Source organism: Mixophyes fleayi, chromosome 1 (assembly GCF_038048845.1).
Source record: "Mixophyes fleayi isolate aMixFle1 chromosome 1, aMixFle1.hap1, whole genome shotgun sequence".
Classification (NCBI taxonomy): Eukaryota; Metazoa; Chordata; class Amphibia; order Anura; family Limnodynastidae; genus Mixophyes; species Mixophyes fleayi.
In genome coordinates, this window is record NC_134402.1 from 101,670,126 (window position 1) to 101,958,483 (window position 288,358).

The following is a 288,358-nucleotide window of genomic DNA, read 5'->3' on the forward strand; positions in this document are numbered from 1 at the left end:
ACTACTTGTGCTCCTTTATGGCTGCCAGATCTTCAAGTCCTTTACCTGTTCAGGAGTGGTTTCTTCTGGCTTCCTGTATCCTGTCCTTTTCAAGTGTCTCAGCCTTACTTGATCACTCCGACTGTCCAAACCTGCATCTCTTCGGCCTGGTGCTCAGCTTCATTATTCCATCTGCTACCACCAGCATATCCTTACTAACTGTACCTGCTTCCTTCTAGATTCCTTTATTTTCTCCAACTGGTCTCGCTTGGTACCCACACAGAGAACCGTGACCTGTGGGGCTGAAGACAAAACCTCCTTGTGGGGCTGCCTGATGAACACCTTAACCTTGTTAGACTCCACGCCTCCCAGTATGGTAGCGTTAAACCAAACCGATCACAAAGGATCCGAAAGATACCTTGGATTGTGACACCCCCATTATAAAGACTCAGACAACTCAGCAATGAGGAGTAGAACAATGATAATAATCTCTAACCTCTAAATTTTGGGACCCTTTCAGTTTATTGCAGAAGGCAGTCAAGTCACAGATAGTATGGAAACGAATTCTGTGCTACCCCCTACCCCCTACCGTCCCACTCAGTGTCACAACTTACCTGTTCCACACACCTCTGTGTTGCTGATTTTCCTTTGTGCAATTCAATTCGAGTTGCTCCCAGGCAATTTCCCTTCTGAAAAATAAAGTTGCATATATTATTTCTCTCCTCTCCAGGCAGGCTCTCGCCTTGGCCTCCCCCTTTGGGAAAGGAATGTCCCCCTGCTTCATAATTGTACTAATTTCCTGGCTACTTTCAAGAAAATATTCAATGAACGTGTCCTTGTCTCCAGTGCTGCTGCAGGAATTCTACGGATGTGTCAAGGCCACTTGCCATTAGGGCAGTAGACTGTCCAATTTCGTACAATGGCCTCTGAGCTCCCCTGGAATGAAGAAGCCTTTATAGCCACTTTTTGGGAAGGGCTATCTGACAGAATCAAGGACGAGTTAGTTTCACATGAATTACCTTCCTCTCTAGACGAACTAATTTCTCTATGCAACAAGATATTCCGGGATCTCATGTGCCGCTTTGTAGTGGTTTGCCTAGTTGATATTTTCATCTTTTCATAGAATCTCCAATCTCACCGGAAACATGTAATTAAGGTCCTTACCCGCCTCAGGACTAATCATCTGTTTTGTAAACTTGAGAAATGTATGTTCGAGCAGGATCAATTACCCTTCCTAGGTTATATTGTCTCTGGCACTGGCCTACAAATGGACCCTGCTAAACTCAAGGCTATTATTGATTGGCCTCAACCTCTTGGTTTGAAAGCCACACAGCGTATCCTGGGATTTGCTAATTACTATTGCCAGTTTATCAAGGGATATTCTTCTCTGGTTTCTCCCATTACCTCTCTTACGAGGAAAGTGGCCTGTGCTAAGAATTGGACTCCTGAAGCTAAACAAGCATTTAAGCTTCTTAAGGAAGATTTTTTTCTCAGCACCGATCCTGCAGCAACCTGGTCGCCAACGCCCCTTCTTTTTAAAAGTTGATGCCTCTTCCTACTGGGTAGGTGCAGTTCTCTCCCAACGAGACTCTTTAGGGAAGCTTCACCCCTGTGGCTTCTTCTCCCTCAAACTTCTACCTGCGGGGAGGAACTATGGCATAGGTGATAAGGAGCTCTTGGCCCTTACCGAATGGAGACATCTGTTGGAGGGTGCACAGTTCCCTGTGATAATTTACACAGACCATAAAAACCTGTTCTACTTACAGACTGCTCAGTGTCAAGCTAGATGGTCACTATTTTTCTCACGTTTTGACATCATCCTTACCTATCGTCCAAGGTCCAAAAATAAGAAGGCGGATGCGCTCTACAGATCCTTCGGGTACATAATATCCTGAAGAGAGTATATTAATCTTGGATCCCAAATGCATAGTAGCCACCATTACATCTACAATTATCAAGTGTCCACCCAACACAGCCTTTATCCTTACCATATTACGTATCAAACTTTTACGTTGGGCCCACACCTCTCGGTTCTCCGGTCATGCCGGTATTAAAAAAACATGGGAACTACTTTCTCGAAACTACTGGTGGCCTTCTCTTTGTGATGATGTTAAGAAACTTGTATCCGCATGCTCTACCTGTGGTCAACATAAAGTGCCTCGACAAAAACCTTATGGTCCTCTTGTCCCTCTGCTCACTCCAGATCGCCCGTGGTCTCATCTGTCGATGGATTTTATTACTGATTTACCTCCCTCAAGGGGCTGTACAGTTATTTGGGTTGTTGACGACCATTTATTTTTTTTCTCGTACAGCTCATTTCATCCTTCTGAAAGGTCTTCCCTTGGCTCCTACTTTAGCCAAACATTTTATTCAGGAGATTTTCTGCCTACACGGATGTCCTCAAGAGATTGTGTCCTACCGAGGTTCTCAATTCGTGTCTAAATTTTGTAGATCTTTTTGTAGGATCATTGATATTCAACTAAATTTTTCATCCGCCTATGGGTTGACAGAGAGGACCAACCACGAACTTGAGAAGTTTCTTCATATGTATGTATCTGCTAACCAAAACAATTGGGTTGAATTTTTCCCCTGAGCGGAGTTCACCCACAATAATCTCTTTCACAAAGCCATTTCCAATTCCCCCTTCTTTGTTCCTTATGGATGCCATCCTGGACTTCCTACTTTGCCGCAGCTACCTACCTCTGAATTACCAACTGTGAATTCCCTCCTCAGGGACTTCTCCTCAATTTGGGCTCAGGTAAGAGAGGACCTCAACAAAACATCTGACCACTATAAGAAATTCTCAGATAATGGAAGCCTGGAGATCAAGACTGGTTATCAACCCGTGACTTTCGATTAAGAGTACTCAGCATGAAATTGGCACCTCAGTTTATTGGTCCCTACAAGATTACTGAGATCAATAATCCGGTGCATGTCAGATTAGAATTACCATCATCTTTACAAATATCAAATGTTTTTCATGTTTCTCTCTTAAAACCAGTAATTACGAATCAGTACACCACTACAGCTAAACCACCATCTCCAGTGTGAGTTCAGGATCAGCAGTACGAGGTGAGACAAATTTTGGATTCTCATATTTTGAGAGGTTCCCTACAGTTTTTAGTAGACTGGAAAGGATACGGCCCTGAGGAACGTTCCTGGATCAAAGCCACAGATGTTCACAACTCAGCAATTGCTGGTTCAGGTGGACACGTGATCATGGCTGGGAGGTGGCATAGTCTTTCTGCAGAGTATATATACCTCACTCTGAGACTATAGCAGTGTCAGAGCAAAAAGTATCTCAGCTTGTTTGACTCCTGGTCCTTGTTCGGTTGCTGTGCTTTCGCTCCCTGAGTTGCTTTCCTCTTCATTGACCATTTGTATACCAGACTCTGGCTCCATCCTGACACTCCATCTGCCTCCTGATTCTGCTACTGCATTGCCCTCCTGTATACCAGACTCTGGCTACGTTCTGACTATCCATCTGCCTCCTGACTTTGTACCTCATTGTCTGCCTGTGTACCAGACCCCAACTTATTTTGACACTCCACCAGCTATCAGAACTTATTATTAACCATTCGTGTACATATTTAGATTCCGTTTCTTAGATTGCTGCGAAGTGCTTCTTCCCTCTTCTACTGTGTTCAGTATCATGTGTTACACCTCGTGGCATGTCACGGCAATTCGACCTGCGGGTTCACGGCAGCTAAGTCCATCCCGCCTTGTGGGGGTTCTTGGTGAAAACCAGGGAATCTGTTAGACTCCGCACCCTTGGTCGGCCAGCACCAATCTAGGTTAACAAAAGGAATCCTACTTCGGAAACTGAATTACAAGCCCCAGACATATTGGGGCAACAGGCTGCATAATATCGCTCTCCTTATTATGGCTACACTAAAATATACCTGAATTCACAGTCAACACCCTCTGATAATCCTGCAGTATTGGGGGCTGATTGCAGTCAGATACTGATAACAATGAACTCACTGTGAGTCAACCAGTCTTGGTCATGTGAGTAAGGTATAAATTCTAAAGTGAGGCAAAATGTAAGTGTTACATCAAATTCCTTACACTTTATAACCACAGCTTGGTAATGGGTGTTCTGAATAGGAGGAAAGACCACAGAGCAGAGACCCCTGGAGATAAGGGGGGATTGCTGTAAGTGAAAGCGTGCATACACTAAGGGATATAAGAAAAGAGACCCTAGAGAGAGGGCTATAGTAAAGAGAGACAGTTGTGGGAAACCCAGGAGGGTCAGAGAGAACACTAGAGAAGAGTGTTATGGCCCAAGTGTCAGAGCTGCCTGTGTGTGTTGGAGATAAGCTACATAGTGAATCCTGCATATGAATACAGGAAACAGACAGAGGCTGAACTGCAGGGCCTGATCAACCACTAGGCTGACCAGGCTGCAGCCTGGAGCGCTGGGTCCCGGGGGGCGCGGCACTGTGGGTATTTTTTTTTCTTCATTCATTTTTTTTTTCGGGGTGGGGGAGGGGGGGGTCGCCGCGGGGGGGTGGAGGGCTTGACGATCAAAAGCATTGGTGGTCAGTGGTTAGCAACACACAGCCAATCGCCAGGCTGCCTGTTGCTGTGCAGCAGACAGGAAGCAGGACGTCTTCACGTCCTATCTGCTGATCTGAGGAGCGGAGCGACGCTGGCACAACTACAGGTAAGTGAAGGGGGAACTGCCCTGCATATCTATAGGGAGGGGGGGGGACTGCCCTGCATATCTATAGGGAGGGGGGGGGACTGCCCTGCATATCTATAGGGAGGGGGGGAACTGCCCTGCATATCTATAGGGAGGGGGGGGGGGGAACTGCCCTGCATATCTATAGGGAGGGGGGGGAACTGCCCTGCATATCTATAGGGAGGGGGGGGGAACTGCCCTGCATATCTATAGGGAGGGGGGGGAACTGCCCTGCATATCTATAGGGAGGGGGGGAACTGCCCTGCATATCTATAGGGAGGGGGGGAACTGCCCCGCATATCTATAGGGAGGGGGGGGAACTGCCCCGCATATCTATAGGGAGGGGGGGAACTGCCCCGCATATCTATAGGGAGGGGGGGGGAACTGCCCTGCATATCTATAGGGAGGGGGGGGAACTGCCCTGCATATCTATAGGGAGTGGGGGAACTGCCCTGCATATCTATAAGGAGGGGGGGAACTGCCCTGCATATCTATAGGGAAGGGGAGAACTGCCCTGCATATCTATAGGAAGGGGGGGAACTACACTGCATATCTATAGAGAGGGGGGGAACTACCCTGCATATATATAGGGAGGAAGGGGGGACTATCCTGCATATCTATAGGGAGGGAGAGGGGGGACTGTCATGCATATGTATAGGGAGGGAGAGGGGGACTGTCATACAAATCTATAGGGTGGGAGGGGGGGTCTGCCATGAAAATCTATAGGGAGGTAGAGAGGTTGATATGTATGAAGGAGGGCAGAGGAGGGGGGCTGATATATGTGACTGGGGGAGTTTTGATGTGACGGGGGGATAGCTAGCTAGCAGAGTGGAGGTAAGGAAAATAGCTGCAAGGGGGATGGATGCAGGGTGGGAGGTAAAGAAAATGGCTGCAGCAGGGGTTAAGGAAAATGGCTGTGGGGGGGGGTTGTGGTTAAGGAAAATGGCTGCAGGGGGTATTTAAAAAATAGAGCAGCTTTAGGGGGCAGAATCTCATGATTGTGTGGTGGTCACATGGGTGGTCTCAGCAATCACTAGAATACTAAATATTAGTGAGATGGGGCTGGTAGAGGTTTGTATTTGATTGACAACAAATATTCAGATATTGCTTATATATGCCTGTCCAATGGGGTACTTTTAGCTGGCCATAATGGAGTGTTTTGTTTTAACTAAAGGGCCTAATCATTCAGGGTTTGCATTATAATACATTTTTGCATTTTCAAAAAAGGACGCCAACTTTCCAGAAGCCAGCGAGAGGATAACAAAATTGCAAGAGAGAAGAGCAAGGACAGGTAAGAGACAATGGCACAATCTGTCTAAATTTGAATGCTGGAGAATACACCTGAACATTCATATTCAGGAGTGTTCCTATACGCCTAGGGCGGCCAGAACCCTTAATCAGGCCCTGCTGAACTGTAAGTAGCTTTGGAACTACTGTGACCAGGAGAACCTGGTATGTACTGTGACAACAACAGCAGTTTAAGATGTATGCAGGAGGAGTAAGGAAATATACTACATATTTGTATTTTAAGAACTGCGCTGGAGAGAGTAAGGAGCTGTACATATTTGCTTTCTTTTTTTTGAAACCAAGTAATGTGCTGGAGGGAAAAAGTTGTTTAAATACAAGTTCAATTTGTGATAGAGATGGTCTGGCGCACAAATTATTGTGACTTTCATTGCATTATTACATCACCTGTGTCCCTCCACCTTCAAACGAGACATTTTAAAAATAACCTGCATGTGTGGGTCATTTACACCTCATAGCCATGACCCTAGCCAGGGCTAGAGAAGGAGGTGTACTGCCTAACCTGTGCACCTCACATTACACACTGGAACATGGGGTTACATTAAAAACAATATTTTACATTGGGCAAAGTGTGAATTGAAATACTGTTTCCACCAAAGTACAACTTAAAGGAGCAAAATAAGTTCCATTACAAATATAAGACGAGACCAAAAGTGGAACTACTGACGGTACTGCCCATGCGAACAACGGACTCTGCTGCCATTGCCCAATTAAAACACACACACACACACACACACACACACACACACACACACACACACACACACACACACATATATATTGTGACAGGAAGGACCAACTATGCCACCCTGTCTGTTGTTACTGGGAATTGGCTGGGCTTACTTTGCCACTGTTCCCTTTCGTTATCCCAAATGCGCACTCTAAGTACAGTAGGAGGGGCTTACAAATGCTGCCACCACTGGACTGCTTACCGGCATCCAGTACCGGGTTTCTTCTGGGTAACAGACGCTGCTAGTGTACCCTGTTACTGGTATACCTGGGCTGGTACCCCTGACCTCTTCCTATAGATCAGGGTTGCTGTGGATGGATCCCCCCTGGCCTATCACACTGTCCAGAGTTGCTGGGTAACAGGCAGAGCGGTGGTACCGGAAAGCTGGGATCAAACCTCCGAAACGGCCGGGAACTGATTAGAGTTGGGTCTAATCTGTAGGTCACAGGGATAGAGAAGTTTCCAAGCAGGTTTTTGAAGCAAGTGATGTTTATTTGCTCACCCTGGTTGAAGGTACCTGGGAGCAGGTCAGATGAACCAAGAAGAACAATTGTCAATACAAAACAGTGTTTTCTATACAGATTTTGACCTCACAGGGTAAGCCAGCCCCCTGAGGTCTGAGCTGTTTTTAGAATCAGGATGCAATGTATTTATCCAAACATGGATTTACATGCAATGCAAAGCTAACAATTTTTGCACTTATCTGTGACATCCTAAAACTTGCTGTGATTTCCTGCATCTTGTTTTAGACAAAGGAAATCTAACAGCAAGTCTAATTAAACCTCCCTGTGCCTTCAGGTGCTGGACCCTCACAATCAAAGGGTCTAACATGAGATTAACATGGGTCCTTTCTTCAGACAGTTGCTGAAAACACATTCCCAAAGGCAAGTTACCAAACCTCAAACAAGTCATTTCCCCACCAAAATACACAAAACAACAACCTGGTCTCAGAAATAAAGATATTTTGTTTACCAAAATACACACAATATAAAAAGTAAGTACATTTGCAATTAAATAAATAAGCGCCCTACGCTATCACCTTTAAATAAATTTATACCATGTTATTTATAAGTGATCCAGTCATATGTGTATATATATATATATATATATATATATATATATATGCATATATATATATATATGTGTATGTATATATGTATATATATATATATATATATATATATGTGTGTGTGTATATATACATATGTCTGTATATATACATATGTGTGTACATAAAATTTTGTATGATACAGAAGAAGGGCACAGTGTGATACAGAAGAGGGGCACAGTGTGGTACTGAAGGGGGTTACAGCATGGTACATTAATGCAGCTCACTTTGTATTTACCACATATTGTAGGAGAAAATGTCACATTTAAACTAATTGCATAAGTTTAATATATAATATACATATCTCAAAACAAGAATATGATGAATCAGAATGATTGTATTCAGTTCAGTATGTGTTTTTTTTATAAATTAAAATATGTTGTATAGAGGGAAAGAGAATGTAATAGGTTTGCTTTTCTCGTTATGTGTTTGTGGCAGGATAGCCTGCAAAAGTAGATGACGTAAGTTAGGAAAAAATTAATTATTTTGCCAGGCTCAGAAAAACCACAAACAATATGTGTTCCAGACAAGCCCTCGCTCAGAGCAGCATTAAAGGTGGACTACATCTATAGTCACTTCTCTTGGAAAACTAATAAGCTCCTTTGGATTTCAGTATCATCTCTATGCGGATGATACACAAATCTATCTATCCTCTCCTGATCTTTCACCATCTGTGTTGTCTCGCGTTACTGACTGTCTTTCTGCCATTTCATCTTGGATGTCTTCTCGCCAACTCAAACTCAATCTTTCAAAAACTGAATTAATAATATTCCCACCCAAAAACAGATGCTTCCTGCCTGACATTTCTATTTCTGTTGATAACATGATCATAAATCCCACCCCGCAAGCTCGATGCCTAGGTGTAATCCTTGATTTACAACTATCATTTATTCCCCACATCAACTCTATATCTAAATCATGTTACATACACCTAAAGAACATTTTGAGAATACACACATATCTGACACAAGACACCGCAAAAACATTAATTCATGCACTCATCATCTCCCGCATCGACTATTGCAATTCCCTCCTTACTGGTCTTCCCAAAGTCAGACTTGAACCCCTACAATCTATTTTGCACGCAGCGGCTAGATTGATTTTTTTTACTAACCGTTATTCCTCTGCTGAGCCACTCTGTCAATCTCTACATTGGCTGACTGTATATCAACGAATCCAATATAAAATTCTTCTTCTAACATACAAGGCCATCAACAAAATTGCACCGACATACATCTCACTTATCTCAAAATATCTCCCTACTCGACACCTCCGTTCTGCACAAGATCTACGTCTCTCCTCCACTCTCATCACATTCTCCCATTCTCGGTTACAGGATTTTTTCCGGGCTGCACCTACTTTGTGGAATTCCCTCCCACACACAATAAGACTTTCCTCTAGTCTTCAAACCTTCAAGCGTTCACTGAAAACCCACCTCTTCAGACAAGGTTATGATATTCCTCAACCACCATCTTAATGTCCCTAGATTACCCTATTACCATCCTCTACACAGCTAACACAAGACAACAACCTTCTGACCAACATTGCAACACACACAGCCCACTCAATACTTTTACATTTGCGTTCTAGCTGGTCCATTGTGCAATATGATGTAGCACATGCCCTTTTATTTCTAACTCCCATTGTCCCATAGATTGTAAGCTTGCGAGCAGGGTTCTCTTACCTCTCTGTCTGTATGTATTACCCAGTATTGTCTTATCAGTGTTTGTTCCCAATTGTAAAGCGCTACGGAATTTGCTGGCGTTATATAAATAAAATGTTGATGATGATTAGCACGCACTTAACTGTGTAGTAGCAACATCCGCTCTATATATTATGACATATTGTAGTGCTTTGTATGCTTCTATTGTATAATAAGTATAGTGCAAACACTGCCAATGTGCATATAGTACATTTGAATGCATGATAAACATTTGTACATTTTATAACAAACCTAGTCCTTCTATGGCCTTTACTATCAGAATCATTTTGCAACTGACTCAGTAGCTGAGACACTAAAAGCACTGAGAACTCGTCAATTCTCCAACTGTACTTCTAGACCCCAAGGAAGGATTGAAGCCCCTTTATGGTTCTGAGTCACAGCTTCTTTCCTATCAAGGTCAGTAGCTACGCTAGTTCTACTGTTATTATTAATTATATTGTAATTGATTTGCAAGGCACCACAGTGCTTTACGACTCAACATCTTAAATTCGTCATTTTCATAGTTTTGTACCAGTAAACTAAAATATGATCAACTTTACTTCTTAAGGCTCTTCATTGTGTTGCAGAATACAATGTTATGTAACCAAAGTGTTGCAAAGGCTTGTGATATTTTTTTAAGCCTTCCAGCGATGTATTGGGGCTAAACCGCAGAACCAAAGCACTTACAAAGCCAGTGGGTAAAAGAGGACATACATAAAACTGAGACATACATGGTAGACAAAATAAATGCAGATGTGAAAACATATAAGTGTGAGTAGGGTAAGCTATACAAAAGAGGTTGGTTTTCAGGCACGGTTTAAAGATCTGAAAGCTTGGGTAGAGTCTGATTGGGCATGGCAGGGAATTGCATAAGTAGCTTTAAGAGGGTGTGAGGGAAAGTATTTTGAGATGATGTTTGAGATGTATGATGGATGTAGATTTTGAGAGTTCAGTAGGTGAGGGAGAGTAATTTAAATTGGATTCTGAAGGATATGGGAAGCCAGTGTAAGGATTTGCAGAGTAGTCCAGCAGATTTGGGGCAGCGAGAAGGGAAGACCAGTTTCTCACTATTTTTAAAGCGGCAATGCCGCTTCTCATTCCACCTATTAGACTTAAGCTTAAGTGTAATAGTTAGGTGGGATGAGAAGCGGCATTGCCACTTTAAAACTAGTGAGAGACAAGTCGCAATTGAATATGACGTACTAACAACATGCCATTGTTACTGGGGATCGTGATTTCTTACCACACTGTCGGGCACTTGTTCTGTCATTCTTAAGGTCAGTTCTCCTTTCTTCTAAGTCGGGGAATTAATTTTCGTTTTGGTCCCTTCGTGGTAGTCACTGTCGGTGACACCACCACCTAAATTTCGTACCCCACCCGTCTGACTATGGGTCAGCAGCGTAGTAGGATGTCCAGGAACTCCAGGTAGTAGAACTGGAGTGGGCAATCATAGATGAACACACAGTTTTTAACTTTTCCATTATCTGTTGTAAATTATGTCCACAATTATCTATTTCATGTAAAAACTCTCTTAAAATAAAAACTATGCCCAAATTAAAAAATATTTATATTCAATGTTTTTGCAGATTTCTTCTGTAATTAACAAAGGAGAAAGAGATATTGTAACACATTGTGTGCAGTTCAAGCTAATAAAAAGTAATTCCACTGTGCCTGACCTGGTTAATGTGTTATGTGACTCAAAAAGACAATTTGAATCCCGCTGTGCTGAAACTTAGATTGACACTGTGACTCATATCTATCTCATTACAGTATTATGGTTTGACAAATTAGGTAGAAAATGTATTTGACTCATTCCTGCCACACTGGCAGTGACAAATTGCATCCCATATGCTACAGACCTGTACACGTCATCTATTTAGGGTATGATCCATTGCTCCTTTGACACAGTACATGAATTTCTTTTTCACAAGAAGGCTGATAATGTGTTTGTTTATAGCCAGAAAAAGTACAATCTGACAAATGTATCTGTCAAACTCACACCCCTGTTCTACTGGAATCATCATGAGGCTATGACAATCTCTTGCAAAACATAGCTCAGGCGATTACTATAATATTGTAATAAATGGAATAAAAGTGTACAGAACAAAGTATGAATGGTTTAGGAACTTGGAATCAAGTCCAATCTCTCAATCTTTAAACAATGCAATGTTCTTATCAAAGTGTGCTAAATGACAGATTAGTGTAGAAGTATTGTAATAAACTATCATGATACAATATTTTAGAGTATTTGCAATTTATTGTATTGGAAAAGATGGCCAGTTTATAGTTTATTGGCTTTTTATGATGCTTTGACATTGACGGTAAAATACAACCATTGATCCCAGAAGATATCTGGGAATACAAATGTATTTAATGTGCATTTGACTAGAAGCAGAATACCTTTTTGTTGACATTATGTATCTCTTGCTCATATGCGTGTCCCTGGTTTTTGAGCAGGTCTGTAATCAATCACAACATCAGAATGCTTACAGCAGTGCAATATTTTTCAGGAGGTAATTGCGCTCTTATGGGAGGCAGTGACTGTCTGAGGTAAGGGTGTATGTGACAGAGCAGTAACTAAACATTTGAGTTATCTGGGCGAGAGCGAACACTGGTACCTTGTTCCCATCTTTGTGGGAGTAGATGCTGTCTCCCGGTGGTAGCGCATCACTGGAGGAGGTATACTTTTCCTACTGTGTGGTGCGCCTAAGCCTTTTCAATTGTTTGACCATTCTACAACCCTGTGCTGCTCTCGGTTTTATCCATGAGCAATTTTACTGTGGGTTTTTTTCATGTGAGCTTTTATCTGGTTACCGATGCTCTCTCCTATCTGTTTTTGCAGCTTTGACTATACGGTGCTGCTGCTGGTGTCTTGAGCTCAATAGATGCTTGGCTGGTGCTATTCACCTCCTGGAAAGCTGAGCAATGAGTGAAAGTAACATTCTAGGTCCAGTGTTAGTCTTAACAGCAATGCTGACAACCGCGACAGCACATAACACGACATCATGACAGTGACTGCTTCAAAATGCGACTTCAAAGGATTGCAATGAATAAAGATGTCGGGCGCCTACAGTGATGTCACTTTTATGCCCGACTGTATTGTTGTTGCTGTTAAGATGGTCATTTAAGGAGGACACTGCTGTACAATGTGCTTTACAAAGGCTGTACATTGTACAGCCGTGTCCTCCTTAAATTACCACCTTAACGGCAACAACAATACAGTTGGCCTTAAAAGTGACATCACTGTAAGTGCCCGGCATCTTTATTCATCACAATTATTTCAAGTCAGGTTTTGAAGCAGTTGGTCTGAAGAGTGTATTGGGGATGACACCATCGCTGTCATGCTGTCATGGTATGTGCTGTCAGGGTTGTCAGTGTCGCATACATGTACCCAACCCTTCAGGGCGTCCTACCCTCAACCAGGCCGCAATTAGATTAATAGTGGTTTGTTTACCAAATTGCTCAATTTGATCTTAAAATTAATTTAATATCATTCACATTTAATAAATATACCTATTTTCTCCCAATCAGCCCCAACATTAAATTAATAGCATTACCATTTAAAAAAGGCATGTCCCCCACAACCAGCACCAATATCAACTTAATAGCATACACATTTCCCCCACTATTATTAGAGACCTCACATTTCATTAATAGCACCGCTTCCCATTTTATACAGCAAATTCCAATTTGCTTTTAGCCTGTTTCATAGACCTTATTAAAATAGCCCAGGGCCATTTGCACAATCATTTTTTTGTATAAACTGCAGTGCACACGTCCAATGCAATTTATGCAACCAAATGCCATTTGCACACACTTTACTGCGTAGACGTTGTTCCACGGTTCGCAATGCACAGATGCCACTGTGTAATTTGCACAAGAACACATTTTTGCAGACTCTAATTTTCAAACCTGTTCCATTGTAGAGGCCGCTTTGCACAGATCTCATGGCCCATATCTTAGAGTGATTTGTAGCAATACATGAGTACACCCAAGCAATGCCTTCAGTTACTGGTGAAAACCATTCCTTGACCTCTAATACTTTGACATTCTCCATCCAACCCTCTAAAATTCACCACTCCCTCCGGTTTGCTCCAGCACCCCTTCCTGGTTCTCTCCAATCCCTGCAGTTATATTACTTACCTAAGGGCTCCTCTCAGCTTCTCTTCATTTTCTTTCTGCTTCTCCTCGCTGCCTCTTCTCCTTGCTGGATTCTCTCCGCTCCCCTCCAGTGACAGCTTTGTGATGTCATTAGTTGACACCAGTGACACTGCAGGGAGCTAGAGCAGAGCACCTCTCTTCATAGTTACGTATCTCTGTCCAGGAGCAGGGCAGGTGCAGTCCTGTGGTACCACATGCATACCTGGGGTTAATAGCAGCGGGCATGGTGCCCCCTTGGCCCTGCGTTCTGGGCTGCAGCACCAGCTCCACAGCTCATGAGTCACAGGATACATTTACTTTCTGTCAGCTCAAGACACACTGCACTGCTGAGTGCTGCATGCTCTATATTATAGTTCTGTTTACTCCACCATATATACAGGGGAGGTGTATTAAACCTTCAAGAGAGATCAAGTAGAAAAGTTGCCCATAGCAACCAATAATTCTCTGCCATTTTATAGACTCTGCTAGATAAATGACAGAAGCTGATTAGTCATAATTGCCAACATTATGTTGGTTACGTCTGGGAGTTTCTGAAGCGGTGTATGGGTGGAGGGGGCGGGCTTCATGAATTGCGCCATTGTGGCCCCACCCCCAGTGATGTGATGCCTGGTTTAGGTCTTTCTAAAGCGTGCATTCAGTGACATTATTGGTTGAAATAAGATTAGGTCAAAAGGTAAGTTTTTTTTATCTAATCACTGTATTTTAAAAGCAAAAATGTGACACTTTATAATACTCTGAATTTGGGTCTTTTTCATTTGCATATTATGGAAGTAAAAAATAATAATGAAAATGTAATTAACTTTGCAGAGCTCAAAATGTCACTACTAGTTTTGTAGACGTGATTGCCCTTTTTTTAAAAAAATGATCTGACATATTAAAATTATCCATTCATTTTAACAGGACTATAACTCATCTAATGAGGTAGTAGTAGATATGCCTACAATATGTGTAATAAACTAATTCTATGTCTCCAATCACTTCCCTCAGCAGTGTTCCAGAGCTAGTGATCTAACTGAACTAACTGAGCTAAATGATCTAAATGAGCCAAATGAACTAATCTTTTGTGTGAACTAGATCAGAATGAACTAATCTCCAAAATGAACTAGATTTCCCATCAATATTTTATGTACTACCAGGCCTTAGCTGGAACATGTCTGGCTCACCTGAAAAATATTCAGCAATCAAGGAGGATTGGCAAATTTCATTTCATGCAGAAGGATCAAGACATGGAGGAGCCTTTTGCAGCTTGCAAGTATCTAGTTATGTTATTCCTTTTAGGTTATTGGGGAACCTGTGTTAAAGTTAAGGCAACAAATTGTTGATTTTACTGCTTGAAAGTACAGGTGTGTACAAAGATCAAGGTCAACAAAGTTTTGATTTTCAAATGGCCTAAGGATGATTGCTTTTTCTCTTATATTTTAAACAGAGAAATAAGATGGGCATTATGGGTTCCAGGATAACTTACCTTGCAACACTTCTAACCAATGGGATGAAACCAACATGCATGTGTTTATCATTTTTAGTTTACAAGGGAGTTGTTATTTTCAGTTGGTTCTCATGTTGTTTGATTTGACAACTGTAATTGTGTCTATAATTTTTTTTTTTTTTTTTGGTGCAATACTCATTCTCCTGTAACTCTCTGCTGTTTTGGACAGTGATTAACACCCTCTTCTACACATGCTTCACTCCATTGTCCATCTAGACAGAGTTATCTCCTGGGTCACCTGCTAGCTCTCTAACCGCTCCTGAAGTGTACCCACCTCTGGCACATTCTCCCGTTCACTCTCACTTTCTATTGAGGTGTCACAAGGCTCCTTTTTCTTTTTTTTTTGCAAAATGTTGTACTTTAATTTTGTACATCTCTAGTGTTGGGTTACTAATTTGGTAGTTTGCCCTAAAATACCATCTATACATCAAGGACATCCAAATGTACATTGTTTTTTCAGACCTATTTCTTTCAGCACTGTCTTTCTGTATTTGGCTCATAGATGTAAATAACACCACTACAACCTGTGTATTGCTTAAAAATATTTTTTCCGGTAAGTTTGTGATGAGAATAGGAGGAGCAGATTCCTGAGGCAAATTAGGGCCCAAAAAATGTGTTACTTTGAACCTTATCAAAACCAGATCACCAAGTTGTGTTAAATTCCAGACAACTATTTTAAACCATAAGTAAATTACTGTATGCTTTTTCTGGTAATTACCTCTAAATGTTATAATTTATTTCTACACTTGCATTTACAACTCAGCTTTGCCAAAAATTAGTACATTTTATAAAGTGCCAATAATTGCGAATAGCTGAGTACAATTTCCATTGGGCCGCCCCCCTGTTTGTTAGGATACAAGTACTGAATGACATGACATTTTGCAAAGAGATCCGCAAGTGATGTAAGAACGCCCAGATGTGCTCTGAGAACCAATCACACAGTTGAATACTTGAGTTGCAAAATTAAGTTGGCTACATTTGCTCATCGAGAGCTGCATCTGTTGGAGGAAGGTATGGACAGCATGCCCAGTGGCAGGTATGTCACCAACTAAATGAAGCTGCGGGCCTACCAAATGGTTTGCCGATTCATATGGTTGCGATTCCACCGCCACAGGTCTGTAGACCAGCAGCAGCAGTGGTGGAGTGTTTTGCAGAGGTGCCAACCACAGCTCTTGCAGGAGCTCAGGAAAGAGATCAGGAGATGCGAGTTCTCTAGTATTTTGCGAAAAAAAATATAAATCAAATACTTGATAGATTTTTAAAATAACTTTCAAAATTAATCAAGGACATGTCCTACTCAAAATATAATAATCTGTCTCCAGATTACAAATGTAACTCCCCTTCCAATGCAACATGCTTTTCGGTTTTTTTTTTAAGAAGAATTTGATTTTTGTATCATTACTGGTGGAGGCCCAATCTCCAGACCAATAAGGCATGTTTGGGATTCAAACTCATGATCCCAGTGCTGGGAGGCAGAAGTGCTAACCACTAAGGCAACGTGGTGATGTTCACTACCAGACATTTCTAACCTAACTGTGGCAGATGAATTATATTGCAAATATTTGTCCAGGTGGTCTGGGGGTCCAACGCTCACAGTTGCCCTATGCTTATTAAAGCATATTACAAGTCCTGACCCAAATACCTCCTGTAATATGTCTCCATAATCTGTCACTATTTAGAATCTTTAATTATTTGGGCAGAAAACTATAATATTAATGTACTACATGTCATTACATTTGCAAACGTCACCTAAGCCAAATCCAAGATTTGTTACAGGACATCTGAAAGTGTTGTGTGTCTAATTTTTGAGTTTTTGGTTTAAAGACACTCAATTATCTATGTTACTAAATGTATGTTTCACAATGTCAGCTCATATTATTATATGGCTACATGTAGGTAACTGTGAAACAGGGAGAACATTTTTAAATAAATTAATGTGTTATACTTAATCCGATAGGCTGTCAGAGACTGTTCAGGAGGAGGAGCAATCAGTTGAGGAGGAGCAGAAGGAGGTTGATGAGGCACCGTAGGATGTGCAGGAGGAGGTTGATGAGGCACCAGAGGTGGCTGAGGAGGCACAAGAGGTGGTTGAGGAGGCACCGGAGGAGAAGGTGGCTGCCACACAGGCGGTGTTGGAGGTGGCAATGGGTGAATGTAAGTATTTAAATTAAACCCCTTCCCTAATTGTATTACTTTGAGGAACATTGCAGTTGCTCAAAAATCATGATTATCCACATGCCATTTTCCAAATAGCTAGTTATCCATTCGACAGCTGACAACCATGATGTCGAGATAAATGTTTTTTTGTGGATTAAAGTAAAACCTCTTCCCCCGGCCACCACACAAATTTGTATATATAAATTCATCTGTCAACCAAAAGTATAAATCCTTTGCCTAGTACTGTGTTTAGAATTCTGAGAAATGTGATTTTGCTAAGCTGACGCCATCTTGTTGCCTTATAGCCATTTTGTTCTCTTATAGCTTAAAGACAGATTAGATACAGCTAGTTTGTTTGAGTTATTCATTGTTTGCAAGAAACTATGCCCATGAGCTTGGATATAGCAGATGGAGATAAACCAACTCCCCCCTGGGAAGTATTCCCATGTGAAAATGTGAGAATGTATCAAGATCTGTGTAGAGAAAGCATGAGTGGTTAAAACCTTTTGGGGCGTAGTTTTCTGTAACATCTGATTTTGTGCTATATAGATATGTACTTGTAACTAATAAAGCAGAGCTAATTGTACACGCAATACATGCAGTGTATTTAATTCTCTTCAGCTGATGAGCTCATAAATTGATAAACTGACACTTACAGGTGAACAATCTGATTTAGATTCAACAGCATTGGAGGTCGACACCGAGACTGCTGACCTGAGCTAAAGGACAGACAGAACATGGAGGTCGCCCTGGACACAGGACTCTGACTATAACCCAGGTGAGAAGAGTTTTCTACTCGTCAGGCTCCTCTGTTTAGAGCTTCCTCATGTCCGTCTAAGGTATCAGGCACGCAGATCTGTAAGTCTTCGATTTATACAGGAATTACTAACTCAATTTGTTTACTGTAATTGTATTGGTAATTAGATTTCTGGAAGATGAGTGAACTTTGTCACGGTTGAATGCAGGAATACAGCTAAGAGCTACAAATATGGTGAAAACCACTCAATGTTTATTTGCTGAGGTGTACAAAACAGTAGGTAATCCAATGGCCTAACCTCCAAACCATTTACAATTTCTAATGGTACTCGCCAGGGTTGCCCCCTCTCCCCATTGATCTTCGCCCTTATAATCGAACCGTTAGCAGCCAGAATTCGTTGCAACCATTCTATTTCCGGTATAAAGGTCGGTTCTACGGAAAGCAAAATTGCTTTGTATGCAGATGATGTCCTCATTAGCGTGTCCAACCCCATTACCTCTCTCCCCCCCCCCCCCCTCCTTTTGGAACTAGATACTTATGGACACTTCTCGGGCTATAAAATTAACCCTGCCAAAACTGAAACTTTGGATTTCTATGTCTCTAAAACAGATAAAGCAATCCTAGATCAAACATTCCCTTTCACTTGGCATCGCCATAAAATAAAGTACTTGGGGGTCTTCCTTACCAAAAAATCTCTCCCATCTATTCCAAGCTAATTTCCCCCGTACCCTTTCCCAAATTAAGAAAGATTTCAACACCTGGTCCCTTCAATTTATCTCCTGGATAGGTCGTATAAACTCTGTTAAAATGAATATTCTCCCCAGACTGTTATACCTTTTTCAAACTTTACCTATCCGAATTCCCCCCTATGTATTTAAATTCCTCCAATTTGAGTCTTCTAAATTTATTTGGGCAGGTAAACGCCCACGAGTACGACTCAGGGTCCTACAGAGATCCTCGCGGGGTAGCGGTCTAGGTATACCTAATTTTAAAAAATACTATCTATCGGCCCAAATCGCTTAATGTCTCCTATGGAACGGTCCCGTTTTTGCTAGGGTCTGGGTGACACTAGAGGCGGAAAGTCTGGGGATGCTTACTCCTGCCTCCCTTCTGTGGACTCCAAGGGCCCGTCGCCCCAAAAAAGCTTTGTCTCATCCCATAATTTCCCACTCTCTGGCTATATGGGACTCATCCATCAGGCTCTATGGTCTCTCTCCGCAGCCATCACCAATTATCCCCCTTTTTAATAACCCTGATTTCCCTCCTGGTCTACACCATTCCGCATTCCTTCCGTGGCATTCCCGAGGGATACGTTTCCTAAATGACATAACCCGCGATATAACATTTCCCCAATTTACGGACATTCAAACTAAAATTGGCCTGCCCACACGGATATTTTATCAATTCCTGCAAATTCGCAATTTTCACTCCCTCTTCAAACCACGTCTTATTTCTCGACATCTCACAACAATTGAAACACTGTGTCTGCGCCAGGCATCGACGTCAGGTCTTATTTCTACTATCTACTCTGAACTAATTGCTCCCTCTACTCCTCCTCGAGACCCTCATGAGATGACATGGGAACATGACCTGGGCTCTCCTCTTGACGATGAGGAGTGGGCGGAAATTCGGGACAATGCTGCCTCCAGCTCAATCTGCGTCCGAATAAAGGAAAATGTTTACAAACTTCTCTACCGGTGGTACTATGTACCTACTCGGCTACAAAAGATACTGCCGGATTCTTCTGACAGGTGTTGGCGTCTATGCTCTGGTGCGGGCTCTTTCTTATATATATGGTGGGACTGCCCGAAACTGATTCCCATCTGGCGCAAAATTAAAGCATTGATAGAAATGTTAATTCAAATCCCCTTACCCTTCGACCCTAAATTTTTTATTCTTCCCCTCGGTTTCCCCTTGGCCACTAGACACCAAAATAAACTTGCTCGTCACATTATTTCAGCGGCCACATGTCAAATCGCCATAGAGTAGAGGCAGGCTGCCCCCCCTTCATTCTCCGCTGTAACTAATAGGATTTGGCATACGTATAAGATGGAATACATGACTAGCATTATGCGAAACACGGCCAAATCTTTTAACAAGGTCTGGGACCCCTGTATGTCTCACTTCCAATACCGCTCCCCCTTTACCTAATCATACCCCCTACCCTTACGTAACCCGTTCCTCTCTCATTTCATTGCCTCTGACTCAAGAGGGATCTCCCACGCACCTCCCCTTCTCCCTCTCCACCTTTCACCTTCTCTTTTTTCTTCCTCTTCCTTCTCCTTTTCTTTTCTTCTCTTTGAAAAATAAAAATGCCGGTCTTTATTTCATTGAATCTGTGCTATTTTATCTCTGAAGCACGGAGACTTCTACTTCACTATCGAATGTACTGAATATATTTTGTTTGATATAACATGTATCCTTTGCACTGTTAATTCTTTTTTCTTTTGACCATTAATAAACACTTGTTTAAAAAAAAACAAAAAAACAGTAGGTAATCATGAGCTTGCAGAAAATACCAGGCACACGGCTGATGTAGGAAAGCAGGAGGTATGGAGAGATCCCAAGCAGCAAGTAACCGGAAGCATAGCAGAAGGCAGGAACAACAAAGTAACAACAAAATGTAACAACAATAACCAGCAATGTATGCTCTGAGTGACAAGAATACATAGTGGAACACCCAGGTGTAAGGAATAATTAGTTCAACAAAGTTAACTCCTAAAGCACAAGAAACAGGCACAATAGCAGCATGTCTGGTGATCAGAGGTACTGCTGCTGACACATAAAATGAAACACAAATAAAGTCCAAAAGTCCAGGAGGCAGGAGCTGTCAATACAAAGCAGGAAGCTTGTAGGCAGGTCGTTACAAACTTTGAGTGTATGTGTGATACACCAACACTATCCCCAGAACTTTGTCAAGAAGTTAGATTAATTTGGCAGGCCTTCTTCCCAGATACTGTCAGGCTATTCTGCACAGGGGCATCCAGTGTCTGGAGTCCAAAGGACCGGACATCCAGTGTCTGGAGTCCAAAGAACCGGACATCCAGTGTCTGGAGTCCAAAGAACCGGACATCCAGTGTCTGGAGTCCAAAGAACCAGACATCCAAAGAACTCGACATCCACCCCAATGTGTCACCAGAACAGGACACCCACTGTTAGGACAACCGACAGAAACTAGATCAGAGTTTTCTATTGGGACTCAACAGTACTGTCAATATAGGGGAATATAGACAGTAAGCAGATAGATGACAGCAACCTCCCCATAGAAATGATGCGCAGATTTCTAGGATATGGGGGAAATAGAAGGTCTGCAAGTAATTTTTCACCAAAGCAGGGATAGACAAAGAAGGAATTGATATGTGTGGATGAAGAAACAAGGGTGTTGCAAGTGGTAATGTGACAAGAACAAAGGGCTATTGAGACCAAACCCCAAGAGATTGTTTGAGGCGGCACAGGAAAGTTAAGAGATCTGGAAAGTCGTAATATATGTGGATATGCTAAATGTATCACAAGCTAAATAATATAATGACTAAAATAATGAATCAAGTAGGTTGTGTACTAAATATGTATGGTTGAGGCTGCGCAGCTGAAAGAGTGAAATGTGCCCCTCCCTTATTTGTGTAAAAGATTTCAGTGTGTTGAGATAAGAAGGACTCTGCATTTTGTTATCTGGCAATGTATGTAACATTGTGTAACAAAAGGAGGCATTTAGCTGGCAATATGCAGAGAAAGCAGGGAAGTAGAGTAAAACATTTGTGCAGTAATGCACCTAGATTGAATGTGAAGACTTATGTATGAAAAGCAATAGTTTAAGTTTGGTTAAACTTACATGTTTTGAAATCCCTTCTCTCAGCAAACACACAGGGAGGGTCTGTTTGTGCAAACAGAGCCAGGGATGGGCGTTTCCTTTTTAAAGAGAAAGTGGGTGTGTCATCTGTCCATCAAGCTAAGGCTGGGGGAGGAGTATCAGGTATAAAAGCTTGTTTGTATCATTTATTCACTGAGATCAACGCTGGGGAAGTGTCACAGATTAGGGTATTTGCTTACTGGTTTTTGCACTACTCACCAAAGAGGCGTGGAGTCTAACGTGTTCCTGGTCTTCACCAGGGACCCCCGCAAGGAAGTGTGGTCTTAGCTGTGGGAACACGCAGGTCGCGGTCCTCAGAGGGAGTAACCAGTGAAGCAGTAGATGAAAGCGGTGTCGTACAGGCCGGGTCCAAACCGTGAATTCAGGATATGTCAGAGGGGAAGTCCAAAGCCGTAGTCAGGGTAGCCGGGTCGAGGTCAGAAGCACAGGAGGAAGAATCAAATATCAAGCTGAAGTCAAGTTCACAGGGAGCACAGAACAGGAGTAGTAAGTGACAAGCCGGGTAATACACAGGAAGCGCTGGAAACGGTACACAGGAACGCTGGAGCTAGGATGAGACCTAATACTCTGGCACTCTCCATGTGCCAGAGTGAGGCTTTTATACAGCTGTAGTCCAATCATTGGCGGTGGTGACGCTAAACACCACCGCCGGAGTTACTGGGAAGCGTTCCGTTACCTAGCAACGGAACGCGCGACCGCCGACCCGGAAGTACGCCCGGTTGCCAACAGAAGCAGACGTCCGTCTCTGTGCGGCAGACATAGCACAGGGACGGCGTCTGACAGGAAGCTGGCTGATCTTGAGAGAGAGCTGAGCTATGTCTAGCTAGCGTTTAGGGTCTCCAAGTATTGCTGTGAAATCTGTACGGTGTCAAAACATTTACCATCCTGACAATAAAACTACATAAAAAAGGAAAAAGTTGTTCGCGTGTGCTTCTGCAGTAGCGGGCTCTTGCCACAATTGATAAAAAGGTTCTTCAAGTATGCTTCAATATTTCAAGAGTAAAAACTATGTCTGGAGTGCCGAGTGATAATATCATATTGAAGCTGAATTGTATTTAATGTAATGCTGGGACTTGTAGTTGCACAGCTTTAGGCTGGAAGATAAGTCTTTCTTCCTCTGTATGTGAGTTTTGTTTCTGTCTTACTGCATGTGAGGGAGATCCGTGTTTGCCTGTCTTGACCGTTTTACAAGAGACATAGTAATGCCTGCATTGCTTAATTGTAAGCTTTTGAAGAGATGCAAAACAAGTGTTGAAATGTTTGGTCCGTCACTGCACAATTCAGTGGATGGACAAGACTGTAAATAATGTATATTATTAGTGTCAGAAGAAAACTGGCTGGGGTCCAACAAGCCGTTTCTGCATTTGAATAAAATTATTTTGTTTCTGAAGTTGAGAAAAATAGCTTTCTCTTTAATTAAGTTGAGAATTGTGGGAGTGAGCTTTTATATGTAGATATAACAAGTGGTTTTAATCTGTGTTAAAATGGTGCTGATTAATGTTCTCAGAAATCAGGAGGGTTTGTTATGTCCATAAAGAAATCTTACGAGATAAAATGCTGTCGGCGAGCGAGACTTGCTTAAATGAATATATTTGTACTTTCAACATGGAAATCATAGAATCTGGAAATATGTGTGAATATTTGGTGACGTGAGATTTTGTTGAGAAAATGTTGAGTGATTTACAAACACAATGTGAGGTGTGTTAAGAGCATTTTGTCGCTATCCAATAACGATTGTCGAATCTCGATTTGTGTTTCCAACGCACAAATATTTATTCTCAAAGAGTAGCAGAATAATTCAAGCGAAATAATAATAAGTACAGCCGTTACTTATCGCAGGCGCTCTGGATCCAGCGAACAGTCATTCAATCCTGAAGTCTGTGGACAAGAAGTCTGTTCACTGGATGTGAGGCTCATGCTTATATGCAAACAGAAATACAGTAATACAATGCAGATAATGTGGCTTGTTTCTATTGGTCCAGGTTTAAGGAAGGTCCAGGGAGTTGTAGATCATAGGCTGATTTAATCTAAGGAATCCAAAGGTGGGGTCATCTCTCCCGGTCGATTAACTCTGTTCTTCCCGCCATAACTCCAATTACAACCAGTCTATTAGCATTTTACAGTCAGAATCATATTAAAGGTTTATTCCCTAACATCAATAACTAGAGTATGCAATGTGCGATCTCTTCACCGAATGCACCGGACAGCTGCTGATGTAAAGGGGATTAATATGATATCAAACATGACACATTTCCCTTAACCTGAACCATAGGTTTCACTAGTATGCATATACCTTCTTTATTAAACATGAATTCTACTATATTTCGACATAAATGACTATGTGTTGCAACTACAATTAATGTGTACTATTTACAAATGTTTATGCGAATGTGTGTAAAAGTGTAAAAAACTGTTTATTGCCACGTGTTGCGGCTGGATACGCCCTTTCACGCCGTAGCGTGCTCTACGCATAATTTCAGACAAAGACAATCAAGTTTGCTCAATATTAATTGAAATGACTTTATCCAATTTGCTGACTTCGACAGGTGTCTAACGAGAGTACTCTGATTTATGAGAGAAGCAGTGTTGTTTTCAAATGGCTGAAAGCCTGAAACCAAGATTACAGATTGAATGTTTGGAAACCCAGAAAACATATTAGAGTCATTAAAGGGGGCTGTACTAGGCGATGATGAGAAAGGAGTGGCTTTGAAGCCTCGCCCAGGTCACATCACTTTGACATTCCTTGTTTGTGAGATTAGGGACTGCCGCTTTGAGGAAATCATATTTTCATGGCATGAAACGCATAGAGTCACAGTTAAACTACACAGAGAAACACGTAAACAGGTGTCTTATTAGAAGCTGTTCACTGCACAAAAATGTTTACTGGTTATCTGAAAATGGTGTACAAGCGTGTTACATGCAATAACACACACTAATTGGGAGATGTGAATGAATGACAGTTACTGTAATCCCTAATGAATAAATGTTAATCTCTATGCAAAAGTTTTTTTCTTCACAGAAGGTCCCCAGCTACAAAGACCCTTTAGGCAATCCAGATTGAATTTATCCAACTTCCAATGAATAGAAGTTTGCAATATGTTTTGGTCCACAGCCACAACAAACATAAGTAGAAACTAATGAATGATTTAAATAACGTAGACTCTGCTGAGTAATGACTTCTGTGTTTTTAAAGAGAAAAGGAGAAATGGACTAACATAGTTGAATATGAAATAGTGTTTGGGTTTGTTTTTGCTTTTTTTAACCAAATTTTATATCAGATGGTTTGAAAGAAAGTAATGCAATGTAATGTTAAATTATGGCAGATAACCAAAGGTTTTTATTTTTATCCTCATAATAGTTGTAAGTCAATCAGTTTTGTAAAGACATTCACTGCCCTTATTTACTGTGCTATAATCATCATATACTGTAAATACCTCTTTATATGATGGGCATGGTTATGTATTGATGGGAATTCAATGTTAGTACATAAATGAAAAAAAAGCCTTAAAGACTTTAAGAGCTATTATTTGTGCTCTTGCATTAGCACTTTTGGATAATAGCAAGCCGTTTATACTCTCCTCTGAGCAGAACCAAATGTTTAACCAGTTTTAAGCTGAAGTAACTTCAGCGCCAGCACTGACTTATGCCAGATTATGACAAGCCTTTCACATTATTTTGTCATGAAGTCAGTGCACATGCACAAGGAGTACTGACACAGATGCATGGTCGCAAGCTAAGGTCACTTGCATACTACTTTGCACAATTAGACCCAGGCGCGGGCTGGCATGTTTAAGCCCACGTATGCGGCCAAAGAAAATAAATAAGAAATATTGCACCAGAGAGGGGGGGGGAATCCGGCCCTAACAGCGGTTGGACTGAGCTGCCCCCCTGCCCCTGATTAGACCCAGTCATACGAGCGGCACCTACTTGTGTTAAAAGCAGTGTCTGCAGCAGCCATAGTGTTTGTAAAAAAGTACAGATATTGTGCTAGGGCACCCAGTAACCCTAATGGTGCCACATGCAATAACAGAAATTTTAAATCAAGCACAAACAAAACACTTCTCAGCAGCCAGACTTACCAAATATGAAGTAGCACTGTTAACTGCCTGTAATGTTACACTTAAGTGGTGCACAATGTTAAATCCTGCTGCCTTATTGCAGCAAGTTTCAAAAAATGGGAGAAGTACCTGTATATATCGGGGCTTCGCTAGGGATTTGGGGCAATCCCATCCCAGCCTGAACAGGAAGAAAAAAAAATGCAAACACAAAATTTTTCGGAATATGATTGTGTAGAACTAATGAGACAAGGATCTTTGGTTTTATCTGACATTAAAGATACACCGCTATCAAATGCAGACATCTTACGCTACCACATAGATGGTGTTTCTTATACAGTTTGTGCTGTAACCACACACACAGAAATAGTGATTCAACAGACTCTACCGAGTCACATGTCAGCGCAAGAAGCTGAACTGAAGGTCCTGACACTTGCATGCACATATGCAGAAGGACAGTCAGAAAGAGTAAATATTTACACTGATTCAAGTTATGCGTTTGTAATTGCGCATGATTATGGCCCTATATAGAAAAGTAGGGACTTTATGGGTTCAGCCAGCAAACCAGTCAACATGCTGAACATACCAGGGCACTGTTCACCGCATTCCAGCTGCCTCCAAGTCCAAACGTTCAGTGATGAAGGTGAAGACACACACAGAGACATCTGGGGAAAGATGCTATGGTTGTACTCACTAACAGGTTATGGATAGCACCAGGGTTTGCCCAAGCAGCACAGGAGTTAGTGGCAGGATGCCTAATCTGTGCACAGAATAACCCGGGGGAGTCTGTCCCATGGAAAAGCACACCCCAGACATAGTATCCCTATAAAGGATACAGATAGACTTTATACAACTTTCCAAATGCTCGGGCTTTGAGAATGTGTTATTCTGTGTCGACTTCTTTAGTCACTGACTGGAAGCAAGGCTGTATAGGAAAGCAAATGCTAAAGCAGTAGCCAAGAAAATTACGAGTGAGGTATCTGCTGATATGGGGTACCAGAGGTCATTGAAAGTGACAGAGGGACACACTTTACGGGGCAAGGATTCCAGGAACTATTAAAAGACATGGGAATCATATCTGTCCTTCACACCCCTCACAGATCCCAAAGTTCGGGATGTATGAAGATCCTTAATGGTACTCTGAAATTGAAAATGCAGAAAATAATGGCTGAAATTATGAGAGAGGCCATTAGCTGAAGGAGTTTAAAATCATGTGTTGTGAGCTGATAATGTTACTCACCACTGGGGGGTTTTAAGGCTGTAGTGTAATCAGTCAATTAGGAAGGAAGTGGGAGTGTCGTGGAAAGAACATATCAAGCAGTGTGAGAAGGAGAGAGCTTCCTGTTTCCTGGATCCGGAGAAGCTGCAGCATCAGGCTTAGTATCTGGCTCCTCTGTATTTGTAGTTTTATCTGTTGTGATTTGTTTTTGCTTTTTCTACCTCTCTCTCTGTTCTCTCCTTCTGCTTGTCTGCTTCTCCTGTCTATTTTTCCCCCTTTTTCTTTTCTTTGTCCTCCCTTCCCCAGCATGGCATCATCCCGCCCCAGAAGGTCCCGCTCCATTCCCGCCAGGTTTGCGGGGTCCCCTCCCCCCCCGTCGTCGCTGGCTGCGACTTCAGCCCCAGCAGTTCCCCCTGGCCCCCCCCGTACTGCCCAGTTGCCTGTATGCCCCCCGGGTCCTCCCGGCGGAGGCATTAGTATTTCCATGAGGGCAGCCGCCCGCCGCCCACGTGACTCGGCCGCCGCGAGTGTGTCTCGCGGGGCGGGGCCGGGTCGCGCACGCAGGTCTAGGGCTCCGGAGCGGGCGGTGAGGCCGCTCGTGTCCGGAGCCGTCCACCGCATTAGGCAGGCTGCCAGAACCCGAGGCAGGGGATCTCCTTCCCCCGCGCCTGGGGTTCCCTCCGTGGCCTCGCCAGCTCCAGCCCCCCCTCCCTCCTCCGTCGGGCCTACTGTCTCCCCCTCCATCCCTCCTGGTCATGTCGCCAGTAGTGTGGTCCCGGGCCTGCCTGCGGTGGAGCAGGGCCAGGGGTCCCCTTATAGAGGCCTGGGGCCCGTTATTGTTCATCCCGTTTGTTCTCCGGGGTCACTAGGTCTGGGGGCGGTTTCAGGGTCCCCCTCCTTGGTTTCTTCCGGGCAACAGTTTCCTGGGTCCCTGCCTCATTCCCTCCATTATTCGTGCCACCTGTCCACCCCCCACGCCCTTCTCCCTCTCAACCCCCTTTCCTCCCTGTCCTCCTCCCAGGCCAGGGACCCCCCCCCCTCCTCCCTCCTCATCCTCCCCCCTCCTTTTTTCCATGGACTCCTTGCATCAGGCTGGGGTGGGGATATCTTCCAACAGGGCCCCTGGTTTGCTGGGCCCAGCCCCGGTGGGTTTCCCCCTAGGTATGGGGGGTTCAGCCCATCAGCAGTCCCCTTCTGTTTGTTCGGCTCCTAATCGATCACTGGCCTCTGACACAGCCGTGATGTGGCCGTTGCAGCAACATGTCGGCCAGCACCACAGGGTGGAGGGACCCGCCCCCTCTTGGTCATTACCGTACCCCCCTAGAGGTTATGGGTCTGTAGTGGAAGCGGGGAATTTGTGGTCGGCCCCTTATCCAGCCCTTGCGGGTCAGTACGTGCATTCTTATCCTCAACCCTCCTTGTTTAATAGTTCTGGCGTTTCTGGTACGGATTCGTTTTCTCTGGTTAGACAACAAGGAAGTAGGGGTCAAGGGGTTCCCCCTCAAGCGGGTTTCCTAGGTCACCTCATGGTTCCCCCCCCGGTGCCTACCCCGGATGGGGTTCCTACTCAACAGTTGCATAACCTGTCTTCCCCACGTGCTAACATGTCTTCTTATCCAGTTTCACAGATGCAGCCATCTTCAGTCGCAGGGCAGACGGGCGTGGACGGAGCAGGGTCGCAGCTCCAACGGGAAGAGGCAGCGGGGACTTCGACAGGGCAGCAGGGGTCGCACCAAGTTGTTTCGGAAGGCGAGGGCGGAGCGAGATTGGACCTGCAGGAGGCGCAGGCAGCGGTCGGTGAGTATGATGGTTCTACTGTAAGCAACACCTACATGTCCAGTTCTAGCATAGCCACCACCAGTGATGAGTCTGCCCCATCTTCTCCCAGGCAGGGTCAGCGCAAGCTCATTAAAATTCTTAACACCCACTTCGGGGGAACTAAGAGGAAGAACGTAGATCGGCGGGAGGCAGCGTCTCCTACTCCGGCTGGAGGTCCCCTAGTTAGATGTGAAAACACGGCATTGTTGATAGGAGTTAGGCGCAGCATGAGGCACAAGATCAAGAGAGGTCATTATGTTGATATATTTGAACTGACGAAGGTCGCTCAAAAGGAGTTGGCGGCTGCGTGCATGCGAGGGGGAGTCGGGGAGGATGCTTACAGAAACTTTTCGAACTGGCTGACAGGGTACTCCGTTTTCTCAGCTTGTTATTTGGAAACTAGACCTGATGCACTTATAGACGTATGGAAATACCTTCACCTTATTAATGAGATGCATAGTTGTGAACGCCCAGGTACCTGGAGATTGTACGATAAGCTGTTCCGTGAGAAGGTACACGGTCAGCTTTATATGCCCCTGGCTTTTAAGGATGTTGAGATCTGGTTAAGATTGAATAGAGCCCAGGTGTGGGAGGTGAGCATGGGGTACGGTCCCCCTCAGTTAACCAGGTTTCCGTATGGGGGGAGACGAGGTGCTCCCCAGTCTTCCAAAAACCGTTGTTTCGCCTTTAACAATTCCTCATGCGGGAGGGGGGATTCGTGCCGGTATAGACACGTCTGCACCAATTGTAGAGGTAGTCATCCCCTTAAAGAATGCCCTAGGGGCTCCGTCGGAGTCGGTAGGGGACGGGGAGGGGCGGGGGGTTCTGTCTAAAGCGGACTCCCCCATTATATTCCCTATCCTCTGCAAATGGCTGTCCCTTTACCCAGATGCGGCGCAGGCCTCTTTTCTCAGGGAGGGTTTTCGCCTTGGTTTTCGTCTTCCCATAAATAGTGGGGTGGCGGGTACTGCCGCCAGAAACCTTCGCTCAGCGTATGCACACCCCGACATCTTAGCGGAAAAAGTGGGTAAAGAGATAGGCCTTGGGCGCATGGTGGGTCCTTTTTCATCCCCTCCCATTCAAGACTTAGTCATTTCCCCGGTGGGAATAGTACCTAAGAAGGCCCCAGGAAAATTTAGGTTAATCCAGCATTTATCTTACCCGGCGGGTAAGTCAGTTAATGATGCTATTGACCCCCAAATTAGCTCAGTGGTGTACCAGTCCTTTGATGATGCGTTAGCACTAGTGAGAGAATTTGGCAATGGTGCGCTTATGGCCAAGTGGGACATAGAATCGGCCTTTCGCCTCCTTCCGTTGCATCCAGAGTCCTTTAAATTTATGGGTTTTAGAATTCAGAACCGTTACTATGTGGATCGGTGCCTGCCAATGGGCTGTTCAGTATCGTGCGCATATTTTGAGGCGTTTAGTTCATTCCTCCATTGGTGTATCGGGGCGGGGACGGGACATCGCGGCATTGCGCATTATCTGGATGACTTCCTGTTTATAGGTCCGGCTGATTCCCCTAGTTGTAAGGAAACACTGTATGCTGCGCAGGCGTTGTTTCGTGTGATGGGGGTGCCAGTAGCTGCAGACAAAACGGAGGGCCCGGCCACATGCCTGAGGTTTTTAGGTATCGAAATTGACACAGTGGAAGGTTGTTGTCGTTTACCATCTGATAAAGTGGCTAAGTTACAATCCCTGATACAAGAGGTCTTGGCTGTTCCATCTTGTACGTTGCGTAAAGTTCAATCATTGCTAGGTTCTTTCAACTTTGCCTGCCGAGTAATACCCATGGGCCGAGTATTTTGTAGGAAGCTTCAGCTAGCAACGTCAGGCTTGCGTAGTCCCCATTCCCAGGTGCGTTTGTCAACAGAGATTAGGGAGGATCTAGGCATATGGAGTCGTTTTCTAGTGGCTTTCAACGGTGTAAGAGTATGGCCAGCACACGCAGTAGCTAGTACTTCGTTGGATTTGCATACAGACGCATCAGGCTCGAAAGGTTTTGGTGCCTTTTTTCAAGGGGAATGGTGCGCGGCACCCTGGCCGGAGTCATGGAGATCCGAAGGCCTGGTGCGAAATCTGTTAACGTTAGAGTTGTTTCCCATCGTTGTGGCTTTGGAGCTGTGGGCTGTCCGGTTGCGCGGCAGGAGCGTGGTTTTTTGGTGCGACAACTTAGGTGTGGTGCAGGCTATTAACAAGCAAAGCGCCTCCTCACGCACGGCGATTAATTTGCTCCGTGTCCTGGTGTTGAGGTGTTTAGAGTCTGATATTACCTTTCGGGCACGTCATGTTCCTGGCGTGGACAACCAAATAGCTGATGCTCTTTCCCGCTTTGAATGGCAGCGTTTTAGATCTCTGGCTCCACATGCAAGTTTAACTGGCTTACAGTGTCCTCCTTATGTTTGGCAGATGGTTCGTTAGGGATAAGGTGGCTAGCAGAAGCGTCCCTGGCTCCGGCAACTAGGAAATGTTATCAAGGGGCATGGGAACGTTGGTTGAGTTACTGCGCATCTTGCAACAGCGACACTTCAGGTCAGATTCCCTCCATTACGGGTTTTATGTGGAAGTGTTACAACGAAGGGGTTTCTAGAGCAAAGATGGGGTCCCTTTTGGCTGGTATTTCATTCACGGCTAAGTTGAACAGCGCGCAGGATCCCACAAAGTCATTTATCATAACTAAAGCGCTGAAGGGTTGGGCCAGGATTCAGCCTATAACTAGCGACACACGCCGGCCGATTGACGGGCAAATTTTAGCCAGATTGATTGCGGCATTGCGTTATTTAGCTACAGATGACTATGAGGCTTTGCTATTCGGGCTGGCTTTTTCAATGGCGTATCACGGAGCCTTTAGGGTTAGTGAGTTGGTAGCCAGATCTAAGAACGACATAGGGGGAGCTTTGTTGTTTAGAAATGTTATTTTACAAACTAATGTGATACGTTGTAAGATAGTCAAATCCAAAACGGATCAGCTAGGCAGAGGTCATTGGTTAGCGATTACGGAGCAGCAGGAAACATCCATATGCCCGGTCAAGCTGGCCAATCAATTCGCTAAAATTCGCCCCCCAGGGGAAGGTTTGTGGTTAAGTCATTCTGACAATACGCCAGTAACTAAATTTCAATTTAGTGCTTTGTTAAAACGGGGCCTTGGGGAGGTTGGCCTTAACCCTGTTGAATATGGCACGCATTCCTTCAGAATAGGGGCGGCCACCGCCGCTGCAGCCAGAGGGGCATCTGTCAATGAGATTCAAGCGCTAGGGAGATGGAAGTCACAGGCCTATAAGAAATATATCCGGCCGGATAAATGAGCCTTGTAAGGGCTCTTATATATATGGTCATGTTCTCTCCTTATGTCTCTCATGGTTCTTTATCGCTTTCATCTCTTCTTTTCTCATCTATCACTTGGTGACCCAGGGTTATGCTGCTCGCTGTGTTAAACGGGGGCATGGAGGGATTTTTCCTCTTGTTTTCCTTGGCAAGGCCTGATTAGTGTGTGTGCCTCCCGGGGTTTACAAGGGGTTTTTACCTACATATGGGTTACCAATTTTCCATTTTCTTTTTGTTAAGAATTAAAGAATAAAGATAATTCCAGTTTAGCGAGACAAAATAGATAAAAATAAATAAATAAATCAGTCAATAAACGAGACAAAATAGATATAATCAATTGCCTTTAGAACTAAAGATAGGATCTTTTTTCCCTTTCCAATATTCGAATTTAGTTGGGGTGGCCCCTCTGGTAGGGAGGGGATACCTCAGCGAAGTGTTATAATTTAAATAAAAATAAAGATAAAATAATAATATAGTTCCGTTTGTTAACACGGTTGTTTGGTGGATCATGTCTCAGACACGGTTATGATTGATGAGACTATTCAATTTGTTTTAGGTTTTTCGGTGAAGAAGACGAGGATATGGGTCGTGGGTCATTCATTTATCTTTTGGGCTGCGAAGCACAGGATAGCGGAGAGTTGGTCCGGTTTCACACACCCAGTTGACATCCGCTGGTTGGGTAAAAGGGGCATGGTATGGGCGGCTTTGATTCCCACGTTAAGGGAAGAAATAGAAGTGCACGGTACCCCGGATATAGTGGTCATTCATTTGGGAGGTAATGATGTAGGAAAGGGCAAATCCCTTGATTTAATCATTAATATTCGTGAAGATCTCGCACAGATACATGCCCGATGGCCTTCAATGAAGGTTTGTTGGTCCAACATTATACCTCGATTGTCCTGGAGATCATCTATTCCCCCGGCCACATTGATAAAGGTGGTTAAAAAGATAAATGGATACGCAAGACAGAACATTAGGGGCACGCAGGGGGTTGTCATTAGTCATCCTGGGTTAACGGTAGACAAGAGGCATCTTTTTAGAGCAGATGGGGTTCATTTGTCGCCAGTAGGAACGGTTTTGTTCATAGAGAGGATTTTTTCAGAGCTCAAGGGTTTAGTTTTTTCTTTAGGTGGCGGGCCGCGTGGTCCGTAGGGCACTCGGCTGTGGCAGGAGAGCATGGCAGTCATAAGGTTGTTAAACATACGGTACTTAATGTGTTGGCAATATAGCCTTGGTTCCCTCAATGTTATTAGACTCGTTGGTACTCTAGTAAGGAGTATCAGGTTTTTGCCTAGAAAGGGCTTGACCAGTTTGAGTCAGAGGGTATTGAGTTAATTTATAGTGTATAGTACCGGCCAATAGTTAAGGCTTAACCTGGGTTGGTGGAAAGGAGGCGATCTTCCACCGTATTGGTTCATGTTGGTTTTAGCTGGCTGCCTTTGCTCTTCGCCACCTCTATAAAGAAAAAGGTCCAAATTGCTTATAGCTTTGATAGTATTGATAGATAAAATAAAATAAAGATAATTAAAATAAAATAAAATAAACATATAATTTAAATAATAATAATGTAATAAAAGGACCTTTTTTATTCCAATCTTAAGTCGGTGTCCGTGTCTTTATTTTATGGTTGTATTTGTGGGGATGTTTTAAACAAAGAGGGGAATGCATTTGAAGGGTAATCAACACTATGCATTTTATTATGAGAGAGGCCATTAGCTGAAGGAGTTTAAAATCATGTGTTGTGAGCTGATAATGTTACTCACCACTGGGGGGTTTTAAGGCTGTAGTGTAATCAGTCAATTAGGAAGGAAGTGGGAGTGTCGTGGAAAGAACATATCAAGCAGTGTGAGAAGGAGAGAGCTTCCTGTTTCCTGGATCCGGAGACCCACCCACCCGCCCTGGTTCCAGGTTATTGATTATGTTCCCTCGTCACGAGGAGCGAGGTTTTTGAATGGCAGGAGAGCATGGCAGTCATAAGGTTGTTAAACATACGGTACTTAATGTGTTGGCAATATAGCCTTGGTTCCCTCAATGTTATTAGACTCGTTGGTACTCTAGTAAGGAGTATCAGGTTTTTGCCTAGAAAGGGCTTGACCAGTTTGAGTCAGAGGGTATTGAGTTAATTTATAGTGTATAGTACCGGCCAATAGTTAAGGCTTAACCTGGGTTGGTGGAAAGGAGGCGATCTTCCACCGTATTGGTTCATGTTGGTTTTAGCTGGCTGCCTTTGCTCTTCGCCACCTCTATAAAGAAAAAGGTCCAAATTGCTTATAGCTTTGATAGTATTGATAGATAAAATAAAATAAAGATAATTAAAATAAAATAAAATAAACATATAATTTAAATAATAATAATGTAATAAAAGGACCTTTTTTATTCCAATCTTAAGTCGGTGTCCGTGTCTTTATTTTATGGTTGTATTTGTGGGGATGTTTTAAACAAAGAGGGGAATGCATTTGAAGGGTAATCAACACTATGCATTTTATAGGTCTGCCATGGATCTCATGTTTACCTGTGGTCCTGCACTCAGTAAGAAACACTCCTATTAAAGACACAGGTTTAGCACCAAATGAGATAGTTTGGCACAGCACACAAAACAGGCTGTTATTTTCCATAGCAACTACAGCATGTACATAGTGATTTGTTGAACTATGTTGCGTTATTATAGAAACAACTAACTGAAATACATGGTCAAGTGTTCTCTTCCATTCCAGGCCCAAATTTTGATGCAAGTACTCAGAAACTGCAACCAGGGGACTGGGTGGTCGTGAAAAAGCACGTCAGGAAGAGTCTTGAACCCAGATACGAGAGTCCTTTCCAGGTCTTATTGACGACTCCCATGGCAGTGGAAGTACAGGGAAATGACACCTGAATACACGCATCACACTGCAAGATCTTCAGACAAGGGGAGTCTGAGTAAAATGTATTCTACAAGTTATTTAAAGGTCCAAAGGACACCAGAGAGTGGTGTTCATTGATATTAGCAGGAGGAATATTGATTGCACGTTATGTTCCTTTGCTGTAGGCTGTAGATGTGTACTTGTCTAGAAAGGAAAGCTAGGTCTGGAAGAACTAGACTCACGCCAATAGTAATGTAGAGATCATTATACATAATGAGAAAAATGCGAATATGAAAGCTTAACCCAACCACATAAAGAAAAGAGCAACCCATGACTGTAGGGGTTTACACCCAATACAGAAATGTATTTGTGAGTATTGTGGCCCAACACATTACATTTACATAAGACAATAGGTTAATATTGGACTACCTGACAGGAGGGTACTGCCTGACCCTAAATTGAAGCCCAGGGTTGCACCTTTTTAACTAGTAACACAGATGATTCAGAGAAAATGTTTGATGAACACTTACAAAAAAGTAAGACATGAAATATAAATTTTTAAAGGAGCACACTGGAGATGCTCATCTAGAAGGATAGTTTTAGCTGTACCTGGCTGATTGGTTCAAGGGTATAGGAGGATGGTTATCAGGTTTTATACATGTTGTACTTCAAGGACTGTTACTAATCATTATATATATATATATATATTGATAAAACTGATGATGTGGCTTATTAACAAGTGAATTAAAGCTAAGTGTTTCTCTTCCAGAAAAATTTAAGTTACCACATCTGTCTTAACCGCTGTACTGTGCACCCCATCTAATCAGTGTAAACATTGTTTAATTGCCAGTTGGGATCAGTGCAGAAACAAAGAACCTTTTCCTTGGAATCCACATGCTCGTTACTGAAGCCTATCCTTATGAAAATATACATATACATTTACAACATAACTTAATATTTAATTTACATTGGTCCCTTTGCGTTACATCATAATTTTTATTTATTTATGATGGTTCCAGCAACTCTGAGGTGCTGTACAGAGAACACAGTCCCTGGCCCAATAGAACTTACAGTCTAACAACACACACATATTGCAGGGGCACACCCAGGGGGGGTTTTCCTAGTCCCCAGAAACCTTTCCTACCTGGGGTGCCATATGCTTACAGTGGCTGGCCCCTCTCCCGGGACCAGCCACTACTGCTTGTAATCCTCTCCCAGTCAGTTCCCTGCTGTGTGAGCACAGCTCTCTGCTGGCAGATTGACCCTGCCCCTTCCTCCCACACAGCCAGCATGGGTGTTATGCAGGAGGCAGCAGAAGAAGGTAAGAATGTGTGTGTGAGTCTGTGTTTGTGTGTGTCTGCTTATCTGTGTATATGACAGTGTACATGTCTATGTGTTTGATCCAGTGTGTTTATGTATGTGTGTGTATATGACAGTGTACATGTCTGTGTGTTTGATCCAGTGTGTTTATGTATATGTGTGTATATGACAGTGTCATGGGCACTAGGAGTCTTTGCCCAGGAAATCACCAGATGTTGGCTTACCAGAGTAATATAGATGGTAATAGGTACTCTGGTAGCAGGGTGACCACGGAACTGGAGGAACAGCAGATGGTGAGAGAATGCTCGAGGAAAGTCTATGACTAGCAGCACTGGTAGTGAGTATATAATTGAACACGAGGAACTGGATGGACAAGGAAACGTGAGGGTAGTCAGTGGTCTGCATATAGCAAGTTGTACCACTGCTATGTGAGAGGATACTTGAAACTGGTGTCACAGGGAACTGGAAGCAGTGGTCTGCATATAGCAAGTTGTACCACTGCAATATATATGTGAGGAGGGCACGAGGAGATGAATGCTATGCCGAGTATACACGGGTACATAGAACTTGATCCCACGATGATATCACAATACAGTGATAACATAGCAGCACTGCTAAAGTATACAAAGTCACAATAACAATCCAGGCAAATAGGAGACAAAGTCAATGGTAGCAATAGTCTCAGTGGATAGAGGACTCCGGAGGAGAACACAACACAGTCCAGCTAGATATGCAATACACAAGCAAAGTCAATGAGAAGTATGCATACCGCGGTTCAGGAGAGCAGGCTGTCAGAGAGGCGTGCAGGGATACCTGAACGGCTGAAGGCCGGCAGGAGGAGAGATCACTGGAAGGTGGAAGCGGTAATCAAGTTGGTGCAGCGCACGGCAGGTAAACCATCATGAACGAGGCAATACTCTGGAAGCAGTAGTAAATGGAACTGGAACTTGAAGAACACGGGACAGTTGAGGCGGTCTGAACTCCAGTAGCAGAGATGGAAGCAGCGGAGCGCTGACCCGATGAACACAGGAGAGTTGGGATGAGCTGGAACTCTGTAGAAGCAACGGAGGCAGCGGATAGGAATCAGCTGGCTGCAGACACGATGAACACCGGGGAGTTGAGGTGAGCAGGAACTCTGTAGAAGCAGCGGAGGCAGCCGATAGGAATCAGCTGGCTGCAGACACGATGAACACAGGAGAGTTGAAGTGAGTAGGAACTCTGTAGAAGCAACGGAGGCAGTGGATAGGAATCAGCTGGTGCAGACACGATGAACACAGGAGAGTTGAAGTGAGTAGGAACTCTGTAGAAACAACGGCGGCAGCGGATAGGAATCAGCTGGTGCAGACACGATGAACACAGGAAGGTTGAAGTGAGTAGTAACTCTGTAGAAACAACGGAGGCAGCGGATAGGAATCAGCTGGAGTAGACACGATGAACACAGGAGTGTTGAAGTGGTCTGGAAACCACAAACGAACAACAGGAATCAGCAGGAGCTGAATACACGAGGAAACACAGGAACACCTTCAGAGGCTCATGGGAATGAGACTCCAAGATCAGGCCACGAGGTATTGACCACAGGTGCTTTAAATAGGGAGTGTTGCCTGATCAGCCAATTAATGAAAAGTAACAGATACTGAAGGCTTGAAAGGGCTGCACATGCGCAGACCCTCAGGATGGCGGACGGCCACGGTTCCTAAACACACAAGAAGTAGCACTCACAGTCCAGTGAGTGACAGACAGCTTACATATCTGTGTGTTTGATCCTGTGTGTTTATGTATGTGTGTGTATATGACAGTGTACATGTCTGTGTGTTTGATCCAGTGTGTTTATGTATATGTGTGTATGTGACAGCTTACATATCTGTGTGTTTGATCCTGTGTGTTTATGTATGTGTGTGTATATGACAGTGTACATGTCTGTGTTTGATCCAGTGTGTTTATGTATATGTGTGTATGTGACAGCTTGCACATCTGTGTGTTTGATCCTGTGTGTTTATGTTTATGTATGTGTGTGTGACAGCTTACATATCTGTGTGTTAGATCCTGTGTGTTTATGTATGTGTTTATGTATGTGTGTGTATGTGACAGCTTACATGTTTGATCGTGTGTGTCTGTGCTTGTCTGTGTATGGGACAGTTTACGTATCTGTGTGTTTGTAGCCACGCCCCTACACATACTGGACACGCCCACTTGCATCGTGGCGTGGAAACCCCCCTCCTCGAATCCTGCGTTTGCCCCTGTATTGATTGATTAAGTCAAATGGAGTTGATTAGAGGAAATTAAAAAAACGAAAATAGGTAGAACATTAACTCCACCCAGATAAGCCATACAAGCAGGAGATGAAGAAAACAAGGTAAGGTTGGCAGATGCTAATTGCATTTCACAACAACACCACCAGCCCTCCAAAAGGGAATCCATTCGTAGTAATATCAGAAACATAAGGTGCCTTTGGGGCCTAAATCATTAAGCAAGGTAAATGCCAAACGAAATTAACACCTTCATAAAACCATCTGGCATTGAAGCGGTAGGTAAATGCCAAATATAATATGAGTTAAGCTTAAAATTGGAAAGAAACATACTGTACATCAACTTCCAATGTCAAAGTATACCCACAGAAATATGGACGAGTACATACAAAGTGAACACATATAAAGGAATGGTTGGGAATTGAACTCATGACCACAGTGCAGTAATGCAGTAGTGTGAGCAACTAAACCACTGTGCTGGTCGACTGTGACCTGCATTGAAGTTTTGTTAAGGTGAGTACATAACATAACACATACAAGCCGTAGATGGTGAAAAAACAAAGATTCCATAAAATGTTCCATTTTAGTCTAAGAAAGAGCCCTAAAAATGAAGCCACTCCCTTCTGATTCTTAGGCCATTCATATGGATGCACACAATGATGTGAATGTGACCTGTGGGCCATCATTCTTTTTGAAAGTAAAACATTATAATAAACCAAAAATGCACCTTGCCCTAAGAAAGTGGCATTGGAGGGGGAGAGATACATCTAAAATAGGAGGACAGATTTATCATTGTGGTAGAGCACGTAGTAGATCACATTTGAACGACAGAGTGAAAATGAAGCTAACAAGTGTTTGTGCGTTACCTAAAAACAAACCATTACATTACTTTACCTAAATTGTATCCTAATTGTACAACTTGCAATTGGGTTAAAAAAAAAAAAAAAAAAAAAGCCTGGTTTGGCCAAAGCCCCTGTTGTGCTGGTTTCCTTAATGATTCACGGCTGCAAGCTGCATACAGATGGTAAGGCCATGTTTGGTATTTGAACTCATGACGCCAGTGTTGTGAGACCAAAGTCCTATTTTTGTATACATTATGTTTTATTTTCATATGCATGTTTTTTTATACTTGCGAATTATTATGAGATTAACCTGCATCCACCTTCTTAGTTGTAATCAAACTTTTTACACAATCTTTCATGTAGGGGATTAAGAAAGTGTGTTAATTTATCTCATTTAAAACAATTCAAAATGATTTCTCCCAGATTCCATAAACATGTAAGTGTGACAACTAATAATTAGATTACAACTGTGCTGCATAATACACTCCCAAGTGTGTTTTTACATTTGTAATCACACACTTAGCACCTCCCACATTTGCTGTTACGGAACACTTTCTTATCTTAAATTAAGAAGCGGAAGTTAAGAAGATGCTTAAGATCTGTTTCTTCTTATGTTCCATTGCTTAAAGGACTGAAGGTGGGTGTGTTTTTCAACTTTCCGTTCCTTATTGAATTGCAAATTTCTTATCTTCCCTGTTTCTTCTTAAAGTACTCATCCCAACTTAAGATGAGGAAAAAATAAGATCGGAGCGCTAATGAATCAGGCCCATGGACTTTCCAGCAGAGCAAGTGTTCTTTTCATTCAAAGTCCTGCAGATACAGCTACAAACAGAGAAGGCTCGCAGTATGGTGGGGATGTCCGGTATCCCTTTCCCACCACCTATGAGGGGCTCATTGTAGACTTCACTTCACTCTGTCCATTTTGTAGCCCCAGATGAAGTGGAAGACGGTCCTCATGATGGACTTGCAGTCCAAAAGTGAGTGTGCAACATTATAGACTTCGGGATTGTCATACTCCCTACTCCTGTTTACCCCCCTGCCTATTCAAGCGTGTATCTGTATGTGAACGCATATGGGTGTGAAAGGGAAGAAGCAGGTACGTACCAGGCAGAAAGTGACTCTTTTGTAGAGCAAGTGCTCTCTGACTGGATAATCTAAGAGGTACTTCACCTCCTGTATATGTCTGTCTCCTATTTGATTTTAGCTACATTTTGTTTGTATTCAGCAGTGTCTATCATGAATTAAGTGGCTTTATTGACAGTATATCAACATTTCAAACTCTCTCTCTCGAACTTTTTCAACTATTTTTAAACGTGTCCATGTGAGGCTGATATAACAAATCCACTTTATTAATTTTATTTAAATCCATATCTAAAGTGAGGATTTTCCCTTTGTACTGATTATATTCACACCTATACCCAGCTACATGGGCTTCAGGAGGCCCTGAAAACGGTCCCCTCCCACATCAGTGACTGGTATAGCCCATAAGAAAATAATAATAATGAGGCAACACAGGACTGATGAATGATTGATTAGAGGTACAAGATACATAATATAGTGTTTATATTTTGAAATAAAAATTGTTTTACTAACAAATCTGTTGTTATATTATTTACGCTGTTGTAACCTGTTACTACTCTGTATTGATAGAGCTGTTTTACAGAAAAAAAGCTTTCCATAGATTATGTATAAAGTGCTAACATTTTCTGCAGTGCTGTACAGAATAAGTAATACATACAAGGCATTATAACAAGTATATGACTTTAACATAAGCACAAATATGCCAAATAAGGATTCCAATTTGGTGGGAGGAGCTGCAGTGCATTTCCGCAACAGTCCAAAGAGACACATCACAGCTGAGTCTTTTCATAAATCTTAACTCATTTTTCCTTGTTTCCTATAAGGACATGAGGAGGAGGTGGCTGGCAATGTGCGCGGCCAACAACGTGTGCAGCTGGACATCATGATGATGTCTGGTGGAACATCGATAGCAGTTCAATTTTTCCTTAAGCATGGGAACCCTGCACAGAAAACATACCATCTAAAGGAGAATGGATAGAAACAATATGTGACTGAGTTCATTGTAAATCAGATTGCAGAATGAGACGGTTCTATCAGGTGAGTAGAGCCAGTTATTATGAAACCCAGTTATATGTCTGACTGAAAAGATGCATTTTGAGGGATTGTTTTAAAGCTTGGAGGACAGGGGCAGGCTGTACTGGGGGACATCTGCGCCCCTGGGCCGGTCCCATAGTGGGCTACCTTGGCCTGGATCACCTGCATTTTTTCCCATTAAAATCTTCCTAATAGGCTGCTGAGTCGAGTCTTTCCCCCAGACTAAAATTTGCCAGCCCTCCGCTGTTGGAGGCTGATACAAAGTCAATCTTACAGGCGGTTTGCTAGTATAAAATACCCATTTCCGTATTGCACATGTGCACAAAAAAAATGCATATTCCTAAGTACATGCATATTCGACTCCTGCTTGGAGAGTACAGTAAAAGCATGGTCACGCAAACGGGACGAGTCACGTGTGGACAAAGCTGCATATATACCTGTCAAGAGCCGCAACTATTGTGGCTGCTGAAGGACCAGTGCAATGAATTGTGCTGCTGATGAGGATTATCAGCAGAAACATTGCTAGTGTGAAAAAATAAAGGTTGTTACTTGGCTGGTGACACTATAACAGGGAAACCTGCAAAGTGGGGTTCACTTGTTATAATGACACATAGCCTGTCCAGCACAAGGCTGAATTCTCTAGGAGAATCGGGTCTGCAAAACAATTGGGGGTTCCCTACTTCCCAGAAAAAAAATTCCGTGTGGTATTAAGACTCCTCCCAACACCCCTTGCTGGTGGGTGTTGGAGAAAAAAAAATGTTTAAAGACAGGTCAACAAAGTAGCACATGCGGCTACTATCCCTTCATACTTCACCACTTTATATATACCTAACTCCTTGTCCCTCGTGACACACCTGCACTCACCTCCTGAACTTCCCATCCAGTCTGTGGCTCTGGGCGCCAAGGGAGTCTTGAAGTCATCCCTCACTTGATGCCATTCATGTGATTTGTCCCAGTTACTGTACCACTAGGCTGTTAGTTGGATACCCCCAGACTGGATCGCAAGACTTGGCACACACTCCCACTGTGGCTTACTCAAGGCTCCCCATATATCACAGAGTATGCATTTCACTACAGGTTGACTTTTATTTTTGCTTCCCAATCCCTTTCACCCCTAACTCCTGCTTCATCCTTCTGCCTTGAGGCTTTTTCTGCAGTACACCTCACCCTTCTTTCCCTCTCGCAGTTCAATTGATAGAGCATCTTCATCCTCTCCATCCTATCTTAAGCCTGAACCTCTTTTCTTTCTTCCTCTCCCTGCATCCTCCACATTCTGCCACACTTCAGCAATCTCTCCAGTTACTTCCCCTCCTCATTTTATCATGTGTCCCTTGACTCGCATCATGTCTTGTCCTAATAATGGGCATCTATGTCTCTGAAAGAATAAATGAAGGTGTATCAGGCATACTACAGCTCTACACCTTCTTCTCTCTCTCTCTAAGCAATTCTTTACTTTAAGTAAATCACACCTGCACATTTTTACCGATTACAAGGTAAAAGTAACACTCAAAATTTGCTTGCATTTCTATGAGACGTGAGCAAAAGTGAGCGGATATTTCAGAAAAAAAAAAATTGCTGCGTAGTGTCTCGCGGCTGCTGTTCCGGGACAAATGCAGCGATTGTTTTTACAATTAAATCTGCCTCCAAGTCTCTTATTTCTTCTGTCTTACAATCCCTGTTGCTTTGTTGTCACCCTCAACTCCCTCCTCTGCCCCCCCCCTCCTTCCAAGACTTAGCCACCCACTTAATTTCCAAAATTGACACCATCTGTCAAGAAATCTCCTGTCAGGCCCCCCCTGTCTTACTCTCACCCTCCGTCAAACAAGCCCACTATATTCTCTCCCCCCCTATCTCTGGGGTTGAGGACAACACTTTTTGTATCTTCTCCCTTTACCTGTCCCATCATATCCCATCTCACTTTCTCCACTTCCTCTCTCCCACTGCCTGCTTCACCTTGTCCACCTCTTCAATTTGTCCCTCTCCACTTGCACCTTTCCCTCTTCCTTTAAATATGTTCTTGTCTCATCCATCCTTAAAAACCCCCTTGGTCAAGTCTCTCTTTCTACCTCCCTATCCTTCTCCTCCCCTCCACCTCCAAATTACTCAAGCAGCTTGTCTACAACTCCCTTTAGCTTTTTCTCCTCTTACTACCTCCTTCACTCCAATTTGGCTTTCGTTTCTTCCTCCTGTACACCCTTCACTCCCTTGGCTTCATGACACTGTTCTTTCCTTGTCAACGTCCAACATCATCAGGTTTAGACCCTTCCTCATCCTTGAATTCACAAAACTCTAATCCACTGTCTCATTTCTCTTGCCTTGACTACTGCAACCCCTTCCTGTCTGGTCTCCCTCTCACCCGCCTCTTCCCACTTCAATCTATCCTCAATGCTGCTGATTTTCCTTTCTTGCTGCTCTGCCTCCAATCTCTGATAATCACTATTTTGGTTCCATATTCCCTAGTTTCCATTTCAAACTCCTCACCCTCCCCTACAAAGCCCCCCTCCCCATCTGTACATGTCCTACCTTTTCACCTCTCCCTCTACATGGGCAACAACCACCACCTTACAACCCCACTGTTAACCACTTCACACTGCCCCAAGACTTCCGCCTCACACTTATGGAACTCATTCCCATGTCCAATTAAGGTAAACGATTTGGGTATGCTGATTGTAGATCTACAAGCACTGTGAATTAATTGCACATTACTACTGAAGCAGGTTATAGTATTGGTACTGCCGAGTATAGGAATTAGCATGTTCCTACAGTTAGGTATGTTATTATGTGCTATATGTATGCCATCAGAATGTGTTTTGAAATATATAATGGGTGCTAATCTTAGCATGTATCCAATAACATTACATACAGTTGTATAAAGATGTTATATGGAAAATAAAATTTCCAGCTTCTTTGTGGTGTGAAAATGTTGAGAGGCATGGCTTAACTAAGGGGGCATGACCTATTGTCTACAGCATTATGCTCTCCATGGCCCAATGTGTCCTTTTCTTCTTTTCCCAAATGCAATAACCCTACCCCAATAGCTATAGTTGCTAGGAACAAAAATTCGGAAGGAAAAGAGAAATGAGTTGGGTCTTTTCTTGACCCTGTAGGCTTCCCATCAGCTGGAGACTTTGGGTTTTCTATTCATCTACATTTCTTATTTCTCTCACTCTTTATTCTATTATTATAATACCCCAACTTTTTTTTCTACTTGAACGCTCACTCAAATTTTTGCTCTACTCACACTTCACTTCTGTTCACAGACCAGCTCCCTGTTCCAGATGAGATCGCACCAGCCTGATTGTCTTGCCGTGGACATCTCCCCAGCAGTTACCACTTATTTAATAGTCAAACTCTATGTACATCATAAATTAACATACAAGTAATTCACTTAATGTAGCAATATGTGTCAGCATAATAGAATGCTGGGTGGCAATTTTTAATGTCATAAATTTTAGGCACTGGGGTTGAAGTGGATACTATCAAACTAATTAACATTTTTTTTCCTATGTTAACTTTTAATAGTCTGGTGCATTCAAGAGCAAAATGCAGAAAGACAATTCAAATGTTTAAATGAGACAGAGGAGTGAAACGGCACATCAAGCATGTGATGCAATTGTTGTTCAAATGCCCATGAAAATGAATTTAAGTATTTAAAGGAAATTAAAAATGCAGTAGATATAATGAGTAACACATCCAGTGTCTGCATTTTTACAATTATGACCTCTATTCACACTCCAGAGCAACAATTGCTGAACGCCAGTATCTCTATTACGTCACTACTAAAGGTAGAGAGACCTGCAATCAGAGAGGAAGTCATAGCAACAAAAGGGATAATGACAGTGGACCTCTTATGTTGCACTCAGGAAATGTGAAAGGTCACTGTAGATACTTCAGGCTCTTGAAATCAGACAAGGAAAATCAGCTGTGTAGCGACAACTAAACTGCAGGAGGTACCAGACACCAAGAAATAAAATATGCTCAAATCACACTTTTTGTTTGCAAGCAGAATGGTAAGATCACACACATATAATATATATATATTTTTTTTTAATAAGACACACTTGGTTTATCACCTTGAAGACCACAAAGCACGTTATTTCAGGCTAGTTCCACGAACAGCTATGGAGAGACATACAGACAAACAGGACACAAAGGATGGTCAATTGGCAAGCTGAGGTCACAAGACTGGACAGGTACACAAGGTCAATAAACAGGCATAGAGTTTAATGGCAGACAGAGGCCACGTAAAGAAAGCCAAGGTCAAACACACTGACTCAAGCAGCAGAAGAAACACTATATGGACAAAAGTATTTGACCACACCTGTTAATTATTGAATTGAGGTGTTTCATTGAGACCCGTTGCTAGAGGCGTATAAAATCAAGCACCTAGCCATGGAGTCTCCATTTGCAAACATTTCAAATATGAAATGGGTAAGAGAGTTTGTTAAATTTCATCCCTGTTGGATATTCCACGGTCTCTGTTTGGCAGTCAGATAGGAGAGTCTGGTTTTGGCGGATGCTGGGAAAACGTTATGTCTGACTGCATTATGCCAACTGTGAAGTTTGGTGGAGAAGGTATAACGGTATGATGCTGTTTTTCAGAGTTTGGGTTAGGCCCCTTATCTCAAGTGAAAGCCAATCTTAATGCTTCAGCATACCAAGTCATTTTGGACAATGCTATGCTTCAAACTTTGTGGCAACAGTTTAGGGAGGGCCCTTTTCTATTCAAACATGACTGTAGTCCCTGCATTGTGCACTGGGGCACTAAGACATGGTTTGAAGAGTTCAGTGTGGAAGAATTTGACTGGCCCTGACCTCAAACCCATCGAACACCTTTGGGATGAACTGGAACGGAGATTGCTAGCCAGGCCTTCTTGTCCAACATCAGTGCCTGAACTCATAAATGCTCTACAGAATGAAGAGGCACAAATTCCCAGGGAAACACTCCAGGGTCTTTCCACATCAGTTCAACCAGGGTTGTCCACCACCCATCTCAGATTTCTACGAAATTTTTTTAGTTGAGAGGATGTCAAAACAACTATTTCTGCCAAATATCTCAACTGTCTGACAATTAGTTGATTATATATTGATTTTTCAATTTATTAAATAATTTACTAATCGCGGCTTCTTTATCCAGTTTATTTGAAGTATTACGGGTGTTTATTAAGGAATCGACACAAATTTTGGACCCCTAAGGTAACTCTTCCTCCTGAATCCAAAAATCCAAACCAAGTTACTTTATCTGCCTCATGTTTTGTGTTATGGAAAAAAACGCATGTTTTTTTGAATATCATTAAAAACGCTAGATTCAATTGACATTAGGGATCCCATTTTTTGGGGGGTGTTTAAAAAAGGTATAAATTACTACCACAAAAAAAATAATCAGCCGGGTACTCTCTTTCATAGTGGAGAAAAAAAATAATGAAGTTGATGCTCGATTACTGCTGTACAGCATACATAATTTACACATTGTTAAAAACCATACCAAAAAAGTGAACTAAACTGAGGCATTTGGATAAACCTCCCATACAGGAAATGAAACAAACAAACTGATGGGAAGGGGATTTCCTCTTTAGAGAGACCAAAACTGAAACACCTAATGCTGTGAAGCGTTTGAGGAATCATGCTAGCCAACACCTAATAAACAGCAGGTGAACAAAGGAGGGCTGTCATCTTGTAGACATGAACAAACTGAACTGGTTATTGACTGCTAGAGCGATTAGTTATTTACATATTTGTATAAATTATTGCAGGACTTTCATATAAAGCAAATTTAATTTTAGAATTTATTTAAAATGTTCTAAACAGATTAGAGATTTAACTACCAGTGTCAGCAGAGGTTTTAAGCAAATAGAAAAAGCTAAATAGGTAAAAAACTAACTTTGTAATTTTTGAATGTAAAGTAGCATGCTCATTTGTTAGCAGTGCATTCAAGATCATGAGTCTAGTATCCAAGTTTTTATTCTCAATGTGTTTAAAATTTGAAGATTTAGGTCTTGTTCGGATAAGCATTGACAAATGCTCATGCTGCATTCCGGATGGAACACAAGAAACAAAAATTGCTGTAAAATCGCTCAAGCATTGGGATCATTCTTTCCAGTGAATGTACAATTCTTAAAAGTGGCTTGTTCCTGTTATGAGCTTCTGGAACACAGCATGAACAAATTTGTACAAAATGTTAGTTTGTGTTTACAAAACAAGAAAAGAGTCTTTCATTAGGAAGGTTAAAATGTACCCTTTATTATATTCTCTTTTAAAACAATTTTAAATTAATTATTGTGTTAATTTAAAATCTCCAGCGAGACATGCCCCACGATTTCATCCATTTCGGAAAGCGTTGCTACTTTTACCTTTGATGCAAAAAACTACTCAATTTCAGTCAAAATCCACAAATATAGGCGTTCTCCTACTTTGCTGATCCATTTAATGCAAACTATCAAACTCACAATTCAGAAGGACACAAAGGGAGCACGTATTTAGGCTTTGCGTACTCCCGAATTTATCAAGCTACAGCTCTCAAGAAACATGTGTTTTTGAAATCGGGGCAAGTCTGCTGCACTCTACTACTCAAAACACTGCGGGACACGTCCTATGCTTATGTGGATTATAAATTCGTCACAGAACGCAAAAAGTAAAAAAAAATAAAAAATACTGAACTAAAGTCACATGTTATTAACAAAGGCATTCATGATAAAACAGGTAAAAAAAAAAATTCAACATTTATATATCCCGGTTCTGGGCATGTGCAGTGATTTTGCAGACGATACACTCAAATTTGGCAGATACATGCCTTGAGGAATCAAGCCCAAGTTCCTTGGGTAGTTTATCAATCATCTAGAATACACAAGTATTTGCTAAATCCTTATTAAGGAAGTGTATCTTTTTTAAGGCAATTAAAGTTTTCATATCTGTAGCATGTAGATAAAAATAAAAGTGTTTTGGGCTGTCTAACACAAACCGCTAAAGCCACAACCCAAATCTCAATTACTATTGTCATTTATTTGTAAGGCGCCACAATGTAGTGCAGAGCCGAACAGTAGGTAAACAGAGGATACATAGAACAGAGGACATACAAGGTAGATCAAATAAATACAGACATGAAACCAAACGGTACTGAGGGCTCCTTATGAAAGAGCTTACAATGTAGTGGGAAACGTGCAGAGCAGAAACAAAAGGAGCAAGTGTGGCACAGCGAAGATTTTGGGACACTAGTGAGGGTGTATTAATTTGAGTAGCATAGATGGGAGCATGGCTGTCTAGTAAAGGGTTGGGTTTTCAGAGAATGTTTAAAGATTGAAGACTAGGGGAGAACATAATCAGACAAAGTAATGAAATCCATATGTGGGTATCAGCATGGAAGAAGTATTGGGTTCAAGAGGTGATTATCAGAGAGAAAGTAAGGAGAAGTGTGACTGGATCACTGATAAATAACTTCTGGTATGAATTTATTTAAAGGAAATAGTCGCAAGGCACTTATTTATATAAAAGCACTTATGTTTGATATAGTGTATATGTTGAGATAGGAAATCGTTATTTTTGAGACCTGATCACCTGGTACCTCCAACCAGTGTGAGAGCAAATAAACATCACTTGCTTCAAAGACCTGCTTGAAAACATCTTCAGTATTGCTGTATTCCTGTGACCTGCAGATTAGTCCCTAAATCTAATCCATTCTCCGGCTGTCTCTGACGTTTGGACCCAAGCTTTTTCAGTACCACTACTCTGCCTGCTACCCATGCAGCCCTGGTCAGTGTAATAGGCCAGGGGGGATCCATTCACAGCTTCCCTGATCCATAGTAAGAGGTCAGGAGTACCAGCCCAGGTACACCAGGAACGAGATACGCTAGCAGCGTCAGTTACCCAGAAGAAACCCGGTTCTGGATGCTGGTATAGGAGTCCAGTGGTGACAACCTTTGTAAGCCCCTCCTACTGCGGCAAGAGGGTGCATTTGGGATAACGAAAGGGAACATTGGCAAAGTAAACCCAGACGGTTCCCAGCAACAACAGACAGGGTGGCATAGGTGGTCCATCCTGTCACAAGATATATAGAGGCAGAAATAAAAGGGTGGGAGGGAGAGTATTTTCGAGATAGGGTTTGAAATGTATGAAAGGATGGTGTTATTAAGGGCTTTGTAGGTGAGTGCAAGTATTTTGAATTGGATTTTAGGGAGCCAGTGTAGAAATTTGCAGAGTGGTAAAGCAAATGTGAGAAGTAAAAAAGGAAGTTCTGTCTTCCTGCAACATTTAGAATGGACTGAAATATGGAGAGATGGATGATGAGAATAGAAGATCGAGATCACTAGCCACATGCCCATTTGTGAGAATCCATGAATTGTAGTCTGTGATTCCTATGAGACTGCAAGCCAATCAATCCTTCTGCACTTCCTAAAAGTGATAAGATAAAGAAGCTTTACTATCCTAAATATATCAATTATTCATAGAGGATATCACAGTTAAGACATAAACATCATCAATTTTAGTAACACTGACCAACATGCTTTGATGTAGTCATACAAAATAGTGGCTTTATTCACACAAGTATTTTAAGGGTACATTTACATATTAAGCATGCATTGCATTACTATTGATGGGCTCAAACAAATCCCTGATTCTCATTTCCAATACACAACCAAGCTGTAAATACAATAGTAAAGGTCACACACCTGACATCTACAAAAATTTGTCCAGATGGTCTTACCATGTAGAATTGGCACTTCCAAGAAACCTAAATGTGGATCAAGGTGGTCATGCCAGGATGATCTCTGGCTAATTATGGGAAAAGTTTTCTTACAACATGTTAGGGTAATACCTCTTCTTGCTGCAAACATAAGTGTACATGAAGTGGAAAATAATGTGCCAAGAGAATTCAAGCTTGTACACTGAACTGTTTATTACTTGGGGTGAAGTTTGAATGGTTATGGATTATTTTGGGCAGCTGCAGCCTTTACTTGGCTCAATTGGTAAAGTAGACTAGTAAAGTTAGTGCTTTTCCAGCAAAAATCTGCATTTAATGCGTTAAAACACAAAAGTAATTTATTAAATGTTGGATTTTTTATTTTAATTCAAATATTTTCTTCATCCTTCCTCATCACTACTACTCCAGGCATCTTCAAATGCAGGATGAAGATGGGCCCATGACCTTGATTTTCCATGGCCTTCATCAGGATCAGCCTCTCGCATTGCAGGAACCCAAGCTAATACATTACAGTCTTTGCTGCCACTGTAGAGTTCTTGAAAGTGAGGCTGAAATACACAGCAGTCCACATCACTGTAATGTCCTCTCAGCACACTTATCTTTTCACCAGAATAGATGGTGTACACAACAATGGTACTATCATATGGTACAAACACAAAATCCGGACTACATCCCACTGAAACAGTGAACTTGATACTTTTTCTGCTGCTGTTTGAAACTTTGCCATAATTGACAAGTGTGTTTTCCCCTGAAGCACTGTTCCACAGCCTCATTCTATCATCTGTACCAACTGTCAAAAGATGAAGCCCATCACTGGTAAAACATAGCCCATTAACTCTTCCATTGTGGGCAGTGTTAGCAGATTCTGAGGAAGCTTTTGACTTTTCTCCATTGTGCTGATCCAGAGTTATCAAGCAACCAGTAGCTTTGCGGACATCCCAGAGTTTCACTCTGCTGTCAGCGCTTGCCGAAGCTAAAATGTAATCATATCTTGGAGACCAACAGACAGACAGAACTTCAGCTCTATGGCCCTGCAATATGTGTGAACACGAGCCAGATTTCAAGTCACATAACTGTACTTTGGGGCTTTTTGTTCCAACTGCTATTAAGCTATGCTTTGCTGCCAATGGAGACATGTGGTGGCTATAAACATTACCATCAAACTGAAACATTTCCGCTAGTTGCAACGAGTTTGTGTCCCATATTTTCAGTGTCTTATCAAATGAACTTGATGTAAACAATCCAGTGTCATGAGGGTACCACTGAACTGTCTCAACACTAAATTTGTGTACATCGGGATGACTTTTGCCCACCGTAGAAAGCGCCTTACATGTAAAGGATGAGGTTTTACTCAAATTTTCAAGGTCATAAATGACAATAATACCATCTGCACCACCAGATAGCATATATCTTCCCTCCACAGGTTCAATGTCAAGAGTGTTGATCCCATTTTCATGCATCCGTTCAACATCTCTATCCTTGTTTAGTTCCAAACTCAGCACCCTCCGTGTAGATTCAGCACGACTAAGACGAATGGGATTATCTAAGCCACAACGTCGTGACCACAGAGAGCCAAGCATTCTCCAGCAGTATTACATAGTATGAATAGATTCATAGGTGACAAACGGTTTAAATGTAAAAAGACCAGCATTAATGTGAGAGAGATCTATTTATCTTCAAGGATTTCAGTAGCAATTCAGTGATAACTACTCTGATCAATTCCTAAAAAGAAAATAAGAATAGAAAATGATATACACTAAAGACAAATTATATTATATATTAGATTGGTTTTAAGAAATATCTTTACTGGTTCAGTGGACATCACAATGAAAATACATTGTTACATAGTTAGAAAGGTGGAAAAAAAAGACAAGTCTATAAAATCTTTTCTAAATGCCACCTGTGTTAATTCAGAAATATTTTAGACTCTGGGAGATTTGGCCTCTTAACATTGTACTGGTTTCATCTAACCAAATGAAATGTACATTTTTAATTAAAAGAGAATAGCATTATGTTATTTTTAGCAATGGACTGCAGTGCACCCAAACACAATGGTCTTGGTTAAACTCAACCAGCCAGTGTATATTATTATATATGTACTCAGCTATAACTCTCTAAGGCTTGAGTTTGAATGCAAACTGCTGTAGAAGCAGGTTGTAGTAGGGACTTGTTCACCATTTACAGCAGTTTACATTCAGACTCCAGGGAGGTATATTTACTAAACTGCGAGTTTGAAAAATTGGAGCTGTTGCCTATAGCAATCAGATACTAGTTATCATTTATTTTGTACATTCAACAACACGATAGCTAGAATCTGATTATAGATAATATCTCCACTTTTTCAAACCCGCAGTTTAGTGCATATACCCCTTCAAGTCTTTGAAACATTACAGGTTGCAGACATGTTTCTGCTTATTCAGAGTCCTGACCTTGGACTGAGACTGTACAATGCAGGTAGTTCGGAGAAGGAAGCCAACTCCACAAAAATAGTAGTAAACATAAAATGAACATAATCCCCAGCCCCAACACATTGCTTAGTCAGATAACTATGAAATGTAACTTCTAACGGTCTACAATGACAGGAATTAAAACATAACTGACAAACATAGGAGCAGACACCTATTACACTGTTAAATGGTTCTGGCTGACAGGACGGCCAAGCAAATTAGAATACAAATACGTCTTGGCTGAAGACTATGAAACGACACACTGCAGATGCGTATTTTTCAAACGACATATACTGAAATGTTACGGCTACAGCCAGAAAACATAATACTAGTCTCTGACCGCCAAGATATTATACCTCCGGAGCCGCGCTCTCCCAGGCTCATGGTAACAACAACCCAAACATCTTCTTTTCCTTTCCTGTCTCCTTTTCCGTCTCCCATGGATGACCTCATCTCCACCGCGACGACGGCAGCTCTGGTTGTTGCCGAGCGACTGACGTCATCCCGGCGCGCCCTCTCCTCCGTGCTTGTGTCTCTCCGCGAGCACCTTCCGCGAAGTGCGCGTGTGCCAGTGTGTGCACGAGGACCGACCAAACCACCGTGCGGACACGTGACCGCGACCAGGCAGCTCCCACCCCAGCCCACCGGTACAGGCCACTCTTACCGGCTGCAGGTATGTATTTCACCGACTATATGTTTATGTCTGTATACTGTATCTATATACTGTGTATATCTATATATACATACTGCATGTGTCTATATACTGTGTATATGTGATTCTACATATACTGTATTGTGTGTATATGCTGTCTATATACAGTAAGTGACTATATATTCTGTGTGTGTGTGTCTATATAATGTATGTGAGTCTACATGTACTGTATGTATATATATATTGTATGTATGTATGTATGTATGTATGTCTACATATACTGTGTGTGTGTGTGATTCTACATATACTGTATTGTGTATATGCTGTGTCTATATACAGTAAGTGACTATATATACACTGTGTGTCCACATATACTGTGTGTGTGTATACATATTAGTGTGTATAACCTGATAAGCCCCAACATTAAAACCACTGACAAGTGAAGTGAGTAACATTTATTATCTTGTTACAATGGTACCAGTGGGGTGGTGGGATATATTAGGCAGCAAGTGAACAGTCAGTTCTTGCAGGTGATGTGTTGTAAGCAGGAAAAATGGGCAAGCATAAAGATCTGTGCAACTTTGACAAGGGCCAAGTTCGGCTAGACGCCTGACAGGGGCAGAGCATCTCCAAAATGGCAGATCTTGTGTGGTGTTCCCAGTATACAGTGGATAGTATCTACCAAAGGCGGTCCAAGGAAGGATAATTGGTGAATCGGAGACATGGTCATGGTCTCTCATTGATGCATTTGAGGAATCATGCTAGCCGGACTGCTCCAATCCTACAGAATAGCTACTGTAGCACAAACTGCTGAAAAAGTTAATGCTGGCTATGATAGATCATAGAACACAGGAAATACCCGATGGCCACTGCCAGAGCCAAACAAATCGGAGTCATGGAGGCCTCGCTTCGCAACTTAAAGATTCTGCTGCTAACGTTTTGGTTACAGATACAACAGGATACCTTAAGAGGTCTTTATTAAGTCAATCCTTGATGGGTCAGAGCTGTTTTGTTGGCATGAGGGGCACCTGCACAGTATTTTAATGTTGTGGCTAATAGGTGTGTGTATATGTATCTGTATGTGTATGTATGTATATTCATACTGTGTGTGTATGTATGTATATATATATGCGCGCTGCATGTGCCAATGTTTCAGTCAGCTAACGACCATCATCAGATCCATCCATCTTGTGGAGGTATTTTTAAAAGCCCAATTTGTCATAACAAAAACATGTTACAGGAACAAGTTCAGCTGCAGAAAAAGTAGAATTTGTGCTTACCGGTTATTGATTAATTTAATCATATAAAAAAAGGAAAGATAAAAGAGGGGGATGGAGAAAGGTTCAGTACGGAAACAATTGAATTGTTGACTGCACACTGTGGTCCATAATTAGAAACTTTGGTACAGCCAAATGTGGCTTAATCACCTCAGGATAAGGTAGGTGTTTAATGCAAACAGGTTACCCTTCGGGGCTGACAAAACATGTACTAGTTGGAGATGCAGGCATAGCAGTGCCGTACAAATGCATGGAGGTCAGACTTTTTTTTTTTTTATAAAAATGAGGAATTACTTTTATTACATCTTTACCCTTTGGATTGCCACTCTATCTCTCTTGCCTCTGCACTACCTGCTTTGTTCTTACAAAGCCCCATGGTATTACTCTCTGTCCATCCCAGTTTCCTGTCACACTTTTGGGTTGACCGACTGTTTGCAAACAAAGTTTTGGGATGTCTCTCTGGGCAAACATCACAGTCATTATACTCAAACTTTTGACAAGTCAGGCTGATGGCACCTGGCTTGGCTGCAGTTCTCTTGAGCTCTAACTCTATTTGCAGCAGTATCTCTGACTTCTCTTTCCATAACTGGGTTTTGTAGCCTCCCTCTTGGAACCCCGGCTAACTCTGACACATGACTGATGGCTACAGGCACATCTGCTGCCCTGACTTTAGTCAGAATGAAACTGAAGGGGTTCCCTGAATCCCCCTCTTCTTCGGTTGATCCTCTACTGGTGGGTTTTCTCCCGGACTGGGGCTGGTATTTAATTAGTTTGGTCCTACCATTACCTTTAGTCACACCACAAAAAGTGGTTCATACATCACTCTGTGTTGTCACTCATACAAGATACCAAGGGGGGATTTTATTTATATATTTTTCTATGTTTGTGTTTATACTGTATGTTTGTATATATCTGTTAATGTATGTGTGTATTTCCACCACTTATGTATGTGTGTCTTTATATAGGTTTCTAATTTTTCTGTTTATATATGTTTTTGTATTAGTATGTGCAGCATGCATATTGCCTGGGAGATGTGTGGAGCTGTAATTCTTTATACACTGTATGTGCAGTTCATGTCTACAGATGGAGTATTTGCAGAAATGTTCCCTTCTATGTGTATCATACTCCTACTGTCATGAGCAGGATAATCTGTAGGTAGTGTATTATTTTCTTCACTGCAGTTTGTTGTATAGACAAGTGCAGCAGATGATCTATGTTGATATTGGTGCTGGTTTAAGTATATTGTTTTTTTCTCTCTCAGAATCTGACTGTTACACAAATGGCTGCTCAAATTGATAAAAACCCATTTATGGGCTATACGTGCTGCATAGACTGTGAATGTGCTTTTATTTTTTATTGTTTTTACTCCTTGATGGTACAGTGCTGACCTGTGACAGCTAGATATCCTTCCTGTAAAGTGTAAACTTCATATCTGTAGCTTCTTTTGCATACTAGCCTGGTTATTATGCTTTTCAATGTATGCTGATGTGTTTATGATTGTACAATACGTGAAAATATTGTTGTGGATTTTCTACTGGACCTGCTGATTTATTTTTTATCCAGCCTGAAAACTGCTCACCCTTAATAGTATGGGTTTTTGTTTGTTGAAAAAACATAGGTAACTGTCAGTTTACCGCTAGGTGGTTAATAATCATCATGTTTGAGTTGTAATGAGCTGATTCAGCTTTTGTATTGCATCATAATGGATAACAAATGGTGTCTAACTTCTGAGAATGGTGCAGAGCTGTGTATTGTGTTTGTGGGTTGTGGCAGGAAGTGAATTGCTGTCTGTAATAGGCAGTAATGTTCACAAAGCCTGTGGTGTTGGTGAATGTAATGTTTTTAAGTTGTAACTCTTATTAGATTTTGAAATTATCTGGTGTTGTGATGAGCAAACTGTTGTTTTTTTATTTTTAAAATAATTAGTACTGCTAAGGAAACTGAAAGGGTTACTCCTGTTATGTAATAATATTTGATAGCAGTTGGGTCACTGGGTGGGTGCTTATTTGCTGTGACAGTGCTCAATTCAAGGTTGGTATCAATGCACACCCTCACAGCACAGAATTACACACCCTCTGACCACACCAAATGAAATCATGCACCTCATGTTAAAAAGTGATTCTTGTTGAAAAGTACAAGTAGTTGAAATAAAAATGCTTAATGCACACAATATATAGCCTGTGTATATTTTATGTATGTGCACAGACACCATGCTGTAGCACAGCAGGATGAAAAGGTTGTTTCTTGGCGTTCTGTCCAGATGTAGGCCATTAATAGATATCAAAGCCTTTGTATTACTGAGCTTAATAATAAACCTGAATCCACTGAAGTGTGTGGTATTTTATTTATACATCCCTCTAGTAAAAGCAGACACATAAAATATTATCTTAGGTGGCTGTTGCTGCCTACTTTCTATCACTTCAGAGTTGTGGTGAAGCCAAAGTCTCAGTGACTGGTTTGCGGTCTCCTAGTTTTTGTTATCTTTCTGTACACCTTCTAGACTGTGCTCAGTTCATCATTCCTGCTAGAAATTCCCCTCCGTTATCTGATACATGTTTTAGAAGTGACGCCATATTGACTAAAGTTTTTACTATCCTAATATTCACCAAATGTGCAAGTCACTCTCTGGTATAAGGGTACTCAATATTCAGCAAAGATCAGACATAACTCGTTAGGACTCTTTTGTGGCCTTTATTATTATTAACCACTTATAAAGCGCCAACATATTATGTATCATTGTACATTAGGGGGGATCATAATACAAATAAATAACTTATAGTGACATGTAACAGAAGGTAAAAATGGCCCTGTCCAAATGAGCTTACAATCTAAGAGGTGTGGGGAAAAATTGACACATAAGTTATCTTGCCCTGAATGTGTATGGGACAATAGCAATTGAAGGGATTGTAAATCTAGTGATAATTAAATGCACTCCAATGAACAGGGTAACAGTTTATGTTCATACCCATTTCCATATACCCCTTCCATGCTTGTTTTGTATGGCTAATATCATCGTTTCATGACTACTCAGAGAATAAATAAATAATGCCACTATTTGACAGTAATATATATCAAAGCCCATGTATTGCTCATCTGAAAAATGTGTGAATTGGAGTGGTTTTTACTTACCTTAGTGCGGTATGCTCTCTCTTACTCATGTGCAGCAGGATATGTCAGGAGAGAAGACAGAGCAGTCAGAAGGACTGACAGCTTGGCAGATGTGCTTTACAAAAATGCACAATGTAGATTGGTTGAATCACACATAGTGGCAGGCCCAGTGATGTCACAACTCGGTCTCAGATTTTTAACCGGTATCATATGCCTTCAGTACGTTCCCTACAGATGTGAGAAGAGTTGCAGCCATCTGTGTTAATACAGTGGGGAGATAAAAGTTTGCTTTTTAACAGCGCTGCAGTGGAATGTCAGGCTAATGCTGAACAATGCTTTTTATCTTCTTGGTTCATATGTAAAAATGTTTTTTGTGATTTTCATATTAAACATTGTTTTTTTCCCCCCCCCTTTTCACAGATACCAGCTAACCAGGTCATCGTATTGGTTCAGACCTCACGTGTACTTTTAAAAAGCCGGTCTTTTAGCTTTGCCTCTTAACGTGTAAAAGTCCCAGCGAATATGTACCTGCGTAGAGGAACATTGTGTGGGAGAGGCTTTCCTATCTAATATTCTGACCTTTATAAAGCAGACTTGGAGCCAGAGAACCGGTATTCTTCTTGGTGTATAGAAGTTTTCATCAAACCAAACCATAAAGTGGATGCTGAAATTTAAAGGAAGACATATCACATTTTTCAGAATATTGGCCTTAAGTACTTTTGCTATGGATTTGTTACTGCGATCCTGATGGCAGCACACCTGGACATTGCTTAGCTGCAGAAGGGAATTTTGAGAGTCACTGTCAACTTCTCTCTACTGGGCTATCTGCTAAAACAGGTGAGTTTATATTTAGGTGGATTAATTTATCAAAAACTGTTTTAGAGGTTATGTAGTGGTCAATGAGTTAAAAAAAAATAAACACCAAAAACTGATTAATCACAAATCTTACTGGTTTTTTTAAGTATGCAATGGGTTACATTTACACATAATAGAATAACATGATTTCTATAACCTTACACTTTTCATAGGTCTGTTGTATGTGTTTAGAAGAGCTTGTTCAACATTGATCTTTGAAAGTGGAGTTTGCATGAGTTTTTAGAGACAGATTCCTTATATACAAATATGTGCTGTTTTATGTTCTTTTAGTTAAGACTGATGTACAGTATGATTCATAATATCAGCTGACCAATTACTTGGACATTATATTAGAGCTTATTAATGTGTCTACATATTGTGGTCCTGAACTTCCAATGTACTATGGCAACTTTTTTTAGCCTTTGTATTGGAGGATGCAAGTTCCATATATCGTCAGCCACAAATAGCTGGAACTGCTATTATAGCATGTGGTTGGATTTGAAAAAGTCAGTCTTTGATCATTGTGAGTACATAATTGTACATCCTGGTGCTCTATGCCTTAGCATTGGGCTCCCATATGCTTTTGCCATAGCCTTACACTCTCACCTAAAACCATCCAGCCCCCTACAGGTTTCTCTCCAAAATCTTCCTTCTTCATATACCTCTAATTCAGTTCCTCCATGTTCCCTGTGCTCTACTGCCCGGAGACTCCCCTTGGTTGCCATTACACTTCCCATGTGGCAGCATAGGTCATGCCTGCAGCGATTCCAGACTCAACCAAGGATCCAGGAAAGCAAACCCTTGAAATCCAAGAAGCTGATGTCAAGACCCCCTCACTCAAATAGGGATGTCTCCTTGAGAAGTCACATCAGTGACTTCTTTCTTGAAACCCCAGCTCTATTGTTGTTTGGGGACTAATTATGCTTCTCCTCCTAAATCTGCAATCATGTCAGCTCTCAAATCACTGCTCCAAAAATGTTGAGCCATACCCTTCCACACAAGGATGTGTAGTTACTCCCTGTTCATATCTGGCCAGCGTGTTGGTCTGTTCACCACTCGTACAGCTTTCTCTATATTGGCTGGTAAACATTACATGCAATTTATTCTACACGGTATTCTATATGCAAGAATACTTTTGAAAACTTAAGGATGCCATAATTGGGTTTCCTTTACAAACCAAACCCTTAAACTTTTTTTTTTTTTTTTTTATTTAGGACACAATACATTATTCTATTTAGCCTTATTTGATAATAAACAAAAAAAAATTTTTTTTTTGCTAAGCCTTATTTGGTAGCAAAGATATAGTTCGTCTGTAAAGAGTGACATATAAGAAAAAGCCTAAAGTTATTCCTGGTGAAACAAATGCTTTCACAACTGTGATAATGAGTCTGGTAATATGGTTTGAAACCCTTCTGGCCTTTCAGGTTTTAGTGGCCACATCAAATTGGTTTACAAGCAGCTTTAATTTTATGGCGTGAGTAAAGGTTTACATGGGTGCTGAAACTGACTTATTGTTATGATGATGTCTGAGCAGTTATTAAACAGCAAGTAAAACTACTATTTAAATTTAATATACCAAAGGCTGTGTATTACTGAACTGACTAATATACATGAAATAACTAAATGTGTCCACCGTACTCTTTCACTCTTCTGCAGCAGGGTGCCATATTGGGAGGGAGGAGCTCCAGTAACTAAACAAGCAGACAGAATGACTGACAGCTAGGAAGACTTGCTTTGCAGAAATTCACTGTGTGGATCGATGGATTCATGCACAGGGCAGGGCAAGTGAACTAGTTGAGCAGCATCAGATCCCATGAGGACATTGTCCTAAAGATATGGGAGGAATGCAGATGTAATGTAGTGGGAAGGTTAGCATGTTGACAATATATTTTTCCCTCATGAATCATACCTGAGAATGTCAATGTTGTGGTATAGTGGCCCTTTAAATGAAGTTGAAGAGCCAGATATGAGTATAAATATTACATCCCTATATTATTCCCACCTTTAAGGGCTCAACTCTAGCAGTCTTTTTTGACATGTGCAGGACTGCCTATCGCATTGGCGGAGGATGAGAGCTGGGCTTATTAAGCAGAAACATTTATTTTGTTCCAACCAATATAACTACAGAGATCCATACTCCCCACCCTGCATAAAATAAGCCCATTTTCAGTGTAGTACTGGGATTTCAATATATGTCTGGTGTGCCAAAATAGTACAGTAATGAGTGATATGGTGTGATGCATACAGTCTAATGCAAAAACTAGAATGCGTCCTATTGTTGAGTTTACAATTTAGAGGCACATATAACTATATACATTACTTGTGTCTCTATCTTGACCAATTATGTGGCCCATTGGAAACATCTTTTCTGATCATCTATATTGGTTACATAGAACATACATTAATTTTTCATCTACACCAGGGATCAACAACATTTTCCGATCAGTGTGGCGGCTAAATTCTAGTTAAGCCCAGGTGTCACTTGTACAATATATTTCTAATTATGTCTTATATAATTATGCTAATAGCATGCTAATATTAATAGTAATAGGACCAGCAAATAAATAAGCATTCATATTATGTCACACAGTAGCGCCCCCAGTTCATATTATGCCACATTGTTGTGCCCTCAGTTAAATTTCATATATATGTAGGAAGCTATTTTCATATGTGTGACTTGCCTGTTGTCAGTATTCATGTCTCCAGTTCTGCTATGGAACGTGGGAGAAGCTGCAGCTCTGTTTCTTCCCATTGACTGCTTTAATGAAGCTGCTTCGGCGTGCCATATTACACTGATCTGCGTGCCGTGTCTGGCATGTATGCTAGGTGTTGCCGACCTCTGATCTACCTAGACCAGTGGGCACTCAGAAGTCATGGTCACTCTGCCTGTGTATCTATGGGGAACATTATTGATTTGTACTAATTTATATTTAGACCCGAGTAATTCTTGTATTCATCAACCATCTCAAGTAGCAGATACTATGAAGTCTAAGGTTCAGCCAGTTACAGCATGTTGGCCGCATAGTTATGTTTTCCTCCACTTGGACCACCTTAAGCCTCTAAATCACAGCATTAGACCCACAATATTTCTGCCAATGGCTCATGTGCTAGTGTAAAATGAGTGGAGATGGTAGACAGCCCAGTCGCGAACCTCCCCCCAAGGAAAATATCAATGTTTATGATATGCCCCATATTCCGCAGCACTCTACAGTCAGCAATACAGTTAAGTACAAGGTGGTACACCTATTAAACTGTAATGCAGGTGTTCTAAGGCAAGCTCAGGGAGGACAGAAACCTTCTGTGGAGCAGAATGGCAGTGGTACAAGTTACCTTATTTGAATACATATAAGAGTAAGAGAACAAATAATTACATCAGTATAAGTCAAAATAGCAATTATATCAGAAGAGACAGAACAGAATATAAATAAATTCTCCATGAGGACATGGAGGAGGAAGAGAGGTTCTTTTGTCAGAGATTATATAAATTGTTTTAATAAGTTATCAATTGCATGACTGAGGGACCACATATTTTGTCAGGTGCAATGGATTACAGAACCACCCATAGCTCTTTACTTGGACCCTTTCTAATCCATCCATGTATGTATGTCCGTAGCGTATATGGGGGCAGGAGAAAACTTTTCCTGGTCCACCACATTAAGCTTCAAGATGCATTGTTGCAACTTTTAGGTTAATGTCCCAAAGCTTATCTACCAACTCATAGTAAGTATTCTGTGAACCATTGGCAAGAAAACACATTACAGACAGACTTCCTTTTTTTTGCTCTTTTTTTTAAAATAAAATAAATAAAAAAAAAAATCATGTTGCCTGAAGTTGAATAATCTGGCAATGCAAGTTGGCACACATTAATAGACCGGATTCAAACAATTGCGTTATTAGGAGATCTAGGAAAGTTCTCTGCACCTTCAAGAAGTCCAACAAAGCATATATTGTTCTGCATGAGTCTTTTCTCAATGTCATCCACCTTCTGCCAATTTAGCGTATTTTTTATTTTTTTTAGAAGGCACATCTTCGTATTGGATATATCTTCCATGATACTTACTCTTCTCTGACGCCTTCATGTGTTCTTGCTTTTTTGGTATGTCACCCCTGATGAGGGTCATATTGCGCTCAATTTTGCCCATAAGGCCACTCTCTGACTTTGATTAATAGTTTGCAGTACATACTGTAATTCCAGATTAGTAGAGGGATTATCCACTGCTTGTAGTGTGCCCGACTCAGTGTTTCCAAAATGGCTGCGATGTCTATTATTTCAGGCCACGGAATAGACTTTTCAAGGTTGTTATTCACCTCTAGGGGGTATATTTACTAAACTGCGGATTTGAAAAAGTGGAGATGTTGCCTATAGCAACCAATCGTTCTGGCTGTCATTTTGTAGAATGCACTAAATAAATAAAAGCTAGGATCTGATTGGTTGCTGTAGGCAACATCTCCACTTTTCCAAACCCGCAGTTTAGTAAATTTAGCCCTAGGTGTTCTCATAAGCATGAGTTAGATTAAGCTCACCTGTAATCGTCTGAGGATCTCTATTAATTGAGGATGTGAGGTGCAAACTTCGAGAAGGATAAGTAGTCTGGAAGAGCTACAGTTATGTGTGTCTGCTCATTTCTGCTGCATGCATATATGATCCTAGACATATTACTTTACCTTACTGCAGTGGATTGCCAGACTACCACTAAACATTGTATTTTACTGTCATAGTTCATATCTGACAATTTTTAGAGGTAGTTTTGGAGTTTGGTTGTTTTTTAAATATATGTTGCCTTTTATAGATAAACTATTATGAACTTTTCCAAATATAAGTGAAAGTTTCAAATGTTTATCAGAACTAAAGAAATTTCAGAGGAGTATACATTTTCCTGCACAGAGCAGACTGACAGTAATCCCATTGGAGGACACTGCAGACAGACATTGTATCCAGCTTCTGCAGAAAGTACCTTGCAGTACAATGTAAGGACAATGTAAATTAAATTTCACTGTAACAAGTTTTGTCAAGGTAAGAGAACTTTACATTGAGGCTAGTTTTTCCACTCCTGATTCATACACACATTTCCCTGACTGTTATTAGCAGCCCTTTTACATGACTGTTTTAATTTGGGTGATTATTTAAACTTGACTTTGTATCTGTGGTACCTGCAGCATATAATTTAATGGTTTCTCTTAATGTGCAATCTTGTATCAAATGTGTAATTATTATTCATGTGTTATACGGTATATTTTGATAAAGTGAATTTGCAGAAGCTGGGTTCAGACAGTTTTTGGAGAAACGTCAGTGCTGATGGTTTTCTCTTTTTGTAATATTATCCTTGCAAAATATGGAGTAAGAATGGATCTAAAATAAAGTAAATCCACTTGTTGATATAGGTTGCATGCCATGGGTTACTGAGCAGAATAATATGTATCATATGTGTGTTTGCTTGTGGCTAAGGGCATTATGCTCTCTCACTCAGGTTATCATGCTAGGATGGAGGTGCTTCTAATAGAGCAAAGGGACAGACAGCTCGGCGGGATGTGCTTTGTAGAAATGCGCAGTGTTTGACTCCTACACAACAACTCAGTTGCAGCATTTTGACGTGTCATCTCCCGTCAGGATACTGTCCTAAAGCTAGGCAGAGGTCTTCCATGTTAAACTGACATTCCTTTAAAGCTCTGTCAAAAAAAGAAAAAGAAAACAGGAACAATGTATTTTACCTTCATGGTTCACATCTGAAAATGTATTTTTTTGGATTTAGTGATCCTTTTTGTATGTTAAATGTTTTCTCCTTCTCTACAGATACTTGCTGCCAGGAGTATATTTACATTTTGGGAAATATGTATGTAGTGCTGTATTTTCTTGTTCTGCAGCAGGTTGCCATATTACGAGTGAAGCGCTTCTCTGAGTAAACGTAAGACAGTGACTGACAGCCTTGCTGTGTGGATTTGTGGGTTCATATACTGGGGCAGGGCCAGTGATGTCGTCAAGCTCAAATGACTGCAGACTCAGCTTTTTGTTCTGGAGCCCGTTTTATAGTCGGCATTGCCTCAGTATTATGTTAAAGCCACTTAAATAAACCTCACTAGAAGGAGAATGGACATAATAAAACCATACATTTTGACATTGCAATGTATTGCCTAGAGCAAACTACTAGCAAATTCTTATATAAATTTAATTTAATTTTAAAAGTTAATTCTGCTTGATTTTAACTAGTCATTATTCATAGAAATGTTTGGTAGTGATGTAAATAATATTTATATTTAATAAATGTCTTATCTGTTGATATGTTGAATTCTTTAAAGCTTGTGGTCCTTCAGGTTGCTTTGCAGCGTGTTTATCCATTACGGGTTGGAATAGTCTTTTAAAGACACAATAAATACTTGAGATAATACTTGAATATGAACTGTTGTAAATTTGTCCAACACCGAATCCCATTTACCACACATTTTCATTACTCAGATTCACATTACAGTGATACAGGTATATCCACTATAATTGTATTGGGCAGTCACTTTTATTACCAAACCTGTCCCCCAAACTATTCCGTTTCTGCTGTATCCAGGCATGCCTCTGCAAATACACTGTCTGCTCCTGTTACAGTGCAGTTTTTTCTTAGACCTGCTGGAAACAGGCTGTGGCAGAATTAATCGACTATAATACACACAAACAAAGTGTTACTACAGTAATGTATTATCAATAGTGTAATGATCAAAAAAACTGTTTATACAGTTAGTGTCCATGTAATCTTGTGATCTGACACTTTGCTTTGCTACAGAAAGCATGCTTGTCGTTCCAGCGCTTTTGCGTTGTGTGACGGCATTTCTCTTAATTTACCCTGGCCCGGGAGTGTTTGACAGGTTCCAGCTCCTTGCCTCCTCTCTTTCAAACTTCATATTTTTGGCGGTATTACGGAAATGTGGCTATAAACAGCACCTAGTAAATGAAGGACACTATACATTTTGAAAGCAAAGGCTTCACACAGAAGTGCCTCTTGTGTTTATCCCAGCATGTTCAGGGTTATGTTAAAAAATGGCAGATGAATTTGGTTGGCTTTAATTATAACTAGCATGGCTGAATGACTTTGAAAGAGGGGTGATTGTTACAACACGTCTGGCAGAACCCTCAGTGACCAAGACATCTCGATTTGCTAATGTTTCACAAGCAACTGTGTGTAAGTGAGCACATGTGCATACTCTAGAATCGTGAGATCCTTGCATCGATTGTCTCCAATACTAGATTTTTCTGGTGGTTCTGTAATGTTAATGCTAATCTCTAGTTAATGATATTGAGTGATCATCTTTACCACACTTGTAACATTTCATGAAAGCAGGGGTGTACTCTACTCTAGGATATTAGTGCCCCCGTCTACAAAGCATGTTTGGTTTGCCAATCATTTGACACGGATGTTTTCCATGCAGTGGCCTATTTGTTCACCAGTTCTTATCCCAAGTCAACATTTATGAGATATTGTGGAACAACATCTGAGATCGTATTTTTGACCATATTGATCTTGGTGTCAGTTCAGTGAGTGTCTTGCAGGAGAATGGTGCTGTATAACTCTGCACACTTTCAAAACTGGTAAACTGAATGCCACAGCACATACAGGCCATATAGGCTGCACGTGGCTGCCCAGCGCCCTATTTAGTGATTTTATTTGTGTGTTTAATTTTTTCTGTGTACTATCAGTATAATTTTTTTTATAATTTAATCACGAACATGTACTTTGTAATTCAAAATCTACAACACAGAAATTATTCTTAATTGGTTATGGACTTCTATCCAGCTTCTAAGTAATGAATCTCTATCCATGACAGGCAGCCTACTAGATTTTGGATAGCTTCCTTCTTCTTTCCTTCCCACAACACGTCCACCTGTGTGCTGAAGCTTCTGCTGCTCTCATGTCCTGGACTGCAGGAGAATCACAGGAGGGCATTAACCTGTTTGGCACTGGGCTGAGCTGCGGGAACAGCCTGTATGGTCTGCTTTAGTTATTGCTGTTTTATTTTTATTTTTTTTACAATGGCAGGAGCATCTTTCTGTTTAATCTCCTGTCATATGCTTCACTCCTCTCACATAAATACAATGCCACTGGCACAAATGGGGGCTACTAACAAAAGAGGGAAACAAAACCGGAAAGGTATGCAATAACCACATGTATTTCTGCAGCTAATGTCTAGCTGGTATAATTATACATTTAAGATATTTGTTGTAATTAATGCAAAAACTGTTATTTTATGAACATTAAACTGTTGAGGCAAAGTCTGACCAATGCAACATTTTGGAGTAAATAAAAAATACTATTTAATAAAGCATTCTTACAAAGGATTACATGTTTTCCATACTTAATGTTTTAATTACAGTATCCAGTTCTGTTTTCTTGGTACAATTCCTTCTTTCTATCTAAGACGATGTTGCGAATTTAAACAGTGGACAGAAGCATACCAAGTGAGATTCCTCATAAGGGGTTTCTAGAGTTTCATAATGTAATAAAAGGTTACATTATTAGAAGCTGTGCTGTACAAATCACTTTATTAAAGAACGCATACTGGTAGCTTTGTAGGTCTAAACAGCAAGGAGTTCTTATTTCTATTCAGTATTGTGTTACGAAGGGAAGTGATGCCCACTGACCTTCCTTTAATGCACAATGTATAGTCTTATTTTCTAAGCACTGAATGAAATAACAAAGGCCTTGTTGCCATTCATGCTTCTTCTAAAATGTTATTGATACTTATGATCTAGGAAAATGCTTCCTTAAGTGTCACATATTGCCCCAGTGTGAGCCACGTTAGGCTGGGCTCCGTGTTACCTCCATGTGGGTAGTCTGGAGTGCTGGCTTTTCTCTTCACTTGTCACATTTGCTGTATGTCCTCTGTCCTGATGGCTTCTCAGATTTAAATTAGTGCAAGTGCATAATTCGTATCCCTAAATTGCTCAATCAGTGGGTTATTAATAGTGACATTGGCTTTCCTGTAATTGGTCTCATCACAGCAAGGTTCTGTGCTGAATATCTTTCCACATTTTATAGGTTCATTTTAAAGGGAGATTAGGAGTTCTATTACTGAACAGGGATGCGTAGGAAACAACTTATGACATACTGGCATCGTAGGGCGGCTTTTATATTTGGCTTGTTCATGTGTCCCAAGTCCTGCCAAATGAGTGCTGCAGTGCAGTCTTGTAATCTGTATAAATCATGTGTAAATACTGTACCCACCCTCAACTGTATGTTCTTGTGATAGAAATTTTTACCCATTGGAATTTCCCTTTTTTCTAGCAATGATATTTAAATAAATTTTATCCTCGTCTCTAGTTTCCCCTTATTTGTGAACTTTAACAAATAAATACTTTTTCTTTAAGAAATATGCTTGAATGTAGAAAAATGAATGAATTGTATGAATTTATCTTTTTTATGTCCTTTTTTGTCTTTCTTCCTTTTCAGTTTTTGTCCTTTAACGTCTAGTGTAGTAATTAGTACAATTACAATCTGATCTCTTATTTCAGTGTATAGAATGGAAGACATGGTTATGGACAATATTTTTTCCCCACCCACAATTTAAGAGTGTATATAAGGAGCATAGAGAGAAGACTGGTAGTTAAATTGAAGCGGCCTTCAATCATGAAGCTGAAGTGACTGATAGCTAATCTCTGTTACAAGTCTGAGATGTGGTTGATCAGTCACTTTATAAAAATTCAGATATATACGTGCCAGACGTGTGCAGTTTATTATAGACTGGCTCAATACCAAGATGTCCGTGTTGTTGTTGTCTTCGTACTGTGGATTACGGTTGCCAAAGTTATAGTGAAACAGAGCTCTTTTGAGGGAATCCTCAAATGGCTGCTACAGTATTTTTATAATCTCTCCCATCCTGGGAATGTGAAAAAGAGAACCAAATTTGGTACATAGCCCATTGCTTTTGGTCTTCACTTGATAAGACTGCCAATGTATATGCTATGTGTAGAAGAAGCATAGCTCCAAATGTTGTTTTGTGTGTTAGACCATGCTGTTATGCTTTTTCGTTTATTTGCAATTTGGGCTTAGGTAGTGGGCCTGCATACTACCATGTATTATATATGTATATATATTTGTCACCATGGAACTTGTTGAAAGAAAGAAAAAATGTTCTGGGCTGCACCCTTTAGATTATCCTTACAGTATACTTTTGAAATAGCCGTGTGTGTATACATACATTTGCAATATCATCTTGTAAATCAATAACCAGAATTTGAAGACCCCTCTGGAATTATGCTGTTGAACATCACTTCCTAAAACTGAATTCACCTTCCACTGTTTTTATTTCTTTTTTCTCTTTTTTCCTGCATGTGCACAAATGGAACGCGGTGGATATGCAATCGCTTATTTCCCTTATACAATTTCTGGCCCCTGGAGATTTCTTCAGAATGTCTGTAATGTAAATAGATTTCAATCTTTTACTGTTGTGTAATATTAGTTACAGATATGCTTCAAACCTTTAACAAATGCCTATCATGTAGGCTTGTCTTTTCATCATCATCATGGCTTGTTTAGAAGGTGCCACAAAACTCTGCAGAGCCGGACAATCGGTACAAAAACTCATACAGAAATATAATTCATACAGACAAAACAAGAACATAAATGACTGACGAAGGGAGGTGCCGACATGAAACAGAGCCTTCCTCATGAGAGCTTACAATCTAGATTGAGAGGGAAGTCATAAGACAGTGATATTAGGAAGTGTACAGAGGTGAATGAGAGGTGGTAATCAGAAAGGAGGCGAGGCACAGAACCTGGAAATGTCTCAGGAGATTTGGGTCAGTTGGCAAGTATGATATGGATCCGATTTCTGAATATCTTTTTAAAAAATGCTGATCCTTTTTGGTGGGTATATATTGGGTTAAGTATGGCACCAACCACATAGCATTTGATACAGTTTTGTTGAAAATAATGAAACTGCCCCATCTGAATAATGTTGGTGCACAACGATCAGTCTAGTTCAGTCTATAGCAGGTGTCTGCAACCGTTTTCTATCAGATTGCCAGAAAATAATCTGTTCTATCCCCAGTGTACTTGGGGGGGCTGTGGGCTGGTGTGTGTATGTGTGTGTGTGTATATATGTGTGTATATATATATATATATGTGTGTGTGTATATATATATATATATATATATATATATATGTGTGTGTATATATATATATATATATATATATATATATATATATATATATATATATATATATATATATATATAATTTAAATATTTTTTATTTTATCATGCTAATATTATGGTAATATTAATAGTAATGGGACCAACAAATAAACATTCATGTTATGCCACATAACTGTGCCCTCAGCTTATATTCTGCTACATGGTTGTGCCCCCAGCTTATATTGTGCCACAAAATTGGGCCCCTACTTCTTATTAAGCCTCTTTCCCACCCTCTGGAGACTCTGCACACACATCAAACTTTCCACAAGGGAAGCTTGGAGCTGTTTCACTAAAGCAGCTGAAGATGACCAAAATGGAGCTACTGCTCATGCGGCTATCTGCAACTGCGGAGCTCCAGAGTGCCAGAAAGTAGTAGTCTGCGTACCACATTTGGTACGCGTGCCGGGGGTTGCCGGCCCCTGGTCTATGTGGTTTGCATTTTACCATTTATTTGCTTTTTATGTATTCCACTACAGATAACCATGTTCTGATAGGCAGACAAAGTTTCTATGAAAAACATGATCAAGAAATCTGTGCTTTTTGTGTAATCGTTGCCAATTCCTGCTCTGTAATGCCTTGTAATCATTTTCTTTTTGTTTTCTCTGAATTTATTCCACAGAGTATATTAAGGCAGACGTCTTTGAGATTCTGGCCTAGCTGGCTCCAAATAGTGCATGTGCACAAAGAATGTACGCTAACTGGGATCTGTTGTTTCTGGACAAAATCCCATTTTTATGGAATTTTTCTTTTTTAATAAATAGCAGTTCATTGAACAGTTTCTAATCTCATTCCAAAGCATTTACTTCCTTGTAAGGAATTCTCCTTATGGCTGCTAATATCTACACTCAAGCAGATTTTTCATAGGTTTATTAGCCAGAGTGCTAAAATGTCAACTCCCTGAATAATTTGGGAAATTAGATCTTTTAATGAAAAAATTAACATTTATAATTTATATATTTTCAAATTTTTGTGGAGAAAATAAAGTTAATATAAACAAGGGAAGTTGTGATCAGTGTCTATGGACGTTATTAATGTAAAATACAATATTTTCCGTATAGTGTCCATTTAGCTAGTACCAGGCATTAGGTGTTTGGGTTTAAAGCAGGCATGTGTGATACAATATTATTAAATAAAACCATTACAATCTGAAAAATGAACAGGATAACGAAATGCTGAAATGTCATTAATCAAAGTTAGTGACCTGGGAAGTGGAAGGGACTTTCACAAGAATATGGCTGCATTCATTGAGCAACATTTCTCTACAACGTATCAGACTTTTTGAGAGGTTTTGTTGTACTTTAAAGAGAATACTATGAATGGGTTATTTTCTCATTGTTAGCATTCAATAAAACATTTAAGGCTTAGTTACTATGGATTAAAAACCTTATTTTCTAGGTATCTTCCACTATTAAGCCTTATACCCAATAATGTCTGTTTTGCTTTAAAAGCATGTGCAAGCACCACTGGAATTGCATGTCATATTCAATTGCTTTGTAATTCGGGGGCTCATTGGATGTCATCTAGGCTTCCATAGTGCGTTAATTTGCTATTATAGCAGAGGATTGGGCAGCTCTCTGAAAATCTCGCTGCTACTGAAAGTAATAATACAAGTGGGTATGGGATAAGAATTAAATAGTGTGAACAGGCCTATTGTTGGCTTTTGGGAATCTCACGAGATTTCCTAGATTACTAGAAATCTGTGCATGGAATAAAGTGAGGGCAAAGAAAATGTGCGCATATGGGACTCATTTATCAGAATACTAACAACTGTGCCTCAAAATAATGTATATTTTCTATATGAACCAGTGGTGTAAGTGGGGGTGTATATGATGATATGCTATGCTGCAAATCTTCCTACTGCCTTCATTGTAAAACTCATTCTATTCACTTATATTTTTCATACTGACACTTCTAAATTTCCACTTCAGCCACTGATGTGAACCATATTTTGATTGAAATATTACTAAGGATCATCTTGGTTTTTAAATTCAGTAATTTTCTGGTTATAGCTAAATTTTTCAGCACCAAACATTTATTGCATAGCAACTCTAGACTGTCAGTATCAAAATATTAAGCAGCCTGATGTTTTAATCCATGCCAGTTTTGCTTTAGCTGTGTGTTTTTAATTTTTTCAACTCTGCCTGTCAGATAATGTATTCATGTGCTCTGCTTGTCATATGATCTGCCCATCACCTTATGTCACAATATTCTCATCTGTTAGACCTGCTTTTGCGCTGCCCCTTCCCTTATGTGAGTGATGGCCTAACTCACAAGCAGTAATATATGTAAATGGGGCTGTTTAAACCATAGTAAGAAAGTACTAACTGACCAGAGGTTGATAATCTTCTGAAAGGGAAGTAAGTAATGGGGATTAATGATGATGACAGAGAGCGTAAATAAGTGATATGACACAGCAATATGACATTAGGGAGCGAAGTATCTAAGGTATAGTGAAAACCAAATACAAATATTGTACGTCCCACATTGACACTGACAAATATTATATATCAAACTAAACTCTGCAGTGTCATGGTATGAGCCTTGTTGCTAGGTAATATGTACTACTGTGTTTTTTAGCCCCTCTCCCCTGTGCTATGTATGTACATCTGGTGAGAATACAGGTATACAATGCAGTAGCAGCGGGACCAGTGTTTGGTATAATACAGCCCAAGCTGGTGGCTGGAGGCTCTTTCTACCACCCATATATTGTGGGAGACAGTCACTAGCATCAAAAAGTGAAGTTTATTCACTCTTGACGGTAATTTCTTTTAAATTGTGTTTTGACTTTCTTTTGCTGAACTAATGTATGATTTTTTTTTTAGGATAAGATTTTAAAATAAATATATAGCTAATGGAAATCCACAGCTACTGCTTCTTTTGCTGTTGTGGTAACTAGGATATGGTATGTCTACCGTGTGGAATATGTGACTATTGTAAACAATGCCGCAAAATCATTCTGCAAGACCCTGGGCAAATTCACAATAATGCCCACCTGCCTTTGACCACTTTAATTAATTTTATCTTCACTTATCACCCCCTGGGCTTCAAACCACACTTTCACCCCCACTGCTCCACTCCCTTATTTTTCTCCCACAAAAACTATAAATGCCCTGGTTGGCAAATCTGTAATTGATCTTAATTTTTTTATTTTTCGCATTCTTCTAAAGAACAAGGGGGTGCATCATTGCTATTAGTACGGTAAATTTAACACTGATTTCTGGTCGCGGCTCAGGGAGCGAGCAAAAATCAGCGTTGAAATTACTGTAGTAACGGTAACGCTGCCCACCCCGCATTGTTTAGAACATTGCAGGGAATTTAATCTCCCCTTTGTGTTTTTTAATGCTGTATTATTCACTTATACTATTTGCATTAGTTTGTTAGATTTTTTATTTATTTTTTTCTTCCTGTATTGGGAAATGTTTACCGGTTTTAAATGAAACAAAACTTAAATAAGTAAATTATATAGCCAGATGGTGAAAGGACAAGACACTTGACCTGCAGGGAGTCCTGTTATTAGGTAAATATGCTAGCTGTGTCATTTTCCTGATAGCACTGTAAATTTTAATCTAATGTGGACCACCAGTGGAAACCTTGTTCTCCCGTAGTTCAAATTAGTTTCTATAAAGATCAGTTGTAAAGGAGAGAGGAGTAACCACTAGATGTAAGTTAGGATTGTTGGACTAGCTCCTTTTTGTGGCCACACTACAATATAGGGCTGTATCTTGTTAAATTAAAGTAATTCTTTGATACAAGTGTTTTGAAATATATAACAGGGTCTAAGCCTTTTTAAATATATTTTTTTTTAGGTGGTTAGTGTTTAATACTCTCTTAAAATAATTGTCCATAAATATGTGGTTTGAAGTTATTATTCCTTTTAAATAAAGCAGTGAGTTTGATTTTATTTTAAAAAAAACCTTTAGGGTTATTCTGGAATGCTGATTGGATTGCATGTTTTGTGTAACCATGTTCTGTTCTGCTGCTTTGCATACTACTGCACAGAGGGTTACAGATAATTAAAGGATTCACAACTTAAGCAAGATTTGTCATTAGGTGGAGCATTCTAAACTGTATCTTTAAGGTGTGGCTCAAATCCTCAAGGATTGAATGGACAACTTATGATCTTTGCTCTTCTGTTAGCTGGCCTTGTGTTATCATTAGAAATACACAATATACATTACATAACATAGTCTTCAATAAAAAGTTTGTACACAACATTTTCTCTCTGAACTCTGTCCACATTCTGCATAGTTGGGAGTTACATTATTGTGATTTCAAGGGTTTTATGTTCTCTTGCTTAAGTTTTGACACCACACCTACCAACATACATGCCCCTCTCACCAGTGTTGTAGGTGGTATCGTAAGAAATGCAGATAAAACGAAGGTGCAGAATGTTTCCATCCCTATTCTACAGTACTGTATGTATTATGGTATATTTTGTCTCCCTAACAACTTTTCTTATGTAATCAGTTAGCTCAGTTGTTCCCAGTAAACCAAGTCTGTTTTCTAACACTGGTTTATCCTGATAAGTGAGCATTTACATGAAATTATCATTTACATATTGAAATCCAGGACAGACAGTGTTGCCTTATTACATAGGCAATGTAAACTCGAATGTGACATCTATAAATAATATTCAAATACTTATATATATGTAGTTGTCGGAAACAGTATTGATCTTTGTGATAAAGTAGCTTTTACACATAATTGTATTATTATTAATTTTAGGGGGGTATTCAATTGTTAGCGAGATCCCCGGAAAACGAGCGCTCGAAAAATATTAGCGTTAATACGGTAATTACTCGCTGAATGCTAGATGAAATTCAGCGAGTAAACTACCGTATTAACGGTATTTACGCGCTTATTACCGTATTACTGGTAATATTTTTCGAGCGCTCGTTTTTCCAGGGATCTCGCTAACAATTGAATACCCCCCAGTATGTGGTAACATTTCCACACTGTTAAAATGTGTGTATAACCATCACTGTTCCACATAGTATAGTGTTTTCTCTTTAATGTAATGGGACATGGGTGCCTTGTTCGGTGGGGTGCTAGCCAGACCTACACTCAGGCATTATTTTATACACGGACACTGGTCACTTCTGAAAATAATGTACGTCAAATGGACCTGTACATACATACTGTGACTAATGTTCACTTTTTGATATTTCATTCAGAAGTGTTAAATGTGTGGTAAATAGAATGGCTTTCTAAAGGGACGGTCAGCGGGCACTTGTCTAGACATGTCTGACCACACTGAGCGCTGCATGGGGAGCCTTTACCTCAAAGATCAACATTTCATTTGTCCATCACATGTATCTAGCTTTGTTATAAAACACCTGTGTACACACCCTAACGTTACAGATGTCTTAACATTGCTATTTCTTTGTTGCTATTAAATTAACTGAAGTTTTAGAAGCCCAAATCTAGAAAGTTCAGGTACTTTGCAGCATTCTGAATTTTGAAAAATAAAGCCTACATGAAATGAATACAGTGAGACCATTCTTTGACTTGTCTTGAACGCTCATCTAATAAGTAATGAATGTACAGTTTTTAGAATGACACAAATATTATTTTTCACATTGTCTGCTGCCTCAGTTTTTATGATGGCAATTTGCATATACATCAGAATGTCATGAAGAGTAATCAGATGAATTGCAATTAATTTCAAAGTCCCTCTTTGCCATGACAATGAACTTTATCCCAAAAACAATATTTCCACTGCATTTCAGTCCTGCCACAAAAGAACCATTTGACATCAGGTCAGTGATTCTCTTGTTAGCAAAGGTGAGAGTGTTGACAAGGACAACGCTAGAGATCACTCTGTCATGCTGATTGAGTTAGAATAACAGACTGGAAGCGTTAAAAGGAGTGTGGTGCCTAAAAATCATTGTTCTTCCTCTGTTAATCATGGTTACCTGCAAGGAAACACGTGCAGTCATCATTGCTTTGCACGAATAGGTCTTCACAGGCAAATATATTGTTGCTAGTAAGATTGCACCTAAATCAACCATTTATTGGATCATCAAGAACTTCAAGGAAAGAGGTCCAATGGTTGTGAAGAAAACTTCAGGGCACCCAAGAACGTCCGGCAAGCGCCAGGACCGTCTCCTAAAGTTGATTCAGCTGCGGGATCAGGGCAACACCAGTGCAGAGCTTGCTCAGGAATGGCAGCAGGCCGATGTGAGTGCATCTGCATGCACAGTGAGGCGAAGACTTTTGGAGGATGGCCTGGTGTCAAGAAGGACAGCAAAGAAGCCTTGTGTCTCCAGGAAAATCATCAAGGACAGACTGATATTCTGCAAAAGGTACAGGGATTGGACTGCTGAGGACTGGGGTAAAGTCATTTTCTCTGATGAATCCCCTTTCAGATTGTTTGGGGGCATCTGGAAAAAGGCTTGTCCGGAGAATGAAAGGTGAGTGCTACCATCAGTGCTGTGTCATGCCAACAGTAAAGCATCCTGAGACCATTCATGTGTGGGGTTGCTTCTCAGTCAAGGGAGTGGGCTTACTCACAATTTTGCCCAAGAACACAGCCATAAAATAAAGAATGGTACCAAAACATCATCTAAGAGCAACTTATCTCAACCATCCAAGAACAGTTTGGTGACGAACAATGCCTCTTCCGGCATGAAGCAAAAGTGATAACGAAGTGGCTTGGGGATCAAAACAGCAAAATTTAGGGTCCATGGCCAGGAAACTCCCCAGACCTTAATCTCATTGAGAACTTGTGGTCAATCCTCAAAACCCACAAATTCTGACAAATTCCAAGCATTAATTAGGCAAGAATGTGCGGCCATCAGTCAGTATGGGTTCCAGAAGTGGATTGACAGCATGGCAGGGCGAATTGCAGAGGTCGTCAAAAAGAAGGGTCAACACTGCAAATATTGACTCTTTGTATAAACTTATTGTAATTGTCAATAAAAGCCTTTGACACTTGAAATTAAATGTTTGTAATTTTTCTCCAGTATACCATATCAACATCTGACAAAAAGGTCTAAATACACTGAAGCAGAAAACTTTGTGAAAGCCAATACTTGTTATTCTCAAAACTTTTGGCCATGACTGTAATCACATTGTCGACTGCTAGGAAAACTAATGAGCAAATAATATATACACATCCTGGATACTCAGAAGGAAATTATTAATTGGACATGTTTAAAATGTGCATCTCGGCACCTAAAATCTTTTTGCTACAATGAAGCATTTGAACATAGAATTAACCTCTGTTCATAAGTGTAGTTTTGTCAGCATAAAAAACACTTTGGGTTAAATTAATCAAGCTGCTGGTTTGAAATAGTGGAGATGTTGCCTATAGCAACCAATCAGATTCTGGTTATTTATTTAGTACATTCTACAAAATGACTCGCAACTTTATAAATTTACTTATTGGTATTCAGTCAGCTGCAAATATTAACTAATGCTCACAAATGACCCAACCTCTTTTTCCCTCTACTGTCTTTCCTGGTGTCTCTCAGAAGAGATTCTTGTGTATCTGCCTGAATCCCTTATGTCAACACACAGAAGGAAGTAAAGGGAATAGTGGAAAAGGAAATGGGAGGCAGTATGGATTCCGCACAAGATGCTGAAGACCAACATGGGAAGAAAAATAGAAGAAAACTAAAAGCTATGTTACATATTAGTATAATAATATATGTCCAGCTAAGTAATACAATGGCAACATTTTCATGATGCTGCCTTGACCGTGTCTGTAAATCTGTTAAATGATTTAGTCTATTCATAGGTTGCAATAACCATATGATTGTGCTGAAAGACAGCCATTGGATCACACCCATGGCCATTTATCCATTGAGCTTCGCCAGAAACGGTTCATGTGTGTTTATCGAGCATCTGTGCCTGCAAGGAGTGTGCATGGATATGGAAAGAATCAGTCCTGTGGAATACTGCAGTCTGTGTGTTCTCAGCAGATAACACTTCACTGGCACTCACTTGGTGCTCCGATTTGCATTAACAGGCATAATACTGCAGTATGCATAGATTTAATTTGCTTTGGTCTCATCGGATATTCCAGTTATGTATGCAGAACATGATTTAAAAAACAAACAACCCTCCTTTATAGCTTTTACTAATTGCCAATTTTTGTGAAGTAAATGCATTGATGACACTGGTAAATTATGGTTTTCTTTAGGACAAGAACTGCCTTTAGTCATAAAGAGGTCATAGCTAATAAATCCCATTATATGGTGCCTTATGCCTTAATGATGTCACTGCTTCCTAGTGAATTGATAGGCTCCATTCTCATAAATTTTAGTTTGGATCAAACAATGACTGTTATCAATATTTTTAGATTAAATGTATGCCTCAAGGTCTCCTTGTAAATGTTCATCTAGCTTCTGAGGTTCATATAAGACCCTTAAGTGTCTGCATGCACATGTTTGTTTGCTTGATATAGAGGGGCAGATTCAATTCAGTGCAAGGTGCCGCTGAACATCACCTGTTATGGTAAGAAGTCCCGCTAATTGTTCTGCGTGCACCTGCGGGAAGCAAAAGCTCTGACAAAATGGGCCTGATTCATTAAAGAAAGTAAGGCAAAAAAGTAAGTAAGTTTTTTTCCTGGACAAACCATGTTAGAATGCATGGGGTACAAATTGGTTTTATTTTGCACATAAGTTAAATACTGGATTTTTTTTTATGTAGCACTCAAATAATTGATAACTTTATTTGTACCCTGAAATTTAAAGTTGATCTTGGACATGCCTTACCCAATTATAAATCTGAAGTAAACAAAAAGGAGAGAAAAAAAGAACTGGATCTTAAAGGTGCACTGTGTAATATTAGGTCTCTTATTTGAAATGTACATGTACCAAGTAATTGGAATAAAACACAACGTTTATTAGTAAAAGAAAAAGTTTGATTCTAAAAAGCAGCGAAATATAAATGTGAAAAAGTGAAAATAAAGTGTCTTAAAAATTGCTGTGCATGACTCTTATTCCTTATTTGTATGTAATAATAGAACACCTTATCTTAAATAATCAGCTTAGTGGGAGTCAACCTCCTAATAAGCATTAATCCATATAAATATGTTGATATTCCAGTAATATTGTCCCATATCAGTAATTGCTGGAAAAAATATATTGGTTCAAATTAATTATTATTTTCTGTGCCTGTTTAGTATTTCAATTTTCCTTGATAATTTAGACCTATAGCAGGTCCCACTCAAGTTAACTTTGTACAGATCAGTAATGTGATCATATTAACAGAATTTTAGTTAACTACATGGCTTAGCATGTTGTGTATGAATTATTTATATAAACCCCTGTCCTGATAAGGATGGGTGCACTAGCTGACTGATAATGCAGTTAGTGCACCATCCAGATATTATGGGCCTAAGTCATTAAGGAAAGTAAGGCAAAAAATAGAGTGTGTTTTCCAGGACAAACCATGTTACAATGCAAGGGGTACAAAATAGTTTATTATTTTGCACATAAGTTAAATACTGGCTGATTTTTTTTATGTAGCACGCAAATACTTGATAGCTTTATTTTTACACTGAAATGTAAAGTTGATCTAGGACATGCCCTTATCCAAACTATAAATCTGTCCCTACATTTTAATTTTACTTCCCCCTCCAATGCAACATGGTTTTGCCCAGGTGCAAAGTTTACTCATTTTTTTTATGCTTTGCTCTCCCTAATGACTCAGGCCCTATAAGTTCATATTGCTTGTTCCATCTTGGAAGACCAGATTAGAACATGTTGAAAAACACAAATATTCATATGTATAAAAGGGGTGCAGTGCAGTTAATAACTTCTACGGAAGATGGGCATTTACCAACTACTGCAGTACTTCTTTATTAGTGTGCAAAATATATGCTACACAATGATTCTTTTTGTAAAACAGTGGTATGTGTAACTGGATGTAGAACTGCCAAGTTAGCATTTTATAACGAGGAAATGAATAGTGAAGCTGTGAGGAAATGGAGGAACACGTAGCAGAGACACCAGTTAATCTTTTTGTGTCAAACAAAGAAAAGTAAAGTGCATAGTAACAGTGTACTGCTTCATCCACCGTCATAGTCCAGCATGTGTGTCAGCAAATGTCCAAAATGTTTGATTGGTTGTGATCCCTACCAAAAAATGGGTTATTATGACTATCACCTTTCTTTTGTTCTTCCCTTTTAGTTGTTGTCATATGAGTGCATCACAACATAAATGAAATACTTTGTCTACCCCACTGTTACAGTGAGTTGAAAGCTGGCACACACAGGAAATGGCAGAAGAAAGAGAACTCCCTTTAATTATTGTACATGTGCTAAAATGTGTGCAATATTTTTGTATTCTATTACCTGTATACAGTGTGTGTATGTATATGTATGTGTGTGTGTGTATATATATATATATATATATATATATATGTATATATGTATGTATGTATTAAATATAGCATTTTAACAATGTTAAATTAAATGTAGACCCAACTCCCCCCCCCCCCCCCCCCTTGCTTGGGGCTGCTTTGAACGTTTTTCTCCCAGGAATTCCAGAAGTAGTCCAGCAGGTGTCCTTGCTCATGCAGTGACAACACTTGCATCAGATGTAGTTGGTGACATGGTACACAGACACAATTAATGAACAGAGCGGGCGCCAGGTAATCATCTTTGGATAAGTAATGATATAGGTTTATTTATTTACAGTCTTTACTTCATGTCACACAAAGCAGTGAAACATATCAGTTTTGCATATTGCAGCATAAATTCCTTTAACATCTGACATAGCATCGGGCTGTTTGGGGTGATGACTGGTTCCCTTTGTTTCAGGACTTACACACTTATTTTACGTCACTTCTCATGCACTGCAGCTTTAGAGTAACAGATTTCTCCTAACTTTACTTATAGAATAGATATTGATCCTACTGATTGAAGCAGCAAAGATTTCATTCACCTGACTAATGTTCATTTTAACTTAATTGTAACTATGAAACAGGTAATCACTCTATCGCTCTGGTATCTGCTCTACCTTCATACTCTGTCTAATCTCTCTTATAATTATTATTGTTTATGTAGCGACATACATAGATCCTACTTTATAGTACTTGCTCAGATGGGGAGCTCTGACTTCTCCCACATCAAGGGTTAAACACGCTCATGCCACCTGGATGTCGCTATACTAGTTTAGTTTTAGAATCACATCTCCCTATGAGATGGCAAACTGCTGCAAAGCAGTGACAGAGGGCCTAATGGGCTTACTTTGTGTAACCCTCTATGTTGTTTAATGTGTATGTATGTATATGTGTGTATATATAGTCAAATCCTGGCCTGACTTGCCCTTTACAGTGACAAAATGCTGTATGCCTCAGTGATGTTACTAGTCCCCAGTGATTTATCTGGCTGAATATTGGTTCAGCCCAAGAAAGACTGCATCTACTGCGTGTAGGGGCAGGTACACTTTTTAATGTTGTTGTAAAGAAACGGGCCTGGTGCATGGAACCAGTGTTACAACCTCTTATTCTAATCCATACCCGAATTGCACTTTTTAGCCATGTTGTTATCAGAAAGTATCAATGTAACTGTAATATCTCCTTGGAAAAGTACTTCAGGGGTTAAATTCCCCTTCCACAGGGGAACACTCAGGAGTTGAGTGAATTAATCTACCATTGTTATTTCTGTTTGCTCCCTATTATCCACTAGTGAGTTCTAGACAACCTGGAGCCGGACCCAGCACTGGTCGCCTGAGGGAGGACACCTAGGGAGGTAGGGGATGGAGCTGGGTAGTGTGAGAAGCCCACCAGTCGAGACCTTTTGCAACTCCCCTGGGCAGGCAGTTCCCAAGGTGGGATTATGAGGTGATAAAAGAGGCTACTCTGGTAGCTGGACATGTATGTGACTGACTTTGGCCAAGAGGTGATGCTCTGCTAGAGATGTGCTGTGGAACCTATCTCACTGGATTTATTTGAACTAATTTCCTCACTTGTTGGACCTGCTATCATTAAGGGGGTCGTTCTGTATTTAATCCTGTTATGGAAAATAAATAATCCTTTTATTTTTCCTCTAATACCGTGTCTGAGTGATTTGGGAACCACGTATCTTCCCAGTTTTGAAGGATGTCTGTTTAATTCTGTGTTCAATCATTTTGAAAACTGAACTAATAAAGTAGTTTTGAAAGAAGTGTTTGAGTAATTAGAAATTTGGACAAGCCAGAGTGAGGTCTGAAGTGTGTGTGTGCCCACATAATAGGAGTGGTGATCTGTTTGTAGTTGATTTATTGGATATTTTTTGTTTTTTTTAAGAAAACCACTAAACCACCCGCGCTACCAATAACATTAAACATTTCTGCACTTCTTAATGCATAAATTCATAAAACCATGAACTTGACATTGATATGTTTTGGAATACCCTTCAACTTGAGTCATTATTACTTTTTATTTTTTAAGGCTTCCACTTGGCTGACTCTTTTTAGTCCTTATTTTAAGCCAATTTAGCGCAACTTCAGAGTTGAATGAATACTATGACCCTTGTAACCTTTCACGGATATTTGCCTAATCACAGCAGCTATGTGGTCCTATAAGTAGTTGCCTGAGAGAACTTAAATAATAGTAGACAAGTACAGAGCAGGGAAAGGGTCCAAATATATAATATAAAGATTTACAGCTTAGATATTCACTTTGAGGAACCTAATTAAGATATAGAAGTTAATGGCAACTCTAGAAGTCAAGGAAAGATTTGGAAGACCCAAGTAAAACCGTAATCTGGTTACACAGGCACAGCAGGACCCACATATCGCTGCAGGGAGATTTATTATTTTACCATTTGGAGAAACCAGGTGAAACATATGAAGAAAAGCCTGGCCTACAAGTAAGCATGGAGTACATCTATTATGCTTTGGGGGGTTTGGTAACCAGTTGCACAGAAAATATTCCCAGATAGAGTAAAGAATGGATTCTGATCCACAGCAACAAATAAATCCTAGAAGTAAATGCCAATGTCCAAGTAGAAGCTGAAAGAAGTTGGATATTTCAGCATGACAACCGTCCACAACATATTACCAGAATTTTATTGAAATCCTGTGGGGAGATCTGAAACGTGCAGTGCCTGTAAGAAGACCTAAGAATATTTCTGAGCTGGTAGTGTTCTGTAAGAAAAAGGGGGGGGGGGGCATTCCTGAGTAAGAATAGAAAAACTCATAGCTGGCTATAAGGAACAATTTGGAAGTTGTGCCTTCTGCCAAAGGAAGTGTTACTAATTACTGTTTGACAGGGTGCCCAAATGTTTGCACATTCCAAATTCAACGGTTATGTTTTTTACTCCTCCACCCCTCCCCTTTATGATATCTCTTAAATTTAGCTAATAGGCATTGTGTATTAAAAAGTGCAGAAATGTCATTGTGTCATTTTGCAAATTTATTTTGATTCATTTAAATTTCTTAAAGCTGCACTAACTCATAATACCCCATTCACACTTCCTAAAAAAACCTGGGTTTTTACTGGGACGAGCTCCGACGACCCGGGTCGAGGCTCAGTGTGAAAGGGGTTTAGTGCAATATCCTCGGTCTAGTGACACAGGAATTAGACCCGGGACTTTTGGAGGGTTATTCTCGTGTCAGTCGCTGGTTTCCTGCAGTGCGAACGGTGCAACTTGTTTTTTTTTTAGCTCAAGTCTCGCATAAAGAAGCTGATTGGTGGTTTAAAGAGAGAAAGATAACAGAAAGCATGGCACACTGGCTACAGGAAGAAGTGTGAGAGCTGCTGGACATTACACGAGAGGAGGATCAAAAAACAGATTATACCGCTTTCATACTGCCGCCCCGGGAATATCCCGGGTTTTTGCCGGGGCTCGGAGCGTCCCAGCTCAGAAACACCATTCATACTGCACTTTGGAGGCGGGAATTTCCCGGGTCGACCCCATTCATACTGCACAAGTCTGTGCCCTGGCAATTTGTGGGAGTTATCACCAGAGCAGTTTTCATTGGCTGAAAAATGGTGATGTCATTGAAAGGTGACTGGTTTTTTTTTTCTTCCACGGGCTCCCACCGATGACATCATCCTCCAGAGACAGGCACAGCCAATCAGCTTGTTTTCTGTGCAACCCGAGCTGAAAAACCCGGGTTGCACCATTCATAGTGCAGGCGACCCGGGAATTACCCCTCAATAAATCCCGGGTTGAAGACCCGGGTTTTTAGACCCGGGATTTTTGACTTGTACCATTCATACTGCAGCAAGACCCGGGTCGTTTGAGCTCGCCCCGGCAAAAACCCGGGATTTTGGTGCAGTATGAATGGGGTATTACAGACACTGCAATGGATGCAACAGTGTAATATAACATAGCAAAAATACTAACAGAGTGTGAGATAAAGCGCAGCCAGCAGCAGGTGATAAGTAAATAAATGTAAAGTCGCTTTGAAAAGTGCTGCCTCTTTAAATGACCTTGCCAGTTTCCAATCAAAGCTCCTCTTGTAATGACTGAAACTTATTGCCAGGGCAGACCCGGGTTCAGTATGAACGGGGTTGACCCGGGAAATTCCTGTTTTCAATGTGCAGTGTGAACGGGGTCTCTGAGCTGGGATGCTTTGTGACTCAGCAAAAACCCGGCTTGAAAAACCCGGAATATTGCAGGGGCGGCAATGTGAAAGTGGTATAACTTGATGATTTCCCTAGAAAGGAGCTCTAGAAGCTGCTCTGTGGTTCGTCTTATTATCCTGCCTGGAAATTATATCATTTAAAAAAATGTTTATTGAGCATATAATGTCATTAAGGGGGGAGGGTACAGAAAGAAGAGTGATTGATTTTTTTTCTTTTGCAGTTTCATTCTAAGAAAAAATTGATGTAAGGGGACTGGGTCCGTATTTTATTTTTTTCAGAAAGTTGGGAGCCTGCGCATCCTTCAGAGGCTCAAATTTAAAGAGATTGGGGAAAAAATTAAAAAAGTAAGGCAGCAAAGCAGTCTTGTCTGTGCAGAGATCTGCAGGTGAATTGGTAAATTATCTAGGAGTAGTCCTATTTCACACAATACGATGCCTGAAAGCAAGTTTTGATTTGTATTTTAATAGCTTTAAGAAAGGTTTCAATAAGGTTTTCCTATATTAAGAGACTGTATTTTTGATACATTTTTGTAACTTTAGAGGAATTGTATTATTAGTCTTTTAATTGTAGTGGGTTGTCTACAGTCAGTCATTTATTTATATAGGGGCAGCAAAATCCGTAGCACTTTACCATTGGGAACAAACACAGTAATCTATAATACTGGGTAATACAGACAAACAGGTAAGAGGGCCCTGCTTGCAAGATTACAGTGATTAATGCTTTTTCTCAAATACACAGCAGTCGTTAGTTTTATCTGTCTATCATTTACTTACACGTAACATTTTTCAATGAAATGAGGTTACTAATGTTAGGGTTTTAATATACTTGTTTTGCAGATTCGTATTGCTATGAATATCATTTTTTTACTTACTCTTATTCTGTATTATTCGTAGTGTTCTTAAAATTATCAGGTAATAATATAAACCACAGGAAATCAAACAAACCCTTTGGATGTCAGTGTTTGTTTTGAACTTGCTATTCTTGTGTTAACCTCAACACTGGTCCTTTCCTCCCATTTCCTAAGGATTCTGAAATAAACAGTCATGCCTATGTGTGACGTGCATCCAGGAGGAAGTTCACATTTCGCTGGTCCGTTTCAATTGATAATTGGATTTTAACACATCACTTGCATTAGAATACCAGCTGGTGAATCTGCAGGATTGGTAAACATAAAATCATTCGGCCATTCTGTGATCTGATACATTTAACACTTGGTATTCTGGACGAGAATAACTTTTTGGTTTTGATGTCAAAGTATATATATATATATATATATATATATATATATAGTGTTTTTGTGTCAGACAGGGATTTCTTCTTGTAACAATTCTATATAAATGGTAAAATTGAAGTCCGTTCCCTTCCCCCCCCACACACACACACAAAAAAAGGTGGGTGGGTATTTCTGTGAAAAATGCCATCTGGAGTAGAGTAGCAACACTTGACAGTGGCTTGACACATGTCCCAATATGCAACTATACTTGCTCTAAAATGCCCCTGCAAACCATTCAGACCTCCGATTACTTCCGACCTTCCTGTGTTGTGGAGGAGGTCACATGACGCGGAAGCTGGCTGCTCCAAACTTATTAAATCTTATTCTCTGTTTTATAACATAAAATGGAGGTTAAGGGGGGAAGAGGCTGCAGGTAAAGGTTCGCCAGATGGCCTGTTGGCCATCACTGACTATAGCAGTGTGCTCTAGAGCACATTACTAATGATTTGTGTTCTCTTGTACAGAGACTCATGATACTCATGGCCTTATCTGTGTGGAGTTTGTATGTTCTTCCCGTGTTTGCGTGGGTTTCCTCCGGGTGCTCCGGTTTCCTCCCACACTCCATACACCTCCACATACTAGTAGGTTAATTGGCTTCTACCAAAATTGACCCTAGTCTCTCTCTCTGTCTCTTTGTGTGTGTATATTATGGAATTTAGACTGTAAGCTCCAATGGAGCAGGGACTGATGTGAATGAATTCTCTGTACAGAGCTTCAAAATCAGTTGCACTATATAAATAAATGGTAATGATTTGTGTTCTCTTGTACAGAGACTCATGATACTGATCTTGAGGAGTACCAGGGTATTGCAAGGTGCTAACGTGATCTTTGGGTTATACATTTTTAAACTTTGTTTTACTAAATGACATATCAATTTTAGTAACATGTTCTTGGATGTACATAATAATGACAAATCATGAGGAAAATAACATGAGGGCACATTTATAAAATATTAGTGATATCCTTCAAAACAAATGCATTTGAAATGTCAGTGGTTCCTAGTGAATTGTTAGATGGTGTTCTCTTGAAACAGGCATCTGTACCTAAGTGATGTCACAGGTTATTCATGTGTTAGCAAGCTGCATTTTGATGAATGTTGGGTCAGCCTCCACTATCTGTATGCAATAGGTACACTTGATGTTGGCTGCTTCTGTCAGTCTTTTGATTCTGAATTTCTACACATGACTTTGTTACATATCATTTTAGCCTATTGAATACACTGTTTTGTATGAAGCTATCACTAAAATGTGAAAAATTTAATATCAACAAGGGAAGTTTGTGTGTTGTGAAAACCCCAGTGTGTCCGTGCAAGGAGCAGCTTATCTGACGGCTTGATGCTTTTAGACATATTGCTGGGGCATACACACTACAGAGAAATCATTGATTCCTGCTGCAATAATTATGCAATTAAATTTGTAACTAATATTTTCCTTAAAAGTGATTGTGGACATAAACAGCCTGCCTCCAGCGTTAGTCCTCTAGTAAGGCCAGGGCAGAGAATAGATATAAGGATCCTGTCCTGGTAAATTTCATTAATGCAGGAGTGATCAGAGCATCATTTTACTCCTCTAACATCCTCTTCCGCAGAGAGTTATGTAATAAGATACAATAGACTGAATAATTTTGACGCGTGCTCAAAGTCCAGCTACAGTTATGCTGTCCATCAAGATGGTGACATTTGTCACCTTTATTTATGGTATGGTTAATATTAGAACAAATTATTACTTCTAAAAATGTTTGCGTTCTGTGACTAATTTTTAAACATTGAAAAATCCTCTTTAAATGATTGTACATATTGGTGCTTTTCATTTGTGCTCCATTACTGTTGGGCTCAATCCATCATCCAGTACAGCTTGACATCACCTCACAATGGGGGTAATTGATCCCTGTGGTAAACGCACAAGCGTTAAACCTTGGAAGTTCCATGGATGTAGCATACACTGTTCATGGTCTGTCAAGCATTTGCTCTCAGTGGCTTTGTGTGTACGGTAGGATTGTTCTAAATAGGTAAAACCCTATTTTGAAGTGTGCTCCAGCTGCACTGTGTATTGAAGCACTGCAGTTAGTAAACAATCTCCTATAAACTCTTAGTAGCCTAGTAGTGTTTACAACAGCATGTACTGGAGCTGAAGGCCACAGGTAAAGGCTCTCTGGACCACCTGTTGCTTATTACTGTCTATAGTAACATGCTCCAGAGCGCATTGCTAATGGTGTAGCTTGAATGAACTGTTTTTCCAATCTTTTTGATAGTAGCATGTGTTTGCTATGCATATGCTGTCAGTACTTTAATGTGTAGTGATGTTTTCTGGACATTGATAGTGTAATAGTACTCTTTATTATTTATTCAGTTTGCAAATGTTTTAGTGTGAAAATATAGCACACATTTATAACTCTCCTATTATGGCGTTTGAGGGATGACACTGTGCAGGACCCATGCTGTTAAGCCCCTTTTTTCCTTTTGCAGAGGTGAACATGCATGCCACAATGTGTAAAAGTCAGTGCAGTGTGATCGTATGGGCGGAGAGCTTGCTGCTTTCTATTAGTCTACGCGGTCAAGCGTCTGTCCGACAGACACGTTCAGGTAGTTAACACTTTTAGCCAACTAAATAACCCAAAGCCCATTTCACAGAAGAGGGTGATGGAGCTGCTTGTGTTCTAGCCACATCATGTGGGATAAGAAGGCTCAAGGGATTTTGTATTGGGCCCTGCATTTGCATTTTTTTGGTGGTATTAATTCAAAATGCTAAGCGAGTCAATAAATGTATCAGTCCAGCCTTTTCAGTCTGAATTAGATGTTAAGAAGCAGTTCAAGCAGAATGGGGGCTTCCTTTATTTCATTCACTTACACAAAAGAATAAAGTATTCCCCAAATGTAGTATTATTAATGAAATCTGAGTTCACCAGACGTGGGTCGTTTTGCTCACTCTAGCTGCTGCATGCTGCTTACATGGGCTTTCCTTGTTGTCAGGGAAAACTGTCTCTCTCAGCCAGAAAGGCGGTTCATAATCCCATTCAAAAAGAGGGACATTAGGGAGGTTGTATATCTGTATTATAGAGCATGTTGCATATTACTAGGAAGATCGGTATGTAAGTGTAAAGGAGGTGAAAATAACATTGTATACATTTCTTGAAAAAACAATGTTGCTCCGTAAAAATACGTACATATGACTTTATCTGCTCTATTTATTGGAAAATAAATCCAGTCAGAGGCTGACTTTAATTTTTCCCCCAGAGAGCATTACCTGAGAATCTCTATCGCTATTCTTTGTTCCAGTGAGGCTGACTCTATGGCTCTTCATGCTGCAGACCAGGGCAAGCTGTCCGGCACTGATGAGACCTAAGTGGACTGAAACAAGTAGTTGGGCACTTGCTCACAGGGCAGCCATGTAAATGGTATGTTACAGAAGTTTCTCCGTTCGCAAGGCTTATTTGAATTTGCTTTTATAATAATGAAATTCTGAAAAACCGTGTAGCGGTATGGGGATGGGCGTGTTTGGTGGAAAGAACATTGTTGTCACAAAATGTTAAATGCAAAGCTCTTCAGCAGGCTGGTGGCCAGCGGAAAAGGCTTTTGTGTACAGCCAGGTGGATAACACTGCTGCTCTTTGTTGTTTAGTTAATAACCACAGTCTAAAAATAAGTGGCGTTTACAGTCGTTATGCAAATGCAGTTTTCGTATCATAGCAAAAGCTCACTACTTAAATGTGTGTTGTTCAACCAGTTTGTGTACAAAATAAATTCGCAAAAATATATTTTTAGTAATGCTTTGCTGTTTATTAAAATGCTTTGATGGAATTATATGAGTACATAATTGGCCATAAGTGATATAACGTCAGTACTGATTGCTAATACTGGATTTTAGGTTCTGGATTTAGTAGTACAGTGAAAGATATCTAGATGCATGGAGTAAGCAGAAAGCATTTATTTATGGGCAAAATGTATATGATAGAAATGGAGACTGCTTGATTATTTACTTTGATTGTTCATGTGAACACTGCAGAGTTAAGGTTTGCCACATCATACTTTGAACGTTAGTGTGTTACTAGTAAGAAAAACGATAGTGCTCAATCACTCCCATGGTGACTCATTGAAAAAAATCGGATCCTCAATTGTCACAACTCAGAAAATGTTGTTTTCCTCTTCAAAATTATCACCAGGGGAGTGATTTTAGACTTATGAACTTGATTGATGGCGTCAACAGGCCATGATCCCCTCATCATGATAAATTAGGTATTAGAATTATCACAAAGCGTGTGTTATACAAAAGATCTCCATCAAAAATCATGAGCAGAATATCCTTCAGAAATGTGATCTTACAGCAATTGAAAGCTTTTCCATCACAGATGGACTTTTCATGCTGGGTTTCCACTAGGTGAACCTGGGGTGCCAGGGTGCCCAAAACACTGAATTATTATTATCATTTATTTGTTAGGCGCCACAAGGTATCCGCAGCGCCGTACATAGTACAAACAGTAAACTATACAAGGTTAAACAGTACAAAGCAATAAACACAAAGTACCAATGCTTCAGAAACTCCGGGACAGACAAATGGAGTAAAGACGGAGCAGAAGAACAGGTGTGGAGACACGAGGGAAGAAGTGCCCTGCTCAAACAAGCTTACATCCTAAGGGAGGGTGGACAAAACAGACACGAGAGGGAGCGGTGATACCAGGGGAGAGAGGGAAGAGCGAGCAGAGTAGATGAGGGGTTATGTGGATGGTTGGTAGGCTTTAAGGAACAGGTGAGTTTTAAGTGCTCGTTTTGAAGGAGCACAGATTGGGAGCGAGACAGATGAAGCGAGGGAGGTAATTCCAGTCTAGGGGGGCAGCTCGGGAGAAGTCTTGGATTCTCTAGTGGGAAGTGGTAATGAGAGTGGAAGAGAGGCGATGGTTAGTAGCAGAGCGCAGGGATCGGGCAGGAGTGTGAATGGTGAGGAGGTCGGAGATGTAGGGGGCAGTAGACTGGGAGAGAGCTTTGTACGTGGTGGTATGGAGTTTGAAGAGGATTCTGTAGGGGATGGGGAGCCAGTGTAGGGAAGAGGGAAGGTAGGGTGGGGATGACCCGAAAAGTACAGCAGGGGACAAGAGGAGGCCCACTCCACCTCCTGGACGTTCATCTGGTCTGGTGGAGTGGTTAAAGGAGAGGTCACCGTAGGAGAGAGCGGCGGTATCAGAAGGAGTGAGCCAGGTTTCAGTGATGGCAAGAAGGTTAAGAGAGTTGGAGATGAAGAGGTCGTGGATGGAGGTAAGTTTGTTACGGATGGATCTTGAATTCCAGAGGACGCAGGAGAAATGGAGGGAAGGATGAGGAGATGTGGATAAGATTGTTAGGGTTAATGGCGCGAGTGGTGGAGCCAGAGTTGGACCAGTGAAGGGGGCTGGGGGAGAGGTTGATGGGGCGAGGGGGAGAGATGGGACTGGTGAGGGGGGCGCGGGGAGAGGATGGGTATAGGAAAGGAGCGGGGCGGCATAGTGAGAGACGGGGACAGGAGTGAGAGAGACACAGCGGCAGAGGCAGGAGGAGAAAAATGGAGTTTAGTTAGATAAGGATTGACAGAGCAGAGAAGGACAGTAAATGGGCCTAAGTAGGATTGAGGAATGGAGTGAAAACAGAAGGGCAGAGGCAAAACAATAGGAACGATGCAAAGTGGGGAGGAGCAGGGGCAAAGCACTGTAGACAATGAAGAGTAGAGGAGAATAAAATAACAATCCGAACAATAAAATAAAACAATTAGTAGCATAATATAGTGTCTTGACCCCCCGACAGTGAGCACCAGCCGCTGAAATGGAGGAGCAACTTCCTAAATACGAAGCTGACGGCTGCTGCGCCTCCATGTTTGTAATGGGCTGGGGCTGCGGTGCTTGAATATGATGTCACATCCCAATGCTAGATTCCCAAGATGCCTCCCCACCACCACTCCACTTCAGGTAAGAAGCGAGTGCTGGGTGCTGGTCAGGTCAGCATCTGAGGGAGTGCATCTAGTTCACCCCCAACCCATGCAACAGTTCTTCGACAGATTTAACTATAATTTAGTGTTCTTTAACGTGCATGCTCAGTGTGTTCAAAGGTATCAGATTACACTTAGTCCTAGCATTGTGTGTGCATTTATTCTGCCTCTACATAAAAATGATTGCCCACGTCTTCTTAAAAGCTTCTTTTGTAACACCTACTAGTAATAATTATGTTTAAATATTTCCTGCTTTGAAACTTGGCCACACATACCTCAGTTGTGCGTAAATGTACAGGTGGTGTATGTTGTGCATTGATGGGCAGTAGAGCAGAACTCCTGATGATTGATGGCAAGCATTCTCTTTCACTCCAAACACTGTGATCTGGCCTGTGCTGTTAAATGGAAGTCAGTCTTCTAAATAGAGTTGCAGCCTATTTTAAAATCATTCCTATGCATTGTAGCCTCTTTCCTGTAAATGGACATTGATTCTTTTGTTATTTCTACCATTTTTTCTTTTACAGACTCAGCATTTTTTCTGTGTGGGTTGTTTGAGCAGGTTTTAAACATGCATGTTTGTAGAAGTTAAATTGTGAGGGCAATGAGAGCTAGAGTAAGTTCCACCTACCAGTGCACTGCCGTATTAACCAGAGAATGTGCACATTTGCAAGACTGTGTAGAGGTCACATGGTAATTAATGTCTTGATGATTTGTCCTTTAGTTGCCTACTAGATAAAGATATCCTCTGCTTGATAAGTGTTCATCTAAATGCTAACATCTATGATGTCATGTAGTCTTTGCACAGATTACTTTTTAGATATCTTATTGTTAATCCGTTTCAAAGGGGTTGATTTCTGTATTGTATTTGTCTGTGTCTGCCCTATAGCTGTATTGCTAGATTAGAGTCCTCCATGTGTGTTTGTGGTTCTGAAGTTCTTATGTACAAATGCATCACTGAGCAACTTTTTTTTTTTCTTAGTTTCATGAAATACATCACAACCTGCAAATATTTGTAATTCATTCCAGTGGCTGGAGAAAAAAATCCTTATTGTGATAATAGAAAAGCATATCAGCACCGCTGTGCTTATTTCCCTGGAGAAGAGCACTGCTCAATCTCACAGCTCTAAAGCAGAGATCTCATTTTATCTGGCACTTTTACCCACCACACATACAGGATTAAGGATAGCATCAATAAAAATATGTCCCGTTTTTTTTCTTTTCTTTTTTTTTTTACGAGTACATATCTGTGCAATAGAATCTATGGATAGTGTACCGTATTTTCCATCTTTTATTATTTTTCAAACAAGGAAATGGAATTAAGTTCTTTGATAAATGATTTTAATAACATAGCAGTAAAAAATCTGTGTAATACACCTGGTCTCTTCCCAAATCTGGGACTTGCTGAAGTTCCTGTACTTTTCATATACTCTTTGAAAATCAAGGAGCTGAGAAATAAGAGCAGCAAATCCAAAAACTAGACCTGCAAATACTAACTGTGTAATGACTTTGTTCCATCATGTCTCCCACCCCCCCCTCCCCCACCCCCCCCCTCTCCCCCGGCTGTCGGTTGCACATATCTCCGGTGTGTATCATTAGCCCTATGTATATACATCCTCTTAATCAATATTACAATAAAGTAGCTGACACACAGAAACCAGGTTATACATAATTGATTAGACGTTTGCTCTTAATATTTCCTTCCTGCTAGAGTACTTTCTCCGAGACCAATTCATTCTGTCACTTTTTATGCACCTTATTTTCTTTTGTCCTTATTTAGATGTTATTCTTTTTCTGACACTCTTATTTTATGGGTATTTGAGGTTTTTTTTTATTATTCATAGAATATCAATCAACGTAATGTAGTTTTTGATTTTTTTTCTTTTCTTTTAAAATTATCTTTTTTTATTCTGTTTTTTGTTTGCTGTGTTTAGTATTATGATCCATATATCTCTGGCCTCTGGATGTTATTTGTCTCATGTTCTCCCACTACTCTGATGACAAGTTCTCTTTTTCCTTAATCCCAAGGTAATTTATTTCCAGGGCACTGTGGCCTACAATTTTCTTATCTGTTTAATTTGAGTGTTTGTTGGCCATTGAGAGAATAATTGCCTAATATCTATTGCAGCATGTGGCCACCATAGATGTAGATGTCTTGTTGCTGTGATTTACAGTACAACTTGTTTTAGCTTTGTCAAGCTAAGTTCTGATTAGTTGCTGTTGGTTACTGCACACTTATACTTTTAGGAGCAGATTCAATTGTAAAAAATCTCCATAATTTTTGCTTGCGTCCCACAGAGGTGCGAGCAAAAATGAGCGTTAATTTTTTCCATAGTAACAGTAAAAAAATGCACGACTACGATGAAAGCATTTTATTTAAACAAACCTAAAATATGCAAAATATAATGCCTCTGTACGGTGCTGTGGACCTCATGTGGCACCGTGTAAATAAATGTTACTAATATAAAGTACATATTTTGCTATTGTTGAACTTACAACTAGCAGATAGAGTTGCTGGGTAAACTAATATAGGCAATTTAAATTGGAATAACTTTATTTCTTAAACTGACACCCCCCATAAAGTGTAATGAAATCCTTTTTTTATTTTTTTGGAGTAAGAACAGTTTTGGCTCACAATATGCTGAGATGCTGCCTGTGACAAAGGTTTGTTTTCTGTTTAGTGATAATGTACTTTGTGTCACATAACAATGACCTTCCTGCTCTGACAGTTACTGAATAGGTCTTTGTAAGAACAGCATGTATTCACTTGTGCTTTCTGTCTCAAGGAACGTATGGTGTTATTTGTGATAATACGCACCTTATGTATACTCAGTACTTATTGACTTTTTTTTTTTTTTCTGTAAAGCCATTTTGTAGTTGACAAACAGTTTGTACATCATTTTTCGTACCCCCTGGACACATCAAAGGTTTTAAACAATACACAAACACGCTTAAACTTATTAATCTTGAGTTGTTTGTAACAGTGCAGGGTTGTGAAAAGAATGTTATTCCTATGTTGATAAAGAATGTAAAGTGTTACTCCTCATGCATTGCTGTGAGATTTACGTGCGTGGAAGCAGTTATAGTTGATATATGACCCTTGCACTTTAATATACTATGTTTACATTGATTCTCATGGCTGCCTCTGCCAGCTCAGTGCAAAACAGCATCATCCACATCTCCGCTTCATAATTACATCGTGTCGGACATGAGCATTTCCAATCAGAATGAATCCAGCTGCTGCTCCTAAGAAGTTGGTTAACCACCTCCTAAAATCAAAGTTATTTCACCTGGTATTACTTTAAATTTTCCACACAATCGGCACTTTTCTTGAACAGCCCCTGTAGAAGCAGCTCAGGGAAGCAAGAGACAGAGAAAAAGCCAAGTCCTTTGCAAAAGCAGCTGAATTGCATCTGCAGATGAATGAGGATTTAAAATTCTATGCAGCAGACAGTACCTCCAGCAGGCGAGTAAAAGGGTTACTGCATTATTTTGCTTGTTTTCAACCAGAGTACCAATTGCCAGAGTGCTTCAGTTCTTCATTACCTCAGCACATCCCGGCTATGGTTAACCTGCAGCCAGATGTGATATCACCATTTAATATGAAAAGGGCACAGCAAGGTGATGGAAGAGAGGATATTATCTTACAACATGCTTACATGTCGTCATGATGCTTAATTTTGTCCTTTTCCTTCCGCTTGTGTATTGTTCAGCCTCAGCATTGGCATGTCGCTGTGGTTCTTATCACGAGATGTGAAAACTAAATCTTTAGTGTAAATATGTAAACTGATGGTTGCTGGTGAGACAGAATTCTCCTGTCTGATCGCAGCTTCTGATCAAGCGTAAGATAATTTAGAAGTGCTTTAATATACTTGTGAGCTGTACACCTTGAAATAGCAGGTTTTTATATAATAGGGGATTTATTTTCATTATAGTTTTTTTTTTTTTTTATGTGGACATGATTTGTTTTCTAAGCTTTGAAGATGCTTGTGAGCTTGCATCTTGATAGTATTATGGATGCAGAATTGTACTTGCCATATTATTACAGCAAATAGATGTGCAGCTCAATGGAGAGATCAGGTTTGTGCTTGCCGTTTGTAATTGGCAAGTCCTTTCTGAACACTGGAGTCAGGAAAGGTCAACTGCTGTGATTGGCAAGCAGAGAAGCACATCTAGTAAGCCATTCCCTGCTTCTGACTAAGGAGGCATATTTCAGGTGCTGAACGTTTCTCCAACAGGGTACTTGGGGACAGCTGTGAGAGGTGTGGCTGATTCCTGTTGGCTGTGGCTTAGAGAGCACCATCACCCAAAGGGATAACAGGTTGGATAGGTTGCAGAGCCATAACATCTGAACAGGACAGCTCTTGTGTCACAGTACAGTGTATGTTGCCTGCTATTGTACAGTACTACTTGTGGTTCTATGAACATTCACCTTGAATAACTACAAAAAGACTTACCTCACTGAAGAAAAAATGCTTTTGTGAACTCTGATACTTGCACTTAGGATTCAGCAGCTTGCACGTTTAGGAAAGCACTATAGTGACCGGCATATTCTCCCACAAGCTGTAGTCGGTAGTTGCTTTTTTTTTCCTGTACATTTTTTCCTCTTCTATTGATCAGTGTTCATTGCATCCAGGGAGCTACGTAATGAGGCAGCCAGTTAGCCGTGAGTGCATGTGGGACAATAGCAGTGGTTATTTCCTAAGGAAAGAACTCGTCTCCTGAGCAAGTCAATGTGTGGCTGTGGCTGCAGCATCATTTCTTCTTTAATGAAGAGGCTGGGCCGCTCGACCTGCTGCTCCGATTTGCTTTCTTGCAGCTATCCATCAGACCCATTGCAGAGGCTCTCCTTCGAATGCCTTAGCCAGCCAAAGGTAACCAACTAGATTTCATTACTGATAAAGGTCCAAGTGGGTCATTTGAACTTAACTGTGTGTAAAGAATGTTGGAGAAAAGGCGCAGTTGTCTTGGTCTTGTAAAAAGTATCCCATATCATTTGGCCATCACCAGGTTTTGCAGCAGAGGAAATGCGCTGCAGTAATTGATTTTGTAATAGGATCCTTGATTTACTGGCAGCCCATAGATGCAGTAGGTGCTTGGAATTAGTGCGCACTCTAATGGATGTTTACATTGCTGTAGACTCTCTATTTGCTGTCTTCTGAAGCACGACTTCTGGAATAAGCTTTCTAGACACAGGTGCTGCAAGTCACAGTGCTAATAATATTAAAACAACGTTTTGTCATAATTTGAGTATTGAATCGATTGTATAATTTTTTATATATTTTTTTTTTTTTCTCCTTTATTTTTTTGGTGCCTTTTTTTGGAGGAGTTGCAGTTTGAATAGCACTTGTTCACTGTTAACCAAATATATTTTTATTTGTATACAGAGCTTGAGAAACAATTTGCCAAGTGTTCTGAAGTAACAATAGAGTTACAGGCATTTGATCTAGTATCTGGAAACCCATTGTTCAAAAAGATAAAGTAAATAATTGGTGCTGCAAATGAGTGTATCCTATAATCACTGAGAGGAGCACTACTAAACAATTTAATGGGGAGGAGAATGTTGGTGGCAGTATGAGAGGAAAAACAGGAGTTATTTTAAATTTTAAAATATTTTTTTTCTAACCATGGTACTTCAAATTATGGTAACCCACTCGTCTATTAATAAGTTACAAGCATCACTATATCTGTGTGTGTGTGTGTGTGTGTGTGTGTGTGTATATATATATATATATATATATATATATATATATATATATATATTCTATAATATATATATATATATATATATATATATATATATATATATATATATTCTATAATATAAATGTCTAGTGGCGTGTGTTAGTCTGTCTGTGTGTGGAAAAAATAAAACCAAGCTGCAGCGCCACCTGCTGGGCGGAGCTATACACTGACCTACTAAATTCTTAGTGTGTGTGGGGAAAAAATTCAGAAAGGGCTGAAATTTGATATGCTAAGATGTTTATAATTTGTTAATTTAATTTGTTAAAAGTGTTTATAAAGATTTAAAAAATATATATATATATATTTCTTGAAGGAGAAGTGACAGTTGGGAGTGGTTGGTGGTTGAGGCCTGGGCTATGGCCCAAATGCATGACAAGAACCTTTTTAACACCTTAAGTAGCTTGATTTGACTAGAATGCATGAGTATCATGCACGGGTTAACGCGTGTGTGTATATATATATATATATATATATATATATATATATATATATATATATATATATATATATATAATTATTGTGTGTGTTATATTTGTATAGGAGATTTATTTTCTTTAACACTTTGTTTTGCAGCTTTGTTGTAATTAGCTCCTCTCTTTGCCCCCGCACAGAAGCCATTTTACATTTTGTTACTTGTTTACGGATTTGTGTTCTCTCACGCGCCTATTATACCAACCTCGGGAATCCTAGCACTCATTGCAATCACCGCTCTTGTTCAGCATACCATTTGCACCAGAGTGTCCAATTGTATAGCTATCTGTAGAAAAGTGCATTTATAACATGCTATAATTAGGGGATTGTAGAGCTCACAGCAGTGCTCCTTGAATGTTTCTTTTCTGAGCTTCCTTAGTTAATTCTCAAGAAATGTAAAAAAAAAACATAACAAGCAGCATTTAAAATATCAGTGATGGTAAATATGCAAAACCGTTATTAACCTATATCTCTAAGTTGTTCATTGTTATATGATATTGGCTAGTATTATTTCTTAGAGGTAATTAGATGGCAGATGTGCCTGGATCTCCAGTGTTCAGGGGCAGTCCTCTGTATTAGTCATGTGACACAGTGGGCTACATCGGTAGACAGAAGACTGCATACAGCCCCCAATCCACAAAAGTGATAAACACGGGTAAATTTATTGTTTGTTAATCGTCCACAAAGGTGTACTTACCTTTTTTTTAATAAAATAAACCCATATAGCATGCCTGCGTTAGGCTATTACTGGCAACCTGTGTGTCTTAGAGCCACTGGAGCCAGTGAGTCCACATAGCAGTGTGGTAGAGATAAGTGAATGGTCCTCTCCTGGCTTTACTACAAGTACAAGCTTTGGTACAAGGTTTTTTTTGTTTGTTTTTTTAAATGACTTAATAAAAGTAGCTTCCTAAGGGTCATTCCACTTCTGATCACCCAAAAAAAAAAAATTAAATGTCCACCACACATGTCAGAATTGTTCACATTTTTTTAGTTAAGAGAAGATGTCAAAAGAACTATTTCTGCCAAATATCTCGACTGTCTGACAAGTAGTTGATTAAATATTGATTTTTCAATTTATTAAATAATTTACTAATCGCGGCTTCTTTATCCAGTTTATTTGAAGTATCCACGGGTGTTTATTAAGAAATCACCACAAACATTAGACCCCTAAGTTAACTCCTCCTCCTGAATCCAAGAATCCAAACCGAATTACATTATCTGCCTCATGTTTTGCGTTAGGGCAAAAACGCACTTTTTTCGAATAGAATTAAAAACGCTAGATTCAATCAACATTAGGGATCCCATTTTTTTGGGGGGGTGGGGGGGGGGTGTTTAATAAAAGTATACATAATTACCACAAAAAAAGTTAAATTAAAATAGTTCTACTGGGTTTATTTTTTTTAAGCACTTCTGACGTGTACATGGTAAGAAGCATTTGTAACCATAAGGATAAACATAGGTTTAAGGTTCGTAATCAAAAACACAATAGGCAGTATAAATCAATTCCACGTCACAGAAATTGGTAGAGGTGGTGTCTCTTATTGGAGACAGCCCCAAGGCATACAATATATAAGGGTCTGTGTGGTCTAAGGCAAGGAGAGACTGTGGTCTCGGCAGCGATTAATCATTGAGAGATATAGGTAAGAATATTCTAGTCTCACATCAGAGTGTCTGTCTGACGAAAACAAGCAACTTTTCTCTCATAAGGACAGGCAAATTGTGAATGAAGCTTGTCCATGTCTCAATAAATCTGCCTGTTTTGTTGTTTGAAGGGAGACCTTCAACCAGTCGGTCCTCATGACAAAGAAAAGTTTTTCCTTGAAGAGATCAAGCGTAGGAGGGGAGCCCTGGATCCGCACGTGGAGAATGCATTTTCTTGCTGTGGTAGGATGGACCGCCTATGCCACCCTGTCTGTTGTTGCGGAACCGGCTGGGCTTACATTGCCACCGTTTCTTTTAGTTATTCCAAATGCGCCCTCTTGCTGCAGTAGGAGGGGTTTACCAATGCTGCCACCACTGGACTCCTTTCTGGCATCCAGTACCCAGTTTCTTCTGAGTAACTGACTCTGCGAGTGTACCTCGTTACTGGCGTACCTGGGCTGGTACTCCTGACCTCTTACTAAGGATCACGGGTGCTGTGGATGGTTCTCCCCTGGCCTATCACACTGACCATAGCTGCTGGGTTGCAGGCAGAGCGGTGGTACCAGAAAAGCTGGGTCCAACCTCAGAAACAGCTGGAGAACGGATTAGATTTAGGGTCTAATCTGCAGGTCACTGGATTACAGCAATATTGAAGAAGTTGTCAAGCAGGGTCTTGAAGCCGAGTGATGTTTATTTGCTCTCACACTGGTTGAAGGTACCAGGTGATCAGGTCAGATGGAACATCAGAATGATACATTTCAGTGTACAAGACAGTGCTTTTTATACTGATTTGGACACAGGCTATTTTTAGAATCGGGATGCAATGTGTTCACACAAACTTGGATTTACATGCATTGTCAAGTCAACAATATTTACACATCTATGAAATTCTAGAGATGCTGTGATGTCCTGCATCTGGTTTTCAGATGCAGACAATCTAGGAGCCAGTCTTAATTAAAAGTTCCTGCCTTCAATGTTGGACCTTCACACATCAAAAGATCTAATTAGCATGCCGCATCTGCGATCACTGAACGTATGCCTTTGACTGAGTGTCTACCGTAGCCTTCCGTTAATAAAGAAGGTAAAATACCTTGAAGTCTGTTCGCCATTATCTTTGATAATATCTTGAAATCTAGATTCAACAAAATAATAGAACGATATGATGACAATAAAATTGGATCGGCCAGCGGGTTCGGGATGAGGGTGGTATGTCTGATTTAAAAGTAGGATATAGAGGATGTGATCGGTGAGTAGTGCGGTATAGGTCCAGCAAAATATGGGTCTGGCATCTACTTTCAATAATTTATAATACTCCCCAGAGAACCCATCTGGGCCTGGCGTTTTATGGAGTATGAGATTTGATATCACTGCAGATACTTTTTGTGGACTTATATCCACATCCAAGCAGTTTCTCTGAGAATCAGAGAGAGCAGGCAATTATGCATCTTCTAGTAACTTATCCAGAATGATGCCATCTGGTGGAGTAGCGTAGGCCCATTATCTTAATAGAGGACACTGTTATGTTTGCATCAGATTTTTCACTCTTAAGTACAAATTTCAGCATAGGGAACTTGAAGTGCCAACTTCAATTATCATTATTATCATCATTATAGCCTATTAGTGACTGGGGAAAATGTATGTGAGAGTACTCCTATTCCCACCTCCCAAAGGCCAACTATGTGCCTCCAAGCATTACCTCTACACCTCCCAGAACCTCCCCGTGATGATTCGATATCACCTCCCTGCTTTCTCTGATGCCCAGCTACATCCCTATGAATAGCAGATGAAACTGCACCTAGAGCTAGATTTACTAAACTGTGGGTTTGAAAAAGTGGAGATGTTGCCTATAGCAACCAATCAGATTCTATCTATCATTTATTTAGTACATTCTATAAAATGACAGCTAGAATATGATTAGTTGCTATAGGCAACATCTCCACTTTCTTAAACCAGCAGTTTAGTAAATATACTCCCCTAGTCTGCTTCTGTTTTCAAGACCCTCTGACAGCATTGATTTTTGCTTTGTATTTGCCCACAACTCCTGAAATAACCATGAAGTCTTTACCATATGGCAATCCCAAGGCCCTCCTGCAGTTTAGACAATATTTATCATTGCTTCCTCAATGTAGTATTCATATTCAGTTATAATTAGTCTGTTTTAATGAAAATGTAACATACAGTGTGTTGCTGTGTAAATCTACATGGATCATGAGTAAATGATTTAATAAGTGAATAGAAAAAACACCTGGCAGTGTATCAACAAAATGGTAATATCGTTGCTTGCAGAAGTATATAGTGCTGCCCTGTACCTGTTGTTTTGATGCATTTCATTGGAATCCTGGACAGATAGGAGTAGAAATGTGGCTACTGTATAACGTTTAATAGGTGCTATTTGACTAGTCCATTAATTTCTTCTGAAAACTGGATAATGAAAAATAACCACCAAATGCAGTTTAGTATTGCTCTTGCATGAGGTCTTCAAGTTTTAATAACTTAGGTTTGTTTCTGGGGAGCAAGTTAGAAATAATGGATGTCTTCAAAAAGTTTTTTGTCAACTTTAATTTATTAAAACTTTCAGTCTAGCAACAAGGAAGACATATAATGTAAACCATTTATATCATCCCTATCAACTGGGAACAAAATGGGAAGTAATAGATGGATTATAGATTTTTTAAATATGTAGCAATTGCTTTTAAATTTCCTTGTAAAGTTTAGAAGAAGCTTGACTTAGCCTGTTTGATTAATAGCTTAGCTCATGTTTTTTTTGTGGAGAGAGAAATATGGCTTATTTATAAGTATTGTTATGTTCACTAGCAGTAGAACATATGGGAATAATTAGGAATATAACTTCCCTACATATTTCCATTTCTACATATGTAATGGAAAGCAGTGGCTCTTAAAGTCACAGCAACACTATTTTTTTTTTTCCTTTTATTTTGTCTAGTGTTTAACGAAAAAGCTGAGATTATTTTGCACCTGTAAAAGGTCTGTGTTTAAGCCTTAGTGTTATTTTTCTTATACCTTTGTTATTCATGTAAGTTAATAATTTTGTTTCATAACATGAACAGGATCTTATCCCAGTGGCAGGACTTGATCTTAAATCTGCCAGGAAAAGAGTACAAAACATTTTGGTTAGCTTGAGGTTCAATTCTAGCAAAGAAATCTACATTTGAATTGCACTATTAGGAATTAACGTATACACACTGTGTATTCATAAATACATGTAAGTAGGGATGGCATTATTTATCTAGCATGTGCGTTAGATGTTCAGTAGTATCATTGCAAAAGATGTTCATTTATTCTGACTATCGACAAATCCTGTCTCATTTGTGACCAAAAAATGCCTACTGTTGCCTAGGACGCTGAACAACTATCTGTCTATTCTTACTTGTTGATAGCGTTTTTCTGAACTGTGCCAGAAAGTTGAGTATATGCCTAACTTAGAAACACATGCTAGGCATATAGAATGACTCAACTGTTTGCACCTAGTATGACTTAACTTTGTATAGTTTGCACTAGGTATGGCTTGGTATGTTATACTTGGCTACAGAAATGTCTTGACGTTATATACTTTGCACCAAATATGCTGCTTCTTTATAAACTTGGTACCAAAAATGCCTTGAGTTTGTATTCTGGAAAACAGTTACAGCTCTTTGGTATGTTATGAAGAGTTTAAATCCATATGTATTTAGTATGTATTAGTAGTGCTATATAAATAGCTGATAATGATAGATTTAAGTCACATTGCTTGACTTTTGTGGCTAGCTTCTACATTTTGAACAATTTTGTCTAAACCAGCTTGTATTTAAGGTTTAGGAGTAAATGGTATAAATAATTTTAGATTGCATTTGGGTTTGAATAGAGCCTTGATTTTGCAATATATAATGCAGTGGTCCCAAACTGTGTACCTAGGCTCCCGGGGGTGCCTCGCGATCTCACAGGGGTGCCTCGGCCAGGGCCAGTGGTAAGCATGGCGGGGGACTAATTGGTAATTATTTTGGCTTAGGGGTGCCTTCAAAAAAATTATGGTGACCCTAAGGGTGCCTTGAACTGAAAAAGTTTGGGATCCACTGATATAATGTAAAGTGCACTAAGCTGATTTTTCATTTTCTTTTTTTATTTCTTACATGTCCTGCTGGATTGTTTACTAACTTATGCTATTTCTTTTTAACTTCCATTTGTTTTAGTTTTGTGTGTCTGTCTGTTGTCTTATTTTAATTAATGCTTAAGCTGGGTACACACTAAACTGTTTTCATCCAATAATCGTCTCAAACAGCCGACATACGACTGCTCGTTCAAAAGTCGGGTCAGTGTGTGCAGTGACACGATGGTCGAAAGTCTGCCCAAATGGACGATTATCGCCTCATTTGGTTGGTCGTACCGTTTAATATTTTCGGTCCAATCTCGTTTCCGCTGTGTAGTGTGTATAAACTTCTGACCGATCCACAACAGTGAGTACGAAATTACAGTCATTGCTCACGACAACATGGCTGTAAAAAGTCGCTAAAGGGACGTCACTCTTCCCCTTATCGTACTAAACAAGGCTAGTGTGTATGCAGTCCATGGACCGAGCGATCAGATCATTGATCGTATGTAAAATCACTCTGCATAAAAAGTTGGTCGAAATTTCTGTAGTGTGTACCCAGCTTTAGTGTCATCAAGGCAGAGAGTTCATTTTTATTGTCCTTGAATATGACAGAAGTATGCTCTGTGGTTAGTGTTGTATCCAGTGCACAGAACAGAGGCCCGTTTCAAAGGCAACACAAATAGACACTTTTAATTATGTGCTAATTGTCTCAGGGCAGAAGAAATGTATCCCTTATTTATGGAAGTCGGTAATATTCAGATGTTTATAACCTTTTCATATACTTGTAATATTGCATAAAAATTGTGAAGCTTGAGATGTCCAAGCCACAGAAGTTCGTCTTTTGATTGAGCTGAGTTGCCACTATGCAATAAAGACATTTTTATATTGCCTCAAGCTGCCAAGTGTAGGATTTCCTACTCTGAAATGATATATATATATTTTTTTTTTAAAGAGATCTAGATGTTGTTATAATCTTTACTGTTTCCTGCACAAAAGAATTCATGCCTTTTAATTCAATACGGATGACATCACACAAAGAAGTAATTGGATGATAAAAAGTGGATGTGTTTTGTTTATTACAAACAGAACTAACAACTGCTGTTAATTAGATGGCTCTTGCTTACGGCAAATGGTATATTAGTCATGTATGCTTTGTTTCCTTTCCTGCTTTTTTATGTTTATCTCAAAGTTTTACATCTGTAGCTCATAAAGCCATGTTAACTATGTGTGTTTATAGAGTTATTAAAATAATTAACTAGTATAGTAACCATCACATGAACAGTAGTTTTTTTTTTTGTGTTGTTGTGAAAGAATTTAGTCCAGAATTCCTATAGTAGCCATACCTTGTTCTTTAATACCAGGATATTATAGGGCTAGATATTCCATGAACCAGATAGCCAGCACACCAAAAATAAGGACTCCTCGTGTCTAATTTTTGGGATCCATTACTATCAGTGTCGGTTGATGCACAGGTTTCCTGGCTCCTTAAAAAGTCACTGCTTGTGCTGAGATTTGGCTAACTGAATTCTATGTTGTCGCAATTCCTTTATTTAAAGTGTGCCTTACAGGATTGCAGCTATGAGGTCCTCCCTTAAATTACAGTCCGAAAATAGTACTACAGTGTAAAATAAGTTTAACCTGTGTGTGGTGCGAGAATTGTGTCTAAGAGGCTAGGGAAGGTGTGCAGACTATTTACAGAAAGAGTTTACAGCAGTACATGCAGGATAGTGGGGTCCATAAAGCAATATGTTCATTTATTTCATTGCAGAGTATACATTAAAATGTACAATGAGGTAAAAAAAAAATACTTTGTGTGAAACAAATTCTTGACACTTTGGCTGCATGGCAAATCAATGCGTAGTCAGGGGTATAAAGAGAACCCCTGTAATGATATGATAATGATACGAGGAATGATCTCAGTAAGAGTGCCGTGACTCGTATGTTACAGAAACTATCAGGTTTAGGTTGGGGTTGCAGAGAGTGTTGAGCTCTGATTTTCCCCCTTACTGTATTCCACCCCCAATAAATAAACATGATAAAATAAAAACTTGCATACCCTGTGTAAAGTACACATTTATCCTTGTATCTTACAGCACTGCCGTTTTACTTGTCTAAAAAATTTAGTCCACTTCTTTAATAATCATGCAGTCTTGTATCCTCTGCCTCTTTTATCTTGCATCTCCCCTCAAGAACAAAATTAACACAATTTAACAAGACATTTCCTTATACCAGACCCCGCACACACCAACCACCTTCTCCTATACTCCCCATTCTACACTTAGTTCATGCCTCCTCCCTATAAACTAGGACAAATTCTCTGCACTCATCTCATAGTTTTGCCATACAACCTGCTCGATCGACGCTGTTCCACCCCTTCTCTATTTCTTCACCACCACTGTATACCTGCGTCTGTCTCACCTCTTCCACCTACCTCTTTGTACTGAAACATTTCCATCCTTCTTTAAACAAATGCTCATCTCACCATTCCGTTTGCCTCCAAACTAGTTGAGTGACTGCTGTATGTTTATTTTGCTTTTGCTCCACTTAATCTCTCGATTCTATTGTGCCTTTACCCCCAGAAAATTAGCTTTTAACGTTTTTTAAATTGCATTTGTAGCTCACCTGATTGAAAGTTGGGCAAGGCCTCATTTTAAACCTCTATATATGGACTTTCCATCACATGATCCTCTGACCCGTGGAAATCAGCAGCAGCCTCATGGGCTGTGCCTTCTCTTTTCTGCATGGCTGGGTGACTGAGGCTTCTTCTTGTGAGTACAGTGCTGCTCCAAGTCATCTGAGTCTCTCCCTCCCGGCACCCCTTCTCCAAGCTGCTGTTCCTCCCTGCTCCCAGTACACTTTCTCCCAGTCTGATACTCCAATGTAATTAAACACTCCGCTTTTTCAAATGTGACACAAATGGTCCAGGGTCAGGTAAAGTTTGGGTGGGCTTAAATGAGTGACTAAAGGGCTTACTTCACCAATTAAAGCCCGGCTAAGCCTAACCTGTTCCTGTAAAAGGCGGGCCTATTACACACAATTAAAGTTACTTTCTACATAGAGTATCTTTCCACGTAAGTTTACACCCCTGCGCAGAAGTGGGAGCAGGCGTTGTCTGTAAAATCTTGTCCCCAAACACACCTGAATAGGAACGGGCATTCCTCTAATGAAGTGAACGGAAAACTATTGTTTTGTTGCTTTTCTCAGATGAGTAGTGCCTCAATAACATGTTCACGTTTCATACACATTTTCACTCAAAACTAAAATCTCTTGTAGCAGATGATCCCAAAATAAAACTTTGTGGATTTATTAACAACAGTGTGAACAATTTTTGAGATTTTTTTTTTTATTTTTTTTTAAATAAAAATTAAAATATGGCTTTTGGAGAACATTTTGATTTTGAAAATGTTACATTTTTATTGAAAAATAATTGTGTGTGTGTTCGTACATATATGTATGTGTATATAATGCAGCTTTAGTGGTATATAACTCCAAAACCAGTTTACAAAACAGCCTGTGGCAGCATTTATTATCCCAAATTAAACTGAAATTAGAGAATGTAAGGTTCAATTTTTTTCTAAAATTGTGTTGATTTGATGTGGAATGACCCCGCTGTTGATCACCTTCTTCTCCTATACACCCTTCATTCCATTGGCCTGCATGACCCAGTTATTTTCTGGTGCACTTCCTACATTCACACTTGCCCTTTCATATTCCCCTACAAACCTATAGAATTCCCTACCATGCTGATCAGACTCTTCTACAGCCTTCACATTTTGAGCCACTCTCTGAAAACACACCTCCTTATTAGAGCCTACACTACTCACACTGGTACACCCTCACAACTGTCCCAATTTTAACTCATGGGGATAGTCCTCTCAGTCATTTGTTGTCACATCAGCATTTAGCTTGTCTACCTTTTGTGTCCCTGTATTTTGTATCCTCTGTTTTCCCTGCTGTCCAGCATTGAGGAGCACTGTGGTGCCTTACAAATCAATGTCAATAATTACAATATGACAACATTAATATTGCTGTACTCAAGAGAACGAACAGTTCAAATATTGGTGTTTAATGTTGTGCAAATATCTCTCTAATGTTAACAGATTAGACTATAACCAAAAAACAAAGCATAGATCAAATTTTTAAAATGCTTCTTTCCCGCTCCCCTCCATATATTTAGAGGTCATCCACTTTACTGGTAACCAGTGATACAAATGAATACATGTCTGGGAAACTGAGGACATGAAATTGGCCAGGATTGCCATATTTGCTGTTATGAAACAAGAAGTTTGCTCAGTTCTGTTCTCACCCAAATGAAGTGAGAACACAGCCCCGTACTGCTTCCCCATCTGAGTCGCATTGGTTCGTTCAGCTTTATATAGCTCCTAATACAGAACTGTAGGAGTAGATGTCCTCTTGAACATGCATTATGGAAAATAATTATGTTATTAATCTTCATTATGCAGCTGATGGTGCATTTCAGCATGTGAATCCGTGAACTGATGAGGTATTACCGGTTGGTGTTGCAGACTGTCTGCCTTCATAAATAATGTAATCTGGTATGTGTGAGTTTTAATAGCAGTCAGTCTCCAGGTTACCTACAGATATTTTTATTTTTTTGCTTAAAGGACATCTACACCCAGTGGCTGAAGTGGAAATTTAAAAGTGGCAGTATGGAAAATGTAAGTGAATGAAATGTGATTTACAATCAAAGCAGGAGAAGTGACCATATGACATGCCACCATATACCGGCACACTTTGATCCGCTATCTACACACACAGCTCATATCATATTTCAGAAAACGTCACTTTTGATAAGTTGTTTACAAAAAAAATGTGTAAAATGCAATTCTTACCTAGTTAACAGATCCAGCATTACCAATGTGTAACTGTCTTCTAAAGTGAGGTGAAGCTATTCTTTTGCTACATTACATTTCAGTCACAATACAGAAGACACTCTGGCTGGCCTTTATGGCAGCAGTATACTTCCTGAAAGAATTGAAAGTTGTGTATACATGACTTTATTTTAAATGCTTGAAACCGGCTATGCCTTAACTGACAGCTTCAGTGTTCAATTTTGCCACATAAACAATACCGCTTTCACACACTTCAGGTATGGACTCTGAAATAACCCAGGTAGTGTGTCAATGAGAATGGATCAACCCGGGTCCGCGACCAGGGTGGTTCCCACGTTGTAGCCGGATATGCCACAGTATGACTCGGGTAATTCTAGCCGGGTTCTGTTAAAAGCAGCTCATTGGCCTCTTCTACGTCCTTTATATGAGCCTCTGCTGTCCCCTTTTAATGACTCCTCTGGATAATGTCAGGCAGACACGGATCCTGTGTGAAAAGTGGTGACCAGGGATATACCTGGGACCAAAGTGCGGTATAAAGGGTTGAAACAGTGTTCATTATCCTGTGTCTAACCAAGGATTTTGGGCAGAATGGGGATATAAATGGAAAAACTGGACACTATTAGGCTTTTTGGTGCTTGGCCCGAGCAGACCGATTTCTTGCAGTTTCTCTGGGGCCTTTTTATTTGTCAGAAGATGACTGCTCACACAAGCCGATAAATAGATGGTAATCTCTCAACTGCATTAACCAACATCCCGGATCGCATTTAGATTAGCCATAGATTTCAATCAGATTATTTTCATTAGGCAAACTTGATGGCAAAACGCTGCAATATTGGGCCAGTTGCCCAATATCACAGCAAATAGCAACAGCTTAATGTGTAACTAATTCCGAAGAAGTTGTAGTTTTCAGAACACAAATGCCTCATAAACTCCTTACCACCATTAACCAAATCTCACTCATGGTTAACATCACAAGGAGATTTTTTTTCCAGCATTCGCTTTTCATAAATGCTCTAGTCTATAAGTAGGTCCTGTCACCTTTAGCATTCAATAAGCTCAGAATACTTGTGTTTAGCTATGTAAAGGTTTCTTTTTAGTTTTTTGTTTTCTAGTTCACGCTCCCTTTTAACGTCCCTTTTTTTATGTGCTCCTTTTTTTTTTTTAAACAAATTACATTTTTATTAAAATTTTAGGTATGAAAGCAACATACATGGTGTGACAGGATAGACAGTCTATGCCACCCTGTCTGTTGTTGCTGGGAACCAGATGGGCTTGCTTTGCTACCATCCCCTTTGGTTATTCCAGCTTGGGTCCAAACCTCAGTAATAGCCAGAGAACGGATTAGATTTAGGGTCTAATCTGCAGGTCACAGGATTACAGCAATATTGAAGAACATGTCAAGCAGGGTCTTGAAGCAGAGTGATATTTATTTGCTCTCACACTGGTTGAAGGTCCCAAGTGATCGGGTCAGATGGAACATCAGAATGATACATTTCAGTGTAAAAGATAGTGCTTTTTATACTGATTTGGACAAGGGCTATTTTTAGAATCAGGATGCAATGTTTTTACACAAACGTGGATTTACATGCATTGCAAAGCTAGCAATACTTACGCTTATCTGTGCTATCTTAAAACCTTGCTGTGATATCCTGCAGCTTACAGTGGACAGCAAGTCTAATTACATCTTCCTATGACCCTCACACATCAAAAGGTCTAATTAGCACGATATTAGCATGAGTCCTTCTTCCAACAGTTGCAGAATACACATTTCCTCCAAATAAAATAATTCCCCAGGAAAAGCTGTAAACCCCAAAACAAGACATTTCCTTACACCAAGATATACAAAAGGCTTTCAAAACAAAGGCTTATTGTATCAGACATATACATCAGAAATAAGACCTTTCCTCTAGAAAGGTTAAAACAGAAAAATCTAATTTTCTACCCTGGTCTCAGAAATAACGGTTTCCTATATCTAAATATACACTATATCAATAATAAGTGCATTGGCAATTATATACATAAGCGCCCTGCGCTATTTTCTTTTAATACGTTTATACCATAAGTTATTAAGTTATACAGTCACACATAGTAAAAAGGGAAGGAAAGACATGGGGGGAGGGGTACATTGAGTCCTATTAGTCAAGTACTTCAGACTTACGTGCTCTTTTTTTTATTATTATTATTATTATATTTTACTTTTCAGGCTTTTAGCCTGTGTTATCCCTAATTGACAGTAATTTTCATTGTGTATGGGCAGATCCTGCTTACTGTGATAGTGTATTATGAGGTGTCATTAGGGGCAAATGGACAAATGATAACTGTGTTTGGACAGTTCCTGCATCTTTCAGTGCATGCGGTCATCATCCGGTCCAAGCCATCTAATGATCCCCTGTTGTATATGCATATTTGGCCTAAATATTTGATTTAGCCACACACGTATGTACTGGGAAAGCAGCCTGTTAATTGTGGATAGCTCTCGGCACACAATGGGTTGCTGCACACTGCATGTTATATTTCTTACTTTTTGTGATTATAAAACATTATAAACACAGGCATCTTTCTCAGCCCACATTAAGAAGTTCTCTACAGAGTGCAAACTTAAATTATCTTTTTTTTTGTGAAAGTCATTCCTATAGCAGTAGTCATTCACTTTTATCAGTATTTCATCTGGTGGGAAAAAATGATTTCCGTTTTAGTAAAAACACTGTACTGCCCATTGTAAAAGACAACATCATGACAGTAGATCTGGTTTAAGTCCTTATATATTAATAATTTATCATTTTTTATGTATGAATAACTCTACTCTTTTAAACTTAAATTGTACTTTTGGCTTATTTTTATTTGTAGCTATTAACACATTTAAACCACATAACCACATTGAATATGGCATATGCTAAGGTTTGTGTACCGTTATATCCAGTACTTGCAAACATAAATGTCTAAACATTTCATGTTTCTAGCGAAGAATGTATATTTTTGTCTTTTAGGATTTTTTCCCACTATTCCTTAGATGATTCTTCCTTGAAAATATTATTGGGCCTTCTTGCATGTGCTGTAGATTTGAATAATATTTTGGCCTTGGGGACTGCAAAGTCCATTCCATTGCTGAAATAGCCAACCTGTCCAAAGATCAGTTTTTCTGTATTGAGTTGAATCAGTTTTCTACTTCCACCCACAGAATAATACGGTCATAACCACAAACCATAATAAATCCACCACCCTCATTAATAAAAAATAAGATGTTTTCGTTAGTCCAAAGTACTATTTATTCCCCTGCAATGTTTTAGGTTTATAAAGTATTTAATTTAGACAATGCTTATTTTTTTTATAAGGTCCCTCAAAAGACACACCAAAAACTGTAGATAATAGTAGTATAAGCAACTCTATGGACTTTTCCTCATGAGCAGAATACTTGTGCAGCATTCCTATGTAGCACAATGTGTATATATCTAAATTGCTCAAGACGAGGACCTGTTTGTAGGTTGTGTGGCCTTCTGCATATGCTGATGTAAGAAAATGGTGCAGATGGCAATCTCTTATATGCTGTATTTACCCATAGATATACCTACTTTGCATTCTGTTTGGTATTCTATTGGTGTGGACGAGCTCTGTGAGCTCGAGGACAAATATTACAATGAGAGTTAGCCGGTCATTTGCTGTGATCTGTGTATGGTAGCTGTTGACTTTTTTTTTTTTTCCCGCGCTTGATTTAATTTAAATGCTTTTATGTAACTTGTTAACAAGTTGAGGTTTCTAGCAGTGTTTCCTGTTTTTTTTTTTTTTTCTTTTCCTTTTCCTTTCTAGCGCTCATGCTTTGTAAGGTTAACCACATGCACAACAATTGGCCTGATATCGCTGTTGGTGATTCCGAAATTAGCACAATATCTGATATTTATTTTTTTTAATAGAAATTGATTGGATCACTGTCAAGCTGTCAGAAGTGACCACGAACTGCCTTTTTGTGTAGTCATTAACATTTATTTCTTCAGTTTACTCTTTAGCTTTTACAGTAAAATGCAATAATACAATCCCAGGTGCTTACTAGACTGTTTAAATAAGATCTCTTACAGACTTAATTCAGCAGAAGAGTTACTTCTCCCATGTTCCCAAAAGGCCCTGCATAACCACACGTTTACAGGCTGACCGCCTCAGGCTTGTTTATAGTTTTTGCTTGTTTTAGCTTTTCAGTTCAGATGGCAAACAATCTAACGTCTTCTCATATCTTGACAACTGCATGGAGAAATAGTGGTCAGGACTGATTTGTTTGTTGCTTATGTTACTAGAACTTTTTTATTATTAAATGGCAAGTAAAGCTACTATTTACTATTACTTTATATCAAAGGCTGTATGTTTCTGAGCTGAATTATATACATGACAGCTTGAGTTCATATTGTATCTGTGTTTATCATGTTCTGTTCCCCCAGGTGTAGAAGGAGGGATGTCTGTCTTTAGCTGAGTTAGTACAATGGGAGTGATGGGCAAGCTCTGCAGACATATTGGGGCAGTTTGATATATCCTTACCCCAGGGCAAGGCTAGTATCCAAGACTGAAATTTCAGCTTTTTGCTCTGTATTGCATTCTACAACATAGCTGTGTGTTAATGAGTGGCTAGGCAACACTGTTACAGTATTTAACAGATCTGCAGTGGACTGTACCAGGTGTTGTAGACTTTGTACAGACTGGTGTTACCTTCGTGCGTTTAATGCACTTTCTTATACTCTGTTAAACATGCTTTAATGATAGTCCAAAAATAATTTAAACAATTGGCCCTTAATACAAACACATTCTTACCTTCTTACATTGCCTATACCATTTCCTAATGCTAGCGCTCCATAAAATATAATGGAGTTCTATGGAAGTGTTCTTTAGGTACATTCACTCTGTTAAAAGCAACGACAACGTAAAAGGTTGTGCCTATGCTTTAATCAGGTATGGTTTATCAGTGCCTGTGTACGCAGCCTCAAGTTAATGTTTCATATGTGAAATTGTTAGTTTTTGCGTTTAAGCTCACTTTTACAAGTTGAGATATATGTATACTGTGCTGCTTATTGTATACTATACACTGTTGATATTGTTGATATTAACATTGAAATATGTATGAATGCTCTCTATTGCACAGAGCTCTGGTGTTTGAAGCCTACTGTATGATGTAAATCATTTCCTTTCTTGTTGCCAATTAAGAGAAGATTATTCCCATTACTAAAAAAGGTTATTGGCAAGAAAAATGTGTTTTTCCATAGTTTTGACCACTAGGTAGCAATGTTCTGTTATGGTCTGTTGGTTTCAGGGGATGTGTGAGATGTGCACTGTGTACTTACCACACTAGATATGGGCTTTTCCAGTGTAATGCTGCCTGTATCTTGCCATCACAGGCTTATCAGTCCTATATATCCATTTTTTATACTCTGTTCACAAAGATTGAGACTTATTAGGGCACTTATAGATTTCCTCAATTTACGTATAATGTTTTGTTTTGCGTCTTATTCATGCAAGGATATGGTCCTCCCACTGCCATAGCAGGTTTGGCATGGCATTGTTTTCTTTATCAGAAGCTTTAGCATAATAGCTGCAGTAAGTTGTTCCTCTTTTTATAAGATGAGTGTATGCAATGGTGCAGTCTGTGTAGTCTTTCAGGTTATGAGCTGCTCCTCAGTGTACTTGTCCTTAATGTGTAGCATAGAATTCCAGGAATGTGTTCAGCTTTGCTGCGTTTTCCCAGATTTTTCAACTAGCACAACTAAGGGAGTCAGAGACGTTACTATTTTAGGTAGTAAGCCGATTCAGATATTTTACTTAACTGAACCTCTGGCAGGATGTAGTGATCTCCATAAAAAATATTCAGTTAAGCAGTGCCATATGTGGCCTCTTTAAAGTGTACTGTCGATTTGCATAATTGTAGGTATGAAGGCAGCCAAGTTACTTGTGCAGCAGTAATGTTGTTAGATGAGGACAGAGCCCTTAAACTGCAAACCCGATCCATCACATGCATTAGCCAATATGTCTGCATTATCTAGTGCAATATATTTTCTGCATTAGCAATATAGGAGTCTTTTTTTTTTTGCTGAATTTGGGTGGAGTTTCTGGATGTCAGTGTCGCATCCTGACAGCCATTTCTTCAGCAAGCATTGCCTTGTGTGTCAGCTGGAATAGTCTGTGTGCGGGGTTACAGAAGCAGTACTAGTCAGTTAGGCACTCTAACCTGTGTATCCCATCTGTGCCAAGCTAATTGCTCCTAATTGTGTTCTTTAAGTTGTACTTGTCAACATCCCACAGTTTATACCATAAATCAATCGGTTATTTTAAGTTTTGTAAAGGGCTAGGTGGACAAATAAACCACTTTCTCTTTGGAGTTGTTTCTTTGTAGTTCGTAGGGCTGGAAACGCATGCTGAATGTGATCATTTACATCTATGAATTAAAAATGTGTTTTATACAGTTATCTTCCTGGAACTTGGGGGCATGAGAAAGATCTGTGATCACCAGCTTAGTCAGTATAAGTAGTAAAATGTGTTTGTATCCTTTTATCACATTTATTGCATGCTTATATGTTTTAGAGTTGATTTTTTGAGGCAGGTATGTGTGTTTTTCATGTTGTATTGACCATCATGCGCCCATAAATGAAATTGATTAACACAATTTAAAAAAAAAAAAGAAAAACCAACTGCCTTGCATTAAATTGTGAGTTTTTAATGAATTGCTGATTGATGTATCAAATACGGGGGAATGTACAGTAATTCCTTTTTTCTTTTTGTGCAGAATGTGAGAACATTTGCCTCTCCACACAGTCTAGCGAACGTCCATGAAGTAGCAAGCTGGCTTTTGGAAATGAATCAGGAACTGCTGTCTGGGGGCAGCAAGAGGCGACGTACTGGTGGTTCTGTGCGAGGTAATGCTTCCTCCAGTCAAGCAGATGAGGAGCAAATGAACAGAGTTGAGGAGGAGGAGGAACAGCAGCATTCGAGACAGCAAGAAGAGGAAGAGCACATAGTGGTGAATGGCGAGGTGGATGGCCCTGGAAGCGTGGAGCGGAGTGACCCCCAGCCGGAGCTGTTGGAAGAGAACAATAACAGCTGTGTTGTAGCAGATCAGGAGTCTGAGGACCAACCTGAGGACAATGAGCAGCAAGAAGATGAGGAGGACGAGGAGCATGGTTGTGATGATGAAGATGAAGAGGAGATGGACCAGGATAGTGATAACTTTGATCAGTCTGATGACAGCAGTAGAGAGGGTGAACATAGAAATGGCAGTGATATTCCTAATTCCAATAGTATAATGGACGTATCCCTACACCATAAGCCCTCTCCTTTCCACACAAAAACAAAGGTGAGTGTCTTCAATGTTCCAGTATCAATATGACTACTAACCGCACCTACAGTATAGTTTTTTTGTGCACTCACATTTTCAATTTTCTTAACTAATGTGGTTTTCCTATAGCTTGTCATTGACAAAGGTAGGAATGCATATATTTTTTATTTGCAGTAAACTGTTGATATTTGATGTTACTGTGAGGTTAATAGTAATTAATACATCACTTTAATACATGGTGATAGAGCAAAATTCAAGTTTGGAAATGTCAGGATAACTTAAAGCCACACCATTCTTTACTTTATATTTTCATTAAGATGAATTTTTTTTTAATTGTTAGTCCTAGGGAGTTTCCTAGTTTCCATAACAGAAACTTTAATTTACTAAATTGATATTATTTGTGTGTCTCCTATGAATCCCAATATTTACTACACAACCTTACTGCCGTTCTTTGTCATATATGATCATACAACTGATTGCGGCTGGGACATGGCCTACCAGTGTCATTGGGTGTGTCATTGTTTGCCTGCTCCATAATTGTGTTCAGCCCTACAAAGGCATATGCATTTCCCTGTACTAAGCACACTTAGGCAAATTAAATGTTTGAGGTTAGAGTGCATTGTTTCTGTTTTCTATGTTGGTGTTTTCTTGTTTGTTTGTTTTTTAAAAACTTTTTACTTTCAACGGGTGCATGTAAAAGTTACAATTAGAGTAATGATACAATAATAAGAACATGCGGCACAAGGCTGATTCTCTGTTTTTTTTAATGGTAAGATTTGAAAGTAACAATAAACTCTAGATTAATGACATCTTAACCTTAAATACTAATCTGACTTTCCTGTCTAGTTTTGTCTTCTTGCTCTAACACTGCAGTGATCTTGGCTGCATTCTTATATAGAGTCTACAATTCCTTGTGTTTTTGCACATCCTGTTTAATATTACAAGCTTGAAAATCTTCTATTTACCATTCCCCTAGCAATTTACACATCTTGGTAATAAAATAATTGAATTTTTGATGCCTACTTTTAGTTGACCCTCTAAACAACCCCACAACTGGGCAGGTGAGAATATTTCAGCTATGTCTGTGCCAAATTGTCCTGTCTGACTGTCATCTATTCAGTGTACCCGTTCAGATGGAGCAATAGTTACTCTTTCTGCTGCCTATGTCTGTAACTGTGTTGTACTTGACTAGCATATAAGTGTACCCAGGGCTGCCACCAGAAATTGTGGGCCCAGTTCAAATGTAACAGACATGGCTCCCCTCCTTCCTTCTCTAACCACACCTACATTTTTAAAATGATCCTCTACCCAACATTTTCCTTTTTAACCCCCCCTCCTCCCCAATACTATCCAGTTTACTTACCTCTCTGCTTCAGCTTGCTATCTCTGTTTGGCTGTTCTCCATTGACAGCGTTGTGATTCTATTAGTTAAATGACGTTAGCTGTGCTGCAGGGAACCTTTCTACCTTTTTGCAGCTCTGTGTCCGGCAGCTAAGCACATCTCTTTTTGGAAGATCTGTACCTTGGGGGGTTGGGACTTGAACAAATGGTGGCAGGTGTGTGGCCTCAACATCTTTGGAGTGGAGGCGAGTGTGCTACCTCCATGGGGGGGGGGGGTGTCAGGTGGCCTCATCCCTTAATTCAGAGCGGTGACCTCTTCCCACTCCTCACATCTCAGGAGCTGCTGCCTAGAAATGACCCTCATCCCTAATAAATCAGTTTGGGACCAGGGCTGGTGAGGTCTCATACTGCTGTACCCCCTGATAGTGACCCTTAGTGTAAATATCATAAATGGCTTTGCTGCCAACCCACAGGCAGAGCAGGTGGGGTTGCCCCAATATTCCTATAGTCAGGATGGGTTACATGTTAAATGGACTAATAATGTAATCACTGAAAAACAGGATGATTGTATATGTGGAGCTCTCTATGTTTTATACTACAACCAGCAGGCAGAAGAATGTATGCACACACACAATACCAGTTCTCTTAAGTTTAGTACATGAGTTCAGACTTACAATAATATGTCTCTGTACTTATTGTTTGTAACCTAAATAAACACTGTTAAAACTATTAAATCTCACAGAGCTTAAATGAAATTGTCCCATTCATCAGGATGAGAAAGCATGAACAAGCTGTCGTCAGAGTATGGGAAGGTCATGGCAGGCTAGATGTTTCACATTCATACATGTGTTTTTAAAGCTGCTATTGTAAAGCCCATAAATCCGCTGTATGGGCACGCGTGTGTTCTGTATATGGATGCTTGTAATAATGCTTCTCTATCTGCTTCCTGGCTGTTACATGCACATATTTTTCTATTCCTAACGATATCAGTGGAGCCCAGCAGGCTGTCAACTATACTGTCAATGGCAACTCTGCTCTCCAGTCATCTGGTTGGTGTACATTACCCCCGGTCTGTTTCTAGCGCAGTGTAACTGATGTCTGTGACTTGCTGAACGGTTTTCAATAAAACCTGCTTTGAGCACAGCTAAATGTGTTTGGGTTAGAGTCCTTCAGACACCAGGGTCGTGAGGGGGGGTTAGGGGTTATTGCTGAACTCCTAGAGCTGCTTTGCTAAGTACTATTTGCTCTGATTCTGAACTTGAGCTACATATTTTTATTTTTTTAATGTATGTGTCTCACATAGAATACAGTGTATTTCTTTATTTCAGACAAATTGTTGTATTCCCTTCCCAGTTAAAATGTGCCATAACCTTGGAAGTGCCTATCCCAGTTCTATCCTGCAGTGTCAGGGCTCATGCTGCTTATAAAGCGTCCAGCAGCACTAGTGATATAACACCTATTCTTTTGTGTGCTTTGTCAAAGGCAAGAGCTTTCTTTTGTCCTTGTCTGAACAGTTTGACAAAAGCTGCACATCTCTCTTGTGTATCATAGGGCTCATTCTGTAAATAACTGTAGAAGACAGTAATATTTATAGATTTGAATATCGCCTCATGCACACAACTTATTTAATATTCCTGCTCAGACACACTGTCGTGCTTTAATTATACAGTGGTCCTATAATCCCCTACAGGACAATGTCCATACGTTACTGTCCTGGCAGTATTCACAAAAACCCTGACCGTATAATCGTTAATGCCCTATTAACGAGCGCATCGTTAAACCTATTACCGTTATTACGGTAAATTTTACCCGGCTTAGGGAGCTGCGAGCAAAAAGCCGGCATTGAATCTGCCGTAATAACAGTATTTCAGCGCACTATTACCGTAATAATGGTAATAGAGCACACGCCGCATTACATTTTACAGTAACGCGGCCAGTTGAATTCTCCCCCCCATAGGGATGACATATCAAGGGTTAGTTTAGTTATTCCCAGCTCCTGACATACATAGGAGACGTGTGTTAAAGGTGTAAATTTCGAGCCTGCTGTAGTCAGGCAGATGATGCCATGTGTGCAGAGTGCATAGCGGCTGGTCCCAGGAAGGCTGCGACTTCCATCTGCAAGTGGCGTTGGATACACTTTTAGTGTAACAGGCAAGCTAGACTGGGTGTTCTGTTTAGAAAAATCACTGTTTAGGTCTGTTAATAGAACCCAGAAGAATATAAAAGCCAACAGCTTATTGTACTCTTCTACATATGGTTATTTTTGAACAGAACAAACATGAATATGTATGCAGTAACGTTTTTTTTTTTAGCTATTTCATTAATGCTTTTGGTATGTGGCATTCTGCTGAGACTGTGAGGACAGTGAGGACAGAGATAAATGTTCCGTGTACATTTGTGCCCTCCACTTTTTCTAATCGTCTGTCTTCTCTGCTGGATGTATATCCCAGAGAAAGCAAGTTATGGAAACATTTCAGAGCAGAAGGTCAAGTTCCGTTTTTTTTTTTGTTGTTGTTGTCCACATGCTCTTGTTCAGTGTTTTTACTTTTGGAAACTTATGACAAGAGGAGATCTTTTCCCATAAGGTCACATCTAAAATATCACTCTGTTTACTTTGGAATCATTTCAAAACTTTTGATGCGACAGAAATATTTTGTCCTACATATAGTGATCTTCATTACTATTCAGAGGAAGCTCCAGGTCCTAGGAACAGTTATACCATATTGGGCTTTATCATAGACATAATCACTATGAATAAAACCATGCCATGTATATGATGCATAGATAACCTGACAACTGATCAGGCACGTCTTACTAGTGACTGTAAATCTGAGATTAAAGTGATTCTTAATATATTTTATGTGATGAAACCTAAAGTAAAAGTAAGGTTAAAATGATTTATTTGTAGACAGTGTTTGTTTGCTTTTTAAAAAAAGGAAAATATTTATGAGTAGGGCTTAGTTGATGCATTTGTTTATCACTATATATCTCTCTGCCTTTATATTATATCCAGCAGAACTTGCAATGAATTTTAAGTTCTTCATTTTAGAGTGCACCTGACTACCCACAATGCTGGCAAGAGTTTTGTGAGCTGCTCTATATTCAGGGACACAACAGGGGTCATTTATTATAAATACAGTGCTGTTATAAGTTGTTTGCTTTATTTTTGTTTGCTACAATAGTATAATGGATAACCATAACCTGATTGGTTGATATGGGCAACTCAACTTCTTATAACACTATGAAATAGTGTTGTAGAGAACAGTAAAAGCTTCATTTATTACAAAAAGTTGTTTGTAAGTAAACTGTTTACAGCCATACACCATGTAAAAATGGTGGCATGGTGGCAAATTCAGTTTGGCATGAGGGGACATGATCAGTACGCAAAGACACATTGGGGCATATTCAATTACGATTCGCAGGCGCACAGGTTCCGGTACTGCAATATCATGGACTTCTGTGCGCATCTCATAGGGAGACACACAGAAATCTGCCATATTGCGGTACCGGGACCTGTGTGCCCGCAAATCTTAATTGAATATGCTCAAATGTGTCAATTACACTAATTTTTCCTCGCTTCTCATAGACATTCAAGGGAAAATGAGCGGAAATTTCTGTACCATATTAGTCATCAATGTGCACAGCCAGACATAGAAGTGGTGTATTGCGGCACCTCGTGGCTGATTACATCTGCCCCTAAGTGTATTATTGTATTGTATTAGGACCATTTTTTTTTTCTGACCGACAAACTTGATTTATTACTGTCAGTAGGTTTGATGGCAAACTTGCATTGCCTGCTCTACCATAGTGAAATGAAATATCCATATACTGCAGTGTAAATGTGCCACCAGTGATTTCTAAAGCAATAGCTTGTGAACAAAATGTGTTAGGCCATAGTTTTATGAGCTGGACAAACTACAAAACAGTTCTTGTAAATATAATATTTCAGTATAATGTTTGAAACTATCTACTTTAAAAACAAAAATGCAAACACAAACAGTATTTTGGGTACTTAGAACATGCCATGAAATGTATACAGAACACCATTTAAATTGTGTGTTGTCACTAGAGATGGGCGGGTCCGGTTCTCCGAGAACCGAACCCACCCGAACTTTGGGTATCCGAGTACCGAGCTGAGCAGCTCGGTACTCTCCCGCCCATTCCGAATCCAAATCGAGGCCGAACGTCATTGTGACGTCGTCGGATCTCGGGACTCGGTTCTCGCGATACTTCAACTTTATAAATACACGCCTCCACAGCAATCCATCGCCATTTGACAGAGGGAGAGAGCAGGGTGTAGTCATAGGCTAATTAGAGCAGGGACAGAGAATACCATATTGTTCTTGCAATTGCTCTAACCAAAATCGCTAGTGCAGAGAGGAGGATAGAGGTTTATTATTTTTTCTTCATATTTGGCACTCCCCAGCGCTTTTGGGGTGTCCCCCATAATTGTGCATTAATATTTCTGGCTGTCAAAAGTCATATCTGTCAGCAGTATCTACTAAATAATTTGTAGCACACCTCAGTGTTTTTGGGGTGTCCTCCCTAATTGTGCATTAATATTTCTGGCTGTCAAAAGTCATATCTGTCAGCAGTATCTACTCAATAATTTTTAGCACTCCTCAGTGTTTTTGGGGTGTCCTCCCTAATTGTGCATTAATATTTCTGGCTGTCAAAAGTCATATCTGTCAGCAGTATCTACTCAATAATTTTTAGCACTCCTCAGTGTTTTTGGGGTGTCCTCCCTAATTGTGCATTAATATTTCTGGCTGTCAAAAGTCATATCTGTCAGCAGTATCTACTCAATAATTTTTAGCACTCCTCAGTGTTTTTGGGGTGTCCTCCCTAATTGTGCATTAATATTTCTGGCTGTCAAAAGTCATATCTGTCAGCAGTATCTACTCAATAATTTTTAGCACTCCTCAGTGTTTTTGGGGTGTCCTCCCTAATTGTGCATTAATATTTCTGGCTGTCAAAAGTCATATCTGTCAGCAGTATCTACTCAATAATTTTTAGCACTCCTCAGTGTTTTTGGGGTGTCCTCCCTAATTGTGCATTAATATTTCTGGCTGTCAAAAGTCATATCTGTCAGCAGTATCTACTCAATAATTTTTAGCACTCCTCAGTGTTTTTGGGGTGTCCTCCCTAATTGTGCATTAATATTTCTGGCTGTCAAAAGTCATATCTGTCAGCAGTATCTACTCAATAATTTTTAGCACTCCTCAGTGTTTTTGGGGTGTCCTCCCTAATTGTGCATTAATATTTCTGGCTGTCAAAAGTCATATCTGTCAGCAGTATCTACTCAATAATTTTTAGCACTCCTCAGTGTTTTTGGGGTGTCCTCCCTAATTGTGCATTAATATTTCTGGCTGTCAAAAGTCATATCTGTCAGCAGTATCTACTCAATAATTTTTAGCACTCCTCAGTGTTTTTGGGGTGTCCTCCCTAATTGTGCATTAATATTTCTGGCTGTCAAAAGTCATATCTGTCAGCAGTATCTACTCAATAATTTTTAGCACTCCCCAGTGGTTTGCGCTCAGAATGGATTCAAAGCAGTCCACATATGATCTAAATGAGCAACCAGGTTCTGTCACCAGTCCTGATGTTAGTGTTCCCAGTACGTCATCTGGCCAAGGCGATGTCAAACAACAGAGTGTTTTCAAATTAGTGCAAAAAACAAAAACCAAAAAAAAATTTACTGTATTGAAGCGAAAAAGAAGTGTAACTGAGCAAAAGTTAAGTGACGATAAAAAAAAAATTGCAAGCATGCCATTCTACACACGCAGTGGCAAAGAGAGAATGAGGCCTTCACCTTTGGCTATTAGTGGCAGATCCCAAAAAGTTACCCAGGCTACAATTGGTGCACAACTACTGTTACGCGTCAAAGCTGAGCTGCAAGATACCAGTGAGGCATTACAGGAGAATATTTGCTCTGATTCACAAATGACAACAATCCCTGTGGAGAGTCCATCCAACAGTGGGATGTCTAATCGTGAGCATTCTGCTGATGTGTGCCTTAATAGCCCGAGTGTAGCCGGTGATACCCAAATTGAGGATGCCACTTTGGAATTAGAAGAGGATGAGGGGGAGATTTGTGTAGGCGACGAGGGCGCTAATGAGGATGTTGATGAGGATGAGGTTGTTTGTGTAAGTCCTGCACCAGTGGCAGCAGTTCTGGCACGTGACAAGAAAAAGGCCATTGTCATGCCTGGGCATAAAACAAAAAAATCCACTTCTTATGTGTGGAATTATTTCTACCCAAATCCAGACAACAATTGTATAGCCATTTGTAGTGTATGTGAAGCCACAGTCAGTCGAGGGAGGGACCTTAACCATCTTGGAACCTCGTCTATGTTACGCCATTTAACGAGAGTTCATGGCAAAGTGTTGGGAAAAGCTGAAAGTTCTTCCCAAAAGAATACAAGCACTCCCTCATCAGCTAAGACCCTCCGCTCACCGACATACCGACGGCTACAAAATACACCCACCACACCATCCTCATCAATATCCTCAGTAGCGCTCGGAGTTAGCCCGGCATCCCACTTAAGGCTGGATGACTCCGGCACTATTATTGATTCCTCTGAAGAAAGCGTTAGTCCTGCTGCTGCTGTTGCTGCTGCTGGGGGTGAATCGTCATCCCAGAGGCAGGTGAATAAAATGAGCAGTCCTACATTTCAGCAATTAACTGTGAAACAATCATTTGCGAGGGGAAGCAAATATGACAGCAGTCACCCAGTCGCCAAGCGAATCACAGACGCCATGGCTGCAATGTTAGTGTTAGATCTGCGTCCAATCTCCACAATAAACGCAGCTGGTTTTTCACAGTTAATTGAGGTTTTGTGTCCGCGTTACAGAATTCCATCGCGACACCATTTCTCCCGTAAAGCTATTCCACAACTATACCAAAAAGTGTGTAAAAATGTAGAGATTGCGCTGAAAAATGCCATTCTGCCCACTGTTCACTTAACCACAGATATGTGGACAAGTGGAAGTGGCCAAACCAAAGACTATATGACTGTGACAGCCCACTGGGTTGGTCATTCACCTTCACCAGCAGGAACAGCAGCAGCATGTACACCACTACGTAACATTTGTCACAGGCAGGCCACTCTTTGTATCACCGGCTTCACTAACAGGCATACGGCTGACAATTTGTTACGCAAACTGAGAGATGTGATTGATGCATGGCTTATACCACTCGGACTCTCCCCAGGGTATGTCATTTCAGATAACGCCAACAATATAGTGCGAGCATTACAGCTGGGTGATTTCCAACATATTCCCTGTTTTGCTCACACCATCAACTTGGTGGTGCAGAGCTTCCTACGAAATAACCGTGAGGTGCAGGAGATGCTTTCGGTGGCCCGTAAAATTTCAGGCCATTTCAGGCATTCAGCCACAGCATGTAGGAGATTACAGCAGCTCCAAGAGCAGTTTAACTTGCCCTGCCACCAACTTAAGCAAGAGGTGGTAACTCGGTGGAATTCCACCCTGTACATGCTTCAGAGGATGGAGGAACAGCGCAAAGCCATCCAAGCATATTGCACAAGTCATGACATTGGGAAAGGAGGGGGGATGTATTTCACTCTTGCACAGTGGGGAATCCTTTCAGTGCTGTGCAAGGTGCTGAAACCATTTGAAGTTGTGACATGTGAGGTCAGTGCAGACTCTGCTAGTTTGAGCCAAGTCATTCCTTTAATTAGACTATTGGAAAAGCAGCTTGAGAAAATGAAGGAGGAGCTGAAAGCAAGCAATTCAGCAAAGTATGTTGGCCTTGTCGATCAAGTACTTAATTCGCTTCACAATGATCCTCGAGTTATTAAGATCTTGAACTCGGATCAGTACGTTTTGGCCACTGTGCTTGATCCAAGGTTTAAAACCTACATTGAGTCTTTACTTGTAAATGAGCGAGATGTGAACTTTTGCAAGGAGCTATTGCTCAGCAAGTTGGCCGCTGAACTGGGCCTCGGCTTGACGACGTGTCCTCCTTCACTTTCTCAAGCTGTTGCTCGTAAAAAATTAAATTTCCAAAAAAGAAGCAGGGAAGACACAGGGGGCAGACGAGAACAATTTAACATCTGGGCTGGTTTGAAGGATTTTTCAAAAAAATGTGTCACTTTGCCCATATCTCCATCCAATATGAGTATAAACATGCAAAGGATGGTGGAGGATTACTTTCAAGAGGTAGTTGATATGGAAATGTCAGACAGTCCCTTTCCTTACTGGGAAGAAAAGCAGGCCATTTGGAAACCCATGTACAAACTTGCTTTGCAATACCTAAGCTGCCCACCCTCCAGTGTGTACTCTGAACGAGTGTTCAGCACAGCAGGGAACTTAGTCAGTGATCGCCGTAGAAGGTTACTTCCCAAAAATGTGGAGAAAATGATGTTTATAAAAATGAACTACATCTTCCACGAGGAAGGCCTTCACCATCCAAGACATCCAAGCACTGACTGTTCTCTAATGGCGGATTCAAGCGGCGATGAATTGATAGTCTGTGATGATGACGTACACACTGATGAGGGTGAGGATGAAGCTGAAGATGATGCCGATAACATCTTTTTAAAACTTTCTATGTAAGTGTAGGGTGCAATCTACCCCCAAAGAGGAAAGGGACTTGTGGCATTTCCATATCACATACCATCTTGAAAGGCTGCTGTTAGGGCAATTTATCCTTAAGGGTAGGGTGTCATAGACAGAGTGACCCTAAACTGGCTTTGTCCATTTTTCATAATATTGTACAGTCTATAATGGCTGAATTTTTTAGTATTTTATACAAGTGGAGGGGGGCCTAGAGAGACAGAAACCAAACTGGCTTTCTCCATGTCAATTAATATTGTACAGTCTATAATGGCTGAATTTTTTGGTATTTTATACAAGTGGAGGGGGGCCTAGAGAGACAGAGTGACCCCAAACTGTCTTTCTCCATGTCAATTAATATTGTACAGTCTATAATGGCTGAATTTTTTAGTATTTTATACAAGTGGAGGGGGGCCTAGAGAGACAGAAACCAAACTGGCTTTCTCCATGTCAATTAATATTGTACAGTCTATAATGGCTGAATTTTTTGGTATTTTATACAAGTGGAGGGGGGCCTAGAGAGACAGAGTGACCCCAAACTGTCTTTCTCCATGTCAATTAATATTGTACAGTCTATAATGGCTGAATTTTTTAGTATTTTATACAAGTGGAGGGGGGCCTAGAGAGACAGAAACCAAACTGGCTTTCTCCATGTCAATTAATATTGTACAGTCTATAATGGCTGAATATTTTGGTATTTTATACAAGTGGAGGGGGGCCTTGAGAGACAGAAACCAAACTGGCTTTTTCCATTTCTTTACATATTTAACTATAAGTGTAGGGTGTAATATACATTCAAAGACGATGGCTGCATTGCCAATATGCATAGATGGAGAGGAAGACAATCTGTTTTGTGTGTAGAATAGGCCTACCAACGAAGAATTAAACTGTTTTTTTGGATGATTTATTACCTCAACAATTAGATTACTTGTCTCTAAAACAGTTGGAGCACTAAATTGGGTTAATTTAGGCCCAAAAACATGGATTTTCCCAAAAAATAGCAAAACAAAACCAAACAAAACCAAAACCAAAACCAAAACACGCAATGGCGGTTTTGCAAAACCAAAACCAAAACCAAAACACGACGGTAATCCAGATCCAAAACCGAATCCAAAACCAAAACACGGGGGTCAGTGACCATCTCTAGTTGTCACCCAGAACATGCAGTGTAATCCTTGTTTCAGCCACAAGAGGGCATGTATTTCCATCTTTTTACTAGGAACTGTGTTTTATCCTTGTGTGTTTTATGTGGGGGCTTTTTCTTGTCTTTCTAGGTCACTCTGCTTTTTTGTCAAATAGAACAAATGACATCATCTAACTCACTCCAGGAATGCTGTGTATTTTATGATGATTTTTTTTTTGTTTACTTTCCTAAATATATCTATTGCAGAGACTTTTTTTTCCCTGGAATATATAAAAGGACCTTATTGACAATTGTGTTTGTTACTGGTAGCGTTAGAATGTGACTGTATTGATGCTTAATGTGTCGCTATTAGGATTTGTTATTGCATTCACAAGCCTGTCATTTTTCTTTTTTTCTTTCTCTATCTGCTCATAATGATTTATTCTAGTAAAGGTGGTTTTGTTTCTTTCTTCATGTCCTCTTCTATCCCAGCCTTAACTTTCATAATGTGTGCAGGTCTCTGGGGGTGAAACCTGCATAGACAATGGTGTGATCAGTCACTTAGCAACCAGTCAGATCGTACCCATGTCGTCTAACAGCTTTGTTTTACTCTCACCACATCAATAGGCATTAACCATTGTCTCCCTGTATGTGTTACTATTATACACGCCAAACAAAAAATTATTTTATCCAATGAATATTATAAGTTAGTCATTCCAACGTTGATTCTTGCCTTCTTGATTGACAGACAGATAAAAAAAATATTGCTCCTCAACTCTTTTTGCTGTAATAGATCTGTGTTTGGTGGAGCTCTGTCTTTTCAGGTAACTACAGTGACTGCTCTATGTAATCGTACTTTTCTAAACTAAGGAGCCTTCAGTGCTGTATGGGACCATTTCAAAGGTCTGAATGAGTAACTCAGAGCTTTCATAACATGCCAGCAGTAACATTTCTTGGCTAAGCATTAAACCATTTCAAGTACAAATCAATCCAAATGTTACACGTCATGCCTGGCATGGCAGGCTCTATTTGTACTGGCAATCAGAGGGAGTTCCTTTTCTCTGTACTTAGAAATGTCCATGTTTTACCCTCTCTGACAGGGATCTAACCTTGTTTTTATAAAGCCTGGGTATTTATTGCTGTGTCATCTGTCTAATTTGTCCAGTATTGTAAACTGTGCTCTTGACCTGTTCATCTTAATGCTCTTGAAATGTTTGAAGGGAAATGGCAAAACTTATTTAAATTCCCAAAACTTATGTGAACTCTAGTTATCTGATATGATGCCTCCTCTGTGAGGTAGTGATACTTTACTCTTATTGTAATGCTGTGGATACGATGCCTCCTATGTGATATATTACTCTTATTGTGTACAGTGTGTTTGACATCTGAATTAGCTGTGGCTTCTGCTCAATCATGTTCTGCATATGTCACATGCCTATGGTACTGGGAACTTAGATGACCCACTCAGACATCCTGACAGGTCTGTGTTCTTTATTGTGCCAAATGGATGGGCTGCTAGGTACAGGTGAGCGCTCATAGAGAAGGAGGCAGTTATTTAAGTAGGAGGGATTGTCTAAATTGGACAAATCCTTATACTTATAATTTACCATGTAATCTGCAAATAATTGTTTTATATTTATTTTTTTGTCATTTACATGTAAGTTTGAAATATATGTTCAAACTATAAATGTTTTTAATATTTTGGTAGATATCAATGTGATTAAAGTTTGGGATGTTTATCAGAGTTAAAAATACAGCTTTTATTGAATTTCTTTTCATGTGCCTTCTAGTATTTTGGTTTGGCAGATGTCACTGTTGCTTTTGTTATCTATGAAGAGGTGACCACAGTAAATATAATAAGTGCAAAGTATTCGTTTCATACCTTTGTGATAACCTTACAGATCTGCTGACACATGGGCAGCACTAATAATTATTTCTTTTCTGCTCCTTTATTTGTCACAATAGAGTAAAATTTACACTCCCACATTTCCTGGGTATTCTGCGTCCGCACCACACTTCTGGAGAACTGTGGTTTACAGTGTGTCTGCTGCAGAGCCGGATTAAGGGGATGGAGGCCCCTGGGCTAAGGGGGCCTCCATTCCACCGTGAGGCCCCCCCCCCGTGATCCAAGCCGCTCCCGCGGTGATCAGAGCCGCCCCCAAGAGACATATCTCCTTCCCCAGCGTGCTGTACGCTCTTTACTGATGAGATCTCGTGAGACTGAGATTCATGAGATCTCCTCAGTAAGGAGAATACAGCCCGTCAGGGAAGGACCGCAGTGAAAGTGCTCAGCAGCATTGATCAAGCCGGGGGCGCCCCCTCCCGATCAATAATGCTGCTGAGCACTTTCAAGGGCCCCCTGGATGCCTGAGGCCCCTGGGCTGTAGCCCAGTTAGCCCTAGGGTTAATCCGGCCCTGGTCTGCTGTCAGTGTTAGGATAGCTATATTGGCTTATTATGCAAGCAGATAGATTGCCTTTATGTGTGTGTGCTATTTTGTGTATGTGAAATCATATTGAGGGTTAAATACTTGTTTTTATCTCAGGCATTTGCATAGTTGCAGTTTTCAGTTTGCCATGTTTTATCTGGTGCTTTAGAAGTGTTTGAAGACATTTCATAGAGCCCTCCCCCCCACCCAGTGTACATTCTCTGATGTCCTCCTTCAGCAGCTGCACAGTACTCTGTGAAGCACATGCCACAATTGTCCATCTCGCATATTACCCACCTCCCATGTGAAGCATGTAACACACTGCATGCAGAAGCCTTGATGATTTGTATAGATATGTGAAAGATGTGCACAGCTATCTCCCACATGCACTGTTCGCTCTAGAAGCTTAAACCCTTTCACTACCCAAGTACTCAATCACTCACTCACCTCTGTGTGGCTGCTATATAGAAAGGCTTTCATACTTCTACATATTCATCCTAATACTGTATAGTGTTCTGTCACACATCACTGTGTGGCTGCTATATAGAAAGGCTTTCATACTTCTGCATATTCATCCTAATACTGTATAGTGTTCTGTCACACTCACCTCTGTGTGGCTGCTATATAGAAAGGCTTTCATACTTCTACATATTCATCCTAATACTGTATAGTGTTCTGTCACACATCACTGTGTGGCTGCTATATAGAAAGGCTTTCATACTTCTACATATTCATCCTAATACTGTATAGTGTTCTGTCACACTCACCACTGTGTGGCTGCTATATAGAAAGGCTTTCATACTTCTACATATTCATCCTAATAGTGTAGAGTGTTCTGTCACACTCACCACTGTGTGGCTGCTATATAGAAAGGCTTTCATACTTCTACATATTCATCCTAATAGTGTAGAGTGTTCTGTCACACTCACCTCTGTGTGGCTGCTATATAGAAAGGCTTTCATACTTCTACATATTCATCCTAATAGTGTATAGTGTTCTGTCACGCTCACCACTGTGTGGCTGCTATATAGAAAGGCTTTCATACTTCTACATATTCATCCTAATACTGTATAGTGTTCTGTCACACTCACCTCTGTGTGGCTGCTCTATAGAAAGGCTTTCATACTTCTACATATTCATCCTAATACTGTATAGTGTTCTGTCACACTCACCTCTGTGTGGCTGCTCTATAGAAAAGCTTTCATACTTCTACATATTCATCCTAATAGTGTATAGTGTTCTGTCACACATCACTGTGTGGCTGCTATATAGAAAGGCTTTCATACTTCTACATATTCATCCTAATAGTGTATAATGTTCTGTCACGCTCACCACTGTGTGGCTGCTATATAGAAAGGCTTTCATACTTCTACATATTCATCCTAATACTGTATAGTGTTCTTTCACACTCACCTCTGTGTGGCTGCTATATAGAAAGGCTTTCATACTTCTACATATTCATCCTAATACTGTATAGTGTTCTTTCACACTCACCACTGTGTGGCTGCTATATAGAAAGGCTTTCATACTTCTACATATTCATCCTAATACTGTATAATGTTCTGTCACACATCACTGTGTGGCTGCTATATAGAAAGGCTTTCATACTTCTACATATTCATCCTAATACTGTATAATGTTCTGACTTTAACTTCACCTCTGCAGGGGAGAAATCTGTGTACAAGACAGATTCCAGGAAACACATTATGACCCTTTCAGTGACCTTTATGAATACTGATGCGAAAGATAAATGTGGTGCTGTCTATAGTAATGAATCAGATTGCCATTTTTAGTGGAGTGGAGTTTAGAAAATAAAGCAAACCTCTGATTAGTTGCTATAAGGAAAAATTTTGTACCAGCTTCGTTAATTGTCTACCAGTTTATCTTACTGGAATTGAATGTGTACACAATTACACACACTTACATTTATTTCTGGAGGAATCTGATGTCCATGGGGCTCAGTGTGACCATGTCATTTACAGTTTCATACCAAATCCATTATCATAAAGATGTTGTTCAGCAAATCAGTTGGTGGTGCTGAGGTGACTTATTGCTCTCAGCACTAGTGAGTCACATGATCACATAAAATTATACTGGAAAGTACTGTGGTCCATTCAGGGAGGTAGGGAAGTGTCACTTTGATGGTTGTTTGGCTTTGCAGTTTCATAGCACTAGTAGGTGGCATGCCCCTCATCTGGTTCTCGGCTCCAAATGTGTCATATAGAATCCTGTATTCTAGGTTAATGTGTTTAATGAATCCCAGTCAGAACATTGCTACACCCCTCTTGTTTCAGCAGTTGCTGGTGACTACATACCCTCATTTTTTGGAATTGCTGCTTATAGCTGATCCCTATAAGTTTATTTTATTATAAGAGAACATGTTCTGCATGGTTGACTCTCCAACTGGCCCTAATTTAATGGAAACTGAATATGGAGACTTTCACTAGACAATAATTGCTTTCTCAAGGAACACTTGTTTGTAAACCACAGAGATGGAAATGTGTGGAATGACTAACCTACCTGTTGTGCTATGTCATTCTTTACATAGTTGTGCAGAAAGGTGCTGCCACAGCACAAACGGCTAATGAGCAGCTACATTCTTCAGGGGACAACTGTCCTGTTTCTGTCTTTCCCCTTGTGTCTTCAACAGCTGCTCCGCTCTGCACAGCCACCAAACTGATCCATGGGACAGGCGCTCAATACAGACTGGGTGAGCATCTCAGAAATGTCCCAAAATGCCAAAGTCTAACCAGAAACGGCATAGCTGAAATAATTCCAGGCCTCTTTATTCAGCGGCGCAGAGATAGGTATAACATCTGAGGTATTTTACACTATATCTATCTATACATGAACGGATGCTGTGTGAAAACGCAGAGAAGCAGCATGTAAATATAGCTCATCTAATAAATAACATACTATAAAAGGCATGGAAGCACATCGCACTTTGTCAGCTCTTTATTTAACCACATGGCATTAAAAAAACAAAAACAATTGAGACATTACCAGCAGCAAACACTTAGTTATCAATGTTCATATATATATATATATATATATATATATAATATGTGTGTGTGTGTGTATATATGAATATCTTCTACAGCTCTCAAGGTAAAGATCTTACATAGGTAACTTTACTAAATACAACGATACTAAATAACTATTAGACCACATAACGACAGAGCGCCAAAGCTTGAAAACATCGTTTTTGGGTTGTAAACAGTTGTTTGATTGCTGGAAGGAAACCTCACGACAACCCGACATAATGACAACATGGCAGAGCAGCAAATCTTATTTTCTAATTAGCATTTTTGGTCTATTTACCAAATCATTTGCTAATATATAAAAACTGCTACACATTACAAATCAGACCCACGCAACCCCCGGTGACCCTGCTAGTTGTGTAATAATTATGGCACTGGAAAAAAACTGGGCTTTTCTTAGTATACAGGATAATGTTGTAACCTGTACTACTGTGGGCAGCACAGTGGCCTAGTGGTTAGCACTTCTGCCTCACAGCACTGGGGTCATGAGTTCGATTCCCGGTCAAGGCCTTATCTGTGTGGAGTTTGTATGTTCTCCCTGTGTTTGCGTGGGTTTCCTCCGGGTGCTCCGGTTTCCTCCCACACTCCAAAAACATACTGGTAGGCTAATTGGCTGCTAACAAAATTGACCCTAGTCTCTCTCTCTGTGTGTGTGTGAGTCTATATTAGGAAATTTAGACTGTAAGCTCCCATGGGGCAGGGACTGATGTGAATGAGTTCTCTGTACAGCGCTGCAGAATTAGTGGCGCTATATAAATGATGATGATGATACTGTACATATTTATATTATACCGTCACGATAACTATTCTGAAAATGTATCCCATTTATCTTGTATGTCTCAAACTTTAAGCGTAAGCACTAACAAAATGTTTTTATTTTTTACTGTGTCATCACCATCGTGATGTACTATAAATCAATTTTAGCAAATACAATATTTTAAAGAAACTGTGTTTTCTGAATTCAGCCACTGGAGGGCAGCAGATGCTGAGGTAATGTAGCTGTATACATTTTTCTATATTTAATCAAGGCTGCATTTGGATGATTTCAACTAATTTCTTCTACCTTTTCAATTATGAAAGAAGGCCATGAAATCAATTCACTAAGCAAATAGACCTATTCATGTGGCAAGGTTCCTGTTTTAAGTGGAAAAGTTTAAAACTGTTGTATTGCATTTTAGATGTTTTTTAAGTAAGGAAATCAATAAAACAAAAACAGCTAAACAACCATTTTTCTTTACATGTCAGTTTTGGATGGTTTGCATCTTTGCTAATATCCATTACAACCCCCTATATCTTCTGAAAGTTCATCTACGTTCCTACTTTTAGTGGTAAATCTACATTGTTTTTTGCTTCCACAGTTACATTCCATTTTAGTGCTAAAGTTCTTAATTAAAAATATTAATTAAAAAAAACGCCCTACTATGTTCTTGCATAAATGTTGGCATATTTGCAAGTTGTGCATTTGTGATATTTCCACCCTATTTATTATTTTACTGTGTGTTTACCTATGTACATAAGAGATCCTGTAGAAAGCAAACATTACGGTATGAATGGGGAAGGTGCAGACAGTATTATATGGTACAGTAATTGCTCTTCTCCTGGCATGGGAGGTACTAACAGCTGTTTGAGTGACAGGAGCAGTCTGCTCCTCATTTGGCGTTTATAATTCCTTGCTATACTAGGATAGCATGCACTTCAGCAAGCCTCACATAGGTCAGTACTTCACAGTGACAACTTGAGAGAAGGCCTTGGGATTTAGAGACCCTCTCCGGGCTCTTCTGAACAGGAAGCCATCAGATGATGAATATGAACAGTTCTGCATGTTAGCATCAGAAAATCATTGTGAGACAAGGATGTCCAAGTCTGAAAAAGCTTCCCTAAACTATGATTTGGTCCCCATCGATCTTACAAGTGTTAAAGAAAGATTGCCACCCCAAACTGTGATGAAGACCTTCTGCATTAGCATCATCGCCCATGGCTTGCCTTTTTGCCGTAGACGTGTAAGTACCAGCTTGAGTTGGCAAAATGCTTCATCACAAAGTTGTAAGTTTGAGGTTAAGTACTTAGGATTGTTTCAGTGTCGCCCGCACGGGTCTTTTCATGTGTGTCGGACGCTGAACAAGCTGTTATGTCTTGTAACCATTTAATAATTGGTGTATTTAGACAAAAATACTGCTCTTAATGTGTCCAGCTGGTGAAAGTGTTTTGAAATGGTTTAGTAGATTGTAAGCAGTTTTTTTTGTTCGATTTGTTTCCCAATACTACTTTGTGCATAAAATGTAAATCTTCCACAGGCTGGACGAGCACTCTAGTTAACCTCTTTACAGCGTCTGTAAATAAAAATAGCAAGTCGCTATGCAACGCTTGCGATATAGTTTAAATATAGATAATCCTGAGCACTTCATCTGTGACTTTGTACTGCCATTTCTAATATTCTAAAAGGGTGCCACTTGCTCTAATGTTGAAGCACTATCCAGTAAGATTTCTAAGTGTGAACAATGTTTTGTGTCTGCCTTTCTTGTATTTCTCACGTTGTTTGATATACATGCTGGATATGTGGTGTTTTATGATTAAACTTTCCTGATTATAATGCCAGCAACAACAAGGGCATATTCTCTCCAGTATCTGGTTTCAACAAATAGAATACATTTCCTTTGGTGTAAATGATATCACTAAAGTTCTGTCCATATCTGGGCTCAATACAGAGTATTCACTTGGAAGATGTTTCAGGGAGAAATGGCTTAAACAAATTATATATATATATATATATATATATATATATATATATATATATATATATATATATATATATATAATCTATATATCACTCTTCATTAGACTGCACTGGTACACATTGCTAGTAAAGTAGATGTTTGTCAAGCCCTGTTGTAACTAGTATGTTCTGCCCAGAGATTAATAGGGCACTTTCACTTTGAAGGTCAGCGTAAATTTTGAAGAAAAGTCTTTATGGCAGGCTGAGAACACACCACCATTACACCTCTTTATTACACAGCTAAAACAAGTTTTGGGGGGGGGGGGGTTTCCAACTTTTGTGTTATATTGACTCGATTTGCGTTCCTAAAGTTGACATTCTCTGTACTACATTCACTTTGGGCTCTTAATACCTGTGTATAAGGACCTCCATATCTGAAATGGGCTAGCAGCAATGTAGGATGACCTCATGTACCCTCTGCTTTTAATATTTAATTTTATCTCCAGTGTTGTGATCTCTGGGGAAGAAATATAGTCTTTCTGGTCCTTCTGATAATGGAGTGCTTCTAGTTTCTGCACTGGCACAGGTTTAGTTATTACTGTTCAGCTAACATTCAGCAAGCCCTCTGCCACGTGGTATAAACGGCCCGAGCAGCCATTATAACTTAAATTAGAAATCTTTCCATCTGGGTCAAGTAAATTATCTTTACTTTACCTGTGTGTATGACGTAAAAATATTGTTTTTTCTTTGTCATTTGCTGTAAATAATTTGTAATCACTATCAAGATCTAATATACTATATACTGGTTCAATTGCTTTAAACTTGAAGATATACAATGGATATGAAATATTTATTTAGTATATATTTTAAATAAAATAAAGCAAATTCCAGTCAGAATTAAGTCTGTAGAAGGAAATGTTTTGTATGCTTACATTTGGAGGACCACTAGCTGACTATTTTATGTTCGTAGGATTTTGTGGTTTGTAGTCATGCCATACTGATTACCTAAAAGTGCTTTTTGAATAATAATTTGGCACCTTTGAGGCACAGATGAAGGGTACTTTTTTTTGTCACATTTAAGTAAGATTTTCTTTACTCTGGTTGGTATACCAGTATGAAAATTCCAAGTTTTATAGAATATTTTTAAAAGTCTTGTGTTGGTATATAGACACCAATGACTCTTTTGTTTGGCTTTGGTGTTTATCATTGCATTTTTATTTCTTTTATGTTGATTGTATAACATAGCAATCATATTCCTTAATATTTTCTTTACTTGAACAGTTTTCTATGCCTATCATTTAAATTTATATTTTAAAGTACATTCTGTTCTGTTTTTACAGTGTTTGAATTCAATTACAAAATGACTTGGGCGTTCTGTTGAACAGTTTTGTTTTTTTCTTCTTTTTTTTTCTTACTTTTTCCCCCGCCTGGCTTTATGACTGGTATAAAAATGCTGCATTAAATACAATGCCTTGCACAAATTACACTTCATAACTTTTCAAAATTTACAATTGGAGACATAAATTAGAGGTTGCAGTAAACATTTAGAAAATGTCTGGAGTGTGATCATCAGAAGTAAAAATACTTCAGTTATGGTATCTGTCTGTTCAGCTCTTGTTCATCTTGTGTATTAGTTATATTGAGCGTCCATCAAGCTGATGACTATACATGGGCATAGGGCACCAGGCCTGCAATCTGAATTTTCTAGGTCATTATAGTGGAGCAACAAGGCAGTATGAAAACGACTCCGTTATAATAGGATCTGCAGCCATTTGCTATTGTGTATAGATATATATGCGTGAGATCTACCATTCTTAGTTCTTTATACATTATTATGCTGTATAAACTGGACTTAATTAATTTTAAGATTTTGAACTTTGCAATGATATGTGCTGTGTGCATTCCTTAGTAGTTTTATGGGGGGTTGCTTGCAGATGAACTTTTCTTTGTTGTGCATAAAGTAAACAATTACCTTTTGACTTGTATTAATGAGGGAGGGAGGGAAATGTTTTGAAGGCAGAGGACTGAAACATTTTAATTTTTGTTACAATATTTTCTGTTGCACTGATATTAAACCAGCTCCTATAGCTATTGGCTTCCCCTTCCTACAAACCGCCCCTATTATTCCAGCATCATTCACATTGTGACTCTCACCAGTGTCTACTACATACCAAACTGTGACCCTAAGTTGTGTAACACTAGTATTGTGTGCCCTATTTATCAGCCAGTATCCTCACTGTTGGCACCAATGCGCCTCACATTCCAGCTATGCAAGACAATTGCCCCCACATTATACCAGCAAATGTGTTCTCCCTATAGAAGCCAGTGCTCCTACAGATCTGTACAGCCATTTAGGGGTCACTTGAGGTCAGCAAATGAGGAATCGCAGATGTCACAGTCCTACGGAGACTGACTTTTTCCTGAGTTAGGTGCAAGCAGCAGCTAGCTGCTGTCCCTTAAGTTAGCCACAGGTATATTGATCTGATCATTTGCTTCTGTCAAAAACAACTGATTTTCTGTGACATCGGACAGCAAAATGGACTTGCGCAATAGCAGAATTTGGCACAATTTCTTTACGGGAGCCTGGATCAATTTTTTCCCTATGTTTATTCCAAGCATGTATAATAGTAGCAGTTTTTTCTACAATTAACGATTTTAACTATGCACATCGGTCAACCCTTTTTAGCGATTACAAGTGATAGAAATCTGGAAGGGTGTATGAGCAATTTCATGTAGATCATGTTACATTGTTATTGATGTTTTGTTGCTAACACACTAACAATATCCAGGCAATTAGACAAGGCATTGACCAGCAGATGGATCTATGAGTGTGATTCTCAGCAGCAGGGCCAGCATTGCTGACATCAATGGTCTCTCCTGCTATCTTTAGTATAGAATGGGAGGTTTGTGAATGTAAGCATCATTAGAGTTTCCAGTCCAATCATCTGGACCTGTTATTTGAGTGAATATAAAATTATGCTGATATTTTACAGACATCATATGATACCAAGTATGGTATAATGGATGCAAACAATCATAGCAATATATAATAAAGCATGAAATCTCTGTAAGGGAGAGCGAAAACTAGCAGGTCATCTGGCTTCAAGCTTTAGAAGGACCCTACTGTGGTCGCACCTGCAAAGCCATGTTGGAGCAGCCGGTATACAGGAAGTAACTGAGTATTAGATGGTGTAAAAGTATTTTGTAATGATGGATCTTAATATTAAAAACTAGAGAATTAAATATTTAGTAGTAATGAACAAAAAATAGAAATGCGGAAATGAGACTAGATGAGGTAGTTTCAGAAGACGTACAACTAGCTAAGGTCAGAAGAACAGGGAAATGTAAACAGGTACTGTGGTTATAAGGGTAGGAGAAATGAGAAAATTAATCTAATGGGAAAAATATATAGTGACAAATAGAGACTTGGAAAGCTAGAAGAAGATGTGCATAAAGTTTAAACTGTAATCTAAAGTGGAAGGTAACGGAATGTTATGGCAAATTGAAACTAAGGCTGATCAGCTTGAATTGAATCTATGGTGCCCAGCTTCCAGAATGTGGACTGTACATAAACGTGAACCTGTAATACAAAAAAGGGTGGACAGTAAGTGATGTAGCATTTGTAAATGACAGAATGAGAACAAGGAATGCAGTTTATTGGAGAGTTGAGAAGGATGTCTTGGGGAATTTGGATGATCCAGTGTAAGATTAGGAAGTGGTATGGTTGAAACAATTATGAACTAAAAAAATGGAAGAAGTAAAAAGATGACTGATAATGAATGACCTTAAATGAATTACTTTCATTTTGGGACTGTGGAATATAGTAGCTAGATTGAATAAGAACTATGAAGCAGTGCTGACAGTGTATGATAGGCCAGTCAGGTGCTCAGATCAAAGAAAGGAATTAGATTCAAATAAAGGGTAAGGCATTGTAATAGGGAATGAAAGATAGACTGCAAGGTGCTTGACTCAAGGAAAAGAGGGTTCAGTGGATTCGGATCAGTTGAAGCTGGAGTAGGCTATATGAGATGTTAGACTTGGATCTAAGTCAGTGGGGTGTTATAGAATGGAGGGATAGGCATGGGAACAGTTGCATTAATGTGAATGTGCTATGGATTGGTCTCAAGCCCTTCTGTAGGTGTTTGGGATTTTTATGTTGGGTGGTTTGGAAAAGTCAGTCAAGAAATAATTGTTGAGAAAGTTATTGATATGCTGAAATAGTTGTCGTCATTTGAACCTATATGATAACCAACTGTGTATGAAGTCAGAGAGATTGCAGACCTGCATGTATCATGGATACCTACAAGTCTATCCAGTGAAGAGAACAATGACATAACAATGATTTAAGAAAAGTAAAATGGAGCAGATGAGATAGGAGATGATGATGGGAAGTTGGAAATGGCCACTGACAAAGTTGAATATACGTTACTGTGTAATAAAACACTAATCGTATTGGAATCGGGATTTCAAGGTTATTCCTTGTGATAAGTGTGTCTGTAGCATTTGTATCTCAGTGCTTCCCTGCATTGCTACAGGATCTTGAGTACTGAACTAGAAATTAATCAAGTTAAAACTAATATGCTGTGACGGCAAACTGAAAGAGTGAAGTGGAGAAGAGAACCACCGCCATGTAGGGTAAAGGGAGAGAGATGTTGCTACATTGCGGATGTGTGATGTGAGGAACTGGGTAAGACACACAAGAAACCGTTAACTAAGTAAATCAGGATAAATTGATTTTGTCAATTGAAAGTCAGGATTAGCCCATTACTACTAGGGAAGTAAACTGTTCAGACATGCTCATGTCAAAAGATGAATAGGTAGGATGGGTGTATTTTACAGTTCCAGCCCTCCCAGAATTCCATGCTGTCGGCAGCGGCTGTTGTTATTTAGCTAAGACTTGCATTATGATGTCACACATTCTGAAGCTGGACAGTACATTAGCTGAGGTGTGTTTGTCCAGATATCCTTAGCATGAGAGCAGAAGAGATCTTACTTTTCAGTGTTACCTTGGTTTAATGCCACTTGATGGCTGGGTACGTATTGTACATATTCTATTGGTACAGATTTATTGGTTTCTTATGTGATCAAGTAGTAGCTCTTATTTATGGGATTGTTTTTTGTAAATAGATGTTCTCACCTTGTACGTTTGTTTGAATTATTGTTTTATTTTTGTCCATAGAGGCTCATACTAACAGGTGTTTTTAACATCCACTCATGCTGCTGTAAGTAGCTAGAGTTCCTGCTAGCGCTATTTGGATCAACAATCCATCAAGATGTTCTTGGTGCGTCCAGTATTTGGAGGAAGTACTGTGAGTACCAGAACAGTGTCCATCGTAATGATATATTTAGTCACTATTTTTTCATGTCATGGTTGCACCGTGTGAAAATGTAAGATTACCCCATGAGCTGGTCAGTGTCTACTTAGTGTGTTTGTTGTGAGCATAAGAGATGAGACTTGCTAAGAGTGGAATTATGAACCAATCTGCTAAATTAAGTACCTCTCCCATCTAATTCCATGGATCTCTTTCTCAGGGTGTATATAATTAATAAAAATATTATATAATGAGGAAATTAGTCCTCGATCAGAGATATTATCATGACAATATGATTCAAGAGGGGACTATTACTTTGAGATATTTATGGGGGGCAGCACAGGGGCTAAGTGGTTAGCACTTCTGCCTCACAGCGCTGGGGTCATGAGATTCCCGAACAAGGCCTTGTCTGTGTGGAGTTTGTATGTGCTCCCCGTGTTTGCGTGGGGCAGGCACTGATGTGAAAAACAAATATTGTCTCTACAGCGCTGCAGAATTAGTGGTGATATATAAATAAATGTGGATGATGATACATTATAAAAAAAAAATCTTATTTGTAAATATTGAAAACAAATCTTATTTATCAAGTTAAGTTTCTATTTTAGTGAGGGAAAAACAGAAATTATTTAGTGGGGCGATATCACTTAAAAATGTTAATTATTGTCCATGATTTAAAAGATTTATGGGAGAGGCCAGGAACAAAGGCTGGATTGTTCCATATGGGGGGGGGATCAGGATAGTTTGCTCAGAGCATAAATTAAATATTTGAGTGGAATAGTCCGAAATGGAAAATTCTGTACTTGGGCTTGTTTCCAGGCCTGCATATACTGCAAAATTTTATTGCAAAAATAAATGGAGTTTCTACATCTGTTTGGTATATTTCCCAGAGTCCAATTCAAATTTCTCGCACTCATCTACCCACCTATAAATTTCCCTACTACACCTCAGGGTTTGAGTAGTTTTAAAGATTTGAAAGCTGAGCGACAAATTGTAATATTTGCAAGGACTGTATTGTAATCTGTATTTATTGTTCCTACCTTGTATGCCACTAGTTTATATCGGCTATGTTTCCCCCACTGTCCATCCCTTAGAAGCCTGGAGCAAAATTCCAGCAAATGTTGATGAAAATAAAACTACAATATCCATTAATTTAAACGTACTTGGGGTGAATGCAGAGCCTCCCTTACAATAATCCAATAACAAGTTAAATGAGTTAACTGCTAGTTTGTCTTCATTTCTCTCTATAAATGATTTATTTTAATGTTTGAAGCAAGGACAAGAACATAGTACATTAAAAAAAAGTTTTAGGCATCTTTTAGATTGTTACAGCTCAAACATTAATTAAAAACTTCCCTATCTGTAAACCGTTGTAATGAAAACGCATATAAATTATGAAATAGATTGAGCTGGCAGCGTAGTTGATCTGTATAATCATTGAATGTAACTCAAGGGTTCTATTTTTGGATTTATCTGTGAATAGTGAAGTTATAACATCTTTGATCTCTGAGCTTGTTTTATCTGCCCCATTACTAATGGATTTTTTTCTCTAAGTTGGTGTTTCTCATTTTGTCTAATTCTTATTTACTGTATCATCAGCGACGTGCTATAGAGCTGTGTGTTTGTGTGCATCTGCTGATCAATGCTTGATAGATTATGTATGTATGTAATACATATTTTCTCTCTGACTTCCTTAAGGTGGTAGTAGATATAGCTGTCGGGATCAGGGCCCGATACGGTAGTGGGCAACCCCTGTGTCGTTTTAAGCAGCTTTAATTTTTTAATAATAATAATGATAATACTAATAAGGTCCCAACAAAACTTTTACTGCCGTGCTATAACGCTCACCTTGCCCTTAGTGAGTGATTGATCTAAGCAATAGTGGTGACTTAACTCAAGCTTACACCACTTGTAGAACTGCACAATTGCAGTTCTGTCTTTAAATTCCTATTAGTAAAGAAAGATCTCTGTATATATATTCAGCTAAAGCAGGGGAAATATTCAAGTTGTGATGTCAGACATGTCTCCACAAGCTGGCACAAACTTTGGGATGTTATGGATGCGGGATTGAGTAACTGATTAATTTTTCCACCTCCAATGGTTGCCAAATTAGACCAGATCCAGTCATTTGGCATGTATCAACATGCTTTGTAATGATACATATATAATTATATCATTATACGCTATCTGTTTCTTTATATATAAATAAGCTGCCTAAAGATTATGCAGCACATTAATGGAAGTATTTTAGGTGCTAGAGCAAGGTATGGATATGTCTGGCTTTAAGTATAAATGAGATTGAGCTTCTGACAAATATGGACCCCGTGTGTGTGTATGTGAGGGGTAAGGAATTTAGACTGTAAGCTCCAGTGTGGTGGGGACTGATGTGAATGATTACATATTGTCTGTACAGCACTGCATGACATGATTGGTGCTGTATAAATAACCATAAATGGCAAAACCAATCGTGGCAAATAATAACAGTAGTAATCTGAAACAGCTGAAAGCTATAGATGTATACTTATAAAATATATAGTGCACTAGGATTTTCTTTACAGGATCCTTTTACAACCTTAACTCTTCTGTCTCCTATTTTGCAGTGTATTAATCCATATTTAATTCATATTTTAAAGGAGGCACCTAAAATTTGATCCAGTCATCAATTAGTGCTGCCTATTTTGCCTGTATTCATACATTAGCGTTGTGATTAGACAAGTCTTGTTCATGGCTGGAAGAATTGCAATATATGTAGTGTTGATGGCTTATTGACATACTGTGGCTGATTTGCATTTATCTAGTATTTGAGCTGTCAGCCTGACTTTTGTCTATTTATGGAATACTGTACAGATGGCAGTTTAATGACTTCTTGTTTCTATGTACAAACAATACCTTAGGAATAGATTCCCTGCTATGCTGGCATGATATAGGCATTTATAAAGCAATATACATCCCTTTAAGTGTAGTCAAAGCAAAAAATGTGACTGATATTAGAACTGAAGTTTGCAAGTTTGTAAATATCCTTAATATAAAGATCTGTTGTTTCCACCTGATAGCTCTTAGAGACCTTATAGTTGTGAATGTGGGCTAGAAATGATGAAATGTTGAGAGTAGTTTGTAAGCTTGGGAGCAGGGCCTTCTTACCTCTCTGTCTGTATTATTGCATTACTGTGTTTGTTCCCAAATGTAAAGCGCTCCGGAATTTGCTGGCGCTATATAAATAAATAATGAGGAGATCTAGCATTTATGTACTTTGTAGAACCGTACCCTCACAATTGCTAGAATACACCCTTTTCTTATCCAAGATGCAACCAAAACTCTTATGCAGTTTCTGTTCTGTTTTGAATGCAGCAATATCCTTCTGTCTGGTATGGCCCTGCGTCTATCCAGCCTAAATCCTGCAGCAAGACTATTTCCTTTCCTGTGGCCTTACTTCCAATACAGCAGTCTCACAATCCTTACATTTGTTTCCCATATACAGGACGTTTCCCCGTGCCGCTACCCACCTATGACTTTCTCTAGTCGGCCTCTGAGACTCTCACCCAGCTGCTCACGCTGCTATACCCTTACTGCTCTCCAAATATCCACTCTGAGCCACACTCCCTCTTATCTCAGCTCTGCCCTTTATCAAACTACGTTGTAAGCTCTCTGATGAGCAGGGCCTACGCTGTCTTCAGATCTGCATGTACTTTGTCTACCTTGTACAGTATGTTGCTGTTTTAGACTATGTACTCTGTTTTACCATCTTTCCTTAGAAACCTGGAGCGAAGCTCCAACAAATGTAGATGAAAATAAAGCTACAATGTGAATTTAAAAAAACTTAGGATAAATACAGGACTTCCCTTACAAAAACCCAATAACAAGTTAAATTGTCTAACTCAGTGGTTCCCAAACTGTGTGCCACGGCTCCCTGGAGTGCCACGGCGATCTCACAGGGGTGCCGCGGCCAGGTCTGGTAGTACGCAAGGCGGGGGACTACTTTGTAATTATTTTGGTTTAGGGGTGCCTTGAAAAAATTATTGAGACCCTAGAGGTGCCTCGAACTGAGAAAGTTTGGGATCCACTGGTCTAACTGCTAGTTAGTCTTCATCTCAAGTCAGCATTTTATATTTCTCTCCGTTCACTGATGGATTACTGGAATAAGCCAAGCTTGACTAGAGCAACTCTAGGATCAAGAAGTCATTTGAACTAAGTAACCTGAAATCTTTCATGTACCTGGAGGCAAATCCCAAACCATGGCGACCAGCAGCGCCTATAAATGATCATTTGCATAGAACTGCAAGTTTGTGATGCCTAATCATATCAATGTTTAACAGCAACCACACAAAGCCATGTGAGATCAGAATATTATGCTGTACAGTAAGCTTTAGGTATTGTAGCTGTCATTGCCTCCATCCTTCCATCTGTACTGCTGGTTCTATTCCATGTCAAAGGATTTAATGAGGATATTTTGTATCTAGTATCGACTATGTGAAGAAATTATGAATTATCTTTGTAGTTAGACCTTTCAGAACTGAGTGAATACCCACAATCTTGAAATTTTTTTAAAAGTATCTATTTTGTTAGTCATCTTTATGTAAATAAGCATATGTAAATATTTCCATCGATATGGAAAATACAGCATGGAAGAATGTCCAACACTGCAATTCTTAATGAATTATTGCTCATCCATCAGCTATCTGAATAAATACAAGATATTGCCACTAAGATGTGTTTGTAATATACTGAAATGTATTTCTTGTAAATATTATAAAGTTTACTGACTAATATTGAATTCTTATAGGGGTGTTGTCACATGATGACTTTACTCTCCACATTTAAAGCACAGTATGCATGATGCAATAGCTTTAAATTGAAATCACTAATTTACATTATATGTCACAAGAGTGCTTTAATTATGCAAGTGTTTTTTTCAAAATGTTTACAATGTGTTGGTCAGATATCCATGTGATTACATTATTTCAGCAGACCCCGTCACATAAGGCATTTTTAATATCTTGTTAAAAGTTGTAAGTTGTAATAGCGCTGTGCTTTAACCTTTACATGAAAAACTGCTCGGAAAATTACACAAGTGCTTTGCAACTCTGAAAGAGTTACAGTGAAGAGTGCCTTTGTGCCTCTACCCTAAATGTGTGTGCTGGTGGGTCAGCTTTAATGCCTGTACTCCCATTGAATGTCTGCATTACTTGTGTAGGCTGACTAGTTGCAGATTGATGACCAGGCATTCTCAACGTTTGGTTCATTACGGAACCACAAAGTTAAATACCCACCTCAGGCCTGCTTTATCAGTTGCCAATGTTAACTACTTGGCATAGTGACGATGCTGTTACCAGAAATGTATAATCACTTTCTCTTGACTTTAAGACAGTGTCGTAATTATTCCCATAATTCACATTAGCCCTTTAGCCTCTTGGATGTTTTTCATTATCAACATGACCTTTTCTTAAGCAAATGAAGCCTATAAATGGTTGTGCAGCTTACGTACTGTATAAATCAGATGCTATTTACAATACCCTCGCTCAGTGCGATTGCTTTTCAATCTACTGTCTCATTGAGTAGACCCCCCCCTACACACACACACACACACACACACACACACACACACACACACACACACACACACACGGCACTACATATGGAACATAAAAGAACTAGTCAGAATTATTGCAATAAATATTTTAATGATTTATTTTGGGGGAAGGGTTACATTGTCAGTATGAAGCTGAAGTGAATTAGGTGGTACATTTCAGGAACTTTCTGTGCATGCTTAGTATTTGGAGCAGCCTAGCCTGTTGAGTCTCAATAGTTGCTGCTTGACTTACCTCTTGTCTTGCACCCAGAAAATGGTTTACAGTCAGTGCGCTGTTTTAGCATTGGTATCTTTAATAGAGCTTTCACTTAATGGAATAGTTGCGTGCAGAAGCAGTCCAGTGATATAGGACATTACGCCATAGTGTGCAGTCTACTTGGGTATTCACAAATGTATTGTTTGTCCACTTATGTCCAGCCAGAGACCCCAGAAAAGGGTTGTTTAAAGCAACCTTTGTTTGTTTCTGGTGAAATAATATGAAACTCCTGATCTGTGAGCGAACGCCAACTAGCAGACAGCTGTTCTGACCTCCTGTCAGGTGTTCTTTTTACTGTATTGTACAGAGAGTAACGTTTGCAGTCACATCACATGCTTCTATAACCCTTGTATAAATATATATTAATGCAGACATAATGTCTAAAAATAAGGGTGTGCGTGCAGAATTGTACATAGACCGTTTCCTGATCAGATAACATCATGAAAATATTTTGGGGAAAGCAAACAGAAATAGTACTACTATACACATAGATCAGTTGTGTCCAAGTTAGCCACATATATGTCACTTCTGGCCACCATGTAGTCCAGTGCCACACATGTATGGGTCCTGGTGCATGGACTAAAATTATTAATCACCATGCCTTATATCATTTGTACTTTTTCTTTTATTACAATAGCCGGGCCCTCTAGTATAGATTGCAGGAAACATGGGATTCATGAACTGATGATACTAAAAATATTGCAGCTATAATATACTATCATTTAATGTTTATTGGCTTTTTTATATTTTTTCCCTAAATATAAGATTTGTATAATTGAATGTTGCCCTTCTTACACCATGCGACTTCTCAATTTCCAGGCAAACACAAGATGGCGCTGTTGCAGTTAAATTGACCTCAATTTTTGTATTTTCCACGTTCTCCATGAAATGCAATAAGGCATAGCAGCAGCACCCTTTTCTTCCATTTCTGTCTTGTGGAATGTGTAAAATGTAATGTGTTTAGCTCTGTCAATGATTAGATATATTTGTACATTTTACAAACTGCCCTTAAATATTTGCCTGCTTTTTGTGTATTCTACTTGGATGTTGCAGGTTTGATATAGTCTCTAAAGGTTTGTAGAGTTGAATGCTGGATAGGAAAAAACAATGCTTTTGTCATGGTTATGGCATGTTACCAGGGACTGGAGAGAGAGAGCTCGACTGAGTTTTGTACATGGTATTACTGGTAGTGATTATTTGCGGGAGAAGCTTTGTGGTTGGAAAATATTTTTTTCTTGGGGGGGTGGGGGGATTGATCATTTATCCTTCTTTCCTAGGTATGCTCTGGGTGCACTCATTTGGGGCTTTTCTTCTTGGAGTTTGTCAGAGTTGGGGTGTAGGGGATATTTTTTTAAATAAAGGTTTGTCAATTATCACTCTTATGTAAATCAATAAAAATATTTGTGACTGATCTTCATTAAAGAAGCAACTTTAAGGTATATTTGTCATTTTTGTTTATAAAATACATATTGTGCTGTAATATACTTTGTGCATAACTTCATAATTGTTGCGTTGTAACATCAAGGCCTTTTCTGAACTACAGACAGACTGTATCGGATGAGCACTTCTGGGATTTGTTGCCGTTTGGTAAATCACACTTAAGAATTAATACATGAATTGGATATCCTATATAATTTCATCTTCCTTAAACGTCCTACTTCCCAGTCCCATTTCATTTAAAAAACTTGTACAAAACTGTATCCAGTATACTTCATGTCTTATTTCAAGTATTGTAAACACAATGTTTTATTATTATAAGGATAATAATGTACAGTTGAGTGAGATTATAGGAATATTTGGGGAAACCTCAGAATTCTCTGAACTTGTATAAGGGCACTTGGAGTGAGGCCATTAATTTTTAGACTGAAGTATCTTGGTAGTAATATAATCTGCTGTACATGGCACATCTTATACTTATATTTGTAAGATTTGTTTTGTTTAGTTCCATGGGCTCATCTTGCGACACTGTAATTTACATCTGGAGTTACTTCTAATAATCCAGCATATTTGTGAATGTAACAGAATCCATAGAGGATAAAGGTCTATCAAAGCTATCATTTTACTTTAAAATCTGCAATTATGCTACAGCAGCATTTACAAATTTTCCCTGCAGACAAAATAAGGTTGATGTCCATAAATCTCCTTGAATTGGATATCTCTGGATTATTGCACCACTACTTGAGCAATCAACAGCTTGGTCGATTCAATTAAGTGTAAATGCCCTGACTCAGCCAGGCTTCCAAAGTTGCATTTAGTTTTCATACTCCTAAAATGTGCCATTAATGAAGCTGCTCATGATACCTACAACATGGCCTATTTTAATTGGAACACCAAATGTTTTTGTTTTTTTTACAAAGTAAATCTTTCTTTATGTGGAATGGTCTCAAACCTTTTTGCTGTGTTGCAAAAGTTGTTTATTTTTGTTTGGTACTTTCCACAGTAAAAGCTCAGTGGAAGCTGTCGTTTCTGTAGCCAATCCTATAACTGAGATGATCAGATCACTAGGAACAAACATACTTGAAATTAGTGCTATTTGTGGTCCCCTGCCCTCCCTGTAGGTGCCAATTGACCTACCCTCTGGGTTTTAAAGATGGCAAGTATGGAATTTAGTTATTTAGATCTGAGTTCTTGTATTCAAAGTCAATCCCCTGCTTATCTGTGATGTTCTCCATTTTGAGGTGGGAGATAATACAATTTGTAGACAATCAGGTCACAACAATATAGAACATTTTGTGAGGTCAGTGTGATCTTGTGGGAGGCAGCCCACTGGTATAATTATGATAGTGAGAGCAAATCTGCAAGGGGCAGTGATGTAATGGTAGAGGCATGTGGGAGGTCAAATTGTGAGACATAGTGGAAGGAACTGGATCCAACAGTTCAGAGAAGTCTTGTCAACACACAGCTGTATATGAAACAAAGTTCTTATGTTCAGCTTACTTAATTTACAGTAAGTTTACTATATGTATCCTGTAACTAACACCTAGCTGATTTTTTACTTTATTTTTTTAAGCAGTGTTTTTTATATATATATATATATATATATATATATATATATATATATATATATATATATATATATATATATATATATATATATATATATATATATATATATGTATAAATATTTTTTTTTCTAGGTATACATTGTCTGTGATTGTCTACGGTTGGTAATGCCAAGCAGACATTCTGCATTTTTAGAGGTAACTTGGGTATTGGATCTCTGTTTCATTTCTTGCAGCCATCCAGTTATAACTTCTGTCATGACCCTGAACATTTCACTCTCACATTATGGCTTGTTCATCGATGCATTTATATATAGGTGCATGGGAATTGGCACAGATCCCTATTACTGCAAGCTGAATGACACAGCTTAATGTGCCTGAAGCACGTCGCCATTCACATGAGCAGACGTACAGAATTGGCCCATTTGCACCAAAAATACCATGGACCATTATTTGTAGGGAATAGTGTAGTAATGGGGTATCTTTGTCGTCTTTAATGTTGCTTCTATCAAATAAACATTTTTTTTAATGCTTGCTAAAGACAGTTATTTTTGTCATGAGAAGAGAAACAATGTCTAAAATTCAGCATCAAATCTTCAGGAGAATATAATGTAACAAGTGTTTCGTGTAATGTGCAAGTATAACCTAATCCATCCCCTGTGTGGTCTTTTGGCAGTGACTAGGTGCTGTACAAAGATTACTGGGAGGAGATGGCATTTCCTGCTGTTCTGGCAGATGCTTCAGATAGAATGAATACTCGATGGCGCTGTACATGTTACAAGATGTAAACAGCCGTTGCCTGCTCTTGAAGTCCATGTGCTTAGAACGTTGCCTCAATGGCAGTGAATGTCAGTGGGCCAGGCCTGCGAAGGTGAATAGGTGGGTGCAAATTAGCAGCTGGCCGTTGTCCATAAGATTTGTCCCAAGGATTGGAACGGCATCTGATACTCAGACAGCCTGTCTGCATGAGAGCTACAAAGCCATTATTGGCTCTCATCAGGTGCTGCGTTTGACAATCTTTAATGCTAGTATGTTGATTCTGTATACAGCACAGTAAGTGGATTCCTTTTCATGTGCCAGGTATTGAGGGTAAAAAGCATACAAAAAGCTAGTATTGTGGCTGCTAGTTGTTTCAGATTTGGTAGTTCCTTGTGATAATTGAAGAGGAAAGCATTAATAAAAGTTAATAGGTTTAACCCCCCTTTTCTAGTGCAGGTAAGAATTTCTTAGACAAGGTACAAACAAGCAGTATACTTCCATCCATCTGAGCTTGAGAATTATTGTCACTAGCATCAGGGATCATTGATTGTACATGGCACTACTATGACGTTCAAACTGACTGCAATAAACTACCACCAGTGCTCGGTAAGAGTGCCGTGTGTATATTTAATTGTGCTTATTTTTATGTTTTTCTAACTTCCATCTGTGCTCTGTTCATAGGGTGTGAATCCCACGGATACATAACTACTGGCATGTCGACTATGCATTTTATATGTGTTTTTCAATGCTTGTAACACTAAAATCATTCTTTCTATTGTCACCATACCCATTTGCGTTTTTGCTTGCGTTGCATTGCTTTTTCAGAATGCTACTTGTTCCATTTTCCATGCCTCTTTTCAAATTGTTTTGGAACTTAAAACTAAAATGCTAGTAAAAATACATAACAAATACAGATCAGACACGTTTGCATTTTGGCTTAGTAGTGACTAATTTTAAGTACATCTGTAAGAGAGATCCCAGTGATCGCAATGCATGTCCAGCACAGGGTATTTCTTTGTGCAGTCTGTATGACATCAGCTACTGAAAGTCATTTGGTTCATTTCTTTCTGCTTCCAATGCAACAGCTAGTAAGCACATTTTCTTGCACAGACTTGCTTTTCACAATATGACCACCAGAGGTCACCAGTATAGTTATAAAGCGTTCCTTTACTGCATCTCCACAAAAGGACCGGCTAGCGATATTTAGTGATATGATATATGTATGATTATCTTCAAACATTCTAGAATTCCATACTGTACTGTTATCCTATACTTTTATCTTGCCTACATGGCAAAGACAGAGCAGTTTTATTGTTGAAATAGCAAACTCCCAATTCCCTCTTTTCACCATAAACTATTGAGCTTACACAAATTCTCTTTAGATTGGTGCTGTGATCCATGCTCTTTTTAAGTGTCATTTTCTTCATCTGTAAAAGTCAAAATAATTACAGTGTGAAAGCTGTGATTTCTTACCACTGAGAGTTGAATGAGCTCTGCTCTCTCTGGTAATACATCTACATCATAAGGACATTGTCAGGAATGGCACCTCCTCTCGAGTGTTTACCAAGTGCTGAGACGCTGTGCCCACGCAGGAGATGTGCACAGAATGTTCATACTTGTGGTCAGGTCTGTTTGTCTGGCATTGCTAGCACAGCTTCTAGCGTTTCCCAGCACTTAAGGCTGTTTTTCTGGATGATTGCAACCTGTTTGAATATTAATTTGTCCTGGTGACATTAACATGTTTCTTGTCTAAGCTATTCTTTATGTAATGTAGGGTTGGAGCATATTATTCCGTCATATAAAAATTAGCGTTTACAGGCAACTTGATTGAAGCAAATACTGGTATTCTTAATTCTGAAACATATGTTGGGGGGGAAAAAAGGACTCTGCACATCTCATTTATGTTGATATAATGATTGGAAGTAAGGTCCTGGCCTTTAGTGTGGAAGGAGAAATACTTTTCATTTAAGATTAGTTTTTAGTGTAGGAGACTTTGCATCACAATGGAAGGAGGGCGTATGTTGCTTCAAGATACAGGCTGCCACTTCTGCCATCAGTGAGAGGATAGTTATTATGACTAGTAGTCAGAAAACACTTTACTTAAACTTAACTAGTACACTGGTGGCTTGTTTGCATCATTTTGCTATAAATTCTTTACAAATACTTAGATTTGAGTGGAAGTAAAAGAATGCTGACATGTACACACGTACATGGGCAAGTGCTACGCCAGCATAATACAAAAACTTAACCATGGAAGCACAAAGCTTGTTTATCTTACTTAAAATAACTCGTATTATGCTGTATATCATTAGGGCATAAGCAGTTGGGAATCCTATGATTTTTAGTATAATTTGTATTGATTGACTTTTATTCCTATATTGAAAGATCAATGAAGGATAGGCTGTAAACAAAATACAGCAACATGCACTGTGAAACATCTGTGTAGTTTTTTGAGTAAAGAAAACTTCTGACATTCAAGAGAATGAAGATGGGATGATTCATCCTACTCTGTAACATGTTTATATTCACTATAAAGCCGCAACCCCACATAGGTTTTTGTTTTCTTTAAATATGCAAGTTAAGTACATTTTAAACAAGCATTCGATTTTTCTTGTCTGACCTCCAGACAATTAGTAATTTGTCGTTGGAAAGTCGCCTATGCCTGACAGTCTCTCACACAGTCTCAGCATGTCGTGTGAAGGTAGAGCAGAAGGATTTTATAGGGCAGATAAAGCTCAACGGGGTGTTGAAAGCCCCTCTGCTCACTACATCATGTACCATGCGACTGTGGTTGTCATGGTGTTTAAACTGTACAAATTATACTTCATTTATAGCAGCCTGCAGAAACTAAGAACATGGTAACTACCAAGCTTCTTCTTATAGCCTGCCACAGTGATTTATATTTAAAACACATTTTTTTAATGGGATTGTTTCCTAAAATGTCAATTAAAAATAGATTTATTTTCACATATGAACATAACTTAATAATCCGATTAAAATACACACAGTGGGATTTACACTGACTTTGAATGAAATTTTGTTCTATTGGGCTAAATTTTGACACTGTGTGAATCTTATAAACTAATATACAAAAGCAAACTCTAAGATGACCAATACCAAGAAACTGCAACAAGGAAATCATGAATTTAAGTGAAGACATTTTTATCTGGAACAATGTGATATCTTCATTTTACAGAAACTCCCACATAAGATGATTTGTCAGTTCTTCCCTTGTTTATAGTCCTTGTGTGTGTATACTACAGCAAAAACATCACAATTTATAGGTGAAAAATTTAGCAGAATGGTGGTTGTAACCGGAGTGCCCTCTAAATTGTTCACATGAATAATGTAGTATTAACTCTACCGTGATCGGCTGCATTGAGAATCAGCTGTTCAGTGCAGCCCTGCACAATGGATTTCCCCCCTCCTAAAAAGTAAAATTTTTTTACCGCTTTTCTTTCTCCATTGCAATCCTTAGGGGGGTATTCAATTGTTAGCGTTAACGGAAAAAAACGAGCGCTCAAAAAATATTACCGTTTATACGGTAATATTGCGCGAGAAAAGCGTTAATACGGTAGTTTACTTACGGAATTTCAGCTCGCCGCTCAGGGAGCAGCGAGCTGAAATTCCGCGAGTAATTACCGTATTAACGCTAAGATTTTTTGAGCACTCATTTTTTTCTGTTAACTAACAATTGAATACCCCCCTTAGAGCAGTGTTTCCCACACCCAGTGTTTAGGACCCCTAACAGGGCAGGTTTTCCAGGTCACAAGTGAAATAATTATACCACCTGTGGACCTGGTAAGATGTGTCAGCCAGTAATGAATACACCTGTGCTCCAGCAAGGAGAAATGGAAAACATGCAAAGTTAGGAGTCCATGACCACTGGGTTTGGGAAACATTGCCTTAGAGCAGTGATGGGCAAACTATGGCCCGCGGGCCAGATCCGGCCCACTTAGAGGTTCTTTCCGGCCCGCCAATATTTAAAAAAATTTCATGAAATAATGCATAAAATTATTAGGGCCGACCCTGTGTGTCAGAACCTTCATTTTTATGCCTTCCAAGCTATTTCCTCCATTACACTTCATCCTCCTTCCTAAAAGGACACTTCGTATGTCAATCACTCAAACAACTGCCCGCCCCCTAATGGCTGAAAGTCATGTGAGAAGAGATGGGCTGGGCCATATACTAAGGCGGATTTCGATTGGCTGCTGTGTTGTCAGTTAGTGGCTCACCAGACAGACTGATCTGCAACAACCTGCTGAAATATATGCTGTGTCTGTACGATCGCTGCACTTATAGAGGTAACGCTGATATATAACACCCTCCCGTCCCATTCAAAAGATTTGTATTATATATTTAGATATTTGAGTTTTTTAATTATATTGGCCCGCCTAAAGTTTTTCTTTTTTATTTGGCCCGCTCCTGAAAAAGTTTGCCCATCACTGCCTTAGAAGGTGTCTTGGTGATGATCCATTTTAGATAGAATTGTGTGTGGACCATTCAACAGTCTTTGACACCTGAAGGACATTAGAACGGTTATTGTATGTGCACTGACTGCTGCTATCCATTCTAAGTGTGGTGTAAGATCAGCTGACCATGTGTCATGGATTCCTTGTTCTATACAGTAGCCTGTCTTCCTACATCTGAGAAGTGAAGTAATCTAACCAGAATGACTTTACGACTACATGCCAGAAGCGTGGAAACTGTGACCATCTGCTCCCATAGTGTTATGTTGATGCTCCTGCACATAAAAATGACAGTGTTTGATCTGCTAATGGCCCTTTATTTAATACCATTACATATGGTGTTTAATACAGTTTTTAAGACACAAGTACATTATTATTAAACTTGTTCTCGAACTGAGTCCTAAAGAACTATTAGGAGATCAGATTATTAGAATAAAATCCTCATGTTGTTGCTTCTCAGATCCTTAGACTAATGGTGAATAAAGTGGATTTTATCTAATGCTGTAATGGTACTGTATGAATGTGAAGTACAACATTTTCATTATTGCTATCTGGTTTGCCGTGGAGAAATTATTTTGTTAGCTTTTTTGTGTGCAACGTAAATGTTTTTAATTTACTGTATGAAGTTGCTGCAATGTTTAAATGTGTTTTAAGACTTTTATATGCTGTGGCAGGTTTATATTCTCAGAAATCCCAGTGTTAGTTGTTGAATGTCCTCATTCGTTGTAATGTCATTTCATTTTTCCTTTGGGTTTCTTTTGTTCTTAATTCCTCTGAGCTCTGATCTGTAACTAAACAGCGTCTGAAGCACTCAGGGTAATGCTGCTCATTATGCTTCCTGTGCCGTATTTGAGAATAGAAACAAGAACATTTGATAGGTCATTCTGCTGGTGTAAAATCATAGGTAATAGCAGGATATCATTTAGCTATAAAGTCTAGTATGTGCTGAATAGAAAAGTGGCATTGAAAGGATAGAATGGACATCCCATACAAACACTGTTTTCAACATCGCATTACTTCAGATTACTTAGTTTGTTCTCTTGATCTGTTTCACGTTGATTCTTTCAACTATAAATATTTCACATCCTAGCATATGTTATACATTTCTAGATTGACTTTTTCTTTCTTTTTTTTTTTTTAAACATAGAACCATCACATCCTCATCTTCAGGTTTGTATAACTCATCCTTACTCCAGACCCCTCCCCTGGTGCCACCACTGTTTTGTTCTCTGCGCCCTCTGCTGGGGACCAGATGTAACTTTGTAGCAAAGCTGATGGGGAGGAGATATGCGTCACTCAGGACTAAAATGAAAGCTGATTCTTCATACGCTACAAAACAATTACTGGCAGCGATGAGGGTGAAGTTTTTATTTGTTTGTTTCTTTTTTTAAACATGTTTACTTTGTTGAAACGTTACTACATTTTGGAACACTGATAACCTTAGTGCTGCAGATATGCTGACAACAAAATTAGTTGTCTGTAAATCAGCTTGTGAGATATGGTTTTAAGTCTAATAGAAGGAAAATACCTGTTACATCTTGAACATTTTTTCTGATCATTTTCCTCTGTATGTTTTGCCAGATACTTTGTGACCATTTTCTTGACTACTGTGGGACTGCTGTAATATCAGATTACTGCAAGAGTTCTCCAAATATCTCATCTGCTCAGACGTGATTATGAATAGTAAAATAATTTTTGTTTTTGTTTTGTTTTTTTTTAATATACATTGCTATCGGCCCACAATGCTGCAGAGATTGTGTGTATATATTTAACCATGTAATCAGTGGTCAAAGTGGGCTGGTATACAGTGGTATGCCATTCCACGGCTGCTACTGATTTCATTTACATTTCCCATACCACCACCTCGACCACTGCTTTAGTAATTCATGCATCACTGCGTAACTTCCGATTGAAAAAGTTACATGTATGTGTATGTACGCCGTGTTCAGAGTTTAATGTGCAGTCAGGTCTGAATGAGTAGCAGATGTATCACACACACCCATCAGACATGCATACATATATAAACAACTTTGATTTTATAGTAACAAACACAATTGCTATGAAGCATCATTTAAACTTTAATAAACTAGCTCATACAGCAGGAACAACTTCCAGAACAACTTATGTTTCTGCTGCAACATGCTCAGCGAATCTTAATTTATGCCAGAGCGACCACTAAAGTCTTAATAATTGTCCGAGTCATTCTGCAGATATTGTCTGACTGTACTGCATGGTCCCCAAGTATTTTAGCATAATTGCTAAATAACCTGTGTAGTCTGGCTTTGTCTCATGTGGTCACATATAGGACTCAGATCCAGTTATTCAGTGATCAGGTACAAATCCAGACGTGCATAGTTTGATATGTAAACTGTACACAAACCTAATTCTGGGGCAGCCGGTTTTTGCAGCATTCACTTATCTGATACTGTATTTCAGTTACGTTGCAGTGGAGTACTAATAAAATCATAATAAGCTCTCTTGGTCATTTCTTATACAAGCATCTAGGATATCAGAGTCCATAATCGCAGAGAGAATTTGGCATTTTTTCTGCAATGCGTTTCAGTATTCCCCTTAGGACATGATCTTTATGTGTTAGATCCCCTAACTACTTGTGTAGTTGCTTGGATTTCCTTGGTTTAAAGAAAACCTGGCACCAGGTTTGTAACCTGTACAGTCCATGCAGAGACCACCAAAGCCCATTCTAGAGTGTTTGGAATATTAGTATAGAGGAAAACTAGACAGGTCCTCTTTAATATGAGGTCCATGCTGGCTGACTGATTTAATTACCTACAATTATACAGTCATTAAAGGGAGAGGGTGTCTGAAATGTTTTCTTTTTATTATTGCATGCATTAACTGACATGACTAAGCGTCCTTCATTTAAAATGTCCATTGTGAGAAGTTTTGTGATTGCAGTGTCTGACCTTGCATCTTAGGCGAGTCCCAGGTATGTATAATTAGTCAGGAAGGCTGATGATCCTTTTTCAGCCACAGGGTCAGTCATTAGATATTTTCTGCTCTAGACCGAAACTGCCCATGGGCTATGTATTGGCTTACCAGTGCAGAGGTTTGTACATGGATACAGTTACATCAGATGGTTTTCCTGCAGAATGTCATTATATGATTTGATGTTTAGTTATTTTCTATTTATTTGAAGTAAAATGTTATGACAGACCAACAGTGGGATTGAAATATTTTTTTCTTATTTGCTGCGTCTACCATAGTTGCCATCTGGCCCTATTTTCCAGAGGTTGTCCTTGTTTTTAATTTGTACAATTTACAAATTGTACAGCACAGTTAATTTTTTTTTTTTTTACATTAAACATTCACTATACATTCTTTTTATTTACAAGTTAATATTTGTTGATGGACATTATTTCAAATGCTAAGAAATTCAGTAATGCGGAATATTGTTCTAAACTTAGCATTCTATTGGTATGCCACCATACCTCCTGCACGGCTTCATCATTTTCATCCTACAACATATATGTTACAGGCCACATACTCATAGCCACTAGGGCGGCAGAAGCGCAGTCTATGCGTTTTAGGTCATATCCTCATAGCCACTAGGGCGACAGGAGCGCATTCTATACGTTACAGGCCACATCCACATAGCCACTAGGGCGACAGGAGCGCAGCATAGATGTTACAGGCCACATCTTCATAGCCACTAGGGCAGCAGGAGCGCAGCATAGATGTTACAGGACACATCTTCATAGCCACTAGGGCGGCAGGAGCACAACATATATGGTACAGGCCACATCCACATAGCCACTAGGGCAGCAGGAGCACATCATATATGTTACAGGCCACATCCACATAGCCACTAGGGCGGCAGGAGCGCAGCATATATTTTACAGGCCACATCCTCAGAGCCACTAGGGCGACAGGAGCACAGCATATATGTTACAGGCCACATAGCCACTAGGGCGGCAGGAGCGCAGCATATATGTTACAGGCCACATCCTCATAGCCACTAGGGCGGCAGGAGCGCAGCATATATGTTACAGGCCACATCCACATAGCCACTAGGGCGGCAGGAGCGCAGCATAGATGTTACAGGCCACATCCACATAGCCACTAGGGCGGCAGGAGCGCAGCATATATGGTACAGGCCACATCTTCATAGCCACTAGGGCGGCAGGAGCACAACATATATGGTACAGGCCACATCCACATAGCCACTAGGGCGGCAGGAGCACATCATATATGTTACAGGCCACATCCTCATAGCCACTAGGGCAGCAGGAGCACATCATATATGTTACAGGCCACATCCTCATAGCCACTAGGGCAACAGGAGCGCAGCATAGATGTTACAGGCCACATCTTCATAGCCACTAGGGCGGCAGGAGCACAACATATATGGTACAGGCCACATCCTCATAGCCACTAGGGCGGCAGGAGCGCAGCATATATGTTACAGGCCACATCCTCATAGCCACTAGGGCGGCAGGAGCGCAGCATATATGTTACAGGCCACATCCACATAGCCACTAGGGCGGCAGGAGCGCAGCATATATGTTACAGGCCACATCCTCATAGCCACTAGGGCAGCAGGAGCGCAGCATATGTTACAGGCCACATCCTCATAGCCACTAGGGCGGCAGGAGCGCAGCATATATGTTACAGGCCACATCCACATAGCCACTAGGGCGGCAGGAGCGCAGCATATATGTTACAGGCCACATCCACATAGCCACTAGGGCGGCAGGAGTGCAGCATATATGTTACAAGCCACATCCTCATAGCCACTAGGGCAGCAGGAGCGCAGCATAGATGTTACAGGCCACATCTTAATAGCCACTAGGGCGGCAGGAGCACAACATATATGGTACAGGCCACATCCACATAGCCACTAGGGCGGCAGGAGCACATCATATATGTTACAGGCCACATCCTCATAGCCACTAGGGCAGCAGGAGCACATCATATATGTTACAGGCCACATCCTCATAGCCACTAGGGCAGCAGGAGCGCAGCATAGATGTTACAGGCCACATCCACATAGCCACTAGGGCGGCAGGAGCGCAGCATATATGTTACAGGCCACATCCACATAGCCACTAGGGCGGCAGGAGCGCAGCATATATGTTACAGGCCACATCCTCATAGCCACTAGGGCGGCAGGAGCGCAGCATATATGTTACAGGCCACATCCACATAGTCACTAGGGCGGCTCTAGCACAGCATTGGAAACACTCTAGTCCTTCACCTATGAATATAGTTGCCAAAATCACACAAATATCTGCAAGATGGGAACATTGTCTTAAATACACCTCAGCAGCATCTAATGTCATAAATGGTATGTTTATCGTACTGCACAAACTGATTCTGCCCATTGCTGTACCACCAGGCACTGTGTGATCACACTTGTGTTTTTATATTGCTAATTGATTGAAGCATCTGTTACCAATATGATGATGCCTCCCCCCTCCCCTGACCATTGCCCCTTTTATTGTTCCCCTTTTATTTTTAGTTCTGTACCCCTTGAATCTGTAAACATCCGCACAAATTGGGTTAAAGAGTTTAATAAATTGTGAAATGGGGATTGTAGTGAGTGAACCAAGATCCATCTGGACACTACTGAGCGTAATGTCCTGTGATGCGATAGCTCTGCAGCAAAGTGCCCCAGGATACTGTTTTAAAATATTTGCAGCTTTGCTTTATACACTTTATGCTCTAACTGCAATCATTTTATTTGTATGATTGTCTGTAGTTAGAGGATATTACTCCACACAGGAGTACAGCTGTGAGTGTAGAGAAGTCGGGTATGGGAGTGAAACCATCTACACAGTCACTACTGGGTGCTTTCCTCTATATCTCACAGCTATCCTGTGCTGCAGTCTGCAGGAAACTAGTCTAGGAGAGACCACGGAACTCACTATAGGATTCATGCTCTTTCCCATTAAATGGGCCATAGGACAATACTGCTTTTTTTTTTGTTTGTTTGTTTTGTGGATTGTTTTTGTTAACTGTAAAGTGCCCTCTTTAATAGTGGAGTCAGCTGATAGGTCCAAAACAGCAACTGATCCTGGACAGTGAGGTTGTGCATAAACCAGTTTAATTTTAACTCAAGTATTTTGTAGTTGAAGGGAGTTCACCTTTTGAAGACTATTAAAATAAATCATTGATGATCTAGAAAACAAAGTATTGGTTAGCTTCACACTACAATAAAAACAGGATGAACAATTCAATAACGTATGGGCTGCCTGCAAGAGTTTGGCGACTGCAGTGAAACGTTGGCAGTCTTCTCCCTTTTGTACCCACTGAGGGCTCGTTTTTATCATTGGTGAAACAGACCTCACAGCTGTACTCACTTCCCATGCATTGGCTCCTACAATAGTACTCTTACTTTAAAATATGGGCTGCTCTCGTGCTTTCCCAAGCTCAATCTTGTTACACGCACCGCTTGGTGCCCAGCACTGAATTTCTTATACGGTCTTCACATGTGCAAAACTGCAGCTTGCAAGGTAGCCTTCAGACAGGCAAGACACAAAACAAACAATCAAGGCCTCTAATTCTTTACTAGAAGGCATTTTGTTTTATGATGCAGAATAGTCACTGTTGCCAAAGTAACTATTAAATCTGGCAAAACTCCTAGGTTTCTCATTTCTATTTATAATTCTGCATTCTGTGCACAGGGTTATATGGTTCATTGCCATACTGGATGCTAAATTATAATTCCTACTTACTACTTCAATAAATTAGCCTTTTCTTTTAGGGTCTGCTACTAAATGCTTTGAGATTTCTAAAAGTTTGAATTGTATTGTTAACTTACCTCTCTTGTGGAAGCCTTCACATAGATCTGCACATACCACCTGTAATACACAGTACTAGTGTTGTAATGTATTCTTTTGTTACATGCGAGTCAGATCACGTTAGAAAAGAATACTCCTGGCACAATTTTTACATCTCAGCAGACCATGTTATGCCCGTATTGAGGAAACCCACGCCATACACAGGGAGAATATAGAAACTCCACACATATAAGACCATTGTTGGGAATTTAACTCCTGTCCCCAGTGCTGTGGGGCAGAAGTGCTCAACACTAAGCCACCATGCATTTCATACAACCATAAAAAAGTTTGCAGGTGATGAGTTTGGTTGCATATAGTGGACTGTGTAGAACAAGCTTCTCTGTCTGAGTGAGAATTGCTTGGTATAGTGCACAAATAGTTCAATATTAGCAGGCAATAGTTAAACATTATCATGTAGATTTGTCCTACCTAAAAGCTCATGTGTCTTTTTATCACCCATGAAGGAGCTCAGGATTTATCATATGCAATGTAGTAACAAGCACAAAATTGTCATAGGGTGGATTCCATCCTTAGGCTGATTGCACACAAATGCTGAGTTTAACCATTCATTTAACCACGGCATGATATAAGAACACAAAAACATTGGCAAAAGCATTTATCTTGTTTTAATTAGTTTATTTGCTGTGTGCTTCTTGCTGCTGTTATAGTTTGGCTCTCATTACCTTGGCCATAGAATTCTGTGGTAATGACCAATAGCAAATATTACGAACATGTTTATGACTAGGTGTATTTAGTTTAATGTTCACAGTACACCTCTAACCCAAGGTGTGAATGCTGGCTCTGATATAAGATAGATAATATATATAATAGATGAAAAATCCATCCTCAATCCTGTATTCTATACACACTAATCGTTCCCTAATGTATAGTACAATGCAGTTTGTTTTGCCTTCACACGTGTAAAAACATGTATTTTAACTGATTCAGGTATATTTTGCATTATTTAAAGGACACAGGAAAGGAAAATGATTGTTTAGCTGATACAGCAGACATGAAGGAATATCTACAAAGCTTAGATGAGTGGGTGCAGCATGTCACTTCATAGCTATGGGACATTATGCTTTTCCAAATTTAGGAGCAATGTTTCTCTTAGCCCGGTGCTGTTGAAAGGACTAGAACTCTTATGTGTTCACGGCCAGGTGTACGTTACATTTACACTCATCTACCCATTGTCATCTAGAAAAGTACATATACTGAAATGTGTATTTATGAAAATAGATAACTCCCACTCTTCTACTTCCTTCTGATACTTCGGATAGTCATAGCAACTGAAGGAATAAAAGCAAAAGGAACCATCTTTCTATTTGCTATGTGTCAGAAACAAGCGATACAGGACATTTAGATATTTACATTGAAAGGGAACATCTACTGTTGAAATGTCAGATACAAAATACTATGCTTCAGTTTATCTCTTAGTGTGTATACATTACTGTGTATCTGTTTAGCTGATTGACTGTTATTCGTTATAGACTAATATGTACTGAGAGCTCTTGCAGTTGGGTAGTACTCCTATTTCTGTTCATCTATGACAAACTTGGTCAGAAAATTAGTTCAAACAATTAGCTGTTGAGGAAGATTCATTTGTTAACAGGTATTGTTCTTGGACTGATTTGATGCAGCCCACTGGATATAAAAAAGCACAATGTATATATTAATTTTTAATAGTAAAATAAACGAACATCATTTTTATATTGCTTCATAGTTGTGGAATAGCATGCAGGTTAGTAAAATAAATTCATGATATTTTTTAATATGACTTGCACAGGTTCAACTAGCTAAGCAAATGGTGAACCTCAGAACATTGACTGTATGTATTGCTGTTTCTACCAGTTGTAAGCATTAACACATTCCCTAGCACTGCAAGGAAACATGCCTCAGATATGGTCTTATTTCTGCATATATGATTTCTTGCTTCTGCACCTATATGATCTGGTAGCTGGTCAGCTTCACTTTGCTTTGAGTTTTCCATGTGTTGTCTACACATCTTAACGTGTACTGCAGCATAGAGGAAAAACATTGTATTTCTTGTGTACAAGGTTTCAGCATGGTAAACAATCAGTTATTAAACTTGATGGAAACATAACTGGTGAATTCATGTGTGGGCATCTATTTCTTCACTGGGCAGAAAGGTTATTTAAAAAGTGAAACTTTCTTCCCTCCTCGAACGGCTAATTTACATGCACACTAATGAGCAGAATGGTTCTATATCTAGCTTATCTTACGTTATGGAATTGACATTTGCTAGTGGCCTTTTAAGATGCTAGTATAAAGTGCTAGTCACTATGACTCACACATTACATTCAGCCCCCATATCTTCCCACAGTTTTATATTGAGAGACGTTAAGGAATTGAGACAAGCTTTGTAACAGTGGAACAAGTAATTGTCAGAAGCGTAAGTCACCGTGACCGCATAGGTTTGGTCATTGAGGTCTGGTTTGAGGCATAAATTATCTTCCTCTTCCTGATAATATCAGTTGTAAAGAATAGGTAGTAATTTATTGGAGAATTGATGCTTTCAAATAAAGGAAAAGCCATTTTAATGGGTATACCTTACTGTACAATACAACATGTTTATTTTCCTTTGTATGCATTTTAAGGAATACAGGATTCAGACAATGCATTTGTTTTTCCTTCAATCCCAAAACCGCTATATACAAGAAGCTTATATAAAAATATTTTGATCTAGCAAGGTTTACAACAGCAATAAAAAATGTAATTCTAGAGTTTATTGTTTTGCACAGTATAATGTTTGTTTTAGGCTGTGTCAATCAGTGCTTAGTAAGAGGGCTTGTTGTGGCAGGGCCAGTGCTTTTGTTTTAAATCCTTAACGTCAAATCATGAGGGTATAGGATGTATAAGAGTAACATAAAGCAAGTCCAGAGGGTTGACACTTTGAGGGCTGTCATGGCTCTGCTAATAATAGGTTTCCTTTTAAGAAAAGGAAGTTAAGCAGTTCACGACCCGCTGGCTCCAAGTTGAAAGGATGAAACGTGCCTGATAATATCGGTACAACTTCCACTGTTCCGGATACCACGTTGTGGAAAACCATCCTTTGCTGTCGAGACTGATTCCTAAAATGCCAATTATGGAGTGTATGGAAAAGAAAAATGGTGTTCGCACTTCCTGCAATATGTATCAGCTCTTTTATGCATCTGGACATAAAAATTAGGTTAAAGAGGCCATCTTATGCAAAACAAAATAAAAAAAAATGAACTTGTTCATTTTGATTTTTGCAATGCTTAAGATTTTGAATGCGTTGAACACTTTCATGTGCAGCTCCCTATTTTGTGGCAGCCTTCTGTTTCGTAACACAATTAATTAATCAGTCAATCATGTATTTTAAATAGCTGTATTCTCACAATGATAGCTCAAGTTACTGTGTTGCCCAGTGCTTCATTTGTAGATCAATGTTCTTTTTTTCCTAATCTGATTTCCAAAAAGATTTTAAAGATTATCACCACCATTTATTTATATAGCGTCACTGATTCCGCAGCGCTGTACAGAGAACTCACTCACATCAGTCCCTGCCCCTTTGGGAGCTGTGAGGCAGAAGTGCTAACCACTAGGCCACCGTGCTGGGGTTAATTTTGTCAGATGCCATTTAAAATACAGCTATGTATATTGGATTCGATCTAGTAGGATTTTGTCTTAAGATATTTACTTTTTAAATTCTCTTTGGCCCTACCCATGCAGCTATGACATAGAATTCATATTCAATACAGTTTCAGTATAAATACATGTCTGTATATAAGCACTAATCTTAATACAATTGTAAATGTTATATTAGTTAAGAATGATAACAGCTGTTATTGTAGCCATTCTATAACATCTGTGTTATGATTTACATACTTTTTTAAAAGAACATAAATGATAAATGAAAACAAAAAAGCAAAAAAAAACAAAATCTTTATTTTGATACTTTTTTTTTTGTCTTGTCAAAAGACTGGATGAAAGCATTGTTTTGCACTCCTTGGTTTTTCTGTCATAAGTGCTTAGTCCCAAAAATAATTACACTGTAACGTTGTCGAGGCATCCATTTTCCTGTCACTTTATACCTGTTGTGTTACTTCTTCATCCTGCTCGGCTAGAATTACTGTTGTGAGGACAGATTTGTTTATTGACATTGGTCACTTAAAATAGACTTTTCTGCAACTTGTTGCTGTTGTTGGCTGCTTCTGATACTGCTGCATCACTGTGCAGAATCCAACAAGCGGTCTTCCATTTTGTATAGAGATTCCAAATATGTATGTATGCTTTCAGTCCGAGGGTCTAGGGATTTCTAGAGGCACCTTCTGTTCCTTCACTAAAAATGCTTGTATACCTAGAAAGCCAAACCTTTATTTATTGGTTTGTAGATATCCAACCAAAAATGTTCCGTTTTATAACTGGCACAATACTTACCATTGTTGCCTCAAAGATCCCATTATGACCAGAACAGTGTCTCTGTGGGGTTTTGGTTTTCTCCGGTTTTCCGGTAGTCCAGAACCAAATCCTACTGGTAGGTTACTGTTGTTTGTGTGCATGCTAGTGAATGTAGACTGTAAAGTCCTGAGTAATATGTTAGTAAATATTAAAAAGATCTTGATCTGTGAGATTTAGTGCTCAGTCTGTTTTTTCTCTGGGATGCAAATAGAATACAATAGTTTTTTTGTTTTTTTTTATTTCCACAGAAGGCTGCAGATGCTCTAGTTAATATATGCACACCCACTTAACACCACATATGGTAGTAGTGTCACTGTGTTGACCTCCGTAACATCTGGTGTATGTGCCACATTAAATGGGGAGCATTTCAAGGAGGAGGAGAGCTAAAAGAAACAATAATTGATGCAACTGATGTTGACTCTCTGCTTCATTTCTCTAATCTGGTACAAGGACAAGCAATTATTGTGGTTTGACAAAAAAGCACTTACTACACCACTTTCTGCAAAGCACAGTGTATTGGAAGCAATGTTAAATCTTTCACCCACGTAAATCCTCCTCTACTGCTTATAGCTCTAGTTTTGCAAGTAAACATTTCTTGGAAACTTCTCAAGGTATATTTAAATCCCTCTGAACATTACAAAGACAAGCACCATAGAGTGCTGGGTGCTGTGGCCATGCATCATTAGAGAGTCCTTGAATTGCAGCAAATAGCCTGGCAAATTCATCTTCTCAGGGCACTCAGCAATCTTGATGCGTTTGGAAATGGTACCCATTTGGCATTTCTTTTGCATTTTTTATTTTACTGTTTTATTTCCACAGAAAAAAGCAAGTGAAAATGTATGTATTTTATGTGGTCAGCATTTTTACCAATGTTTTGAGGCCATTGGAGGTCACTGTAGTCTTCCCCAATAAGGTGAGATTAATTTGGAAAGTACAATATTCAGAATACTAGTAAATCTAGGAATGGGTGACGTTAGAAACAGTGGGTTCTATTGTCAGACCCGTTTACATGTGTTGTACTAGTGTCTACTAGCAAAAGCATTACATTAATGCAGTGTGTATGAGACCAAAAGTTTAAAGCTACAGACCCTTGGATTAAAGGAAAACATACACTGACACTTTTTATATTACAAAGCACATTGTGTATGTGGTATGTAGCAAAATCAATTCTTTAAAAAAAAGATAAAAAAAAAAAAAGGTTCTTGCCTGGGAGAATGCACACAATATTGTACTCTCTGCTCAGTTTGATTTGGCTGCCATGCAGTATACACCATGCTCTCTCGCAGGTTCTCTTTACTCCACAGCTCGTCTGCTGTGAAGTATCATGCAAGTCAACCCTGGGGGTTAACATAGCTTGTTAGGAGCGCACCTTATTAAGGGCTCACCCCCGAGCAAACAGTCTTTCAAGTGTAAACACAATGTTGAATACTGCGTAAAAAATAAATAAAGTAGTTAGCGTGTCAGAATTTATTCATGCATAGTTTTTATTGGTCTAGTGTATACTGTTGTGGACAGCCACCTGTGTACATAACACATACACTGCTTTGTATGAAAAGTGTGTATCTGCGAGGTTTGTAAGTAATGGGAGCAAGAGGCATTTGGTAGGTTGGATAGTTCAATTTTGTGTCCTTGTTGTGATGGAGATTTCTGGTTTGTCTAAACTCTTCAAGACCACAGGTAGCTCACACTTCTGTGGCCATTGGTTTCGCTGGGAGTTACTTTTTCATTTGTTAATATACAAAAGAAATGTTATGTGTTTTTTTTACCTGCCAGCTGTCTTAACCAGCAGTGGTTGGTAGGTGGGGTGACACCATGGCAGGTGTGTCATTTAAAAGTCATATTGAGTCAAGGGTGAAAGACTAACCAAATTTAAACAAAATATATATAGATTTCTTACAGCAGAAACCTCTTTTAATATGGTCATTATTTCATATCACAAATGTGAAAACATATAAGTATGATTTTGTGATGAACTCCTAAACATACAGCATTTCTGGCTTTAAAATATCTCCTACCAGCAACTGCCTAGTTGGCATTCTAAATCCAGATATACTGTGAGATTATTGCAGAAGTTGATGCATATGTTTTCCATTTGTGACATTAAATATTTTTTTTCTTTAGCTGTAAATAAAAGGACCTAAATGGTTTAAAATGGCTGCAGCTGGGCATGACATTGATTTAAAAAAAAAAAGAAAACACGTTTCATACTAATCCATGGATTGTTGGTGTGAAGAAACAAGTGTGGTATTTGACTTTTATAAAATGATGATTAGAAAACAATGACATGGTTTTAGTGCACCTCTGTTATCTGAAGTGTACTGTATACACAGCGGAGGCAGCCATTTTGTGGACTGAACTCAAGAAGTGGAGTACTCAGAAGTTGAGTGTCAGTTCACAGGGAACTAGTGACATTACTGAGGCACAGCATGACGCTCATTCCTAGTGTCTACCTTCACTGCTACAGGTGTCCTTCATACAATCCTTTTGCTGAGCAGATATAAAACAGGCTCACAAGCATAAATTAAATATTTGAAAAAAGCTATCCTTGTTTTATTTTGAATCTGTTTAGCTTTATGCATGTTTACAGTCCTGTGTTACATAGAACAGAGAAGGAATACTTTCCCTGAGATGTGCTTCACTAGGGTACGTGTACTGTATTTGTGTTTGAGATTCTGCTTTTGTAATGTAGAGTGTAGGAGCAATGCTATGCTCGCATAGAACTTACTTTTACCTAACATCACACTACCAGCTGTAACAAAACAGGGGCCCTTCTACTGGCTTCAGTCTCAGGTGGAGCTGTTGTTTACCAATCACAAGCTCTTCCAACACATTCCAGTGTATCTGAATTCTCTGGTGTAAGCTGATTATCCCTATATTTTGGGCACATGTTGTGTGCAACATGGAGAACATAATAATGCTCCATTTTTACTATAAAGGTAACAAGTTGTTTATTGTTAACCCATTTCATATGTTTACATTTCCACAGATTGATATTTTGATATCTTTAGATATCTTGACAATGTTTTTTTAACCTGTGGGTCCCCATTTGATTTCTGCTGATCCCCATTTTCTAAACAACATTATTATGAAATTTTCTTAATATTATGTTTAAGTATCCAGTATCTTTGCAGTTATAATTAAATAAAAAATAATTTGTTTCACTTTTATTCAGCAGTGAAGTCATTAACTTCATTATTCAGAACTGAAATGAGCCATTATTCCCAAGACTGTTTCTCAGACATAATATTTGTACATTTGTATTTAATATTCTCACTTCATTTCAGTGTTTTCATCCGCCAAGGCCTTTTGCACTAGCTTATGTCATTTTCCTAACTTGTATAGTGCTATGGTAAATGTCTGACACTTTATTAATATTCATGAATAATAATAAAATGCAGTCATACAAATTCTAAGATCTTCTTGAGGAAGAAATTGTCTTAAAGATATGCTTGGCAGGTCTCTAATGACGACTGGGAAGGGCATAAACTGTGTGAAGGTGAAGGCAGGAGTGTTACATGATTTGCTTGCAGTGTCTCAGTGACTTGCGGTTCTGTAGGAGGTGTACAGTATTGTGCCTGTCCTGTATTTGCATATGGGTTTTAACATGATGGCTGATATTTTGTGGGTATAATTGACATGACTGCAATCTATCAATAATTTCTAGTTGCCAAGTGGTTTCAGTACTTTTGAGCAGTTGTGATGTTTTTGATTTGAATAAAATGATTTGAAAGCGCTGCATAGATTACTGTAATTCTAAGACCAACACAATAATGATACGTTCCCCACCTTTGTAATACTTTGTGTTCAGTAAACAGTGTGTTTGCCATGTCACACTATGTAACACACCCATATGAGCAGGCCTTAAGAAACTGTGCTTGTACAGTATCTAGAGTCACATACATACATACATACATACATACATACATACATTGCACACGGATCTTGCAAAGCCTTTTGACTCATGCACAATTGCCATATTTTGTATATAGTATACGGTTTCGAAGAGTCAAAGTGGGCTGGTATATGGTGGCATGCCATACCGCCACTGCTCCTACTGCTTTAATTGTAAAACTATCAAATTCCATTCACATTTTCCATACAGCCACGTCTATATTTCCACTTTGACCACTTGTATACAAGTAAGCCTTTCAATAGCTTGTTTTGGCCTAGTTGGATATTTGATATTCTGTATGGTTCTGTACCACAAAAGATTTGATGCAGTTTAAAGTAGCTTAGAATCACTGTATCCTACTGCATTATTATTATTATTTTATTTATAAGCTGCCACAAAAGGTCCTCAGCGCTGGACATAAAATTTACAGTAGTTCCCAAAGCAACAATCCATAATACATTTCTTAATACATAAAAAAAATAAAAATTATACAAAGATCAGACTAATTAACAGATTTCCCACACATAACTTGGGACACAAATAGGGAACCACCGAGTGGGGGAGCGGAGGTGAAAGCCGAATCAAAGGAGTTAGGTGGTGAGCTGATAGGCATAGATTGAATTAAATTGTTCTTTGTGTATGGATAAACTTTGAGCTGCATATAAAGTTCACGGTCTAACTTTTTACCATTGTCTATTCATGGAGTTCTGAAACCCTTCTGTTCAGTAGCTGATCTGGAAAGTTTGTGCTACTTTGATTAAAGGCGACATGTCCATTTCACCCCGGCTTTCTTACTGTGCACTATATTCAGCTGCTTGTGCTCATTACCATACAGCTGCCCACAGAATAGAGAGACGAAGCAGGCAAGAGCTGCACTGTCTTGCAAATGGGACGCTGGCAGATGGGGCATGTCCTGAAGCTGCTTTTGCCCTCTTTCCTAATAAGACTGCATTAAAAATCATTCTGAAAAAGTCGTTGGCCAAACCCAGAGCTGAAAAGGTTTTCAGCTTATTGAAACCCTTGACAGAATATTAATTAACCCAGTAAGAGAAGAAAAAAATCTGTGTTGCCCTCTGAAGGGTTCATCGTACTCAGCACTACGTTGTGTTTTCCTGCCATCTTTTCGCATGGGCAGCACTGAATATACGTATATATTTTAATTAAACATAATTTATATAAGAATAATTGAGGACAAGAACATTTGGCCAAGAGAATCACAAAGCACATATGTGAAATATTCTGTTACTAGTTTCATGTGGTGGCTGAGAAATATAGATAGCATTTAATATAACTTTCTTCAAATGATTACTTGTGTTGGGATACTCTCAGAAATGGTTTCCTCTTATTTCCACATTCTGCTGGCTGGGATGGGGGGCAGCGGTCCATTAATGGCTAAAATATACCAACCTTCCCTGCTGCTGGAGTGTTACACCTGTGCCCATTGTGTATGCAGTGTATGTTGTATAATGTAACATACCAAATTCAAATAAAGGATAGCCACTTAATACCGCTGCACACTATGATCTTTCATCTGGCAGAGGATTTGGGGAGTTGTAGTGAAATTTCTATTATTATTTAATTTATTTAATTATTTTCTTTGCTAGGTTTTATATTTTGCCATACGTGAGAGCCTGTTTCTAACTGTGTTGACATCCTGGCTCCATTAGCACTGCTACATTTTGCGGTTTCACCTGAACTGAATAATACTGTTGCATATTTGTGTTGGACAGTAGTGTTGTCAAAATATCTATGAAACAACCTATTTTTAGGAACTTGTTGTATTAGTGTAGTAACTCTATGGGGAGGCATTTGTAGTACTTTATAGGCTGCAGCAGGACAGGATAAAACAACACAAGCTGCTTAGTACTAATATTTACAAGCTTTGCATAAAGTTCTATCATTTTATTTAAGGGGGGGAAAACTCCATTCACAAACTTTGAATTTGGCTGGCTTCCCCATATAGTGTTCTCATAAAATATTGAGGCATTTCCTCTCTTTGAAGATTCCTGGTTCATTGATGTTTTATGGCGCAGCAGAAATAGTATGCAGAATACTCCAGTGAAAAGCTCTTTTGCTTGCTGACATTTCCATAGCGATCATGTTTGTAAATGATGTTGACAGCACTGTAGATTAGAGTTTGGTATGCCTTCTTAACCACACACGTACTTTCTGTGTACTGTCAAACCGTCATCAGAGTCTGCAGAAGCCTGTTGGACTAGCTCCTGTCTGCCCTGTTTGAAAGTTGACTAAATGTTGTGATGAGTTAATTGAGTTTAACATCTCTTAGACTGCTTAAAAGGAGTCTTCTGTGTTTTCTGCCCTAAACTCCCATGTTGCCAGAAGAAGACAGTGACTCGTGCCAAACTTTGATTAGGTCATTGAACAAACACGTCAGGTTTTTCCAGCCTGTGTATACGCACAGATCTCCTTTTATGTCAAAATCTTTTGATGTACAATGGATGCCACCTGGAGAGAAATGCAACAAAAACATTGCTTATATTAATTGCATTATTCTCATATATAGTTTATTGTTAACATGAATTCAAAACGGCCAGTGCTCTAGGGAAGCACAAACATCTGAAAATGTTTGCTGTATTTCTGGAAATGAATTGTCTGCTTTGCTTCTAAGACCGTTTTATTTATTTCATGCTACATTTATTTTATTGAATTTATTAACTATGTGTGTTTAAGCTCAAATTGAGGAAGGCTTCTATGGGATTTTGGAAATGGTGCTGTAATCTTGTTGAATGAGTGTTTTTTTTCTAAATAGTGTTGTAGTTTCTGTAGTATATTCATAAACAACACTGATTTTTAAATAAATAGCCAATTAAGTGTGAAACATTAATTACCATTTTTGTATGTGAAGAGTATATTGGTATATATGTTTAAATATCTGCAGAGAAGCCAGGCTAAAAGCAAATAGCTCTTAATAATAAAAAGTGAAACGGTCTTCATAGACCTCTGTGTGAAGGATGGGACTATCACTGACAGTTGTCAATGATAAGTTATAGTAAAAACAAAGTGGCAACAGATAAGATTTAGCAGGTCTTAGTGTGCATGATTCTGCCCTTGTTTTAGATCAGTACTGAGTTGGGATGCCTCATTGACTGCTAGCTGGGAAAACTTCATACATTAAAAGTATGTTTTCAGGAAACCAGGGCTGCAGAAAAACAAATATAATTTAACAAGTGTATATATTTTGATTAATTCTTAAACACACTCTGTGGCAGTAGTATTGAGCATTACAATACAGTGGGTTATTAATATCATATGAGCTATGTATAACAATGCAGAATGACTGGAATATCTTCCAGAAGAGTTTCCTGAAGGAAGACTAAATATCCTTTGTCATTGTGTTATGAGTAGCAGGGAGTTTGCTAGTCTACATAAAATAGATGAGGTAATGACTTTGCTCACAGGTTTCCTTTGAATAGATTTACATACAAAGTGCTACATATTTTGGTCATAAAACAAGCGTTGTATTGTTTGTTTTTAATGTATTTTTGTTTCAAGAAAAGTAGTAGGTCAGGCTAAACCTCTTAATATGTTTAGAAAATGGTAAGAACAACTCTGGTGTTTAATTCCTAGAAAGATTTCAATATCCATTTAAATACATCCCAACTTTTTCTGGATGCTTTAAAGATGAATGTCTTCAATTTCCTATGCTATTTTTCCAGCTATCCCAATGTACAGCTTTAACAGTTTAGTTGTAAAAGACGGCCCAGTTTAGGAGAATAGTAAAAAGCTGTCTTATTGATTAGCACAATAAGTGTCTAACACAGCGCACTTCTCTTCCTCATCACGTACAGAGTGTAATGGCATCCTCTGCTCCAGCTGGGATGCACATTACTACATGACGGGGCAGAGGGGGATTCCTGCACTTAACTCTGTGCCCCAGTACCATCTGCTGTGACAGCAGTTAACCTGAAGACGCACATTATTCTAGTTACATGAAGGGAGGGTCTACATATTTGAAAACCATCTGTACCCTTGAGAGTTCACACTTAATAGATATGCTATCTAGACCATCATCGTATATGCCTGACTATGGCTACTTTTGTTCCCCTTCTGAAAATAAAACTATTTCTCTGATTTCTTTTACAGTGTAATTAAGGGCAGTAAATGAGGGTGTTAACTTGAAGTATTTAAAAACAATTAAACACTCTCTGATGTTTATAGTCCACCATTTAGTGTAGGTGAATGGACCTGTACACACACATGCACTTTCTGTGTTTGCTTCAACTCATTTTTTGACATTTCCTGCAGAATTCAGGAACATTAACCCTTAGTACATGCAGTAGGAATGCACATTAAGTACATAGTACATTATGCTGCAAGGAGCCTTCGAGAACATGCTTCTAAGGCTTTGTCACAAGTGAGAACAAGGTGCAATGTTTTGTTTAAAGTTTTAATTAGTGTTGTTTTTCAACATTTGTGTATGTGGCCTTTCATGGATTTTTAAGTATATAGATAAAGACCTGGGGGTTAAAGTACATGTGATAATTACTTGCCAATGCAATGTTTGTCTGACTACAACTCCAAATCAGAGTGACAGTATTTGTATTAGAACTTGAATTTATTGATCTAATTATTTTACACTTTTGTTTTCAGGACACAAAAATATAACTAACATAGTACATTGCAGGAACAATGTCACTGAGAGACATGTAGGTGACACTTTTAGTGCCTATAGAAAGCAAATCTGGATCATGTTATCTTTTCCAAGTATGAATACATAATGCACAGAAGACACAAATTGTAAACATGAATTGAATGCTTTTATTTTGCAGTCTAAGTGAAATAAACATTTATAAATCTGTTCTTGTTAGAAACCAACAGATCCTGGATCCCAGGATCCAGACATTTATAGCTTTTGGCATTTTTCCTGGGGATCTCAGCAGGCGCATTCATTGACTCGTTAAAATGCTAGGTAGGCTCCTAGATTACATGACAGGCAACTACATAAACTTACCCAGCAACCGTTTGGACATAAGTCCATTATGTAGAACAAACTCTTCGCTGTGCTTCTTACAGTGCATGGGGAATATTAAACACATCTCTGTTCCACAGTATTCCATACAGGGCCGGATTAAGGGAATGGAGGCCCCTGGGCTAAGGGGCCCTCCATTCCCCGCGAGGCCCCCAATGTGAGCCGTCCGCCGCCCCCCACCCCCCGCGAGGACCCCCCCAAGCACTTACCTGTCAGTGCAGTCCTCCGTCCCGGCGCGCTGTAAGCTCCTTACTGAGGAGATCTCGCGAGAGTTCATGAACTCTCGCGAGATATCCTCAGTAAGCAGACTACAGCGCGCCGGGACGGAGGACTGCACTGACAGTACTCAGCAGCATCGATGGGGGCGCCCCCGACCGATCAATAATGCTGCTGAGGAGTTTGAAGGGCCCCCTGGATGCCCGAGGCCCCTGGGCTATAGCCCAGTTAGACCTCGGGTTAATCCGGCCCTGATTCCATATGTATGTTTTCTGAGCATATTGCCCTACTCCTGTTGCTAGGTTTCATTTATTAGTGATGCTGATTTAGAAGTTGAACATAGGTGCAAAGAAGAATGGTTTTTTGTTTATATTTGCAAAGTTTGTTGTTCAAGGCAAGAAGTGGTGATTCATTACATTTTTAGGTTCCCATTTTCCATATCTACTACTAAGGTAGTTATACAGCGTAGTGTCCTTGTTACCCAAGTGCAGTGTTTTCAAGGTAATCTCTTTCTCCTGAACTTTAAGCTCGCCACATACATGGCACCGTCATTGACCATTGTAATCATTTTGTATTCTGTAAGTCCATAATGGTTTGATTTACCCAGTCATTTTGTAGGCCTGAAAATCATAGGCAAAAGACCAGATCCTATCTTTGAGCTGTGGAATTTGGGGGTTGATATGTTTGACCAAAGTGCCACAGATCATCATCATCATTTATTTATATTGCACCACTGATTCCGCAGCGCTGTACAGAGAACTCATTCACATCAGTCCCTGCCCCATTGGAGCTTACAGTCTAAATTTCCTAATATAGACAAAGAGAGACTAGGGTCAATTTTGCTAGCAGCCAATTAAACTACTAGAATTTTTTTGGGAGTGTGGGAGGAAACCGGAGCACCCGGAGGAAACCCACGAATTGAACTCATGACTCCAATGCTGTAAGGCAGATGTGCTAACCACTTAGCCACTGTGCTGCCCAGATGAGTTTGTCCATTTGCTAACTTGAGTCTGTAGCCAGTCACCATTTGTTAATCTCTCCCTTTTGATGATCTTTGTTAACATAAATTGGCTATTTGGCTACTTGGCCTTGTTATTAAAGCGGAAACTCTCAAACAGGTTGTGTTATGTCAGCCCCCCGGGCTAATCGTTTAACTTCGCCTGAGTGGTTTGATCAATGGTAGAATTATACGCAGAATGGCATACAGAACAAGCAGCTGGTTCTCTTCCGGCACCCCTGCCACCTGATCGTGCTGTGAGAAGATGACACACACGCCTATAAATGTTATCTTCCTGCCACATTTGCCAACAAGCCTACAATGAAAGGGTTGATTTTGATCATGGTTGTTTTGTGAATGTGTCACATTGCAATATGGGGATAATTTACTGATATTGGCTCTAATATTGCAGTATCTGTGACTAGCATTATTCTTGTTTCTGGAATAGTAAAAGAAACAGTATTTTGACAAATCATGAAATGCATCCTTCAACTCCCCTCAAGGTACCACAATGCTGTAGAGTGGTCTAATTATCTGCTGCTGCAATCTGCATCTGAACTAGATTAAAAGAATGAGCAACCTGCTTTTTTCCTTTCGCTCTGTACTTTCAGTATATTTGAACGAACTCTCACAGGAAGTCTCCCCCATTTTCATATTGCTGACCTTGTACATGAGAAGACGTGTGTGTGTCTGAGAAATGTCCTCCAAGTAACTTTCTGCTTCTTCCCAAAGCATTAAATGTGCTTTCAACCTGCATGTGTTAGTTGCTCTTTATTTCAGTACAACTTAAAGGAAAAAAACTAGACTTGAGAGTTTTCCTATAAGTAATGTACCTCAGTCCTTTTTATTAAGTAACCTAACCCCTTAGCTCAAATTAAACTGTTTAAATAGTGTACGGGTTTTGTATTAATAAAATCAGATTTGATCTATATTTAGCAGAAAAAAAGGGATGTGAAGCCTCTATACATTTTTATTTAAATCACATTTTTATAGGGTTTTCTACAAGCCTTTTCTTTTACTATTTAGTCCAGGACCACTGTTTTCCCTGAAAATTTCCATAGCCGTTAGTTGAGACTTGGGCAACCTGCCACTGGAACTAAAAGTTCAGCTCTATGACTGAAGATCCACAGGTTTCATACCTTTGCTTTAGTGCAGTGATGGGCACTCTGACACACTTCAAAGTGCTGCACCTTATAACTCAACTTGATAATAAGTTAAAATAAAACCTTTAATCAAAGACAGACACCACATCCCTTAGAATTGACCCCTTTAGCACTCCCAAACACTGTTCAGATTTTCCTGTATGCTACGTAAACCCCCACTAACACTAAAACACCCCTCACACCCTCACAAAAGACCTTCATGGCCCATTTACCCAAAATGCTCCTCAACCCCCCCCCCACTCACCTGTCCCAGAGTGTACCAGTGACCACCTGCTATTAATCTAATGAATAATAGCACCCTGCCGAAAAATGTCTTGCCTTACGTTAATGAAGTGAGCAGGAATCATGCAGCTCTTTCCCGCGGAGGTATATCACAAATCCCCTCCCTCATCCTCTCAACTTAGATGTGATGGTGTATGACCGCCCTACATTGTACAGACAAATTCGGCTACTCACGGCAAAGAATGAAATCAGGCTATTCTTAATATATGCTGTGTGCCCCTCAAAGCTTCGGCCACATCTCTGCTCTTATTTAAATGTTGTTATTCAATAATGTTATTTAATAAGAGTGGGGCCGTGGGTGAAGCTCGGTGAGGTATAAAGCACTGAAGAGCTGGCTGACAGGGCACAACGCAAAAAAAAGGACTGTTGGATCATAAAGCATGATTGAGCTGGGGGCCACAGGTGAAGGCTCAGAGGGCCACATGCAACTTTAGGGCCGCTTGTTGCTCCACACTGATTTGAATAGGTTTTAAACTGATCATTTATTTATAATGTATATGCTGCACCAAAATTATACAATTATCCAGCACTGATGTCAATTTAGCTTGCAGTTCTTCTCTAAAATGGTTCACAATTAATTTCATTGGTTTTCACTTACTAGTTTACTAAAAGTTATAGGTTGCTTGGACTGCTTCAAATGTTGCAATAGCTAATTAGGCCTCATCGGCTCAAGGACATTTTTCTCTTTCTTTTAAAATGATCTCCATGCAATTTCCAGCTTGTACCATATAAGCAGTTTCTATCTTTATGGCATCCTTACGTTTCAGTATAGTTTCCTTCCGGTACTGCAGTTCACTGTGGCTTCTTCTATTTATTAGTGATTATTGAGTATTAGAGGCTGTAACAACTGTAACATTTCAATAGATTATGTTTCAAGGAGATGTTAATCAGAATATTAGATTTGAATATAGGAACTGCCATTATGTTCTAGAGATTGTTGTGAAGAAGCTTAAACATGCTGCCCATATGGGAATTGTGATTTGTTTTTTTTCATGTTAAGAAGTAATGACTCATATTGGGAGAGTGGAGAGCTGTCTGATTATACATCTAGGTAAAGATTCATGTCACACATCTCCATGAATATATAATCTTTAAAATAACATTGTTCGCTACTTAAGGGAAAGTCTAAAATAAATGTTTAATGCTTCTTCTGGATGCCATGGCAAGATTTTGCCATGTGAAATATCTTCCCCTTGAATCAGTAAAAGCACACTAACTCCATTTTTATTTAACTTCTATTTGTAGTTTTTTTTGTCACATAATAAACAGATATCTGACATTGTCCCAAGAGGGCATAGATAAGTTACAGCATAAATTATAAACCGAAGAATAAAAGACCAATCCAGGTGGGGAATTCATACAGTATAAATAGGTAGAAGGATTACGGAACAGTGTGCCAGTGAAATAGCTTAAACAGATGTGAAAGTGTGTGACATTGTATATGGTAGTGAGAAAGAAAGGTAAGAGGGGAAAGAGGAAAAAGGGGGAAAAAAAGGTGGTTGTTTGAGATTGAACCCAGGACTCTCGGCAGCCAGAGGACAGAGTGGAGCATTATGCAGCATCCAACTAAAGCTGGGTACACACTACAGAAATTTCCACCAACTTTTTATGCTGATCAATTTTACATCCGGTCGCTCGGTCCATGGACTGCATACACACTAGCCTTGTTTAGGATGATAAAGGGAAGAGCGGACGTCCCTTTAGCGACTTTTTACAGCCATGTTGTCGTGAACAATGATTTCATACTCACTGTTGTGGATCGGTCGGAAGTTTATACACACTACACAGCGGAAACTAAATTGGAACGAAAATATTAAACGGTACGACCAACCACATGAGGCGACAATCGTCCATTTGGGCAGACTTTCAACCATCCATCGTGTCACTGCACACACTGACCCGACTTTTGAACGAGCGGTCGTATGTTGGCTGATTGAGCCGATTATTGGACGAAAATCCTGTAGCGTGTACCCAGCTTTAGACAGCGCTGTTGACAGGAAGAGAGACGATATATTCTGATTTAGGTCATGTTGTGGGTTGGATCCAGAGGGACCATTAACCCCTTTTTTTTAAATATTACTTGTATGATCTATCAATATAAATAAAGACTTATTATTTTTTAATACATACTCCAAACGCCTTTATTTTGCTAAATAAGATGGTACAAGTTTTCCAGTGTAGAATGCAGATACTAAAGGAAATATATTTTAATGTTTGCTATTTTTTTATTTTTTTTGTTTGGACACTCTTGTACTGTCACCAGTGTTGTCCTATGTCATTGTATATGGGGCAGTAATGCAATAAAGAAATGAAGGCATTTCCATTCAAAAATGTTACACTTGATAGTGCACTTGATAGTTAGTGTATTCTTCTATACAAAACATTTATCTATTTAACAAGAATTTGCAACCAAGAGAAGTAATCAATATCCGGCATTATCAACAAGTATACACTTGCCTTGGTATGGTTTTAGACCCCATTCCATAGGGTAGCACAATAATGATTATTGGCACTGAGAATAGTGGAATACAGTTGGTTGATGGGTACTAGTGAAGTTGGCTTCCTGACAGACTCAAGGGATGGTACGTTGCTGATGGATGCAATTGGGTGATGATTACTAGAAGAGTTAGTTAACTGACCGTTACAAGGGATAGTAAGTACAATTGAGTGATGATGACTAAGAAAGTTAGCTGACTGACATTTTTAAGAGATGGCGAGTTACTAGTAGGCAGAGTTGATTTATTGTTATTGGTGAAGTAAGGTGCCTGAGAGGTACAGGGGCTGTTAAGTGAATTACTAATGTTGGGTGATGGTTACTAGTCAAGTTAGCTGACTGAGTTACAAAGGATGGTAAGTGAGTTACTAGCATCTATGCACAACGCGATCCAGCACAAATGATTGGAAAGTGAGCAAAATTATGCTCATGTAAATGGAGGGCTTTGTGCTTTACTAACTCACGTGAGGGTGGCATACTGGTGAAAGTAGTTACCAAAATAGGTAGTTGAAACTACAAAATTGGTCATTTAACTAGTACGACACATCCAAGGCTATATATATATATATATATATATATATATATATATATATATATATATATATATATATATATATATATATATATATATATATATATATGTGTGTGTGTGTATATATACTTGCCACTTGATTGATGGCCTAATACCACCTGTTCCGGTTTATTTTGTTACAGTTGAAGGAGAAATTCACTGCTGGGAAACTGTACATTACCAAGTTAATGATAATAATGATGATAGGTTACATAGGCTTCAAAGAGCATGATGTGACCTCTGCATGCTTGACATTCCTTTCAGCTGTGTGAGTGGGACCTCTCCCTTGAGCTAGAGAGCATCCTTAGGGCAAGAATGAGCACTACGTGCTAGGTGGCCTATTCTTGCTAGTAGAGAGAATGGGCAGAGGATCATTGCAGTAGGAGAGAGATGATATTGTGAAAAATGTAACATCCCTCAGATGTCTAGTACAGTGTATAAAGGTTCAGGAGAGCACAGCAGTAAATTGTGTATTTGTATCCTAATCCTTTTGTCCGCATTCACAATGTCATTTTTTTTCAATGGCTTGATTAGATGGTAGATACATGATACAAATAAGCTGTGTTTACTAGCCTAAAGCAATTGCTACCTCACGTTTCACCAGCAGACACTGTATTTATCTTTTGTACAAACGCTATATTTGTGATTTAAAACCTTTTTTGTTTTTTTTCTGCGTATTGAAGTGCTAAGGTTTTTTTCACTCATGATTTTTCCACATTATTTTATGAAATCTTTATGCCTCAATGGAGAATCATTTCTGTTGATTGTGTGTGTAATTTGATACAGTGTTTCATTTGGTGGTAATAGACTATCTTAATTATAGTATACCACCAGAAACTGTTAAAGGTGCTAGAATAAGCTTGCCAGAGGAAAACAAATAGAACATTTTCATCTATACTAAGATGCAATAGTTTAGTGTATAGGAAATAGAGAAAGGCACTTTACAAACACTAAGATGAATTTGGCATTTCCCCAATAATCAGTCTCTTCTAGTGCCATTTGCTTGAATAATGAAAAGCAATATAACTTGAGATATTGAGTATTTAATTTTGCTAACACTTGTGGATTAAGTACTTGAATACCAGGATGGAACAGTCCACTATTACCGTGCCTTCTAGATTTATTTTATTTCTTACAGTTTATATAGCGCCAGTCATATTACACAGTTGCTGTACACAAAATATTGAATCACTCACACCAGTGTCTACCCCGTTGGAGCTTACAATCTAAATTCCCCTCACCGCCAACTCCCCCCCTGCCCCACACACATACGTCCATTTGCCAGATCCAATTACCCTACCAGTATGTTTTTTTGGGACTGTGGGACAAAACTGGAGCACAGAGAGGAACCTCGCGCAAACATAAGCAGAACAAGAAATTCCACACGGATAAATCTATAGAGTCCATATCATGTGGTGATCTGCCACTTTACATTCTGTGTCATTACAAGTGTATGATATGTTATCTCTATTGAATTGTGATATTATATATGTGTGGACATGTTTATATAGAAATAATGAAAGTTTGGTTACATTAGAAAACTTAAATTGCCCAATATCACCTTTACCAGGGCACACACAGATGTAATACAATGGTTTAAGAAACTGTTATGCTAATAATATAACTAACTCCATAATTGTATTCAGTTGATGTTTATTACATCAACTTCTCTGATGTCAAACTACCTGCTGTGTTAGGATCCTGTCTGGCACTGATATTACCCCACCCTTCTAGTTAAAGCCCATTTATTTCATGATCATGACAACTTGACGGAGCTGCAAATTTTTCTTTTTCACTCTGCATTTGCCTCTTTCACAACAATTTAAATGCATATTTTGTTTGTGGTAAATGTGGTCTATAAGATAAGATGCTTGCTTAAATATATCACGTCTCGGTTATCAGCCTCCAGCGACATGTGGTAAAAATTACCACTATAGCTGGGTAAATTCTAAACAAGCTGCACAGCGTGTAGTCTCCATCCTTGATCTTTTAAATGGAACCAAACCTCCTAAAATATTTGAGATATATATGAACTGTACTGTGAAACCTTTACATGATTGTCAGAATTACTTTTACTCATAAATTCATTCAGAAGTTGATTAGTGGATGCTGCTGTAAGAGTGATATAACGTCACTGGAAAATACCCATTTATTTTTGTGAATGAAGGGAGAGTTTTGCTATATCTACACTTTAAGAGAAGGCTGTGTAGTTTTTTTTGTGTGTTTAAAGCTGTGGTCATTAAGTCAGAATTTTACAACTTTCAAAGCTATTTTATTATATGCTTGCATTCATGTAAAATTTCACACTCTTTTATTTTGCGTATATCTCCAACCTTAAAAACATATAGTACTGGTCCCACGTGTTTCCTTTCAAATTTGCCGATACCTAACCCAGCTCTCCAGTCTGCTCATCGCCAACTAAACCAGCACAAGGGGATATTGTTTAGTAATGTTTTATAGTAATAAATTATAAATATCCATTCACAATGCTGCTTATGTGTTTTGCAGAACACAAAGCTCTTACTTTTTTATGGTAGAAATTAGGTATGTTTTTCTTAAGATAAATGAATTGTAAAACCACAATATCAAATCATCCATCTCCAATTCTTTGATGCTAACAATTGGCTCTTTCCTATGAACTACTGCTTACAGATGTACCTGCTTAATAAAGTTAGGTGAGATTACACCAGTCATCTATATGTGAAAAGTTTCATAAGGGATATGCTTGATATTATTAATTATTAGTACTTGTTACCACACTATTATGCTATGTCTTTAATGGCTTTTAATTTGATTAGTGTTAGAAATATTTAGCTTCTTTTTTTTTTTTTCTTTAATTCTGCTGCTGCTTTATAAACTTTGGACTTCTCAGAGGCAGATGTCAGCTACCATGAGAGTCACAGTGATTTATTGATGAAGTAATTAGTTAGTAAATGTAATTATTTTGCTTAATGAGTCTTTAGCCTCATTCTCCATAAGCAAGATCATATTCATTAACACCAAAGGGAACCTATTATACCATGCCCATCATTTCTCAGTTCTATTTATAAACGTGAAGTAAAATACATCACCTGAGGGACAGATAATGTTTTGACAATCTCATTTTCCAAGTTTGGCATATGAAGATATTTATTAGTTACATAACCCAATGGTGGGGACCCACAGACTGTTTTGGGGATCACTGCAGGGGCTGGCTGCCAAATTTTATCCCTGATTGTGAAGCTCAGTTGAGCAGCCTATTAGGAACATTTTAAAGGAAAAGGAAAGAAAATGTAGGTAGCCCAGTGACCTAGCCCTCTATGGAACAGTCCCAGAGTAGTAGATGCCCCCTAGCCCCTGGATGCTAGATATGTACTGCATCCTATTGTGGACTGCCTCCTTTGGGGTCCCAGCACAATGCTATGTTGACACTGGTGTTCCAGAGAAATGGGACACAGATACTTTGGCTCTTTTTAGATGCGTGTTCTGCTTACATATACCACTAACTCACATGTATGTCATTGACACAGTAAGTGAAAGCACATGTGAACAGTGACTAAAGGGATGCTGGACTAGTGATTGAAAGAGCAGTAGCCCCTGCTGACCACAATCAAACACACAACTCTCAAGTGCTGTGTGCACTATCTGTATTACGCCCAGACCCTTCAGTGCACCATCTTTGTTACTCCCAGGCCCTTCAGTGCACCCTCTTTATTACGCCCAGGTGCTGTGTGCACCATCTTTGTTACTCCCAGGTGCTGTGTGCACCATCTTTGTTACTCCCAGGTGCTGTGTGCACCATCTTTGTTACTCCCAGGTGCTGTGTGCACCATCTTTGTTACTCCCAGGTGCTGTGTGCACCATCTTTGTTACTCCCAGACCCTTCAGTGCACCATCTTTGTTACTCCCAGGCCCTTCAGTGCACCCTCTTTATTACGCCCTGGTGCTGTGTGCACCATCTGTGTTACTCTCAGGTGCTGTGTGCACCATCTGTGTTACTCTCAGATGCTGTGTGTCACTATCTGTATTACGCCCAGGCGTTGTGTGTAGTGTGCACCATCTGTGTTGCTCTCAGGCGCTGTGTGCACCATCTGTGTTGCTCTCAGGCGCTGTGTGCACCATCTGTGTTGCTCTCAGGCGCTGTGCGCACCATCTGTGTTGCTCTCAGGCGCTGTGTGCACCATCTGTGTTACTCTCAGGCGCTGTGTGCACCATCTGTGTTACTCTCAGGCGCTGTGTGCACCATCTGTGTTACTCTCAGGCGCTGTGTGCACCATCTGTGTTACTCTCAGATGCTGTGTGTCACTATCTGTATTACGCCCAGGCGTTGTGTGTAGTGTGCACCATCTGTGTTACTCTGAGGCGCTGTGTGCACCATCTGTGTTACTCTGAGGCGCTGTGTGCACCATCTGTGTTGCTCTCAGGCGCTGTGTGCACCATCTGTGTTGCTCTCAGGCGCTGTGTGCACCATCTGTGTTACTCTCAGGCGCTGTGTGTAACTATCTGTGTTACTCTCAGGCGCTGTGTGTAACTATCTGTATTACGCCATACATTACTAGTAAGCAGTGCTGGGGATACATACCCCGAGGGAGTCGCGCACTGAGTGCTGCAAGCAGAGGGACGCGTCGGCTATTAATCTCTGTGAAAAGCTGCGTTAGGAACAGTGTACACGTTGTTGATACCGGGGAGGGTAAAGTGGAATTGCCCCAGGCAGATGGAGGTATCTCTGCGGCGCTCAGCCCTCCCCTGTCCCTCCCTCTGCTCTGTGCTAACAGGCTCCCTGAATCTCCATATAATTGATGTGTGGGCTGTGTAGCTACAGCTTGAGCCCAGACTGCACCATTGCTGCTCCTTACAGGAGGGGGAGATGTAATCCGATCCCTGATGTGTGGTGCTTGAAGAAATCAGTGCAGCGGCGTGTTTGACAGGGTCTGCTCCGTGCTGCCCCCCCTCTGGTTCCCAGCTGGTATCCCCTCCCCGTGCTCAGTCCCTGGAGTTGCTCTCAGTGGGGGCTCCTGGCTGTGTGTTGGGAAGCTCTGCGCTGCTGTCTGGAGTTTGAGCTGTGAGCCGCCTGCTCTCTTCCTCTCTTGACGTGTCCGAGCATGTCCACATCAGACTCTGTGACATACCTACCTGGAAAGGGGATCTTTTCTTCACAAAGCAACATACGCAGTGTCTAGGCATCCAGCATCCACTGATCAAAGAGATACTGATACACAGGCACCGGGAAACATGGGGTTCTACGGCACTTTAAAAATGATATTTTACAAAGTAAGTACTGATTTGTTGCGTCCTCTGTGGATGTGAAACACATGCTGGCTGCTTCGCTGATGGCTGCAGACACCCCTTGTTTTTTTTGGTTTTGCAAACGATTAGTAAGGGAAAAGTCTGCATTGGAGCTGATGAAGGGGAGAGGTAATGGGGATGCAGAATAAGGTGATGAGATGGTGTTTGATTAGACAGACCCAGCATCCTCCCCTCCTGGATCTGCAGATGGCATTCCCAGTGCAGATCAGCACACATATATTGGCATGAGATTCCTAGACCGCTCGAGCTGGCTTTCCTCTTCTGTTCTATCGTCTGGTCACCTTCATCTGCATCCCACTTATCAAATTTTTCACCGTGGTGTGGAAGTATCCTACTTCTCCGTATCAAGGACTCTTCACATTAGTCAAGATCTGAATAGATGAGCAGAATTTTGGAAACTGCGTCTTATTAAAAATGCCATCTGCGGCTTTGCAGTATTGTAGACTTCCAGGATGGGAGCGTTTCGCGAGCTATTTGCCCACAAGTCTGGTAAGATTTCTGGCAAGGTTAAACTAACGCATTGTCTGCATTTATGAATCTGCTATTGAAGCCACCCATGCTAGCAACTCTTTATTGTAGAGAATAGCCTCATATGTTGTGTTGTGAGGAATTTCAAGATTGGACTAGAGTGAATGTTCAGTTTATGTTATCCCCGTGATTGTAGAAAAGGGTGATAACTTGTATGTGTATTGACCCCTCCTGGGTTACTGGAGGGGTCTGCCTTTCTCTGCATGGGCAGTGCCTCTCCTTGGCACCAGTCTCACATATGATGTGGCTATTGGATCATTGAAATGTGTTTTTTTGAGAAGTTTCATTCTACAGGTTTTGTAGCCCTCGCAGGAGGTTAACCGGCAGGAGAGCATGGTGTTGAATGTTAATCTTGCACAGTTTTCCAGTGTCTGCCAGTGGAATGATACCTATGTAGTAACTTTTACAGGACCATTCCATTTTAATAAAATAAATGAAAATATCCAAAACCAAATACATTGTACATTTTATATTTACTTTTATAAATTATGTGTCTGCATTACCCGTACAATGCAATTGTTGAGCTAGAATACAAGTTTGGCTGTCAATATTTCTGACCAGTCTGGTCGAAATTTTGATTCAGAGAACGTTGGCTCTTGACTTCTAGTGTTTGTATAGCTCAGTAGACACAATTGTTCTTTAATTCTAAAAGCACCTCTGATTCCATAAAGTACTCAACATAAAACATGTATTTGCAATTACATCTCCCCACATCATTGTGAACGATTTGCTACACATAAAGCAATTTATATTGTATGAGTCTCTGTAGTTGTTCAGAACAAATCTATGTTTTAATGACTTGCAACATTAATGACTTTGGAGACCCTCCTGTCAGGAGCAAGATATATCCTAATGTGTTACATGTGCAAGAAATAACTAGCTTATTTGTGAGTTATTATTTCATGCTAAAATGAATGATGTGGCTACCTGGTTGTAAAAGACTGTTTTTTTGGAAGAAGTCCCATATGTTGGAAATGCATGGTTATACATGAGTCCTCACTGTGGCAGCTTTGATATAAAAGGAGGGCATGCCATATTTTTACTTCTAAAGTCGTTTGATATGCAAATTTCAAATGTCTTTAAAATATTTCATACTAGCATTTGTAAACCTGTTGCCTTTACACATGGCTGAATCTTTATGTATGTTTCTAGAATTAAATAAGTTAATATGAATTGCCAAAATTAAAAAGCAACAGGTACACTGTAGTTGTTACAACAATAGTACAGTAGAGGGGACTGTCTTACTGCTTCCAATAAAATAAGACCACAGTCTGCTTCTGGGAGAAAAATGTTATGCTTTCAGTAAAGATTAATATATTTTGCATCTATAGCATTCTGTGGGTTGTTCTTTTTTGTTTTGTGTTTTTTAATTTTCTCTTAAAATAAAAACATGGATTAACATGTTTGTTACTAAACTATTTGGGAGGATATCCTCACCACCCCACCCCAAATTAATTTCTCTTGTCATTAGGTGAAGTCTAAGTTTCTCCTGTTACTGTGTGTTAAATGGTTCTTTGTATTGTGAAATGGAGCAATCTGCTGTGGTGACTTGTAAACCATCCACCTGTCACAGTGTTGTGAATTAATGTGATTTATTTTGTAGTGTCTTTCATACTACTTTTTTTTTTTTTTTTTTTACAAGCTTTTCATAGTGGTTTTTTTTTCCCTTTTTAAAAGCAGTTTTATGAAATGTTATTTTTCCTTTTATTTTCAGATGAAGAGAAAGTTGGACCATGGATCCGAGGTCCGCTCTTTCTCTTTGGGAAAGAAACCCTGCAAAGGCTCCGAGTACACAAGGTAATTACTTTCAATAATAGCTGCTTTGGTCATGACTGGAGTGTACATCCTGTCTCACCAGCTGCTGAGCTTCTTCTCTAATTTGAACACAGCTTTGCTTTCATTACTATTCCAGAGGGTAGTTTTTAGTCGTGAATAACAGCAGATTAATTGGTGGCTCTGTTGAAAATCCAACTTTGTAAGATTTAAGCAAAGCTGTTGCCGTGGAGTGGAAAAAAAAGCACAGCCCACAATTTTCTCTTATATAATTATCGTGGTCTGTGTTCAGTTGCACTTTGTTTGAAAATTTCAAGCAGCAGGAAAAGGTGATTCACACCCCCCCCCCCCCACACACACACACAGTGTAGCCTGTAGCCAAATGTGTTCATTGTTTCATTTAATGGGATGCACCTACTCTTTTATTACACAGGGTGCCTCAGTTCTGCATTGGAGCAAGTGGTGCAGATATAATGGAACATCACAGGAAGAGTCCAAACAGTGCAGTTAATGTGTCTGCTAGTAAACATTTTTACTTAACTTAGCCCTTCACCGGCAGTTAACAAATGATTACATTAATTAGGAATTGCCTGTAATGGGTGCATTTCTTTCAGAACACCATGTTCCTTGCAGAGATGTGACTTGTAGCATTCAAGTCAGTTCAGTTGTAGATGGCAAAGGCTTGTGAAGATATAGCCCTGCAGATTTCTTAATTTTAGAAGCTCTTCACATGTGGCAGCTCCTATATGGCGCCTGTAATAAAGATTTGTAAGCCAAGTTGTTTATGATGCCTTTAGCAATAAACCTCCTGATCCCGATGAGGACTCCCCGATTGAAGGTGCTTTCTCTTTCACAGCCCAAAGCTGTACCTAGCACTATAAAGGAGGCTGTGAGCTGCTCTTTGATGCGTGGCCTGCTTCCTAGTGTCGCTGCACAAAGTTGTCCTCTACAGTCACACTTAATCACTTCTCTCTGAAATCTGTATGACCCCACAGTTCCCTGCTGTGGTAAGTGCTAACACAGATAGTGCACTTAGCCAGCACAAATCTGTGTGTGAACTATGCAAGTGCCCCCTTGTACATGGTCAGCAGTCACACTAATTACTTCATTAACAACCTTGCTGTGCAATTCTTCAGATAACTTGATTTATTTTCTTAAAAACCAAATTCCCTGTTTGCGCAGCATATTTTATTGTTTGTTGTCCAAATAAAATGTTACGTTATTTTCTCTATGTAGCCTTATTTATAGGCTTATAAAAATGTGACCAGCTGATAAACCTAGATGAGCAATCAGTTTAACATACTTCATTAAAGCTTTCACACTGAGATTGAAGCCTGGTATATGAATCTTAGCAGGCCCAAGAGTATTCTTCTGTTCTGAAAGGTGGTGAAACACTAAGCTATCATTTAAATGAAACCTTTGCAAATAAATTTGTTAGAATGGATTCCCTGTTCTTAAGTACTTCCAGGAGTGGTAATCACTGGGAAATTAAAAGGCCACCAGGGGCTGACATTGCTGTAAGATCTGTGAGGAGATTCATGATGAAACAGTGTGATGCAATCAGCCAAGCCACCGTCTCCTCCGCCCTTGAACTGAGATATAAAAACACATTGATGTTTGCGCACATCTAAATGTAATGTCACACATTCTCATTATGTGAAATCAGTGACCAAATAGATTGCAAAAATAAACGTAAGAACCCAACAAATCAGGGGTCATCAATTAAATTAGCTTTACCATTAACCCTTTTAGGTTCTGTAGCAGATTAGGCAGGACAATGCGACACTGAAGGGCAGAGCGCTAAATTAGTGAGGGGTAGAGTACATGCCCACTGGGAATGTTCGCTATAAATGTACATGCCTGAGAAATTGATTACACGCTCAAGAAGCGTGACATCCTCGTCCAGCGCCCTGAGTTTGAGTGACAATCTGAATGGCCTCTATCAAGTCAGCTTGCCACAGTTTGGCCAGTAAATATACAGTAGTATGTGTACAGACTAAACACATTTAAGTGCACACATTCAAAATAAGTTCTGTTAGAATTGAAGGGGAATATTATACCTTAAATATATGCCTGAAGGTTCAGAGAGCGGAGAATGTCGTGTTATATCATCTTACTAATAAAAATCTGTTACTATTTTTTTTTTTTTTAAACTCTTTATTTGAAGAGAAAACAACAGGAACAGTACAGATAACATTTTGGACAAGAAAAATCTTAATAATCAAAGTGTTTCCTCTGAGTTTTATATCGGTGGGGGAAAGAGAAGGGAAGGGAGGGTGGGGGGTAGAAAGGCACAAATATTGTCAACAATATAACTAATAAACCAATAGGCACGCAAACTTGGAACATTGCTAGGAATCTGTTACTATTTTTAACACCAAAGACCAGGAGCATACTGCTCTTATACTGTCTGCTGTGTATTTTACCTGTGTAATATCATTACACCTGATGTAAAAGTGCAGCACAGCAGTATATACCAACAGTGCATGTTTGTATTCTTCTAATAATCTCATTGACCTCTGTTAGTTTATCGCCACATAGTTTTTGTTGATTTGAAATATTTGGTTTCTGGTTTTGGTGAAGGCATAAACCATATCACCCAACTTTGGATCTCTTCAAATTGGGAGATATGGTGAAAGTGGATGTGGCACTGTCACAATGTGGATGTGGTCACCTCACTACGGTTTATGACCACCACAAAACATTCATTCATTGATACATCCGCTAGTGGCGGGATGACTCTGTTCAATGAATGGGACATACCTCCCAGCATGTCCCATTCATCCGTGGGACAAAAGTGTCCGTGGATGGGAACTGATCTCTGAAATTGGGACTGCCCCACCTAAAGCAGGACAGTTGGGAGATATGCAGGCATAAGATGTCTGTTTCTAATTATTAATAATAATAAATAAGGCTTTCAGGTTTTAACATGCATCTCAATTTTTCTGTTATTTATAGTACTACAGGTCTTGTGCCATGTTCAGCAACGCCTACAACATTTGGGGACCTAAGGGCAGCAAATGGGCAAGGTCAGCAAAGACGTCGAATTACATCAGTACAACCTCCCACAGGCCTTCAAGATTGGCTGAAAATGTTCCAGGTACCTTTATGTTTCATGAATCATGCAGTGAGAATATTATAACTGCTTGAAATGTCCTGATGTTTCCTTTTATTTTTTGAGCAAATTCAGATCCGCTGATCATTAGGCTGACTTTTATGCATGGTGCAACAGAGTCTTGAAATATTACGTTATAGTATAAAGAACAATGGATCCATATTGATTACTGAATCAATATATACAAATCAGAGCTTTGTTGTACCTATATTAGCATCTGCATGTCCTAACAAGATGGAGATGATAAATCAGCATAGATGCTTTATCAGCATATACAATATGTTCAATAGCTTGTGTGAAATGGCCTCTGTAAGTAGACCGTGTACGTAAGAGCCTGTCTTTGATCTGCTACACTGATTCTAATATGGATACCTTTATAGAATATATTGTTCAGATACTGGAAAGTAATATTTGCAACAGCTGGAAACCCCAAACCTAAGTCATGTGAAGAGTGATGTGTTTGGATGGTATTTAAGGGTCTGCAGAGACCCATTTTTTTTTTCATTCTGACTGAGCCTATTGATGCTTAATCTGGACCGATGTTGTTAATCTCTGTTTATGCCTTGACATTTGCAGCTGGGATTTTGTCACATGACCGACAAGAACCAAACTGGGAAATGTTGTATGAATGCCCCTTCTCATTTCACATGCACAACTTATACTGCAGTATTCTGTCACTGTCCCCACAGTAGTAATTTGTCACTCTGGCTTTCCAATGCCTATGTATTTCCATGTTTTCCCAATTATTGTAGCCAACATTAATTGGTTATTATGCAAGTAGTAACCAGAAATTAATAGTTTTGTGTCTAATTTGGCTCTAGTTGAGCTGTGCTTTATTTAACTTTTTTCATGTTAGAAAATGCTTAAACCTAGTATTACGGTTTCTGTGATCTATAGAATCCATTGATTACCTGCTCATACAGGAATTAAAGGTACATTTTAGCACCGTTTCTAGATGTTGACGTGTGTGGCAACTGCTTTGTAACCATTTCTAGTTACGAATATATACCACACTGCTTTACTGCACACTTTGCATTTTACTCTTATCACCCTCCTTCCAAACCCAAGCTTTTATTTATTTTGAGGTCTTGTATAACATTATAATACTATAACAAGAATATATCCAGTGTAAAAGAAAATAAAATTATATTGCTTTGTAACCAATCCTGTTGCTCTATGTGTGCCATTTGTTATGCAGACTAAAAAAGTTCCTGCATTTGTTAGAGGTACAGATAAGGAAAGGAGGAAGTTATCTTATCGCCTTCCCCTATGATGAAACATATGCAAGTTCCCCTGGGATCATTGACTCACACAAGTGAAGCCTTTATGTGGAAGAATGACATTGAAACTAGTTTATTTAATTTAAAAAAAAAAATAAATTAGTAGACAGTATTTCAATATTCACGAAATGTCTATTTCTCTTTAATATAAATGCCCAATTGTATGTTTTATATTTTATTGAAAAGCAGGAGGTACTTGTATGAACTATTGTGTCTCTGCAAAGGAAAAATTCAAATGTTATGTTTTTGAAGCACAGGCTTCTGGAAATCCAATCTAAATGACATTCTTTGTCTTAAAGCGTTAAACGCTGGTGTGTATATTGTATTATTCAGACATCTGTGCTCCATAAATGTAGTGGTTTATTTGCATATTTGTCCCTAGGGAGTGAGTTCAAATGCTCCCTGAATTAATTTTTTATTGTTTCAGAGAGTCTGAAGGAAAGATTAAATGTGTTACAGTTTGACACTATTAAGCAGTGTACTAAGCATAATCTTTAGGGCTGTTAAGTTGCTCTCAGAATATGCATTAGTAGCTCTTCATGGAGGGGTTAAAATAGACGCATTGTCCTTGTTGCAGGTTCCCTGAGTTCCTGCCTCACTAGTTTCCATGTCCAGTATTTCAGCCAGCAAAGCAGTACTCCTTTTGTAAACTGAATGAAAGCAAACATTTCTGTACTTTTGACTGAGTGTACATACTGAAGGTCACAATACAATTGCTAACTACAGGGATACCGTTTATCATGGCAGAGAAGCTTTTCAGCTCAGACAGCTACAATAGTCCTGTGCCAAAATCACACACAGTTGTGTTACCTGTGCTGTGTGCTCGGTATAAAATCTCTGTAGGGTAGGGAAACAAAGGGTGCTTCCATTAAAAATCACATCTAGGACCATCAATGCAGTTGATCAATAGGCCACACCAGTGGGATTTCTTGTTGATAAGAAATAGCAAATGGCATTTTCTCCTCTAAGAAGAGAAATGGTAATCTGGGTGCAGGGATGATTAAACTTTTCTATTGCAGAATCATCAATGGCGAGTTGTAGTGTTCTAGGACATCCGTACTGAACATCTACAGCTTCAAGGCAAAAACAGAGATAACTCGGTGATCCACGTCAAGCGGGTGTTTTCCAGTCATGTTAGCATCAAGGATGTATTCTTTTATCTATGATAATTGTTTCCCTCCAGGGAAAATGAGAAGCTTTCAGGACTGGAAAAGCAAATGGGAATGCTATGATGGAGATGAATGGTTTAGTAGTTTATCAAGCCCCAACATGTTATTTGAAAGGAGGGGTGTTCAGGTAATTATCCAGAGGATCTGGGCTACGTGCCAGGTGTTCCTCTGTTCTATTCTAGTCTGTATTGCCTACCACCCTTTACCAAACACTACTGGTTTTATTTGCGCGATTTGCCCGTAACAGTTACTCTGCATAAAAAGCTATTGCTTATCTTTCTCTTCCACTCCTTTACCCTCTAGCTGTAATTGCTAGTTCCCATTCATTTAGGTCATTTGGTGAATCTCTGGTATGCAAATTTACATTACAGCAGATAATCAGCCACTGCGTTTGGGAATTAAAGGGCATTCATGTTCCAAATAGGGACACTGTTCCCAGGGAATATACAGTAACCAAAAAAAAGTCTATTCAAGTTATTATTGAGCACAACATATCCCCCATGCTGTTACAGCCTAACTACAACTTAGCAGTTTAACATCTTCTGACAAGGCAAATCCTCTAAATTGATGTTAATAGGGTACAGAACATTCTTTGCTGTGTTGAAAAACCATGTAAAATGTGTTGAGTGTAGTGGCTAAGTCTTCAGAGTGTTTGGGTATTGGAAATTTAGCAAAACTTTCCAGGAGTACAGGCATAGAATTAAGTTTAATTTTTTTTGTGTGCATATTTTCTTTGTTACAGTTCCCTGTTCAGAACCATATTGAGTAATAACCTCTTTATTAAATAATGATACATTGTAATTGCTAGTGGTTGCTGAAAACCTGTTGATATTGAATTTTTATTTTCTGTTGGTAACATGCCTAGCACCGCAAACCACAGGCTCTCCTAAATAACGCTCTACACATTAAACACCATCTATATTTTTGAAGTTCTGTACCTGTTCAAATCTGGATAAGCTCTAAAAGAACCTGTCTGCTCAGAGATCTTATTCCAGTGGTTTTCCCATCTGTCAGTAGTGTTTAGTTTTCATCTCCTACCTTTATATTTCACAAGCCACAAAGCTGCACCTAGACCAGCTCACCCTTTATTAGTGTTTATGTTCCCTTCCCTTTGTATCTGTGTTTGCATAACATATTAAACCACTTCAGAGCTCATATGCAGCAGACGTGGAACATTCTCTGTTATTAATCTTTCTGTGCAGGGAAGTCTGTTCATTTACCTAATGTTGTGCTCTTTAAACAAGTTTGTTCCTTCTGATACCGGGCAAAAAGATTGCCTATTTATTTCTATTTTTGTTCAACTGTCACTACTCTTCCATATATTTTCATCAATATTAGAAATTCATGGGCTTCTACTATCCTGTAGGGTTGGTGGTCATCTTTGAAAGGAGAGAGGATAGTAAAGCAATGGAAATAGAAAACCTTTTGCATGTAAAAACTAAAATTTTTATGTATGTTGGACTCTTCCTATGTTACTGGGGTTGCTCCATGTTGGCTGTTTTAGCAATAACTACTTTAAAAAAAAAAAAAAAGCCCTTTGAACACGTTGGCTGTCTTGACTGCGTTTGTAAATTTGCATACTTTTTTTCCTAGCCTATATTCAATTCATGACATACTAGTCCCCCAAGACAGAAAACTGTAGGAAAGATGAAGGAATTTAAACACAATGAACTTGCATTATTTTGAGTTTTTATTGAATCTGTATGGTGGCCAGGCAAGTGTTTATATTGTGGTTATAGTATTATACTTGCCGCCCTTTTCTGTGGGAGTGTTGTGTTTTTACTTATTACTCTAGTATTTTTTTCCCTATTGTGTATTTACTATTTGTGTTTGTATTACTACTTCCAAAGTGAGTGTACTTTTATGCTTATCCAGTGTGATATGGTCTTCTATATAGATGTGATTTACAGTGGCAATATGTCTGGGAGGTATCATGTGGTGGTTTCATTTCTTTGTCCTATTTATGATATTTAGTGGTTACAGATCCCATATGTGACATTTTATTAATGAATTTCATACAAATGACTATAATGTTCATGAGACCTGCTCATTCGGGGTTTACTGTTTGTGTCATATACAGACAGTTGTTTTAGATGTTACAACTGGGTGCAGACTTTATCCCTTTACACCAGGCAGCTTGTATATTGTGTTTATGGTTTGTATTCAGAAGTTTGTTATAATGTGACTTAGCCCTCTAAATGGATGATACATTGTAGTCTTGCCCAGAGGTGTGTTATACTCCCATGTTTATGCTGTATTACTGCTCTGTTTCTATATTTATCTTACTAATGGATGGGTAGTGATGTATTACATTACGCTCCTAATCATTCCATTTATTTTGCTCAATGTGTTACTGTTTATGGTTTAGCCCAGTGTTGGCTAACCTGTGACACTCCAGGTGTGGTTGAAACTACAAGTCCCAGCATACCTTTCCAGCAACAACCTGCTATATATTGGCAAAGCATGCTGGGACTTGTAGTTTCACAACATCTGGAGTGTCACAGGTTAACCAACACTGGTTTAGCCTATAGAATGCATGAGGTTGATTGTGTTAATCCATAGCCCCTGGTGTTCCAATGGAAAGGGTGAAATGTGCAGGTCAGGTAGACAGTTGTTATTTTTGAGTGACTTCTCTGGCAGGAGGAGGCATTTTATACATCCTGTTGATTGTGCACCAGCCTCTTAGTTCTTTCATAATAAAGCTTCAAATGGTTTTCATTACATAAGCTGATCTTCTTATAAAACCAATAAAAGGCTTCCAAGAAGCTCCTGTTTATCTTTCTCTTTATTGTTTTTGCTCTATGAAGAAATGCTTCTGGGACCCCGTGACAATAAAATGGCCTCTGGGACAATCTGTCATCTTCCAATGTTTATTAGTAGGTGTATTTCTAAATGCCACAGTTTGACTAATAAAAAAGGCAGAAAATATTAAGCTATAATTTGCACGCTTAATTCTGCTTGGATAAAAATAGTTTGGTTTGTCTTTTGCAATTTCTGATTGTAACAAGGACACTAGTCCTATTTGATTTCTGAGAGCTATACTATTACTATACATCATATTGAATATTGGACGTAAAGTGTAATTTCTTCCCCACCCTCATCCCATCATACAAATCAAGCCCACATTAAGGATAAAAGCGTACTGTACATTTACTCCACAAACTATTGGATGTAATCTGTTGTGTATAGCAAGGGTTTGTGTTTTACTTGTGCCTTGTATAGTATGACTATATAATAGTGTGGCTTTGGTGCATGATGTCAGTAGTATTTTTCAGTGGTTTGTTTACTCCTATACTTTGCACCAGCCATCATACAAAATCTTCTTTTAATGTAAAGTCTTTTTACTATTACTCAGTAGCTGAAGTGTGATTTCATAAGGAATTTGTAATTAAACCGTAATACACTTCAGGATCTTTAAATTTAAATCAATTTGTATGGTGCACAAAATGTTACTTTTTCTGAAGTGACAAATTACTTTTACTGTGTTGGGAGGTCCTTGGTATTTTCAAATGGTATTAACCTACTGCTCTTCTTTAAAAATAAATCACATTACTTTGATCAATGACCAAATTACCATGAATCTACAAGGTAATTTGTTTTTTTTATAATGGTAATTCTATGCTATCCATGAGGGTGACTAAAGTTTGATCAGAGATAAAGTGTATAAATCAACAGGTTATGTTCCATCACACTGCAGACACTATTTATTACCACATAGTTTCCAAACCATTTCTTCATCAGATAGGGATCCAATATTTAAAAACCCCAATATTTGAAAAACAAAAACCTCTTCCTGATAGTTATATTGTATAGTCATGACTCTTATAACGAAGCAAATTATTAGAAGCCTTGTTGTAGGATTTACATTGATTAGAAGTATCATATAGTTGGCTGAAATAAGGATAGGCAGTATAGGCTAAGCTGACTGTGAATACTGGCATTTATGGATCAGCAATGTTTGACCAGTCAGTTTACCTAGTTTTAGCTGGAGATTGGTTTTCCCTTTTTTAGGTTTGTTTTGTATTTTTTTCAGTACTAACAATGCCTGATAATCAAAGTAAAACCAAAAGGAAATCAGCATTAAGGAGTAATTCCATTCCTGGTGATATGCCGCTTAGTGCCTCTGGAACGGCTGTGATACCACTCCGTGGCATGTACTTTGACTGATTTCCTCACCCCCCTCCACCCCATGAATGTGAGCAGGAAAATTAGTCGTGTTCATGTACCGTAGTACCCGGAAATGAGCACATGGTATCTTTGTATAAACATATCTGTATCTCTTCAAGGTCACACAACATTTATTTTCTTGTTTTATTATATCAATATGTTTTATTAACCTTAATCCTGGACAGTCTGGAGCCTATGAGCTTTTATGTAACTTTTGAGCACCATGTATGTTGGCAGTATAGCTGTACAATGATTGGAGATGACAGTGTATTCCTGTTCTAATGTATTCCTTTTTTCCCTTCACAGAGCTGGAGTGGACCAGAAAAGCTGCTGGCTCTAGATGAACTTATTGACAGTTGTGAGCCCACTCAAGTAAAGCATATGATGCAAGTTATTGAGCCCCAGTTTCAACGTGACTTTATTTCATTACTGCCTAAAGAGGTGAGATTTCTCATCCGTTAGAGGGCATCGCTGCATGTTTAAACCCCCTTATCTTCCACCTATTACTTTCAATACACTAGTTGTGACGATTGACAAAGTCACTTGTGCTGTTGTTTAGCCGTTCAAGAGCGATGGGAGCCAAACCTTTTTCATGACTTTGTACTGTTATTAATAAATTAATATTCCCTTATAGGCGACAGTGATTTCACAATTGCGGCATGTCCTGAGTGACCTTTTTGGTACATGTGTAGTTGAGTGTGCATGTCCATTGATGCAATTAATGTTACTGTTGTTTAGGCTTCTGTGTTTTGTTTACTAGATATTCAGCTGCATATTATCCAGCATTGCTGCAATGTGGAGCTGTGATTCATTCTACAGCCTCTCCCCACACACAGCACATTGATCCACACTGCATTGCAGGCTTCTTATACAGCAGCAGCAGACTTATGGACTTCTTTTCGCACAAGGCATATTAGTCTCCCAATATTGTATTCATTAGAGTTTGCAGGACACTACAGTTGTATTAAAATATCTTTTCTTCATTTCATCCCACATCTTAGTATGATGATGGATAACATAAAATATAAAAGCCAGCACTCTTCTATTTTTTTTAATTTTTTTTTAAGCATTACATATCCTCAAAGAGAATTATTAATGGACTGAGCAGGTTTTTGATCTTGCTTCCTAATGCTGTGCTGTTTACGGAAGTAGTCATGATTAAAGTACAGTTAGCACCCAGATGACAGTCATATTATCCCTTGTTATTGTGTTATAAGGCTGATACTGAAATCCTATTAGAAGCCATGCAGGAACACTGAACCTCAAAATTGGCATGTTAGCCTGTCATGCCACTGCAGCATTACCTTCCAGACCGCTGCAGCTCCTTCACTCGTGGTTAGGACAGTGTCCTGGTGGCATATTATAGGTCAAAAAGCTGAGACTGATTTCACAGGCCCTGTCCCTGTGTCTGATCCAACAATACACATTGTCAGTCACTTTTTGCTTGTTTGTTTGGAGAAGCACTTCCCGTCTAACATGGCAACTTGCTGAAAGAATCGTGGACACAACTCCAGGGGGGGTATTCAGTTGTTGCTTTTAACGCGCTAAAACAAAAAAAACGAGCGCTCTAAAAATATTAGCGTTAATACGGTAATATGCGCGTAAATACCGTTAATACGGTAGTTTACTGAATTTCATGCTGCGAGATGAAATTTAGCGAGTAATTACCGTATTAACGCTAATATTTTTAGAGCGCTCGTTTTTTTGTTTTTTTTTAGCGCGTTAACGTCAACAATTGAATACCCCCCCAGATATTTCATGTATATTGCTCAGCTCAGTAATACACATGCATTCATATATACTTTTCCCTTCCCTTTTAAGTGACTTTTTAGGTCATTTTACACTCTTTACAACTATGTAAATATTTTTTAAGATATGATCATCTAAACAACAAAGAAGAAAATGATCTCCATGTTGCCTTTTTGCCTGCTCTGAGCAACAGGATTGCAATGCTCAGCAAGTGACTGCCCAATGTGAAAGCAAATGAGCCAGAGTTGCATTCTCAGTTTGCAAAACATCATATCCCAATTTTGTTTCACTATACCAAATATACTTCTGCACCCCAGGAACACATGTGACCTATTCCTTCCCTTCATGACATTGGATATATGAGGCAGGGATGCTGCACACCATCTGATTTCTTATCATGTATATATAACTACTTTGTATAGTGATGACTAATACATCTTTGAACTCCTCTTTTGTAACTTTAGCTACATAGAACTGCACCTGCATGACATGTACACTTACTGGTTCACAGGATCATTTGCCTAACTATATATATATATATATATATATATATATATATATATATATATATATATATATATATATATATATATATATATATTCTTCTCCAAGTACTTAAAATATTTCAGTAGCTGCTACACATTACCGGTTTCCTACATAAATACTAAAACCTTCAGATAGAACCACGATTCATGGCAAAATCATGGTTCTTTTCCATGTGTGCGCTCACTGTGAACATAGTAATGAGAGGGGAGGTTTAATTTAATCCTTTGGAAGATCTTGTCTTTAGAGAAATACACTTAAAATAAGTCATTTCCTCCCTGATTTGATGTGTCTCATTTACCAGAGCCAGCTGTTGTTCCCAATCTGGCACCGCACCATACAGCAATATAGATAGTGGTGTGTGTACAACTTGGAGATGTTTAAACAATCAAGTCAAAAACAGAGAGGAACAATGCGAAGGACAGACCTGTAATGGGCAAGATCACATTTGGCTTTTGATTTGTGCAGGCTTTTATCAGATATAGGTGGGATGGGGAATGATGGATGATTTTAATATATGTGGACATCTATTTCAAGTAAATCTGCAATGTAGAAGGATTCTAGAAGTGTATTTCAGATTAATTTCAAAGTATGTTTCTCCTATTAATGAGACTTCATTTTAATGTGAGATTATAAAGCAACATAAATGAGTGAATAGATGATGAAAGAGGATGAACACTGAGCGCCTGAATTGCAGGTGCATCAGTCACAGAAACCACAACATTATTTAAACGGTCATCAAAACTGCATCTGCTGAACAAATTAAAAACATTCCAAAATGATATCTCCCGATAGAATTGTCACCATCTCACACAATAGTATTCCATACTTGTAGGGCTGTACACCAAAAAAGATTGAGGCTGCCTAAAGGGCAGGCAACTCATTATTGTTTAGTGTATTCAAATTACATAGATTAGTTTAAGGGGGTAACCCAGTGGTTCCCAAACTGTGTGCCTAGGCTCCCTGGGGTGCCTTGGAGATCTCACAGGGGTGCCAGGGCCAGTGGTAAGCAAGGCGGGGGACTACTAGGTAATTTTGGCTTAGGGGTGCCTTGAAATAATTTTGGAGACCCTAAGGGTGCCTTGAACTGAAAAAGTTTGTAATCCACTGGGGTAACCTATTCCTCCTAGTTATTGTTTACCTCTCGTCATGTCACCTTCAGCAGCTTTAGCAATTCGCCACCGGTTCCTTCTCTCTGCTATTCAAACAGATTTATAAAGGTCATCCATAGGACTGGACTGCTGTAAAAATAGGTTTATGAAGTGCAGATGCTACTAGATTCTGCAAACTTCACCATTTGAGATTTATATGGTTAGTTTTGTATTTGCTCATTTTTTCTTTGTAGTAAATGGAAGACCCTTGCCGTGGAGTTAAGGAACAAAATAAGCATGTTATCAAAACTTGGGTAACCAAACTGGTGAACTGCATTAAGTTGTTTTCTTAGATGTCTCTTCAGTTGTTTTGATTTTAATGCAATTACCAAAATATCCTCATCTGTTTTCCAGTTGGCGTTGTACGTTCTCTCGTTTCTTGAACCCAAGGACCTCCTCCAAGCAGCACAGACTTGTCGGTACTGGCGCATCCTGGCTGAAGACAACCTTTTGTGGCGAGAAAAATGCAAAGAAGATGGTGAGAATGTTATTCCTGTCCGATAATTGTCTTTTATAATTGGATTTTCAAACAATTTCTTGATTTGTGAATCATAATTCTGGCTTCTTTATGGAATGTTCCTATGTATCTGCATTTAGGTATTGATGAACCTTTGCATATAAAGAGAAGGAAAGTGTTAAAACCAGGCTTCATGCACAGTCCATGGAAAAGTGCATATATTAGACAGCACAGAATTGATACAAACTGGCGACGAGGTGAACTAAAATCCCCAAAGGTAATGTGACCCGTTGTTTTCTGTGTTTTTCTTAAAATTAAATATGGTGCTCAGATAGTAAGGTATGAATACTAGGATGTAATACAACATCGCTATTTCATTTTTTTAGACCTCTGCTTGTGTTTTAGTTTTTCACTCCTATTTTATTCACGTTTTAAAAACTTCCAATCAGTAGTATATGTACACATAAGCTTCTTCTAATACAACCCATACTTCTCTCTATTACATATTATATTATAATATATATACAGAGACAGCAGGTATGGAGAAGGTAATTAGTTGAAGGAATGGTTGGCCAGGCATCTGGCCATTGTTCATTGTCCCAGTGTTGTGCTGGCATGTATTACGTTTCAGACATAGCTGATATATAGAACACTTGTGGCCACCGTAGAGTGACTATAAATATACAAGCTAACAAATGGCTACAGTCACTGTCTAATTCTAGGCCAAAACTGCCTCACAAGCAAATTGGTAGAATTAAGGTGAACCTGAGCAAGTCTATAGGATGTGATAGAATTAAACAAACTGTACGTTATCCCATACCTTAGGCTTTATAGCTGCTGGTCTACAGTATAAGCAGTTTGGTGCTCATTGTATGGCACCATCTGCAGCAGTCTTGCTAGTCCGATAAAACATCTCCCACAGCTCTCTTTGGAGTCCTGTGCCTTTTATTGTACATTAGAGATACATGGCTCAGTTCTCCGATATCAAGTATCCCTCGATTTTTCCAGTGTCCTTTTTAAAGAATCTTAAACAATTATAAAAATCCAATCTCAAATCTTCTATACATCCTTTATTTTGGTCCTGATTGTTATAAAAAATAAATAAATTTTGCAACATGTCAGTGGCAGGACAGTGGAAAGACGGCGACAACTTGGGTGCTCTATAGAAATTAAGGGCAACACCATGTGCAATGAAAATATTAATATGTGGATAATAAGTGTATGTTCTGGTAGTTAATGTTGAATTTAGATACTAAAGTAGCGTTTGTTTTTCAGTCCCTATTTTAGAAAGAATTGTTGAAAGACTCCTACAACAACCACATTCTTAAATAGCTTTATTTTCTTAAAATAGGTGCTAAAAGGTCACGATGATCATGTGATAACATGCCTCCAGTTTTGTGGTAACCGAATAGTTAGTGGTTCTGATGACAACACTTTAAAAGTATGGTCAGCAGTTACTGGCAAGGTACGTTTCTTCATCTTTATTATACTGTCTTTATACTAAACTGCTGCTGTGTTTTTGTTAACTCGCTGATATGTTTTATAGGTTCAGAAAAAAAATTGTGGGTGAAGTGGGGGAACTTGTTATGTGTAATGCACTGACATATAGGCCTTTCTATGTTTATGACTGATTTGGAAATCCGTCTTTTAATGATGTGTGTTTATGGCCTTCTTGAAAGCAGTGATGCAAAATTGATTTCACTAGATGCCCTAGCTTAATTAAGTCTTGTCATGTGATGCCTCAAACCTGACATCCAATATTAAGAGCCTCCAGCAATCAAACTGTATTCCATATAATTTTCCTACTGTTTTGAAGCCGTAGCTAAGACGACCCTTCTGGTTTATTGGGGGAGGAAATCGTCTGCCATTTGCGCCCATTAGTGTTGTAGTTGTGGCTGACAGGGGTAACAGGTCTATTTTGCTTTTAACTTGTATGCTCTTAAACAGGGTTTATGCCTGAACACTGTGAAGGATTTGGTTATTGAGTGTGTTTGAATATTGGAGGGGGGCACTTAGCGATTTGGAATTCTAGACATTTCCAGGCAGTACTCCAATAAATTGTGTGTATAATATGGTAACTTGGGGCACTAAGTAGAATATGAGTGGGCAGTTTTAAACGTACTATGTATCATTAAAGGATGTAATTAGAATCTCTTGCAAAAAGGTAATAATTGCCAGCCCTTTATGTGGATAAGGGCATTGTTCTGTGTTCTAATTTAATATTATATGCAGATTGTGTACTTTATTTGTTTTTTACTTTACAAATAACCGAATACGCTGCTAGAAAAGCATGCTCCAGAAAGCTTCTCTTCTAACTTTTGAAAGCCTGAAGCTCTGAAAGCATAGTGAAGAGGTTTGGGTGGCCTGTAGTAAGTGCCTTGAGGAGATAAATCTGCGCGGCCACTCCCTGCCTGTCCACATTCTTCAGCACAGACTTTTCCCATAAGAGAGAACACATATTGTGAATGTTTTCATTGGAGGAAAGTTCAAGCTGTTCATGCTATTTGAGATTGGAGTCATTATTGATCCTCTAAAGACAATATAAAAAAAGCTTAATTTCTTAAATCGAATTAAACAATACTTGTGTGTGTTAATAACACCCTGAGTCTTTAATCTAAGTAAACTGACCTTCCCTTTGGCAAGTGCCACATTTAATAGATACAATTTAAGGTAAACCCAAGAGTGTTTTAGGATTTGAAGGCTGGTCAGGCATGGTAGGGAATGGGGATTCCATGGGGACGTTGTGGCCTGTGGTTATCAGGTGTGCAGCAGTGAGAGGTAATTATCAAAGATGAGAGGAGGCCAGAAGTTGGTCCAGCTGGCATAAAGCTCAGTTGAATAGAATAAACAACTGTATTCACTTCATCTGCAAACTATAAGACTATAGAGCCATGTTCAATACAATATAACTATTAATAAAGAATACTGAATGCAGTTCCAGTGCTTTATGTGCTTGTATAGAAGATGTGTTAAGCCAGTATAAATTGAATGACTGTACCACACAGTAAATGATAAATCGAGGTGGATAATGCAGAATTCAGGAGCCAGGGAACACGTGCGTCCATCGTCACCCATAGATGCAAAACTGGCACCTCCTAAACTAATAGGCTATTTATACACCTATACATTGTAGCATGAACTGGCCCCAATGGCTTTTTTACCATTGGTACTAGCTTAGAGTTTGTGTGGGTTATACTGCATCTCCTATCTGTTGAACACACTGATATGTTCTGTTTACATCATTTCTGTGCTTTTTCTGGTTCATTAGTGTTGGGTCAATATTTTGTCCATCTTATCAAATATGTTATGCTTAGTGCGATTCCCTGCAAAGTCTGTTATGCACATGAAAACTGCTTTCCCTGCATGGATCACATGTCTGATACTGTTCAGTTTCTGACACTATCTCTGTTACCCAGATTTTGTGGTCCTTTACGGGGGACCCTACAACAAATATATCAGTCACTATTATAATTAAGCCTTTACTTTACTGAGTAAATATAGATATCCAGGAACGGGGTTGCCACAGTTTAAGTCATTTCAATGTGGAATCTCTGTATGGTTCAGTCTGAAAAATAAATATCTAAGGAATAAAAATGCATGCCTTGTGGAACGCACTTAGCTATGAATTACATGACCATAATAGAACTATGAATCATTCTACAAATATCTGTCCACACCCAGTCAGATATATCTATTGATGCTCTAGATCACTGTGAAGTAATTAAACTGCACTGATTCTCATAGCACAATATATCTTTGTCAGCCATCCATTATACCTTCAGTTATAAATAAGTCTGTTTTATAGTATGTTGGTGGGCAACAGGTTGGAAGACACAGCTGTAATGTGTGAGTGGGCAGGTTTGACTGGAGATCAGTGCCCACTCATGCGCCGAGTTGGTATTTAATACAGAATGCTTTTAATAATAACATGCAAGCAATACTTTGACATGATAAGCCAGCCCTCTCAATTTGAATACCAAAATAAACATTTGAAAGCCCTTTTTTATTCAAGTGGTGTAAAATACGCAGACTTGGTGTTGTAGGGTGTTGTTTGTTTTTTTTTGTTTGTTTGTTTTTTTAAAATAGATTTGCTGTGGTTTTTCCATGCAGCTGTTTTTGTTACTCTGCAGTTTCTGTAGTTCATGTAGCATATGGAGATAGTCACATTCCTCTTTTTTCATGTTACCTTTTATTCTGGACGAACTAAAGTCTAGTGCTCCACCAATTACACCTTTGGTCTCAATATCACCACCCTCGTTTTACCCTCAGGTGGTGTATTGTGTGCTCTTTAGCAGATTTTCAGTAAAGAGTATGTCAACTTTTAAATGTCGCACTCTATAGCCTCTGAATCAAGTGTATACAAATATCAAAGCCAGTACAGTATTTCCTAGTACCAAAGTGCTCTATATAACTATGGCATTCTAGTGTGGAATTATTTATGAATATAAACTATTTAAAACAAAATAACCCTAAAAATAAAGAATTTATTTACATTAGTGTAGTATCACAGTGTTAAGATTTGTTTGTAACATTCAGCCCCAGAGGCAGGATTGCAATCTGTTTAGATGCCTTTAAAACATGTTTTGTTGGTGGTCAATAGTCTGTCAGTCATTTTTACCTAGTTTGTGTAAGTTATAACTCAAACTTTTGTAGTCCTATTGTATTGCTTTAGCAAAAATGGTTATGTTTATGCTGTATGGTTACAACTTGTGTCCAGGTTTTAGCTACTTGCCATTATTCAGATTTTTTTTTTTCCTGTCATTTGTGATTGATTTTTTTTTTTACATTTTACCAATTTATTTTAAGATTAACAGTGGCCTTATATGTTCTGCTTCTTGTCTTCAGTTTAACTTTCAAGAAACTAAACTGTGTTGTCTTTGCAGTGTCTGCGAACGCTGGTTGGACATACGGGTGGAGTCTGGTCATCTCAGATGAGAGATAACATCATTATCAGTGGTTCTACGGATAGGACATTAAAAGTATGGAATGCAGAGACTGGGGAATGCATACACACTCTTTATGGACATACCTCCACAGTGCGCTGCATGCATCTACATGAAAAAAGGTCAGTCTTTTGGAGAAATGTATAATAATAATAAAAAAAAATAAAATCAATAAATACTTCTGTTTTATTTTCTGGCCAAATCTAGTCCCTGTTGACCCTTACTTACTTTTGTGGTGTAGTCATGCTATATATACAGAAGTCTGAACTAGTGTTCTGTGTGCAATAGATTTAAGCACTTGTTTAAGTCTAATATTTACAATTTTGGAGGAAATTGTTTACTTTTGAATTAACAGTTTTATACTTTCTTAATCAAGTTAAATTTAGTTTGCTTTGATGAAATCAGTTCTCATGCAGGGGGCAGAGTGACATATGGTCTCTACAGGGGCGGATCTAGACAACTGCTTTACCCGGGGCGATTTTAGGGGGGAGGGAGGCGATTTAGGCCCCGCCCCTTTCTGATTTCTAAGGCTGCCGGCGGCTGCACACTATATGCAGGTCTGCTCGGCAGTGACAGTGTGCTGCCCCGCTGCTCTGATTGTGTTTAAAACACAATCAGAGCAGCCGGGCAGCACACTGTCACTGCTGAACGGACCTGCACAGTGTGCAGCTGTCGGCAGCAAGCCCCTGCTAGGGGGGGTGATCGCCCCCCTCCCACCCCCCGGGATCCGCCACTGGGTCTCTGTATACTGCTGGCTCAGGGTACAAATTACCTTTGTAGCTATATATATTCTGATTTAATCCGTGTAACATCAACATTTTCCCCATTCTTTTCCACATATTGCTACCTGTTTTTATTATCCTGATCAATTTTGTTAATATAGAATGCATATGTTAGCAGTAAGACATGATTCTATGTTGCTGATATTTCTTTTACATTTCATTTCTTTATATTAAATTTTCTTGATCCTCTTCTATAGGGTGGTTAGCGGATCTCGAGATGCTACCCTTCGAGTTTGGGACATTGAAACAGGCCAGTGCTTACACGTTCTTATGGGACACGTAGCGGCTGTCCGCTGTGTTCAGTACGATGGACGGAGAGTGGTTAGCGGGGCATACGATTTCATGGTGAAAGTCTGGAACCCAGAGACTGAAACCTGTTTACACACACTGCAAGGCCACACAAACAGAGTCTATTCCTTACAGGTAAGATCAGCCCTATGTAAAATCTTTTTCTTTCCTTGCTCTCAATTTCATAAAAATAAGAAGACACAGCCGATCTAAATTATCTGTCTTCTAGTCCTACAAATCATAGTTTCGGTGAAAACTTGTTTGGGGAAGATATCTCTTTTTAACTATAAATGTTTGAAGATAAAATGCCATTATTTGTATTTACTTTGTTCATAGCTCATTACTATGTGCATTTACTGTCTGGTTCCTTGCTCTCCATCCTGTCTGCAGACATGCCCTCTGGTTATAAGGAACGTCTGTGTTCATGGCCTGATTGGCTGTGCCTTTGTAGGTCACTAATTATCTGCATATTTCATTACTGTAAAATGGGTGCTTCTAACCTAATTAACATTGTGTTCTGCAAAAAAAACCAGGTCAGCATCAACCTTCTCCGTCACAGTTCATGTAATTTTGAATTATGGGTTTGTAAACAAGGATGCGAGGGGTGGTGTCTTCAGACGCTTTTCACTCCACATTTACAGAGCAGAGTATTCTCGCCCCAAACTAAATCCTTCATTGCTATGACTATGGAGAGGTTGTCACACAAACGGTTTTTGAAACACTGGCAGCACAGTTTGGGACAGGTGTCCAACGTGCATAATATAATTGGTGTTCACCAATTGAAAAACATTATATTTGAGCAGACCCTGCCGTAAAGATCTTTTTAAGTGCTCAGCATAGACTGTGAGAATTAAAAGCGCTACACTTTTCGTATGTCATTACAACAAATTGGTCAGTTTCTAATCCCGGAGAGTGCAAGCGTTCAGATCATCTGTATGACGCCACCCTATTTGGTAAGATTACATCAAGGACGCCAGCCCAGGCATCCCTCTGATATGCTGGGTGAATAAACATGTCCTGTTAAGTTAAAAGAACAAGTGTGTGTGTAGAAGATACAATGTCTAGGTGTGGGCTGCACACAGCACGCTCATGATTACAAGCTGGTTATGTGGGTTGGATAGAGAGGAGCCTGCATGCCTTTAATGGGAGTTTATTATCACATGGTACGGCTCCAGCAGAATGAAAGGATGTCTCTGTCATATCAAATTTGCAGTATGTCATTGTATTTCTCTCTAAAATATTGATGGTTTCCCTCATAGGAAAAGGCATTTTACAATTTGAAGAAAAGCTTAGCTTGAAATATGTTCTTTGTGTAGCCACTATAGTGTACTAAAGCATTACCTGCTTAAATCCATACTCCAGTGTATAGCTGGAAGTGTACTGCACGTCATTCCACAAGTCTCCCATCAGCTCACTGATTGTTTCTAGAGACAACCAGGAGATTGATTGTCCCCAATTAGCTCCCTATGAACATATTTCAATATATTTCCTTAAGCTGTTATGATTGCGGTGTCTGAGTAACCAAGGTTTCACACTTTTGTTATTGGATGTTGTTTAACTGGCTTGTCGCTTCATAGGGACAGATTCAGTTTGGTGTGAAGGGATGCAATATGTCTACAGAAATTTCCGCTTATTTTCTCTCGCGTCCCAAAGAGACGCGAGGGAGAATGAGCGGAAATTTCCATATTATAATAGCTGGCAAGGTGCGTAGCCGGACATGAATCTGCCTCATTGAATTCTTCGTTAAGAATTAGTAACTTAAACAGATGACTTTTTTTCATGGCAGTTTGATGGCATCCATGTTGTCAGTGGATCTTTGGATACCTCAATCAGAGTCTGGGATGTGGAGACTGGGAATTGTATTCACACTCTTACTGGGCACCAGTCGTTAACCAGTGGGATGGAACTAAAGGACAACATTCTGGTATCTGGAAATGCAGATTCTACTGTTAAAATATGGGACATAAAGACAGGACAGTGTTTACAAACATTGCAAGGTAGGTTCAGTCTTTATTAATATTTAAACTATATTCATTCAATAATCCTGGCTAGACATGACATTATCTATAATCTTAATTCGCGTAGGTTAATCGGCAGCTATATTTCATTTTCTACAAAACTTATACAGATCACAATGCAGCATTTTATATATATCAGTAAAAACGCATATTAAGTGGCACTTCTCTTGTATCTAAAGAGCACAATGCAATAAAGGTTAATATATTAAATTTATGAAATAGCAATTTTTTTTTGAAGATGTCAAATCTGTTCATGCTCTAGAAAACGCAGTGATAAGTCTCTGCTATGAAACTAGTGTTTTCAATGTTTCAAATTTAGATTTATATACCAGATGCCTTGAATAAAATCATTGAAAGTACTGTAAAAATAGTTCATTTCAGTTAGAATGCAAAATGTTTGCTGGAAAATAAAAGCCACCATTGTCTTTTTTCCTTTCAGAGTCTATTCTTAGTAAAGGAAGTACTCACCATTCCGCTTACTTGATTTATTTGACTAGACAGCTTATGCTGCCTCCCAGTCCAATTAAGTCAGTCGGACTGCTAAGGTGCAAAGAACCCCTGGATAAATACAGGGATTAACTGCTGATATTCAGGTTCCTGAATGCATTTTTTTGTGGTCTGCTATTCACATTTATCTTTAAAATAATTTTATGGCAGGGGAAGATGCATGAGATTCATCAAACATTTATAGCCGTTCAATTGTGGAATGTAAAACCTGTTGCTTACATATTTAATAGAACCTTATCTGTATAAATTATATGCAGTGATGACTCAGGATTATAATTATGATAATTATCTACATTTTTGCTATTTCCCTGCCCAGACCTATGAACATTTCTAAGTACCTGAGATAGACTACAAATGTTATTCAGATGTAGATGTGTTAACTTATTTTAGGTTTCATGAAAAGTAACACTTATTCTCATGTTTTCTCCTTAGGTCCCAACAAACATCAAAGTGCTGTGACTTGTTTACAGTTCAACAAGAATTTTGTAATTACCAGCTCAGATGATGGGACTGTAAAACTGTGGGACTTGAAAACGGGTGAATTTATTAGAAACCTGGTCACATTGGAAAGTGGTGGAAGTGGAGGTGTGGTGTGGCGAATTCGAGCTTCCAACACAAAGCTTGTGTGTGCCGTTGGTAGCAGAAATGGGACTGAGGAGACAAAGCTGCTGGTGCTGGACTTTGATGTGGACATGAAGTGAAGGCTGGGGAAATTAATTTGTCCAAATTTCTAGACTGACTAACTCCCCCTTTATCTGCCTCCTTCTTACCCAGTCGTTCCATCCAAAAATATCCATTGGCCTCGGTGAAACAGGATCTAAGCTTGGGGCAACATAATGCATAGACCTACATATGGTGAATGAGAAGACATCTTGTCACAAAAGGACTTCCCGTTTTGACGTGTGCTACCTTTTTCTTTTGCAAAAAAAAAAAAGGACTCTCAAAAAAAAAACAAACAAAAAAAAAAAAAAACCAGGTGCAATTATTTCTAAATGTCTCCAATTTGTCACTGGACAGTACCAGGATTCTTCATGAGATTTGGTGGACTGTCCTCAAAGCTAGACCCTGATAAAAACTTCATAAATTGCTGGTTGACTTTAAAAGAGAGCAGTTGCAACAAAGTCATTTTCTGGTTTTGAAAATGCTAAAAAATTAACTGTGAATTGTTTTTTGTACAGTTTTATCATTTTATTTTTTTGCTGACTATTGCCAATGTCAATCAATCACAGTATTAGTCTCTGTTTCTCTATTTACTGTTGCTTCCATCTACACTTTTCATTGCATATGTTGCTCTGGGGTGGCAAGCTTGTCTTTACGTTCTCAGATGGATATAAATCTTGATGCTGGTGCTAGCAGTAGGTCTTTATAATTGGGATTGTTGTCCCACAGCTGTACTGTATTGCCAGTGGCCAAACATATTTATGCTGCTAAATGAAAGGAGAGAAAAAAAAAAAGCAAATTTTTTTTTTTATTATTATTTTACTGCTGTGACGTTTTAGTCCCAGACTGAATTCCAAATTTCTTCTAGTTTGGATACAGAAAAATACTTTTTGCCACTGAAATTTGAATCCACTGTGCCTCTAAGAGGCCGTAAGTGGGACAGTTTCAGACGTTAAGAGTGAAGTTTGCTTGCAAAGAAAAAAAATTAAATAAGATTTGAGAGTGTGCAAAGCTTATTTTCTTGTTTTTGAGCAAAATGTAAACACATTCCATAGAACAAAGCTGTCATAGCCTGTTCTGTTGGGAACTTTCTTTTTGTTGTGAGGCTGTGGTGAATGTAATGAATTTGCATAACACAACTGACAAAAATGTTTAAAAAAAAAAAAAAAAAATGAAAGTAAAGTTACTGGTCAGGCTCAATAAATGACAGTATTTGGGTGGAAAACAACTGTTACAGTTAAAAGGGGCAAATTGACAAATGAAGCAGAATGCAAAAGAGGTTGTTTTTATTTTTTTTGCGGTGCAAGCTTCACGTGCAAATAAACAAAACCATACAATTGTCAAATAATTTGCCTCATTTTCCAAGAGTCACAACTCAAGCTGAACTGTGAAAAGTGGTTTAACACTGTATCCTATGCGATCTTTTGGATTCTTTTTTTTTTTTTTTTTCTTTTTTTTTTTTTTCTTAGACTTACTTTTTTTTATTTTTCCTCCTCATCCTATATTTTTGTTTTATTATTTATAGTCTGGTTTTAAAACAATCAGATTTCATTTTGTTCATTTTACAGTTATGTAACAACCTGATGTGATGGAGGAAAACAATGTTTAAAGGGATTGTGTCTATGGTTTGATTCACTTAGAAATTTTATTTTCTTATAACTTAAGTGCAATAAAATGTGTTTTTTTTCATGTTACGGATTTTTATTTGTGCTTTTTTAAAATTTTCAGTGGTGCCTAGACACTGTTTGGTTAGGATCATGTCCTAGATTGAGTTTAAAGGACATTTGGTGTTTACACATTATAAGGAGCGTGCCCTGTAAGGTAATAGAACTTTTTGCATGTTTTTCTTGTACTCAAGAAACAAATCCTGCCCACATGATGAAATGCATTGAAGGCAAAACATCTCAGTGTATAAAGATTTTCCATAGAAAGCAACTTGATACTGCACATTTATTTTATATAAAAGGATTTCCAATAGGTGGCCTTGTAACGGGTTCTAAACAGTGTGATTTTTCTAGAGTATCTGAGAATATATACCTTCATATGTCACATATAACATATATCAAAACATGGTGGCCTGTGAGTTCTTAGTTACAAATTGTAACATATTTTGATAATTAAACATTAGTGTTCTAGTGTGAACCATTGTTTAATACAGGTAGATACAAGATTCTCATACTTACGGGGACTTACATTGTCCTAATTCAGGACTAACCAACGCTAATGTCCGTGATTTTTACGACATTACCCAAACCTTTATAAAATGTGTTATACAGCCAGTCCCATCAAATACATGGATACATCAATGGTATACAATGGTATGGCTCTGCTCAGTCTAACACACCACTTGGTCACAAACAAATTTGCCCCCAATGCAGCGGTTGGGGTACGTTAAAACATCACTGTGAACCCCGACAACGTTTTAAACGACAGGGGAATCACGATGGCTCTAATTCCTACAGTACTGAAATGACTACTTACCAGATGTGAGACCTGCAGTTTTTCCGGACTTTGAAATCGCCGTCCAGTGTGGAATCCGAATGAACTAAACACCTACACTATGAAATGACGTCTATTACTATGGACTGACTGAAAATGCTGGCTTTAAAGTGGCAATACCCGGACCCCACGCCTGGATAATGTAATACAGGTGTGGGGTCCGGGTATTGGCGCTTTAATGAGAAGAGACAGGTACCAGAGGAGAGGGATAGGTTAAAGAGGTGGCTAATGTGGGAGCAGGCAACAGGTGAGCAGGTATAGAGGACAGGTGGAGGGGGAAAAGGAGGACACTGACTTTATCCACAGAGACGGGAAAGGACAAGGTGGTTAGGCTAAAGGTAGAGGAAGGGGTGAGAGTGTGGAGAGGAGTCTGAAAGGAGAAGAGGTCACAGTGAAATGACTCTATTTTGGAGGTAAAGTGGGTGGCAAAGTGAGGGGAGATGTGAAGGCGGTGAAAAGGTGACTGGTTGGAGGATTGGGAGGAAATTAGAGATTTTGAAGGTGGACTGTTTAGAAAGAGAGTGCAGAACTGAGAATAAATTTGTTGGCATGGGAGTGTGATTTATTTCAGAGGTGCTCAGTAATGCGCAAACATTTTTGTTTTGGAATTATGGATCAGAATAGAATGCCAAGGTTACATGAGGTGGGGTTAGAGGTAGGGAAGGGGGTTGTTGAAGGCAGACCCACAGAGGTGGAACAAGACCAGAAGAAACATAGCAGCTAAGCAGAGAATTTTTGAAGGAATTGGGAGACCTGACCTGTGATAGGCTGCCAATGTGGATGGAGTGAACTTCAAAGGAGAGAGGGAGGATTCAGCCACAGTTTCCTGTAAAGTGCATCATGGGGCTAGTGGGAAACCTACACCACCACCTCGCTGGACCCCAGGTATGGGAGAAGGAAAGGCCTCCAAATGAGAGAGCAGCAGGAGAGGTGGTGGTGTTTGAGAATAGCCAAGTTTCGGTGATAGCATGGAGTTTGAGATGTTTCGTTCATTGATGGTGGCCAGTTTATTACAGACTGATCTGGCATTCCAGAGAACGCAGGAGAGGAGGGGGGGGGATATGAGAGATGTTTGAGGTTGAAGGGGTTGCTGTTTCACAAGGGTGTGCTGAGTTTTGAGCGAGGGGATTGATAAGGGGAAGGAATGGGAATAGGGAGGGAGGTTGGTACCAGTATGTTGTACAGTGATGGAGGTACCTTGGTAAGGGAAAAGAGTAGGCCTGATAAGGGGTAGTATGGTAAACCATGTTGTAATGAAATGATTAATCATCAAAGGACAGAGGGACCTTAAAATAAGAGGTGAGTTTGGGTGAAGGTCATGGGTTAAGGGCAGGTTAGAGGAGGGGGTGTGAAGTAGGATCTATTGTTGCAAAATGCATGAGAAAGGGAGGTGGGAGAGAGCAGGGATGAGATTGGAGGGGTTGGAAGAATGGGTTGCTTAGTAGTGGGGGTGGGGGGAGTGGAGGTTATAGTGTAGAACAGAACCAGGAGTTGTGGATAATGTCACCAGCAGCCATGATAGATTGAGGTGGAGACAAGGATACTCTGGCATGGGGGCAGAGGCATGAGATTGGTGGGAGTAGCTTAGGTAGAGATGAGGTCGAGGATGTAGAAGCGCTTATTATCAAGGAGGTGCTATCAAAATCCCCAAGATCTGGGGGCTACTTGGCCCCTGGCTTTTTAATAACACTTACCAAGCCTCCACTTCAAAATTTCCACCTCGACCATTGTGTGCATGTGTGTGTGTATGTATATATAGTGGTTGAAGTGGAAATTTTAGAAGTAGTGGAATGGAATATGTAAGTGGCTAGAGTTTGATAGTTTTACATTGAAGACAGTAGGAAAATGCATCCAGAACAGCCTGAATGCTTCGTGGCAGGCTGCACATTCATGCTGGAAAATCTCCAGTTCCACCACATCCCAATGGTGCCCTACTGGATTGAAATCTATCGAATCTATCGATTGTAGAGGCCATTCTAGTACACTGAACTCATTGTCATATTTGTGAAACTTGAGATTGAGATAACGTGTGCTTTGTGAAATGGCACATTATACTGCTGAATGTAGCCATTATAGGATGGGTAAACTGGACCATAAAGGAATGGACATGGTCAGCAACAATTCTCAGGTAGGCTGTGGCATTTCAACAATGCTCAGTTGGTATTAAGGGGCCTAATCTGAGCCAAGAAACCATTTCCCACACTATTACTCAACCACCAGCCTGTACCGTTGACACAGCAGGAAGGATCCATGGATTCATGTTGTTTACCCCAATTCTGACCCTAATATATGCATGTTGCAGCAGAAATTGAGATTAGTCACACCAGGCAATGTTTTTGTTTTTTTCAATCTTCATCTGTCCAGTTTTGATGAGCCTGTGCCCACTGTAGCTTTAGTTTCCTGTTCTTAGCTGACAGTAATGGAACCTGGTGTGGTCTTCTGCTGCTGTAGCTCATCCACTTCAAGGTTCTGCACTGCATTCAGTGATGCTCTTCAGCATACCATTGTTGTAACACATGGCTATTTGAATTTACTGTGGCCTTCCTGTCAGTTTGAACCTGTCTGGCCATTCTCCTCTGACCCCTCACATTAACAAGGTGTTTTCACCCCACAAAACAGCCACTCCCTGGATGTTTTTTTGTTTTGCTCACAATCATCTATAAACAGAGACTGTTGTGCGTGAAAATCTCAGGAAATTAGTTTCTAAAATATTCAAACCTTTCTTCCCCATTCTGTTGTTTGGTCTGAACGACAACTCTACCTCTTGACCATGTTTGCATGCTTTTATGCATCGAGTTGTTGCCACATGATTGGCTGATTAGATATTTGAATTAATGAGCAGGTGTACCTTATAAAGTGGCCACTGAATGTATTTGTGTGTAGATTAATAATGAAACATTTTATATCCATTTAATATGGTATTCACAATGAATCTATGACATGGTATTCTACAGATATGCTATTTTCTTTACAATTATATATTATGATGCATGTTATATTACATATTGGATCTTAGTTGAATAGGATTTTATCTGTACAAATCATTGCCATGACCTTCATCATCATCACCATTTATTTATATAGCGCCACTGATTCCGCAGCCCTGTACAGAGAACTCATTCACATCGGTGAATGAGTGACCTTACACACTAAATTCCACATTGCTGTTGGTGATATGGTTTAACACTAGCTCAGAAATATCCTTTTAATATTGTATAATTGTGATTCTGTATTTAAATTGAACAATTTAGATTATTTTGTTTGTAGCAAAGGCTAGTCCCTTCCACTGCACCATTTAGTACAAGGCTTCTGAGTGTAAAGAATCATCTGCTGGCTACGACAACCAGTGCGGCATAAATTCATAGAACTGGTAGAAGAGGTCTTCACCTTTAGCAGACGCCTTTCCCGTAGAGGCTGGTTATGCTCACAGGTACTCAGATGCCCCCAGGTCTTAAACTCAGAGTAGTATAAGTTTATACTCACACGGCTGCGCACAAGTACAGGAGGTAACACACGGAACAGAGGCAAGCCAGCGATCTGCAGACTGGACAGAGCACCGGAGGAGATGTCAGGTACCAGCAGGGTCAGGGTCACAGACAACTGTTCAGAATCTGGGGACAGGCAATAGGTCATACACAGGTAATCAATCCAAAGGTTCAACACCAAACAATAGCTCAGAAGCAGGCAGCAGTACTGGAAACAGGACGCTATAACCGGCAGGGAGGCTAAGCCCTCCCTGTTTTAAGTACAGGTATCTACCAATCAAGGCATGCCCTAGAAAGCACCCCCAGGTAGCCACTAGTTAATCCCCAGGCTACTGATAGGTCAGAGGGCTCTGATGCGTGCACCCGGCTGTTTCATATTGCTGGGGCGTGATGGCAATTAGTTTCGGCGTTCGGCTTTTGTCATGGCAACGGTCGGCCGAATAGCGGAAGTGACGTCCCGGTCGTCATGGAGACGGCCGGGACGCCAGAGGGAGCTGGAAGTGAGTCGCAGCTGTGCTCGCGGCCGCCGCGGCTCCTAACAGCTAGCATGGGGATAAGGCTACACTGCTCTTTGCTAACAGAGGACCAAGTAGACATGCTTTCACAACCTCAGTATGCCCCATTGAACATTAACATTATTTCTGATTTTTCTACAATTTCTGCAGCTATCTCTTTTAAGAATATAAAGTTAATTTAGTTTTAGCATTGTAGAATATTTGTAATATTTCAAATTCAAACTTTCCATCTACTTCTCATCAATTCATAACAATGGGGCTCATGCTGAGTTGGGCGTAAGTGTGACATGTAAAATCCGTAAATTTGTATTGCACATGTCCATAAGAGGATGTACACAAACGTCCTGTGGTTGAAATGGGGGTGTATATATTCTCCCACTGCCTTCCTTGTAAAACTATCGCATTCCATTCATTTCCATTCGCATTACATTTTAATACCTCCATTTCTAAATTTTCACTTCAACCACTGCAAACGTCTGTATTTGGTCGCATTGGACACTTACACTTCCTTAAAACTGGTGAGATAGAATGGGGGTAGTACAGGCTTATGTGCATAATTGTGTTTGAGGTATACGCCTATCGGTAGACAATTCAATTGCTGGTGCATGTTGGCTGGTGCAAACGCACAATGATGACTGTTGCCAGAGCCACTTCTGATTGGATGATTGCAGATTCACATGAAATTTTTGCATTTGTATACGAGAAGGAAGATTGTAATTGCTGTACTGCAGAGGTGTTTTTATTTAAATCAAACCTATTAGCCCATGTGCTTTTCACTATCAAAACAAATGCTAACCAAAATAAAAAAACAATGTTTCCTGTGGTTATGACCTAGTTTGCTCTCATCTTTCTTCTGCTTAAAGCGTTTTGTTGCCAGCAATTGTGATTTTAATGTTAATTCTTAGCCTCACTCTGCAGCAGCTTCATCATTCAATGCTGATGTACACCTGATATAAAGCTGGCGCATACGCTACTGGTGAAGAGCTGGATGTATCCTGAGGTATGTACACGTAAATACACTATTGTTACATGTTTTTGGGTTTTTTCTTACGCATATGCGCCCAGCATCAGGCCCAGTGTGTCTATTAAAAAGCTATCACTGTTTGCAGTTGTCCTTGTTTTTACGGTGTTAGTGAAAAGCTCCTCTATATTTCAACTAATTCTATACATCTTCATACATATTCAAGGACAACTATTCATGCATATAAGCAAAATACAATTTACAGTCCTTCCTGGCATTCCTTTGTTTAGTTTTATAAATAAGCATACATTGTGGTCTGGTACAAACCACTAAGTTAAGCTAGTAATTAAGCATTTCATCCCTCATTCATCTAAGACCGCAAAGACACCCTAAACCTCTTAAAAAATAAGCTTGAACTCAGTGACTACATAGCTGCAAAGATGGATCAAAAATCTTTGATAGTTAAAAGCAAGGACAAAGTACAAGGTTTTGTCTATGCTTTAAGTAGCATTGAGTGTACATGCCCTTAAGCATATGTTTTCAGTCCACCAAACTGCACAGATCATTCACATTAACCAGGAATTGCAAGCCAATCACTGTCTACTTTTCTATTCCTTTCAGCAGTGATGGAAAATAGAGAAGCGCATAAGCAGTTTTTTTTAAACAAGCAAAGAATTGTTAGTCTGCTAGACAGGTTTATTTAACTAGAAGGCTTTTAATTACTCCAGGTGCAGTCATTTAAGCACTGGTCTCTATTTAGGTGTCTTTGAATAGATGGCTGCTGCACCTCTAAACGAAGAGGCTTCAAGCACTGCAGGCATGTCAAAAATACAGTTCTGTTGCCTCAGGATCGCTGATTGGAAAGGACTGTACCACAAGGAAAGATCTGTGCAGTAGAGACTTGTTAAAACACATTTACAGATTTTATTGCTAGTGTTGTAAAGCCGCTTCCATCCGGATAGAAACATCTGTCCTCTGACAGGACACCTGGATACACTTCCTCTCATTATGGTGGTCTGTCAGCATGTTCTAACAATGACAGCCTCCCTTTCCAGAGCTGGGCTGAGGACCTATTTCATTTGGTCTGGTGGCAGCTTGTCAGCTAGCATTAGATCACTATTACGGTAGCCTATTAGGAGCATTTTAAAGGAAAACATATTCAGGTAGCCCAATGACCCAGCCCGAGGTAGCGCACTGTGAGATCGGCCCACGGGGCAGCTGCCACCACCCCAGCCAGCCCCTGCACTTACACATATTTGGTATCCCAATTCCTGGAATAACTAGCTGGTAAAATATTGGCGTACATTTCTTGTGTTGCACTAATACTAATTACCTAAAAGTAATTTTGGAAATAATATAAAGGAGATTTTTTTTTACCATTTTTCCTATTTAAAGCATGAAAAATACAAATATTTTTGTATAATATAATTCCAATATGCTACAAAATGGAGGTCCTATAAGTCTAGAAAAAATAAATAACGTGGTTGGATAGATTAAAAAAATGACTACCAGTGAGACCAACACATCTCCAAAACATAACAATTAGTCTGGTTATAAAGAGAAGAAAACACTGCAGTCATTAGGTGGTTAGTGTGAGGGCCATGAGGTTGATTACAACTAGGGCCTTAGCTGTGTGGAGTTTGTATGTTCTTCACATGTTTGCGTGGGTTTCCACCACATGCTCTGGTTTCCTCCCACAGTCCAAGAACATAATAACAGGTTAACTGACCGCTATCTAAATTGGACCCTAGTTTGTGTTATCTGTACAGCGATGAGTAATATGGTGGCGCTATATAAATATAAGATAATAAATAATAAATTTCCACTGACACGTTTTGGCACTGATGACAATCTTTCAGAAAGCTAAAGCTGATAATGTCACAAAACAAACTCAAATACCAAAAGAGAATGTGGACACAGTAACCTCATACATTTAATATTCGCTGCCACATTTACTGCAGTCTTCCCCAGAGCGCATTGCAAGTTTTGTCTGCAATCAAGACAATACTTCTAGAGACAAGATCATTAAGCAACACAGCTTTAAAAGCTTTATAGCCTTTGGTGATCTGTTGTGGTCTGCACAGGATCCTCTATATCCACAGGTTAGTTCAGTAGTTATTAGTTTAATTGACAGTAGACAAAACAGACATGCTTTGAGCTTCACTTGTTGAGCTCAGACAAGACAAACATATACTTGAAAACAATAATAGCAATTACATTTCCAATATTTGCAAAGGTAAAGGTCAAACTTGAAGCCTATACACCAATAATTCTATTTTTACATGAAAGTAAAATATATTGTTATATAAACAACAAGAACAAAAAATCTGATAAAAAGTTATCGTCTTTTCTTCTTTTTTTTCTTCTTTTTTTTTCGTATGCAATTCTTGCATGATATTGCTTCTTTTTGCTTTTTGAGACCAGAATGGTAGTGTCTGGGATGGTATCCAATACAATTGAAGGAATCTGAAAATGTTCTTTAAATTATCTTTGGTAGAACAATTATACAGATTTACACCATATTCTATAAAAAGTATTTCAATGTAAAAAATGTCTGTCCTTAATATAGCAGATATTTTCCCATGTTGTAAGAAAATAGATATCTTTTATTTTTGTTCGCTAGGAAAACTTTATACTTTTTAGTTCACTTACAATCCTCTTGTGAGAATACCAGGTTAAGGCCAGACTCCCCTGCAATTGTGAATTGTATTCATGGGATGTTTTAGAAGATATTAGTTATTTATACCAAAAATATTCCTCCCTCATAGTTCTTTGATATGTGCTTAGCCAAGCATTTTGGTGATGGAGAACTTCTGCAACCAATGCCTGACTTGTTGTTTATAGAAATCCTGGCCTGGGATCTGAAATCTAAATACTTGAAATCAATGAAAAGGAAAGCAAGTTTGGGTATTCAAATAAAGTATGATACCCTTGCTATGCCAGTTAGTTAAGATCAGATTACGGGTCAAGTTGGTTATCCCCATGTTGGACAGATGGTAATGACATCTCTTCTGGAAATGTAGCAACCTTGTTCAATGCTTGCAAAGTGGCCACAATAGCAGGTGGTGTAGCTAAATTGGTTGGTATGAGCTCTTTGGGAATGCACAGGAATTCAAATAGAGGAAATGCTGGACTGAAGAATTTTTCTAGGTCAACCTTTTGCTTAGTAGGAATAAACCCATACTTTACCTGATCTGCATACTAATTTATATTTTTCTAAGTTAGGGAGGGTTAGTTCTCCTTAACATTTCCACTCCCAAATAAGTGAGGAACTCCTGATTTTTCAGCCTAAAGCTGCCACCATGGAGAACAGTTTTAAGAAATATTTGGGAGGGAGGTTGCATTGTATTATTCTAAACAGATTGAAAATCTTTAGTAATAACAAAATGTTAATTGCTGCAATGCAGCCCATCCATTAGACCACATAGTGTTAGGAAATCACAGGAAATACCAGGTGATGTTCCATTATAAATAGCGCATGGCATAGAATGATGGACAGAGCTCAAGATTTGGCAGTAATCAAGAAGTATACAGGTTATTATGCAGGCTCTGAGGTAATGCAGGAAATATTCACAGTCAAAAGACAATACATGAATATAACAGTCTCTGAGGTAATACTGGTGCAGTCTCTGAGGAAATGTAGGCATATAATACATAGTCTCTGAGGCAATGCTATTGCAGATTCGCACAGTCTGTAATGCATCGCATGAATATAATACAGAGTATCTGAGGCAATGCTAGTGCAGATTCACACAGTCTGTAATGTATCGCTTGAATATAATGCAGAGTCTCAGAAGCAATGCTAATGGTAATGAGTGCAGGACAGGTGAGAGCTTATAAAGTGCAGCACTCAGAGGGAGACACACCTGAACTGCATGGGAGGTCTGAGTAAGAAGCATAATGCACAGCAGATGTAAACCTAATACATAGCTAACACATATCTTGGTGAATTGCAAAAGCACAATAGTTGCAGTCTACTACATTCCCTGCATCCACTGTAATTTGTATTCCCAGGTAACTCAGTGCTTCAGATTGTCACATACATTTGTACTTGTTCCTTGTTATATTAAAGTTCCTGTTGGTAATATGTGGATAGCTTCTGCTTTATTAGTACTAAGTAGATAAAGAGAGGCCTTCCCATACTCCTCCTAATAGACTGCAAAGCAGTCAAAAAGGTTTTTGGGCTGTTTACAAATACTAGTATATTATCTATGCCATGCATTTTAGTGCAAATAACGTCGGTACAGATTATTCCAAGATAACTAAAACTTGGGGATGACAGAAGACATCCCTGGCGGGTCCCATTAGTTATCTTGAAACTGAAGGACAAAAACCATTAATAAAAACTCTGGCTGTGTATAGTGTGAGAATAGAGTGTAGGGATTGACCTTCAAAGCCATATCGGGCTACTGTATATTCCATGTATCTCCAATGTAGTTTATCAAAGACTTTCTTTGTGTTTAGAGAAAGTAACACCAGTGGGTCAGCCCTGTGGGAATGGTGTAACAGGATATCCCTGTAGGCTGGAAGGTATGGGGAGCATCTTTCAAATTATACATGTTCATCAACATCATATATATATAGTGCCACTAATTCTGCAGCGCTGTAGAGAGAACTCACATCAGTCCCTGCCCCAATGTATCTCACAGTCTAAATTCCCTAACATACACACACAGACTAGGGTCAATTTGATAGCAGCCAATTAACATACCAGTATGTTTTTAGAGTGTGGAAAGAATCTGGAGTGCCCAGATTAAACCCACGCAAACATCGGGAGAACATACAAACTCATGACCCCCAGTGTTGTGAGGCAGAAGTACTAACCACTAAGCCACCGTGCTGCCCAGTTGGGATAGGATGATGCAAAATATATATATATATATATATATGTTATATCTAAAAGATTGGAGATTTTTAGTTCCCTCTTTTTTCTTTTTTTTTATAGTCATGCTCCTAATTCTATTTCTTGCTTGTTGTCCCATAGAGTTTCCAAACCACTAGCTAAGGCATAGAATTTCTGAAGATGGAGAAAATTTGCTGACCGTATTTGATTCATTCATAAAATTTGTAGTTGCTCCATTGTGGCCCTGAGTTCCTGCTTAATATTATTCCTTAATAAGGTGCTATTTATTTTGGTCTTATAAAGCAAGTTTAGTCTCTAGATAATTTTGCCATTGGACATTTGCTTTTTAATTCTAGCCCATGTCTGCATAGCAATTACTCTCAGAATAGCCTTGAGAGAGCACCAGTATGTAGAAATTGAGGTACCTTCGGGTGAAGTGGTTTGCAAAAAAACATCTAGTACCAATTATACTTCGTTCAACCCGGCAATATCCTGGTATATGAACCTGGGATATTGCTGGGCGACAGAGCCTCCCACCCTGGTAAATTCCCGGGTCGACCGTGTTCACACTGAGCCTGGGTCTCCCTGGAACTGTGGCGGAGGAGCTGTGACGATTATGTACTATTATTATTTTCCCTTAATATTCAAGTATGACATTGTATATTGTATGTAACCTTGTAATGTAATCTCAACGTGTGCTTTGCTAAATGACATGAGTCTGAACCTATGCAAGTGTCAATAATCTTTTGAAATTGGCAAAATCCAGGGATAGATAAGCATCTCTGAGGAGTTTTTTGTATCCAGAGGATGTGGGCCTGACCAGCCAAACAGAACAAGCAGAGTTGAGAACTCAGGCCCAGTGAACATTCCAGAGCTCAGGACATCCATAACTCACTCCGGAAAGCTTGGTGTCATTTTGGGAATCAATCTGACTTAATTGAAAATGTAATTCTCAAGGTGGGGTGAAGAGCCTGTAAGAAGGGTTTAAAATCTTCTGCTTTAGACATTACAGGGTGCATTTTCATGAGGGTTTTTATCAACACTGAAATGTCCCATATTTCTCAACTGTGCTCCCTCGTACATGCCAAGTCTTAACTAGTAAGTAGTGACTCTGGTCTTTATTTTCTATTTTATGTTCTGAAACTTATTTGTGCAACTTATTGTGTCTTATTAACTTTTTGTAACTAAGCCTTGGAAACATTTTTCAGATTAAATGAATTTAATCTAGTGTATTTTCCATGATTCTTTGTGAACTTACGAAGCTCAGAGAGGCTCATATTACATGTGTATGTAATTTAAGTGTGAAACATTAATAAGTGTTTTTGGTGAATGTAAGGACACCATAGTAAATCCTTCCTGGTAGCAGAAAAGGTATATTCATTGTGAAGTGACTAAGGTGATGCCAGTCAAGGCCAGCTATTCAGATTGCTGTATCTGGGACAGGCTGGTTCGTGACAGGATCTTTGATTGGCTCCTCTTGTGATGTTGATTTTTTATACCTTTCAATAGTTTTCAGGGAGACCTGAGTTGAAAAACCCAGGTCTCACCATTCAGACTGGCACCTACCTGGGTCGGACCCGGAAATAACCCTTCAAAAGACCTGGGTTCAATTACCAGATCATCCAACCCGGGTAGATGCAGGGGAATTAAAGGGTTTGTCTGGCTTCTAGCCTTCATCTCAGGCTAAAGGATCACCAAAAAAAGCAACTGTTATGTAAGAGGCGCTCAAATAATGCTTGTTCGGATATAGTCAAATATACAATATATATTTCTTTAAAAGCAACCAAATTATTATTATTTTTTATATCAAACACAAACTATATAACATATAAAATGAAATACATATACACAACAATTTTAAAATAAATTCATTCTGGCATACATCCTAATAGCACTTACTGCAGAAATGAAAAAAAGTTAGATATTCTGATTTCATGCAACCACCATATGGAAATTATCACTTTAACCTTATGTGAAAAATATTGGTTTGTTAACAAAACAACAGAAGACAATGATAGGCTATATCCATTGTTCTAACCAATATAAGATATTATCTACTCGATTTTATATCACTTGGAAAGGTCCTGCAAGAGGTTCTGATTCAGTATTAAGCTTTTTGCTCAATAAAAAAAATCACAGTAGTTTAGTTGCTGACATCTCGGATTTCTCAATATGCCACAAAGCCTTATTCCAAAATCAGATAGAAGAAATCAAATGCTTATAAACTGTGTTAGATGTTATAATGTCCCGCATTTAGGAAATGTCCAAAGCATCATAATGTCATGTAACATTTCCTAAATGCACTGCACCTCTTGGGTATATTATTGTTATAAACTCAGAACTGCAGGAAGGCAGTAGGGAGAGGCTGAACTGTGAGTAACTGCGGAACTACTTTGACCAGGAGAACCTCGTATGCCCTGCACCACCAGGTTACATCACCTGTGTCCCAAAATCTTTGACGAGACTTTGTAAAAAAATAAAAAAATGTTGTTATGTCTGAGGGGCACCCAGCATCAATGATGATGCCAGCACCAGGATTATAAGAAAGACTTTCTAGCGTCTAAGCACTGTTTGCACATAGCAGTCAGATGAGACTATGCCCCCGAGCGACAGAGCCCGGAAACCCCCATCCTCGGTCCCGCAAGTCAATCACCAAAATATGAGTGAACTATACTTCATGGCAAGATATTTGAAATTATAGACTTTGCGAGTGAACCATGGTTACGTGTGATAGATATATATGGAATTTAATATATTTTGCTAACATGATAAACCTCATTTTTATGTTATAGCGCAATTTGATATACTTATACAATTGCAAACATCACTGTCTAACCAGTGAGCTGTAACAGATTTAAACTGAGACAATACAAAGCATACTTATCTCTGTTCATCTGTTAGTTCTGAAAACATTCACAACTATTTAGGTAAAATTTCCCAACCTATGATATCCCCAAACTTAAAACATTTAAATGTGTTATCTAGTTTAGCACAATATATTAATGGTTATTCACTAACAGCAAGGCCTTATTTATAGTTGAATGCATTTTTGCGGCCCAAACTTACACATAAAAATACACCCATACAATTTTGGCTGTACATGTGTAAATTGAGTTACAAATATCTTAAGATACGGCCAACTTGTACTCTTAGGTATATGTTCTTACATTGTAAAGATGCAGCAATTATTATCAGCTCAGAAAATGACCCCTGACACACCTCTCCAAGAGCAGGGTGCCACAACCCTAAGATACGCTCAACTGTAAATACCACCACATTTTGGTACACGATCAGATATATTATGCGCCACTTTAGCACAAAATACATACTTTTGCAGGGTAGTTGGTTTACAGGAATATAAACATGGTGGGAAGTCCTGAATTCTTCTACTTAAGGCTGGTTTCCCACCCATTGCATTTTACTTCTCAATGCAAGTGCAAAACATAAAAACATGTGAAAATAAAACCCTTTCCAATCTGTGTGTCCACACCTTTTGTGATCATATTTGTACCTGCCTGTGTGTGTGTTACATTCTTTTTTTTCTGGATACTGCTTTCTCCATTTCAGTGCATTAAGAGCATGTGCATTAGCTCAGCTCTATGCCCTTTCTCCCACATAACCTTATTCTCACAAATATAAAGCATCTACAATTTGTGGAAACCGATGGTAAATAACACAGAACACCTGATGAGTGTCATCACACCAGATCTAAGGTTGTTTCAAGGATATACTAAACCACTGCTGGACCCACTGAGCTCAACTGTTATTGATGTTGCTGTCTCTGTTCAGCTGCTGGACACACTAAGATTAACTGTGATTGCTGTTGCTATGTCTGTTTAGCTGCAGGACCTACTGACCCCAATGGTCAGTGCCGCGGACCTTGTGTCATATTCCACTACTGCAGCCTCCATCTCCTCCATTTCACTGCACCACTTGGATCAAATATTTCCTCCATCTCTCCCAATAGTTAACCCATCCACATTCATCCACATCTCTCCCTTCACACCACAATACACCTACCCAAATTAATGTTAAATTGTCTCCAACTCACTTTCACAACACTCTAAGGGATGAATGTATAAAGATCTGATTTCTGTAAGTCAACGGAAATCAGCGACTTTGCAGGGAAAATTTAGAGCGGCGATGGCTTGTAAAGTCAACTTTGCCTTTTCAGGGGGCAGAAACCATTATTCCTAATTTATAAACTGAAAGATAATTCTTTCCAAGCAACAATTCTGCCATAACTGTCTCTAATAGAGACTCTCGTTTGAATGTTGATTATTTGAGAATGAAAGCACAATTTAAATCACCTCTAAGATGGTGAAGCCTTTTTGAAAATCTCTAAGTTTCTTAATGACAGATTCTAAAAAGAATGTTTGATTATGACAAGTGTGGCCATAAGCCAGAGGCATGTAAATGCATATGGTTGTGCATGAGACATTTACTTACCTATTAGTGGTTGAGTCTGCTGACATTGTCCAGCCAATAGGAGACACAAGGGAGGGGCCTTAGCTGGCCCCCATATATTCATCCCCCAGTGGTTGCTGGGTCTCTTTTACTGCACAAATCCCCTCCCTCCTTCCCTGCATTTGTGTGAGACATATTAACCATATGCTTTTGTCCCAATACCAGAGGAGGCACAGTTGGCAGGAAAACATTTGCAGTCAGCGACTAATTCACACAGTTCTATCGCTGACTGGCCACATGACACTACCCCCTTCAAAGCACCCTGGCTCTTGGTCCCATTGTATGGGGAACCCCATGATCTACTTTATATGGGCACATCATTGTGAGCCCAGAAGGAGAGTTGTCACTATGATGCCAGAATTAGCATCGGCCAATCGCAAAGGACTATGCCCTGGGAACAGTGGTTAGTGCCTATGGCCATAGCACTGTTTGGTTTTGCTATTAGTTGTTAGCTGACTTGCAATTTGCTTTCGCCGCCAACATCTTTCTATTTAATTCAACTGTGACGTATTTTGCCAAATTCAAAGATTACATTTTCCTTAATAGCCATTGATAATACAGTTAGTTCCCCTTCCCCTTTATATAGTAAGATACAGACATTTGTCTAAAGAGAGCTGAAAGGCAAAATACATTTACATTCAAATCAAATGGCTTCCAATCAGGTACATCAGCCCCTCCCAAAGATGTTTTGTAATCAGCTCTCTGAGACCAATGGGCTGTTTTTGAGAAAGGACTACACTCCAACACATCCAGGAGCTTGTTCTCCCCATTTGGATGCAGGAAAAGCGTAATGCATATGGGCCCCTTTCATGGGGCTCTGGTAACATTTTGAACATGAGAAAATAAACTTAAATATGACTAATATGTTCTGTATTTATTGTCAATGTTTTAATGGTAAAGATATAAATGATAGGAACTACATTGGGACAGCATGGAAGGCTGGTATCTTGGAGAGATCACATTTGGTCAGTAATAATGTGATGTTTGCAATTATATTCTTTGGTTTATAGAGATTTTTGTGGTTGTGATATTGTAAATACATTGAATCAGTGATATTAGACGGAAGTTAGTAAAAATGTTATGGGGGGGGGTATCTGTGTTGTAAGAAGACTGCAAAAAGTTATTTGTTAAAAATGGCTGATGTGGCCATGTGGTATAGCTTTTTTAGTTTGCAAGTGATTGAATAGTAACAGATATTGTTATTTCTGAAGATATATGTTAAATAAGATAAGTTAGATTAAGTTTTTTGAAATTCTTACTTGGGAAATATAGTTGCATTGTATTTGACTGTGACTATAATATAGCTTGTTAGTGGCTGCTAGTTAAAGATACAGTCGGCATTGTGTAACACTGTATAATATAGCTTGTGAAATGGCTGCTAGTTAAACAGATGTATGATAAGATAGAAAAGACACTTGTATGGACATAAGTTAAGTGATATTGTTTGGAAGTAAGCACAAAGATACAGATGGCTAGAAAAAGATGTCTTTGGTTGCACATAATCTGTATTGAAATTGCAGTGAATGTTACTGGGATATTTCTAGACATCCCCTCCCCCTGTGAGACCAAAAGAAAATTAGTGGACAATGTATAATGATTGCTAAAGGAAAGAAATATTTGTGGTGGACTTGCAATTATGGTATATTGTATTACTGGAGATATAAAAGAATATTGCTAATACTGGTTGTGTAGTCTAATAAGTTAAGAACTGGGCCTGTAACTATAAAGATTACATTCTTTGGAAAATGGATGCTAACATGTGCTTGTAACAAAGCATGGTATGAGGTCAGCCATTTTAAGTAGTATTATTATTATTAATCTTTGTTTATAGGGCACCACAAGCTTTCTGCAGCGCCGTACAAAATACACACAGTGGACCATACAGGGTAGAAACATACAGAAAAATAAACAAAAAATGCCAGAACTTCAAAGCACCAATTATATCTTATACATTGAAGATGGAGCAGAAGAATAGGTACAGAGACAGGAGGAACGAGGGCCCTGATGGAGAGAGCTTACATCCTAATGGAAGGGCAAACAGACAGGAGGCACAATGGGGTGACAGAGGGGATCAATCGCAAGAGAAGAGAGAGGTGGGCTGGGAAAGAGGGGTGAGGAAATCAGGCATGGATAGCAGGTTAGGTGGATGGCTGGTAGGCTTTGAGGAAGAAGTGAGTTTTAAGTGTCCTTTAAAGGTGCACAAATTAGGGGACAGTCGGATGGCGCATGGGAGGTCATTCCAGTGGAGCGAGCAGCCCCAGAGAAATCTTGGACTCTGGAGTGGGATGAGGTGATCAGAGTGGAGGGGAGGAGAGGCGACGCTCATTGGCCGATCTCAGGAAATAGGATGGTGTGTGAGTAGAGAGGAGGTTGAAGGTGTAAGGGGCAGTGGAGTGGGAGAGGGCCTTGTAGGTAAGGGTGAGGAGTTTGAATAAGATTCTGTAGTGGAAAGGAAGTCACTGTAGGGCAAGGCAGAGAGGAGCGGCGGGAGAGGAAGAAGAATCTCGCAGCAACATTAAGTATAGACCTGAGGGGTGCAAGTTGGGAGAGGGAGGAGTCAAGGGTAACGCTCAGGCAACGGAATTGGGGAGCATATGAGAAGTAAGTAGTGACTGAGAAATCTTAGCAGGCAGCGAAGTTGTACTAGCAAGATTTATTGTGAGTACTACAGTATATGTAGTGGTAGCTACACATAGATTGTCATCTATTATATGTACCTGGTGTAAGAAAATGCTATTAAAAAATATTATTACATTATTGTACAAGTAAAGATTCTATTTCATACATATATATCTACGTTGTGAATTTATAATGTCTTCATACAGGAAAAATTAATAATAAACTAATAATAATAATATAAATCTGCGCAATACAGTAAATTAGGTTTAAAGGACTGACGTATGCGTGTCATAAAAAGGAAAGTGTAAAAGTATGGTGATGTAACGAGCATATCCAGGAGCAGAATTAAGGCAAATTACGAGTTCTTTTACAGTAAGAATAATGCAGAACCCCCAATAAAGTACAGCAAACAAATAAAGTCAGTACTTAAGTCACAACATTAACAAAGCCTTGTCCAACAACCAGTTCAGAGATTTACACAAGGTTGGGCTACTCAACAGTTTTTAGACACTAAATGTAACAATTATTTCATCTTTTGAGTGGTACAAATTTTTCTTCAGATAGTTACAGGGCTGTGAATATAACCTCCAGCAGAAAATTATGGCCAACAAAATTTATGGAATTTAAACAAATTTATAAGTTTAAATTTGTGGTATATACCTAGATCTAATAAGGCTTAAGAATTAATTGTTTGTATTTTTATATAATATTTCTTTATTGAATTTGAAACGAAGAACAAACAATACCTGCAAACAGACAGGACAACACAAAAACAAATAGGAATGAAAACAAAACAAAGATTAGAAGCATCAAAAAAAGTAAAAATCTTTGAAATAGTAATAAAAAATGATGCATCAAATATTACAACTAGTATTATGGAAAATTAAACAAAATTAAACAGTAATCGGCACTTGAAAAGGCTATGGTCTGGGTCTCATCCTGAGGCAAGATGGTTCACTGGAGTCATGAGTTTGATTCCCGACCATGGCCTTATCTGTGAGAAATTTGTATGTTCTCCCACTGTTTGCGTGGGTTTCCCCCGGGTGCTCCGGGTTTCCTCCCACACTCCAAAAACATAGTATGTTTTTAGTATGTTAATTGGCTGCTATCAAATTGACCCTAGTCAGTCTCTGCCTGTGTGTGTGCATGTTAATGAATTTAGACTGTAAGCCCCAATGGGTCAGGGACTAATGTGAATGAGTTCTCTATGCAGTGCTGCAAAATTAGGGCGCTATATAAATAACCAATGATGATAGCACTCAGTGTCCTTTGTTTGTGAGAAAACCCCTATGTTATAAACAGACCTTGCATCTTTATTATATTATACTGCGCTGTTGTTCCTCCATAGAGAAACAAAGTTTGCGTTGTCTTAATGGTTTATTTTCTGCCAAGCCAGTTCCTCAGGATTATTTAGGTTTAGGCAAGCATCAAGAAAAGAAGATTTTTTGCCTTCAACCTGGGGAATATTTTTTGGGTCTGTTATTTATTACAGGACCTTGGATGCATTTTTTTCGGACAGCTACAGGACCTGGAATGTTTTGGGCTTTATTATGAACACAAGCCTATTGGATTAAAAGCTTACAAGATTGGATTCCTTGCACGTCCAGCTAGGATGTGTAGGGAAGTAAAACGCTTGATGGCCTACACAGACATAATTACGTTTTTGAATGGAAGGAATGAAAGGTGAGTGAATCTGGAAATATATAGTTTGAAATGTGTGTTTGAATGGAAGGTGGTCGAATCTGGACGTATATGTGGTAGAGTATATGAGACTGAATGATCATTTGTCATTGGTTATATGGAAGTTTGTATACAGATAGTAAATGTAAGTGTCTGAGTATAGTGCAAGAGTTATTTGGAGTTTGTGTTGGTTTTAAAAGTGAAGACTTTGGTTTGGTATGGATATTGTTACATAAATGCATGCCTTGTAATAGTGTTGCAATGCTGTGTAGATATGCATAGGTAATGGTATGCTGTTAGTCTGATTTGTATGTGATTATGTAGTCTAATACGAACTGGGCCCTGGTGCTATGAGAGTTAAGTCTATTGGTAGTAAATTATGCCATTAAAAGCACATGTGCTTAAGATGGCTGACATATAGAATTCCTGGAGTTCCTGTTATATTTAGGATGGATTGTTGGTTCACATGGAAGCATTTGTGGTTTTGGCAAAGGTTATTCTTGGAAGTCTAATGGAAATTGTAAATGTTGTGTAATAGAAGTGTATACAAATAGTTTGTTTTATGCAGTTTAGTGTAAATGTATGGAAATGGTTGTGCATAGTTTGTTTTTTCGATAGAATGGTGGTGTTGGTAAAGTATTTTATGGGAAAGTGAATAAACAATGTAGATGGTATTGGAAAGTCTGCTATGTTGCTGTGGAATAGATGCATAGCAAGTAATTGGATTGTTCAGGAAGTGGTCAGATTGTTTAATATAACGCTTTGTTATTCTGCTGGTTTAAAGGCTAGTTTGTAACTCTGAATCTCTGAAATAATGTGGTTTATTGCTGAAAATGTTGATGTACTTAATAGTGCAGCAAGGATAAATACCATGGGTTTTAGAGCATGCTGAGTTCAGACAATAGTGAAAATGGATTTAGTATCTGGCATGCTTATAAAATGGCTGCCATCTAGAAACGCTCATGTGAAGGGAATGTGGATAGTGAATAATGGCTGTTGGACTTTGACTGAGATAAGTGAAATTAAATAATAGGAGAATAAATGGTAATATTATATATGTGAGAAGTATGGAGTTTTGCCTGTGTGTTCTCTCCCCATCCACCACACAGGTCTCCCTCCCCATACACACACACACACACACACACACACACACTTACACACCTTTAGACAATAGGTAGTCAAAACACACACACAATGACTTGTATATTTATATAACAGGAAATAAATGTAATATATGGCACCAAGATCTATACTTTGTGTAAAATATTGTTACACTGTTTACTGTTTTATAATATATACATAAGTTTTACATAAGAATGTTAATAATACAACACGTTTTAAATGAAACTATTTTGTGCATAGTTTTTCTTGAAGATATGAGCATAAGCTATTATATGAATATTGGTCCTGTGAATTTAAGGGAAAATAAGAATGATATTTCTTAGGTTAAATCAAAATTACCTTTCCGAGTAGTGGATTGACGGTAATAGTCCTATATTACGGTATTAAATGGTCATCCATACATTTGCCAGATTATTAAGGAGATTAAAACCCCATAATCATCATAGAAATCCTTTTTCAGGGCCCCACATTTTTTTTGTGGACCCCAACTGAACAGCCTGAGGCTGGTTTGTTATTATAACAGGTTGACCCCACTCTACGGGTTCCCCAGCTACAGTGCCACCAGCCTCGGCTGGCTTGCCTAGTACTGGTCATTGTAAAATCGGGAGGACCCAAGCTTTTTTCACCTGATTTTGTGACTACCAGCACTAGGCTGGTAGCACAATGCTTAATATGATTAGGAGGGGGGACACAACGCTTTTTTAAAAATGCAATTATTTTTTTTCAAACTGTATTGAGACGCCGGGTCAAGAGACTAATGCAACTGGACCTGACGTCAGCACTTAGACTAGACCATTTGCTGGTGCCGCAGATACAGCTGAAATCCGTGCAGGAAGCTTACTTGGACAATACCTGCACTGAACCCTTACTGTACAATACCTACATTAATCCGCCCATTCCCCATCATGATCACTCCCCTAAAATGTAGGCTGTGGGAAGCCTTTTTTTTTTAACAAAAAAATCAGCTGGTTCTGTGAATGAGCAGAAGAATTTTACAGAGGATATGCTCAAAACAGGCAGATATGTGCCTTAATGATTCAGGCCCATTGTGTTTAATTGCAAACTATCGCCTGTTATGAAGTGCTTAAACTAAAGATATATAATTCTCCACAGGCCAGCATTAACATCTGCCAAAAGCAAAATGATTCAGGTAACTTATGATTATTAACATTCTCACTTTTTAGTTTAGTTCCACTTTCAACAGTGTCTAAAGTTTACACCATATTTAAATCCATGGGAGTGATAAAATAACAGGGAAATCTACTATTGACTATGCATGACCTTTAAACTGCTGTCTACCCAGGGATTTCCAGATTCCATTTTTTATCCCTTTCCTTCCCAGAACAACACTGTTCTCTTCCAGGGCCAGGCAAGGGCTGGGGGTCAGGGGTGCATCTGCCCGCTTGTACGGTTCCATAGTGGACTGTATTGGTTTGGGTCACAGGGCTACCTGCATTTTCTTCTTTTAAAAATGTTCCTAATAGGATGCTGATCAAAGTCTCTTTCCCCTGGGCTAAAATTTGCCAGCCAGCCTCTGCTTCCAGGGCATGAAGCCAATAAGTCCAGAATAGCTATGACACTATTACAGGACAGGGCTAGCTAATTGTAAGCCACATGTAATAAAAAAAAAACGTTTTCCATCAAACATTAGCCACTCAGTTACCAACATATTGGCATCTTTTATTTCAAATGTAATGAACCCAAGAAGCTACAAATAGATGCTATCCTCCTCACTGTATAATATCTGCCTCTCTTGGAAAAAAATGTTTACAGAAACTGCTGAATACTACTTTTTTCTTTACCTTGATTTTTGGTAATTGAAATAAGGATGATGGCTTCAATAATTCAGCTTCATATGTCCTTATTGTCTACTAGCTTTATACATACATCCGGAATGTTACTGTAATGAGGTCGATAAAACTGCATTCCTATACAGTCCCAAATTATAACAACAGCAGGTTGATGGCATAGAGCTTTATATGCTCAATGGTAACAGCATGCAAGAGACAGATTGCTATGAAGCCTGATCCTTCCCATTCTACAACACAAAGCATCATTTAGATGAAAACACCCAAGAATCACATTGTTGCCATGGAAATCTTATTTCTTTGATTTCCTATTTTGAACAGATTCCACCATAAAGTTAATTGCTTCACTTTCCCTGCTTTTGTGAATTAAGTCCCAAGCTTTGACATGAGTTAATATGCTACTTAACGAGTTTCTCAGTTATCAAGTTCTATTTAGGCAGGGTCTGTATCTCAGTGATAGATAAGTTAATATTGGAACGGGTGCACAGTGTAAGTGATTATGTAGTTCATTCTGCTGTTACACATCATACACACATCATGTGTTTCATGTTCTCTAGTGGCTCTATATGCAAGCAGTGTTTTGTTTTCTTAAAATGGGTTGAATTATGTTTAATATTTGTTTTTTTAGTTCAATTTCATTTCACCAGCCAACACATTGGAACTTATTTAATAAAAAGTGTCAAGTGAACAAATGCAATGTAACGCAAAACGTTCAATCATATATTAGCTTTCATTTTCTAACTTGTACTTGTATTATGACAGCTATAATCAGATTGCTTGCTATAAGTTACAACACAATTACGTACATTGCACCCTGTTATTAAATAAGATCCTGACTAACTGCAAAATATCCAAGCATGCAACATATTTAGTGTTGTGCAAATCCCTTGGGAGGCAGCTGACAATTTGTTCTCATGGTGAGAAAAATAAAATTATTTTCTAACCCCATAACTGGAAATCAGAATGAGTTCTGGATACACCACACCAATAATGCAATCTAATAACTATAGCTAGAAACACAGGGCCTGATTCATTAAGGCACACAAGAAGAACTTATTATACATTTTTTTAAAAAGGCACTCAATTCGGATATACGCACGTTCATATTCAACCACAAGCAAATCTGATGAACTGTCTCTTGTTGAATATGGGTCTAGGTACGCTCTGCATATACGACACTATTCACTTAGTGTTACCTGTTAATATTATAGCTATTAATGAAAAACATTTTTGTTTAAAAAAAGGTTTTTTTTTCCATTTTTTTCCCCATGAAATACATTTATCAGAATGTTATTAATGTCTACTGTACATAAAATAAATAGTTGTTTTTGATTGCAAATACATGTTCTAGTATGCATGCACATTCATCATCGCTATCACTTGACACTTACACCTGACCGGTAGCTAGTGCAAGTGATACAACTGAAAAATCACATACCTTAGAGATGCCCAAAGCTTGAATCAGACAAATGTGTATGCGCTCGAGCTTGGCACACCCTCAGTGTCCATTGACTACGTGCATGCACACTTGCGTTCACTGGCATATATTACATTTCTGAGCATGGGCAGTGAAATTTAATGCAAAATACGGCACATATAGATATATACATTCCTTAATGAATCAGGCCCACAGTTTCTGGTAAAACCGGCATTTAATTCCCCTTTTGAATCCAGTTTAGGAATTGTCCATCACTGTTTCAGTGAAAAACCTTTTTCTATGCAAATGGAAAAACCATCTTCCTTCCAGACGCAGGGGATGTCACTGGGTCACTTGCACAGTAATGGGTATGAAAAGCTAATTGTTCAGATCTTTTGTTAGGAACACAGCTATTGATAAGCCTATAGAGCCGCACTAGTAGAGGTCTTCACCTATAGCAGCCACCTTTACCATATTTATTCCCCGGTACTCAGATGCCCCCGGGACTTAATAGAAGCAGGCGTGGGCTGGCAGATTTCAGCACGGGGGGTGCACAGGTGGCCGCATCACATGACACGCGATGCGGCCGCTTCATTTGGTGAAGCGGCCGCATCGTGGGGGGTGGGGGGGGGTCTAAAAATCTGTTAGGCCCCCCTGCCCCCCCGGCCCAGTCTGCCCCTGAACCCTGAATAGAAGGGTCAGGGTATAGGGCGGAGGTCATGGCTGGCAGGTCCAAAATTCAAGCGAAGGTCAAGGTCACAAGCAGAGAAGGGAAATTCAATATCCAGGCAAAAGGTCAGGGCAACAGGCAATCAGGCAAGGTCCTACAGTTAAGGCAAGGTCACAACAGAAAATCAAACAGGAATGTCAGAAGACAAAGCAGGTAACACAGGCAGTGAATGCAATAACCGGCAGGGAGGCTAAGCCCTTACTGCCTTAAATACCTAGAACGCCCAATCAAAAATGGAGAGGCACAGGGGGTGGCAATCGGTCCCATGGTATTTTTAATTAAGAAATATAAGTGTGCGCACACGCCCGGCTGTGCCTAATGCCAGAGTGCGGTGCTTTCAGGCAAAGCGTGCCACCATTGCCATGGTGATGGCCGGGGTCCAAAAAGTGGAAGTGATGTCCCAATTGTCACCATGGCAGTCGGGACGCAAGAAGAGGAGACGAGCCGTGGTTGACGCGGCTTGTAACAATACCCCCCCTCCCTTGAGGAGGGGTTAAGAAATCCCGACAGCCAGGCTTCTCAGGAACCTTTCTGAAGAAGTGGAGGCGTCTCTGTGGCACCCAAGATAGTTCCTCCAGGCCGTAGCCTTTCCAATGTAATTAAAAATGGATTTGTCTTTGTTCTTTCTTGGAGTCAAGGATCTTTTCCACAATAAGTTTGTGACATCCATCCACATTGACTGGCCGTGGTCTTCATTGTCCATGAGGCTTGAACTTGCTGGAAGAAAAAAACAGGTTTCAATAGTGAAGAATGGAAAGTGTTTGGAATTTTCAAGGACGGATGAAGTTTCAGCCTGAAAGCAACAGGATTGACCTTTTTGATAATACGAAAGGGTCTGCTGAACCTTGGCCCCCACTTTGAGAAAGAAATTCTTGTGATGATGGTCCGAAATGAATTTGGACCAAAAGGAGTCCTGGAGCAATGCGGAGTGGACCTTTTGCCAAATTGTTCTAAGGTGGGAGGCCGTAGGGCATATACCAGAAAGGACAAAAGAAGAAATGGAAGATAGAGAGTTAACCCTGGGGTGGAAGCCATAATTACAAAAGAATGGAGACATGGAGTTGGAGGAATGGCAAGAATTATTATAAGCAAATTCGGCCCAAGGGAGCAAAGAAGTCCAATTGTCAGAAAAATTGGAGATGTATAACCGAAGAAATTGTTTCAAGGATTGGTTGACTCTCTTTGTCTACCCACTTGACTGCAGATGGTATGCAGAAGTTAAGCTGCCGATGATGCCAAGGAGAGTACAGAAAGATCTCCAAAATTGGGCGACAACAAATTGCAAGCCACAGTTGTAAACAATGGAGGCGAAAGATATGCCGGACAAATAATAGAGCCAAGGTTTGAGCGTTGGGCAGTTTAGCCAAGGGAACAAAATGTGTCATTTTGCTGAACATATCCACCACCGCCCAGTTGGTGGTATGTCCAGACAACCAAGGTAAGTCTACAATAAAGTCCATCGAGAGATGTGACTAAGGTTTAGTGGGCCTAGGCAGAGGCATAAGTTCACCTGCAGACAAACTTCTGAAACTTTTATTTCTGGCACAACCTTCACAGGAGAGAACAAAATCTTTGAGATCAGAGGACAAGGAAGGCCACGAGACAGTATGAGAAAGAATTTCAATAGTTTAGAAAATTCCTGGATGTCCAGCAGATTTACTTTCATGGGCTTCAGACAAAAACTACTTTCCTGGTATGGATTGGCACGAATAATCGATCTTTAGGGGTCTCTGGAGGTGCCAGTTTTTGAAAACATTGAAGATTTTCCCCAAGGTTTTGGGTTAATCTGGCATGAAAAGAAGTAGGAGGAATGATGGGAAGCGGTTCTGGTGGTGGGGAATGACAGGAGACGAAACCCGGGAAAGCGCATCAGTCTTAACGTTTTTAGAACCCGGTCTATAGGAAATTACAAACCTGAAGCGAGTAAAAGACCAACGAGCCTGTCTGGAATTCAGGCATTTAGCAGACTCAATGAACAACAAATTCTTATGATCTCTAATGACAGAAGCAATGTGCACTGCCCCTTCTAGCCAGTGTCTCCATTCTTCAAATGCCCATTTTATGGCTAAGAGTTCAAGGTTGCCCACGTCATAGTTAGCCTTGGCAGAAGAGAATTTCCGCGAAAAATAGGCACATGGATGCAGTTTATGATCATGAGGGTCTTTCTGAGACAATATGGCTCTGCCCCTACATCGAAAGCATCTACCTCCATCACAAAGGGTAGATCTGGATTAGGGTGTCTCCGGATAGCAGCAGTAATGAAGGCAGCTTTCAGAATCTCGAAGGAGTTGATTGCATCAGAAGTCCGATTAATGGTATCTGCTCCCTTGTGGGTTAAGGCGGTTAATGGCGCTACCAAGTCTAAGAGGTTATGAATAAATCTCTGATAATAATTTGGATAGCCCAGGAATCTTTGTATGGCCTTAAGATTGGTTGGCTACACCTAATTGAATATTGCTTGAACCTTACTAGGCTCCATGGAGAACCCAGAGGAGGAAATCACATATCTGAGAAATGAGACCTTTGGGACTTCAAATTCACATTTTTCCATCTTAGCGAAAAGTTGGTGTTCTATGAGTTTTAAGAGAACTTGCTTGACATGGAGATGCTGCTGCTCAAGGGACTGGGAATAAATCAGGATATCATCCAGGTATACCACAACAAAATGACCCAGAAATTGATGAGGACATCATTAATAAGGTCCTGAAAAATCGTGGCAGCATTACTGTCACGCTGTAGGCCTATGAAGGCTGAAGATAAATTGACACTAACCGGTATTAGCGCAACTGGTCAAACAGGCGCGGAGTCTAACGTGCCCCTGGTGTTCACCAGGGACCCCCGCAAGGAGGTTTGGACTTCGCAGCAGAGAGCACGCAGGTCTCGGTCCTATTAGCCAGTTACCAGTGTACCGTAGAGAGGTCAGACGGTTCCGGGTCACAGTAATCAGGTATATCAGGTACAAAAGGGAAATCCAGAAGAGTAGTCGCCAAGCTGAAATCACGGTACAGAATAGGTCACACAGAGAAAGAGGATGGTCGCCAAGCCGGGTCACAACAGTAAACAGGAAGCAGGATACTCAGGGAAAACAAGGGAGTGTGGAAGCCAGGAACACTGGTGGTGAACCTGTTACTCTGGCACCCTAATGGCGCCAGAGACAGGTTTAAATAGAGGGCTGACTGCAGTGATTGGCGGAGAGGAGGAGGCGTCACAGGAAGGAGAAGTGGCGTCCTGTTGCCTAGCAGGGACTGAGGACAGGGCGCATGCGTCCGAGTACCCGGAAGTGAGTCCCGCGGCAGCCGACAGAGAAGTCAGACGTCCGTTCCCCGTCTGACAGGGAATCAGCGGGGACGGCGTCTGACAATTACATAGATATTGCTAAATACTCATAATGGGTGTTAAAGACGTGCTTCCATTCTTTTTTGGATGCGTACAAGGTTATATGCCCCTTGTAGGTCAATTTTAGTAAATAAGCCGCAAAAGTCTATGCAGGGCCATAATGTTCCAGCTTTCTTGGAGACAAAGACGAATCTGGCTCCTAGAGGGAACTTAGAGGGTCTGATAAAACCCTTCTGGAGATTCTCTTTTACATAATCTTCCATGGCTTGGGTTTCAGGTATAGAGAGCAAGTACAAACTTCCCTTGGGTAGTTTGGAGCCAGGGACTAAATCTATGGTACAATCATAGTCGCAATGAGAAGGCAACATATCAGCAGCTTTTTTGGAAAAAACATCCTGAAAGTCATGATATGGCAGAGGTAACTGGCTTGGCAGAGGTTGGATCAACTGAACGGGCAGATACAAACAGGATGATGAAGAAGCAGAAGCCCACTGAGTAATCTCTCCTTTGCTCCAAGTAATGATTGGATTATGAAGTTGGAGCCAAGGGTGAACCAGGATTGAAGGACACTTGATTAGGTAGAAAGACAAATACTCAGAATGCAGGGCCCTCACAGCGAGTTGCAAAGGAGGCGCTTGAGAGCAAATTTTGCCACCAGGTAATTGACTACCAGCAAGCCCGCATACAGTAATGACAGGATCAATCTTAATGGGAGTAATTCCCACAGAGCTGGCAAATTTGATGTCCAAAAAGATCCCAGCAGCACCACTGTCTAAAAAGGCAGAGATGGAGATAGTGTGCACCCAAGGAAATTGAAGCTGGATCCAAAAGAGCATTTTTTGGAAGATATGATCTTCTTTGTCCTTTAGGTCTGCCCTTTTCCCAGCTTGTTAGGACAGGAGCAGAGAAGGTGGCCTTTGTTGCTACAATATAAACAAAGGCCCAAGTTACGTCTCCTTGCTCTCTCCTCCGGAGGGAGATCATGAACCCCTAGCTGCATAGGCTCCGTAGATTACATTGTAGGATAAGGTGAGAAAAGAGGCACATCGGATGAAGGGGCTTCCTTCTCCTTCTCAGCTCTCCTCTCCTTAATACATCTATCAATTTTAAAAACCAATTGCATAAGTCCTTTCAGGGAAGTGGGTGAAGGATATTGAACCAGAGTGTCCTTAATTTGATCGGACAAGCCTAGGCAGAACTGACTACGTAATGCTGGGTCATTCCACTCGCTATCAGTGGACCACTGCCGGAACTCGGCTGAGTATTCTTTGGCGGAGCGCCGGCCTTGCTTCAAGGATCTCAGTTGAGACTCAACAGAAGCGACACGATCAGGGTCATCATACAAGAGGCCTAATGCATTAAAAAAATGCATTCTCCGACTGTAAGGTTTGGCTTTCAGAAGGCAAGCCAAAGCCCAGATTTGAGAGTCTTCTTGAAGGAGTGAAATTATTATTCCCACTCTCTGTTGCTCAGAACCGAAGGAATGTGACTACAAGCAAAAATATAGTTTGCAAATCTTCTTGAAATTGCGGAACAAGGTTCTATCCTTTTAAAAACAATCTGGCAAATTTAGCTTGGGCTCAACCACCGATGCCCTGGAAGCCTGTGAAGTTCCCGAGGCTTTCTCTTGCGCAGATAAATGAAGTGACAATCTCTGGACCATCTGGGACACAGTCTGGATTTGACCAGCCAACACCTGTGCTGGAGTAGGATTAGTCCCACTCTCGTCCATCAAGCCAGTTCTTCCAAAGTTTTTTTTTAACCGCTTATAATGTTAGGATCGCAGCTATTGTAAAGCCTTTAGAACTGGACTAGTAGAGGTTGTCTCCTAAAGCAGCCACTGTTCCCATAGAACTTTATTCATTCGCCGGTACTCGGATGCCCCCAGGACTTATCTCTATGGTAGTAGAGGCTTATCAGGATAACCACGGTACACGGTAGGGTGACTGGAGGGCGAGGCCAGGCCTGGGTCGTTGGTCCGTAGCTAGTAGAAGGGTCAGGGTACAGGACGGAGATCAGTGCTGGCAGCAAACAAGCAGGTCCAAAATTCAGGCGAAGGTAAAGGTCACAAGCAAAGAATGGAAATCCAATATCCAGGCAAAAGGTCAGGGCAACAGGCAATCAGGCAAGGTCACAACAGAAAATCAAACAGGAATGTCAGAAGATAAAGCAGGTCAGCAACACACAGGCAGTAAACGCTATAACCGGCAGGCTAAGCCCTCCCTGCTTTAAATACCTAGAGCGCCCAATCAGAAATAGAGAGGCAGAGGGGGTGGTAATCAGGTCCATGGTATTTTTGAATAAGAAATTTAAGTGTGCGCATGCGCCCGGCTGTGTCTAATGCCAGAGTGCGGCGCTGTCAAGCAGAGCGTCCTGTCGTTGCCATGGCGCTGGCCAGGACCCGGAACCTGGGAGTGACGTCTCGGCTGTCGTCATGGCAGTCGGGACGTGAGAAGATGAGACGATTTTCCACGTTTCGTAACATTTTTGTGCTGATCTTGCATATACTAAAGGCCAACTTGCCTAATGTTTTTTTTCATAATGTAACATCTTAATTTCCTTAACTAAGGTTGCCCACCTCTGGAACCTTTCAACTTCTCTTATGTTCTATATTTGGAGTGTGATCCATACAATGGGAAAATGATGATTGCATCATGCTCAGCTATGCTATGATATTATTGGTCTTCACAGAGCTGCCTGACACAGAATGATGCAATTCATCTTACTGTATTCTAGTGTTCCTAATCATTTCTCATAATGTGTGAATAATAATAATTATTAATAATAAAAATATGTTATTATTATTATCTGTTACTGCATAACCTTACATTTATCGATCTCCTACTTATGTATATTCTGACACATAGGGCCTGATTCATTAAAGAAAGTAAATCAAAAAAATTAGTAACTTTTCACCTTGGCAAAACCATGTTGCAATTCAAGGGGTGCAAATTAGTCTATTAGTTTGCAAATAAGGAAAAGACTCCCTGCTTTTTCATGTAGGACACGAATACTTGATAGATTTAATTTTACACTGACATAAAGTTGATCTAGGACATGCCTTACCCCAACTATAAATCTGTCCCCACATTTTTAAATTTACCTCCCCCTCTAATGCATCATGGTTTTGCCAAGGTGCAAAGTTACTAATTTTTTCTGCTTTACTCTCTAATGAATCAGTGATTTATATATTGATATTTTCATAGCGCCTGAATATATTTTGTTTTCACATACATATTGCTCTTTATTGTCTCTGCAGTACTTTCTGAAATGATTTTATTCACTTGTACACGTATTTCATTAATTTAAAGGAGCACACCTTGGTTTCACTGTTTTGTAATTTGCTTTGGGAGTCAGAGCCCCCCCCCCCCTCTTCATTGGTGTTGCACACTTTGTAAATGGAGCCTGAAGAAGGATTTAATGTCCTATGCAAAGCTGGACCCTCTATAGAGCATATTCAAGTCACTAATAAAAATATTAAATAGGACAGGACCCAATACTGATGATCCCTATGAAACCCCAGTAACAACTGTAACCCAGTCAGAATACGTTCAATTTCTAACAGCTCTCTGCTTTCAATCCCTAAGACAGTTATCTATTTATGCATACCCCCCCCCCCTCACTTAGTAACCTCATTTTATATAGCATTTTTTAAGTGGATTAGTATGAAATGCTTTTGAAAAAACTTGCAAATGCACCACATCCCGTGCACTAACAAGATCCAGTTTGCAACTTGCCTCCTCATAAAAACAAATCAGATCAGTTTGGTACTAGTGGTCCTTCATGTACCATCTGACTTAGCATAGCATATCTTGAAATTTCTTCAAATATTTTGCCCAGAACTTTTATTAGGCCTACCCGTCAAAAATGTCCTGGTTCTGATTTTTGTACCTGTGACTGGATCACTGTTAAATAACTTTTAGTAAAAATTTATTTCAAGCGAATAGCGCAGCGCACTTATTTATGTAATTGCATTTGCACTTATTTTTTGATATTGTTTATATTGTGGGATAGGTAATCGTATTTCTGAGACCAGGGAAGAAATTTGTCTCTTGTCTAACCTTGCTAAAGGATATGCCTATTTCTGATGCATATATCTGACACAATGAGCCTGTGTTTACCAAGTCTTTGGTGTATTGTGGCTTGGGAAACTGTCTTGTTGTGAGTCGCTTTTATTGTTCTGTGTGAATATGAATTCCGAACGGTCTGATGAAAGCCATGTGTTAATTAAATCTTTTGATGTGTGAGGTTTAACTTGGAGACAGGAAGGTTTAATTTAAAATGTGCTGCCACATTTCCTGCATCTCAAAGGTGCAGAAAATCACAGCAAGGTTTTTAAGAATTTTAAAGCTAAGTATAAATACAGGTGGCTTTGCAATGTATGTAAATTTAGGTTTGTATAAATAGAGTATATCCTTATGCTAAAAATAGCATGTGTCTGAGAGGTATAAATGCTCTGACTTGTACACTGAAATGTATCATTCTTCTGACTTCATCTGACCTGACCACTGATACCTTAAATCAGTGGGACTGTCCTTGTTTGGACACTTGAGCAATAAAACATCACTCTGCTTCAAAGACCTGCTTGAAAACATCTTCAATATTGCTGTTTCCTGTGATCTACAGATTAGACACTAAAATCTAATCCGTTCTCCGGCTGTGTTTGCGGTTTGGACCCAAGCGTTCCCAGTACCATCGCCTGCCTGCTACCTGCAGCCCTGCTTAGTGTTATAGGCCATGGGGGATCCATCCACAGCAACCCGGATCCATAGTAAGAGGTCAGGAGGACCAGTCCAGGTACACCAGCAACGAGACACGCTAGCAGAGTCAGTTACGCAGAAGAAACCCGGTTCTGGGTGCCGGCAGGGCCGCCGAGAGGTGGGGGGAGCGGGTACTAATTACCCGGGCCCCGGCATGTCAGGGGGCCCGGCCCGGGCCCTAGCGCCGACGATTTTTTTATTTTATTTTTAAAACTACATTTTTTCTTTATTTTTTTTTTGCGGGTGGGGGGGCAGAGTAGTTAAAAAAAACAACAAAACATACTCACGTGATCGCGTCGGGTGTGACGTCATCATGTTTAATCGTGGGTGCTATTGATTTAACGCCGGGGCTGGCTGTAATTTTCTAAATGTAGCCATTTTTTTCCCAAATAGGTCCTCCAACATTTCAGGATCCGGACAAGCCGCAACTAAAGAAAGCAGCAGTCACATGTGGTGAAAGTGAGAAGAACAGGTAGGAGAGAGCAACAGAGTGTGTGAAATGTTGTGATTCTAGTAGGGACAATGGGAATTTTTGGTGAGTGTCGTGCCCAATGTAAGGTGCAGGCCAAGACTGAACTCTTTGTGTACACACTACATTCTTTCTATACTACACTGTGGTGGTAGATGTCCTAAAAGTCAGGAGTGCTGGGACATATGTGACGCTCTGGTGAATTCAGGACCTAGTGATTTTGATGTGCTAGCCACGCCCCAAATATATGACCACACCCCCCAAAAATTTTGCACCGCTGTTAGGCTAGCCATGCCCCAACGGCACATTGCCACGCCCCTGAATGTATGAACACATCCCTGAATTTTTTAGGGCTTACTCGACTATGCGGGGGGCCCCATGAATTTGTTTTACCCGGGCCCTGAATTCCTCTTGGCAGCCCTGAATATTTGTGCTGCCATGACATTTTATAGTCATATGGTGATAGTGGTGGGTGGTAACGTGAGCAACCCCCAGTCGTCTTAAAAAGTTGTCTTCTGCCCCATAGCCCTTAACTTGAAAAGGATACGCTCATTAACAAAGCTGGCAGTTCTCCAGTACTTGTCTTGTCTGGGACACACTATAATGATAACCCATCTCCTTCCTCAGCTTCTATCCCAATACAATCCTCTTATTTTCTCCATCTCCCTTATTTTAACCCATACTAACAATCAATTTGTATACTATAAAGTTTTTTCTTGATATCTCTTCTCAAGCCACATGTATTTTTTGCTCAAGTGAAACTGTATCCCCCTCTTTTTCTCTCTTCTGTACCCCCAATACCCCTTCACTTGTCTAACACCTCATGACTGTTATTGAAAAAACAAATAAAATATATCTTCAAAAAAAAGTTGGTCCCTGTGCATATATCCATTTTCTTCTACACTGTCCCAACCATTACTTACTTGCATAATCTGTAGATACATTGCAGAACTACAGGTTATAAAGCTTTAATAAGACCTGTCAGCACGTTGTTGGTGTTCCTCAGTACTGTCAGTTCCTCATTTAGAATCAGAACCTGGGCTTCCAGATAAGCAACTCGCTCACATATTACACAGCAGTATTCACTGTCTAAAGCTTATTCCAGAAGCTCATACAAAGTACAATATGTACACCGGGTGGTATTATCAGTCATGAAACACATTATGACTAGAGCTGACTATAAGGAGTTACATTATTCTGAAAGTATCAAGTTAATTAACTAAAACTATATAAATGAATTACTTGTGTGAGTGAAATTAAAGTAATGCTACAATATTAATAAGGCCTATTATTGTACTTACTTTAAACAATACCTTGTCCCTTTTCTAAACTCCCTTGATCTAAACTTACTTAACCCTTTCCAGACTGATGGTGGCTCACACCTCTCGGTCCAGGTCCATTTTTTATGTTTTTTCCAATATGCTTGTTTCCATGGAATTAACTGTATAATTTCTCATCAAGCCAAGCAAATTATTTTTCATTGGTTTTAGTTTGATTAAAGCTTTATCATAAATGAGAGAATAAAGGCAAGGGAGGAGTAATGTGGAAAGGCGCAGTGCATAGTTTAAACCAGGGTTTCCCAAACCCAGTCCTCAGGGCTCCCTAACAGTGCAGGTTTTGCATATCTCCTTGCTGGAGCACAGGTGTATTCATTACTGACTGACACATTGTAACAGATCCACAGGTGGTCCTAATTATGTCACATGTGATCCGGAAAACCTGCACTGTTAGGGAGCCCTGAGGACTGGGTTTGGGAAACCCTGGTTTAAACATTTAATAATGTAAGTTTATTCTTATGGTAAAACAGAGAGTTGACAAGATGTTATATCAGAGCAAGACTGGCAAGTACACATAGGACTCATAGAGTCTGATGTAGAGTTGGCCACAATATGGGAGTAATTTGTGCTAAAAAAAAAAGCCAGACACAAAAATAGAGTATTTACGTCCATATACTGAGCCATACACATCTTAAGATCTGTGCAGGTTGGCACCAGTAACATATTTCTCCACCAGGCACAGGTTGTAATAAGTATTGTAGTAAATCTGCATGGCACATATGCGAGCACCCACTTATGGGCATGCGCAGAGTGATGTCATAATATTCATTCTGTATCAGCCCCATAGTGGTTATATCAAGCTAAGTGGACAACTTTTCTGCTGGTTTGCCTTCATTCAGGGGCAATATGCGAAATAAATAAATACATGTTTTCAGAATTTGTACTATGTTTATACCACTAAGTAGCCCCTATTTTTGTTACTAATAGATCAAATGCAAACTTAATTTATTAGTAACTATAACTACATTTACTATTAGATCAATTTCATCATGGATCTAATTGAGCTATTTGAAGCAAGAACTCAGTCCTGTATACCTGGAGGAAATCTCTAGTGATGTCACATGGGATTTCCTGTTTCAATGAGGATGTGCTCTAATGTTATTACACTGTACAATACATTCAGTTTGGAATGCGGTTTGTAAAGATTGTGGATCCAGGAAACAAAGTAAACAGTTTCATGCTCCATCCCTGCACTCAACAACTCTTATTTACAACCACAGTCGGCAGACAAGTGCTCGATCCCCTCATTCCCAATATGATGTTTAAAATGTCAATCTGCAATATGTTTTTTTTTTACGTTAAGGGGTTAATTTTAACTGACACACTAAAACACTGCACCCTTGAAAAAATCAAAAGCTCACAAAATACCTTTGAAAAACTGCTGTATGCCTGGCACAAACGCTTGTCTACAGACTTGGGGGTATATTTACTAAACTGCGGATTTGAAAAAGTAGAGATGTTGCCTATAGCAACCAATCAGATTGTAGTTATCATTTATTTAGTACATTCTACAAAATGATAGCTAGAATCTGATTGGTTGCTATAGGCAACATCTCCACTTTTTCAAATATGCAGTTTAGTAAATATACTCCTTGGACTCTTTTTGCCAAGTACAATATTACAGACTGTTCAAAAATAGAAAAACTGTATTAGAATCCTTACCTTATCTTGGCTTTTGCTTAGCACTTACTGTAACTATTCTTCTGGCTTGTGACGTTGTACATTTTGGCCTGAGAGATTCTGAACTTTGCCTGTTTAACTACAAGCTGTCTGTTCCTGTTTGTGTGTTTCCCTGTCTGCCCTTTTATTGAACTTCTGGGGAGGTGCTTTTGGACAACACTCTCTTGATTTAACCTCCCATATAGTAAATAAGGTAGTCTCCTCGTGGGTCCCTTCCCATTATATGAAGCTGGGACCTGGAGTGTGTTTTGGATTAATTAATTTGCAGTTGACAGAGTATAACAACCTATCCATACATCTTCAATAGAGCTGTATAGAAGAAGTATAGACAGGACTCCCAAAACATACTGGTAGGTTAATTGGCTACTAACAAATTGACCGTAGTCTGCCTGTCTCTGTCTCCCTGTCTGTGTCTGTCTGTCTGTGTGCATGTTAGGGAATTTAGACTGTAAGCCCCAATGGGGCAGGGACTGATATGAGTGAGTTCTCTGTACAGCGCTGTGTAATTAGTGGTGCTATAAAAATAAATGGTGATGATGATGATAAGTCTTCTTCTTAAGGCAATACAGAAATCAGGCTTCAGATAACGAGGGTTCAAGAGGCAGGATATGTTAAGGACATTCGCTCAAAAGTGGACAACCTCTTTTAGGGAAAGGAAGCTGCTGCAGACAAACAGCACTTTAATCGGGTCCCAGGAGGGACAATTTACAAGATTAGGGAGAAACTGCTTAAGTCTGTATGCTTTCAAATAACAGAGAAAAAAGAACCAGATTCAAGGAAAAAGGATATAAGGAGGAAATCATCAATGAGACAATAGAAAAAACGGGGACAATGTAGCGAGAGGACCTTTTAGAATATAAAGACAAAAAAGGAGAGAATTCAAACATTCAAATATGCATCCCCTTTGTGTCACAGTATTCCGAATCGGCAACACTATCAAGAATTAGTTCAAAGAACACTAAGATGATATTCAGATGGGCCCCAAACTTGAAACAGAAGTTGATGTCCAGCTACTTACCATATGATGGGAACGAGACAACAAATTGGATGACGCAAGGAACATTTATTGTAATGGCTGTTCAGCAAGTAAAACCATCCGAGGAACCACCACCAAACCCATTAGGGAATTCACATCAAGAATGACCCAACAAACCTATATGGTTAAAGATTAGAGATGGGCGGGTCCGGTTCTCCGAGTACCGAACCCACCCGAACTTTGGGTATCCGAGTACCGAGCTGAGCAGCTCGGTACTCTCCCGCCCGTTCCGAATCCAAATCGAGGCCGAACGTCATCGTGACGTCGTCGGATCTCGGGGCTCGGTTCTCGCGATACTTCAACTTTATAAATACACGCCTCCACAGCAATCCATCGCCATTTGACAGAGGGAGAGAGCAGGGTGTAGTCATAGGCTAATTAGAGCAGGGACAGAGAATACAATATTGTTCTTGCAATTGCTCTAACCAAAATCGCTAGTGCAGAGAGGAGGATAGAGGTTTATTATTTTTTCTTAATATTTGGCACTCCCCAGCGCTAATTGTGCATAAATATTTCTGGCTGTCAAAAGTCATATCTGTCAGCAGTATCTACCAAATCATTTTTAGCACTCCTCAGTGCTTTTGTGGTGTCCTCCCTAATTGTGCATTAATATTTCTGGCTGTCAAAAGTCATATCTGTCAGCAGTATCTACCAAATAATTTTTAGCACTCCTCAGTGCTTTTGGGATGTCCTCCCTAATTGTGCATTAATATTTCTGGCTGTCAAAAGTCATATCTGTCAGCAGTATCTACCAAATAATTTTTAGCACTCCCCAGTGGTTTGCGCTCAGAATGGATTCAAAGCAATCCACATATGATCTGAATGAGCAACCAGGTTCTGTCACCTGTCCTGATGTTAGTGTTCCCAGTATGTCATCTGGCCAAGGCGATGTCAAACAACAGAGTGTTTCCAAATTAGTGCAAAAAACAAAAACCCAAAAAATTTTTACTGTATTGAAGCGAAAAAGAAGTGTAACTGAGCAAAAGTTAAGTGACGATAAAAAAAAAATTGCAAGCATGCCATTCTACACACGCAGTGGCAAAGAGAGAATGAGGCCTTCACCTTTGGCTATTAGTGGCAGATCCCAAAAAGTTACCCAGCCTACAATTGGTGCACAACTACTGTTACGCGTCAAAGCCGAGCTGCAAGATAACAGTGAGGCATTACAGGAGAATATTTGCTCTGATTCACAAATGACAACAATCCCTGTGGAGAGTCCATCCAACAGTGGGATGTCTAATCGTGAGCATTCTGCTGATGTGTGCCTTAATAGCCCGAGTGTAGCCGGTGATACACAAATTGAGGATGCCACTTTGGAAATAGAAGAGGATGAGGGGGAGATTTGTGTAGGCGACGAGGGCGCTAATGATGATGTTGATGATTATGATGCAGACAGATACCAAATTGCCTTTCTCAATTTCTATTTATATTCTAGATTATATAACGGCTGAATAGTTTTCTATTTTACTCCTAGTGGAGAGAGGATCTGATGCAGACAGATACCAAACTGCCTTTGTCCATTTCAATTTATATTGTACAGTATATAACGGCTGAATTTATTAGTATTTTATACAAGTGGAGGGGGGCCTAGAGAGACAGAAACCAAACTGGCTTTCTCCATGTCAATTAATATTGTACAGTCTATAACGGCTGGATTTTTTGGTATTTTATACAAGTGGAGGGTGGCCTAGAGAGACAGAAACCAAACTGGCTTTCTCCATGTCAATTAATATTGTACAGTCTATAACGGCTGGATTTTTAGTTTTTTTAAAAAAGTGGAGGGGGGCCTATAGAGACAGAAAGCAAACTGTCTTTTTCCATTTCTTTACATATTTAACTATAAGTGTAGGGTGTAATATACATCCAAAGACGATGGCTGCATTGCCAATATGCATAGATGGAGAGGAAGACAATCTGTTTTGTGTGTAGAATAAATGAAGGCCTACCAACGAAGAATTAATCTGTTTTTTTTGGATGATTTATTACCTCAACAATTAGATTACTTGTCTCTAAAACAGTTAGAGCACTAAATTGGGTTAATTTAGGCCCAAAAACATGGATTTTCCCAAAAAATAGCAAACCAAAACCAAAACACGCAATGGCGGTTTTGCAAAACCAAAACCATAACCAAAACACAACGGTAATCCAGATCCAAAACCGAATCCAAAACCAAAACACGGGGGTCAGTGACCATCTCTATTAAAGATCGACTCAACAGGAGTGGTCTACTTAATCACATGTCCATGCAGATTACAGTATATTGCCCACACCTGCAGAAAATTGAAAACTAACATATTGGAGCATAAAAGGAACATAAAAACAAGCCTGGAAATTCACATCCTCTCGAACCATTTTAAAACAAAACATAAACAAGTTCCGTCAAATCTGAAATTCACGGCGGTCCAACTGATGAAAAGGCACTGGAGAGGAGGTGATTACAATAAAAAAAACTTATTCGAGAAGAGTCAAGGATCTCACAATAAGATCTCTGTCCCCTATGGGCTTGAATATAGATTTTGTGCTGGCTTTATTATTGTGGAGTATAAATTTGATTTAATTCTATAACATTGAACCAAGCTCCAGACATCTTTATACTATCAATGAAAGGCCTTATGAAGGCATTAGAACAAACATATGGCATCTGAATATTACCTTAGATCACCAGGTCTCATATTCCTTCTTTTGGTATAGATTAATAAAATGGTTATAGCTATATTTTCATCTGCTAATTAACCTGGTGAAACCTGATTTTGGGAAAACCAGTAAGGAGAGAATTGCAATAGTCAGTGCTGGAGATGATGAGTGCATGAATTAAGGTTTTTTCAGAGATTTGTATACGATATGTACCTATTCTGCAAATGTTTTTTTAGATGTATGTAACATGATTTAGATATAGAGTTGATGTAGGGAACAGAATAGTTGTGAGTCACACCTAGGCAGCGAGCTTGCAGGGTGGGATTTATGGTCATTTTGTCAACGGAACTGTCAGGCAGGAAGCTTCTGTTGGTGAGTGGAAATATTATTAATTCTGTTTTTTGAAAGATTGAGTTTGAGAGATGAAGACGAAATAGCAGAAAGACAGTCAGTAACGTGAGACTATGCAGATGATGAGACATCAGGAGAGGGTAGATAAGTTTCTGTATCACCCGCATGGAGATAATACTGAAATCCAATGGAGCTTATTAGTTTTCAAAATGAAGTGTTATATGTTATATGTTAATATGTTAAAATATAGACGTATAAGAGATACACAGGCAAATCTAATGCAATGAAGTATGTGAAATACTATTCAACAGGCACATAACATTTTAAAATAGAGAAGCATTGTTAAAGTGGAACATAAATAGCAAAGAGAAAAACATACCTTCAAGAGAAATAAAGCAGGTAAAGTAAATAAATTAAAAAATAAATATATAAATAATCGTCCACAACTCTCCAATCACTTTAAACGCCCAACAACTGTAAATGTGCATTAGTAAGTCTTTTATAATGGTTTGTAATGAGAGAAGTGTATGCAGATGTATGGCCGGCTGTGGCATCAGATGAAAAGAGAGGCAGCTGTGTTTATACAGAGCTGTCAATATTGGCTTGGACTTAGACTAGATGTTACGTGTGGTGTTAGGTGAATTGCTGTGTGCGGCAGAGTGTGTCTCGGACGTATACACCTACTTTGAGTATTTTATAGTGGTGTCCGCCCATCACACGCCCCTTTTTCCCCCCTAAAGACGTAGGCTATCTTAAGTGGTCTTTTGGTACATTGTTTGGTTGCACGCCCATATGTCCCTATTTCTCCCACGTAACTCCTGGTTCAGAGCATGCGAAGAGCGATTCAGCGCACAATCCACACAACACCATCTGATACGTGCACTAATGAATCGGGCTGTAAGGCTTGGGTACACACTGCTGTAGTTTTCGACCAATGTGTCATGCCACATGGTCGGGTGTTTGGCCCGATTAGTGGCTGAAAAACCTGTAGTGTGTACCCAGCCTTAGATCTGGCTTTGTGACCTTCGTGTACATGCAGCTGACCAATCACTTCAAAGAACCTCTCTGAGACTAATTCTATTTAATGGCAATTGCAAGATAAACAAATGACACTACAATAATCAATGTGTAAAACCTTTAATGTAAATGTGTATTTGCATTAGAGGACACTTCCTATGAATGGTTATTGAATTTGAAGTCTGTATGTACAAACAACCAGCTGTCTCACTATTTCTGTAATATGTGTTTATACCTTTATTTTTTATACTCATTTTCTATCTTTTGAAAATATACCTTACAAAGTATGCCAATACTGTAAGTACCATAACTGACTTTCTATTCCTATGCTTAATTAATTAAAGAGTTTCATGAGGATGTCTGTGCTAATATGCCAAACATCTGCTTTGCTCATAAATAAAAGAAAATATCCTTACTTTATATTTTCTTCACAACTGCAAAGACAAAAGCACGGCAGTGGGAGAGAGGTAGTTACCCTGCTGCTTTACTTATCTATTACTGGGACATGGTTGATATAAAAGAAAACAGTTCCACCTTTACTCTTAGCAGATTGCTTCTATAGTTTGCACCTTAAAAATGTGTCTATCCAAAGCAACTCATTGAAAGGTCAGAAGACTGCCAGTGATTTCAGGAAAAGACACAAAGGTTCTTAAATTAAAATGTGCAAATGTCTATCAAACTTAACAAATGGGATGATTTCATTCACAGAGCCATTAAACAGTGGCACTATATAAGAGATTTAATCAAGAAAATATACAGTGGTCCCTCTTTCTACCAAACCACTTTTAGGCATTCTTGCCAATAAGATTAATTAATTCCATTATATTTGTCAACTTGGCTACAACACCAGTTATCACTGTGTTTTAAGCTGGTATTATACAAAGGAATCATTCTGTTTTTACTATTGATAATTTCTATAGTGCCACCATATTATGTAGTGCTGTACACATCAGTCCCTGCCCCATTGGAGCTTACAGCCTAAATTCTCTTTGGTACACACACTAGGGTAATTTTTATCAGCAGCCAAGAGAACCCAACAAACACGTGGAGACCATTCAACTCGACACCATTAGTGTCTTAGTCAAAATCAAACCCATAGCCTCAGAGCTTTGATGTAGCAATGCTAACCACTGAGCCACTATGCTTTTCTCTGTAACTAATCATAGAAAGAAAATGTTGACTAATTTAAGATTATGTCTTCTTGCCATTATATTTGTTGTAAATCAGGTAAATTAAATTATTAATATCTACATGAAATAGGCTTATTGAGCATGCCTAATTTATGTGTATAATTTTGAATCAATATTTAAGCAAATGGAATGGAAGTGAACACTCTTTAAATATATTTAGTTATCATTAGCTGTTATTTATATAGTGCCTACAATTACACAGCACTTTACAGAGAGTATTTAATCATTCGGTATATTCTCTACCACACAGACCCTCCCCCCTCCACACATACTTGTGTTTCCTACATTGTGAGGACCTATGTTTGGAACTTGACAGATATGGGACACACCTTTCCTAATTCCCTGGGTATGTGTAGAAGCTATTTGTCACCAAAGCTAACACTTGATATTTTCAGTTTGACTGAAAATGGTGGGGAATGTATTTCATGTATTTCATCTGTCTGAGGATATCCACACAACCACATGCGCAGACACCTAGCCATGCAGGTTACATACATGGTCAACTACTGCATATTGTTGAAACTAATGTTCTATCTCTTTACAGTTGTAATACGGTTCTTTATGTAGAATTTCACAGCTAACCGGTTTCAATCTTTCAGTTCTCATGGTTCAGCCATGATATCATGTATTATGGGCACTCGGCACGTTTAGATAAAGTTGATCATATGCTTCTCCACAGCTTGGATCTCTGGTGTCGGCAGGATTGGAGCTTTATTCCCTAATTTTCTCCGGATTTCAATCCATGTGAAGTATCGGCAGACCTTCTTCTCAAGCTGGGAAAGCGCAAGGGCAACATCTTGGAGATCCAAAGTATCTCTTGAAGAGAAGGTAATCAACAGTATCTTGGAAACTTCCACTTCCCTTCTTCGATTAAACAAGTTCACCTGTGCCAGGATGATTTTTGCAATCAATGCCCAGTTGTTAAGCATAGGCTCGGTGGATAAATTACTTTGGTATGCTTGCTGTTTCTCATTGAGATACAAGTGAATCTTTTCAAACAGAGATTTCAAGGAAGCTGATGAGATCAATTTGTTCCATCTTCCCTCAAAGATCTTCCCGAAGTTGCGTGTATTTTTCAACCGCAGCAGCGCAGCCCGCCATCATTGCTCAGCACTCCACAATGCTCAATATCTTTTGCAAGCCATGCTCAACCATCAGTGCCAGCGAGGGTGCCTTAAATGTACCTGTCTTCTCATCATAGCCAGCTACCAGCTTCACCACGTCAACTACATGCAGAAAGTTTTTTTGGGATGGTAAAGTCGTCTTCCATCCTCTTCAAAGCGATAGCACTTCTGGCATTTAACAGTAGCCTGCCCATTTCTCTAAGCTTGTGATGTTTGTCAACATCTGACCCAACCCAGTTGAAGCAATGTCCCCCCATCTGCATGAGGCATCAATTTTGACTGTAAGCAAAATTTCATCTGAGGACATCTCTTCATGTGTTGCCACAGGTATTTCTTGCAAACAAGCCTTGGCTGATTGCACAGTGCATAAATTTTTCGGCATCCATCTTTTTATCTGAAAGTTTGTATGGAATCAGAATGCTGCGTCCTGTCCCTATCACCATATCATTGTTGCAAAATTACCTCTATTCCAAAGATGTGCAATTTGCATACACCTTTCTTTCAAGTGCTTGGGAGAATTCATGGCCCAGGCTACTTCAGTCTCATTATGGTGAACATGGTGGAAATGCCAGACTATTTTTGAGAGGGGCTTCTCACAGTCTAGGCATTACTGCTTTTTGTTTTACGCCCCGATGTTATCACTTTTTTGGAAAAGTGTTTGGAAGGCACCACATCATCTTTTTGACTTTCTGTGTTCAAAGCACTGCTTCAATCTAGTCGAGAAGAAGTGTGCATATAACATGTCTCTGTGTTCCTTCTGTTTGTTCCACTGCCCTGCATTAGCGCATCACAGCTGTTATTGCTGGTGTCTGAACACCTTTCCTCTGAAAGGTCAGGGACATACTCATCTCCCCTGCTCTCCAGGCTATAGTTGAAGCCACCACTGGGCTGCGTCATGACCCACTGTTCCCACTTTCCTTTCGGCGGGAGAAGGATGTGATTGTCTCTCATTCCCGTTATGTGACAGGGGTGGGAAACATACAATCTCCTTCGCTTCCGGCACACCAGTGGATGAATGTACGTATTAGCCTGCTGTTCCACTGACATCCAATGGTGGCATGCACACACTTTCCCCTCCTCCTCAGAAAAACACACACTTTCGGTTCAGCAAAAGTGACTTATGGGGACATGTCAGATTTTGATGCCGAGTATATTAGCAAGGTCCTCTGCATTGGCTAACATTGTTAATTTTGTCAGAAGCCAATTAACTTACCAGTAAAACATACAAACCCCACAGAGATAGGGCACTGGTCTGATTTGAACCCATACAACATTTTCCGCATGATCTGCAGTGTAATTTAAATGATTGTCCTTTGGCCAGAATTCCAGGTTTTCTCACACTGACAAATGAACCTCATTCAAAGTTCACATCTTTTTCTCAGCAATAATTGTCAGTATATACCTTGTATTTATGTTGTTTTACTCTGATCACGTGCGTTATCTGCTGTGGAGAAGTGGGATGAAACTTGCATTACACTTCCATGAAGTAATTCAGCAGGTGAGCTCTGGGCAGGGGCATGGCGAGTGGCTCTGTATGTTTGCAGAAAGTTTGTAGTGAATATTTTCCATGCTTGTACTTCCAAGTTAGCTGTAACTTCAGACTTCTATTGAAATGTTCAATTTTCTCCATTAGCCTGAGTATAGCAAACAGAAAACTTCATATGCGTGATATTTTTCTTCCTCTAGAAGGATTGGAATTCCAGCAAAGTAAATTGAGATCCATTATCCAAGATTAACTCCTTCAAGTTATCTTCCCTGCTGAAAACTGTGGAGAGGAACGTAATTACTGAAGTAGATGTCATTTGTGCAGTGAATGCAACCTCTTACCATTTATTGTAGTAATCAATAGCAAACCGGAAATCAAGAGGTGTAGTGTCGAATGATCCAACAATGTCAGTAGCAAGTTTTTCCTATTCAGTGTTAGGGAAAGGTACAGGCTGCAGTGTACGTGTTACAGTGGTCTTGTTGTGCATTGGGCAGAAAAAACAGGACTTGATTGTTGCTTCAACTTGGGCATTTATTCCCGCCCAGCAGCACAGGTCACACAGGAGTTGCTTTGCTTTCACTATTCCTTGATGTGTGTCATATGCAAGCTATATCAAGTGCCTGCAGCTATCTGGGACAAGAATGATGGTGAGTACCTCTAACATGTCAACATTTTTCGGGGTTTTAGCAGAGTGAGGACATCCCATTGTCATGAATTCATATCATTGCGCTTGAAGAGGACAGACAAAACAAGCATCTCTGAATTGCTCTGCTGTAATGGCAGGAAGGTAAAGTGTTGTAAGCTCAGCCACTTCCACTTTGTCATCAAGTCTGGGGTCAGAAAGAGCAGGCGAGACCATCAGACCACTGCAACATTTTCAGATTCTTGTTCGTACTGAATGTCATATGTAAATCATCATCTATTTATTTATATAGCGCCACTAATTCCGCAGCGCTGTACAGAGAACTCACTCACAAATACACACACAGACCAATAGAGACTAAGGGCAATTTAATAGCAGCCAATTAACCTAGTGTGGGAGTAAGCCGAAGCACCCGGAGGAAACCCACTCAAACACGGGGAGAACATACAAACTCCACACAGATAAGGCCATGGTCGGGAATTGAACTCATGACTCCAGTGCTGTGAGGCAGAATAACCACTAAGCCGCCCTAAATGACAATAATCTTGCTGACCATCTGGCTATGTGCATCCCCACTCTTCCTAGTCATTGCACCTGTGTGCAAGGTGAAATTTCATCCTCAGAGGTAAGTTCTCCATTTTCAGTAGCCCACACAAAGCAGTGCTTCTTTTTCCACTGTTGACTACTTTCTTTCAGTGGGTATTAGCAACAGTCCTTTCATAGTTGTCAGTGTGTACAGCCTCAAGATCATAGTCTGCAACATCTGTTATAACAATTGTAGGTAAAGCAGAATCAAATAATGTGCTTACATTATTATTTACCTGTGTTGCTCGTAATCATATTTTTGACCACCTTGAATATATCTTGCGCTTTATCTGACTAGAACAGACTTGTGGTGCTAGAAAGTAACATCCTGAGATTTTCCAATACTGATGTAATTCAGAATAAATTTTGCATACCAGGAGGAGAGTCCTGGGAAAGAACATCCACATGTTCAGGATTTGGTTTCAGTCCTGTCTTTGAAATGTCAGAGAAATTACATCTCTTTACGTTGGAAGTGGCATTTTGGGAAGTTCAGTTTCAGCCCTGCTCTGTTGATATGGTGCCTTGAGAAGTTCATCCTGTACTTTAGGAGTGTTTCCAAAAACAATCACATTGTACAAATAACACTATATACAACTCTTCCAGAATGAAAGACATCATCTGCTGAAAGCAACTAGATGTTGAGTCCACATGGCACACATTTGTGACAAATCAGTCCTTTGTACGTGATAAATTCATTAAGGTACCTGTTGACTTCATGCAGTAGTACCTGGTGATACGCACTCTGCAGATTCAGTGTAGAAATAATATTGTCCCTCTCAGTTTAGCAAACAGTTCTTCCAAATTGATGGCTGTCAATGGCAACCATTTTATTAGGCTCTCCTAAGTCCCCAGAGAGACAAATTCCTCTTTTTTTCCATTGTAATGACAATCAACAAAACCCCTTTTTAACTCTTGCAAGATGGCATCTCTCACTTTGAGCAGCAGTTCTGTTGTACAGGAGTCATACTAGTTTGTCATTTTTGCTATTTGCACAACCCTTTGCACATTCTAGCCTCTGTTTTGATATTTTCCTTTGTAACAGCTGAAATTGTAGTCTGTGTTGAACTTTATGGCTTGTTCTTAGTAATAAGCCCATTTAACACTTGCATGTGTAACGCAGCATACAAATCTCTGCCTAAGATAACAGCACCGCTATGCACAATGTAGAATTCTGCAGGTGCGCAGTGTATGAAAAGTCACTGTGGCTTGTAAGCAACCGCATACAGGAATGAAATTTCTCAACTAGCTCACCAAACAAAGTCTTGGTTCAGTCAGCAAATCTTTTCAAATATAAAGATTCGGGTAAAATGGAAACTGCTGAACCAGTGTCTAACATTAATTCAATAGCCTGTGGCTGTCCTCTCAATGTAGTATCAATCTGTACAGTGCACATTATTCTATCAGCAATGTATGTATTTGTTACACAGTAACCTCAGGCGTAGAAGCTTCATATACTTTAGACTGAGTACTTCTTGGCAAAGAATCCTTTCTTTTAGCAGTTTTTGCTGTAGTGTTTTAGCAGGATGTCCAGTAACATCTGCATGTGTTGATTCACATCCATAGCACAATTTCCTTTCTGCATTGTGCAGTCCCTTTCACATACTTTTGGTAGGGCTACTTGTACTCTGTGTATCCCAATCCTGTACAGGATGTATGGCTTGCATGCTGCATGCAGTCCTTTGGCCCATTGTTTTTGCCTCCATCATTGCTGATTCAATCTGGATAGCAATAAAAACAGTCTCCTGTAGTGTTAATACTGGTTCTAGCAGCAACCACTCTATTATATGGGGCAAAATAGTTTTTTCTTCAAAGTTGTCTCAAATCATTTCATTCACTTCTGACCACCATCTCTCTCAAGATAGCAATATATTGTTTGTTACGAGCCACAGCGATCCGTGGCTCTCCTCTCCTGCTTGCGTCCCGGCTACCTGTTATGGTTCTCAGGAGTTTTCTATTAGTCAGTGTTAGCGCTGGCCTTCCTAAGGCGTAGAGTTTAACAAACCCCCCCGGTCTCCACCAAGAACCGCCGCAAGGCGGGATGGATTTTGCTGCCGGGGGTTTGCAGGTCGCGGCCCTTAGGTTAGCCCACTGACGTGATAGCTGACAGACGTTTGGTAAGAGGTCTGGCAGAATAAAGGAGAATAGACTCTGTAGTGGTAATGTAGCAAGGCACAGAGGAGCAGGATCTGTTAGCTGAAGAAACACAGCACATGCAGAAGAATCCAAGCCGTATACAGTGGAACTCCGGGTCGCATACACTGAGGACACCCCACACTCAGGAGAGTCGCCGGGTCGGATACACAGGTGAGCAGGCAGCAGCATAGTCAATAAGGATAGCCAAGTCAGATACACAGGTTCACAGGCAGCAGAGTAGTCAAAAAGGATAGCCGGGTAGGATACACAGGAAAATACCAGGATGCAGCACAGGATACACAGGGAGAGGCAGATGCTAAGTGGTAACTTGTTGCTCTGACAAGGCTGCAGTGTCCAGTTGAGCTTTATATAGTCTGCAGATAGTAAATGCCACCTCCCAGCCACGATCATGTGACCGCCCAAAAGAGGAAGTGCAGCTGTACACAGAGGCAGGGAAATCAGCAGCACGGGAGTAAGTAGGTTGTGAGACTACCATCGCAACAGCTGGGACGTCACTTCCAGCTTCCAGGTCCCGGCCATCACCGAGGCAACGGCCAGGACGCTATCACTGACAGCCCCGCGTCCCGGCATTTGACACAGCCGGACGCAGCTGCAGATTAGAGTAATTTGGTGTTTACAGCCTCAGGTGGCTCATTAGATCTCCAGCACCTCCTCAATTCTGATTGGGCATTCTATGTATTTAAGACATGGAGGGCTAAGCCTCCCTGTCGGTTATAGCGTTCACTACCTGTGTTGTTGCTGACCTGCTCATTGTCTCCTGACTTCTGATTGACCTCTTGTTGTGACCCTTGCCTGGAATTGGACTTTGCCTGTTTGCCAATAGTCCTGACTTCTAACTGAACATTGGAATATGCTGTTTTGCTTGTTACCTAGATATGTTGGCCTGTTTTCCTGACTACTCTGCCTGCTCCAGACCCCTGATCCTGGCCTACCAGTGACCATTATCGTGGCCACAGCCTCCTGTTCCAGCTGCACTACAGCCACCATAGACAAACCTTTTCTGGCCATGCTGACAGAATTTATAATGTCTAGCTACAACATTGACTTTAGGTACAAAAATGTCTTTTAATGCTTCTTAGAGCAGTAGCATATCTATTATCCACTTACAGAAGTGTGTAATTGAAAGGCTGACCTTCTGTACCAAGGCTGTGTATCAGTAAAACAAGTTTTCTGACTTATGAGTCGTCTGTATCTTTAATTGCAAGTAGTTTTCAAGCACTCTAAGCCATGCAGTAAAATGCATCAATGTTGTGGAAGGAATAGTGCAGGTGGATTAAGTGAAAAAAAGTCCAGCAGTAACATCCAGCACACAGTTTATCCAGCATAAAGATTTCCTTAATACAGCAGCTGTCAAGACCTAACTTCCTTTTCATAAGTGCTCAGTGTTGTTTTGCTATATTGCCACCTAGTGTCAAAAACTGGTAATACAACACAGGGCTAGTGGGGGTTGTTGATGTAATATGGGGGCTGCAGGGATATTAATGTAATGTGTGGGTATTCTTGTAATGTAGTTGCCGATTGGGACAATTCATTTTATACTGAGTCTCTTAAATACGGGGAATATTAACATAATATTGGGTTGATGGGGGCCATTAATTTATTATAGATGCTATCAATGCAATATGGTATGACATTTGCCACAATCCTCTGTACAAAGTTGAGGGGGTGACGGCTCAGATGTGAGTAGGAGTGCTTCTGATAGCTCCTGGTGAGCAGCTGAGTATTTTTTGCGGGTGTATTTTTGTTATGTAGGGAATGGTTGGTGGATATAATTTTATATGAAGGTATTAAAAGAGGGCTTGTGTGGGTATTAATATTATGTGGTGACCTGTGGGGGTATTAATGTTATATGGGGGTATTAATGTAATGTGTGGTTCAGGGATATTATTATATTGTACAGATTATTAATGCAATGTGGATTCTCTATTAAATATGGGGGGGGTAATAAATTCAAATTGGGGCTCATTGAAATATGCCTATTTATTAAATGGGAATGCTATTAATTTATTATTTAGACTGGTGGGGATATATTGGTCTATTTATTAAATGGAAATGTTATTTTAATGTTGAGTGGAATTAGGTCTAATTATTAAGCGTTGGTGCTATTGATTTAATTTTGGGGAGAGGGACACCTAGAATGTGCACTCATTGCTCAGCTATCCATGAGGTGTATAGTACCTATTTTTCAAAAAGGGCTCTAACATTCCAAGATCCCGCAAAGCATATACTGAGCTTAAGACACCAGCAGCATCAGGTAGTCAAAGCCTAGCACAGAGATAACCATACTCTTTCATGCTGACACAAATAAAAAGTCACAATGTTTCCTTCCATCTAAGGAGTTGCTTTGCAGCATGAAATGGGCAATGAAGATTTCCAGCAAAAACAAGTGGTAAGTAGACGTGAGTTCACATCCAATCTTTGTTCTAGGGCCCTCTGACCACTACTGGATCCAAAATGATCAATACCCCAATTATTTCCAACTTAGTGTTTGGGATCTTCAGATAATAATAAATACATTATCTTATTAAGTTTTGCAGAGAGAAGCACACTGTTTTTTTTTAATATGTTTTCAGTGACTTAATTGACCATGTATAATAAAATGACTGTATAACCATATTTTAAATAAGGTTAACAAGATTAGTCTTCAAAAACAAATTATATGTGTAGCAGTTCAATTTTCACTGATTGTACTCTGTGTTAATCTATTGCTATCCAACTTTTTTTTCAGAGCACAGGCTTTAAAAATGAATTGCTGCACAACTTCTGACAGAACATTAATAATAGATACCAAACTATATCAAATTCATAAAATAAAATCATGTAAAATTCATCTGGAGACATGAAAGCATAAATACAGAACAGAAAAACACCTGTGACTTAAAATTCACAAATGTGTCTATAAAAGATTGGGAAGAGAAATTGCTTCTAACTCTCATGAATAAACAATAGTTTAAGGAGAGACAGCGCAAAAAGCAACAAGAATATTGGATATATTCAGGAGTTCAGTAAAAATGGTGCCGGGAATATTTAAAATCCAAAATGCCAAGGTGCAAAGAGTAACTACTCTGATATGCAAATGTATTTAGATATATACACAAGAAGCATTCAAAAAGAACACCTGAGAATACCTCAATCATATTTACAAATACACTTGTTTGTACATATAAGGACATGTGTAATTTGTACTTGTTTTCAGTTCTTTTTAGACTTGGACTGGGTTTTAAACTTACTAGGGGATTTACATAGAACATAAAAAGTGTGTGCACTATATAAAATATACAAATTTTGCTGATATCATAGTATTTTGGCACTAAATTTATTAGTGTTTCCTGAATAAACCTAATCTGACACTGTTTTTTTTTTCTCATTAAAGTGCTGGTGTTGCTTATCGAGACTAGTGGACTTTATAACCCACAAGAAAGCAAGGATAGCCTTTTATGAACTGATGCCACTTTATGCCACATGGATGGATAGTCTGTTTTTTTTAAAATAAAAATAAGAATATTTGAGACATCTGGACATGCTGTTGTGTTAAATCTAAGTTAAAAGTCACTTAAAGAACTCAGTGTTTGAGTTCCCAAGAAAGTTGGTAATATGGTTTCTAAACCCTGATAAGAAATAACATTAAACAACACATCTCTATCACATCCCCCACGGCCACAAACCAAGGATCTATGCATTTGGATCTGTACTTCTTTGAATCTATTGTATTGTTTCTTCAGTGTATTATTCCATGTTCGGTCTTTTTTCTGCTTCTTGTTTCTGTCCTATCTCCAGGAAGTGATCTCTTTAAAGCGGAACACAACTTGCTGTCTTATTGTTGCTGGGCCCAAGATAACTGTAGATTTTACTTCTGATTCACTCTTGTCTTGTTATCTTCCTGTCTTAACTGTAAAGAGCCGCGGGGTATGCTGGTGCTATGTAAATGAATGTTAATTATAATAGTTTTAAACATCTCTTTTGTATTTCATATCCAGAATTTACAGCAGTGATTATTACACTAATAAATATTGTTTTGTTCTATTGGGCCCCCAGATCATTCTATCATTGTTTGTTTTGATCACAGATCATTTTTCCTTTGTCATTCTCCCTTTGCTTTGCTCTCTTGGACTATGACAATTCTGTCTCTGTTTGTTATGTTGTTTCTGTGACATTGCCCACTTTGCAAGTACATGCCTTTTATTTGGTTCTTTGTAGCTGTTTGTTTTCTGGCATCTTATCTCACCCTTGTTGAGTACTAGGACTTTATATTCTAAGATCTGGTGACATCTATGTCCCGAAGAACTTTTGCGAAAGGCTGCCTTTATGGAAAGACAGACATGAAGATTTTGTTCCTGTTTCTCCACTTGGGGTTTGTGGGTCAGACATTACGGTGGCCCCTTCTATACCATGTTGTCATAGTCCTACTCAATGTCTCACTTTATCTATCTTCCTCCTACTCGGCTATATGTCCCTTTTTTCCAGTGGTCATAGTTTCATCCTATAATTGGATGACAATCTGTGCCTCTATGTAAAATGAAGTAAGAAAGAGACGTGGTTGCCAACACTTGCAGGACTCCATTTAATCACATGTATGAAGTCCTGCTCAGCACATCAAAAAGGGGTGAAACGTGCATCATGATGTGCTTTTAAAGGCATTATCTGTGGTGAGCCCATCTACTGCAGGAGTGGTCTCTTTCATGGCTCAACCAATCACAGATAAGAGATAGCTCCTGATTGAATCGAGCTGATGCTGAATAGGCTGGATGTGAAAATCAAAGTATAACATTTTTTTCCCTAGAGTGTGTTTGAGAAGCAAGGTGTGTACTTTACTTTTTCTGAATATCAATCGTCACCTTAATATCTTCTGCACACTACCTCCACCTTAGTCAGGATTCAGTAGTATATTTGTTCTGTAATGTTGAGTGAATCTGCAACACCAGATGGAGCCTAAGGAACCCTGTGCCCACCTACTTAAGACCTTAGACACATAAAAGAAATATCAATACTTTTAAATACCAAACTATTTTTAAAAGCCACACTGGCACGTTTATTTGCAGAGGCGTGAGCCACTGAAGTTTTCACTTTGTTTTTAAAAAAATATATTTACATTGGGCAAGAAAGAGCACAGCAATATCCTAAGATAGCAGTAAAATGTATACGAATACATAAACACAATTTGTGCATTTCCCATTTTCAATCCTCTATCAAATTAGGAGGTACATCTGACCCACTTATCTACAAGTTAGCTGAGAGCATACACAAAACTCAAATCCATAAACACTTTTTATGATAATGCACTATTATCAGACTCAACCTTGCTTCAAATAGAATAACATATATAATACAATATAAATTGGAAAAGCAAACCAGAAGTTCACGTCTTTGATGTCAGAGAGTGGCAAAGATGTGGATCCTCTCTACTTGTTCCCTGTTCTGACATACACAAATACAATAGGGATGAACAAACCAATAGCACAGTCTTTCTGAGTCACTTGACAAAGCACACAGGATTTCTGGTAGTAGCAGTTTTGGTTATCTTTTCCTGATTGAAAAATAGATATCTTCTGAAGATCTATGAACAACTCTTCTTATCTGTCACATACGAGCAATCCAATGTGGATGCAGAAACACATGTAGTAAAACGTGCCTTTCCCACTTTTTTACTCTGATGACACAACTCTCTGTTCCTTTTACTTGTGTCACAACTCACACTTGTAAAGGTTTCACTGGAATGAATATGCTTTTAATGAGTTTATAACTCTTTCTCTTTAGTGTCTTAGTCCCAAAGTTCCTATGTATCTCCCCCTACACTACACCCTTGATACTAAAGCATAGTCCAGCTAAAGGGTTATTATACATAAATCTTCAGGTCTCCCCACCAGTTTCCTGTCTAACTAACAACAACAAAAGACTCAATCCTTTCAAGGATATAACATAGAAATTGTCTGCTACTTATCTCACTCCAGTTTCCATTGGCAGCATGGTCCTTCTCAGGTATGGAGTCTGGCATCATTCACTCCTCACCAAATGGTCTCTTTCTCCCTTGCTTCACCTATTCTTCCACTGTCCTGATGTCGCTTCCTACATATGCGTGACTATGAATGTCAGATCTGATCCCCAGGCATGCTGGGAGATGTAGTTCTGTGACAGCTGGGACCCAGTCATGTGTGGCCCATTGTGGACATCAGTGCTACATGAGGGAGGGTTTTTTTAACTTTATTTATTTTTCCACATAACTGTAATTGGCAGGCAATATTGCTCACACAGCATGTGGTTTGAGCCATCTTGCCCATGTGAATCATACAGCGGTTTGTCATGAGGTTTGGCAAACTGCTGCATAGATTGATTGTTTACCTGCCAGGTCTAAAAATCACGAATGCGGTTTTAAACCTGGCAGGTTTGATTGATGCGCTTTGATAGGGGTTTAGCCTTCAGTAAATCGCACGGTTCACAAACTGAACTCAAAGCACCAAAAACTATGCGGTTGTTTGGAACAGTGAGTAAGGGTACTAGAGAAGACAGTGACTCACATTTAGCTGGCTTACAATGTTATATGCACTGTTAAATACCATTAATTATTTTGTGTTTTAGGAGAGTTTACAGATATATTTGTGGATTTTTAGTAATATGCGCTTCTACATTGGAACTACATGTACTGAGTGTGAATAGCATAGTTATCTTGCCATTATAAATATAGTAGTTGAATATAGTATTTATCAGCTCATCTAGTCCTCAATACTGAAAGCTCTCTATTTTCCTTTGTCTCTTTCTGTTCTGTAAATTCCAGCTGCTGCTAGTATATCTGTAAAGTAATGTGCAGTCCATAATTCTCTGTTCTTGTGTTGCCTCTCTTCTGCTAATTTATCTGTCTTACAGATTTGCTAATTGCAGACTCATGGACTGACTGTCATGCTGTCATGTGCAGCGACAAAAAGATGCACCTAGTCACCAAAGCACATAAGAGCTGATCTGTCCATTTTGTACAGACCACACTTTAAGGGGAAGTATAGTTACAAGTATTTTCTTCTTTTCTATACAAGTTCTGTAAAATATATGAACAATAGTTATACCTCACAACATTCCAATGTTGTAATAGGGGCTGGAGTGTGGCCACCTTTTTATGGGGCATGTTTGCTTCATAAATGGGCAGCACCACTTTACTAAGGGGACTTGGACATGGCCTCTGAGAGCATGCCTAACGCCTTTGAAGTGGTAGGCTGTTCTGAACCCTCTTTCCATACAGTACAACACGCACTAGTGGCAGATGTGTGCAGCACCTGCTCAGTGATGCTATGCTGTGACTGTAATATTCCTCCCAACATTCCCAGCAGTCGAGATGGAGGGAAAGCCCCCCTGAGTCAGGATTTACTGCCTATATCAGGAAATTTTGGGGTATGGCATTAGTCATAATTATACAGAAATTGTAGTTGATCTGCATATATTCTTTTTATGTATTTTGGTAGAAAAATTATGACATTTAATTGGTTGCTAAAGGCAGCACCTCTTTTTCTAGTTACTCATTACATTTTTGTAAGCTTGCGAGCAGGGCCTTCTCACCTCTTTGCCTGTTTTACCCAGTTTGTTTATTAGTTTACTATGTTTGTCCCCAATTGTAAAGCGCTACGGAATATGTTGGCGCTATATAAATAAATGATGATGATGATGAATAAAACACAGTAGTAACCATAAATTATGGAGCGAAAAAGTGCCACACTTCATTTAAGGATTACAAGATTCCCTTTGGATAAGTAGGGCCTGAGTTATTAAGGAGAGCAAAGCATAAAAACGGAGTAACTTTGTACCTGGGCAAAACCATGTTTCATTGGAGGGGGAGGTAAATTTAAAATGTGTGGACAGATTTATTGTTGGGGTAAGGCATGTCCTAGATCAACTTTAAATTTCAGTGTAAAAGTGAAGCTTTTAAGTATTTGTGTGCTACATGACAAAATAGCCAGTATTTAACTTGTGTGCAAAATAATATACCGGTACTCATTTGCACCCCTTGCATTGTAACATGGTTTGTCCCAGAGAATAGTTACTTATTTTTTTGCCTTACTTTCCTTAATGACTCAGGCCCGTAATGTCTATTAATGTAAGTGCTACTGAATAAAATGCTTTATAAAAAATCATGCTGCTTAAGACTTGCTGTTGAAAAACTTACTGCTGACCTTAAATTAGAAATAGATTGACATATCAAACTCGACTATTAAAAGTTTACTGCTCCTTCATCAGCGCAAATGATTTTTTAGCTAGTTGTAGAATATAGTACATGCAGTGGAGCAACTACCTCCACTGCAGGCAGTGCGGCCACTATGGACCCTGGAGGTGAGGGGGACGTGACAATACAGTGGGATTTAGGGCTTCACTGTGCATGCGTCACTCCAACACATGTTTAGAAGAGCAGAATGGTGGCCTCTTCTACATATGTACATATACGGCGCATGTGCTGTGAAGTCTCAAACCAGGGTTCATCATCAACATTTTTTTTCTATAGCGCTATAAAATTCCTTAGCGCTTTACATTTGGGATGGTGCTATTGAAGGCTAACAACGTGCCAATGTATCCTGCCATGTTTATGAACTTGTAACTGTTAGGCGGTGGGGCTGCTACCTTCACTGTACATTTGAGCAATGGCAGATTTAACTTGCGTGTCCTGGTTGCGCTCTGGGCCTGTATGACACACGGTTACACTGGCTTCCACTGCTGATCTCCTGTCAACTTCTTTGTGCAGTGATGACTGTGGTTTCATCCAGGTAGCTAGTTGTGGTCTATGTAGTTCGCTGCTCATGTGTCAGCACCATGCAGGATAGGGCAGACAGGCCTCGCTGGGCCCTCACACATGCCATGTTCCATGCCTGATATTTTACCACACACTAGTCATGGCATGTTATGTAATATGAGTTAATATCCATTTTAATACAGCTTGAAGAACCATGGTATGCCTAGCCTATCTTTTTTCAACTCCTCACGTACATGTGCTTTACTTTACATGCTAAATTTATCCATAGATAAAAAACATTTTTCCAATTAGTAGTTCTATAAGCATCATAATGTTTTACTTGCAGGATTAAAATTGCAGATTTTAATTCAACTCTAATGCTAAATTTATGCAAACCAGAAGCTCGGCAAGAAGCAATGTTTGGAGGTTCAGTTTTCGTTTTACGATTTGTCTAAATAAGATAATTAGTTTTTTCTAATTATTTCTGTAAATGTTGTGGCTGTTGGATAAATACCCAAAACAAAATCCATTTGGTCGCTTTTTGTCTCAGTCTGAGCGTTCTTGCCGGAGCTTCAATCTGCAGTTTCAGTGATTTCTTCATCTTGTGTTGAAAGATAACCTCAGATTTGGAAATGTTCCCTATGCAATCTACCAATAGTTTATATATATATATATATATATATATATATATATATATATATATATATATAATGTGTGTGTACATATATATATATATATATGTGTGTATATATATATATATGTGTGTATATATATATATATATATATATATGTGTATACATATATATATATATATATATATATATATATATATATATATATATATATAGCTGCAAATCCTATTGATGATAGCAATAACTGCAGAGATGATTCATCTGGCATAGACAGCTTCAGAGGCGCTTAAGCTTCTCAGTTTCAATACTGATTTTCATTTACTGCCAAAATGTCTAATACTTTACGTGATCACTATATATGTTCTATAAATGTGGAATCGGAGTGATGCACTTACTAGGGGCGCAAGTGTGGAGTGAAAATGCTGACATGCTAATTAAAAAAATACACATGCAAGCACACATTTAACAAAACACAACGCTAACACACACACACACACACACACACACACACACACACACACCCTGTTTTTGTATGTGGAAAAGACATACTGGGCCCTTATTTTAAACTGTTATTTAGAGTTAAGCTAGAATGAGCCCACAGTCTGTTTCTCCAATAGGCAAACTAAGCTGCAGCTTAAGATGTGAGGCTTTTGGGGGGGAGCAGCATTTTTTGGGATGCAAAAAAGTGTCGGAGATATATAAACTGAATTTCATTTTAAAATATAAGACAATAGGGTTTCTCCAAAGTAAAAAGAAAACATGAAAGAAAAATGTAGTGAGACTTTAATCTTAACGTGTTCCCAAGATAAGGGCTGAAGATGATTAAATCCTTGGGCAGGTAGGAGAGATAAGATGGCAATAGACACATGCCCTCCCTCTCCACTTTTTCATCTTCAGTAGGTCTCGCTCACGCCTCCGTTCTGCTATACAGTTCTGATTTTAATGTAAAGTAAATGACTGACAAAGATTGCAGTGACCCTCTTAAAAAGTCAAGTGGGGTAAAGATTAATTCAATTAGTGGTAAGTAAATTTTTACCTTCAGTGTATTAGCCTGGCGAGGGGCTGCTATGAACGCAATAGCCTAGGGCAGTCTGAACCTTTAATCAGGTTCTAGATGGGTCCCCCAACTCTAAATCTGTCCGCACATTTTAAATTTGCTTCCCCTGCGGCACAACATAGTTTTGCAAAGGTCCAATTGTATGTTCTATCTGGACTTACTCCCGAAACCAGAGAATGCCACTTAATGTACAATCTCTACCTCCTTATCTCATTAAATAATCATATCAAGTAAAAATAGATTTCAATAAAATAATATTGAAAAAACAAACAAACTAATATTCTCATCCAGCAAATAAAATCTGTTTTTATTTTTCATGTGGGTGGGGGAGTGGCAACATTCATGCATTTAGTCCACACTTAGCAAGCAATACCCTCAGTCCTCCAAGATTTTCTCATCAAAAGGTGCAAAACTTTTGCCCCCCCCCTCCCAGAAATGCTTCTTAGCCAGTAAATCTTTACTTGCACCCATAATGGTGTATTTGAGCAAATGTAGGTACGTAACGCCATATAAAGTAACAGCATATGCACTATAAATGAGCCTCATGGTTTAGAAAATTGAGAATAGTACTTAATAAAATTATTTTTTTATGAGAAAATATCTTTCTTGCAAGTCAGTAATTGTCGGTAATAACTATGACATTTTATGGGTGTTTATTGTTTTATTTTATGTTACCCCTGTCTTATGCAGTCCCTAACATAATCACATGAGTGGATTGGTACACTCATCTCGTTAAAAGTGTCTGTGCTTCTGTGACCATTCTGATGAACTGATTGGCTCATACACCTTGGACATTCTATATGAGCAATGAAGACTGAAGAGAAGAAGGTGCTTTCTCCTTCGTAAAACACACACGCCCGGATTTACATTTTAAACCACCCCAACCTCCATCCACATTTTTTGTGTTGGTCCATACTTTGTAGTGATTCATGGCCCCAACCCCAATGGCACCCCGTCTGTGTAAAATCCATAAAGATATCGGGGAAGTGGTAAGTTAACTCTTACTACGGCTGGCCAGTATCACTAAGGCGTTTGAGTATCTCTGAGATGGTTTATTGATAAATTAAGGTAGCAGGAGGTTTGCTTTGGTCTCCCATCTGAGATATATCTGGGTATTTTAAATATCTTTACATTTATTATTAAAAGTGCAATGTTGAAGAGATGAATCAAGCATGCACACGACTAAAGAAACTAGCCTAGAGAAGCAGCAACTTAATAATTTTCACTCTCTGCAAGTATCTCCAGGATAACTAAGAATGCTTAACTGCCTTGGCTACATTGTTTTGTTAAGTTGCAGTCATAGCTGAAAGACAGATCAGACTCCACAATCAGGGTTCTAATGATAAATTAACCCCTTAAAGAGTATGCACACACAAATTTTTACCACAACATTTCCAGTTTACATTCACCCATACTTGCCGACTTTTCAAGGAAGCTGTCTGGGAGGGGGTATGTCGATGAGGCGTGGCCATGCGAATTGCGCCATTGGGGCCTGCCCTGTCAATCGTTGCCAATTTTGGACATTCGCAACCGGGAGCGGACCCACTTGGCGCGTTTAGCCCTGCCCCCACCCACTTCACCAACGGAGATAGCTGGATCCGGGAGGTTTGCCTGCTTTCGCGGGAGTCTGTTAGCACTCCCAAAAATTTGTGAGTCATTCCAGGAGAGTAGGCAACTATGCATTTACTTTTATCTTTTTGAAATTGTAATAAAATGTGTTCTTCTGTGATCTCTTACTGTAACTTCTTGACAATAGCCTGTTACTTCTTGTATGTGGCTGAGTGCCCCAGGTACCTTAATTTCAGCATATATTCTCTGAACCCTGGTTGATATGGTTGGCGAGACATAACAACACATTCATATGGATATGGATACATTTGGCATATAAAAAGATACAAGAATGAAACAAATTGGAAACATGGGAAGAAATATTTGCATCCACTTTAAACTAGTTCAAGGAAGGAGCAGTATCTCATAAAATATAAGTATAAGTTCTCAAACACACAATGAAATAAACAAACTTTGGTTTAATATAGTTCTTGGTGGCTGGTTCTTTCTCTGGGACCAGCCACCATGCTTAATGTGGCCACGGATACTTTGTTCAGTCCCTTCCTCCTGCCCCTAGTATGGCTGCTTCTACAGCCAGAGGTCTCATGGGACATGAACCATATGACAAGTGCCGTCCTATTTGTGCAGAGAGAGGAGTCTCCAACAGCAGCAGCAGTAACAAGTTAAGTGTGAGGGAAAGCTGTGGAGGACATAATTTGTAGGACAAGAGGGAGACTGCTATAATGTGTGAAGGACAGGAGAGGGGGGCTGCTATAATGTGTGAAGGACAGGAGAGGGGAGCTGCTATAATGTGTGAAGGAAAGGAGAGGTTGGGGCTGCTATAATGTGTGAAGGACAGGAGAGAGGGGCTGCTATAATGTGTGAAGGACAGGAGAGGGGAGCTGCTATAATGTGTGAAGGAAAGGAGAGGTTGGGGCTGCTATAATGTGTGAAGGACAGGAGAGAGGGGCTGCTATAATGTGTGAAGGACAGGAGAGAGGGGCTGCTATAATGGGTGAAGGACAGGAGAGGGGGGCTGCTATAATGTGTGAAGGACAGGAGAGGGGGGCTACTATAATGTGTGAAGGACAGGAGAGGGGGGCTACTATAATGTGTGAAGGACAGGAGAGGGGGGCTACTATAATGTGTGAAGGACAGGAGAGTGGGGCTACTATAATGTGTGAAGGACAGGAGAAGGGGGCTACTATAATGTGTGAAGGACAGGAGAGTGGGGCTACTATAATGTGTGAAGGACAGGAGAAGGGGCCTGCTATAATGTGTGAAGGACAAGAGAGGGGGGCTGCTATAATGTGTGAAGGACAGGAGAGGGGGGCTGCTATAATGTGTGAAGGACAGGAGAGGGGGCTGCTATAATGTGTGAAGGAAAGGAGAGGTTGGGGCTGCTATAATGTGTGAAGGACAAGAGGGGGGCTGCAATAATGTGTGAAGGACAAGAGGGGTGCTGCTATAATGTGTGAAGGAAAGGAGAAGTTGGGGCTGCTATAATGTGTGAGGGACAATAGGGGGGCTGCTATAATGTATGAAGGACAAGAGGGGGGCTGCTATAATGTGTGAAGGACAATAGGGGGGCTGCTATAATGTGTGAAGGACAATAAGGGGGCTGCTATAATGTGTGAAGGGAAGGAGAAGAAGAGGGCTGCTATAATGTATGCAGCCAAGGGGGGAGTGCTGCTATAATGTGTGAGGGAAAGAAGAGGATGCTGCTATAATGTGTGAGGGAATGGGGTTTTTAAAATATTGTGTAATATGAGGGAAGGGAGGGGGCTGTCTTAATAGTACATGGGTGGGGGGTAGGCTATTAACTTAATGGTGGAGCTTAGGTAGGGGCAAATTATTTAATGGTGCTATTTTATTTGTGGGGTGATGGTGGGGCAATTAAAGTTATTGGTGCACTATTTAATTTAATACTATTCAATTAAGATGGGGTGAAGGGATCTTTAATTTAATGCTGGGGTGGTTTGGGGCTATTAATGTGAATATGGGGCTGAGTTTGGGGAGAAGGGCTATTTATTCAATGTGAATATTAATTATTTAATGCCCGGGATGGTTGTAGCAAATGGTTATATTAAGCGTAAATGCTATTCACTTATTGCTGGGGATGTTTGGGGGGAGGGAAATAGGTTTATTTATTAAATGTGTATACTATTAATTTAATGTGGGCAGCACGGTGGCGTAGTGGTTAGCCCTTCTGCCTCACAGCGCTGGTGTCATGAGTTCAATTCCCGACCATGGCCTTATCTGTGCGGAGTTTGTATGTTCTCCCCCCGTGTTTGCGTGGGTTTCCTCCGGGTGCTCCGGTTTCCTCCCACACTCCAAAAACATACTAGTAGGTTAATTGGCTGCTATCAAAATTGACCTTAGTCTTTCTGTCTGTTTGTGTCTGTGTGTGTATATTAGGGAATTTAGACTGTAAGCTCCAATGGGGCAGGGACTGATGTGAGTGAGTTCTCTGTGCAGCGCTGCGGAATCATTGGCGCTATATAAATAAATGGTGATGATAATGTCAGGGCTGGTTGGAGGGAAAAAGATCTATTTATCAAATGTGGTTACTATTATTATTTTAATGTTGGGGCTGGAGAGAGGCCTAATTATTAAACGTGGGTACTATTGATATAATGCCGGGACTGGTTGGAGTTTTCTAAATTTCATGTACCCATTTTTTTCAAAATAGGGCCCCCAACATTCCAGTCTGCCAACTGTCCTGAATCAGGTGGGACAGCCCCTAATTTGGGTGACTGTCTCACTTAGTCAGGATTTGGTCTGACTACAAGGACAGTACTGTACTACTCGTGAAGGCAGTGCTGTGTGCACCTAACAGTAGTGCACACAGTATTTGCCTATGTATTTGTCTAAAATTTGTCTACAATGATAACCATGTTACATCATAAGTGCCCCCTGTCTTAAGTGCCACGAGCCCCCCAGAGTCTTAATCCAGCTCTGATCTCACATATAGTCATTCAAACATTCATCATACAAAAACTTTTTCATCTAATCTCATTTGAATTGCTTTGCAGTCTGCATCAGAAATATCTGGGATAAAGAATTAGAAATGTATAAGAAAATACCATTCCAGGTATTTGCAGTGTAATATAAGCCATTTCTTGTTGTAAAGTCAAAGCACCCCGGGGTTTGATATTATTCTCCAGAATCACACTACAGGCTAATAGTAAGATTCATAATGCAGGTACGGACAGGCATAGGACATAAATCTTTCTGTATTTATGGTATAACTTGCAAACACTAGATACTTTTTCAGTAAAAATGCTAACTATGTTTTTATTATTACCAGCCTGAGAAATGAATGTTCCGTACAAGAAAATACTAACTTCTTCAATGTTTTGTTAGCTCCAATAACAATGGATTTTAGTGCTTTGCAGACAGCAGAAAAAGCTGGCACTGGGATTAATAAAGTTGACAATACTTCACGGCTAGCAAGAACTACCATGTATTAAAATTATTTACCACCAACTGCAGAAATATAGTTCTGCCTTTATGTTAATGAAACTAGAACCTCCCAGCTCCGCAGCATCAGATATAACATTTTCTTTGAAAACATAAATGAAGACCAAGGGCCTGATTCATTAAGGATCTTAATGTAAGAAACCTCTTACTTAAGTCTCCTGGACAAAACCATGTTACAATGCAAGGGGTGCAAATTAGTATTCTGTTTTGCACATAAGTTAAATACTGTCTGTTTTTTTATGTAGCACACAAATACTTGATAGCTTATTTGTACACTGAAATTTGATATTTGTGTGCTACATGAAAAAACAGTCAGTATTTAACTTATGTGCAAAACACAATACTAATTTGCACCCCTTGCATTGTAACGTGGTTTTGTCCAGGAGACTGAAATAAGACGTTTCCTAAGTTAAGATCCTTAATGAATCAGGCCCCAAGTGATTGGCGTGTGATATTCTTATTACATATTGTTGAATCATTAGCAAATTATGCACCATAAAATAGTAATATTTAATAATGTTCCAAATAAAGACTAAATTGGTAAAGTCACATCTGTTTGATTATGACAGTCTAGCTTAGGGAAGAATTTAACAGAATAAATAGTATTTCTGCTTTAAATCTTTATTAGTAACTGTCAGGTGGTCTACATATGGTAATAGCAAAAAAAAGTTAAGCGATAGTTAACATTGGAGTAGAAAAATGAGTAAGGTCGGTTACCCACAAGCTTTGATGCAACACTAATGCAAACAGCATGTGAAAATACATATTAATGCTATGTGTTTGCATGCCTTGATATGTGTTCACCTTTCACAGTTGAAATGCACTGCATTTATTTTAGAATACATCCAGAGGTGAACAGCACAGAGCATTTCCCATTCATTTCAATAGTCTATTCATTTCAATTGAATTTCAATTGTATAGAAACCTCATTGGTATCAGTGGCAGATCCAGGGGCGGGGCGATCGCCCCCCCTCCCCCCCTAGCAGGGGCTTGCTGCCGACAGCTGCACACTGTGCAGGTCCGTTCGGCAGTGACAGTGTGCTACCCGGCTGCTCTGATTGTGTTTTAAACACAATCAGAGCAGACAGACAGCACACTGTCACTGCTGAGCGGACCTGCACATACTGTGCAGCCGCCGGCAGCCTTGGAAATCAGAAAGGGGGTGGGGCCTAAATCGCCCCCCCTAAGATCGCCCCGGGTAGGACATATGTCTAGATCCGCCCCTGATTGGTATGAATGAGTTTTTTTAAATGGATAGGAGAAACTCCTCTGGTAAATAAATTAATACTTAACAAACAACTAGAATGCAAACAGGTCCCAGGCTAGAAAGTCTCAATTGATTACCCCTGTTAATAGGGAAGTCCACAGAATGGGAAGAAGAGGCAGGCTAGAGCCTCTATATGGGGATGTGAGAGGGGTTTGCTTCCCCCCAGAGACTACCATTCCCCCACGCTGAAAAACACTAGTGCTGCAGATATTGAGAATTAAATGGGGCCTATGGAGTGACAACTTTGACACCTTAGTTGTCCCAGTATAATTTTAATAGCTTTGTCCATTATACAAATATTTTATAATAGGTAAATAAATCAATGACATGCATTTGTAAAAATAAAGTTTAATTAAATAAAACACTAACCAATACCCTAATTCACGACTTCATTACACTGCCATAATACAATGGATATTCAAACAGTCTGTTAATCTAATAGCATTCTTGTATATTTTATTCTAGAGGGAAATAAACTTAATTTGTAATTCAAAGGGAAATCCAAGACATGTATACTTCGTTTAATCCAAAGGATAATCCAAGCAAAAATAAAAAGCGTAAAGTACGATGTGAACTGCTCAACTTGGAACATTGCTGCAGAATGAGAGAAGAATCAATTGACCAAAACACAACTCAATTGAATTAAATAGGCCATAGGAATAAATAGACAGAAACCAAGAGGAAAAATACTGCACAATGCTGGTTAAACTGCTCATGTTAAACAATAGTGGGTATGTACACATTGTGTTCCCATAGAGATCAATGAAATGTGGTGACATGCTTTGAACACACTGAAATGCAACTGAGGCCCCTAAATGCTCCCTTCAGCTTTAATTAAGCTCATAATTAAAAACACTCCCTCTGGCAAGAGCCCTGGTCCTGATAACTTTACAATACATGTGAATTCTAAAAAATATTTCAGCAAAAGCTCTCTGGCTTGTTCTTTGCTGCTATCAATCACATTTTAGTTGATAACTGCTTCCCAGAATAGACCCCAAAGGCTTATGTCACAATGTTATCCAAACCTGGCAAATGACCATTGCAGTGCAGTAGTTATAGGCTAATCTTGGTTCTTTGCAATAATTGTAGCTAACCATTTGAAGTTGGCATTTCCTGGGTTTATACACATAGACTAGTTTGGCTTTTTATATACAGGGGAGACAAGGAACAATACAATTAATACCATAGTGGCAAATTACTTTGCCCATCACCACAACATCCTCAATATACTCCTGTCTAAGAATGCTGAATAAATATTGGACTCGACATTCATAGAGCATATGCTTGTCGGGAATCAAACTCATAACCACATACTGCAATGCTAACCACCGTGCCACCCCTTGACCTCTTTACTATATAATTTTACCATGTAACACTTAGCAGTCTCAATTAAAAAAAATGTCCTGATGTGACAGGGTTATTGATTGGGACAGGAAAGGTAAAATGACAACTTTTGCCGATGACTTGTTTGGTTTGAATAACCCTCTCACTTCACTACCAAATATAATGAATATTTTGAACACCTATAGCCAACTATCACATTTTAAGAAGAACCTTACCAACCTGATGCCCTTAACACCAATTTGCCATAAACTGTAATGGAGACATTTGCGTGCTCTTTCCCATTAAGCAATTCACAATCAATTATTTAGGAATCAAAATTCCCTGTTACCACAATACGCTTTTTATTTGTAATTTTGATCCTTTACTGGAAACTGTTGAAGTTGACTTGGAGAGAAGAAGACTCTTGTACTTTGCCTCACATATGGAAGGGCAGTGTGAACTTGCTAAAAATAATGTGTACTCTATGCAAATTTCAACAATTCTGGTGCTATTCTGCCCTCATTTTTTCAGTCCTAATGCAAGATGTTTGGGAGGTTCATTTGGGTTAACAAATGCTCCAGGTTGAACTTTTCCTCTTAAACTGACTTATGGATGAGCTTAAGAGAAAAAGGGTGTTCCATATATTTTTGAGTATTACCAAGCAGTGAAATTAATCAAGATTGTGGATTGGAATTACAACTCAAGCCATAAGCTACATGTGAAAATACATTTTTCACTCCTGCCTTTCCTACTAGCTAAACTACCTTGGATCCCTAGGGCCCATGGTCCTAGCCTACCCACTGTCTCAGACACCATTGCTCTTGCATTGCGTCCACGGGACAAGACACTCAAGGCCTACACAACATATTCCACTCAATACCTACTCACTCCAATCATACACCTATATAGAGAGAAGATCACTCACATTTGTGCAGTAATTGATGGAATATATTCAGGTGTTGATACTTGATGAATTATGTTAAAGCTTAAACAAATCAATTTCCAATTATAAAAAGATCATCATAATTATCATTTATTTAAAGGATGTCACAGATTCTGCAGTCCTGGACAATAATCTTACAGACATGAGTTACATCTTACATATATGTCATACATGAATATAATAAATATAAAAACATGAATGTAATTACGCATAATAACACATACATTGATAGTTAGGATCCAGCAATTACAGCACACAAAGATACTGGTATGAATTTCAGGTATGTGAGTGAGTAAACAGCAGAAGATTCAGCTTAAGACATGACATATGGTTGTACAAGAGGGACAGACCTGAGACATAGGGTAGAGATGACCCTGCCAGTGAGAGCTTTCATTCTAGAGAGGATAGAAGTGAAAGATAGTAGATGGAAATAGGACACAAGTGGATTTGGTGGTTGGAGATAGGGGAGGCTGTGAACATGAAGGTTTAGAAAGGGACAGGGTAAGAAAGCATATATATGTGGGATTTGAAGGATTATAAGTTGGATGGAGAGTCTGGTAAGGTGAAACACAGAGTTCCAAAGGTGAGGGGCAGAGCAGAAGGTTTGAAGAGTGTTGAAGGCTAGAAGAAGAGCAGAGTGGTCAAGCTGGAGTGTATCTTGTGATGAGGTCACGGATGTATGTAGGGGAAATGTTAGTGAGAACCTTGTAGGTGAGGATAAGCAGATTGAACTGAGTTTGGGAAGCAATGAGGAATGAGTAAAGCTATTTACAGAGTAGGATAGCAGATGAAAAGCGGCGCGAGACGAAGATTAGTCTAGTGGTAGCATTCTGGATGGATTATAGAGGGGAAAGGTAGGTGAGGTGAAGGACAGTGAGGAGGGGTTTACAGTATTCAAGGTGGGAAATAATGAAGTGTGGGCCAGATTATTAATAACTTCCTGAGTGAGGAAGGGATGTATTTTGTCAATGTTGTGGAAGAGGAGGCAACAGGACTGCTAGTGGGACTAGATGGGGTTACGGTGAGGGTGAAGTCAAGGGTGACATCAGCCTGCATTGGAACAGGGGAGAGACTGAAAATGTTGACCGAGTCAGATGTGGGGAGGAGTAGTGGCATTAGCAGGGGAAAACTGAAAAGCACAGAATTGGCATGTTAAGTTTAAGGAAATGTTGAGTCATCCAGATGAAGATAGCAGAGAGCCAATTGGACACACAAAATATGAACGAGGGTGTGAAGTCAGGGGAGGACAGGTATATTTCAGTGTCATCTATATAGAGGTGGTAGGGAAGGCCAAATATGCATATGAGTTCACTGAGAGAGGAGTTATAGATAGAGAAGAGTAGAGGGCCAAGAACAGAGCCTTGGGGAACAAGAGTCTGAAGTATAGACACTGAAAGAGTGAACTGAGAGGTAGGAGGCAGCCCAGGAGTGGAGAAAAAGAGTGAAGGGTGCAAAAGGAGATTATAGTGATGAAAAGAAAGAGTGTGTCAAAAGCAGCGTAGCGGTCAAGGACTATAAGCAGGGAAAAGTAGCCCTATGACTGAGCTAAAAGTAGGTCATTAGTTACTTTGGTGAGGGCAGTTTCAGTAGAGTGAAGAGGCCAGAATAAAGTAGCAAGATAGAAAGTGGGTCAGATGGTTGATGACAAATCATTCAAGAATTTTAGAGTTAAACGAGCAGAAAAATGGGGCAGTGGTTGGTGAGAAAGGATGGGTCAAGAGGGGGTTTAATTAGAATAGGGTAAATGTTTGAAGGCAGAGCGGAAGACACAATTGGAGAGGGAAAGGTTAAAGAGGTGAGCAAGATGCATGCCATAAGTGGGGGAGAGGGAGCAGAGGAGCTCGGAGAGAACTGGCTAGAGGGGGCAGGTTGTGGGTGAAAAGGAAGAAAGAAGAGGGAAAATCTCAAGCTCAGTTACCGGAGCAAAGGAATTGAGGGTGGCAGGGTAGGAAGGGACAGGAGAATCTCCATGATGCATCCAAAGCCATAATTCCAAGACATTAGCAGTGCCAGCTCAAGTGTAAAGAAATGATTAGGCTCATGGAAAGCATAGCATAAAATCCATAGCTAATATTGAGGGAGAGCCCAATGATGTAACTTTATCTTCTCAGGACTCAACTCTGCTCTCAGAGTAGGGATCCAGTTTAACGCATGCTCAGAAGAAGCTCCTACTCTGCTCTTCTGAGAGGAGACAGGTGGCTTCAGGAGGGTGAACCCAACTCCTCCATATCCCATAGTGGCCGCACCCCACTCACCACTACTATTTACTTGCTTTTTATATTTACTCCCTGCCCCCCCCTGTTTTTAATCTGGTCTCTGGAAAACAATGTGAGATAAATAAAGAAGATACATATATAACACACACACACACACACACACACACACACACACACACACTAATATAATATAATATAGTATAATATATCATAGCTCTGACTTTTTTTCTTAATTTTAATTCAATCACATTTTTAGGTTTATTTTAACATTTAACCTCAGTGATGCCAGCAGGCACTTTGCGCTTATAACTGCTTTGTCTTTCTCAGCAGCACAAAAATATTAACTTTACATGAGTTAGAGAAATAGCTGAATCAATTCCTGTCACCATCCAACCATCCTTGTTTACTGCAAGAAAATTATTCAACCTGAACCCGATACAGGTCACTTCTACCCTCCAGCTACTGTTCCTTTATTCCTCCCTTCCTATTTTATTACCTGCATGTTACTGAGGTACAATGATATTTTTCACATTTTTATAAAGGTGTTGGATCTCCTGTCCACAATGGACTGTTTTAAATAAAGTTGTTTTCCATAATTTTAAGAATCGGCCCCAAAAATATACTAAACTCAATTTAAAAGACACTGCTCCTTTTCTCCACACTATCAATTGTTATTAAATTGATTAACAGTGCTCTTCATGGTGAATAAAGAGGCTCTGAGTGATCATATCTGCGTGTATAATATTGTTACAGAAAATAATTTTGCATCTGGATTACAGTTTTCTGTATAAGAGATCCTGGACCTATATCTGCAAACAAAGGGGGGGGATTCAATTGGCCAAGTTACTCTCAAAAGTAACGCATCCTGCGAGCAAAAATCAGCGTTAAAAATCACCACACTAGCAGTAATAAAGTGCACTATAACCGTAGTAATGGTTTATTAGCAGAACATATAGCTAAAACATTAATTGCAACAATGGAAGATAGCACTGCTGACATTTCATAAACATGATTAAAAAATACAACAATATAAGTACTATTGACAAAAAAATATATACTCTGAGGCCAATATAATTCAGGTGTCAATATGCAAGATTCCACATATATACCCATTTACCCAGTGGAGACTGTGATACCGTGCCAGTGCGTTGGTACAAATCCAGGATGAGCTGCTCCAAACTGAGCTTCTGCAGGAGCAGGGCCTCCTCTTGATGGCTGATATATTAATGACTCTGAGGGCCAAATCAAAGCTGCCGCTTTGAGTACCATATGTTGCACAGCCAACCAGCTTCCAATCAGACTGCATCTTCTCAATGTGATCAATCTATGCCCCACTTCCCCAATCTCCTTCTTCCATCTTTTGTCTGCCACCACCCTACACCCTAGCCACAATGTTAAAAAAAGTTACCCGGATCACTTTGCAGATAGGCCGGTAATTTACTGTATGTATGTATTTTGACCTTGGGGGCACTACAGAGTGTATGAATAATGAAATTTACAGTTAAATTACAAAGAATAAGAGAAATAATATTGTGCGGTTTGTCAGTGTTAAAAAAAGAACATTTTAAGGGATATATGCACAAAACCTGTAGTGCGACGGTTGACAGCTATGATGCTTTTCAACCTGTTTTCTATGCCCCCTCTTCAACCTTGCATGCCACCATGTTATCCCCTGTCATACCAATGTCCTCTCCCCCAACCTGTGTCTTATCTATGCCACCACTCCAGTTGGCCCCCTTTCCCCTGCTCCCAATAGCTTGTTATCACCTTCTCCTCCATGTAGATGTCATTCTCCCTTATGCCTTTGTCTTGATATTGCACTTTTTTATTTCCTGTATCTTCTCTGCTGTCTATGTCCTGCTGTCCTTTTGTAATGAATATGGGCGCCCTCATATATGTTGTATAATGCCCTATGTCTTGAACTGCAAGTGATTGTCACATCGGCTGGTTACCCATGATTGGTCCACATTCCATTTCTGACCTATAAATGGCTGAGAAAAGAAATATTGTGCTTCCTCTGTGAGATGGCATAGTGACGTCCCTATACTCCGCTCCTTCCAAAATGGAACAGGGAGAGTGAGCTGGCTGCGTAGAATATGCCAGTTACTCTGATCTCTACCATGGCATCTTGTCCTGAGTAACTGAACTCTGCTATCTTTACTCATGTCAAATGACAGCTGACAGTTCAGCTACTGACTATACTGCAAGGTTTGGGGCAGTCTTGAAAGCATTTGGTGCATGTGCGACGTGTGGACATATCTAGCAACACCCCTGTATGTGAGGAGGCATCCAAGTAAAAGTCACCATAGGGCTTGGTTAGAAATTAGTGACATTTTGAAAACTCTACTATTAAATATTGCCTTGTTTTGCATTTGGCTGTGCTGCATATTTGGCAAAAATATTGATGTTGAACAGAATACTGACCTGGTGCTACCATTAGGCAGCTGCTAAAGGTGCCCAGATTTGGGGGTGTGCCACTGTGGCACCCCCCAAGAGCAGGAGTAAGTGGGTTCCTGCGATACGTGAATATGAGTTAGGATGGTTGTAGGATATAGGTATATTTATTAAATGTACATGCTATTAAATTAAAGTCAGGGCTGGTTGGAGGACAATAGGTTTATTTATTAAGTGAATACTATTACTTTGATTCCATTTAAAAGATGTGGCTGGTTGCAAGGAGAGAGGCCTATTTATTAAACATGGATGCTATTGATTTAACACTGCAGTTGGTTGGGGCTTTCTATATATCATGTACCTGTTTTTTTTCCAAATATGGTACCAACATTCTAGGATCCAGACAAGCAGCAGCTGAAGTAAAGACACCAGTAGCATCAGGTAATGAAAACGAAAAACTGCAAGACCAGGTCGGAGAGCGCAGGGCAGTCTGAGTGGCATATGGGGCATTTTGGAGTACATGTTGGCATCTGAGGGCATGTGTGGCTATTTTGGAGCATGTGGGAGGTCTACCTTGTACCTTATTCCATGTACCCTTTTTCAGGCAGTGGATAATCTGTGTTCAACAAGTAGTGAACGCAGCTCAGACAGAATGCACTATGAACACAAGGAAAGTGCTTATGTCTGAGCTCTAAAATGCTGTATTTTTAACAAGTTTTTGAAAAAAATGAAACCACAGCAGAGTGAACAACTTTATGTTCTTAATTACTTAATTTTACACTCAAGCTTTCTTTTAAAAAATGTTTTCTGTTTGAAATAAAAAGCCAAATGATTGATTTATGGAAAAGAACTACCAACCCAATATTGGGAGTCATTCTGTGAACTTAATATAATACTTTGTATATTTAGGAGAAACATCATCTTCCCTAGGGCTGAGCATGTTGCCACCGATGAATTCAGGAACATCAGGCTCAATGCACGCTGGACCTCTAATTGTGCTCAACAGCAGGAAAGTCACAGAGAATACATCATCAAGAGCGGATTATTATATGTCTGCCATATTCCAGTGGGTTCAGCAAAATGTACTTCTTATTGCTGGTGAACTCAGACATTATCCTCTTCATAAATGTGGCTTATTTTCACTTTATAATATTCAGCAAATCATATGGTAATTGCTGATACATTGAAATGAGTTTTGTCTGTGCAGAATATTTGCATTTATTATCAAGATGACTTGATTAGTGGTCTCCATGGTATAGTCTTAAACACGGTATTATGAATTATTTCTATAATCTTCACAGAAGCTGTAGTCCTTGTGGCCAAATTGCCATAGAAAATGAAAGAATGCTGGAATATCTTCATCAAGCTTTAACAATTGAACGTTAGCATTGATTTAGTTGACAAGAGCTTTGCAATATAAGTATAATTTTCAAAGATGTAATGGTTCAATATAATTTTCAGCAGTTCTGATAGAAAGCACTCCTTGCATCCCAAAATATTAACTGTTAATTTAAATAATGCAACATTGAACTTCCTTAGAAATTGAATGGCATACAAAGGGAAATATCTGGCCACACAGCACACTTTATCAATACAAATGTAAGATAAAAACCACCTATCCTCATATTAGAGAGACACTATAAACATTTAGGAAAACATTAGTTGCCAAAAGCATGCAGGACCTGAGGCCAGTGTGTCTCAAATAGAAACAAAGAGCAGACAGGATTTCTAACTATGCTAAGATATCTCAATTAAGATCTATGCCTCGCTTATGTTGATATGTTTGCGCATAAACTAAGACACATCCTTACAATTGCATTTTCACATTTGTATTTTGAGTTGCTCTCTTATGATACTTACAATCTAGTGTACATATGTGATTGGAGCTAAGATGCAACAATCATCAACTTCAGAACTTGTACTCGGCTTATGTAGGGTCACAATTTGTGTCTTGTAGCTAATATATTTCTGTGTAACTCAAAATAATGTTTAACTTGCATCTGCATGCCTTTTTGTACTGTACTGTACTGGCGGATCAGGGGTGTTGACGTGAAAGAGAATGCAAATTCTAGATCTATGTAAGTCTAAATGTGGATGCATGTTGTGTAGTAGCCATGTAAGTGTGGCAACTTTGCTCCAACATATCCTTACGTCATGAAATACACTTGAATGAAACTTTAAATCCAGACCATATGAGTTGGGTGGATGTCTAAGTAGGGTTTCTAATGTAAACGGCATGAGCTGGCAGGATGTCTCATCGGGACAATGACATAATTTATGGTTACATTGTATTAAAATCCAAGGCTGGTAGGTTGCCAACAATTTTGGCTTATCCTCACTGCTACTTAAATATAATGAAGTGGGTTGATTATAATGTAATGTTTATGCAAGTATTAGTCATTACCTACTTATCCTGTTGTTTCTGCGATTATCAATTGAAGGCATAAGATTTAAAAAAAACACACACCTATATATATATTTTTATCCCGCATAGGGAAAGGTAAAATCCCAGAGAGTTTGCAGGTAAAGAATAACCCAGACAAATTAATTTGGTCTAAGTCTTCATAAGCTGCCTGGAAAGACTTGAAGGAAGCCTTGTGCACTGCACCACTCCTACAAGCACCCAACTTTAGGGAGAGGTTCTTCCTCTAGACAGATGCTTCCAGGACGGGTCTGGGGGCAGTATTGTCCCAGAGGGTGAATGATGAGGAGAGACTGGTTCTTTCCTCAGCCGTAAACTCCTCCAGAGAGAAAAGAGGGATGTCACAGTAGAACAGGTGTGTTTGGCCATCAAGTGGGCAGCAGAGGCACTCCGGTACTACCTGCTCGGTCGAGATTTCGCCCTGGTTACTGACCACGCCCCATTACAGTGGATGCACACAATGAGGAAGTGAATGCCAGGGTACACTGTGGTTCCTGGCATTACAGCCCTTTAGCTTTAAGGTGGAGCATAGGCCAGGGGCTCTGCATAATAATGCTTATGCCCTGTCACGAAGAGATGCGCACCCCAGGTCGGCTGATTCACATGATTTGGCGAAACCAGAGAAGGGGAAGGTGGCAAAAAGGAGGTTTTTGTCAAGAAACGTATCCGCTTCGCCAAGTATGGCAAAGCTAAGGGGAAGGGTATGTGGCAAAGAGGGTTATTTGCCACACCTTTCCTGCATAGGGAAATGTAAAATCCCAGAGAGTTTGCAGATACAGCCTGCAGACAGGGTTAAATTACCCCATAGTCTTTCCCACAGACACAGAGGTGCACAACATGGGTGTGATTGCTGTGGTGTGTGTATGTGTATAAAATTGTGGAACCTGGTGTGCGGGGCTTCAGATGCTGACAAGCGGCCTGGACGATAGTCGATAGTCAGGGATTGTGGGCTAAAATAGTGTGTCAGGAAGCCATGGATTATTTATGTTGGAGATGTGCTGTTTTATGCTGCAAATACAATAGCTACTACTTGAGAATAGCTGGAGCAAGGAGTGATGCAAAGTCTTTGTCTGGTGATTTCTACAAAAAATAAATAAAAAAGAAATAAAAAATATATATATATACACACACATATAGGGCAGTCTTTCCGACTGGGCACTATGGGCAGGTGCCCAGGGGCCCAGCGGGAAACGGGGCCCTTGGCAGGACGAAAATAAAAAATCCTGTTTAATTTTTTTTTTTTACCTTTTGTGGTCACCTAACCGTTCAGGTCAGGTGGTCAGGTCATGTGGTGATCCAGCCCCCTCACTGGTCCCCTCTTCCACGTTGCGCTAGCAATGAATGTCGGGCATGATGACTTCATCACTCCCGACAGTCACTGCAAGCGCAGCATGGAGTGAAGACTCAGAAAAAAAGAAGAGAAGGAGAAGATTGTGCTAGTTGTAAATGAGAGAGTCAAATTACTCTATTTGTACACAAGTGTCATATATACAAGAGAGAGATGTGTCCTAACAGTTAATAATAAAAGTCTCATTTCCCTTTACAAAAACTTTGGAACTAAGTAAATAACACAAATGAAACTAAGTTAAATTAAGTAAACATCTGTAGTTTTTACCTTTAAAAATACAATAGCAATCTTCTTTTCTGCAAGAGACTGAATAGAAATGTCAACTAAGTAATGCAAATAGATAATAGTGCAATAGTGCAACTTACTATAATATAGATACACCATTGATGAATAAAGTGCTATCAGCTGGAGGGGTAAGTATGCAATTAGCCCACCC

General features: G+C 39.6%; 3 protein-coding genes across 6 annotated transcripts; 2 read left to right on the forward strand and 1 right to left on the reverse strand.

The window, feature by feature from the left end:
• Positions 1-27,169: 27,169 nt before the first annotated feature.
• LOC142140808 (uncharacterized) lies at positions 27,170-34,741 on the forward strand. Its single transcript, XM_075198724.1, has 2 exons — positions 27,170-29,008; positions 31,439-34,741. Exons 1-2 carry the CDS (start codon positions 28,285-28,287, stop codon positions 32,332-32,334), a joined length of 1,620 nt encoding a protein of 539 aa, XP_075054825.1. The 5' UTR covers positions 27,170-28,284; the 3' UTR covers positions 32,335-34,741.
• Positions 34,742-48,694: 13,953 nt separating this feature from the next.
• Positions 48,695-53,376, reverse strand: ERCC8 (ERCC excision repair 8, CSA ubiquitin ligase complex subunit). The gene is made up of 2 exons (XM_075198776.1): positions 53,215-53,376; positions 48,695-52,133 (listed from the first exon to the last, which is right to left on the reverse strand). The coding sequence occupies exon 2, from the start codon at positions 51,989-51,991 to the stop codon at positions 50,792-50,794; it is 1,200 nt and encodes a 399-aa protein (XP_075054877.1). The 5' UTR covers positions 51,992-52,133; positions 53,215-53,376; the 3' UTR covers positions 48,695-50,791.
• Positions 53,377-58,315: 4,939 nt separating this feature from the next.
• On the forward strand, positions 58,316-212,327 carry FBXW7 (F-box and WD repeat domain containing 7). 4 transcript variants are annotated; one of them, XM_075198738.1, is made up of 12 exons: positions 58,316-58,732; positions 115,221-115,787; positions 187,753-187,835; positions 190,770-190,911; positions 197,849-197,983; positions 201,340-201,463; positions 201,583-201,719; positions 202,794-202,907; positions 206,326-206,507; positions 207,365-207,590; positions 209,242-209,452; positions 210,413-212,327. In XM_075198738.1, the coding sequence occupies exons 2-12, from the start codon at positions 115,290-115,292 to the stop codon at positions 210,679-210,681; spliced, it is 2,121 nt and encodes a 706-aa protein (XP_075054839.1). In that variant the 5' UTR covers positions 58,316-58,732; positions 115,221-115,289; the 3' UTR covers positions 210,682-212,327. The 4 variants fall into 4 exon arrangements, with proteins under 4 accessions (XP_075054839.1, XP_075054847.1, XP_075054864.1 ...); XM_075198746.1 differs by lacking the exons at positions 58,316-58,732; positions 115,221-115,787 and adding an exon at positions 133,982-134,281; XM_075198763.1 differs by lacking the exons at positions 58,316-58,732; positions 115,221-115,787 and adding an exon at positions 185,020-185,474.
• Positions 212,328-288,358: the final 76,031 nt, after the last annotated feature.

Excerpts from the sequence above, each read along its gene's own strand:
- ERCC8 (XM_075198776.1), bottom strand. The coding sequence starts at position 51,991 with ATGCTTGGCTCTCTGTGGTCACGACGTTGTGGCTTAGATAATCCCATT.
- FBXW7 (XM_075198738.1), top strand. The coding sequence starts at position 115,290 with ATGAATCAGGAACTGCTGTCTGGGGGCAGCAAGAGGCGACGTACTGGT. Across the intron at positions 197,984-201,339 it reads TTTCATTACTGCCTAAAGAG|TTGGCGTTGTACGTTCTCTC; the intron begins GTGAGATTTCTC and ends TCTGTTTTCCAG. Across the intron at positions 206,508-207,364 it reads ATGCATCTACATGAAAAAAG|GGTGGTTAGCGGATCTCGAG; the intron begins GTCAGTCTTTTG and ends CCTCTTCTATAG.
- LOC142140808 (XM_075198724.1), top strand. The coding sequence starts at position 28,285 with ATGGACTCCTTGCATCAGGCTGGGGTGGGGATATCTTCCAACAGGGCC. Across the intron at positions 29,009-31,438 it reads GGAGGCGCAGGCAGCGGTCG|ATGGTTCGTTAGGGATAAGG; the intron begins GTGAGTATGATG and ends TATGTTTGGCAG.